We start from the raw sequence: 288358 nt of genomic DNA on the forward strand, positions 1-288358 counted from the left end.
GAGAAAGACACAAAAAAATTTCTAATAAAGGAACACCCTATGACACCAGTTTTGTACACGCTGCCTAAAATACATAAAGATCCCGCCCATCCACCAGGTAGACCCATAGTGGCAGGTACAGACTCAGTATTCTCCCCTCTAGCAACCTACCTAGATAGGGTTTTACAGCCACTGGTGGTTAACACTAGATCATATCTAAAGGATAATATGCAACTGCTTAATCAACTACATAACATTATCCTACCAAATACAGAGGTTCTTCTGGTAAGTTTGGATGTAGGCAGTTTGTATACCTCAATATCACATGAGATGTGGATACAAGCAGTGAGTGATAGTCTGCTAAACACTGATCACAGCGGGTCGGAACAATCTTTTCTGATTGATCTATTAAAAATAGTGTTATATGAGAACTACTTTCTGTTTGGAGACTCATACTACATGCAACGTCGGGGCACAGCCATGGGGAGTAATGTGGCGCCAACTTATGCCAATCTGTACATGGCAAGCTTCGAGGAACAGTATGTATATCCAAATGTTTTGTTTTCTTCACACTGTATTTTCTATCGTCGCTACATAGACGATATTTTTATGATTTGGAATGGTGATAGGGACACCTTACTAGAATTTCACAACTGGCTCAATACAGCGGTACCCACAATCCAATTTACACTTGTCTCTGATCAAAAATGTGTCTCTTTTCTAGATCTAAACATATACATCGATAACAACCGTCTGGAGACAGACTGGTACAAAAAACCAACTGACCGTAACACATTACTGCACTATAAAAGTTGCCATCCTCCAGCTCTTAAGAAATCCCTACCTAAGACACAGTTAGCTCGAATCAAAAGGATTGTATCAGATCCAGAGCTATTCCCCATAAGAGCAGCTGAAATGATTGAACGCTTCAGTGATAGAGGCTACCCAAAAGAGGCCCTTGCTGAGAGCGGTGAACATATGAAAAGTATTCCGAGAGAAACTTTGCTTGAAAACAAAAACATACCCAAGACACAAAAGAGATTAGCTTTTGTAAGCCAATATACATCGGCCAGTAAACATATAGCCACGGTTTTACGCAAACACTGGCATATATTACAAAAATGCTCCCCAGACATTGAGGAGTTCACTTCCCCTCCATTGATGGCCTATAGGAGAGGGAGGAATATCAGAGACACCCTAGTAAAAGCGGATATTGGCCCAACTAAGAAAACAGGCCAGCAATACCTAGCTGATATTAAACCAGGAACTTACCCTTGCTTGAATTGTGCACAGTGCAACAGTGTGACCAAAGGACAGAGTTTCACACATCCCCACACTGGGAAAAGATTCACTATCAAGCAATTTTTCACATGTGAATCTACATATGTCATCTATTTAATCAAATGCCCATGTGGACTAGGATATGTGGGAGAAACAACTCAGAAAGTGAAAGACAGAATTTCAAAACATAAATCAACCATAAGATGCGAAGACCTCGAACTCCCTATACCTGCACACTTTCACACAGCGAAACACACACCAAGTCAGCTGAGATTTCAGATTATTGATGGCGTCCCCAAATTAAGAAGAGGGGGCGATCAGTTAAAAGTCCTTAAAAGAAAAGAAATGTACTGGATAAACAAATTGGGTACGCTTTGGCCTAAGGGCCTTAATAGGGAATATACACCTATGTGCTTTATTTAAGTTATAATACCCTTCTATTCCACTTAGGTCAGACAACACCCTCTTTTGTTCTGATTGGTTTTAACCTTTTATTGTATGTTTACATTTTGTCTTTTAAGGTTATCAACATTTATGAAGAATGGGTACATGATCCCGGACTGCATCGAGGAGATTCCATTTGGAACTATCCTCTCCGGGTAAAAGGTACTGCAGCCTCTATAACCTTATATATTGTTTTATTCTAATCTTTAATCACTAAGGGGCAGATGTATGAAGGGTCGAATATTGAGGGTTAATTAACCCTCGATATTCGACTAGGAACTAAAATCGTTCGACTTCGAATATCGAAGTCGAACGATTTAGCGCAAATCCTGCGATCGAACGATCGAAGGATTATTCGTTCGATTCGAAGGATTTTAATACAACGATCGAAGGAATATCCTTCGATCAAAAAATCACAGGCAAGCCTATGGGGACCTTCCCCATAGGCTAACATTGACTTCGGTAGCTTTTAGCTGCCGAAGTAGGGGGTCGAAGTTTTTCTTAAAGAGACAGTACTTCGACTATCGAATGGTCGAATAGTCGAATGATTTTTAGTTCGAATCGTTCGATTCGAAGTCGAAGTAGTAGTCGAAGGTCGAAGTAGCCCATTCGATGGTCGAAGTAGCCCAAAAAACACTTCGAAATTCGACGTTTTTTTAATTCGAATCCTTCACTCGAGCTTAGTAAATCTGCCCCTAAGTGTCACTATTGAAATTTTTGTCTTATAAGTACAACTAAATACCCAGTATGGAATATGGACTAACAAGACACACGGAAAATGAATAACACTTGGACTTTACTGGACTTTCATGATGTCCTCACTTGATTGGTTTGAACTTGATTGGGGGTGGGTCCTGGTATTGTGCACTCCCCCAGTGTGGGGGATAAATGTTTGTAAACACACAAAAAATATAAAGAGAAGCTTGAGATAATTAGAGCCTATAAATCTGCGGCACCAAACCTCAAGCCACCAAGCAAACCAGTTCGGGTGTTATAGTGAAATAACTTCAAAAATAATAGACACTTAAAACGTAACCTTTAATAAATTTCGTTAAAAGCACAAAACCAAAAAATATACAGGGCCGTGCCCTCAGTGACACAACACCACTACAAAACGTGAAGACCCACTACCTCAAAGTAGTATAGGCAGTGCAGGACATTAGCCTTAAAAAACAACAATTAAAAGCTGCATCAGGTGGTATACGGTGGAGTGACAGAACGCCAGTCAGTAAGGCGAACTACAAATGTTTCTAGCAGCCTAGTAGCAGTAATTACACCCTCCCCTTAGTTTTTCCATTCCCAAGAAGACAATTTCTGCCTACCTACGTTGGGAACGGATGGGAGCTTCTCCCCCACCGTCCACCTATGCTGCCCGACGCGTTTCGCCGTGAAAACGGCTTCTTCAGGGGCATAGGTCATAGGTGGTGTTGTGTCACTGAGGGCACGGCCCTGTATATTTTTTGGTTTTGTGCTTTTAACGAAATTTATTAAAGGTTACGTTTTAAGTGTCTATTATTTTTGAAGTTATTTCACTATAACACCCGAACTGGTTTGCTTGGTGGCTTGAGGTTTGGTGCCGCAGATTTATAGGCTCTAATTATCTCAAGCTTCTCTTTATATTTTTTGTGTGTTTGTAACTATTTTTCAAACCTGCGGGTGTATATAGTACCCCCTGACTGACCTGGCTCACTCTTTTTGATGGATAAATGTTTGTATCACACACTATCAGGCAGGCTTGAGAAAGGGCAAGACAAGGCCCGAAACGTTGCCTGTTACTGACCAATTGCAATAAATTTTTCACATTTTGCAAACAAGAGGTGCTGCAGTTTTTCCTTTTTGCTGTATAATTGGCCCATGGCAAGGGCCTATACACTGCTTTGCACTCTGCCCGAAAGGAACTTATGTGAGGTGGTTGAAGCACACACAACTGTATACAATGAAATAGGGAATGGCCATGAAATAGGCCAAATGTTTAGCAGCATAAGGGCCCACTGACACCTGGGCCCACCAGGAGTTTTCATGGTATCCCGGTGGGCCAGTCAGACACTGACCTTACTTGTTGAAATATGATTATAGGTCCACACATAAAGATAGAGCTCACCACCTTCAAACACCCTCATCTTGCACAAACCTACTTTTTTTGTGAATGTTAACAAAAGATAACAATTGCAACTGACTTACTCCAGCAAAAAAAGAACTGAAGTGTTCATGTGTTGGGTTTTCATGTGATACTGTATGTTAACATCCAGTTATTGATGCCGTAACGAATGTAACTACATTTCATGAAACCCTTTCCAACCAATTAATTTTAATAGGAATCAGTTAACCTTCTTGTGTGTTTTCGTAGTGTGGAAGTACCCAGAGGAAACCTAGGCAACCACAGTGAGAACTTGCAAACTCCTTGTAGATAGTGCCCTTGCAACCAGCAAACACTGCACCACTGTGCTGCCCATAACTACAACTCAATTATAGTTAAACAATAAAAAGGAAAAAAAAATCCTTATCAGTTGCTTTGGGTTATTACTCTGGAGAAATATTTCTATCTGTTTTGTGAACTGCAGCTACATGATATTGATCCTCTCAGCAGTGCAAGAGTTACATACTCAAACTATATGGAACCCTCATGCTGCTGTGCTCATTAGTAGTCAGTTCAGACTGCACCTTAGAAAGAAGTACAGTCTGCTCATTATTTACCTGCCATACAAACTAGAAGCCCATGAAATTGTTATGTCGTTGGTCGTGAAATATTTATTTTTCTTCTTTCAAAAAATGTCTGAATTTGAATACACCTGCTTGCATAAAAAAAGATCAATAACTGAACACACAGAAACATGCAGCAACAACAAGTACAATGAATCATGTATATGTGCCCAAACATAGATGCATAATACGTCCTGAGTACCAATCAAGTCATGGATACATTTTGCAAACACAGTGCTATCTAGAGCAATGTGTACATAAAGATTTCTGTCACATATTGTTATTTTTGTTATCAGTATGTGTTTTTAAAACTTTTTAGCCTTTGCCATTTGCTAATAATAGGTTTCATTGTTTTCTATGAGGCCACCCACACAGACCAAAACTGTAGCTCACAGCAACTATATATTAGAAGGAAACAGCAGAATCTCCTTCAGCTTTCTCTGAGCAATTACCTCTGCAGCCAGCAATGTCCATCTCAGGAGAACACTTAAATAAACCAATACATTTTTAGAAAACACCTATAATTATAGAGGTGTCATATAACTATTCATATAAAATTCAGAGATATCAGAAATGACTGCATTGCATCACATTGCCGCCCACCTGAAGTGACGTTCACTGCACATGTTCACCCTCTCAGTCAATGGATGTTTACTGTGCATGGGCACATTGAATTTTATGGAGAACCAGAAAACCTGGGGAATGACATGGTGATGGGAGATGGGGGGTAGGGGCAAGCCCAGACTGGCGAATGCCAAAGGGACTGCTGTAAGATGCCACCGGCAGTCACTATTTAGTGGGCTGCTGGGGGGCTGATTGGGCCTGTGTACTTGAAATGCCGGGTCTATTTTGAATCCAAGTTCCAGACCAGACCCACGAAGGGGGGGGGGGGTTCAAACTGTGTTAATCCTAAAATTTTCCATGGAGAACCCTTCTACTGCACACAAAAATATCACCCTCCTCCTCTGGAGAGATGCATTGCAGGGTCTACTCACCGGTGCAGTTTTCCATAAAAATCTTTTTGTTTTACTTATAACTGGCTAGAAAGCATGACTTTTATCTGATCAAGTATCATGTCATGGAGAAAATGGCAGCAACACACTGAGAATTTGAAAAAGCGTGAGGTTTATTAAACTCAAAACATACATTAGAAAGGCAACATTTCGGGCCACCCGGGCCTGGCTGCTAAAAATCATGGTTGATCCCAATGTTATTAATAGGGAAAAAAAGATAATTATATATATATAAAGGTCGGTATTCTTTTCCAGAAAAGTTGGCAACTTTAATTGCAGTTCATAAGCAAGTGGGGGCTTATGCAATTCTAACTCCTTATAAATGGGGGTCTATCAGACATCTGGCTTCCTCTTATTGCCAATCATGGTACTGGACATGGTGTATTTATGTGTTGCTGTGGTCCCCACACACACTGACATACCAATCATAGTTCATAGTAGGGTTGCCACCTGGCTGGTATTACCAGTCTGCCCAGGGCCCACTGCTTTTGGGGGCCCATTGCGCTGAAAAATAGAGGGGGCGGGGCGAGACGCAGGGAGGGAGATGGAGGGAGGGGACGCACACAGGGAGGGAGGGGACGCACACAGAGAGGAAGATGGAGGGAGGAAACACGGGGAGGCGAGACCGGTTTTATAATTTTCTGACGCGCTGCTAGGGTTGCCACCTGGCCGGTAAAAATTATGTTTGATGCCAATGTTATTAATAGGAAAAAAACAGCAAGACTATAGGAAGGCCGGTATTTTTTTCCAGAAAAGGTGGCAACCCTAGCCAGGGGTATGGGCGGCCCACTAGTTTACTTTGCCCAGGGCCCACCAAGGCCTTAAAGGAATAGTTCAGTGTGAAAATAAAAACTGGGTTAATAGATAGGCTGTGCAAAATAAAAAATGTTTCTAATATAGTTAGTTAGCCAAAAATGTAATGTATAAAGGCTGGAGTGAACAGATGTCTAATAAAACAGCAAGAATCCAACTTCCTGCTTTTCAGCTCTATAACTCTGAGCTAGTCAGCGACTTGAAGGGGGGCCACATGGTACATTTCTGTTCAGTGAGTTTTCAATTGATCCTCAGCATTCAGCTCAGATTCAAAAGCAACAGATATGACCCATGTGGCCCCCCCTCAAGTCTCTGATTGGTTACTGCCTGGTAACCAGGGTAACCAGTCAGTGTTAACCAAGAGAGCTGAAAAGCAGGGAGTAGTGTTATGACTGACATGTTATCAGAGCCGGGCCAAGCCGGGCAGGCGCCCTAGGCAGCCTGCCCGGCTGCTGCGCCAACTAGTTGCGCGCTTCAGCGCATTGACGCTTCAGCGCACAGATGCACAGAGAAGGGACCGGACTAGGGGTAGGAGTAAGTACGTGCCTGGCGCCCCACCACCTCTGCGCCCTAGACATGTGCCTACTCTGCCTACCCTTAGTTCCGGCCCTGCATGTTATACATCAAATCACTCCAGCCTTTATACATTACATGTTTTGGCTAACTAACTATATTAGAAACATTTTTTATTTTGCACAGTCTATCTATTTACCCACTTTTTATTTTTACACTGAACAATTCCTTTAAAACGGCCCTGAGCCTGGCTGGTAAAAATGATGGTGGATCCCAAGGTTATTAATAGGGAAAAAATATAAACATATAGGCTGGTATTTTTTTCCAGAAAAGGTGACAACCTTAAGTACACGTCAGGCCCAGACTGGCAATCTGTGGGTTCTGGCAAATGCCAGAGGGGCTGCTATAAAGTGCCATAGAAAGTCAGTATTTAGTTGGCTGGTGGGGTCTGTTTGGGCCTCTATATAGGCTGATTGGGCCTCTTTGTACCTGAAATGCCAAGGCCTATTTTGACTCTCATTCCAGCCATGGTTCACGTGATTCACGGTAATAAAAATTTGCGACAATCAGCAAACAATTGGTGTTTTTGATTTTGGTGTACGGTATCCCAGAATCAGGCACCACGTGACGTATTGTGACGTGCCTTTTTTTTTTCTTCTTTATCTGAGCGATCAGATTTACAGCTTAAAAGCATCTCCATGACGACAGCCAATAAACATTTCTACAAAACCTAGTAAAATCGCGGGAAATATTTTTTGACGGTGGATTTTTTTATTTTGTCGCTGCATTCAAATGCGCATAGAATTTTTGAGAAACATCTTCTACGTTTAATTTGTCGTCAACTTTATTTTCCCAACACCAAGATGGCGGCTACGGCCGAGCTTATTTCCTTGACTCTTAACTCCTCCCTAGCTATCGCAGCGGCGCCACACGTTTTAGTAAACTTCTCTGCACGCCTAGCAACTGTCTTCCGATTGGTTACTTTTCTCAGTCGCGCGCAGAAGGGGGAAGTTAACGAATCTTCTGATTGGGTAAGAGGGGAACTTGTCGTAACCAATTGTCTGTAAGCGCAGCACAATTCAAAGCGTGACTTACTCGCTCGCGGCGGTTAGAGGGCAGCAACCGGGTTAGTAAATAGTCACTTTTACCCGCCCATAGTGGGGATAGGAGAGCGAACTGATTTGCGGCATAGCCGCTACGAACGGGAACATGTCATTCAAGAACATTTACTACTCGGACAAGTACACGGATGAACACTACGAGTACAGGTAAAACTTTGGTAGGGGACGACGGGACGTTGTCTCACGCTGTCTGGTGTAGGCCTGCGCTGGCATTCCAGCACAGCTGTTTCTTAAACCTAAAACCCTGAGCCATTTCTGCCGGGAATAGTTTTTCCGCTGACTTATATCAAACGTTAATGCGCCATTTGTTTTACACTTGATTACGCTGTTGGGTGTAAGTGGGTTATTGATGTCACTTATTCGTGACTAACATGAGGTTCCGGTTGTAGTTAAGGCAATCACGTGGTTCTCTATGTAAATCGAGGCTGGCACGTCCCCACAAATATTGTTTTTAATGGTCTGAGAGGTGATTTCGGCTCAGTGCTTGTTTGCAAGAGAGTATTTGCTGGAAATTGCATCAAGACTTCAAACTGTACAGTGGCCACTGACTTCTGGATCCTAGAAGCAAAGTAGTAAAAGCTTAAAACTTCTAAGTGGGCAGAGGAATAGGCTTTTCATGACATAATTATCACTAATCCTTATATGTGCATGGTTTTGCATACTACCAGAGAATCTGTGCTGTTCTGTATTTATACAGATTATCTCATTACAAGTTATTAGAGATCCTAGGCAGTTGTCCCTATTCATTTTATATAATAATTTGACTTTCCAGGTCCCCAGTGTCTATCCACAGGACTCTTCATGTGTGTGTCCGAACACCAGTCCCAGGCTGATGGGTTAGGTTACTTACAAGTGTGGCTTGCGCATTTCTGATGACCTGACAGACTATGAGGTGTGACTGGCCACCCATGATTTGGTCTTATGAGATTTCACCGGCAAAATTCAGTTGTGGGCTACACACGGCTTTCTTAGTTAACTTTCAGTGTTTTGATATCCGGACAAAAATCTAGACTGCAGGTAGGGATGTGACCCTACACATTAACCACATTTATTTTTGCTTCCACACAAGTCACCCTTTCTAAATGAGTTGGTGAGCAACAATACAGTAAGAATCGGCCAAAATCGTTTACAGTGTGCAAAGCTGCTGCTTACTTATTGTTGCAAAGGTGCGGGAATTGGATTCCAATGACCTTCAATATTCTATTTTACCTTTACAACCAAAACAATGTCACAAAATGGTCAACAATTCAGTGCAATGTTTTCCTTTTCTTTCTTTTCTTTTTTTTTAGTCTGATTTAAGATGCAAACACTACCATTCCAGAATTCGTATGTACTTGAACAGTGTATAGGGGCCAAACTCGCAACCTGGCAGATATCTGTTGATTTTTGACTAGAAGTCAATAGAACAGGTTTAAAATTTCCATCAAGTATGGACCACATCAACTCTCTAAACAGCCTTGCATAGGTTGTATTTATGATACAATATGCATCTGGAGGCCAAATGATCAGATTGGGCCAATTTGGCCCATCTCTTTGGCGTCCATATCCGGCAAAAACCACCAAACAAGTGGATCTTTCAGTGTATGCCCAGTTTAGTGGAAAGCAGTAATATCCTGATCAGTGAGTCTACTATGGAAGGTGTATATGCCTTTTTGGGTGAGAAGTTGGTGAATTGTAGTAATTTTGTGATTCCAAAGTAAATAACCATTTATAGCAGTGTTTTGGAACTTTACTTGGGGTCTCCAGTGTTGTTGGATTATATCAATTTGGGGACCCAAGATTAGGAAATGCATTTTTACTGTTTTTCTTCCCTTTAACATATGGTAATCATATTTCATTCTTGAAACAGGCATGTGGTGTTACCCAAAGAGTTGGCCAAGCAAGTACCCAAAACTCATCTTATGTCTGAAGAAGAGTGGAGAAGGCTTGGTGTGCAGCAAAGCCTTGGATGGGTCCATTATATGATTCATGAACCTGGTAAGAATGCTTTTCAATTTATTCCAGTTCCACTCTTAATTTCTTGTACAGCTAAAGGGCATTTTCTCAGTAATTACAAAAATTCTGTTTTTCTCATTTTGCAATTTTGCTCAGATTTATTAAATATATAAATCTGTAAAGGGAAGCCATCACTTCAAAATTGCATCCCAAGGGAGGTGGGGCCGACAGAGCCTGTACAGGGGAACTTTGACTTTTTTAGTAGAATGTCCCTATTGAGGGCTATTTCACCTGTGCTGGGAGGAAGCTCCTAGTGTGGTGGATATTTTGGGCCATGTGCAGTAAGATGCATTTCTTCAATTATTTTATTCCAGTGATGCAAGTAAAACCCGATGTGCTGTAGCACAATTTCAGCATACCAAGTGCAGCTGGTTTTTTATTTTTTTTTTAAAAAAGTCTTAACAGGGGATGTTGGAAGGTATATAGCGGAGTAGTGTTTCAGGGCTCATGAGATATTGATTGGCTCAAGGTGAAAACTGGTTGATCTTTATGCATTTTGTCATTATCCCTGCGTTATCCTTTGGTAGGGATTTCAGTTCTTATGGCCAGTCCTCTGTTGGTTATGAATGTGAACCAAGCGCTCATGGGCCTGGTGTCTGTAGTGGGGTATAATGGATTCTCTGTGGAAGGATAACATTGTCTGCAGTCTCCTGGTGCCATCATACAGTTAAAAGAATGGACTTTAAATTGTGTCATAGCTGTTGGGAATTTACTGTGTATGTCAGACTTATTTAACGCTTGGTTTGCAGTGGATTTTATAGTCGGTCTGAAGTTTCCTAAAATCAGGTGCAAGTTCTCAAAAATACTTTTGACTATGCATGCAAGTGCGCTCTGTCCCAACAACTGCTATGACATATATGGATTGTGCATATAATGGGGCTAGTTGTGCATGGGGGCTAGTGCTTATTTAATATTTTTATTATCCTTTGGTAATCAAGACAAATGTACAGTATCCACTCTTGAACACACTGTGCTTGGTGTTTTGAAAATGTTCACATTTATTTAAGCTAAAAGCATCAAATCCACATGTATTCATACAAGAAGCTTAACTTGTTTCATCCGGCAACCGTGTGACTGGCCATGTTATATTTCTACGTTTTTAAGAGCAAAGGTTTACTTTGCCTATGTACCATAAAGAAAGACATTAATACAGAGAGAGGAACCCTCTGAGGACTGTTTGAGAACTGTTTTTCAGTAAAACAGACTATTCCTCCAGCATTAGATGCAATATAATCTGTTTGAGGCTTTAAGTGTCTACATGCAGTATTCCAACTTATTTGTATTGTGTTATCCACATTTTCTTTGTTGAGAAGAAACTCAAGCATTCATTTGGTATATAAAAACACCTGCACCTTTAAGTCTAAGTTATTCTAAGTTAATTGTTTTTGTTTCCTTTACAGAGCCACACATTCTTCTTTTTAGAAGACCCCTTCCAAAAGAGCAACAGAAATGAACTGCTTCATGTTTATTCTTTTGGGACAATATGTACATATTGTAGTATTCAGTGAATACAAAGACTCTCGGCCGTACACACAAAACTGTGCAAGAGCTGTATATTCAGCAAAGAGCTCAGTTAGTGAACCTACAGATTGGAGCTGCTATTTTACGTTTTTTACGTGTATTTCCCCTCTTCTGTCATGGCTGATAAGTCACCACTTTTCTTGCTCTGTTTAATAAAGTTTACATGTTGCATGCATGATCTTAAATTTTGAGTTCTTGTATTTTGTCTGACCGTATATTTATGTATAACCTGTGTTGCCATAGTTTTTTTTCTCTGTGGACAAATATGCAGCAACCTTTCTAGTTCCTTATTCAGTTGTCTTCATTTTGCCTATGTTCCAAGACTAAACCTCCCATCATGCATTGTTGCATGCTAGGAGCTCTAGTGCAGTAACACAGCCCCACAGTGTGCTGTAATTTATCTGAATCTAAGCATCTGCAATTTAGTTAGATTTTTTTATTATTTGTTTCCCTAAAACAGACACTATGACAGACCAAGCCCAATATGAAAAAAACTTTTTAGTAGAAGATAACCCATATGTATCACTGTATGAAGCAGCTACAAAGCACAAGGCTGCATATTATAAGGCTGTGAAAAGATAACTTAAGTGAAACCCTTGCCTTTATACATTGCACTAATTACCGAAACTCTACATCTAAAGTAGAAAAATATTGCATTCCAGTTGCTCATTACTTTTTGTTAGGAGTGTCATTGGCTAGCAAGTCACATGAGCTATGAAGTTATTTAAAAGTGAAAGTATGATTGGAAAATTAAAACAGGAAAGATACATTTCTGTGTTAAAGGAGAACGAATGCCATCATGCACTTGTGATTATATTGACTCGCCTGAAACCACGGGCCAGTGCTCCGATCAGCAGAAAACTGCACCGGCCTGGGGTTATACCAGTGAGCACCATGGAGTGACCTTCTTCTTGCCTCCATTTTTCCAGGACAAATGCATGCGCAGTTGAACAAATTAGTCAACTTTTTAGTTAAAGTTCGGCGTTTCGCTCTACTGCGCAGCCACACGAAGAAAGAGGAAGACTAAAGTGGATGGCTCCGTGGTGCTCACTGGTATAACCCCAGGCCTGTGCAGTTTTCTGCTGATAGGAGCACCGGCCCGGGGTTTCAGGTAAGTCAATACAATCACAAGTGCAGGATCTTTCCTTCTCCTTTAAAGTAATACCCTTCATTGGAGAGAGAAATCATAAGCTTTGAACTATATAGGCCGCGTCCTCGGGCATATTTCTGAAAGAGGTGGTTAAAAGTTATACAGGTTCTGAGAAAAAGTTCTGATCTAAGGAACACTGATGTGAGCAATGACTGAAAAAAAAGCAAAAGTTTAATGTAGCCTTAGTACTAGGTACATAATAATTGTTGGGGCCTGTACCTATTCCAGCTTTGTTCAGTTGGGTATGTTTGAATCTTTAGCAATGTGTCTCCCAACTGCAGTATGTGTGGCCCTCTTTATTATGTCCCTCTAACAGCATATATTGCCCTCCAACAGAACTATAGATTTGTATTACAAGGCCATTCCTGGCATAGAAGTATGTACCTGGTGTTCAGTCTAGCAGTATGTCTTTCCATTTAGCCATTCTGCAGTACTCCTCTCCATTTGCAAGAATATGTGGCGTTCTTGCACTGTATCTTTTGCTTGGCATTTTTCAATAAGGAAAGGTGTAGAAGATCACGTGCACACTCAGGCCCTTCAATAATGGGTATAACTTGGTGCTCAAACACTTAAGGGAGACGGCACAACCAATTTCAAAGTAACAAAATAATACAAGCTGGCACACAAAGCGAGTGAGCTGGCTTTGTGTGCCAGCTTGTACTATTTTGTTCAATAAAGAAAGGAACATCATAGTGCAATGCATTGTGGGTTATGTAGTTCCTGCATGCTGTCTGTAAGCTGTGGAGAAGATGTTACAATTTGGAACATCAGTCCCTCCTTCCCTGTCAGGATTTCAAATGATGCAGAAAGAGAAGAACTGTTAACAGCTGGATTTCAGCATAAAAAACTGCATTTATTCATACTTTTTGAAGAAACAGGTAACTGTGATGATATATTAGGGGTTTCTGTGTTATGTGGGCCTCTTTATCAATTTTTGGTTTGGAAGCCGGAGTTCCCCTTTCAGGCGAAAGGGAAAGATACTGCTAGATGGAGGGACAAAAGTATTGCCAAACAGAGCTATATTGCAAAAGGCCTGTGCTTGCTGCAGATGGGCAAATCTACAGTTCAAACTATTACAAACACTTCTTTGACCCCTGCAAAAGCTGACAGTCTTCCTTTTAATACTCAATCTACATGTTTGCACACTCAAAACAAAAACGAGAACAATTTAACACGTGGGTGGTTTGAAAAAATTATTTTTACTATTGTTCAAAAAACATTTTACATAGACAATGCCATACAACACATGGCGCAATTTATACAATGTTAAAAAAGTAGCATAGAAAATTAACCACCCATTAGTTATATGCAGCAAGCAAGAAATCAGCAAGGGAGCGGATACACCTACCAGAAAAATGAGAATGGCCCCAACGTTTCGGCACCAAGGCCTTTGTCAAGGGGATTCTGATGCTTACTGAGTTTAGTGGAGGTATAAATACCCTATTCAATCACTATCAGGACGCTTCGTTCGCGCGCTTCCTATACTTCCGGGTTTGTGACGTCACTTCCGCCTACGTCACTTCCGCCGATGAGTCATCTGGCTTGGTGACGTGGCGCTAAACTGCGCATATTCAGGGAGGAAGCGTGCGCATCTGTTTACCACGTTGCTAAGCAACTTCAGCTACATGTGACACTATTGTTTGCATCGCCCCAGAACTGATACAATAACAAGAGCGCCCAGAAGATTAACAGATCAGGACAGAATCATGCAATATACCTTATAATTATATAATTCATATGGCTTAAAAGTGCTATAGTGCAATAAAAAGGTGTGAACAGTGTTCCATATCATCTTATAAACGAGCATTAAAACACATACAATCAAAGTCATGTGACATCACCTGTCATTTTTTAAAACCATTAACCCTCTAGTAACCATATCAAAAAATGAAATTTTTGAATTAAAAAAATATTGTACAGTTAATCATATTTTAGAATTCATAAGTACACCCTGTGTGTCATATATAATTATTAAAATCAGAATAATGCGCAATGGATCATATATTATAATTCATAGATCAATCATACATGTAAAGTGACTATATGCTCCATTAATCACTTAATACTCAATTATTATATACATCTATATATTATTTGTGTAATATATTTAAAGTGACAGTGCCCATTTTACTCATATTGTGAAATCTTCATGCCTTATTTTGCAAAAGTTTAGCATCTATGCATGAAGGAATTAATTTCAATTAATATTGTCCCATAAAATATATTTAAAGTGGAAGTGCCCATTTTGCTCGTATTGTGAAGTCATCATGCCATATTTTGCAAAGGTTAGCATCTGTACATGAATAAATAAATTTTCAATTGATATTGTCCCATAAGATCTGTAAAAGTAGTGATATAAAGAAAGATTAAAAACATATTTAAAAACATCAGACAACAAACAACGTATACTCATTTCACCACAGGCTGAGGTCATTTATTACCTTCCAAAAAGGAGTCTCTATTATCTACTCTAATTCACAAAAAGGATTATTGTATACAGTTAATATCAGAAGAACAGGGACAACTCCCTGTCTTCATTAAGGCCATTGGGGGAGAGAGCCTGCAGCTTATATATCCACTTCTCGCTGTTTAAGAAATGTTTCTCTGTTTCCCCCCCGAGTTGGCATTTTCACTCTTTCAATCCCCATAAATCTCAATTGATTTACTTGGTGGTGCGCTTCCATAAAGTGTCTCGCTAAAGGAGATGCAATTCTCCCATGTCTCACATCACTTCTATGTTCCCCAATCCTAATAGTTAGGGATCTGGTAGTCTCACCTATGTAAATTTTGCCACACGGACACTTCACCATGTACACCACATGGTCTGATTGACAATTAATGTAGTCCATCACCTCAAAACCTCTACCAGTCATCGGATGATAAAATTTATCTGTTCGCACCACAAAGTTGCAATTGACACAATGTCCACACCTATACATTCCTTTGGTATTACTCAACCAAGTACCTTGTTTCTTTTGGGGTTCACTTAATGCATGGACCAATTGATCCCTCAGATTGGATGCTCTTTTATACGCCATCATTGGTGGTTCAGCCACCCATGGTTCCAATTTCCGATCCGTCTGCAATAAATGCCAATGGCGGTTTAAAACACCTTTCACATACCCTGATTGTCTCGAGTATGTGGTGACAAAGGGCAATCTTTCTGATTTTTTACAGGCTTTTTTAGACAGCAGGGTATTTCTCGGTATCTCCTTCACTTTCTCCCTTACTCCTTCCAACAAGTTGGTTTCATACCCTCTACTAGAAAAGTGAGCCACCATTTCCTCAGACCTTTCGTCAAAATTGGCTTCCTCACTAACAATACGTCTGACTCGCAAAAGTTGGCTATATGGCAATCCTCTAATCGTGGAGGGTGGGTGGAAGCTATTCGGGTCCAAATATGTGACTCTGTCAGTTGGTTTTCTATAAATATCAGTCGTCAGTTTCCCCTCAGTCAGTCTAACTATGACATCTAGGAAATGTATCTGGTTTTTGTCATATTCAAGGGTAAATTTAATTGTCGTTATTCTGGAATTTAAATATTCCACAAACATTAGTAGTGAATTTTCAGATCCCTGCCAGATAAAAAATAGATTGTCTATGTAGCGAAGCCACATCAATGTAAAGGGCCAAAATTCCTGATTACTATACACAGTCTTCCTTTTAACTCTGGAAAGGGAAGCCTTTTATGTTTGCTTTTGGCAGGTCCTTAACTACTACATATTGCTCAGAGGCTTAAACCACCCAAATGAAACATGCCTGCAAAATCCAGTTATTCTTATTAAGCAGGGACTTATTATCACAGACTTCACAAGTTGCTACAGTGGAGAGGGATTCTGTAACTAAGACACATTGAAAAAGATTAATTTTTTTTCCATAAAATATGTGTATATATATATATATATATATATATATATATATATATATATATATATATATATATATATATATATATATATGGGTCCTGTGGGTATCAGCACTCGATACTTGTATGAGTTTGAGGTGCAGGATCAAATTAATGATACAGGTGATACAAGGATCAGCACACTCATTTGTAGAAAAGCAAAGTGTATTTTATTTCAACACAGCATTGTGTCCAACGTTTCGGTTCCTCCTGGGAACCTTTATCAAGGATGCAGTGCCTTACAGTGCAATGGTTTAAATACCCACCCCCACATGTGAATTTTGGCGCCCTGGTGACGTCATTAGTCCATATACAGATGTTGTTTTCCAAAAACAAAGTCTTTCTTATGTATAAAGTGTCCTTTTGTTCTTACACCACTAGGTGTCAGTATAGTACCTTGTGTCAAATCCTCTGTGCGCATGTGTCCAATTGGTAACATGGTTATCAGATTGAAACAGTGTTGCAATGAAGCAATAAAAAGCAATAAAATAGGAAAAAGGAAAAACAAATTACTTACAGATAAAAGGAAGGATACTTTGTATACATTTTCCTGGGGAGCGAAAAAAGTTTCAATCAATATCTGGTAGACACTTAGAAACAACAAGTCATTTAATATGTATATTGTTCATGCAAGAAAACAATTCAATGATAACTGTCCATTAAGTCCCTTGGGTATAACGCAATCCAGTTCATGTATCCAGAAAGCTTCACGTTTTAACAACAAATTGTCAATATCACCGCCTCTGGGCGGTTTCTGTATATGGTCTATAGGCATACATTTAAACGTGGTAGGGTCATGTCTGGCCTCCTTCCAATGTTTGGCAACTGGCTGTTGCGCTATATCCTGTTTATTGGCATCGACCTTTCTGTCCATATCCAATGCTGCCCTTATAGTGGCCCTGTGCATATTTATTCTCTCTTTCAATTGCCTAGTGGTTTTCCCACAGTAAATTAGTCCACAGGGGCATTTAATCACGTATATTACTCTAGTTGAGGTGCAAGTGAGTCTATGTTTGATTTCATATCTCTTTCCAGTTCTAGGGTGTCTAAATTCTTTCCCTAGTATGAGAGTGTTGCACATCACGCGTCCTGTGCATTTATAAACCCCCGGGCGGTTAGATAAAAAATGCTGGACTTTGGGCTGCGAATATTTACTTACTGGGTCGGCGGGACTCAAGTGTTCTTTTAAGTTGGTGTTCCTCGCGAAACTGAATTTCGGTCTTTTGGGAACCCTAGGGGCTAGTGCTTCATCTTTGGCCACTATGTCCCAATGTTTGAGTACAGCTTCTTTTGTGGCTTTACTGTGGGGATTAAATTTACTGACGTAGTAAATGTCATTGATGTCCTTGTCCTTATCGTTCGTGGTGACAGTGGTGCCTTGTAACAATTGTTCTCGTGACATAGCTGCCACTACTTTTGTAGTGTCTTTAATCAAATTGATTGGATAACCCCTGGCCAGGAATTTTTTCCCCATTATTATTAGATCCTCATTGCACTGCGCTGGATCACTGTCAATTCTAATGACCCGCATCATTTGTGATTTGGGAAGTGATTCTAAAAGATGCCTGGGGTGGTTACTTTTATAGTGTAGCAGGGTGTTTCTGTCAGTGGTTTTTGTATATATTCTTGTGTGTAAGGCCCCATTTTCTTTATAGACTTGAACATCCAGGAAATTTATTTGTTGCAAGTTGTAACTCAGGGTTAGCCGAATTGGAGAGTCTAGGGAGTTTAGACTATTTACATATCCCTCCAGTGATTCTGATGTGCCTGTCCATATGAAGAACAGGTCGTCTATATAGCGCCTATAAAAACTGCCAAATTTTTGAAAAAGTTTATTGCCATAGATATGCTCATTCTCATAGCTGTGCATATATGCACTGGCATATACTGGTGCCACTTTAGAACCCATGGCGGTGCCCATTCGCTGCAGATAGAACTGGGTCTCAAATTTAAAATAGTTGTTAGTTAATATGAAGCCCAGTAGCTGCTTCATATATTCAATCGGTGGACCAGTGTATAGGGGGTTGTTCGTTAGTAATTGCTCTATTGCCTGTAAACCTGCCTCATGGGGTATACAGGTATAGAGGCTTTGGACATCCATCGTAACTAGTATTAAGCTGTCCACTGGCATCTTCACACTCCCAATTACTTTTAGGAAATCCGTGGTGTCTTTTAAATAACTGCTGGTGGCTATTATACTGGGCTGTAACAGCATATCCAAGTATTGTGCCGCTTTTTCGTTTAATGAACCCGTAGATGAGATTATTGGCCTTCCTGGTGGTCTCTCAGGGTTTTTGTGTATTTTTGGTAATGTGTATATCACGGGCACTACTGGGTATTTGGGTACAAGGTAACTCGCCAGTTCCTTATTTAGCCAACCCTGTGTTACCCCCATCTGAATCAATGTCGTTAATTCCCTTTTAAATTTCTCTGTTGGATCATATGTAAGTTTACAATAGTTGTTAATGTCCGATAATTGGGATAAAACTTCCATTTTGTAATATGAATAGTCCATTATCACTATGGCCCCACCTTTATCCGCATTCTTGATTATAATATCAGTATTATTCCTAAGGCTTTTTATGGCCGATTTCTCTTTAGGGGTCAGGTTGCTTCGCCATGTATGTCTATCAGGTGCATCCCGTGTGGTATTGCTGTTAAGTAAGCGATGGTATATTTTAATGGGGGCGCTATTACTGGGGGGTCATATGTGCTTTTAGGTTTAAGGGCTCGGATGTGTGGGTCTCCTTCCTCTTTTATAGGCCAGTTACCTTCTTCAGCGTTATCACTAACTGCAGCGAACATTAGTAGTGAATTTTCAGATCCCTGCCAGATAAAAAATAGATTGTCTATGTAGCGAAGCCACATCAATGTAAAGGGCCAAAATTCCTGATTACTATACACAGTCTTCCTTTTAACTCTGGAAAGGGAAGCCTTTTATGTTTGCTTTTGGCAGGTCCTTAACTACTACATATTGCTCAGAGGCTTAAACCACCCAAATGAAACATGCCTGCAAAATCCAGTTATTCTTATTAAGCAGGGACTTATTATCACAGACTTCACAAGTTGCTACAGTGGAGAGGGATTCTGTAACTAAGACACATTGAAAAAGATTAATTTTTTTCCATAAAATATGTGTATATATATATATATATATATATATATTTTTTTTTTTTTTTTTTTTTTTTTTACCTAAATTGTAGATGAGAATTATACCAGCTGGCTTATTACAGTAAGCTTTGTCAGTATTTCAAACTTTGGGGTCACACAGGAGGGGGTGGGCACGCAACATGCCAAGCAAAAGAATGGTTGTAAAGGCAGCACCCTGCTTTTAATCACTCCCAATTTAAAGAAGAATTCAACCTGTGGGCAAAAAGGGAAATGCCCCATACTCCATACATATCCCTCGTCGCAGATTCTTCCAGTGAAGCTCCACGCATCCATCTTCCGTGTCTTCTGTAAGCTGACTGGGAGATCGGCAATTCCGCACATGTGCAGTTGTGGCAAACTGCTCCAACTGTGCATGCGAAGAAATACCAATCTCCCAGTCATGTTACAAAGGACAAGGAAGATGGATGCGTGGAGCTTCGCTGGAAGAATCTGCGACGAGGGGTAAGTATGGAGCATTTCCCTGGGAGGGTAGTTAGCCTGGGGGGAAGAGGGAGGGGGTATGGGTTTTTTTGCCCACAGGTTGAATTCTCCTTTATGCAACACCCACTCATGGTCATGGCCACATATTTTTCCTGTTCCTTCCACATGGCAGTGGGCACAACAGGTTAAAGGGGTTGTTCACCTTTAAAATAACTTTTAGTATGATGTTGAGGGGGATATTACGAGACAATTTGCAATTAGTTTTCATTTTTTATTATTGAAGGTTTTTGAGTTATTTAGCTTTTTATTCAGCAGCTCTTCAATTTGCATCTTAACCAATCTGGTAACTAGGGTCCAAATTACACTAGCAACTATGCATTGATTTGAATAAGAGACTGGAATATGAATAGGAGAGGCCTGAATAGAAGGATCAGTAATAAAAAGTAACAACAATACAGCCTTGTATTGTAGCCTTTCAGAGCATTTGTTTTTTAGAAGGGAGTCAGCGACGCCCATTTGAAAGCTGCAAAGAGTAAGAAGAAAATGGCAAATAACTATAAAAAATAAATAATGAAAACCAATTGAAAGTTGTTTAGAATTGGCCGTTATATAACAAAATAAAAAGTTACCGTAAAGGTGAACTACCCCTTTAATCCCTCCTGGCATGCAAATGGGACAGGAAATACCACTATAAAAAGCTTGCTTCCGTCCCCAGCTGCCATCTTTATTCCAGAAAAAGTGCCTCTTCTTATGCTTCAGGACAGAGGTGTGCCTTGTGGATGTCCCTGGAGAAGCCTTTGGGCTTTGGCCATGTGTGCCGCCATCACTGTCAGTCGCAATGCCAAATTTCTCGCAATAAGATGCTGAGGTCTTTATGCTTTCAAGATGCTGCCGGATGCATCTGAGCACGTGCAAACTGTGCACACCCCGAAGTAGTTGTGCACGATCTGGTGCCTAGATTTGAAATTCTAGAGTCCTCCCCCTCTGCTGCCCTCTGCTGGTGTTGCCTATGTGCCCTTGTGCTGTTAGGAAGGTACTTGAGTGTAGAAATTTTTACCTGTCCTGTGGAACCTACTGGGGTACTAATGTTGCTGGATTTTTTTCTAGGCTGGATAAGTGTAGTTCTGCTAGTAGCTAAAACAGTGGAAAGAGTGTCCCTATCTTCATGATGACCTCCAGACACTCTCATTCAGGCTCAAGGGGTGAGCCATTCTGGGGCATTCCATCTAAAGTAGATGTGGTCATCACTAGGGTAGCTTGACGGACAACTCTTCCAGTTGACGGAGGCGTTTCTTTTAAATAGGGATGCACCGAATCCAGGATTCGGCCTCTTTTAGCAGGATTCAAACGAATCCTTCTGCCTGGCCGAACTGAATCCTAATTTGCATATGTAAATTAGGGGCGGTAGGGAAATCACTTGACAAATTATTTTGGCAAATTATTTTGCAATGGAGGCATCTATGGACTCTATCAAGCAGACTCTCAGTCCAAGCACAATTTGCACAATTTGTATTCCCTTCTGTTCGAAGGAAGTTTCTTATTCAAAACACTAAATCCAAAAGGAAGAATGTGAGGATCTCCAATAATCAAGAGCTAAATATTATTTAAAAAAGTAGTAAATTTATTAGGACATAAAACCTAACATGTTTCGTGCCTGATAGGGCACCTACTCATATGCTCTCCAATAATCAAGAGCTAAATATTATTTAAAAAAGTAGTAAATTTATTAGGACATAAAACCTAACGCGTTTCGTGCCTGATAGGGCACTTACTCATAGGCTTATTGGCCTATGAGTAAGTGCCCTATCAGGCACGAAACGCATTAGGTTTTATGTCCTAATAAATTTACTACTTTTTTAAATAATATTTAGCTCTTGATTATTGGAGATCCTCACATTCTTCCTTTTGGATTTAGTGTTTTGGATTTTGCACCTTGGGACTGAGGTGAACTGTGAGTGAATCTCCTTGCTATTTACTTAACCATGACATTTTTTGGTATTTAAAGTGGTACCACTTACATTATATATCTTTTCTTGTGGCAGCACACACTCCCATTTTTCTCAAGTTTCTTATTCAGCCCAGAATTAGGCCAGATTATCTCTAAAGCATCAGCAGGAAAATCCTCCTTTCTACAGCTAGAATGCAGAGAAACGAAAAACACTTCTAGGATTCCTAGGAACTCATTTAAGGAAGCCAAACAATATAAACCTGGTAGACCATTTTCCAAACAGTGGAAGTCTTTCCTGTGTGGACATACTTCCAAACGAGAATTTTTCAAAACGATTTTTTTGTCAAAGTGGGACTACGATCTTCTGCCTCAATAGCCAATTTAGTTGAGCCCAACTTCAGCACTATCACTAAGGTGGGGGATGAAGACAGACAGATACTGGTTGATCTTCTTCAACCAGTATCACTTCAGCCAGAGTGGATGGTAATGACCACGGATGCCAGCAAGTGGGGTTGGGGAGCACATTCGAAGGAACTCAAGACGCAGGGCAGATGGGCACCAATGGAAGTTGCTAGGTCATCTAATTGGAAAGAATTGAAGGCCATATTCCTGAGACTTCCAACACCTTCTGCACAACAAACCACTGTTGTTCAGGTTGGACAACATTACATCTGTCAGGTATTTGAACAAGCAAGATCGATGAGCTTTTTAGACTCTAGAATGGCATTGAGAGCGAATGCGAAAATGCCCACCAATGCATTGTGGATTCAAGATCAGGATGCAAAGATTGTAGATGTTTCTTCCATGCAATTATCTTATACTCTCCTCTGTATTTGTCACCACACATCCAAACACTCACAAAATCTTGTATTCAGCTGCTCAACATTGCCCAAATACAACTCTATCTCAGTTCAGATACAACCAAAACACATATCCAGTCTCCATTTATCTCCTGCCTTGATTACTGCAACCTACTCCTCGCAGGTATTTCAACAAGTTGCTTTTCACAACTATAATCTGCTCTTAATGCTACTCATCTATCTCAACACTGAACATCAGCTGCTCCCCTATGCATATCCCTAACTAGCTACTAATCTCCTCTAGAATCAGATCCAAATTACTAACACATTCAAGGCCCTTAACAAGGAAGCCCCTCCCTATATTTCGTTAATGGTCTCAAAATACTCTCCTTCACGCAAGCTTCGCTCTGCTTCTGACCTTCTCTCCTCTACAAGACTTATCTCAGGCTTCTGCTTTTCTCTGGAAGTCTCTGCCTTGAGCTGTCAGACTCTCTCCTTCCTTCCAGCTTTCAAAGGCACCCTAAAGACCCACCTGTTTAGGGAAGCCTATACAATGGGGCAGATTCACGTAAGAGCAAAGTGGCTAACACTAGCGACAATTCTCTAGCATTTCTACCCTCAGGGGCATCACTAATTCACAAACAGGAACAAGTGCTAATTCGCTAGCGAACCAGACTGTCGCTAACGCAGTTTCGGACCCTATAGCCAGACGTATTTTCACTCTGACTAATGGGCGCTACGCTGCAAATTCATTGAACTGCAGATTTTATTGAATGTTGCCTCTTCCGCCAGAGTTGACTTCGCTACCTCAGACCAGGCGCAGTGCTAAAAAGAAGCTAGATCTTCTTGAATCTTCGGTCACTTACATCATATCCTGTGTGCCGAAAACGCTGGTGACTTTTCCTTTTCTGAAGCGGAATTGCCTGTAAATTCCTGACTTAAACTTTTATGGGTAACCGGTTTTCTCCAGACATTTCATAACATATGGAACATTCATTTTACAGTGGGGTCATGTGTAGGGCATTATATTAATTCTCTTGTCATTTATTAACATTTGTAAGAAAAAGTGGTAGCAAATTTTTGCTAGGCACAAACACACGCTAGTGCATCTTCGCTATGAATTGCTCGCACTGCTGAAGTAACGCTAGCGGAAAGTTGCCAGCGTTCCGCACCCAGGGCGCAACTTTGCATATTAGTGAATTAGGGTAGTGGTAGCAAATTTGCCCCTGGCGAAGTGGTGCGATGTGTGTGAAGCAGTCGCTGGCAACAAGTTGCCCTTTAGTAAATCTGCCCCATAGTATCTTAATTAATCAGCCATAACGGTATTATAAATCACAAATTTGTTTCTAAAATCCCTACGTCTCAATTGTACCCTAACCCTTTAGCTTGTAAACTCATGTGAGTAGGGCCCGCTAATCCTATGGTACTCTGTAAACCCTTGTTTGTTATTTACTTTGTTCCCTCTTTGTTATCTAATGTAAAGCACTGTGTAACTTGTTGGCACTATATAAATAAAGGATGATGATGATCTATACTGGATGAAGGTGTCATTTTGACACTGAGCACTGGAAATAAAGACATCTAAACACCAAAGATGTTCATTGCAGTTGCATCTGACTCCTGTAGAAGTACACATGCAATTGCCTGTTTTAGGGCAAGGCCAGACGTGGCGTTTTTATGTTGCATTTTTAAAAACACTCGGTCGGGCTTAAATACGCATAAACTGCCCTACCACTGAAACTAATGGAAAACACACTATGGCAATTCTCACAGAGCGATTGCAAGCCGAAATTCACCACTGGATGCCAGTATTGGTCGTTAAAGTATAAACGCCAATACGTCAAGAAACTACCAAATCGATAGACTCTATGGGATCTGCAAGTTTGAAACCACACTTTACGTAAATATGCAGCGTATTTTAAATATGGCATCCAAATTCTCGCGAGATAAATGACGCATATACGTTTTTACGGCCGGTGACTTAATTACGTTGCATTTTGATGATCATTCCTGCTTCATTTTGCATGTAAATAGTTTTTCTATTTCTAAATAGTTTTTCTATTTCCAGCCAGCGGAATTATGGGGAACGAGAACAATGAGAAGTGCATGTTGGGAAAAGAAACCTACGTGCTGAAAAACGCATGTTGGCGGTCGCATGTGGTTTCAGTGGCGCATTTACGCCGGACGGGGCTTTTTTAAAAACGCAACGTAAAAACGCCATGTTTGGCCTTGCTCTTAGCATACTGCCCGCGTGCATTGCCACCTCACAGGTATAATTGTGGTAGAATTGTATAAAAGAATAGTACATTGCAGGTAAACAAACATGCCTAAGTGGGCCAGAAACTGCACTTTGCTTGTAAATGAGCCATTATATGTCAATTTGTGTTGCATCAGAGCAGTTTCCTTTATTAGACAGTTATTTTATAATCACTTTAATATGTTATTACTTTATGACAGTTATTACTGTATTACACAGCTGTGAATCTTCCATTTCCATTGAAACACTAGGCGGTTTTATGAGCTATGGGGTGGGGTTACTCTGCGTTCCACTATGGATTGCCTTCTGCTTCCTGTTTTGTTTCCGGTTGGAGCACTCTGGTTTCGGATTGGAGCAATCACATCATACGTCACACATAGATTAGATTGGCTTCTTCTTTGCGTTGGATTAATATTAAAGATGGCTGTGTCCTCTGATATCACTGTGCCCTTGAATGCTTAATGTATGGCGAACCGGAAAAGTGAGCGAAGCATTTATTGCTAAGCCTTAATCATTCCTTCTCCCCTACTACTTACTAATATACGAGAACCTTTGGACGTTCGCCTTTAGCGTCAAGGTTTCAGCCTCACGGTTCAGTATTGACCAATCGCCTTTCACTAAAACAATCGCGTCACCAACGCGTTTCATGAGTTCCTTTAATATAAACCATATAAAAACAAGGGGGGGGGGGACTATAAAACAGAATGCTACCTACAATATAGCTCCCGGATGTGGTTGGATAAAAGATATGGTTAATGCAACCCTCTGTGGGCTGCCATTAATTAGCCTGCCCTCTGCAAAACGATTATTGGCTGATAAGCTTGAAACTTTGCGACGATTGGCTAGTATGGTTTAGTGGGCGGGATGAAATGAGGAAAAAGTTTGATGTTATTATGAGAAGATGGAATGAATTCTCGTGTAATAGAGCAGTGAGAATAGCTGATTAGGCAAGGAAGAGCATGACACACAGTGCTGGAAGGTACTTTTACATCACGTTTGGAAGCTGTATGTTCTGAAAGCAGGGCCGACAGGGGAGACTAAACGCTGATGTTGGACAGAGCAGGAAGTAGGATGGCGACGGTAAAATGCGAGCAGAACGGACCGGTGAAACTATGAGGCCAATAGCATTTGAATATGTATGTAGCCCTGATCACTGGGAAGAAGGAAATGTTCAACTCACAGGGGGAGGATGCGTGTTGTGAGGAGGATGTCCTAAGTGGGACACCATAGTTATGGCTGTGTTTCCGGTTTGAGGAATGGCAGACGATTTGGTTCGTGTTTGCAGATACATATATAAACTGTGGGTTAGTGAGAATAAAGGCAGGCGCGGGATTGGTGCCTGTGAGAGGATATTTGTACTGTTGACAAGCCACCGGTTCTTGAAGTTGCAGTTTTACTCTGTATTATTAGGCTAATGATTTGCCAAGCACTTGTACAATTCCCTTCATAGGCCACGAATATATAGGACAATATATATATGATCATATGTAGAAAAGCATTTGGGGTTTTATTTTGGTCACACTCTGATTGGAATGGACTAAACAACTTGGCTCACTTGGTAATGGGCAATATGAACATGCACCTGCAAGCTGATGTAACAGCCCTATTAAGCTGGTGTCTAAGGTGGCCATAGACTCAAAGATCTTTCCCCGATATGCCTCTAACAGGCATGGCTATATCGGGGGTAATCTGAACGTTCGGCCCTATGGCCGACCGATCCGATTACGATGCGCAATAGGCTCCGACGGGACAAAATCAAACCTGTCCGATCGACCAAACGACTGATCACCAGACAAAAAATGTCAGCACTCTCCACACATGGTCCGAAAATCGTACGAATCCTCGATTCGTACGATAGGATCTTTGCGTCTATGGCCACCTTTACACAGACTGTAGCTTTGTTGTGTTTTTTAATATCCTAAAAGAAACCATTTAGTTTGTTCTTTGGAGATGTTGGTAAAAATGTAGTGCATAATATGCATTTAAAGCAGGTTTCTTGCAAGTGTTCTGGGAAGATGAATGCTCTTCTTAGTGCCACTTGTTCTTGAATGGACACCTCTTTATTGCAGATTAGTTAAGAGACCGATTATGCCTCATTCTGTGTGTGGCTCTGTAGCATCATAATGAGCAATGAACTTTGCACACACAAGTTATTCTGTAAGTGCAGAAAATGGCTTCTACAGATTACATTGACCCATGTTTAGCCCATCTTTAGGCCATCTTTTGGATGCCAACTGCTCCTCACATCTCATCATTATACTCTGAGAAGCTACATTTAGGGGCAGATTCACTAACTTCGAGTGAAGGATTCGAATGAAAAAAATTCGAATTTCGAAGTATTTTTTGGGTACTTCGACCATCGAATTGGTTAAATTCGTTCGAATTCGAACGAAATCGAACGAATCGAAGTAAAAATCGTTCGACTATTCGACCATTCGACCATTCGATAGTCTAAGTACTTTCCCTTTAAAAAAAACTTCGACCCCCTACTTCGGCAGATAAAACCTACCGAAGTCAATGTTAGCCTATGGGGAAGGTCCCCATAGGTTTGCTAAAGGAAAATCCTTCGATCGTTGGATTAAAATCGTTCGAATCGTTCGATCGAACGAAAAATCCTTCGATCGATCGATCGCAGGATTAGCGCTAAATCCTTCGACTTCGATATTCGAAGTCGAAGGATTTCAATTCGAGGGTCGAATTTCGAAGTATTTTTAACTTCGAAATTCGACCCTTAGTGAATCTGCCCCTTAAAGATTGTCACATTGTCATTGCAACTGGTACAATCTTAAATGTATGTATAATATATATATATATATATTTCTAGCACAGTGTTTGCACTTTTACCGGATTAGTAACGATGTTCGGGTGCAATGGTCAAGGTTTATTGTAAAAGTTAATAGAAGGACCAGCACTCCATTTCTGTGAACAATCAATGTGTTTATTTATGCTTATCCGACATTTCGGCCCTTTAGAGCCTTTTTCAATGAGGGCCAAAACGTCGGATAAGCATAAATAAACACATTGATTGTTCACAGAAATGGAGTGCTGGTCCTTCTATTATATTTACTTACACACACTCTCACACACACACACACTCTCACACACACACACACTCTCACACACACTCTCACACACACTCACACACTCTCACACACACACTCTGAATGATTAAATACAAATCAACAATTAATATTAGATAATGTCTCTAAAACGTTGATTTTGAGTAAATGTGAAGTAAAAGAAAAAGGGCAATTTCCTTTGGTATTTGTAACCTCTAGCTGAGAATCAATGGTGTTCAGGTGCTCAAGAGAAAGAAACTTTTGATATTCGAACTGTTGTACAAGAGGTTAAACAACATGGCCATATTGTAGGAGCCACTAATAGTATGTGAAGTTATATGTAAGATAGTCTTGTCCAGTAGAGAATGTGTTTGTAGCATAAGATAAATGATTATGAGATTCCATCTTTAAGAAACTTCTTAACATTCTGATGTTTTTACTTCCTAGGTTTGGTAATAATGGAGTCTGCTGCACACCCTGTATCATGGGTCAGTAAAGTGAAACAACCCCCCAAAAATGTGATGCTTTCATCTACCTCAGTATCTGTTTCAGGTGGTTTAACTCCTACTAACAAGGATATGACTCACCAGATTCAACGAAAGGTAAGAATGTACAGGCAAGGTTGTGACTTGTAACAGTTATTACTTGTTAACCGCATTATTATTGCTGTTAATCCCCTGGTTTGTGGGTTTGTTGTGTGGTAGTTACACCATTGCATCCAGTCACATGAAGCTGTTATCTCTTGGGCAATATATCTACAGAACTATCGGCAGCATGAGTGCACCACTGAATGGTATTTGACTTGTGTTTTATGTTCCAGTGTAAGAACTAAAACCCTTGGATTATACACAATTTATCTGTGTGTAAACATGAGCCATATTCAACTTGAATAGCTGGCCTCATGACTACAGAGCAGCTTCAGTATATAAACTAATAGTAGTGTTTCTGAAGCAAACACTCAATTCTTAACAGTACATGGTATTCATATATTATAGTTATTCATATAAATCACTTTATTATTGTGGTGTTAATTTTAGACACACAGATTAAATTGATTTGAGAATAATTAACACACTTGTCATTTATTAGATATATGACGACAGTGTTTATAATATTGTTTAAGAACTGCAAGCATAAAGTATGCAGAGTTGAAGTGAAGCTCATGCGTTATGTTTATGTATCAAATTAAGCTTTACAGGTATGGGATCCCATTATCCAGAAAGCTCCGAATTATGGAAAGGCCATCTCCCATAGACTCCATTTTATCCAAATAATCCAAATTTTTAAACATTTCCTGTTTTCTCTGTAATCATAAAACAGGATTTGTACTTGATACAAACTAAGATATAATTAATTCTTATTCAAATCAAAACCAGCCTAGTGGATTAATTTGATGTTTAAATGATTTTCTAGTAGGCTTCAGGTATGAAGATCCAAATGACAGAAAGATCCATTATCCAGAAAACCCCAGATCTTGATTATTCTGGATAACGGGTCCCATACCTGTACTAATTATGATAAATGTACTTAAGTCGTTTAAATAGTAGGTTTTTTTCCTGTTTACGGTTGCCCTCTGTGCCTAGTGGGTTGATTTTATTGAAATGCAGCCTCATTTCTGCATGGAAATGTGCCTTTTATTTACATCACCCTAGAGCTGATGGTAGGCACATGTGTGTGTGTGTATATAGCTCTGCTTTATCAGTACACTTCATATTTTTAAACTGCAGATTACTCCACGATGCAAGTGCTCAACTCCCTGTTGGCTTAGCTCAAAACAATTTAAAAAAACACTGATGGGAAGAGCACTCAAATGCAGTTTTTACTTCTAATGATACTTTATTTAGCTGACATATTTCTGGTTACACAGAGCCCTTTATCTAAGCATACGATTGATAAAGGACTCTGTCTAGCCTGAAACATCATTAGCAGTATAACATTGATTGCTCTCTGCTGTATCATTGTTGATATTGTGGAGCCACAGGAAAAAATGCAGGATGCATAATTTCATCTTAAAATCAATGTCATATTTGCTGTTTGTGCCTTTAGGACTCCCTTAGTTTTGTAACAGGCAATTATTGTTTATTTGAAAGGTGCTAGTGTAAGGTTATTTACTAAAAATGAGGGCTTTTATGTACTATATGTGAGATAAAAGCTGTTCAGGATATTGTGCAAAGCTGAAGCCTGCACATATGGAATAAATATTTGACACACACTTGTTTAGCAACCATTTACACTTAATCACTGCTATTTAGACACATTAAATAGGATATTTTGTTTGTAGGTGCCAGATGAACAGTTACATGGCTACGAAGTATTAAATGTCTAACTTTACTTCTCCACAGCCACATATTGCGGTAGGTTTACCTGCCAAGGCAGAGTCTGAATATGTAGTAGAGAAAAAGAAGAAAAGGAGAAAGAAGAAAAAAACAAGCCCAGAATCTGATGTGACTACTGAAAATTCTCAGACTGAGAACATTGCTTTTCAGGAACCTCCCAAAATTCAGGTTTGTTTTTTAATGATATGCAGAAAATAATGCATTTTAAAGACTTTTATTTATCAAAACATTTTGCTAGTGTGAATATATTGTGGACTTCCTTTCTGAAAGAGCATATACCAAGGGTTTGTGCTACTAGTCTAGTTACAATATCAAGGAATGCTGTATCCACACAGGGTAAATTTGCACCTGGGCGGCAACTCATGACAACCAATCAAAGTTTTGCTTTTATTGTTCTACCTGCATCTGGATGGGATTGGTTGCTATGGGTTACTACACGTGTTGATTTTCCTGGTGTTTATAAATGACCCCCTATGACTTTTTCCCCTAATTTGGTTAGAGGTTTGCTAGTATTAAAGCAAGTTTGTATTAGAACTTGTTTTATAAGCCATTTTACCTAGGTAACTTTCAAAATATATTTATTTATGACAACATCATTTGAATATGATCTGGTCTGTGAATGTGAAGGTTGGGCTAATAGATGATCAGACCACTGCACAACAATAATACTGGGCATCCCTGAATTTTTAATAGTAAGATTCAAGTATATCCATAAGTCCCAATAATTATTCCATTAATGAATTGTAGTTATTAAAATTAGAAGGTATCTTTGGATTAAAACCAAAGAATTAGATGTAGACAGTCTGTTTTGTTTCAGCCATTGCAAAGTACAGTATGTCTATGAGGAAACTTTTTTCTGTGTTGGCAATTGGCATGAATGTTTTACATATTGATCATATTTGTATGTTTAGGATGACGAAGAGTTTCCTGATTTGTCAGCTTCTGTGAGTAGATTTGGAAAGGGTCTCCGAAACCAAAAGAGTGACGGCTTTATTCAGGGCCCTAGAGCTGAAAAGGTATAAAGAAATTACGGTCTCTGACTTCTGTTTTGTTTTCAAAAAGGGATTGATGTGAAAAGAACATTTAATTATAGATGTGTATATATAAAATAGACTTCTGGCTGGCAAACATTGTTAAAATGGTTCTTAATCAACCTGCAGATATTGTAACATTTAGCCACACAGGTGGAAGTTCAGATTTTACTTTGGCCCTCAAAATATGTGCAAGCTTTACATACCCAGATTGTCTCCTGTTTTTTCCGTCCTACCTATCCAGTCAACTTTCAGGGGCTCTTCAATTTTAAACCTTCCTTTTGTGTATTACTGATCTACTTCAATTATTTTTTTCTCCTCTTTGGTAAACTTATGCCTCACTATCAATAAAACCAGTGGCATGCTTGTGCCATATATTTGCTCCCCAAATTCAATCATTTTCGCCCTTGCAGTAAATGTGGAACATGTCTAGAATAAGCCAAAGTTACAAAACTCATTTGGAACAAAACGTTAATCCATGCGTGGGGCTAATGTAGGATTTGTATGTAGGTTGTGCTCTATTTGGTAACTCCACCGCTTATGTAGGTAAAATGTACAAATATCCCAATATTTCCAAATGGCACTATAATCTGCAATCAATATGTAGTTTTATTTAAGCAAGATTTTGAACAAAACTGCACATTGATTGCACGTTGCAATATCATGTTGGCGTCATTTGGAAATATTGGTATATACGTAGACAACTCATGCGATATGCTGACTAGTACATTAAAGGGGTGGTTCACCTTTAAAGAGAAACTATCACAAAATGAAAATTTAATATAAGCCTCAGCATGTTCTGCACTGTTTCTGAAATAATCAAGTTCATATTCACTAAAAATTATAGATTTCTATAGCTAAATAGTATTAGTGTATCTATTTTAATCTAATTCAAAAAAATATAGATTCTGCCACTAGGTGGAGTATATAGTGAGAATTACCAGCAGAATTCTGCAGAAACCTTTGAAAGGGTAGCTGTTGCAAAACCGTCAATAAAACCCAACCTTACAAAGATCTAGATTTTTTTTTTTTAAGAACTGACTGAGTTAAAAGATGGTGAAAATATTGTGTTTACAAACAATTTGGCTACAGAACTCAAAATAAATATCTTGGAGCATCCAGAATACAACAGACCAGATTCTCTGGTCTTACATCCATAGAGTTGCTCTTAGGGTGGGTTTATAAAGCTGTCTTGTGAATTATATTTAAGACTTCAGTTTCACCAGGAGCATTAGCTGCTCTACATTCTCTGCTATACCAGAAATTTCGGTAGTCCGTTATTCAAAACACTACTGAAATCCATGGTTTATCCATCCACTACTTAAATCTTTCATACAGAACACTTAATATACAGAACAATGTTCATTTTATTAATACTTGAAAAGAGGATGAGGTCATATAGAGCTTTTTGTACTTATGTTTGCTTTCATTCTATGTATTTATTTTCTTTTTTTTTTTTTTTTTTTTGGAAAGGCTGTCAAGACCAAGGGCAGTGGAAAGAAGAGTAAATCACTTGTTCAGCTAGACTTGGGTGGCATGCTGGCAGTGTTGGAGGGGAAGCAGCATATAGAAAGAACAAAGCAGGATACCAAGCCGCTGGTATTGTCTGGTAATATACTTTTTTTTAGTTTCTATTGATCTTGAGTTCAGTAAAACATTATCCCTTTGCTTGGTATGCAGACCAAACTTTCAAAGGTATTCATCATTGTAAAGTAAATCTAGCCAAAACAATCTCTATTGGCGGTTACCAGCAGCACATCATTTTAACTAATGCTCCCCCACACTCTGGACCCCCGAGTTGATACTGATCATGATCAGTCTTAAATAGGTCCCCCATGTCTGTCTTACTGCAGTGTTCCGGTTTAAACTGAAGTTTAACTTTACCCGCAGAAACTGCACTGCCTTGCTGTCAAAGAAATCAAATGCAGCCCCAAAGAGAGATAAGGAAACAGTTTCGATGGGGCGGGGGGGGGGACAACAATTGTTATAGCCCACCTTCAATAATTTTTTTTTTTCTCTACTTTAGTTGGTAGTGGTGCCCCTGTGCTATCCAAAGAATCTGCTACTGTATTGAAACAACCAAAGCAAGGCCCGGCACCACACAACCCACTGGATTCTAGTGCCCCTCTTGTAAAAAAAGGAAAGCAGAGAGAAGTTCCCAAGGCCAAGAAACCCACCTCACTTAAAAAGGTGAATAACAAATAACACAAGTTAACACATAATGCTCTCAAAAATCTAATGTCCATTAGCTGTAAAATCTGTTTTCTCAAACGGCTCTCTTGACCAACTACATCTCAGTTTACTGATAATTACCATGTATATTATAATGTCTTATTCAAAATGTTTAGCATCCATGGTCAGAGCTGGCTGAATGAGAGGTACAATGCATGTGTGTGGACACAAGTACATTTAAGAGTAGTGTTTTAGCACTTTGTAATTGCTTGTGAGCTTGGATATTTTTTTGAGCTATTTTTTTATCATCTGTTAGTCAGGCAAAAGGTAATTATCCATTCAGATAATAATAAATATAATTATATTTGAAGTTGCCTGTGATACTATCTAGCAGATATCAACTAACCATGAAAAAGGATTGTGTGTATTGGAGAATTTGCTGAAAAATAGCTATAAAGCTAGAATTCTGCTATATTATTTAAGCGACTGAACTTAGCAGTGCAGATAGGGACAAACTAATACTGCTTTCACTAGCAATTACATATACAGATAACATTAAAAATCATGAATGAATGTATAATTTATTGCTTTTATTATGCCAAACTTATTTTGGTGGAACTGTCCTTTAATATTGATAAACACCAATTTCCTATGATGTATGTGCACTGTAAAGCTTGTTTCAGCTGTTTCAAATAAAGTTCAGAAGAAACAGCCTTGTACATGTGTACATTTATATAGTGTAGTATAAAAATCATGTGTGTAGATTTGAGTTTTTATTTATTTATTTTAATGAAAGATCATTTTGAAAGAAAGAGAAGAACGAAAGCAGCGTCTCACTTCAACGGCACAAGAATCAACTCTGCTGAACAAACCTATAGAGGCAGGTGACGCAGATGTTCCAGTACAAAACATAGGTCTTTCTGAAGACGATTGCCCTGCTCCCCAGGAACCCGGTATGTTTAACTGCAGCCCATCTTACTTCCACGTTTTTTGCTGCCCTATTCACGTGTTGGAAAAGATCAAATTAAATTTCAATGGAATTGAAGAATAGTCTGTTAAATCTGCCCTTGAGGTGACCACTCATGCCCAAATGGTTAAGCAATAAGGTGTACTTATATAGATAGTCAGCTTTACTTAAGCCATATACTAGATAACTGTGAAGTTTAGCTTTTTTTTTTTTTTTAAATGTACATTTCAGTGATTTGTTTTAAAGATTTTATTTGCCTTGGAAAGGGATTAAAGAATAGAGAAATATATATGTGATTATAATATACGTATACATTTAATCTTGATGTTTTCTACTTGTGTTTGATATACTGTAGCCAGCAAGGAAGATTTATGGGTTAGATTGACAGTTACATTTCTGAAGGAAAAATGCGCTTGTTCTTTTGTTTTATCTTCACATAGAAACACAAGAAAATCCAGACGAAGGACTAGTTCTGGCAAGCTCTGAAATTCCAGACATCCAGGCTGTCACTGAAAGCGCTGTTAGCCTGCCTCCACAGTCGACCTCTAACCTTCCGAAAATTCACAGCAGGCGATTTCGAGAGTATGTTACAGCATGTTTGGTTACATTGGTTACATGTTGTGGGTGTTTAAGAGGTCTGTCTGCAAAACCTTTGCAGTAAAGCATTTATTGTGTGATGGTCTGTTTTTCCTTTAGCCATGGTAACAAGAGTATCGGACTTGTTTTTTGCATGTTTTAACTGTAACAAGCTATATACGGAAGGAAGTTCCATTGCCTTTTTTTTTCTAAACTAAACACCGTACCCCCAAGCAATGTAAAATTTAAGGCTAAATGGCTGTGGCTGGTATAGAAGCCCAAAAACATAATGTACAACGTTTTTGCCCTACGTCTTTAGCTAAGCTTAAGTTCTCCTTTAAAAGAGACTATAGCACTCTGGAAGGTAGGGACAGTGGCTTACTGTAACATTTTTAAATAAAGAAAATCAATCCGGTATTGTGGATAAATACACATGCACAAAGACATTATATAGGTTCATAGTGCTACTCTCCAGGAAAATTACCTAATTTATATGTTCCTAACCTTTTGTAGGTATTGCAGCCAGGTGCTGAGTAAAGATGTGGATAACTGTGTGATGGATCTTCTTAAGGAGTTAGTTCGTTTCCAAGATCGAATGTTCCTGAAGGAACCAGCAAAAGCCAAGTCCAAGAGGCGCCTGGTGATGGGACTTAGAGAGGTTCTAAAACATCTGAAACTACAGAAACTGAAATGTATTATTATTTCCCCAAACTGTGAAAAGATTCAGTCCAAAGGTAATCATTTTGATTGGTAGCAATTATTGATACTGGTAACATCATTTTTCTTTGTAAGCTCCATTGACATTTTTACTTCTGCACTCCATATATTATAAAGTGCAGAGAATACTTTGTATCCACACATTTAAAGGGGACCTGTCACCCTAAGAAATAATTTCAAATCCTATTTTATTATGAACAAGGGATTGAACAGGTTAGTAAGGACTTGCCAGAATCATGATAGTGGAGTGCAAGTGATAACTGATACCTAACTGGCAACTACCTAACTGAAAAAAGAAGAATATTTAGAAAATGGTAAAATCATTTGGGATGCCGCAGACTAAATGCAGGAAGCGTTAAGGCTACAGGTTCCCAAATCTCCCAAACATTAGTAAATTAGTGTTGTTGGGTCCCGTTAGCAGTTATAAAGTGATCTGTTGAATCTTGGTGTTTAATTCTGGTATAAATAGAGATGTTATCTTTGGTATAAATAGTGGTGTTTGTTTGGGCAATTAGATATTACAGTCATAAGAAAAAGTTTGGGAACCCCTCTTAATTCTTTGGAGTTTTGTTAATCATCAGCTGAGCTTTCAAAGTAGCAACTTCCTTTTAATATATAACAAACCTTATGTAAACAGTAGTATTTCAGCAGTGACATCAAGTTTATTGGATTAGCAGAAAATATGCATTATAACAAAATTAGACAGGTGCATAAATTTGGGAACCCCAACAGAGATATTACATCAATACTTAGTTGAGCTCCTTTTGCAAATGTAACAGCCTCTAGACGCCTCCTATTGGCTTTTGATGAGTGTCTGGATTCTGGATGGTGGTATTTTTGACCATTCGTCCATACAAAATCTCTCCAGTTCAGTTAAATTTGATGGCTGCTGAGCATGGACAGCCTGCTTCATATCATCCCATAGATTTTTGATGATATTCAAGTCGGGCAACTGTGACGGCCATTCCAGAATATTGTACTTCTCCCTCTGCATAAATGCCTTTGTAGATTTCAAAGTGTGTTTAGGGTCATTGTCTTGTTGGAATATTTATCCCCTGAGTAACTCTGAGTAACTCTGCTCCACCCTACATCTCTGAACTCATCTCTATATACTCACCCACTCGCTTACTTCGCTCCTCTACTGACCTGCTACTCAACTCTTCTCTCATTACCTCCTCACATGCTCGCATTCAAGACTTTGGAAGGGCTGCACCCCTCCTCTGGAACGCTCTCCCACGATCTGTCCGACTTTCTCCCAACCTTTCTGCTTTCAAAAAATCTCTGAAAACGCATTCTTTCGAGAAGCCTACCCCCACTCTGCTTAACTACCAAACGCAACACCACATACAACACCACATTTCTCACCCACTTACTTCGATCTTGCCCACTCCCACACCTTGTGTATTACTCCCTTCCCTTTAGACTGTATGCCTATGCATAGGGCCTTCCTCACCTCTTTGTACCTGTATTGATTGTGATGTTTGTTACTCCATATATTCTATGTATGTAATTCATGTGATGTAGTTGTATAATCACAGTTACTTTACAGTGCTACGCAATATGTTGGCGCTATATAAATACATGTTAATAATAATAATAATAACTTCAACTTTGTGACTGATGCTTGAACATTATCCTGAAGAATTAGTTGATATTGGGTTGAATTCACCCGACCCTTGACTGTAACGAGGGCCCCGGTCCCTGAACTAGTCACACAGCCCCACAGCATGATGGGACCTCCACCAAATTTGACTGTAGGTAGCAGGTGTTTTTCTTGCAATGGGGTGTTCTTCTTCCGCCATGCAAATTGCTTTTTGTTATGACCAAATATCTAAATTTTTGTCTCGTCAGTCTAAAGTACTTTGTTCCAAAATGACTGTGACTTGTCTAAATGAGCTTTTGCATACAACAAGTGACTCTGTTTGTGGTGTGAGTGCAGAAATCATTACCCTGCCATACAGATGTTCCTTTTACAAATGAATTGTAGAACTGTGTACAGATACACCATCTGCACAAAAAATCTTTGTTCAGAAAACACCCCAGTACTCAGATGTTCCTGGGAAATGAAAGACATACCACTGGAATCTTTTTTTTGTTGAAAGTGGAGTCAATTATTATGCAGGCTGAGAGCGGTTCCCAAACGTTTTTATACAAGTGTGTGTTGTAATTGTGCAGGAACTGATGTGGGGGGGGGGGGGTTTAAAAGTTTGCTGGGAAGTGGTAGTTTGTATCATGTTACCAAAATAATTAAATAGGCTTACAGCTAAACCTGGCCTGCAAATGATTGTATTGATAAATATTTTGTTGTTTTTTTATTCTAGGTGGCTTGGATGATACCCTCCAAACAATCATCAGCCATGCTTGTGAGCAGAATGTTCCATTTGTGTTTGCACTAAATCGCAAAGCTCTAGGCCGCTGCCTGAGTAAAGCTGTGCCAGTTAGCATTGTTGGCATTTTCAGTTATGACGGAGCTCAGGTAATCAAAGCTTGTCTTGCATTGAAGCCACTATGTATGACAGAATGGTTTAGCTTGACTGATCTAAACAAAATAACCACCTATGACAAGCAATTTGCTTTTTGCTAATTGCTTCAAGTCTAACTATGCTGTCCTCTCTCCCCTACTGATTTCTATTGTATGCACTGCAAATAGCACTGATTGTAGAGTTTACTCTTTTCATGTTTGCACTGGTTTTCCTCATTCCCTTCTGTAGTTAATAAGCACATTGCTTGGAGGTTTTGTATCATAAGTGTCTCTTTTTTTCACTGGGATTAATCCTAAGAAAATACAAAAACTGATTTTTTTTAAATTGGTGTTTCTTCAGCAGCTCTCCACTTTGTAATTGAATCTATCTGATTGCTAGAGTCAATTTACCATAGCAACCAGCTATTGGTTTTGAATGAGAGACTAGAAGAAGAATAAGAAAGGGCCTAATTAGAAAGATAAATCATAAAAAAAAAAAAAAGCCTCAAAGTAGTAGTAGTTTTATATGTTGCTCGGGGGGGGGGAGATAAAAAAAAAAAAAAAAAGACTAAGTTAACTTAAATGTGTACTACCCCAAACATGAAATGAGCACATTTGTTACACGTCTAAATTAACATGTCTCTTTTGTTTATGATGGTTACATCTTTTGTTGTATATAAATAGTAATTACATGAATAATAATGCCAGTTTATGCAGTTTACAGCAATATGTTATCTCCAGGTATATACTAATATTAAGGCAAAAGAAGGGGAAGCTTGGTGATAAGATAATTTGCCTTTTTTAATTTTTGTGCTTTAACATGCAGGACCATTTTCACAAATTGTATGAGCTCACCATGCAAGCTCGGCAGGCCTATAAAGATATGATTGCAGCAGCACAGGAACAGCAGGCTGAGGCTGGGAACAATGAAACTGAACCAGTGGCAGTAAATGGCCAACTTAAATCACATGATACGAGTGGAGATTCCAAAGCAGAAGAGATTGATGAACCAAACTACAGTTAGTACTAAAAGAAGTATATGCCATTTGGAATATCACTACACCAGCATTATCTCTTTCTTAACTTCACATGTTTCTGTTTTCTTAAATATCACATTTATTTGGATGGCCTCTCGCAAAAGCTAGGGATGGGTGCAACCATAATCTGCGATTAGCCATAATGGCCAGTGCTGGGTTGCTGCTGATATCAGCACTTCATTGATCTGTGTTGTGCTACATAACATAAAGAATTCCTTTTAATTACACTTATATTTATAAGTGAGATTTTTTCTTACTCTTTTTAAATTGACACTGCAGTGCGTGCACAAAACATATTCATGTTCTCAAACCCTTGGTATGTGCTGCAATTTGTCAGGTTAACATATCCGCCGTTAAGTATAAGAGGCCAAAAGTGCATGTGCCGATTTATTTTTTTAGTTGACAACTGTAAAAAATCAATCTTTCTTAAAACGCATGGCAACTGTCTGTTTCTTCTGTTTCAGTTAAAGTGTGGAGAAAGATGCTAGAAGAAGACTATACTCCGTATGCCTTGAGCCTGGAACAAAAGGTTACTACAGATATGTTAAATCTGCAGTTATGATTGGAACTCCTTATGGATAACTTCAGTTCAGCTGTTGGGAATTTAACGGCTGCCAGAGAAATCCTCATCGTTGGATCTGTGAGCTGAATTATTTGGGGGTTGAAGTTTCATAGAGAAGGAAGGTGAATCTTTCCTATGTAAAGGAGACCTGTAGTACAGCTTAGTACAGATTGTTATGAATGTGTATCTAAGCAACTCTCAGAACATGGACCCACAGTTTCACCGTAGACACTTTGTTCCTTAAGTGCCTTTTAAATGACAGGAACATGTGTAAAGAGTTATTCATCTTGTGAATCACTAATACAAATCATACAATCAATACATTTAAATGTGTTCATGTATTAGCTATAGTGTAGTGTTCCCAGACATGGGACAGAAGATTCCTGCAGATTCCTCTTGTAGCTTGAGCTTTGCAGATAGAAGGGCACCTCTTCCAGAGGAACGCTGCTAGTAGTAGCCGCCAGTCACTCGGGGGACAATGTGCCCTAATGTCCAACTCTCATACCCAGCACTACATCAAACAGATGGACATCTATATAATGAATTCAGCTAGCCTCATCACTTGTTATTTTACTATATATAATGGTAATCTATACCATATTAGTATATAGTGGTATAGAGTAACACTGTGTGTGTATAATAGTGCCGAGTTTTGCATATCTCAGAATAGGCACACTGTACAAATGTTGATGGAACAGCAGACTTAACAGTGTATAAATAAAAAATAGGTAAATAGGCTGTGCAAATTAAACATTTTTTCGGAATATAGTTAGTTAGGCAAAAATGTAATGTATAAAGGCTGGAGTGACTGAATGTGTAACATAATAGCCAGAACACTACTTCCTGCTTTGCAGCTCTCTAGCTCTGAGTTAGTCAGTGACTTGATGGGGGGTCACATGGTACATAACTGTTCAGTGAGTTTGTAATTGATCCTCAGCATTCAGCTCCGATTCAAAAGCAACAGTTATGACCCATGTGCCCCCCCCTCAAGTCTTTGATTGGTTACTGCCTGGTAACCAATCAGTGCAAGCCAATAGAGATGAAAAGCAGGAAGTAGTGTTCTGGCTATTATGTTACATATCCAGTCACTCCAGCCTTTATACATTACATTTTTGGCTAACTAACTATATTGAAATTTTATTTTGCACAGCCTATCTATTTACCCACTTTTTATTTTTATTCTGAACATTTCCTTTACTGTATTGTAGTGTAGGTGACTCCATGAAATTTCACAATAAAGGATTACTACTGTTGTTGCATCATTATTTGTCCAGTGTTCCCAGTATCCTGAGATGAACAGTTTATTCTCTTTGGTGTCCTGGATGGTGCACCTTCCATCCCCTTATCTTTAGTAGCAGGCATTAGACGTACATAGCCTTTCTGTATTGGGACCGTTATCTGTAACTTGGTTCAACCCAATGAGAATAAACACTATAAGGCAGGAAGACTAGATTTTATGTTAGCCTTATATAAAGACTTAAAGGGGTTGTTTAAATCAACTTTCAGTATGATGCAGAGAGTGATATTCTGAGAAAATTTGCAATTGGTGTTCAATTTTTATGATTTGCGTTTTTTAGATTTTTATTCAGCAGTGTTTCAGAGTGCAATGTCAGCAATCTGGTTGCTAGGGCCTACATAACCCCAGCAATGTGCATTAATTTTAATATGGAATATTAATAGGAGAGGCGCTGAATAGAAATCGGAGTAATTAAAAGTAGCAATAACAATAATTGTGTAGCCTTACAGAGCATTTCTGTTTTTAGATGGGGGTCAGTGACCCCCATTTAAAAGCTGGAAAGTCATAAAAAGAAGGTAAATCATTCAAAAAATATAAAGAAAAAAATGAAGGCAAATTTATAAGTTGTTCTGAATTAGTCATTGTATAACAGTAAAAGTGAACTGAAAGTTGAATGACCCTTTAATTAGGGGCCAATATTAGTTAGATGTTAAAGGGTAATAATGTCCAGAACTAATTTGCACTTGAGCAGATCATGCAAATACACTAGATACTGTTCATGTTGATATTACAGAGATATCAGTCCTACAAACAGAACACTTATTCTTTCTCTGATGTTCTGCAGACATGTATTTCTCTTTGTAAATGATCTCTATACGTGTTAATTAATGGTAGAAACATGACTGAACGTTTCCACTAGTCACTGCAGGAGTTAATAACCGCAAGAAAACTTAACTTGGACCCTGGTTGAGAAGGACTCCATGTTTATCTGTGATGGGTTTTTTTTGTAATGTTCTGGTTGCCCTTGGTGAAGTTATTCCAGTCCTGCATTTACACACCTTAACAATGTATATAATAAGCTGCTTTGTGTTATGATGCACATTCATTAACATGTACAGTATATAAACAAAGTGCACAATGTACAGGAATAATGTGAACAATCATCATTTTATGTCTTTACTTCTGAGTGTTTTTTTTTTTTTCTTACATTATTAACTGTTTCCATTGCTGCCTTTGTATATGTCACATACATTCACAGTCAAAATATTTTGTTTGGAATGCTGGGCTCAGCCTGTAGTCTGTAATGTAGTTTTTCATTAAACCAAAGCCCTGCTTTCAGCATTATATTATTTAATAGTCACATGCTACTACCCATAGTAAGTATCCCTATGCCCATGAGGTTACATCCATAAACTAGAGTCCTGCCTGGAACCAATTTCTAAGACCCCGACCCTGCAGCCCGAACCGCGACCCACATATTTACCCACTTTAAACCGTTACCCAACCTGGACCCACAACTGCTTTATCCACAACCCGCCGACCACCATCAAACCAGAAGTGACATCATGAAACGTGGCCGATAGTCGACATGGAGAGGGACAGAAGTGCATTGTGTGATTGAGCTGTGCCAGAAGTCAGATGGGAGGGGGAGATGAGTGAAGGGAAAGCTGCAGCAGGAAGAGATCTGCAACCAGACCCGTGACCCTGCAGACCCGCATCTATACCCACACCTAAAAATCCTACCCTCATTCTGCAGGTACCCTCTTTTTTTTTTTTTTTTTTGGTGGGTTACCTGACCCGCTGCAGTACTCTACTGCTTCTATTGTTTTGATCCTGAAAATGATCAATCCTTTAGCCTGGGCCTGTGATTACTGTTGAACTTTAACTCCCATCATTACAGCTAACATTTAAGGGCTGGTTTTCCGGGGAAGTGAACAATATTGTGTACTGACTATGTAGCCACTTATGAAGATACTTAACTTCCAGTCACAATTTCTCTTTTGGTGAACTTTACTCTTTACTTTGTGCTGAACATATTTGTCAGACATTACAGATATAGAAATAAAACATCTGCTCTATTAAATAAGCTAAATACATGTATAGATTAGCAAAGATCTGATTGATTGCTATGGGCAGAATAACTGGTAATGTTTGTCTCCATTGTTAGAATTAGCGTATACAATTGGGCTGCTTTTTACTCCCAGTCTGGCACTGCAGGGCACCACACAATGCTGAATCTACAGTGCTACACTATTTAGATGTATCTCCCGTTAGACTTTACCTTTTAAACCATAAAGTGTTGGTGCAGATGAACATGTCACAGGGATCTGCTCTTCATCCATTATTGCGTTTGCTAATGACAAAAGTATGACGTGAGGTTTCCAGATTGCTGTTCATTCGGTTGTGTTGCCGCCTGCAGAGCTATTAATTGCCCAGGAGATGGAACGCCCAGAATTGCTTTGGATCACATTGCCCTAAGGGTTCACGGGGAACTACTGAGCAGTTTGGAGCTCTGGGTGTAGCTAAAACTAGAGATGCACCAAATACACAATTTTAGGATACGGCCAAATCCGGAATCCTTTGTGAAAGATTTGACCGAACCGACCTTGTAGATAAACGTGGCTGTAGCAAGCAATGCCAGTCAACAGCATGAAGGGCAAATAAGGTCTTGATTTGTATTAAAATTGGCATCGATTCGGGAGGGTACAGAGAAGGGCAATTAAGCTGCTAAAAGGTATGAAAAATCTATGAGGAAAGACTGGCCAAATTGGAGTTGTATACACTGGAGAAGAGGCGCTTAAGGGCAGAGACACACAGGCAGATTAGTCGCATATCAACAAATCTCCTCTTCTTTGGGGCGACTAATCTCTCTGAACTGCCTTCCCGGCAGCTAGAATGAAAATCAACTGTGGGAATGCACTCGAAGCACTTCGTTTGCTGAAGTCGCACAAAGTTGCCTCATGAGGAAGCTTCAGACGACTTAACAAAATAAAGCGATTCGAGTGCCATCCTGTAGGAGATTTTCATTCTAGCTGGCGGGAAGGCAGTTTGGGGAGATTTGTCGCTGGACGACTAATCTTCCCGAATCTGCCCTTGTGTCTCTGCCCTAAGGTTTGATACAATAACTATGTATAAATATATAAGGGGATCGTATAATAATCTCTCTGCTTTATTTACCAGTAGGTCTTTCCAGCTGACACGAGGTCACCCATTCTGATTAGAAGAAAAGTTTTTTTCAGCAGGGTTTTTTTTTTTACAATGAGAGCTGTGAAGATGTGGAATTCTCTCTCTGAATCAGTTGTACAGGCTGATACATTAGATAGCTTTAAGAAGGGGTTGGATTGCTTTTTTGCAGGTGAGGGAATACAGGGTTATGGAGATAGCTCATAGTACAAGTTGATCCAGGGACTAGTCCGATTGCCATTTTGGAGTCAGGAAGGAATTTTTTCCCCCCTCTGAGGCAAATTGGAGAGGCTTCCTCTGGAAGGCAAAAAGTTAGGCCAGAGAGATAGATAGATATATATATTTATTTAGCCTTAAAAGGTTGAACTTGATGGACGCGTGTCTCGTTTCAACCAGACTTACTATGAATCTGAACCCTAATTTGCATATGTAAATTAGGGAAACGTGGCAGAAAAGAGTAAAAATAAAATTTGACTTCCTTGTTTGTGTGATGAAATTTTTTCAGATTCGGTTCCGCCAGGCACTTGGATTTGACCAAATCCTGCTGGAAAAGGCAGAATCCCGGGTGCATCCCTAGATAAAACACAATTGCCTGAAAGCACTGGTGTGTTTCTTGAGGTATGTACAGCCTCAGAGTGAATATAGTGTTTGTGTTGTCATGGAACGAACAACAACAAAGAGTATTGAAAGGCTCCTAACACCAACTATACCCCCCAAAAAAACATAAAGTTTACAGTCTGACAAATTAAAAATGAGCAACTACCAGTTATAGTGCACTTTGCACCCTGCCCTATGAGTATTTAACGACTTGTGAAGTGTGTGTAGGCTTGTATTGAGTGGATTTACTAACCCGTCCTCTGAATTATGTCATACAGATGGTGTGTCATTGGATAATAATTTTTTTTTTCGCTATAATAATAAATCAGTACCTTGTACTTAATCCAAACTAGAATATAATTAATCTTATTGGAAGCAAAATCAGACAATTGGGTTTATTAAATGTTTACATGATTTTCTAATAGATTTTTAATCTTAAAGGACATGTAAAGCCTACATATTCCTACCATATATATAAGATGGGCATATCTTCCCCACCCAAGCCACATCAGTTGTACTGCATATCCCCCCTCCATTCGCCAGTGCCATCACATTTTCCTAAAACAAATAGCAGCTTTCACCTGGCGGCCATTTTCCCTCATCATCAATAACATTGACATCTGCTAATAGGACATGTATGCTGTAAAGTTCATGCAATGCAGAAGGCAGCCGTACACAGGCACAACATACTTTGATAGAAAGTTCTTAACCCCCAAAACCGTTTTTTCCCCCCCAATTCTTTATTACGTTTTCTGATATTTTACAAGATAAGGATATACAAGATACAGAACATAGAAATAGGGTGGGGTAAAGAAAAAGATAAAATACTAAGAAAAGTCAAAATGTATCTAAAACTAGAACTCCAGAACAATCTGTACAAACATTTTCCAACCACAGCTTGCTCTCCTATATAACTTACATCCCCACGCCCCTACATTTGGGACCGTCAACAAAATCATTTTACAGAAAATGACCACATGACGCTTTGGCATTTGTTTCTTCACATCCTTAAATGGATTCTGTCATTATTTATGGTGTTTTTTATTTCTAAATTACACTGATTACAATACAAATAATTCACTCTAGAATATAAAATTTAATTCCTGAACCAGCAAGTGTATTTTTTTAGTTGTAATATTGGTGTGTAGGCAGCCAGCTCAGGTCATTTTGCCTGGTCATGTGATCTCAGAAAGAGTCAGCACTTTAGGATGGAACTGCTTTCTGGCAGTCTGTTGTTTCTCCTACTCAATGTAACTGAATGTGTCGCAGTGGGACTTGGAATTTACTATTGAGGGTTGTTCTTAGATCTACCAGACAGCTGTTATCTTGTGTTAGGGAGCTGTTATCTGGTTACCTTCCTATTGTTCTGTTGTTAGGCTGCTGGGGGGGGGTATCACTCCAACTTGCAGTACAGCAGTAAAGAGTGACTGAAGTTTATCAGAGCACAAGTCACATGACTGGGGGCAGCTGGAAACCGACAATAGCCCCTTGTCATATTTCAGAATTATATATAAAAAAATCAGTTTGCTCTTGAATTTCAGTGCAGAACTCTGCTGGAGAAGCACTATTAAATGATGCGTTTTGGGGAAAAAAATGTTTTCTCGTGACAGTGTCCATTTAAAGGAGAATTCAACCCGTAGTTTAAAAAAAAAAAAACACTCCCCCCACCCTGGGTAGACCCCCCAGCCTACATGCCCCTAATTTTTATTGTTTTTTTTAAACTATGGGTTGAATTCTCCTTTAATAATACAATATATATACCTTTCCTTGAGAAAGGTCCCCATGTTGGACCAAAACGTTGGATAAGATGTTATTTTTGATTAATAAATCAACACAATTTCACCAAACTACAGAGAGTGCTGATCTTCCTACCTACCTATTTTACCTTGCACCCGAGGTAAGCTGCAAAGGCGGTGTGCTGCCCATTTGGAGTTAGCTAGCACTCTAGCCTTTCTCACTTTGAGAAAGGCTAGAGTGCTAGCCGAAACGTCAGTTTTTTGTTTAATAAACACCTTTTGTTTTTCAATTAAGACCTGTGTGTGCTCGCCTGTTTCCAGATATATATTACTATTTTGCTGTTAGCACCCAGGCAACAAGACTTTTTAAACGTGCTCCATCCTTTGAGCTAACCGCGAGCAGTGGCCAAGAGCTCATTTTCTCATCAGATGGAGGTTCCTCGTTGGTAGGGCTAATAAGACTAAGAAGTGTTGTTCCATGTTGTCCCATTCACAGCTTTTTGTTGCAGCTCTCCTAAAACAGTTGAAAACAATGTTATTATAAATACCATAGGACTAAGGACAAAGTGGAGCCAGTGTTTTCCTGCTCAGTGAAAGGGTGATGTGCCGGTTTATTATATTGTTGGCAAGAGAAAAAAAAGAAGTCTTCTACCATCTACACAATGGAGTGGAAGTGGGAAATCATGGACACCGTAGCAACCTAAACTGCTGTTTTTTTGGAAAAAAAAGCTACTGTATATGACTAGGGGATTGCGCAGAGTATTGGACAAGCCAGTAGGGGCACATACATATACTATCTATAGTTTGCCCAATTGTCTAAAACCTCATTGTCCATAGAAATTGCAATCGCCACTGACTTGCAAAGTGGAGTTAGTGCAAGAGCTGTTGCAGGGCTTGAAATACGGTACACAAACGATAGTTTTTCTATATTAAAATAACCCTTAAATCTAGGAGGTTCCCCACGAGTGCATAAAGTATAAAGAGTAAACAAGCAGACAATGACCATACCCAGGTTTTCTTCCAGCCCTCCATGATGCTGCTGTGTTCACTAACTGCAGCTTTCCATTGTGCAAGCTCAGGGCTTCCTCCTTGGCCTGATCCACCTACAACATATTAAAACTAGATGGTAGAATGGCATATAGAAGCGCGTGTAGACAAAGCAGTCTTTTACATATGGGCTGTTTTATGCAATATATTTATAGAGATATCTGCAAGGTTCAGGGGTATAGTTTCCATTTAATATTTGAACTACTTTCTGGCACTGAAATATATCATGTTAATATTCAAGATACACAAGTAATGCATAAGCTGTCAATGATATAGTGAATTAGGTACTCCCTGTTGTAAAATATAAGTATATTACAAGTCACAGTGGAGTGGCTATGAACGGTGTACTTTTTTTTATTATGATACACAAGTTTTAGTGAGTCATGTGACAGAAATGACATCACTGCACAGATGTGATGACATCACTAAGCACCAATTATATGGATATTTACAGGATATTCATGGTTTGTGTATTACAGTAGAAACCCCATGTTACGTTTTTCAGGGGACCATAAAGAAATGGTGCAAAACCATTGAAAATGTCAGATCAGGGAAAAGCATTATGCATATGTATATTAGATGGACTCAGAAATCAAGGTATGTAACATTGAGGTTTCATTTTATATCCTTTATAATATACACAAAAGCCATGAATATCTTGTAAATTATATCCTTATAAATGGTGAGTAGTGATGTCATCAGTTATAAATGGTGAGTAGTGATGTCATCAGTTATAAACAGTGAGTAGTGATATAATTATGGTCACATGACGCTTAAACTTGTGTATTATAAAAAAGTACCTCTTGTTGGAAAATGAGGATATTAGAAGTCACCTCGAAGTTGAAAACTCCTCAGTAACTTATAATATCCTTATCTTGAAACTCCTCGGTAACTTATCCTTATAATTTACTACAGTGGGTACTTTATTCACTATATAAATGATTCTTTGTGATTTTATCAGTTAGAATTGGTGCTTACTGATTTAAGTAATATTTGTTGTGTATTAGAAAAAATAATGTACCCCCATTGTAAAATATGTTGATACAGGCATGGGAACAGTTATCCAGAAAGCTCTGAATTACAGGAAGGTTGTCTCCCTTAGACTCCATTTTATCCAAATAATCCAAATTTTAAAATATTCTAATATTAAAACAGTAGCTTGTACTTGACCCCAACTAAGATATAATTAATCCTTATTGGAAGCAAAAACCCAGCCCCTGGTTTTGGGTTTATGTAATGTTTAAATTCTTTTTTAGTAGACTTAAGGTACGGAGATCCAAATTGTGGAAATATCCCTTATACAGAAAACCCCACATTCCGAGCATTCTGGATAATAGGTCCCACACAAGTCTCTTCACCCTTGTGCCTTTATGTAGTCATTGAACCCCTTGTGACTTATTATACAGTAATACTTAATGACAAAGTATAAAACCTGCATGACATTCCATTTAATTAACAAGGGAAAGCTTATTTACAGCAAACATGTATGTTCTCTTTATTTTCCCGTCTTACCTGCCACTTTAATGAAACCCTTTGATGCTTTGGACCCGCGCTTTGATTTGGCTGTACAAATATATTCTGCATCCTGGGCAGCAATGTCTCTCACCCAGCTGAGGATATGCACAGTGCCATCTGCCAGTCCATGCTGCTCCTCCTTCCAACAACCTTCCATTAGAACTCCATCCTTTTCCCAGCTAAAGTGCACGTCCTCTGGAGCTGAAGGCAATATATGTTGGAAAGCCTATGAGGCTGTGGCAAATAAGATAATCACCCACCACTTAGGGCTGAACCACACGGCACAACCTCTTCAGATCCGACACAATGAGAGGAAGCGGATGCGACAAGACGAATGTGCCGAATACAATGTAAGTAATAGGAATGTCGGACCTACAAGCTGCCTGCATTCAACACGACTGTCAGATGAAGACGTAACGTGCAGTGTTCACATTCGACAGTCGTTTCGGATGCATTATATTCGGCACATCATCTCGTCGCATCCGTTTCCTCGTATCGTGTCCGATCAGAACGAGCCACACTGTGGATTTCAGCCCTTAAGCTGGCCATACATGTAGAGATCCGCTCGTTTGGTGACCTCACCAAAAGAGCGGATCTCTCCCCGATATGCCCACCTTGAGCAGGCGATATCAGGCTGATCCGATCGTGGGTCCTAGTGCCCATTGATCGGATCACAATGTTGAGCATACGAGGACTGCATCAACAACTTTTGGCCAGATATTGATTGTGGAAGCCAGTAGGAGTGCACCATACACTGGGCAATAAACTGACAACTTAATCGGTGAGCAACTTATATCTACTCATGTATAGGGACGTTTATGCACAAACACTCACATATAGGGATGGGCGAATTTTTTCGCCTTGTTTCACCGAAAAAATTACGCCCATAGACGTGTATGGCGTCGTGCGTCAAAATAAAAAGATGCATATCAAAAAATTTTTGCCCACGTGACAATTTTTTTGACGCCCATAGACTTTAAAGGGCGTCAGCGACATTTCCCCGGCGGTGAATTTTTGACGAAACGGGTCAAATTCGACCATCCCTACTCACATACACTACACATACAACAGTATTCAACCTCTTTCTCTCATTTTAAAAAGGTAGTTCACGTTCACATGAACTTTTAGGGGGTTATTTACTTAACTCCGAATGCAAAAATCACAACAAATTTGTTGTTTTTTTTTAATAAAATTGGACTTCTAAAAAAATGTAATTTTTCGAAATTTATATAAACCCACAGGATGGAAAAGTCCAAATCTGAAAATCCGGCATCTCAGACCTGTCAAGGTTGCAAATAAGTCAATAAGTAGAACTCCCAACGTTTTTTTTGATGTGTGCTGGGTTTCATGCAATACCCCGAAGTTTTCGGATGAAAATCGTATTGAAAAATCCGAAAGAATTGTGAAAATCAGATTTTTCCTGCAAAGCTAATTTTCGGAAAATGTAATCGCAAATAAGCATAAAAAACCCGAATGGATTTTATCAGAGTTTGTTAACAGAAAATAGAGATAAATTGGGACTTTGATAAATAACCCCCCAAGTATTTTATAGAATGGCCGTCCCGAGCAACTTTCAATTGGTCTTCATTTTTTAATTTTTGTTATAGTTTTTTTAAATATAACTTCATCTGGCTTTGCAGCCTTTAAAAGGAGGGGGGGTCACAGACCCCAGCAAAACTATTGCTCTGTGAGGCTAAAATGTTATTGTTCATTTTTATTTACTTATTTTTCTATTTGCCCCTTCTCCTACTCTTATTCCTTTTTCAAGCCACTGCCTGGTTGCTAGGGTCATTTAGACCCTAGCAACCAGATAGCTGTTCAAATTCAAACTGGAGGGCTGCTGAACAAAAAGCTAAATAATTAAAAAAAACAAAACACTGAAAATAAAAAGGGAAGACGAATTGCAATGGTTACTTGAAGGTGAACAATCCCTTTAATGACATTTTGCACTGGAATTGTGTGTTATTTTAATTTATAGAGACTCTATAGAAGATCAAATGAATCAAACAGAAATATGCTGTTTGCAAAACAATTCAGCCCTCACATTTTAATATATTTGAAGCCAGTTTTGCAGTGATAACTGCATTTAACGATGAAAGCTGAGGCAACTTTGGGCGACTATAGAAAACGCATCACCGCGTGTGCATTAAAGCAGGCGACTTTTCATTGCAACATATGGGGGAAAACGCTGAGGCAGTTTGGGGAGATAGTCGCTCAAAAGACGAGGCGATTAGTTGCGTGTGGCCTTACCCTAAAAGGGTGGCTAATTCTAAGCAGCTTTTCAATTGGACTTTGTTGTTTATTTTTTATAATTTTTTTAATTACTTGTCTTTTGATTCAGACTCGTTCCAGCTTTCAAATGGGGGTCACTGACCCCATCTAAAAAACAAATGCTTTGTAAGGCTACAAATCTATTGTTATTCCTACTTTTTATTCCAGTCTCTTATTCAAACCAATGCAGGTTGCTAGGGTAATTTGGACCATAACAACCCAATTATGTAAATTGCAAATTGGAGAGCTGCTGAATAAAAAGCTAAATAACAAAAACCACAAATAATAAAAAATGAAAACCATTTGCAAATTGTCTCAGTTAATTTAAAGATGACCAAAATATCAATTAAGGGTTAGCCTCCATGGCAACGGACATATGTATGTCTGCAGTAATTTAAAGTAGGGAAGGAATCCTGAACCGGGGGGGGGGGGGGCTCAAGACCGTGCCCCTTATTTCCTCACATTTGGGCCCCCAGGGTTGAGATGCAGTCCAGTCATGCACTTGGTTGTAGTTCTCTGCTGCTATGTGCACGAAAAAATGGAAATCTTTGCAAATATATACAGTGAGCGCAGTGTAACTTTTATTTAGGAAGCCCCCTCACCTGGTCTCTCACACTCACCACAGTTTGGATTATGGAATAAGAAACACTCTGTATCACTGTCACTCTTTCCCTTACACTCAGTCTTAAACCAAATGTGACACTTACCCAGGGCAGGACAATATGGAAAGCTTGGATTATCAAAAAGAAAGGCAAATTCATTAGCAATAAGGAATATGTTAGACATCATTTCACATGTAACAGACTGGAGCCGCAAGATAAGTGAATTAATCCCGGATTCTTTCAAAAAAGCAGCACGTACCACAGCACAGTTACCTGGTCATATTGAAATCTAGTCAAAACATGAGCCCCGTTTGAATGTTTTGGGGCCATTGGATTGGAACAGTCCATCAGTGCTATTTGCCTATACGTGTGTGTGTGACATTTGTTCAGTATATATAGAGTCTGGCCCATGATTTGATAATGAAGTTATACAGAAAGTTGCCCAGTATATGACAGTTATTGCTGTCACATATTGGTTACTGCTGAATCAGTGTCACTACAGCTGCTAAAATTGGGTCTCTCTCTGCACTGGTGAATTTAGTTTTATAATGTAGTTGCCAATTCCTGAATGGCTACATATGGGTTGCCCAACTGCTCAGTCTCTGTTCACAAACAAAGCTTCTGCATTATGTGTCATTTGCCCAGAAACAGAAAACCGTATTGGACTAATCTGCTCACTTGTTACACAGTTGGAGGCCTGACATCACTTTTGGGTTAGTTGATGCCAATAAAAGAAATCAACAGACCAGATTTTCTGCCCAGACCAGCCAACTGTTACCTGAGGGATAAATCACACCTGCCTTTCATGTGGTTCATTATTTGTCCAAAATATTTAACATACACAACTGATCCTCTGTAGTGATCTGCAGGATCAACCCATAGACTGAACAGATAGATACTGTATGAGTAACCAGACATGCAAAGCACTGTGAAGCAAAGTGATCTTGGTGTCATTGCAGAACGACAGCTGCATACTATTTGGCCTCCATTCTGCCCAGTTTCTTTTCTTTTTTCCATTTGCTTGCTAATGGAACAGTAACATCATAAAAATTAAAGTGTTATAAAGGAAAGACAATATCATATAGCGTTGCTCTGCTTTAGTAAAACGGGTGCGTTTGCTTCAGAAACACAACTATAGTTTATATAAACAAGCTGCTGTGTACCTTTGGGGTGTCATACAAGCACATGCTGCAATTCGGGGAGATAAGTCGCCCAGCGCCTCTTCTTCTGCGTGACATTTCCCCGAACTGCCTCCACGGCGGCTAGAATGAAAATCGCCGGTGGGATGGCACTCGGAGCACTTCGTTTTCCGAAGTTGCCCAGAAATTTCCTCGTGAGGCAACTTCGGGCAACTTTGGAAAAACAAAACGCTCCGAGTGCCATCCCACTGGTGAATTCGATTTTCTAGGCGGCGGGAAGGCAGTTCAGGGAGATGTCGCCCTGAAGATGAGGCGATTTGTCGCCTGGCGACTAATCTCCCCAAATCTCAGCGTGTGTCTCTGCCCTTACCAATACAGCACAACAGAACATTATATTTTCATCACTTTAGGATACTTTCGTTTTTTGATGTCACTGATCTTTTAAGCAATAAAGGTAATCTCCTTTCTCTTCAAAATGACCTGGACTAACACTCTGATACATGACAGGCAGACAAACTGGAAAGCATATCCCTGCAAAAAAAACCAAAAAAAAAAAACCCTTGGTTTGCCACAGTTTCCTGTCAGATAACAAATATGAGCAGAATAATGTCAGCAAGCCTTTAAATTGATATACACACACCTTATAACAATTCATACTCTGTAGACTATCCCCTCATTAGTGTAATGTAAAGACCAACACTATCCTTTCATTTTCCATTAATGTCCATATGAACCACACAATCTACAGTATTACAGTATAAAATGTTCTGTGCCAGGCATGTACTGTATAAGGAAGAGTCTTTCAGATACCCAGGAAATCCCATGACTTCATTTGTTGTCCATATCCAGCACAGCATTCTATGAGTTACAAAGATAAAGGCAGCAGCTCTGACAGCGTATTGCTCAGTCAGTTGTGTGCTTGTAGTAAATGGAAAATAGTTTATCAGAGAGGTCAGAGGATCCCTGAGGACATATAGACAAATAACCTAGTTCCTCATATTGTTATCAATGATGGGACATACAGCAATGCAGATGGTTAGTATATTTCTCACACATGGCACAAGAAGGCAGCAGACCCCCAGCCCTTGTCATCACCTGTTATTTTCTGACACTCACTTGCCCTTTAACTCCTTACCAAATTCTGTCAGACTTCTACACTACTAGAGCCTGTATGTTTAGAAGCAGCACCAGTTACTGCCACAAATGAAGGGAAATCGTCTCCTCTGGCCTCACTATATTAAAAAGGAAACCCCAGTTTCAGAAACAGCACTCTAGACAACTAAAGGGCAACTGTACCCTTACATTTTCCAGCACAACTGTGATTAAAACACAGGAATACCTATGCTGATTTGGGTTTATATTTCTCTTATGAAAGTTTAGTAGAAAACATAGGGAGTTGTCCCAGATAGACAGTGATGTTTACAATCTTGTCTGGGTAACTGTGCCCCCATTATACATTATATCATGATCTTGTGTGGCTTTTTGTAATGAGGATATGAACACAATAGGACCGCTGGGATGACAAAGATCCTTCATTTTAGCATTTATAAGGGAACCTCTGCAGCATCTGAAGTGGGATATTTTATTAGGTTTAAACACAAACGTTAAAGGGAATGCCTTTAAAATGCTATTAATCAAATATAAATCTCTGTATTGCTCTCAGAAATAAAAAAAAGGGTGATCCAAAGCAAAACCTTGGTGGTTTAATTGAAAAGTTAATTGGCAGTTCAATTCTCCCCTATTCAATAGGAGTGCCAGTGCAATGAATAGGACTTGTGCTAAACATACTTTTTGTCTATTGTTTCACTTAGCAAATATGTATGTTTTTTTTATATTTGGGCACTACATAGGACACAATTTGAAATTAAAGTCACATTCTAATACCCGACTCATATGAGCATGATCAGAACAAATCCACAGTTCACTGAGAGACCTCTTTATAAACAGACCTTTCCCCCTCCCCACAATTATAGATAAGGAACCTCTTATACAAAGGGATTCCCAGTTGCCTGCTGATTTGTTTTGATTGTGCTTGTACATGTCCCAGCACCATTCACCCTCTTTCAAAATAAATACATTTCTTTAAACACACGTTAAGCACCTCTTTTTAATGAGTTTAAATCCATTCTGCTTCTCCTTGCATGTCATTGCATCAATAAATAAATCCTATGTTATGTTTTGAGAATTGAATCCCTTGCATTGTTTTATCAAGAGCAAATGTAGCTGACATTGAATACTACACCACCAACACAGCTAGCAGCTTGCATCTACCAATAGTGTTCAGATAGAGGTTAATTGAGCATAATTGGTTTTGCCCTGATTCATACTCCCATACACCCCACCTTTTCAATCTCCAGTGGCAGATAAACTTATACAAGGGTCCAAGTATTCATTCTACCATCTCTTGCACTTGTGCCATTTACCCATCTCTTTAATTAAATATCATTATTTTGGGTCTGTTGGCTGGTAAAGCCTCTAACAAATTAGATATATTGACAGGGGATAGGGTTCCCAACCTTTTTCATCCATGAGCCACATTCAAATGTAAAAAGAGTTGGGAAGCAATACAAGTATGAAAAAAGTCCCTGGGGTGCCAATATGTGCTGTAATTGGCTATTAGGTTGCCCCATGTGAACTGGCAGCCTACAGGAGGCTCTGTTTGGCAGAACACCTGGTTTTTATGCAGCCATCACTTGCCTCCAAACCTGAAATTCAAATTCAAAAGTAAGGGTATCACTGTTCTAGACACTGCTGTAATAATATAACTATTGGATGGGTGTTGTATAAATAAAACAATACATGCATGCAGTAAAATAAACATGTATACAACCTCAAGGGAGGAAATAAATGAAAAATGAATGCATGAAAAATAGGGTTATTGATCAGCCTTGGCCATTAGAAGGAACCTAGAGAAATAGAATATACAGTGGAAAACCAATACTCACCAAGAGCATGGCAGAAGAGGTGAAAAGTTCCCTGTGCACTGACAATATGACCCTGGTCACTTAGGGAAGGAGGCAGTAGTCTGACTACATCACTTTGTGCACTAGATAAAACTTCAGGCTGCATGCTGGGTAGTGAAGGATGGAAATCAGGTCTCACAGAGGATAAAGAGGAGGTAGCAGAAGGAGGAAAAGGAATGGGAGATGAGGCTGTATGACAGAGACAGAAAGAAAAAGAGAAAGTACTAAGGAAAATAAAAATCACAAGAGAAAAAAAACGTACTTAAAAAGAGACGGCAACAGGAAGCATTAATATCTCTATTTACAAATACTCCTGATCAGTAGTCGTGTGATACCGGTGCTTTTCCGAATGGCCAGGGAGTAAAATGTGAGCAGTAGGTGCCATCGGAGTATGTTCCAGTATAACCCATTGCCCTGTATCATTCAACTCACTTCATAAACCAATAACATAATACTTTATTAAGATTTTTACATCTATACAGAATGAACAATAGAAAAATAAAAATTCAACTCTTTTAAGGAAGCATCCACAGTTAACATTACAGTGTTTTTTTTTTTCTCCTTCTTCTTAAAAACAAATAAGGCGGTCACTTGCATAAATACGAGGGGGGCTAAGGAGTGTGTAATACAGCAAGGGGTGCCTTTAATTCACAGGCCGGTTGCACCCTGCAGGTTTCTTCCAGTGGTAAGACAAGCAGAAATTAAGATGAGATTTTTGCAGGGATATTATTGTTGCCTTGGCTCAGGTGATCATTCCAGTAACATGTTTCATGTGGCTCAATGTATATAAAGAGAAAGCTCATAAAGGAATGGCAGGGAATGTGTTCAGCATATTATCTTGTTCCGTTGTGCAAATATTTCATAGTGACACAGTTTGGATAGCTATTCTTTCCACATAAATCCTATTTTATCAATAAACATGGAATATTTCTGTGCAACATTCAACGTACCGTGAAAGGGTTTTATTAAGCCACTGTCCTTTTAAAATCCAGTCTCTTTCTAGAAAAGGTCCCGTGGTATATATATATATATTTTACTGTAGAAAAACAAAGTAACCGGAGAAGTTGCCTTTCCCTGAGAAATAAACAGAAAGTAGCCAGACCTGCTCCTAAGCAGAAATAAAAGAACCAGTGTTTAATACCTTATAGGCCCTACAAACACGAGCAAGAGCGGGAAGCATTTCTCTACCAGTCGCGTTGCCTGCTGGAAAAAAAGTGCACAGTGAAGCACTAAAAGAAAAAGATCGGACCCTATTAGGGTTTTGTCTACAAGCTCCTTACCAATCTGATAAACTAAGATTTGTTTCCAATTTGGAATTCATTTAAAAATAAGTTGCAGCAAGAGGTGAAATGCTGTTAATGCTGGATCAGCCCTTTGCATTAATTATCATCAACATAAAAACAAACAACAGACTAAAACTTGGATATTAAAAAAATAATCCAAACAGAAGGAACATGTCTGCCTGCAACCTATGCTACATTTTCAATTGCTGCTAAAAATTGGGATATTTAAAGCGAAAAGGACTATTTCTTTCACAGAATGGATTGAAGCTTGACTGCATGGTCCCTTTTTTATAGGCAGTTCAGCAGGTCTACAGCATAAAATTGGTCTTCTTAAAAATGAACAAAAAAAGAGCCCTCAGTCTCCGTCAGAATCTGCATATTTGAGATCACATTTTACGTCAAACGGTTGGTCGGTTCCGCTCTCGTCGGGTTTCACTGCCTGTGGGACGGTGCCATTCCCACAGTCCAGTTCTGTCTCGTAGCCGGTGTCATGAGGAATCTTTTGTGTATCCTCAAACTGACTGGGGCTACACTTGGAGTCCACTAAGTTTTCCTTTACGCCTTGTTCACAGTCTGAATAATCGGGTGGGGTTTTTTGCTTGCCGGAGAACAGAAGAGTGCGGATGGGTAGGCACCAGTTAGGGAGGAATCCCTTGTAACAATTATAAGCCAACAGAATCAGAAACAATAGCGCGAACAGCAGCACCAGGCAGATGAGAAGAGAACAGTCACTTGGCTTTGTCAAGTACATCGCCTTCTCCATCTGAACCTCAGGAACTTTACTGTGCATTTCAGTTAATGCGGTTGTGCTTTCTAGTAACCTAGTGCTCACGCCTGTAACGGCAACAGGAGTTGTTAAAATCTGAGCGGTCGTTTTCTTCCGTGTAGACAATTCAAGGACCTTGGTGGACATGGTGGTTGTTTGAGATTTAGCTTCAGGCTCTGTGTATAGATGGGTAGTGCTCTCCAAAGTAGCGGGCACCTTTTCTAGTTCTACCTCATGTTTTAGCAGCACTTGGGAAACCTTTATATCCCCCACCTCCTCTTGGGATATGCACTCGTAAATACCAGAGTCGCGCTCGGTGACACTGAAGATGACTAGAGCGTGTTCTAGGGGATGATATTTGGGCAGTTCAGTCTTCAGGGCTTTCTTATTAAATTGCCACACCAGAGAGGCGAGCTTAGATTTTTGAGAGCACTTCAGTTCCACCGTGCTTCCCGACTTCACAGTGTGCTTCATACTGTTCTGGATTTCATCAGAATCTACAAAAGTGGGGTTAAACATCAGCACCCTAGTTTGTCACAAGTTTGGAAATGATCGAGTTACTTAAAGGGGAACTATTGCAAAAATGAAAATTGAATATAAGCTTCATCATACTGAAATAAGAAGACTCTCTAAATACAATCAATTAAATATTCCGCACCATTTCTAAAATAATCAAGTTTCTGTTCACTATTCCTCTCTCAGCATCTGTTTCTCTTCATTCTATCTTCATGCAGGAGTTGGGTGACAGATGAATGATCCAATATATTTTATAAGGGGGGGGCTCCTTTCCTAGCCGCTGTATTAGAGCTCACTCAAATAACTGATTCCAGTACAAACAAAATGTAACAAAATAACTGCCTTTTGCACAAATTCTGTATGTAGAGAGACGTGATGCCTGGTGATATTAATAGAGTGAGCTATAATACATCTTCTAGGTAAAAGGACCCCCCCATAAGATATATTGGATCTAACTGACACCCAACTCCTGCATGAAGAGAGAATGAAGAGAAACAGATGATGAGAGAGGAATAGTAAAGATAAACTTAATTATTTCAGAAACGGTACAGAATTTTTAATTGATTATGTTTAGAAAAACGTCTTATTTCAGTATGCCGAAGCTTATATTAAATGTTCATTTTCGCAATAGTTCCCCTTTAAGAGGTACAGTATAAATGGCTCATGTGTCCTTAGGGACATTCACTTTAATGTAGACACAAATAGAACAGGGACACAAGGGTTTAAAACTGCATTGTGTTATTAGGAAGCAAATTTACTGTGTTCTGTTCTACATCCCCAATAGGAGAGGCTTAATTTAAAGCCACACGTATCTAACTGTAACTACTAACAAACACACTCACCAATAGAAATTGCCAGTGAAATAATCATTGCAGCATATCATACTGTATTGATTTCTAGAAGCAATTATTCACTGCCATCAATTGGGAACAAGGGAGTGTGCAAGCTAGGGGGTGAGATAATGACAGCTGAGATCATGAAGATACAATATCATGTAACAGGGCCTGCGACAGATTTTTGGTTTTGGCCTTCAACAAGTGCCTCCTTGTTGAAGGCTGAAAAAGAAAAAATCAAGACCTATCTACATATTTTGCTACGTGTGTGAGCAACATGTCATGCCCATCAGTGTGAAACAATCGGTAGAGATATTAGGAAGGCTGTACCTGGACACTGAGATGCATCTCCATTTAACTGTTGGACCAAGCTCCTGAAATCAAACACAACAGAATTTTAGAATCCAGAAAGAAAAAAATATGAATAATGCCATTAAAGCCTTTGGGCTCACCACACTAAGTAATGAGGTTTTATAAAAACAAGTGTAATGTTTTGCTTTCCTGGTAGTTATATAATATAATATAATTTGTTTTGTCACAGAACAATCCAGTGATGTTTACATGTTTGTGTGGCAGTTGGCTCTTTGATCTGCAATGTAAACATGTGGCACAGAATCTACAGCATTGGCACAGCGGTGCTTTTATACCTGCACAGAGAATTATAAAATCCATGGTACTACTAGAGATAAGCATAAATCCAGACATGTTATAGCAGGGACAAATGAAAAGCACAGGATCAATTCATTATACAGAGGGGCAGATAACTAAAGGCACAATGACAATGCTTCCTACAAGCACTTAACACTCCCAAACTTAGAAAATCATAAATCATTTTTTGTAAAATGTTAAAATATCCAACACAGATTTTCAATTACAAGCCATATTTAATGGCCTTGTATAGAAGGGGTCTTCTGCCTTTTAAATACAGAGATGATAAAAGGGACTTACTCGTCCGCATTACTCTCCTGAAGAATGTTAACACAAGAGTGCTTCACGGGGTGCCAAGCACAATATGGATCCCTGGTCAGAATGCAGTCTTTACAGGATGTGAACTTTTCACAGAAAGCAAGGGGAGACTGGACTACCCCAGTATCGGAGCCTGCGTAAATAAACTTTTTCCCCTAAAAGCAAAACACAGTACACACAGTAAACCACCAGGGGGCAGTAAATTGCAGTCCAAATACTTCTATTTATTATTATTATTAACATGTATTTATATAGCACCAACATATTGCGCAGCACTGGATGTAAAAATGTGATCAGGTCTGGACTGGGATTCAAAATTTCAAGTAAACAGAGGCCCAAATGGCCTCCAGCAGCCTAATAAATAGTGACTTTCTATGGTATCTAACAGCAGCCCCTCTGGCATTTGAAAATCCACAGATTGAATCTTTAGTTATACTATGGCACGTCAATTCCGAGCGATTTATCACCCACGGATTTAACTGCAGGAGACAAGTCTCCCCATGTCCTGTCACCTTAAATGGTATTTCTGAATTATACTTCATTATACTGTACTAATGAGTAATGAATTAATAAAAGATGAAATTATGAAACGTAGGCTTATGCCCACCACCTCCAGCAAAAATAGATGATTATGGCCGAGTCCTGAGTGTAACAGCAGTCTCCCAACACTCATTTACATCTCTTTTAATCCATGGTGAATGGCTGAAGATAGTATCCTTCTCATTTATTTATAAAGCACCAGCAAGGAACACAGTGCAGGATACGAAGAAACAATAACTTTAAGGGGCACAGCGTAAAAATAGGATGAGAAGTCCCTACTCGCAAGAGCTTACAATCTATCTAAACAGAGTCAAGTCCCAACTGGCTGCTTCAAAGATTTATAATACAAGAGCTAACATTCAGAGATTTGGAACTAGAAAACATGGATATACATGGATATGATATTTACCTCCTTGTTAGAAAGCAGCAAGTTCTGCACTGGTTGTAGATGTGGGAACAGCACAATTTCCTCTATAATTCGCATTTCTGTGTCTTGACTGACAGCCTTGTGCAGCATGCCTTTATCTAGGTTAAACAAAACATATTCAGATTATCATTTCATACATACCTCCCAACTGTCCCTTTTTTGAAGGGACAGTCCCTCTTTTGACAGCTCAACCCGCAGTCCCTCATTTGTACTGGAAAGTCCCTACTTTCTCTGCACTGAACAGCCAGAAAAAGAAACAAAGTTTTTAACTTAATTGGCTTTTAGCAGAGAGCCCAAAACAGCTAACAGGTGCAAATAAGATACTTTGTAACAATTTTGAGACACAAAAAAACAGTTTAGAGAAGGAGAAATATTTTCAAACTTTCATAACCTGCCAAATTTTGCAAAATGAACATGGTAATTAGGGGGTGTGGCCACAGAAAGGGGCGTGGTCAAAAAAGTTTGCTGCACTACGTGCGGAAAAACATTTTTGTCCCTCTTTTTACTTTCAAAATGTTGGGAGGTATGTTTCATATTATACGAGAGAAGGCTGACTATCACTTTACTGCATTCTTAGTTAAAATCATTACAATTGCAGTCAGTGAAATTTCTAACGTTCTAAACTCTATTAAGAAACTCAGCAGAATTACATAATGACTGTTAATGACTTGGTAGTACTGAACTATAACTCTCTTGGTCTGAGCAAGCAGTTATACCCAGCAGCATCAACCCAAGTATGGGAGAGTTTGTAGTACCTGTACTGAGAAACATGACTTCGTAGCTGTTGCCATCAAGCGCTTTAACCCTGTCCACCACAATCTGGGTATAAATGACCTTTCGAAGCACAAGCTTTGGTTTATTGCCGACCGGGGTCACAGAGTCGTCCATCAGGGGGTGATCCTTGACAAACTGAAGAGTCATGTCTGGCAGATTAAGGGAGCTTGTGTAATTCATTGCCCTGGCTTCATTGTTAATGCACTAAAAAGAACAAAGAGAAAGGCCTGTAACCTGTACTTACACTGGGACAGGATCACAATGTTCCTTTCATAACACACAGAGTACACATTGTCCTGCCATCAAAACAAACCCAAACTCACCATTAAGTGCAGAATATACGAGCACATAACGGCAGCACACATACTGTAGGGTTTTTATGAAGCCGCATAATATTTATGTACTATTTAATACATGCCTTATATACAGGCAGTTAGTAAAACTGATTAAAGATATTTTTTATCACCCAGTATTTTTGCACAAAAATGTTTTTGTCAAAGAACTGAATTATACGTTCAGAGTGACAACTTGAGCAACAGTTAATTTCCGCTCTAATAAGTGCCCTATCAAAGAATCATGTCAATTTGGGATACACATATAAATAAATATTGTCACTAGTGAATCTAATTGCTAGCGTGGAGAGAATAGAATAATGTGGCTCATGGCAATCTAATGAAAGGTACCCCAGACTTTCATTAAAGGGGTGGTTCACCTTCAAACAACTAGTTGTTTTCAGATAGATCACCAGAAATAATGACTTTTTCCAATGACTTTCTATTTTTTATGTGTCAGTGTTTTTCTAACATTGAAGTGTAATGTGTCATTTTTCATCTTCCGAAGCATCTGTGGGAGGGGAGGTCGCCGACCCTGTAAACTGTTCTAATTAGATATATATAGTTGATACATCTTTGTCCCTGCTGAGCAGAATCTCTCGGTTTTATTGCAGGCAGCTGTTAGAATTGATACAATCCTATATAATAAAGTCCAAGTGTCTCTGCGTCCAGTCCCTGTGTCCGTGGGATTGCGCTACTGCGCATGTGCCCCACGGACCTCTAGCACCCGTTATTTATAATCAGCAGAGACACTTGGACTTTATTAAATAGGATAAGCAAAGTCCACCTGCGACAACAACAGACGTCTTAGGCATTCCGCGAATGCACGACAGGTCAGGGTTGAGTTCGATAACTGAAACAGCAAGCTTCTGTTGGCGCCCTGTTGCCTTACTGCGCATGCGTGCGCTCGACAAGTCAGGTGACAGATGTGTTTCGTGGGTGCAACAGCTAAAACCGGAAGTGCCTGAGAGAAGACGAGACCGGAGAGATAAGCGCTGCTCAGAAGCCATGGCAACGAGTATCCGGAAGTGCCTGAGAGAAGACGAGAACGGAGAGATAAGCGCTGCTCAGAAGCCATGGCAACGAGTATCAGCGCCCAGAGAGGGCAGGTGAGATTGAGGGAAGAGAGGTTTGGGGTGAAACGGGAGCTCTAGGTGATTTGTTCTGTACATGGCGGTGGTGATAAAAAGGTCGGTGTATGGAGGACACACAGAGACCCAGCCCCACTGTAAAGAACACGCTGCATTCCTGGGTAGTTCGTAAATAAGATGTCACTGAGATCTTCAATATTTCAAATGCACTGACTTCCTCCCCCCCTTCGACTTCAAAGATAAAATTCCTATGCTGCGTAGCCTCTGTGTCTGAAACCTGCTTTCTGCATGCCTATATATAAATCAGTGCAGCCTGCAGCAGCTATCTAATGTGTCACCACCTGGTTGTGGGGTTTAAAGGAGCCGTGTGGCCCTTGTGCAGCATCAACAAAGAAGATACTAATGCGCACAGCTTGCGCTCAATATGGTTTTACCTATTGTTTTAATTGCCTCAAAAATCTATGTTTTTTTTTTGTTATTTCTTGATCGAAGCAAATGAAGGCATTAAAATTGCTCCATGTCTCCAACCCTGTGGCTCTTGCAAGGTGGATAATTTGATTTCCACTGCACCTGCTTTTCTATCAGTCAAAACAGTCACAAGAGAGGGTGAATAGACGGGTTTGTTTATACAGAGCACATTATCTTTATTGAAAAAATAGGTGGTTCACCTTTTAAGTTCATTTTTGGTATGTTGTAGAATGGCCAATACTAAGCCACTTTACAACTGGTCTTCATTATTTATTTTTCTATTTTTATTATTTGCCTTTTTCTTCTGACTCTTTCCAGTGTTTAAATGGGGGTCGCCGACCCCATCTAAAAAATCAATGCACTGTAAGGCTACAAATTTACTCTTATTGCTACATTTTATCACTCAACTTTCTATTCATTCCCCACACTTTTCCTATTCCAATCTCATATTCAAATCAGGGCATGGCTGCTAGGGTAATTTGGTTCCTTGCAACAAGATTGATTAAATTGCAAACTGGAGAGCTGCTGAATAAAAAAGCAAAATAACTCAAAAAAACACAAATAATAACAAATGAAAACCAATTGCAGATTGTCTTAGAATATCACTCTCTACATCATACTAAAAGTTAACTCAAAGGTGAACAACCCCTTTAAAGGAACAGTTCAGTATAAAAAATAAAAACTGGGTAAATAAATAGGCTGTGCAAAATAAATAATGTTTCTACTATAGATAGCCATCTGGTTGCTAAGGTGCAAATCACCCTGACAACCTTGCATTGATTTGAATAAGAGACTGGAATATGAATTGGAGAGGGTGGGAATAAAAAGATGAGTAATAAAAATAGCAATAACAATACATTTGTCTTACAGAGCATCTGTTTTTAGATGGGGTCAGTGACCTCTATTTAAAAGCTGCAAATAGTCGGCAGAAAAAGGCAAATCAAAACAAAAAAACATGAAGGCCAATTGAAACGTTGCTTAGAATTACATTCCATTAAACACTAAAAGTAAACTTAAAGGTGAACCACCCCTTTAAAATCAGGGGATGTAAAATTGAGGTTTCACTGTATGTTACAAGTTAAAACTTCAATACATGCCTGTCCCTCCTGTGCATGTTTTTCTTTCTGGTTATATAGTGATTATCCTATATAATAAAGTTGAAGTGTCTCTGTGTCCAGTCCGTGTCCGTGTGATTGCGCTACTGCGCATGTGCCCCACGGACCTCTAGCGCCCGTTAATTTAACGGGCTTAATGTCTAGTAGTTTATAATACTCCAGAGATGCAGCTAACAGTTTAGACTGCACCTGAATTACTGAGCTGCCAGACTCAAACGCCAGAGACACAAACGTTCAACTTTAGACTTAGATTTTGGAAAAACAGTAAAAAATAAATAATGGAAAGTTATTGAAAAAAAAATCTATTTCTGGGGAACAATCTGAAAAAGTGTTTGGAAGGTGAACAACCCCTTAAAAGTGTCATATTATTCTATTTTCCCAGTAATACCCACATATACATTTTTATTATAAAAATTTACTTATTTCACAAATTCACTTGGGTGCGAATTTCAGATAGATTTCATAAAATACCACTAATATCCCCTGACTGGTCAGCACTTTGGTTAGGCCTTAGGGGAATTCAACTTACAGCTCCGGGTCGAGGTTTCGGGACCTCTCCATTATAGCGCACCCACTTGGTGTTAGACTGTTCCACAGTGGCACTGTGCATATATTTCCCTTTGGCAAACACCTCTTCCACAGAAGACACATTGTAAGCGCACACTGCAGATAAACCAACATTGTTTCTGTGGAAAAACAACACAAGAGGAAAATGTCTGTTAGCAGCAGCTAAATAGAGAGACCGGATATGTTACTTGGGGCATATTTATTGTGCTATGTAAAAAACAGCAGTATAATACAACACACATCACCAGGCTTCACCGCATAACATTTTATGTGTTTTTTCTCAAGAGTGACTTCCGCCGGAAGCAATGTAAAATAACAGGGGCAAAGCTGGCATTCACATAGCGTAAAATTCAGGGCCGTGGAGTCAGTACATAAATCATTTGACTCTAATTTTATGGTACCTCAGACTCCTCCGACCAAAAAAAACCCTTCCCCCAAGCTACGTAGCCAAGGGGGCAGCCATTCAAGCTGCTGGAAAAAAGGAGAAAAGGCACAGGTTACATAGTACACAACATATAAGCCCGGTCTAATACAATGGTGTTTTATCTGTTATGTAACCTGTGCATGCTAACCATATATGATTTGTTACTTTAAAACACTTTCATTTTTTGATGTTAATGTGCCTTTAATTCTAAACCAAAATCAAATTACATAATGCAAAAACAATTGGAAAGCCTAATACAACTTATTTATTAATTGAACCTGGCATGTAGCTAAAGAATAGCTTCTAAATACAATCCATATCCTCCTTCACAGAAGCTCTTAAATCTGATTTGATTATTTTCAGTGCTTTTATTTAACGTTATTAGGAGTCCGAGTTGGTACGTTTTTGGCAACTCCGACTCCCAATACCCAAAATTGCTTTTGACTCCACCACTCTGACTACACAGTTCTGGTTACATTACAAACACCTTGATAAATTTGCCATCTATTTTACACAGCTTTTTACACCGTTTCTTTTCAGTGAATTTTGTTTTAAACAGCCGAAATAAAGATGTCCCTTGTAGTTATTTCAACAGCAATCTCTTGTAATCAAGATTTCAGTTTTATTCACGTGTCATACACACACATAGTGATGACAACAACCCTTCAAAGTCCTGAGGTCCTAGCCCTGGTGTTGGAGCTGTAATCTCGCTCTGTATAATTTTTGACCTTGGTTTACATGGCCACTTGAGAAGAAAAGAATCCGTATATAGCGGGGTGGACTCAATTTTGTGAAATAAGTTATTTTTGTTTATGCCGGAATTTCTGATTGAACAATACTTATCACCTACTAGCATTATTTGTATTGGAATCTTTCTTAAATCCCTAACAGTACCCGGGTACTCAATTAAATGTGTTATTATCTTTACCTTTAGTGAAACAAATGGAGTGATGCTACACCTAACACATTGCTGCTATGTCCAGTTTTTTTAACATGTATGTGTATTTTAAATTTGGAATAAATAAAGTGTGTTTTACCTAATATATTCCTAGTAGTAAGATCCCCTGTTTAAGTAATTCTCTGCTATATGGATTCTTTTCTTCTTAAATGCATTAACCTTACTTTGGGGGGGAGCTCCGGGTGTACTTTCCCTTAAAAATACTGGGTACCGTATATACTCTAGTATAAGCCGAGTTTTTCAGCCCCCAAAATATGCTGAAAAACTCTACCTCGGCTTATACTCGGGTCAAGAGCATAAACGGTTGCGGGCGTCTAAGAATAGTCACGGGCGTCTAAGAATAGTCGCCGGCGACCAAGAATAGTCGCTGGCGACCAAGAATAGTCACTGGCGTCCAAGAATAGTCTCCAAGAATAGTCGCCCGCATCCAAGAATGGTCGTCGGTGTCCAAAAACGAGACGCTGGCACCTCCAATGGGACCAGAAACCCTTTTTTTTTTATTGAAACTTACCAGAAGCTGCTGCATTTCTCACCCTAGGCTTATACTCGGCTTATACTCGAGTCAATAAGCTTTCCCAGTTTGTGGAGGTAAAATTAGGTACCTTGGCTTATACTCGGGACGGCTTATACTCGAGTATATACGGTAACTATATGAATGTTGCTCCTCTAGCTGCAGCTTTGGGATATTTTTTCCTTTTACATGGACACTAACAACTTACACTACAGTGGGGGGTATGACTGCGGCAGTGAGACAATCAGAAAAGACCAATTCGATTTTACTGGTCTAATGGCAGGTATGTAGTTCTATTTTATGTAAACATGAGGTCCGACAATGAAATACAAGCACCTGACGCATCCGACGTGATTGTGTTATGACAGTTGCTTGTGGAGATCCGACCATAACTTGACTTTATCTATATTTAGTTTGACCAGCAACATGAATATAATGGCTGCAGCCAAACGATGCCCATGTGAAGCTAAGCCTTGCACACAAACACAATTTCTGAGCTCAACATGCTTAGATTAATATAAGTATGTGTTGGGAATATCTGTACTGACAAATGACTTCTCAGCCATCTCATATACTGCCCAGAAAGAAAAGGGTACAATTTTTTAGGAATCATTCAAAATAACTTACAAATGAGAGGTGAAAACGCCATAGATCTTTGGTTCTGTTAAGTCTGGATGTTTCAGGATAAATACATCATTGACAACATTAAAAATCAAATTATTTTCCGATGAATGACATATGAGTTTGGCTTTAAGAAACGAAGTCCATTTCTTTTGTAAAGTCCTCAGCCCACCTTGGTCCCCCTGGAAATAAAACATATTCAAATCAATAAAGGGATTCAGTCATGATTTGTATGATCTTTTAAATTCCACTGTTTACATTGCAAATAATTCACTCTATAATATAAAATGTAATTCCTAAAACAGCAAGTGTATTTTTTTTCCAGTGCAGGTATGGGGACTGTTATCCAGAATGATCGGGACCAGAGTCTTTCCGATTAACGTATCTTTCTGTAATTTGGATCTTCATACCTTAAGTCTACTAGAAAATTATGTAAACTTTAAATAAACCCAAAAGGCTGGATTTGCTGCCAATAAGGATTAATTATAACTTAGTTTGGATCAAGTACAAGCTACTGTTTTATTATTACAGAGAAAAAGGAAATAATTTTTAAACATTTTAATTATTTGGATGAAATGGAGTCGATGGGAGTCGGCCTTTCCGTAATTCTGAGCTTTCTGGAACTGCTTTCTGGCAGGCTGTTTCTCCTACTTAATGTAGCAGAATGTGTCAGTGGGTCCTGTAGTTTACTACTGAGTGTTGTTTTCAGATCTACCAGGCAGCTGTTATTTTGTGAATAGGGAGCTGTTATCTGGTTACCTTCCCATTGTTCTGTTGTTCAGCTGCTGGGGGTGATATCATTCCAACTTGCAGTACAGCAGTAAAGAGTGGCTGAAGTTTATCAGAGTACAAGTCACATGACTGTGGCCAGCTGGGAAAACTGACAATATGTCTAGCCCCATGTCAGATTTTAAAATTAAATATAAAAAAATCTATTTGCTCTTTTAAGAAACGGATTTCAGTGCAGAATTCTGCTGGAGCAGCACTGATGTGTTTTGAAAGAAAAAACATTTCCATCACATTCTCCCTTTAAGGATCACATGTATGCAGAACACATTGCTATATACAGTAGCTGCATTTAATTGCACCTTTCTGTACATTCCAAGGGGAAAACTATATAGAATATTTATATTGGTCCCCAAGGCTAAAATCGAGAACTTTAATTGATATCATACAGAACTAAGTTTCACTTATTCCCAGTCTACAGGCAGTTGATGTTGAATGGGTACATTTATATATAGTGAATAAAGTACCCCCTCTTGTAAATTCTAAGGATATTATAAGTTACAGAGGAGTTTCATGACCATATAAAAACACGAGGCTGGAGGCCGAGTGTTATTATACAGGTCATGGAACTCCGAGGTAACTTCTAATATCCTCATATTTTGCAACAGGGGGTACTTTATTTATTATAATACACAAGTTTCCGTGAGTCATGTGACAGAAATTGCATCACTACTCACCGTTTATAACTGAGGACATCAGAACGCACCGTTTAGAAGGATATAATTTACAAGATATTCATGGCTTTTTGTGTAATATATATATATATATATATATATATATATATATATATATATATATATATATATATATATATACACACAGTATATACACACACACCCATATACATACATACATACATACATACATACACAGTTCATGCTGTGGTGCACTCCAATCCAGCAGAGTTTTACTGCCTGGGTGCTGTCATATATAGTGTACATAGTCGTATTCCAAGGAATGACGCACTCCAGGACGTCATAATGAGATCAAGCAAAGTGAAATTTGTCAACGTTTCGGTCCAGTCTGGACCTAGTGAAGTTTATTTTTCAACGTTTCGGTCCAGTCTGGACCTTTCTTGAGAAAGGTCCAGACTGGACCGAAACATTGACAAATCAACTTCATTTTGCTTGATCTCATTATGACGTCCTGGAGTGCGTCATTCCTTGGAATACGACTATATATATATAGAGAGAGAGAAAGAGAGAGAGAGAGAACAAATAAAACAAACAAGGGAAAGTTGTGCTCACCACTATTTTTTAAAATCATTAGGCGGGGGTGCAATGAGGCTGTGACCACAAAATACATATAGTCAACTACAAGAGTCCTCTGCACTCAACCCATTATCAATATATTCAAGACAGAGACATTTTGTGCATACTGCTACTGAAAAATGCCTTACCCTTTAAACAACACAGGGATTGTTTTCCATATATTGCAATATAGTTGTAGCTCCCACCCTTCCCAGCTATAGTCAGGTGATCCCACTGGTGTCTAATAAAAGGGCAGCCAAGTTTGGGAGTTTTACTTTGAAAGCAACTAATAAGTTGCAGGTAAAACTTGGTCCCTTTGTAATATGTATAATGAAGTAATAGAATTCTTAATGAATCAGATGAAAATTGAGTGTAGGACTGGCCAGATATGGGATGACTTTGACGTAGTTGTCCAGCTTAAATATATTGCAATATATGGACAAACAATCCCTGTTTTGTTTAAAGGGTAAGGCATTTTTCAGTAGCAGTATGCACAAAATGTCTCTGTCTTATATATATTGATAATGGGTTGAGTGCAGAGGACTCTTGTATTTAAGTATATATATATATATATATATATATATATATATATATATATATATATATATATATATATATATATATATATATATATATATATATATATATATATATATATATATATATATATATATATATATGCCTTTGGATTGCAGATACCTGCATTCAATTGTTTTTTATTTTCTCAGATAAACAAACTAAGATTGGCCGATCAAACGTTCACAAATTTCCAAGCAGCTTAATCCACACCCCAAACAGATTTTTAAAAAGGCATTTGTCACCCATGAAATTACTCACTTTCAGGCAAATGGAAAAAGACCCACAAGTGCTCCTCCATAGGCAAACCTTGTATTAACGCTCACCCTTCCAGTCTCATCACATTAGCTCTCAAAAATGCAGCAGTCGCCATTTTCAAGAGAGAGTTTCATTTGCTTAGAAACTATAAAAATGCATGTACAGGTATATGATCCGTTATCCAGAAGGCTCCGAATTACGGAAAGGCTGTCTCCCGTAGTCTCCATTTTATCCAAATAATCGAAAAATTTTAAAATGATTTCCCTTTTCTCTGTAATAATAAAACAGTACTTTGTACTTGACCCAAACTAAGATATAATTAATACTTACTGGAAGCAAAACCAGCCTATTGGGTTTATTTCACATTTCCATGATTTTCTAGTAGACTTAAGGTATGAAGATCCAAATTACAGAAAGATACGTTATCTGGAAAGCCCCAGGTCCACAGCATGCACGCACACACTCATTTTAAATATTGTGTAACAAAATAATAATCAGTATGATAAAAGGGGTAATTGTACAAGGACTGTATTCTTTGACAAAAGCTTTTTTTCCCCTATTCATTTTCAACGCCCTCAAAGCAGAAGGAAGTCACCCATATGAAATAATACATTGCATCACGCTGGACTGCAGACAGTCTTCCCACAAACCTACAGCTTGAAACTTCCGCTTTGGAAATCTAATGAAGATGCTAGAATGTGCAACATAATCCACTGTGTGAACCACGTCACCAGACACATGTCTTCAGTGGAATTCAATTCAGCCATGCACTAACTGTCAGTTCCATGCAAACTTTTCCAGGGAAATCTCAAATTTCTTATCACCGACCTGCTACGAATGTACATGGCTTATTCAGTACTGTACATTTCTTACCAGTACCAAATATGAATTTGCAGATTAATAGAAAGACCTTAAAGTCTGGAGCTATAAGGGCACCACTTCTGAAGCATGGAGTTTGAATTGCCATGGGGTTGCAATTATTTCGGCAAATGTGTCCCATTTTGCCGATAATTTGTGTTATGTTGCAAAATTCACAAAACACTGTCGCAGGAATTATTTTTTTCTCATTATACATTAAAGTCTATGGGCTGTTTCGAAAGTTAACTTTTAGTATTTTATAGAATGGCTTATTCTAATCAACTTTTCAACTGGTCTTCAGTATTTATTTTTTATAGCTTTTTAATTATTTGCTTTCTTCTTCTGACTTGTTGCAGCTTTCACAATGGGGGGTCACTGACCCATCTAAAAACAAATACTCTGTAAGGCTACACATGTATTGTTATTGATACTTTTTATTACTCATCTTTCTATTCAGGCCTCTCCTATTCATATTCCAGTCAAATCAATGGATGGTTGCTAGGTAATTTGGACCCTAGCACCCAGATGGCCGAAATTGCAAACTGGAGAACTGCTGACTAAAAAACGAAATAACTCAAAAACTACAAATAATAAAAAAATTAAAACCAATTACAAATTATCTCAGGATATCACGCACTACATCATACTAAACGTTAACTCAAAGGTGAACAACCCCTTTAAACCTGCAATACCTTCGGGGTGTTACAGTAATCGCAATTTAGAAGAGAGAACATTTTAAGCCTAATCTTTTTTCAGACGTTGTTACTTTTTAAACGTATTTCAGTTTCATTTTACAAAGCAAAATCAAAGAAGGGGCTTAAATGTCAATATGGATAGTATCTTCTATTTATTTCCCTTCACATCAATATAAAAAGTATGGAACAAATAAGCAATTAACAATTATAGCTCACAATGCATTACTAAACCCAGTATAACCTCCAGGCCACAATAGCCTAACAGGACATTGAGTTCTGAAAGACAGAGCCCATTGTGATAAAGTAATTCATCAGTGCACCTGAAATATCAATTATACAGTCCCAAAAGGGCTAACGCTACTGTCTACCAAAAATCAAGAATAGATGTAATAGAGCAAGAGGCATGCAAGAACTAATAGAGCAGTATAGATAATACTGTACACAGAATACACCTGACTTACTGGCATGTATCCATATAAATGGGAGCTGCAAGGCTGTATATATCTGCAGAACACAGTAATATAATAATGTAAATGGCTATTCTGCTGCAGTCTTTGTGGAATATAACAAGAAATTAGTCGAGATGTATAGCAACAAAAACTTTTTTTTACTTTTGTCCTTTTTAAGTTAAAAGACACTTCGGGGCACTTCACGAATCGAAGTGAAAATTAGTATATTCAAATTCAAATATTTGAGTTCTTTTATGGCCAAAACGGTGAAATTCTTATAATTTGACTCGTTTTATTTTTTAAAATTTGAATTTGATTTTCGAGATTCATCATACACTGGCCGTAAGAACTCAAATTTGACTATTCGCCACCTTAAACCTATAGAATTGCTGTTTTAGCCTATGGAAAACGTCCTGGGATCAGGAGAAAAAACTCGAATTGAATTCGATTCGAGTTTACGGGTAGATCCAATTCACCTGAGTTTCAAAAATTACATTTTTTAATAAATTGCAATTGGTCGAATTTCGAGTTCATGAGAGTTTTAAATAACTCCCATACTTTGTTTTAAGCATGGGAAGTGATTGTGACATATTGCAATATTGTGGCAACAATGAAGGAAGCAAAACGACTTGATCCAGCTCTGTTTTAATAACAGGCATCCACCCCTTACAGGCTGGGATCCCAATTCCAGATCTCTATGGCTTTTTAAAGTCTAAACATTTATTAAGATGCCAGGCAACTTATTTCAGATGCTGCAAAAGGTGTCTGACTTCTGAACATTTGTGTAACTACCAATGTGAGAATTCAAAACCATAAAATCAGCATGAGAACCATCTATTCTCATTAAGGGGAAGTGGCACTTAAGTTCCAAACAGTGGGGTGGTACACACTGGTAATTCTCATTTAAGGGGACCTAAACAGTGTTGCTCAACTACAATTTACTGGAACAATATATATGTTTTCTTGTAGAACAGCGCCTAAAGCAAACTGCGCTGTTCTACAAGAAAACATATATATTGTTTCAATTGGAATATATATATTTTTTTTACTATATATTTTTTTCACTTTTTCTGGAACTTTTTTCACGCAGTTGAGAGACTGAAAGAGAACGGCAGGAGGGGGATACTTTAAAGGGTTAACTTTTTTCTTTTTCATTGTATATTGTTTTGTACAATTTACTGGACCAGAAATCCCAGCGCAGTTTCATTATTAACAGGCTGGGGAGGTTATAGCTCATCAAAATCAGCAATGTATTCTTAAAGCAATATTAGTCAATAAAAATAAATTTCCCCCGGCTCTCCAGAGCCAGTTTTAAAAATCAATATAATCTTTTCAATGAGAATCTTTTAATATTTGGCTCCTTGTTCTTTGTTCCTGCAATTGGAGTTTGAAACTTTATTGCACTGAATAATTATGTTCTCCCTCCCTGCTTATTATATCAGGATATCAAGACAAAAGTATGTAATTTAACAGTAAGACGACAACAGTGCTTGTCAACATCGTTCCCATTAGTGGTATTGCTAACATTTATAATAAAGTTTGTGGCAAACTTCTTTAGGGAGCTACGGGATGCAGTGGGGTTAAGATTCCCTTAAAGTAACAGCAACATCAAAAACTGAAAGTGTTTTAAAGTAATACAAATATAATGCTTATATGTTGCCGTGCACTGGTTAAACTGATGTTTGCTTCAGAAACACTGCTATTGTTTATATAAATAATCTGCTGTGTAGCAATGGGGGCAGCCATTCAAAGGAGAAAATGCTCAGGTTACACAGCAGATAAGCTCTGTAGAACATAATGGCGTTATCTGTTATCCACTATTTAACATGTGCCATATAGCCTTTTTTAACAAAATTGTAGTAATTGTTGTTACAGCAGCTTGTTTATATGAACTATAGTAGTGTTTCTGAAGCAAACCGATGTTTCACCAGGGCAGGGCAACATTACATTATATTTTCATTACTCAAACACTTATTTTCTGGTGTTACTGTAAGGGGTTGATAAATATTGAATGTTTCTAGCCCTTGTCTCTACTTTGCCTGCCCTAACCCACTCCTAATTCACCAAAACCTGCCATAATTTACCCAAGATTCACCCTTTTCCAAATTGCTGGGCCCTCCTTGGAGCTATGCCCTTTCCATAGCCTGCCACTGCCTTAAAAAAGCATCCATAGTTGATTATTTATAAGTTTCCCCTATAAATAGGGTAAGGATTAATGGACGCTTTCCCTTTGACTACCTCAAATATCTACAAGAGCAACAAAAACCATGAAGTTTAATGAAACAAGTATTCAGAGTAGTTCTGGACGCAGACCATGGTTCTGTGGGCCAGATACAGTTTGTTTAATTTATCCCTAATCTGCCAACTACAATACTGCCACTTTTTAATAGGGATGCACTGAATCCAGCAGGATTCGGCCGAATCCTCGTGCCTGGCCAGACTGAATCCTGAAAATCATGTGAATTTTTGCAAAAAAACAAGGAAGTAAAAAATGTTTTAGCCATGCACTGCTCTTTTTATTCCCTTCCCGTCCTCATATGCAAATTAGGGTTCAAATTCGGCTGAATCTTTCACGAAAAATTTGTGGTTCAGTTGTATCCAAAAATAATAATTAGAACATCCTCTGGCGATGAGGCCCCAGTACTGGGAAGTCAGCTGCTTCCCATTCAAGTGAATAGAGTCTGGTAGGGGCATATTCTATTAGCCTTAGACTATTAGAATAAAAGTTATTTCAGTTTTAAACAATATCAAACATACTTTCTCTTTTCCCCTCCAAGAATTACTTGAAATGGGCTCACAGCTTTACATTAACAAAGAGTGACAGAAGGAGGCAGCTGAGCTCATCTTTTCTGCTGCGTGATGAGAGTGGACTATGAATTTCCACCTGTCAACACCAGTTAAGACAAAAAGCAGACTGTCAAAAGAATCCCATAACACTTAAAAGAAATATGTGGCCGCTAAGCATGAGGCTTTTCTAATGTTCCAGAATATGAATGGTATTTCACAGGTACAGTCAGACTTGTAAGTAATTTGCCATTAATCAAAAATCATTTTCAGTAACTGAGCATGCAAATTTTTCTTGACATGTGAACTACTCTTTTCTAAAGGGAGCTTACAGGTCTCCAGTCTCTTTCTGCTGTACTCTCACACACCATAACATCACTCCCTTTCTGGCAGTAATAAGACATTATTAAATGATTATATTTGCTCAGGTGACACAAATATTTTTGAGCTAGAATATGCAGAGGAAGATCCAAGGACTTACACTTAAATACAATAAAAATTAGTAAGTAAAAATTGCTTTTTTTCTCCTTGATAAACAGTCTTTACTTAAAAAAAATCGGAGTTCGTAAGTTATTCTTTTGGCATTTGAGGTGGTTTATAGACCAACAGGAGCAGGGTTTCATTCTAAGCCACTGATGAAATGTTGTACGGAAGCAACATATCAGTTTCCAGGGAAAATAGTGGATGCAAACTGTTAATCGTTTTGCAGGGCTACAATCATCTTTTGAGCATCTGCTGCTGTAGGAAACTGCAAACATCAAAATCTCACTGCATGACAAAACCTGTACCTGTCCAGTACATCCAGTTCTAATGCACAGTAAAGAAGAAATCTACAGAGACCTGCAGGCCATTCACTGTAAATGGTTCAGTCAAGGGAACACGAATGACGCAAAACCAAAAAAATAATAAACCACGCACCTGTGAAAAAATTCATGGAACTAGAAAAATGTATATTTCCCTCTAAGTGGAGATTTTTTTGTTTAATGCACATTGAGAAAAAAAACTATTTATTCATCCATTTAAAGCTAAATTTAAGCTATATTTTCTGTAAACTGTCCTTGGAGTGGTTATCTTTCTTAATCCTCTCTAAACACTTTGCTTTGCCTTTGCCAAGGGGTATAAATAACTGCAACACCCAGGAATGCCTGCCTGACTACAACTGAACCGGTCAGGGCTCCTTAGAAACCACATCTTAAGTCAGAGAAAAATGTGTGGAAATGAATATACAGCAGGTGGATCTCATTCATTAGCCCTGACACTCAACACTAGCAAAATGTTTGAGTTTTCCATATAATTAAATCTCTACTATAACACTGTGGGACAAAAGTGGCATATATCGCCCTTCAATAGTAAAGGAGGGCAAGCAAAATCATGATTTGGCTTTCTGGCACCCTTTTAAAATGACAAGTTATAAATATAATAGTTTATTTAGGCATATATTTTGCATAGCTTAGTTATTGCATATAACACACACACATTGCCTTAGTAACATCTATAATAGAAGCATTGGCACAAACGGTCTCTTACCTTGCACACTCGGGCCACTCTTGGAATTAGAACCTTACTAAAAAATTCATATTCAACAGACACTTCAGTGAAGAAAAAATACACTTTATCATCATCTCCCTGGAGATTGTTTGCGGGAGCCCTGATCACATCAGCATACACAAAGCTTGGCTCTGCATAAAGTAAAACAGAGATGGCATGAGAAACACTACTTAGTACAGCCTCCTCTAAGCTCACTACAAGCACAAAGACCATCTGAAATGAAGTTCAGTCTGAATTCCGAAGATGGTAGGAATCCTTTGAAGGTGTACAAATAAAGGAATATTCCTATATGGACTATTAGGGTGTCTCACCAGTTTGCTAGTGGGTTGGTTTTAAATACATTTATTTTGCTGCACCGAATATTTCACAGTCAGCAGCATTTATTTACATGTTTTGTCTGTTTGTTCCTATTACCAGTTATACTACCCTTCTGCTTATGGGTACTTGGGTTTGACCTTAGTATGGGTCTGAGTGTGATAGGTTTGCCTCACAAAAAAAAACTATTGAAATGCTCCCTGTACCTGGTTGCATTCTGCTTCAACCTGGCTTGCTTTTCTATCCCCGTACCTGTCAATACCTGCATGCTACAAGTCTTTTTCCCCCCCCATTTGTCTGCTCCTGCCCATTCTATGCCTCCAGGCCCGGACTGGCAATCTGTGGGTTCTGGCAAATGCCAGAGGGGCTGCTATAAGGTCCCATAGAAAATCAGTATTTAGTGGGCTGGTGGGGCTGTTTGGGCCTCTATGTGGGCTGATTGGGCCTCTGTGTACCTGAAATGCCAGGGCCTATTTTAATTCTCAGTCCGGACCTGTATGCCTCTCATTGCTAATCTCTTCCTGTGTCTATCCACAACTGCTTCTCATTCCCTTGGGTCTGTCTGCTTGTATCTCACTCTCTTTTAGTGCCCTCATGTCACTTTTTCTGTCTGTGGCTCACAATGTTTGGCCCGTCAATGGCTGCCTCCCCCCACGAATTCCCAGCAGCAGAGCCGTAACTCAGCCCACACTAGTCTAAGGTAGAGCACATGCATTCTATAATTTTAATTAGATCCCTCTGAAATGGAACCTTCCAGTTGCATTCATTTTTAGTAACTTACCATTAAGCCAAGGCACAGCATATTCTGTTCTTAATTGACTTTGAGGGGAGTGTCGAAATATAATAGGCTCGCTTCCCAGAAAATTAAAGGAGGTCCCAGAATAAAGTTCTCCATCTTAAGAAAGAGATATGCAAGTTTTATTTTGGAGTGGAAATAAATAGCTATCGCCCAAACAAGCCAGATAGTATCAACACTTATAAAAGTATATAATACATACTAATTACATTTATTAACTACAAATAAAAAAAACAAGCTATGTGTTATTCAAAAGAAAGTAAAGTTTCAGGCAGCAAATCTCTGCTGCACAAGTTTCCAGAAATACACTGTCCCTGACCCCTTAATATGGCGCAGAGTTTATATTTGGGAAGGCAACACTTTGCAGACAGGCGAGAGCCACAAAACTATCCCTGCCTGAAAGGCTTTTATCTTTATCCATCTGACAAATACTTACAGGGGTTTCAGTGGAAACATTCACACACTTACCAACCATGACAGAAGTATAGCTTTGTGCAGGATCAAAGGGGCATCTGCCTTTACCATCTTCACTTTTACCCAACAACCGAAAGTCAGTTAAGTCCTAAAAATAAACGAAACAGAACAAAAGAGGGGAAATTATAAAGCTGGCTGTGACAGACTAATACAATGTAGTTACACCGATCCATGAACTGATTCACAGCTCAACCCACTGACCACATAATTGCTTGGTACACAAGGAGATTTCTAGTCCTCCATGGGAAGAGGGAAAAAACACTATAAATCACCAACCCATTCAAAGGGAATAGAAAAGCAAAATATTTTACTTCATGTGCCATTTCTCTTAGGACTATGGCACCTAGCTGGTTTGGCCAGCTTACTTCTGGCTAAAAGCAAATGTAAATCTGCACAAGACCTTAAAAGTTTAGGAGGGCTTTACAAAACTAGCATCTCTGAGAGCTTGCCTGGGAGCTTGCAATCTATATGGTTATACGTGGTACGAAGGCACAGTGATATTTATTTCAATGAAATATTAAATTACTTTTCACATATTATGTACAGACACCCAAGTTCATACTGATGTGTAATACAGGAATGGGACCGTTATCCAGAATGCTCGGGACCTGGGGTTTTCCAGATAAGGGATCTTTCTGTAATTTGGATCTCCATACCATACGTCTACTAAAAAATCATGTAAACATTAAATAACCCCTATAGGATTGTTTTGCTTCTAATAAGGATTAATTCTATCTTAGTTTCGATCAAGTACATGGTACTTTTATTATTACAGAGAAAAGGGAAATCATTTAAAAAAATCTGGATTATTTGGATAAAATGAGAGAGTCTATGGGAATTATTCCATAATTCGGAGCTTTCAGGATAACAGGTTTCCGGATAACGGATCCCATACCTGTACCAGTCTTTCTCCAAAGGCCAGCATTTTATTACAAATGGATGTAGCTAAGCAGCTCTCACATTCTCTTATGTCAGAATGGCTTAGTTTTGCAATGTTCTGCTAGTTATATACATAAGTGGACGGATTATGTGGCATACATGGACCACACAATATTAAGCTGTGGAGCTAAAAGTCATTTGAGCTGTAAAAAATTCCCTAAAAACAATACAAAGCTGGCTGCATTTATGAAACAACTGCTATGTGTCACTGGGAAGTTACAAGCAGATCACTTCCTCGGCAAGAACTCTATCTGAACTGCGTGTGTGCCTTGATATATGGGACAAATTTAATAATGAACACATAAAGAAAGGTGAATATTTGACTGGTTTGCATAATTGGCATCATATGGATTTACTTATTAAAGATCCTTTATTTCATTCTAACCTATGTATTCCCTTTCCAGCAGTAACAATCTAACCAAAGGAGCACATAATATTTTGGTAGCATAATGACCCCAAGTTCAGAGAAATTATGCCTGAGGTTCTTATATTCATTATCGTAAAATTGAATTTCAAATAATCTAATAGAAACAAAGTCATAGCTTTGTGCTTTGATTACCCCATCTGGTAACGAAGCACACCAATGTTAGGGAAGGCCAGCGCTGAAGGAAAGGAAGCTGAAAGGGCCCCATTGTATACTCACAGAGGAGATCATGTAGATGGCCTCTGGAGGGATGTACACAATTAGCACAGCTATCATGATGCATAACAGCAGAGATATTTGTGGATCCCTTTGCTCTTCCCGCTGCCTTATGTTACCCATGAGAATCCCAGTTACTGTCTGTTACTTCCATTCTCCCATTGAGGGTAATTGTTTAATGAGCCCATAAAGAATGAGAAGTTGTGCAGAGTAAATATCTGTGCCACCAACCAGATAGTCGCAGGTAGGCTGGAAGGCATTGGTTCCGCAGACATACAGAGTCTTGTCATTCAGAGGCTGGATCACTCGAATGTAGTTGAGGCACTCAGTCTGCAACACAACATAAACAACAATTCAGCATTGCACTGCCCTAAACCTTAGCACGGAATAAGTCTAATTAAATGTGCAAACGTTGGTTTTCTACTAATAGGCTAATAGCCATAGAAAGAAAAATGATTAAAAGATACAAGCAGCCTTACTGTAAGAATCCAACATGGGGAATTATATTCTTTTGGATTTCATTACATGAAATAGAAACAATAGTCTCAAAAGCAACCACTCGTACAAAAAACTTTTATTGAAAAAAAAAAAAGGGGGGGGAAGAAACAGTTTTTATATTAAAATAATAAAGAAATAAAATGGACCAACACTCTCTATAAACAAGGCTGGTTGTAAATGCTAAGGCTCCATGCATATGGAGCACCCAAAACCTGCCCTGCCATCTCCCACTGATAGCACTGCCAATCTGAAAACCACCAATGCAACTTCATACAAAATATGTCATTTATTAGCCATATCCATTCTTAGGGTTTAGTTCTCCTTTAAACAAACAATTCTTCATTTCTATACGGTACAGTGACAGTACCTTTTACTTAGCATAAATCGATGCTGTTGGCGAAGCAATCCTATTTAGTTGCCTTAGTGTAGCATTTAAGGGCATCTCTACCCCACAACAGTCTTTTGCAGGATTTTCTGTTCTCTATTTCTTATTTCAATTTGCATGTTTGGGGGTAGAGGACCCATTTAAGGCATAGCGCTTCCACTCTACTACAAGATCCCACACCCTAAAACAGAGGTCCTAAGCAGTTTTGACAATAGATCTCATATTTATCTTTTTATCCAAACCAGCTCCCAAAACATAAACTATATTACATTTGGAGAGAGAGAATGAAAACTTGGTACAATAACGATTTCCATATAAAAGTACCTGCTTCGACTTTCCTTTCCAGGCACACTCGTTATTTTTTTCGTCAGTTACTTTCCAGTAAGCCTAGAAGGGGGGGGGGGGGCAAAAAAGAGAAGTTACAGTGTGAGACTGAAGCAATGATTCTGTGAATGGAAACAGAAAGAGCGGGGCACTAGTGCATAGGTGCCAGCTCCCTGATGGAAAAAGGTGTAGTATTCACACCATTACTTACACTGTATAGATAACAGGAAAGTGAGGTATACGAGAACATAAGTGTTACCTGTAAAGCTGAAATGTGCCATCATGTTTCTTGCATGCTATTACAGGTATGGGATCTATTATCCACCTGTTATCTAGAAAGCTCCCAATTACAGAAAGGCTGTCTCCCATAGATTCCATTTTATCCATATAATCCACAGTTTTAATTTAATTTCCTTTTTCTCTGTAATAATAAAAATGTACATTGTACTTGATCCTAACTAAGATATAATTAATCCTTATTGGAAGCAAAGCCAACCTATTGGGTTTATTTAATTGGGTTTATTTAATGTCTACATGATTTTCTAGTAGACTTAAGGTATGAAGATCCAAATTACAGAAAGATCCGTTATCAGGAACACCCATGGTCATGAGCATTCTGGATAACAGATCCCATACTTGTACTTCCTTATAAGCACTGCAGACTTAAGGGTAAGGTCACACTGAGCGTTTAGGGGAGATTTAGTCACCTGGCAACTAAATCTCCCTGAACGCCTTCCCTCACTCTGCTCTGGCTTAAATGAAAAATCGCCGGCGCTAATCACACGCGGCGATTCGTTTGCCTCAGGAGGAAACGAATCGACGCGTGTGATTGGCGCTATCGATTTTTCATTTTAGCCAGCGCAGAGTGAGGGAAGGTGTTCGGGGAGATTGGTCGCCGCAAAGATGAGCCGATTAGTCACCAGGCGACTAAATCTCCCCGAAACGCTCAGTGAGACATTACCCTCATGGTATATAGCATAATAATGGTTAATTAGTTACACCACAATATAAACATCTGTTATCTATAGTTGTAGCATGCATGCATGCAGGCTCTCACGGCTGATAATGAGCTAATGTAAAGAAATGATATATTACTTTCTGAGGCAGACTTTGTTTTTTCATTACTCTTAACAACTCATTGTATTTAAATGCCCCTTCTTTTTTTGGTGTCATTGAATCACCCACTCACCCACCCAGAACTGACCTCGTTTAGCTTCTCTGCAACATTCAGTGAACTGACAGCAAAGATAGCTTCTCGGGCACCAACATAAAGAACATCCTTTTCTTCACTAAGCAATAAAGTGGAATAACTGGAAATGCCCGGCACATGAAAATGCATCAAATTGATTTCTGGGGGTAAAAAAACAATAGATTTGTTAAAATAACGCATTCATGCCATTTCACTAGGTTTGGTTAAGGACAAGGAAAGGCAAAAAAATAAAATCCCATTTTTATTTTCTTTAATGAAAAAGAAACCTATCTCCAATATACATTGATTAAAAAATGTATACCGTTTTTATAAGAAACCTGACTGTATGCAGTGAAATTCCCCCTTCATTTACTGCTGTGGATAGGAATTGTCGGTCCCCAACTGCTGGGCAGGCAAAAAATCATACTTATGAACAGCAGGGGGAGCCCCCGCTTACTTCCCAGCCATGCAGAACTCAAGCAGCTTTGTTTGTTTCCCTGTAGAGCAGTCGGCGACTGTGTAGAGATTTGTATTGTATTTTATTTTTGCCTTTACATCCCTTTTACTGTTTCCAACTCCAGCTGCAGGGACAAAGATAATGGAGCCAGATTTAAACAGATAAACTGGGATTCAATACACTCACTCATACATGTATGAGTGGGATTATGCATGAGTGGGATTATGCATGAGTGGAATTATGATGTATTATGCACGAGTGAGCGGGATTATGGTGGTTTATGCATGAGTGAGTGGGATTATGCATGAGTGAGAGGGATCATGTATGTGTGAGTGGTATGCACGAGTGAGCAGGATTATGCATGAGTGAGTGGGATTATGCATGAGTGAGTGGGATTATACATGAGTGAGTGGGATTTTGCATGTGTGAGTGGGATTTTGCATGTGTGAGTGGGATCATAAATTCTTGTGGCAGTTATCTAAAGATTTCAAAGAGGCCGTTCACTGATTAAATTTTTATGGGGGGTTTACATGTCCTTTAAACAATACAAAAACTATAAAATCCACAATAGATTACATGACAACACAGGACCCAGTGCAGTCTGCATATTCTGATTATCAATCAGTCTTGCTGTATCGGCTTCTGGCAGATATTATTTGATTTGTGCTGTTTTGATCATTTATGACGATCCCTAAGCAACCCAGACCACACTGAGCATGTGCACAGTCTTGTCTTGCAAAGTTACAAGATGACAGCCCCCTGTGGACAACTTTGAAAGCAAAAATCATTTGTTTGATTAGGCTTGTGGTGCAGTAAGTTCATGCTTATGTTTAGTATACAAAATACAGCATTTCTAGCCTTATTCTATTTTAGACTTTCCTTGTCCTTTAAAGAAGTACAATTAACCTTAAAATAAATGATATAACCCTGATTTGGTTTATATAGCTTATTATGTATAAGTGGTACAGAAGAAATAGAAGCAGAGGCACACTAGGCACTAACTTTAATCTTGCCTCATTATAAATTAGTTTATTAGACAGTGTCCTATCAATATTATACATAATGCCGAGGTGAATACCCATCATAAGGAGCATAAATGGGTGTAAAGCACAACTGAAAGAAACAAATTTTTAGGTGTAACAATTAGAAAAAGGTTTGCTTAAAATTAGGGATGCACCGAATCCAGGATTCGGTTCGGTATTCAGAATTTGGCCATTTTCAGCAGGATTCGGATTCGGCCGAATCCTTGTGCCTGGCCGAACCAGAATCATGAGAATTATGTGACTTTTTATCACAAAAAAAAGAAGTAAAAACATGTTAAGCCGGGTGCTGCTCTCTTTCTCCCTCCCTCTCACTGATTTAGATATACAAATTATGGTTCGGATATGGTTCGTTATTTGACCGAATCTTTCACGAAGGATTCGGGGGGTTAGCAGAATTCAAATAGTGGATTCGATGCATCCCTACTTAAAATAAACCTTTTTAAGTAACATAAATGAAAAGGAAGTATTAAGGGCATTAAAGGGGGCATGCTTGTGTATACAAACACACATTCAGTAGTTGAAAGACATTAATTATATATATTTCCTTGCATGTGATTTTAACGCATACTAATGAAAGGAATATTTTGCGAAAAAGACAGTTTCCAATTTGTTACATAAAAACAATGCACACTAGATTTTAATAGTACTAGTCTATGCTTGCCATAGTAAATCAATTATAAATAGGCTGTAGCTCACCTTTAGTACATGAAGGTGGATTCTCCTGCAAGGTGTCCCTGTGTCCACACCCAAATTGATACAGTCAGTATTATAGTAGAAAGCAGGACAAATCCAAGGCAGTAGCTATGACTGCAAAGTGCTTTTATTGGGGAAAGGTGCTCCCCAATAAAAGCACTTTAAAGTCATAGCTACTGCCTTGGATTTGTCCTGCTTTCTACTATAATACTGACTGTATGCTTGTCAGAGTACTTGTTGCTGCACTTAGCACCCAGGTCCAAGGGCAATGGGCAGGCTGCTGGGAGTCCAGACCCATGGACATACCAGGAGACTCACAGAGATGGATGAAGATCTCATTGTCCTATTTTGGATACCTTCAGTCAGTATCTAATTGTTGCTAGCAGGATGCCCAGCAGCAGCACAAAGAAAACGTTGCTTGCCTTAAGATAACACAACACTAAAAAGTCAACTGAAAACACTGTCATGTAATTATTATGAGCTGACACAACACTAAAAGTCAACTCAAAGCACCAACTGTTGTATAATTATTGCACAACGGTGCTACTTACTCAGCGACACTTATGTTTGTTAGTCCTTAATTAGCACGGATGTGGGTGTCCCTATATAATCCAAAACTAAGGGTGCAGCTGTAAAATGACTATAGAAGGGGATAAAAACACGGGAGGAAAATTCAAATATATTGTGTACTTTGCCCAAAAATAGATACAGCCATAGAAAAGCAAAGGGAAAATAAACCATTGGCATGATGTTTAACAATAATGCAGTCTCTCTCAGACCCAGATGTGCAACTGCTTTACTAATTACATTCATTATTTTTAGGGATGCACCGAATCCAGGATTCGGTTTTCAGCCTTTTTCAGCAGGATTCAGCCGAATCCTTCTGCCAAGATTCGGTATTCAGCCGAATCTTTCGCGAAGGATTCGGGGGTTCGGCCGAATCCAAAATAGTGGATTTGATGCATCCCTAATTATTTTCCAGTGTCACTTTAAAGGGATATACTCCTGATCAATTAAAAGCTTTGCAAGCAATGATATTTCTATAGTTTCCTTGCCTACCATAAGTAGGTGTCATGATATAGCCGAGAGGTACTACAGGTATGGGACCGGTTATCCAGAATGCTCGGGACCTGGGGTTTTCTGAATAATGGATCTTTCTGTAATTTGGATCTTCCTACCTTAAGTCTACTAGAAGATCGTGTAAACATGCTTAACACAATAGGCTGGTTTTGGACCAAGTACAAGATACTGTTTTATTATTACAGAGAAAAAGGAAAACGTTTTAAAAAAGGGAGGGTAAGGGAGGGTGTACCCCTCCCCCCCTGAAATGTTGATACTTGTGGTGTTATAAAATAAACAAAGGGGCACTTCCCCAACTGCAGAAATATAGTGTATATGCGGATCATTGAACAAAAATTGCTGTTAAAATTTGCTGCAGCCATGGCTGAAAGTGTAATAGTGTGGCAACATTTTATCATGCCAAGAAGGCTTACAGTAGAGAATACTTTATTATTATTATTATTATTATTATTATTAAAGTGCAATTTCACACTTCTTTGTTAATAGGGTCTGTAGGACCTAATTTGTACAGGTATAGGATCCATTATCCAGAATTCTTGAGACCTGGAGTTTTCCAGATAAGAAGAGGTCTGTCCATAATTTGGACTGTTTTGCCACCAATATGGATTTATGCAGCTTAGCTAGGAACACATACAATGGACTGTTTTATTATTTCAGAGAAAAATAATTTTTTAAAATTAGAATGCCTTGCATAAAATGGAGTCTATGGGAGAAAGCGTTCCCATAATGTGGAGCTTTCTGGATAAAGGGTTACTAGGTAAGGGATCCCATACCTGTAACATCAGCAAATGTAAGATGGCCTTGAATATATTACTTCTACTAAGGTCTACATGATCGGTCTCCTCTCTTGAAAGCCCTTGTTTTTTACAGTATGGGATCTTGTAGGCTGTTCAAGGGGTCCTATTTAGCCTCATAATGCTAATATAAGAAGAGATTAACTCAAATTAGTTAAGTATGGTACATCTGAATATTAAATCATGACAAGGTGAAAAGCAAAGCATTCACAGCTCCCAAGCAGGCAAGGGCAAGCAAAACTTTTACAGTACAATAATCAGTGATGGTTTTAGCAGGAGCCTTTATTGAAGCATTCTTATAATAAAGCCTGAAACATGCCTCTCGGTTTCCCTATTTAGGTGGGACATAGTCTGCAGCAGATTCGACAATGGGCTGTGCTTATCCAGAAGCAGGACGGGTTTAGAGCAGATCAAATGTACTGAGTTGTATGCATGCAACTGGGAACATAAGGTGGGACACATACACGTCTTCCCAAATATTAAGATATTGAAAACAGTTGTGGAATGTTTCCTTTTTCAGCAACCATGCCATTGCCCTTAAATGGGTAGTTCACCTTTGACTTTTGAAATGTTATTGAATGGTCTATTCTTAGCAAATTTTCAATTGGTCTTTATTTTTGCTTGTTGAATTATTTGCTTTCCTCTTCTGAATCCTTCCAGCTTTCAGATGGGGGCCACTGACCCCAGCAGGCAAAAAACTATTCCTCTATGAGGCTACAGTGTTATTGTTACCTTTTTATTACTTATCTATTTAGGCCCACCTCTATCGGTCTTTTTCACCAGTGCCTAGTTGCTAGATTACACTGGATCCTAGCAACTAAATAGCTGCCAAAATTCCAAACTGGAGAGCTGCTGAACAAAAAGCTAAATAATTCAAAAACCAGAAAAATTGCAAATAGTCTGACAATAGCTCTCTCTACATCATACTAAAAGTTATAGGTGAACAACAACTTTAAATTGCTTCATATGAAACAGCATATAACAGTATTCTACCATGTGATGCTCAGAGCATTTACTTGTGCACTGCTCTGTAAGAGCAGCTTTTTTAAGAGGTAACAGCTTTTCTTGATTTATTTTATGGTTTTAACAAGTTTTGCTAAATAACATTTTCAAAGCGGAAAGGCCAATTAGTACGTTCAGTTGTATCGCTGTTGAGGATATAGTATTTATAAATCACCAGGGGAGTTTTAAATACCAACAATATAATTTTAAACACAACTGACAAACATTAAAGGAAAACTATACCCCCAAAACAACGTAGGTCTCTATAAAAAGATATTGCATAAAACAGCTTATATGTAAAACCCTGCTTCATGTAAATAAACCATTTTCATAATAATATACTTTTCTAGTAGTATGTGCCATTGGGTAGTTATAAATAGAAAATTGCCATTTTAAAAAATAAGGGCCACCCCCTGGGATCGTAGGATTCACTGTACTCACAAACATACCAACGAACTATACATGTTAGATCACATGAGCCAATTAACAGACAGAGTTGTGTCTTTTGCTTCCACACTTCTTCCTGTTACAGTTAGAGTTGTAGTATTTCTGGTCAGGTGATTTCTGAGACAGCACACAGACCATCACGAAATGGTGGCTCAAGGCAAGAGATGTAAAAGGGCAATATTTACTTAAATATATATTCCAGTTTGGTGAGATTCTTTAATATGCCACTTAATATGATATGAACTATCTGTTGCTTAAGTGTTCATTTTGGGGGTATAGTTTTCCTTTAAGAGATGTACGGTAGAGATGATGGAGGCTATAATAATGCAGGCAGTGGTCTACTGACCCTCTAGTACATACTAAAATAAGAAACAACAGAATAAATCAACAGCTGTCAGCCTGACTGAACAATTTAGTTTGACAAAATAATAAAAACCTGTATTCCCATCATACATTTGGAATTTCTATGCCATTCGGTGGTGAGGCACTTCAGGATTATGCCACATTACTTTGATAGTTACAAATGAATTCAAAAGAACTACAAATAAAAGGTGATGTATGAAAGAAAACGAGGCAAACCGGGTTGTGGAGTTACACTGTTCATCGTCATCATCATCATCATTTATTTATATAGCGCTGTCAAGATACGCAGTGTTCAAAACTTATATAAATAAAGGGGTAAATAAAATAAATGAAAGTCTTTACCTTTAAGGTGCCATGTGATCCTCGGTGCTGGTCCAAATTCTGCAGCCCCAAGTGCAATACACAAGGCCAAACAGAGAGCATTAAAAGCCATGCCAAAAAGCATTGTACTCTGAAAGGAAACCTGCAACTCTGCTTCTCATCTGGCGACTGAAGAGACAGCCCCCTCAGCAGATGTGAGACAGTTGAGAGATTAGACTGTGTTAGGACGTGAGTGCCATTAGCTCCTGGAGGCCAAAATTATCGGGCAAATGTGAAGAAACTCTGACGGCAATGTGCTTTAGAGTTCAAGGCTTCAGTAGAAGTAACCGTCTGAAAGGGGAAAGAAAATAAGGAAGAGGATGTGGTTAACAGAAGTCATTACATAGCAAGAGAATTTTTTTACTTTAACAGACAATGTAAAATCATTTATGTACTTAAGATTTTGTCACACACTTTCCATGGCATTTTATAAAACCATCTTTCACAAAAGTATCCAGCAAATAGCTAGCTAATAGAGTAAGAGTGGGGCCATATATCATAGCATTATTTAGCAGTTCTCCAGTTTGCAATTTCAGCAGTCTGGTTGCTAGGATGCAAATTACCCTAGCAACCATGCATTGGTTTGAATAAGAATATCAATAGGAGATGTCCTTAATCGAAAGATGAGTAATAAAAAGTACCAATAACAATACATTTGTAGCCTTACAGAGCATTTGTTTATTAATTGGGGTCAGTGACCCCCATTTGAAAGCTGGAAAGAGAAGAAGAAGTAGGCAAATAAGTCAAAAACTATAAAAGATAGATAATGAAGACCAAGTAAAAAGTTGCTTAGAAATGGCCATTCTATAACATACTAAAAGTTAACTTAAAGGTGAACCACCCCTTTAAATCTGCGTGTGTAGGGTCACCTTAAACTAAATGTGCCAAATGCAGTGTGCATTGCTGCATTAAACCAATATGAACAGTAATTTTAAAGGAAACTGATTTCCCAAACCCAAGGCGTTTGGCAATTGCTCCCTTATATGCAAACCTTGAACCTTTGAGCAGTCCGTAAACACAAGTTGTACTTATTTCTGAATACAAGCATAATTTAAAGCAATTCAGACAAACCTTCAATCACATGACGGCCTCTTTTGCCACAAAAAATATATACACGATCACACAGGAATAAACTTCCAAGCACAACTTGGGCAAAACCTCTCCATGAACGAAATATTGTAAACTATACTTCTTATTCCACATTGTATTAGGAATAAATATTTAGTTGATAATTAGCCATTCCTAATGGTTACTGGCAAACTGTATGGCTGGTAAAAAATCAGTTTGTTCAACCTGAGAAGGCCAAGCATAATGCCATATGTTACTTGTCAATGAAATGCATTAACGTCAGGATCTATATTGTATCCTTTTACATACAGACTTAAAGAAATTTAAATAGTCTAATTACAAAAAGCCCATTTCTACAAAGAAAAATCTGAATACCCAGAGTTTTTTAGCATTATATAGAGAGGGGTATTTAAGTTAATTTTTACATTTTGAGCTATAGGCAATAGTCATGTATAAAAACTAGGGATGCACCAAATCCAGGATTCGGTTCGGGATTCGACCAGGATTTGGCCGAATCCTTCTGCCTGGCTGAACCGAATCCGAATACTAATTTACATATGCAAATTAGGGGCGAGGAGGGAAATCACATTACTTTTTGTTACAAAACAAGGAAGTCAAAATTGCTTTCCCCTTCCAACCCCTAATTTGCATATGCAAATTCGGATTTGGTTCGGTATTCGGGCAAATCTTCTGCGAAGGATTCGGGGGTTTGGCCGAATCCAAAATACTGTATTCGGTGCATCCCTAAAACCTTCAGAAGTATGGAGTGGCATAAAATATATTTCCACACATAGTATATGTGACCTTAGTCTACCATTTTGCTACTGCCACACTAGGTGGCCCCTATCTTTGTTCTGATGTGACTGCACCCCAAGCCACTATGTGGGCCGGGTGCAGGCACATCAAAATGCTCCAAAATGCATGTATGTATATATGCTTTTTGGCACCAAAATCCATACCATGTGCCTGCACCCAGGCTTGACACAGCAGCACTGATCAGAGCACAGGGACTGATTTCAAGCCTTGGTTTATTGATGCCACGGACGGTGATTTTGGACGGACAAATATTATTAGGCACAACTTGCAAAGTATAATAAAGGCTATAGTATAGCATACCTCCCAACATTTTGGAAATAGAAAGAGGGACAAAACCAAGCCAATTTTGTGGCCACACCCCCTAATTACCATATTCATGTTACAAAATTTGGCAGGTTATGAAAGTTTGAACACATTTCTGTGGTTTTATGTGTTATTACAGTTTTGCTAATAAAGGCAAATTTCCCTTTAAGCTGCAAGTCACAGTTTCAATTACAATTGTTTCTTTGCTTATCTTAAATTGTTATGAAACAATCTAAGTGCACCTGGCACATATTCTGGGCTCTCTGCCAAAAGCCAATCAAGTTAGAAATGTTGTATCTTTTTCTGCCTGTTAAGTGCAGGAGATCAAAGAGAAAGCCAGGACATTTCAGTAACAATCCAGGACTGTGGGTTGAGCTGTCCCATGAAAAATGGGAGGTATGGTATGGTCTTGGCAATGGGGCAGTTTATACCTTTTATCAACATGAGAGAAATATTCTGCCTTACTGTTCATTTAAAGACATGCATATTTATTAAGTTGGCCATACACAATGAACTCATGATAAATCAAATGTATTTTGTCACTCTTAGGGTAACATGGTGTAGCACTTACAGTACACAAGTCTCATAGGAGCAAGGAAAGACAGTCAGGATATGTTGTAACTCTTTATCCATACTTTATTGTAAGACCCCCATTTTTAAAATTATATTAAACAGCTACTTGCTGCTGCCATATAAATAAAGGATAAGGTGGCTACACAAGCAGGTTCGCTTTTACATAAATACACATCTCTAACTAGGTTAATGGAGAGAGAGAATAGGTATTCCTATCCAAGGGTTTGCTAAAAATTCAGGGCAACAGCTGCATATTGGGATGATAAACAAGGTGTAAAGGGGCAATGAAAAAGACAAAATAATGTAACAAAAAATATGTCTAAATGTTTAACGCACAGTAAATTTTTAAACTAGGCAACTGCCACGGATAAGGCTAGAGTTATAAACACTACCAGCCACAAGTGGACATTTATTCAATTTCATATCCTTGCAAAAAAACATGTAACTAAAATAAAGTTAAATGCATTTCAAAATGCAATTAAAGAATCATACAGTAAGCAGTCTCTGCATAAGTCACAAGAACAGAAATCTAATTAGCTAATAGACAATGTCTTGAGCGCATTGAGAACCGTTAAAAGCAAAAATGAATTAATCAGCCAAAAGAGAGATTCTTGGTTGAAAGGAAACTTTGGCAAGTAAGTTTGGTAAGGTTAATGCAAATGTTACCAGAAAAATTTATAATGGCTTCTTGTCTTATATATAATTTTTAAACAAACAAGCTGAAATGCTGCTCCTCACCTTTCTTATTGGGTGCACATGGGCAAGACTTAATTTACATACACTTAATATACACACACTAAACAACTCTAGATGCCGCCATCAGAATACTCCCTTTGAGGTACCATCCTTATTGCAAAGGCAAATAAAAAGCATTCCTGACCTAGAGCTGTACAAATGATGTATAGAATTCGCTAAACTACATATGCTATGCTTCTTCAGAAATTGCCATACCTGACAAACTGGCTGGAAACCGGCCATGTGGAGCTTTAGGGTGTTTTTCAATGTAACCAAAGATCTGAAAATGATTAGGTTTTCAAGAAGATTATCTAGTATTCTTCGCACAAGCAGCAGGGGCAGAAAAGTGTTATTTCTATGCATGTATGTATAGGATATAGTCTGCTACAATACATATATCTATATCTTTAAACAATTTTGAAGCATTTATGAGAGCTGTGTTTCACTGGGGTCAATAATGTTGTTCTTTGCCTATGCAAGACATATGCATATGGAGTGGATTAACACCTCAGTAAAAGGAAGGCCTACTCACACAAGAATGAGATCAAACTGTGAGAAATATGGTAACACTAGTGGATGCACTGATGCGATCGCAGACCAGTAAAGATCTCCACTATATAAATGACATCCTGTGGTATACCACAACTATCTATTTATGCTATCAAGCCCTTTATATGATCACGGAGCAGCACACAAGCTTATTAGGCACTTTCCTTAAAAAGGAATCAGCACCGGTAATGTGGGGATTTGATAAACTTCACGCTTCAGCCACACAAGCTGTTAATAGACCACAAAAAGAGGGTCATGTGTCCAGCAAGGTATGAAACACCATGAAATAGAAAAAATAAATGCTAAATACAAATTTAGAACCAGACACATTCAGCCTTCATATAAAGAAGCAGTCCAGCAAACGGAAAATATGTTTGTGACATTAAAGGAGAAGGAAATTTTATACTGGGGTGTGCCAAAAGTTAGGCTGGTGCAGAAAGGTGCACGGACCAGGGGTTCTTCCAACCAGCGCCAAGGAGCGATCTTCTTCCTGCTTCATCTTTCGGCTGCTCATGCACAGTAGAGTGAAAAACCAAACTTTAATGAAAAAGACATCTATTTCGTTCTACTGTGCATGAGTTTGCCCCAGGAATATGAGGAGTAAAGGAGCAGGAAGAGGATTGCGCTGTGTGTGGTGCTCACTGGAAGAACCCTGAATTAATTTCCTTATCCTTTAGCAAATTTAAAGGGGCAGCATACCTCCTTTTTCAGTATTAATTTAATTAATAGGGCTTGTGAGGAATATACTTGACTAGTGTTTTAATTATGAAATATGTATAGTATATATATATATATATATATATATATATATATTTCTTGCTCGAAAATCTGAAATTGAAACTGAAGTTCTACTTCCAGTACATAGGAGCACAATCAAAACAAATCAGCTGTCCACTGAAAAGCCCTCTGTATAATGGGCTGCTCTTAATCACACAACAAAGACTGCAGCTGTGGGAAAGGGGGGTTGGTTATACAGAGGGCTTCTCAATGGAGTGACGATTTGTTTTGACTGTCATATACCAATAAAGAGTAGTGACTTTACCTGTTTAGTGCAAGAAATTTAAAAAAAAAAAAAATCACATAATAGATCAAAAGTAATTAATAGTGTGCATTGAAAGGGCTACTGAAAGACTGCCTCAACTTGTTTTAACAGCACTGCATTATACACCTGTATGATCTCACCCACGGTATGTTCTTCTCCTGGTCCACATGAGCCTATGGCCTCTGACTCTCATAGCTTGATACCCAAATATATTTATACTACTATTTCACCCTCGTAAGAGCAAGGGATTTTCGAATGAAAGCGGCAGTAAATGCCTTTTAAAAATGAGTTCAATGAACAGGCCTTGTGCATTGCTATCTGGTTACCTTCCCATTGTTCTGTTGTTAGGCTGCTGGGGGGAAAGGGAGAGGGGTGATATCACTCCAACTTGCAGTACAGCAGTAAAGTGTGACTTATCAGAGCACAGGTCACATGACTGGGGACAGCTAAAAAACTGACAATATGTCTAGCCACATTTCAGATTTCAAAATTAAATATAAAAATCTGTTTGCTCTTTTGAGAAATGGATTTCAGTGCAGAATTCTGCTGGACATGTTTTGAAACATTTTTTTCCCATGACAGTATCCAAGCAACTTTCCAATATGCATTCTTTTTTTATTTTTAAATGCAATTGATACTGATAGAAGTACAAGTATAAGATGTATCTGGAATGCATAGAGCTGGGGTTTTCCAGATAAGGGATCTTTCTGTAATTTGGACCACCACACTTTGAGTCGGCTAAAAGTTAAACATTAATTAATCCCAATAGGATTGTTTTGCCACCAATATAGATGCATGCAGTTTAGTGTCCCATCAAGTGCAAGGCACTATTTTATTATTACAGAAAAAGGGAATCATTTTTTTTTTAAAAAAAATTGATTTGCTTAAAATGGACTCTATGGCAGGTGGTCTTCCCGTAGTTCAGACCAATTGTGGGGATTCCCATATGGAACGTATAAGCTAGAAACATAGAATCAATGTTGGCAGACACTAACAGGTAAAGGGTTAAAGTCCCATAGGTGCCTGAGGTAAGGTTCTTACTTCTCCTCATGGTAGAATTGCCTCTGGATATGTTAAAAGGCAGAAAGTATTTCTCATTCTCCTGAATCAACACAAGGGAAAGTGATGAGTGATCTTCTGACATGTTGCTATGTGACATGCAGAAAAATGAGGCAGAGATAGAAAAGGACACCACACTGCTCCATCTAACCCTATTTCTCAATGCACTAGCTGTGTTTACTATGACACCATATACCCAGGTTCTTTCTAAATATCCTCCACAGTCAATCGAAAAGGTGGTTCTCCATAACTTCATAGATTGGACCCAAGATTGCCCTAAGGAATAGAAATAATGTGAAACACTTGGAACAGAATTAACAAACTTTTACACTGACCATACAATAAAAGGTGTGCTCAGTTGGCAAACTCAACTAAATAGTCTAGTGAATCTTTAACCCACATGCTTTGGCCACTCACATACTAGGCCAAATCGGGTTGATCCATTATTTGGATCTCGGCCAACAAGTGGATCATAATAGGGGCCTATGGAAACCTATTGAGAGAGAGACAATGAGGTCCAAACCTGTAAGGCTTTTCAAAACTGCCTGATGGATATCTGGCTGTTTTTTGAGGCAGGCTAGGGGTTAGGCCCCATTAACAGGACAATAATCTAATGATTTGGCTGGAGTGGTCAGCTATCATTAGTCATATATGGCCAGCATTAGGGTGCATTTTCAGTAAATAACATAAGTGTAACAGGATACCAAGCACAATCCACTTGATGACTTGCTAGGAGTCTTTTTGGGTCTATAACCCCCCCCCCCCACACCCAATCATTAGTGTTCTTTAGGCTTGTGACACACGGGCAGATTCGGGGAGATTTAGTCGCCTGACGACTAATCGCCTCTTCTTCTGGGCAACAAACTCCCCGAAATGCCTGTCTTCCCGTCCCCTATAATGAAAAGTCGCCTGCGGTTAAGCACACGCGGCGCTTTGTTTTCCGAAGTTTCCTCGTGAGGCAACTTCAGAAAACGAAGCGCCGTGTGTGCTTTAGCGAAGGCGACTTTCATTAAGCAGCAATTGAGAGCTTTAAGCTAGGAGAGGTGGCTTCTTGCTGCTCCAGTAAAGTGCTGGCACAGGCAGCCTTCTGGGCAAGTTACTATCACATAACAAATGTTTCTCTTTGGGACGGATTTCATTTCTAGTTTCTTTTCCTTATTGTGGCAATTGGAATAGTGTGTTTTCTTGCTTGCTAGCAGAACAACGTTTCAAACATGTTCAGGCTCATGCGTTAAAATGCTTTTGAACCCAAATTCCTGTCTGTCAGCAGAGTTGCCGAACCGGGATCACTCGCTTTGCTAGAAATCCCTTCAAATGTGCGGAGCTCTTAATTCATTAGAATTCAGAGAATGGTAACCGGCTGATCCTACATAATTACACTCATTAGCCGGCTCTTTAATTAAGAGAGAACATATAGCAGGAATATCTTAAGTATTTCCAGTATGTGGCAGAATTAAATATATTAGATGCATATTAAATACTAACTGGGTGAGCCTATCTTTGTTGTGTGGTAGTGAGCAGGTCAGTTTCTCACATTTCCCCAGCATCCATTTGGCAGCACATTTATCATTCTATTTAATGAACAATTGCACTCAGATACCAACAAGCACTAGCACACAAAGGCTGCCTAAATCTGCCTGCCATCTCTCATAGCGCTTGTTGCTAGGAAACCTTTCAGCTTCTAAGCAGCTTTTTGGTGCTCATCACTTATTCACATGCAAGCAGGGAAAGAGAATATAAAAATAAGTGTTTTGTTGCAACTTCATCTACATATAAAAATAGAAGCATCGCATACACAAGTGTCCTTTAAAAGGACTCTTATTAAAAGACAAAGCACCCAACAGGGATCACACTCTTAAATGCCCCCTACTTATTCTCTTCTATAAATCTACCACTGCAAATAAACGCACACAGTAAAGGCAGTCACTAGCTCTTTCATAGATCAGATCTACCACAAACAGGGTTTGTCTGTTCACTTACGTCTCACTCCGCTTCCCTCTTAGATCAGTAACACATTGGGTTATTGCAAGTGTTTTTCTGCCTGCATGACTCCCAGCTTAGCAGGCAGCAAAATCACTGGCCCTCCATTGCTCTGAATGATAACTGGCCGGACGCTATTGGTGTACACGAGAGTCAGGAGATAACTGCTTACAAATGTTGCTGGGTGTATATATTGCAACCTTTTGCAAGGACACACTTTTGGGCAATAATATTATGTGGTACATCCCACTGATATTAAGCAGCAGGGTTCAAACACCCCACAATGCCTTGTTACTAATATTAAGGGGTTATCATTATGGTTAAAGGGGTTGTCCACCTTTAAATTAACTTTATGGGGGGCTATTTATTACGAATGCTAAAAACCCCAAAAATGTTTACTATAAAATCCGAATTTTTAGTGGAAAAAAACCCTCAAATTTTTTGGGATCTCAATATCCAGCATTTCAGAACTACCGAGGTTGCATATACTTCAATGGGAGAAGTCCGAAGATATCTTGATCTGCGCTGAGTTTTGTGCAATAATCTGAAGATTTTGTGGGCAAAGAACTCTGAGGTTTCATAAAAAAAATCAGAAAAATTTGTACAATACAAATTTTTTGCATTTTTTCCTGCACCTGGATTTGGTCGGAGTCGTTTTCAGAAAATAATGAGATAAATTCAGACTTAGATAAATGGGCCTCTAAGTATGATGTAGAGAGTGATATTCAGAGACAATTTGCAACTGGATTTAATTTTTTATTATTTGTGGTTTTTGAGTTATTTCGCTTTTTATTCAGCAGCTCTGCAGTTTGCAATTTCTGGTTGCTGGGGTCCAAATTATTCTAGCAACCATGCACTGATTTGAACAAGAGACTGGAATACGAATAGGAGAAGCCTGAATAGAAAGAGGAGTAATAAAAAGTAGAAATAACAATACATTTGTAGTCTGACAGAGCATTTGTTTTTTAGATTGGGTCAGTGACCCTGATTTGAAAGCTGGAAAGAGTCGGAAGAAGGAGGACAATAAAATTTAAATACTATAAAAGACCAGTTGAAAAGCTGCTTAGAATTGGCCATTCTATAACATACTAAAAGTTAAATTAAAGGTGAACCACCCCTTTTAATATAATTCCAATTTCCAATGTCCTCTCTGCAAGACCAAATCTGATGAAAAAGTACTAGCCATTTTTTCCACAGCACACAATTTTGAGCTTCTTCCCGGAGTCCACTAGTTCATACACACAAAAATAAAAAAATTAGTTCCCCAAGTGAGAACATTATCCCAGGTTAATTTTTAGATTGCCACAGTTTTGCCTGCACTATTCACAGTGATCCCAAACCTTAAATAATGTATTTTATGCATTTTCAGTTTAGAAAAAGACAAAAAGCATATGAAATAAAATGCTAAACTTCCAGCAGAGATCATTTTTTTTTAATGGCAGTTCAAAGTACATCGCAAGCTTAACTATTGAGATGCTTAAAAACTATATACAACCCATCTAAATTAACATCCTATTTTCCAGGATTCACAGCCTTAAGCCTCACAAAAACCAGTAAGGCAGACCAGCAGGTCGGGTTACAGTCAGTCTGTGGCATGCCATGGAAATGTTGCGTGGATGCATCCATGACACAGTAACAAGACCCACATAATTTTACTGCTGCAGCTTCATTCTCCTGTGCCCAATGACATGTTAGGTTTTCTACATATAATGCAGTGATCATGAAGAAATGGTAGAGAAAAGGGACTCTTCGTTTACATGAAGCCTATTGGGGCCCTTCATTCAAAAAATACTATTTTTGGGGGCTTTGGCCACACACTTCCATCTGGGATTTAAAGCAGACATTGCATTCATTGTAGAAATACCGAAATGTCTAAATGTTGCATATAGTAAGAATTGCTACATCATTGCGTATTCATCCTGCATGTCTTATTGGCACATTTCCATTAATGGAACATTTAGGTTTTAAGTCTGTATAGTTATGGTTCTGTTCCAATTTGCCTTTTGAATAAAATAAAAGGTATGGAATAGCATTTTCTCTTAATTATGTGACATTTATTTAGGGGTTATACACCAACATGAGGCTTCTGAAGCTAACCATATACAGAGTGATTGTGATATTTGATGTTGATTAGGTGGCAACGTATGGGTCCATGTAGGGTTGTGGAAATATGGGGTGTTCTACTGTTATCTATTGGGGGGATAAGCTAGATATCTATCAGGCAGATTTGAGAAGGGCCGTGTCAGACCACTGAGGTACATATCAACATAACTGAAGTCCATGAAAGGTTCATTGGCCACTCAAGGGAACGAGTAACTGCCTGCCTATATCAGGTGCTCGTACTGCCAGAAGTAAGCATAGGCAGTGCATTTCCCAGTACTTTGAATATAAAGTGGGCTCTTGTTTCATATCAGTCATATAACCCTACTTTTAATTTATTAATCAGATTATGTCACATAAGGTGAAGTCACACAATGCCAGTCACCCACGTGTTGTGCTGATAAATAATCAAGCACTTTGTCATGATTTGTAGTTAGCAGACCAGTTCTTTTGATATCCACAAATTAACTTGCAGGCTAATATGATTGAGAGAAATTGCAGCTCAATTGTATGGCATGCTAAATAGAAATCCACTGGCCATGCTTTAGGGGTCTTTTTTCTATCTTTTGGGGTTTTCATCTTCAGAGAAACATGCAGTATTAGTGGAAAAGGCTTTTTTTTGTTGCTCTCGGGTTTTACATTTATTTATATCTCAGGCTTCTGTCCCATCTAAAAACTCTGTTGCAGACTATTACAATCTGCTGAAGAGGTGCAGGGGACAGCAGACAGAACATAAAAGTATATGAAATGAAAAGGAAGCACAGCACACCCTCCCCCACACAGGTTTCTAAAGGTATTTACTCTACTAAATTCTACATTTAAACTGAACTGTAACACAACCCATCATTTACAGACAAACTATGAATAGAAATGAAAAGGTTTGAGATTATATCAACCTATAATACACAAAAGCCATGAATATCCTGTAAATTATATCCTTATAAACGGTGAGTTCTGATGTCATCAGTTATAAACGGTGAGTTCTGATGTCATTTCTGTCACATGACTCGCTGGAATTTGTGTATTATAATAAATAAAGTACCCCCAGTTACAAAATATGAGGATATTAGAAGTTACCTCGGAGTTCCATGACCTGTATAAAAACACTCGGCCTTCGGCCTCGTGTTTTTATATGGTCATGAAACTCCTCGGTAACTTATAATATCCTTATATTTTACAAGAGGGGGTACTTTATTCACTATATTATACATAGTAAAGCTGCAAAATGTCATCTCCCAGAGCCCTTTTTTTTTTTTTTAAACAAAGAATTCTACTGTCTTACTTTTGCTTAATTACAGAAGGACAGCACTTCTCAGTGCCGCTCCTGCCATGAGGAAAGAGGAGAACCTTAAGGGCCATGGCAATAACTTTAAATCGTGGGAAGGCATTTTGGGGAGATTGGTCACCTGCAGTAATGCAGATTGAAACACGGATAACAAACCTCCCAGTGTGCCATTAGCCTGAGGGAGCATCTTACCTCAGGCAGCGGTGTGCATCTCTTTACCAGAGGCTGCAAAAAGAGCCCTGGTAATTTTATGAGCCAAAATTGTGTATTTTTCTCCTCTGCTAGTAGAGGTACCCCAAATGCTCCCCTCTGAGCTCAAACATAACCCTGCGGTGGAGGGAGGTGGTAACTTTAGTTAGTGTTGGAAACACCCCTGGGGCCTCATACTAAGTAGCTATTAAGCCATGTTAATACCAGTTTATGGTGTGTCTGTTTTTAAAAACATTTATACTTGGACCTCTTTACACTTTCCTTTCTATATTCGGAGGCTGCACACTAATTCTAAACAAGTGTTGCTGGGCTAAGGCTATGGGCACAGGTCTGGACTGAGAATCAAAATAGGCCCTGGCATTCCAGGTACACAGAGGCCCAGAGGTCCAAACAGCCCCCCCCACCAGCCAACTAAATACTGACTTTCTTTGGCACCTCATAGCAGCCCTTCTGGCATTTGCCAGAACCCACAGATTGCCATTCAGGGCCTGTTGTCAGCCTGTGTAGTTTTGCAGGCTGAGAGAAGCAGATCTGCTCAATGCCCCTGCTTCATTGATTTTAATCTGGTCAGTCTGTGTGCGGAGTTGAAGCTGAGGTCAATGTGTGACCGCACACAAACTGATTGGATTCAAGTCAATGGAGCAGGGGCACTGATCAGATCTGCTTCTCTCAGCCTGTCAAATTACACAGGCTTACAACATCCGCTAACAACAGCCTGTGTGCCCATAGCCTAAAGAAAAACTGACACATTTATGAAGTGTCAAACAGCAAATCTTTGTCAGTCTTTACAGTTCTGCTATTTTTAGAAGCAAAGTCTGGTTAGTGTCAGGTTATCACTGATTAGGAGCACCCAGTGAATAATAAGGGTAGCCTATTTAAAGCAGTTGATTTAAAAGACAGACACTAAACTGTATCCACTATTCTAGATTGCTGCAGCTGCACAAAGAATTACTTCAAGGTATATCTATGCTGCAAAATGTTAATTAATTAAATTGCGTTTTGCCATTTTAGACTGTAAGCTCTAAGGAGCATTGCCTACTTTACTTACTCTATTAGACTATTTATTTGTAATTTGTATGTTTGGTGTGTGTACACCTTGAATTATGCAGTGCTGTGGAATGCATTGGCGCTTACTGCATGAAACAAACTGGAAACTGTTGGCAGATGATAATGAGAGTTAAACCACAAACTGAGCACAGCAGGCCTATCCAGGTCCGGACTGAGAATTAAAATAGGCCCTGGCATTTGAGGTACACATAGGCCCAATAAGCCTACACGGAGGCCCAAACAACTCCCACCAGCCCACTAAATACTGACTTTCTATGGCAACTTATAGCAGCCCCTCTGGCATTTGCCAGAACCCACAGATTGCCAGTCCGGGCCTGGGCCTATCCCTTAACACATGTTGAGAACGGTTCTGTGAGCTGCATGTATCAAATAACAGGAGTGTGAAAAAAATGCTATTATTTTTGACACTTTTTGAAAATATAATAATGGTCGACCAACCTGCTCTTGCTCAATTTGGTCTTCTCGAGTCAGAATTGCACCTCATTTCTGTGCCCCAGTAAACACTGAAAACAAAGGGAAATAAATAACACGTTAGTAAATCCTGTGCCATCCAAACACTAGAGTACAGTCCAGTATATCTGGATGTTTGGTTCCATATTTGTCAATGGTCAGATGGAATTGACAGTCCTCTGCTACATGTCCTGGGTGAAGCCAAAAAAATAACTAGCAGCCTGAAAGTTCAATTTGGAACGGCAGTATGACATTCCTAAAAGGCTTCTGAAATAGCTGCGCTTAACGACTTGTTTTCTTTAATCTAATGCTTTTATGGACTGAAAACATATCATTGTGTCCAGGGTATGGATCTCACTCAGAGCATGCAGATGCTAAAAACATGGTATCTGTAGGGAATAAAGAGCAACCTGTTTTTATTGATGTTCTTATTTATTTGTGTCTGTTTACCTGCCTGCCTTTAGAAGGATTTGTAAAGACATATAAGCGTTTTGCCTCTAAATGGCCTTCTAAGGACAGTGAAAATTATACTTTAAGTGAAAGAAGCAGCCCAGGCCGACAAATTGACTGGTTGCCAGGGAAAAATAATATCTGCGCAGATCTTTTGTTGGACATAGATATCCTGCTAAGTGTATGATATCTCATCTGCCAATCCCTCACATTTGTCTGTGTTATGCAAACTTCATTAGGAAATGTAGGCATCCAAAGCACCCTTGCCTTTATTTTACATAACTGTGTATATGAGCTTAAATCATGGTAGCTCACACCAGGGTTTTACTGGCTTACTTACATCTGCAAAGCATTAAGAACCAAGTAATATAAAACTTTCTTTTCTATTTCCTAGATTCTGTCTTAAGGTGGCCATAGACTCATCGATAATATAACAAATTTTGTACAATATTCAGTGCATGTATTCTGGCATCCATGTAAGCTCCCACTTCCTTTCTTTACCAACTGAGAACTCTGTGACAACGATAACCATGACCTTTCTTCCTGTTATATCTGTATCGTGTGATTTTATCATGCTTGGAAACTTAAATGCTAAAACCAAATAAAATTTAAGTTACAAAAAATATTCAGTGCATGTATGGTGGGAGACAAGCCAACCGGTATCGTCAGAAGACTTGGATAACTGTCTGCCGGGCGGAAAATTTTGGTCCGGCGCCTTTGAAGGCACCAGAACATCGGCCATTGTTAGTGCTGAATCGTCAGATACAGTAAGAATTCTATTGATTCTACCTGTAAAGCAAACGATTCAGCTCTACAGGTGTGTATTTAAACTAACAATCTTTCCAGAAAGTTTTTATGCAGGAAAGATTGTAATTGTAACATATATGGCCACCTTTAAACAAAGGAGTAGGAACTGAAGCTCTTTCTCACTTGCTGCCATTATAACTGTTCAGGCTCTTGGCCTGTATGAAGAGACCAATAGAAAGGAGGCCATGCCATGTATGTTGAGTCGTAAATAGCCCCTGGGACAATCAACTGCATACTTATGTGTATTGGCGAGTAAATTGCTGCCATTATATTTAAAATAAAAACTGAATTATGATCTTAGGTGCAGTCCTAACTATTAATGTCTAGCAGCACTGGGGTCTTAGGTTAGGTTGCAGCCACAGCACTGTTTGCAACTGTTTTACAACTTTATATGTTCTCCTTGTGTAGGTTCCTCCAGTTACTCTGGTTTCTTCCCACCAGAGCAGAGAGGTTAAATAGCCCCTGATAAAATTACCCTACTGTGTGTGAATATGATAGGGGGCTCTCCACTGGGGCAGAGACTGATGTATAATCTCTGTACAGAATATTTCTGCTATATATAAATAAAGGATAATAGACAAATAATATACAGATCAGTTTCTGTAGTTACTTATTTTTTAACAACAAAAACGGTTTGATTGATTGAACTGTTCTACCTGCTAAAACTTGCATTCTAAATATCTAATGACTGTTTATACAGTTATTTGCAGATTATAGTGCAGTATTCTGCATGATCAGTAAATACTATTAGGTGGGTCAAGTCCTTTCACATATGAATCAGAATTGCAGTTGGAGATTTGCTGAAGGTTTGAGACAGATCTGCAGACGGCAGTGTGTTTAAGGTCAGTATAAAGCATCATAAACAAGTGTGTCTCCACACAGCATGATCCTGCTTGTTCATCTGTATATAATCTGCAAAATATGCTCAAACACTTCGGCTTTCATTACTGAAATGTTATCTAGTCATTATGTGACGCAGCCTTTCAAACCCATTACCCATTTACCATATCAGAAAGCCTTGATATTTGAATGTGTATGGGAATGTAACATTTACACAAGGATTTTAATGGGGCAAAGGGTTGAGCAGCCAGATTGAACAGAACATGACTAGCAGATGTTTCTGGATTAACTCAAAACATAATCGTCTTTAGCCCACTAGTCTGGATGAGCAAATTCAGACAAACGGCATTTCTGTTTATTTCTATGAATAAAGCAACAAAGACAGTGCATAGTTTTGCATTTTTATTTCAATGCATAAGTAAGAAGAAGAAAGAAGGTAACAAAACGTTATATTTATTATTTCTGTGATTATTTCTATTCTGTCATGATTTAGGTTTATGAAGAACATGTCACATTTCAATGCATTTTGGCTGGCTGAAGAGTGCCACACACCACCTCCTCCTCCCATTAATTAAGGCTAATGGCACACAAGGAACTTTGACCTCCACTCCCATTACACAGAAAACAGTGGATCAAAATGCCCATTTGTCTGGCACTGCTTATAATACTCTTTATCTGACCCACATAAAGCACAGACACGGGGATCTCTGAGTAAAAATAGTAAAGCATTTCCCTAGGGAAAAGCTTAATTTACTTATTCTGTAGGGTAATTATAATAAAGGGGTCTTGCTTCCAAACAAAATTTTTTGTTTTTTGCAGTTATTCTAATAACATTTCCCATCTACATTCATTACACATTTTCAATGTTTTTACAGTTATTTGTAAATGTAATTGTAAATGTAGCTGAAATCAGTTTTTGTTTATACCTTTCTGATTTTGACTCTTAAAACAATGCAACAGAAGACAGGTCTAATTTTAAGCACCTTTTCAATTGGCCTTTATTTTTTCTTTTATATAATTTTTGAATTTTATGCCACCTTCTTCAAACTATTTCCAGCTTTCAAATGGGGATCACAAACCCCCATCTAAAAACTGAAAGCTCTTTAAGTCTTTATTCTATTATTCATCTTTCTATTTATACCCTCTACTATTCATATGGTGTATGGTTGCCAGGGTAATTCGGGCCCTAGGAACCAGATTGGTGAAATTGCAAACTGGAGAGCTGCAGAATAAAAAACTAAAGAAGTTAAAAACCACAAATAACAAAAAATGAAAACCAATTGCAAATTGTATCCGAATATCACACTCTACGTCATACTAAAACTTATTTTGAAGGCAAACAATCCTTTTAAACTAAAAATCAGGGGATGTAAAATTGAGGTTCCACAGTAACTTTAAAGCCATTGAAACTTTGGAATCATTATACATTGTAACTGCCTAGAATTAGATTTTTGCACTATGAAAAAAATAGCTTTTAGGTAGAGGATCCTTCACCAAAGAAAAATCTTTGCGTCTATGGGGACCTCAAGTCAAAACAGAAACAACAAGGAAGGGGATTGTTTATACAGAGCTAATTCAGCTGATTACAAGCGAGAAGGGGAGTTGCCGTATGTGTCACATATTTATTTTATAATAGACAGCAAACATTTCCAGTATAAACTTCTATTTCTTGTATTTTCCTATCCTAAAACATCTATAAATATACTACCCCTTTATTGTTTGCAGTTTTACTAAACTACCAACATAAAAAGTAAAAACACTGTTGTGTAAGGAAGCAGTCTGAGGACAGATACCAGCCTAGCAGATTCATCCTAGCAAATTTTAGGTCAGTAAATGAATATTTGCTGGGTGTGTAAGGGTTACCAAGGAAGCAGAGAGAAAGAAACTGCTCCTGAAATGCCTTTTTAACAAAGCTGAACAACCATGAAATCTGAATTGTCCACAGAGTGAAAAGCATCACAAAAAGTGCAAGATAGTGAAAGGAACACTATTTTACTTTCCTTTTAAACTCTTTGTACACAAAAGGGTGTTCAGGTTTCCTCCATTAACACCAGAATCAAGAAAAAATCTTGTGTAAAGTTGCATCGCATTGCATGGTGAGAACAAAAACATGTTATTTGATTAGATTTTATTGTAGTTAACCAGTAAAAGAAAATTACATTATATTCTAAACTGAAAATGTAAACGCCCTGTGATATCCCATCGTTCAGACATATATCCCCACATTATCATTTTTTTTTTTAGGTATTCTACAGCCCTGTGCAAAATGACTATGCTTCACAAATAAAGAAAATTCCTGGAGGGCATCTGCTGCACAGTGCTTAATGGCCCAAAGTCAATATTCTTGCCTTGGGCCACAGTTTGTATTTGTCATACGGCTGATCAAAAGGGACAAACAAAAATCTAACGCTGCTTATACATATTCTGGATAGGGCCAAATGCACTAATATCAGCTATGTAACCCAAACTGCCGCAGCTTTCCCCGGAGGCAGTATACTCCCTTGTTTAACATGAACCAAAGAGAAAATATATATTTTAAATAAATGGTACACAAGGCTGTTTCTCTGCAACTGTTGTTAGGACACTTACATTAAACTCAATGGAAAGTAGCACAAGATACTCTGGCCGTGTATCTACTGGAAGAGAAAACATGACATGACCTGCATTTTTCAGGAATCACATTTCCATTGGCCCTTTATACATATTTAATATTTTCTCGGTTTTGCTTCTTGGAACTCTGCATAATTAGTGGTTTCCCTTTTGGTTTACATAGTGTTCTGCAACAATAAATTAAATTTGATGCATTTAAATGGATTCCTCCCAGTACAGCAAGCAAAGTGATATTGATTTGTTCTGCTCTTGCCATACTGCCGGATGAGAGCTGTATGGATAGAGAAAATGTAGGTAGGATTGTGTTGAATTAACCAGAAACAATGCACCTCAAGGTAGAATATCCCCAAAAATACACAATTCTTAAAAGATTTAACATCCCCTCCTTACACAAGCTACATGTGACAGAATGTAGTTTGGCAACTGCTGTACAATGAGTAATGTCCACTGCAACCAGCAGTTTACTGTTAACTGGCATGTGATATAGCAAGTGCAATTTAATTTCCTGGAATCCTGTTCAACTCATGACACTTATTTTATCTAGTTTTTCCCCTTATGATACAGTGTTAGAGACATGTTCATGCTTTATAAACATATAATTATTTAAACTTTGTGACCTCATACCAGTGCACAAGAAGGCTGTAAATGCACCACAGGCAAGAGAAACAATAACAATCTTTCAAAACCGGCAGACTCTTCAAGTGCAAAGAGGGTAAAAGTGCTCTCTGAACTAGTGACGTGGCTCACCCATGAACCACTCTAATGCCAGAGGTATGCGTAGAGCAGGTTAGAGGGCACAGCTGAGACCTTGCCAAATGAGTAGATCTAACAGAGTATCTAACTAATCTAACTTACATATAAGGTATATTTTCTTTTTTAATGTTTTCATGTGACATTTTGAACACAATCACCATGTCTTTTTCCCCCCATAAAGCAGTGTGTCTTCCCCGAATTCCAGTGTAGTTTCAGTCACAAGGGTGATTTGTGTCTGGTGCAATTGCAAAATTAACACATTTGTACACACAACTAAGCTGAAGTCCACTTGTCATTTCCACTACGTTACTGTGACTCCTCTGCCCAATTCTTCAGAAGCAACTGCACTGCACCTAATGATACAGGGTGCGAAGGGAACATCTGGACCAGATACAAAAAAAAATAAAAATCTCTCGCTGAGACATCCAGAGATTGCTTGATTTCATAACAAAATGGCTTTATTTGGAAAAAGGGAAGATTATTTCATACTTACCGAGATCTTCCTTTCCTAGACGTACTCCATGTCAGTACGTTACGTACTCCATGTACTGACATGGAGTACGTCTAGGGAAACCGTTTTTTCCAATAAGATTAGTTAATAGTGCTGCACTGAAATACATTTTTAAAAGAGCAAACTGATTATTTTTATATCTAAATTTTGAAATCTGAGTTAGACTGAGTCACACTGAGTAGGAGAAACAATAGCCTGTCAGAAAGCAGTTCCATAGTAGAGCACTCGCTCTGAAAGCATATGACCAGCCAAAGTGACCTGTGATGGCTGCTTACTCACCAATATTACAACTAAGTTGCCACCCGGCCGATATTTTACCGGCCTAGCCGCTAAAACACCTGCCAAGGCCAGGGCCGGTATTACAAATTTACCGGCAATGTAGCTGCTGGTAAATTTGTAATAACCTTCAAAAAGAGCCCTCTGCCTGCCCCCAATCCCCTGTAACTTATCTTTTCTCCTCAGTCTTCGGTTCTCCGTGCTGAGGCCCCACCCCTTTTGACATCACAGCCCACCCCTTTTGTTCCCGTCCCTCACCAACAGAACCCCTTTAAGCAAATATAGTGATTATAAAGTGGTTATGAAAAAGCTTATGCGTTTTGTGTAGGGATGCACCGAATCCAGGATTCAGTTCGGGATTTGGCCTTTTTCAGCAGGATTCGAATCCTTCTGCCTGGCCGAACCGAATCCGAATCCAGGAGGGAAATCGTGTGACTTTTTGTTGCAAAACAAGGTAGTAAAAATTGTTTTTCCCTTCCCACCCCTACTTTGCATATGCAAATCAGGATTCGGATTAGGTTCGGTATTCGGCCGAATCTTTCACAAAGGATTCGGGGGTTCGGCCGAATTCAAAATAGTGGATTCAGTGCATCCCTAGTTTTGTGCCCCAATACATTGGGGTACCAGGCTGTAGCTCCAGGGTGTAGCTCCCCTGCATTAATAGGCATAGCAGTGCTCGATTTGAAACTGGAGGCAAGAACAACGGAGCGGCATCAAGTGCAACTATACGCATCTATTTTCATTGTAGCACCTATAAGGAATAACTTGCAACTGACTGCGGGAGGAAATGTGGATGAAAACTGGGCTTGCTGTTGTAAATTACATGGTTGCGGTTGTTGTGTTTATTGATTGAACACGGAGAATTTAACAAAAGGCTATATTTAGTTTTACTTCAGCACCACAGAAAATGTGTCAAATCTAGTTTGTGAATAGGCTAAGTTAATGAATATCATAAACTGAGGTATGGTAAATGCACCATTTGCTAGCAGTAAGGGCTGTCAAGCTGTCATGTGGCCTTCACTGTAATGCATGTGATGGCTCAACAACTGCTCACAAAGGTTAATAGCAGCCAAGTCAGGGTAGAAGTAGGAGGCACTCACCCGGTGAAGGTTAATGGCAGTCACAGACATATCTAGGGGCAAGGTGAATAATTGCAACTGGCCTGCAAGGCTGGGATATGAATGTACAGTATAGGAAAACATGCAACTCAAAAAAACAGCAGTCACTTGATGTGAGTTCATTAGCTAGGGAATAATATTAATGAATTTGTGTAATAGCAAGCTCTTTTAAATGTAAAGACAATATAATATGATATAATTCCTATGACCATATTACTTCAGGCTGTAAACACAAAATAGCACCTAGGGGTATATTTATTATGTGGTGGCGGAATAATTCGGCAGACATGGCTGATGTGAAAATGGCGTAATTTTTTACGTGCTTTTTTTTTTCTGGCGGAAGTTGCTCAAAGGTCTGAAGAAATGGAAAATAGCAGTGGAAAAATCAGGCGTTCGCATGGCAGAAAATTTCACACCAAATTTCGTATAAAACAGCATAATAAAAAGGCCCCTTAGACTGTAAGTTCTTCAGTGACCTGAACAGTAGAACCAATATTACAACTTAATTGCAACTTCTTCCTTGCCTGGTCTATTAATGTATTGCTTTAAAGGAACAGTAACATGAAAAAAAAAAAAAAATGAAAGTGTTTTAAAGTAATGAAAATATCATGTAGTGTTGCCCTGCACTGGTAAACTGATCACTTCAGAAACACTACTATAGTTTATATAAACAAGCTGCCGAGTAGCAATGGCGGAAATTTAAAAAGGCTATATGGCACAGGATAAATAATGGATAACGGATAACACCATTATATTCTACAGAGCTAATCTACTATCTGCTGTGTAACCTGAACCTTTTCTCCTTTGAATGGCTGCCCCCAATGCTACACAGCAGCTTATTTATAAGTATAAACAATAGTAGTAGTGTGTTTCTGAAGCAAACATATCCGTTTTACTAGTGCAGGGCAACCCTACATTATATTTTCATTACTTTAAAACAATTAAAGTTTTTGATGTTACTGGTCCTTTAATGTATAGTGCTGTGTAAAGGCGACAGATTTATATATATAAGCCACACTCTTAATTTTCCCCAACGCTTACCTGATGCTAAGAAGAGACTTGTTCCACACAAGACCCCCCCCCTCCACTCATTGCGTGGCCTATCCTACAGGATTATGCATCTGAAAAATGTTTGTGGGAGGCAAAATACTGCAGATTCATGACACATCTTGCCAAAAAGTTTCAGTTCAGGGTAGCAATGAGTATTCTAACACATAGTTAGCTAAACATGACATACATATCATAGCCTGTCATTTCATTCCCCAACAAAACATCACATTCCAGTCACTTTTTTCCAGCCCAGATCAAATTTATTAACAAACACGTTTATTTTCAGACTACAGGTATGGGACCTGTTATCCAGAATGCTCGGGACATGGGGTTTTCCGGATAACGGATCTTTCCGTAATTTGGGTCTTCATGCCTTAAAGGAATTGTTCAGTGTAAAAATAAAAACTTGGTAAATAGATAGGCTGTGCAAAATAAATGATGTTTCTAATTTAGTTAGTTAGCCAAAAATGTAATGTATAAAGGCTGGAGTGATTTGATGTATATTATGTCAGTCTGAACACTACTTCCTGTTTTTCAGCTCTCTTGGTTTACACTGACTGGTTACCCTGGTTACCAGGCAGAAACCAATCAGAGACTTGAGGGGGGGGGCACATGGATCATATCTGTTGCTTTTGAATCTGAGCTGAATGCTGAGGATCAATTACAAACTCACTGAACAGAAATGTACCATGTGGCCCCCCTTCAAGTCGCTGACTAACTCAGAGTTATAGAGCTGAAAAGCAGGAAGTTGGATTCTGGCTGTTTTATTAGAAATCTGTTCACTCCAGACTTTATACATTACATTTTTGCCTAACTAACTCTATTAGAAACATTTTTTATTTTGCACATCCTATCTATTTACACAGTTTTTATTTTCACACTGAACTGTTCCTTTAAGTCTACTAGAAATTCATTTAAACATTAAATAAACCCAATAGGCTGGTTTTGCTTCCAATAAGGATTAATTATATCTTAGTTGGGATCAAGTACAAGCGACTGTTTTATTATTACAGAGAAAAAGGAAATCATTTTTAAAAATTTGGATTATTTGGATAAAATGGAATCTATGGGAGACAGCCATTCCATAATTCGGAGCTTTCTGGATATCGGGTTTCCGGATAAGGGATCCTATACCTGTACTAGAGTAATGTAAAGGTGCCTGAGGGCCCATGCCAATGGTAGCAATTTTAGTGGGAGCTATGTATTCACTGAAAACTATGACCCAAATCACAATGAATCTTCATGCATGTATTGTAATTTCATTTCAAGAATAATATATGAGGTACTAACAATAAACAATATGTAGGGCAGTCTGTCACAGCAATGCACACTGAATCAGTAGCAGGCCCCTGGAACAGCGCTTCCCTTTCAGCTTTATTGCAGCTAAGAGAACTGTCATCTTAAAGGAATACACGGCATTATACCAGGTAACATTGAGAAAGCATGAAATGTGCCACTAACAATTCAGTGGGGGGATTACAGTTAACCCCCTGACACAATCTGGTCAGCATTTATGCAGATATCTGAATAACCAATTCACTCTACCAAGTATAAACCCACTCCCCTATGTACAATTAGAGAAGGGTATTGGGAAACACACTGAATCTACTTAAAAATGCATTTGATTAAAAAAAACTATATATATATATATATATATATATATATATATATATATATATATATATATATATATATATATATTCGTATATTATGGCATGGTGCTTCTGCCCAATATACCAATCTAAGCATAATAAAAACAAAACTAGATTAAATCCAATTTTTACAGCACTACTAGCAGGAGGCAATAGCACCCCACCTTGGACCAACACAGTGCATCATGTGACACAGGCTTGGCACTGCATGACGATGACTAATTATTAACCAATTTCAGGTTAGCCAGCAGAAAGCATACACTCCAAGTACCAACCAGCCACAATTTGCTAATTCGCAGGTGAACCTGAAACCATTCAGTGTCATTGGGTAATGACTAAGCATGTCATATTTATAAAGTGGCAGTTAGCAGCAGAACACGCTAAAATGATGCCAGTGAAAGGGGGGTTTTATTGTGTCATGAATAATTATTTGCCATTCCATTATACACCCCTAACAATAGGAGGAATGTGCATTGAAAAGCTGCTTTTGTACTATTATTAAGGGCACATATAGCATTCAAGTGTCCAATAACATACCTCCCAACTGTACCATTTTTAGAGGGACAGTCCCTCTTTTGACAGCTCAACCCACAGTCCCTCGTTTGTACTGGAAAGTCCTGTTTTTCTCTGCACTGAACAGCCAGAAAAAGAAACAAAGTTTCTAACTTAATTTGCTTTTGGCAGAGAGCCCAGAACAGCCACAGCTGAATATAAGATACATTTGTAACAATTTCAAGATACCAAATAAGTAATTGTAACAATATAAGATAAAAGGTCCCTTGGGAAATGTTAGGCTTACAGCTTAAAGGGCAATTTACCTTCATTAGCAAGACTGTAATAACTGAAAAAAACACAAATAAAACTTTCATAAATTGCCAAATATTGTAAAATGAACATGCTTATTAGGAGGTGTGGCCACAAAATGGGTGTGGTCAAAATTGCCACGAAGGCTACAAAAAGCTATCTCACGGGTTTAAACTGTCTGTTTTAACTGTAAGGAATGCAATCAGGAAATGGAAGGCCACAGGCACAGTTGCTGTAATACCCAGGTCTGGCAGGCCAAGAAAAATACAGGAGCGGCATATGCGGAATATTGTGAGAATGGTTACAGACAACCCAAAGATCACCTCCAAATACCTGCAAGAACATCTTGCTTCAGATGGTGTATCTGTACATCGTTCTACAATTCAGTGTAATTTGCACAAAGAACAACTGTATGGCTGGGTGATGAGAAAGAAGCCCTTTCTGCACTCACGCTACAGAGTCACTTGTATGCAAAAGCTCATTGAGACAAGCCACAGTCATTTTGGAACAAAGACTGATGAGACAAAAATTTAGTTATTTGGTCATAGCAAAAAGAGCTTTGCATGGCGGAAGAAGAACACCGCATTCCAAGAAAAACACCTGCTACCTACAGTCAAATTTGGTGGAGGTTCCATCATGCTGTGGGGCTAGTTCAGGGACTGGGGCCCTTGTTAGAGTCGAGGGTCACAAGAATTCAAACCAATATCAACAAATTCTTCAGGATAATGTTCAAGCATCAGTCACAAAGTTGAAGTTACGCAGGGGGTTTATATTTTACAACAAGACAATAACCCTAAACACAAAGGCATTTATGCAGAGGAAGAAATACAATATTCTGGAATGGCCGTCACAGTACCCAGAACTGAATATTATCGAAAATCTATGGGATGATTTGAAGCAGGCTGGCCATGCTCGGCAGACATCAAATTTAACTGAACTGGAGAGATTTTGTATGGATGAATGGTCAAAAATAAAGCCATCCAGAATCCAGACACTTATCAAAGGCTATAGTAGGCGATTAGAGGCCGTTACATTTGCAAAAGGAGGCTCAACTAAGTATTGATGTTATACAGTATCTCTGTTGGGGTGCCCACATTTATGCACCTGTCTAATTTTGTTATTGCACATTTTCTATTAATCCAATAAACTTTATGTCACTGCTGAAATACTACTGTTTCCATAAGGCATGTTATGTATTAAAAGGAAGTTGCTACTTTGAAAACACAGCCAATGATAAACAAAAATTGAGAGGTTCCCAAGAACTGCTCCCACCAAATCTAGGTTCCAGTCCATACCCCAGGCCCCATGTCATATACTCTCTCATGACAACAGCAGTGCCAGAGTACTGGCTGGTATAAAATACTGGCAACACTAACGGTACCAAAATTCAATCTTGGATTAAAGGAAAACTATACCCCCAAAATGAACACTTAAGCAAAAGATAGTTTACATCATATTAAGTGGAATATTAAAGAATATTACCAAACTGGTCTATATATTTAAGTAAATCTTGCCCTTTTACATCTCTTGCCTTGAACAGCCTTTTTGTGATGGTCTGTGTGCTGCCTCAGAGATCACCTGACCAGAAATACTACAACTCTAACTGTAACAGGAAGAAGAGTTAAGTGGCTCATGTGACTTAACAAGTATAGTTTTGTTTGTATGTTTGTGTCCACATTGAATCATACGATCCCAGGGGCGGGCCTTATTTTTTTAAAATGGCAATTTTCTATTTATGAATACCCAATGGCACATACTACTAGAAAAGTATATTATTATGAAAATGGTTTATTTACGTGAAGGAGGGTTTTACATATGAACTGTTTTATGTCATATTTTTTTTTAGAGACCTACATTATTTGGGGGGTATAGTTTTCCTTTAAAGAAATAGTAACCTTTAAAAAATTAGACCTTTATTGGAGCTCCCCACAGATACAATCTGGTCCTTTCTGTGTGGGCATGTACAAGTGGTCTTTACCCAAACCACAGTAGAATGCGAGTAGCCAGGAAAAGATAAGCAACGTTCTCTGCCAAGTCTGACTAGCTGCTGATTGTATGGCACCCTACAACGCAAAGTGCAGAGAGCCTCAGGCTCTACTGAACAGTCTGGGACAGCACCCATCAGAGAATTTTTTTTTTTTATTACTATAGTACAAAAAGCACATCTATTTCCTACACTACTGGTGTGTGCTTGCTGTACACATTTGTGCATTGTAGTTGTCCTTCATTTAAAAATGTTACATATAAAATAGTAGAAAGCCTGCATGTAGAGAGACAGATTGCTGACAAATGGGGAGTGAAGAAATTGGTACAGCCTTTTTAATTGTTTACAAGTTTCTATGAGGTGAAGCTTGTATTGCATTTTTGTTTTCTTGGTACCTTCCCTTTAAGGGCTACTGCATCTATGTTAGTAATTGTTCCCGTAGTAGGAGACCATACATTTGCAGCTTAGCTTGAATTGCTGTTGCCGTAAGAAAGACACAGAAAGCACTCTCTGGGAACTGGGGAATACAAAAACTCTTTCTAGCGCTGCTGAAAAATAGAACATGATTTCTGTTGTCTTTAAGGAGTAACAAAACCTAAAATCACTAGGGGGAACAAGTTCTTAAATAAGTTTTAATCATCTCTCACACTGGACTGACTGACACTGCTTTTCTTAAAAAAAAAATAAAATAAATAAACTGGGTACTTTATGCCACATCTAAGAAAATGTTTTCAGAAGAGATTGTGGCTTAGAATAAGATATACTCCCCCCCCCCCCACATTGAGTTTAGGTTTCCTTGTTATTTAAGCCATTCAAAGGGATTTTCAAACCTGCCCAATATCTGGCTGATGATTGGCCCGGAGCCAACAAACAAATTTTACTGTGGGAATATCAAATCTGTCTGCATTAACATCAATGTGGTCCTCGTCCGATGGTTTATTCAAGCTGGGCACCTTCCACAGAGTATAAGTTGCCAATTTTCTCAACCTGCGTCTAGCTGGCCCAACTTAACAGTAAGAACGCATGAGATGCTTTGTATCCTATACTGCATCATCATTACCCTACATCAAAAAAGCAGCACTGTAAAAGAAGCACACATTAAAAAAATAGCTACACAGGTTTTTTATTGCACAAAAGCAAAAGAAAAGAATGCCACATTTCATGTATCTTAAAAAAATCTAAAGGTCATTATTACAAGGTCCTTTTATATGCCCTGTAAAATGCAGATCTCCCTTATCTTCAGACACTCCTTGATATATAGACTATACTCAGGACCAATGACCCAGTGCCAGAACTTACCTTTATATTGGCTTTTTATTGAATACTATTTAGACAGTTCTATGCAAATGGATACAGGTATGCTCAGGACCTGGGCATTTCTAGGCAACAGATCTTTCCGTAATTTGGATCTTCATACCATAACTCTACTATAAAATCATGTAAACATTAAATAAACCAAATAAGGTAGATTTGCTTCCAATATGGATTAGTTATATATTTGTTTGAATTAAGTATAAGGTACTATTTTATTATTACAGAGAAATAAAGAAAGAATTTTTAAAAATATGGAGTTTTATTATAATGAAGTCTATGGGAGACAGCCTTTCCGTAATTTGGAGCTTTCTGGATAATGGGTTTCCGGATAACCGATCCAATACCTGTATATAAAAACATTATAACTTAAAAGGAATTCCTAAAACTGCAACTAAAGAACTGCAGTGTCTACTCATTCACAGAAAATACTGGCTCATTAGGCACATGGGGTATTCTTGAGCCGTCTTCAGGAATAAAAACTGTGTGTACAAACATACAAACTCAAAAGGCCGCCAAACAAGGAAAAAGGCCCCATGGGGGCCGAAACCTCGGATTTATGTACACAATAAAAGAAGTTTGATTTTCTTCACAAAATTGAGTGCGGGTCTCGTCAATAATTTTACATGCAATACTTTGGACCCTGCACCCATTCCGGTTTCCGGATTTGAGTGCAGTTGCCACAAACAGAATATATGAAAATATATATCTATATCTCTCTCTATCTCTCTCTATCTCTCTCTATCTCTATATATCTCTATATATCTCTATATATCTATATATATATATCTATATATCTATATATATATATAGTCCGTGTGTGGAACGCACACCATAAAGTAAATAATAACCCGGGTGCCAGCCTAAATGTAAATCATAGAGTCAATGCTGAAATGATGGCACTTACAGGCAAAAATTCAAACAATCCAATGAGGTGAAACCATACGGTTTATTGTGATCGAAACGTAGGATCACAATAAACCGTATGGTTTCACCTCATTGGATTGTTTGAATTTTTGCCTGTGAGTGCCGTCATTTCAGAATTGACTGTGTGTATGTATATGTATGTATGTATGTATGTATGTATGTATGTATGTATGTATGTATGTATGTATGTATGTATGTATGTATATATATATATATATATATATATATATATATATATATATAAATTATAAGCATATGAATTCTTTTAACACTTGTTACTGACAATTGAAGTTTCGGATTTTCTTGTTCTTCCAACATTCCATTAGGCGCAGCTTTCATTTACAAATGTTCCGTCTTTGGAACAAGTGAAGACAGGATCCATGGATTTCACGCTCGCTTAACTTTCGAATCAGCAAATGGAACACAAATGCACACCTTTCCTGGAATCTCTCAGCAACTGCCCACTGAAGTAATACCATCTCCACAGGCAGGCAGGTAAGCATTAACAATAAATATTTCACTTTTACATGGCCACATGCTCCTCTAAAACAAATCTCACTGTTGCAGGTTGAACTTTAACATTGTGTGCTACTTCTAATGAGCACCATTTATGCCCAGGCTGCTCCCAGAAAGCTGTGGAATTCAACCTATAGTATTTCAAATATGACCAACAGGAGATGCCATGTTATTGTATGCAGGCACTGTCAGAGCTGAGGCTCCCTCATATTTACAGAATATTTTGACAAAATAATGCTGGCAGCACATGGACCATTGTGAAGCAAACTAGTAAACTGTCCCACAAGTCAATGTGATCACATGACATCTGGCGGCAAACATGGATAACAAGATTGGACAGAGACAATTCGTCTTTTGTTTGAGCAACCAAAAAGAAAAATACAACCCCTTCCTACACCAGGTCATCAACCAGCCACATGGTTACTTACAAACAACCAGCTAAAAACGACAGTTCTCTATAATTTGATGGGGCCTCGCTCAGAGACTATTGGATCAGTTCAATTAAAAGTCACCAGAGTAGCACACCCAATCACTCTGTATGTGGATTGCCTGCGGCCCAAAGACAACTATGCAGGGCACCTGGTCTTTGTGAATAAGAGCAGATGCACAGGAAAATATAATGTAAACAGATGTTAATATGATATCATGTGTAAGTCAGTATATTCCAACAAACTGATGACTAAAATACATGCAGACATGACATTTTTCTACAGAAGTAAGCTTGTCCTGTCTAGACACCTTTTTCCCTCTATATATCTATATATCTATATATATATATATATACACACATGTAATGGTCTTGATAAAGGTCTCAGGAACAGACCGAAATGTTGACCCATTTTAAGATGTATTTAATAAAATGAACCTTTTAAACTTAACAAAAGTTCCCAGTGTGCACCTCACTTTTTGGATTTTTGTATGCAGCATCGGATGGTAGCACCTGGGTCAGTCGTTTGGAGTAGTGGAGTGCTGAACTATTTGGAGTGTGTGTGTGTGTGTGTTTATTTTTTTTACCCTATTATTGTCATAGATAGTGTTAACACAAGCTTGAATACTATAACCAGGAAGCTGTATATGTTATTAACAGAAATAAGGTGTTGTTTATTTTCATTCAGTTGTGTATATTGTGTATTTCACTGAGGATATCTGGAAGGATGTTCTAAAACAGGTACCAGACATACTGTATCAGTCAGAGACAGGTATATACAAATTAAGTTTCTGAACAAGATGTACAGCATATAGAATCTCCAAAATAATCCCTCATGCTTCTGACATATGTATTAAATGTGTCATATATGTATGTATTCAGGTACTGTCCACCTGTCCAATGCTTCAGGAGGGATATTGTACACTACTTTGCGAATGTTTTGGCCTCCCACAGATAATATCACCGTTTGACCTGTCTGCTTGGAGTGGTAGAGGACTTGGGACTTGATAATCAAGCTAGACTGTGTTACCTCCAGCTCCTCTACTACGCCAAAAAGGCCATCCTTCTACATAAAAAACCACAACGCCTCCATCTCTCACCTTCTGGTGGAATTTGGTAAACAATTCCTTGACTAATCAGAAACAGACATACCTTGCCAGAGGATGCCCAAAGAAGTTCAAAGCCATATGGGGCCCATGGGTGTCCTTCCCCGATGCCCCCACAAACCGAAGTACAAACGTGTAATGATACAAAACACAAGAATGTTTATTGCCCTCCTCTCCCTCCTCTCTGTCTTCTTTCTTCCCCTCTACTTTTTTCTCACTGCTGTAATAAGTTAAAATGCATAAATAAAAACTTTTCAAAAATACACAACTTGCTAAGTCACTTGAACTATGTAACAGTAACATAATACATTTTGTAAGTGGCAGTATACCCCTTGTTCAATACGAGTTTGAATCATAAGGCTTGTACCGAACATACTTTTTGCCTATTGTTTTCATCACAAAAAAAAAATCAATGGGTTAATTTTTTTGAAATTATAGTTTGTATTGGTTTTAGAAAAAAATAAGGCTGATGAATGACGACAAGCAACTATTACATAGAAAATGTATATAGACACATCACAATACGCCTGTTTTGTGTTTACTAGGCGGTGGAAATTTCTTAAGCTGGACAGTGGAAACAGCGGCTCCTTCCTCTCATATATATCGGCCTACTTTACCAATCCTTTCCTCTCTATGGATTGATTACAATCTCTACTCCCCAGAATTTAAGTCCCTTTGAGTTTACATTCTGATAGACTTTACAATTTTTATAGCCATTTAGTATCCTCTTTCCTCCAAACTTGCTACTTTCCATGTTTCTTGTCCCAGCAATTTATTCTGTTCCCTGTCACTAGGAGAAGAAACTTTAAAAAGATGACCAAGAAGAGAGTCGGGAAGGGATACTGAATGGCAATATTCCAAGAAACCCACTGAAGAAAAACTAAAGTAAACAGAGTAGTAAAGAATGTTAGTCAGAGGAATGCAGGGGACAATCAAACAATGGGCCCAGAATTATTTAAACCCATATACCGTGGAATGTCTGTACTAAGTGTGGGAGCTTGCATACTGCATGCTCTGATATCTCTTCCATAAAATGCAATTAAATTGCCTCCAGTGATCAAATCATCTTGAAGATGTTAGTATACTGTACATGGCTTCATTTACGGACATACAGTGGCCAGTTTTAATCGAGAATAGTTCACTTTGAGACGACTGCAATGGTTTTCAAAAGACTAGTTCAGTATGATGTCCCTTTAATTGCTTTTTTTTTTTTTTTTTTACTAAAGCAGATGCATTTCTGTTCAAAGAATCCTCAGTCAGTTGTGCTTTCAGTTTCCTTTTGAAATATCCCCCATCCTTGTCCTTAACCTTGTGTATTCCCTTGATGTATCACTAAAGGTTTCTATTACTCAGCCCCCTCTCTTCTCTTATACTATACTTTGTAATATAAGATCCAGGCTTCAGAAAAACACAAAGTGGTTTAAGTAGTTCTTTTTAAAGAAAAGGTCTCCAGAACTGAACAAAAGATGTGTTTTTTTTTTTTGCTCAAAAAAAATTTGTTTTATTTTGTTTACCAGTTGTACAACAGATACATGCATGGTTGATAGTATTTTACAATTCAAAGTCATATGTATATAGAGTAATGCTTAGCAGTACAGGATCAGGTTCACATGCATGGAGGGTAGCATATTACAGTACAGAATTATAGGTAGGTGCATAAACAACAGTTCTGGGGACTAATAGTGTTTGGATGACAGCAAGGGACCTGTAGTTCCAGAGGGCTCTATGTAGCCCCACCCAACCCTATCTGTGGCCTAGACCTTACTAACACCGAGCAGAGCATTCTCCATTTAGTTTGGATTTTCAGTCCACCATTGCCAGATATTAATGAACTTGCCGAGGCGACCTTCCTTGGACCCTATTGCATACTCCACTGTGGCAAGGTCCGACATTGCTCTGTGCCACTCCTGTATAGTAGGGGGGGAAATGTCTTTCCAGTGTAGGTTGAGGATTCTCCTAGCTTGGAATAGGGCTTTGGTTATGAAAACTTTCTTGGGGAATTCCAGGTTAGTGTCTAGGTCCAGAGTCAGTAGGCATGACCTGGCCAAACAATAACTCCACCCGGGGGCAGCCCTTGTTAGCCAGTCACAGACATCTCCCCAATACTGTCTAATGCTCGCACATTCCCAGAGTGTATGCAACAGGGTGGCTATTTCTGTCCCGCACCTTGGACATATTGGGGATGGAAGTACCTTCATTCTGTATAATCTCTGTACAGTAAAGTATGACCTGTATATTAGGTAGAGCTGTTGTAGGTGGTGGCGAGGAGACACGGAGACCAGAAGTGGCGTGGTCAAAAGCCATTTCCATTGTTCATCAGTGATGACCCCTAGGTCTGTTTCCCAAGTCTCTCTAGTTGGGAAGGTCCTATCATTGTGTGTTTTTTCCTGCATTCGTTTATAAAGTTTAGAAACCTTACCCCTTTGGTTGTGATCCGCTAGTATGTCCATTATTGGTGAGTTTGCTAACTGAATATGTTGCTTGGAGGATTGGGATTTTAAGATAGAGCTCAGTCTGTGGTGCATTAGCCATTGTGCTTGGGGGAGGTTTCTCTCGCTCAGGAGTTCTTGGAAGGTCCTGACGTTACCTTCGGACCACACATCCTCAAGAGTGGTGAGGCCTAGATCTAACCATACCTGGGGTGGGTTAAAGGGGACTAAGCCTGGAAATACCCCGTTGCCCCATATGGGAGTCTGTGGCAAGAGGTTCGTATATCGGATTGTTGCATGGGCTAGGTGCAGGATTTTCCCCTGCAGTTTAGATAATGAGGAGACTGGGCCTCTGGGTTTTTTCACCAGGAGGGCACGCCAGGGGTGTTCTGGACATTTTGTGGCCTGGGTCCACATGTTGTAGAGAGGTGGAGAGATTTTCTGATGCAACATGGGTGAGATATGGGTAAGTTGAGCGGCTAGATAGTATAGGTGGAGGTCGGGAAAAGCCATACCTCCCTGGTCTCTCGCTCTCATCAGGTTTGTGAGGCGAAGCCTAGCTCTCGACTTGCCCCATATGAATTTGTTCAACAACGTATTGATTTTCAAAAAAGTTGCCTTAGGGATGTATACTGGGGAGTGCCATAGGGTGTACAGGAGCTTAGGTAGTATGAACATTTTTGTCAGGTGGATTTTACCTGCAGGGCCCAGTGGAAGCGAGCTCCAAGATTTACATTTGTCTTGCACCCATCCTATCAATGGGTTCACGTTGAGTGCAAAAGATGTGTTTGACAAGTTTGGGTTAAAGTCATGAAATATGGACACACATATTTACAACACTGTGATTTAGGACCAAACAAAAGGGAAAAGGGGGACGTGAAGAACATACATTATACAGAAAGCCGACTTTAAGGTGCATTCCAACCTAATCATCATCTTTCATCACTGGATAAGTGGGGGGTTTACAGTAGCGGCATAAACTGCTGTCCAGCAAGTCTAAGCTTTACGTATTTTTTCAAAGAGAAAAGTCTGATTAGCATCAGAAGTAAAGGATAAAAGCAACGATTAAAGTTAAGCTGTAAAAGGCATTTACCAAAAATAGAACTGCTTACACAAGCACATCAAACATTGACAGTTACTGTAAAGGTTTATATAGGTCAGCAAATAAAAGAGCAAGAAGCAAGAGAGAAGGATAATATAAAATATTTTTTGTATTGTAACAAACAAAATCCTTTCCTCTACAACAATGAAGACGTTTACTTAAATTTCATCTTTGCTGCCAACATACATAGTTAGTTACATCGTTAGGTTGGGTTGAAAAAAGACCAAAGTCCATCAAGTTCAACCCCTCCACATGAATCCCAGGGCATATACCTACACACACCGACTGAAACTATATATACCAATATCTATGTAAATTGTAGATTTTTGTTTCACTATAGCCTTGGATATTATGCTTGTCCCATAAATCATCCAAGCCCCTCTTAAAAGGTGTTAACAGAATCAGCCATCACATCATCATCCGGGAGGACATTCCACAACCTCACTGTCCTCACTGTGAAGAACTACCTATGCTGTTTCAAATGAAAGTTATTTTCTTCTAGTCTAAAGGGGTAGCCTCTGGTCCAACGATCCATTTTATGGAAAAAATGCCCTCTAATGTACAAGCATCTTTTCTCCAGCGAAAATAACCCCAACCTTGACAATCTACCCTCATAATTGAAATCTTCCATCCCCTTAACCAGTTTAGTTGCACATCTCTGCAAAGCTCATTTATATCCTTTTTAAGGACTGGAGCCCAAAACTGCACTGCATACACCAGATGAGGCCTTATCAGGGACCTATAAAGAGGCAAAATAATGCCTTATGGTTGGTCCTATCTAGGTTCCCCACTGGCTGACGACAACCCCCCCCCCCCAAATTACGCTATTTCTGGCAGTACGATTGCTAAAGAACAAGCTGCAGGTATAAAAATGAAGGCAAAATTTACATAGTATTGCCTAATACTTTCCAACTTCCAAACTTCTTGGAAAGATGGCCAACTGATGCACATTGGCTATCATGGCGATCACACTATCACGGTCAGAATACCAAAAACAGGATTCTGTATTAGTTATATATAAATGTATAAAGTTGCCTATTGCTTTGTGTGGAGTGCATTATTCATTTGGTAAGTATCTTTTTTTTGGAAAGGTGCAACATATTGTACAGACTACAGTCATACATCAATGCACTGCATTTAATTGTAGTAACTCGTCCAAACAAGTTTAACTAGGCCAGTGATTTTCAACTTTTTAAGACAGGAGGGATGATTGTTTGGCTTAAGGTCCCCATAGATGCAAAGATTTTTCTTTGGCGAATGACCGATTTTATCAAAATCCGACCATTCCGTCAAATTATCGTGAAATTAGTGGGAATCGAACGATTGTACATCTTACGATTTTTCGTCCAACATCTGTCAGAAAATTGATCGGCCAGGTTAAAAAAAAATGTTATCAGTCCCAGTGCAATCTATCTATGTTTGCAGGGCCAAGCAGGCAGATACCCTCAGTTTTCCTAGCAATATCGCCTGAAATGTTCTTTTTAGTTGATGGACAAATCGTACATTTAAACGATCGTTTCGAGATAATCATGGTCGCACGATAACGAAAAGATCTTTTAAAGATCTTTACATCTATGGCCAGCTTTTACCCCAGGTTTGCAGACATGAGAAATGATAATGGTACACAAATAAAAAGTCAATGGCATTCCCCGACAAGATAGAGAGACATGAGGCTGTCTCCAACTGAAAAGCCTTAACCCGGGCAACACTTGGGTTTGCCAAGCAATTTTGGGTTTACAAATATTGCTAGGTATCTAAAATTCAAGTTGCAAAATTATAGCATTCCCCAGCATAAACATGCCAGCTGTAAAAGCTTCTCCCATTCACTTGCACAGACCGGTGGAAACTTCAACTAACACTTCCGTTTCCAGTTATGTGTTTAATATATGTTCCTAAGCAAATTGGAAAGTTCAGATCCTGAATTTGCTTTAGCCATTCATGATCTCCTCTTCCAAATGCACAGCATACATCTCTTTTCTACAAACGCACCAAGAAAACAGGACATGCTACCACATACAGACAGACCAGATGAACATTAGCCTTAAACCTGGGAAGATCTCCTTACCTGAAAACAAAAAATATATAGAAACAAAGTGAGAAGAGATAAAAGTATTGGGAAACCTACCAAGCGGAATGCAGAACAAGAAGCAACACAAAACAAAAAATAGTACATAAAGGTTTTAAAGGGTAGAGCGTAAAGAAAAAGGGAAATAAGAGGAGAGGGAAAAAAAGGACCTTGTTTGTACCTGAGAAAGGGAGTTGGTTAGGTTTTAAATAACCTAAAGGTATTTTAACTGTGTGCAGTCAAAAGACTTTGTGTAGAAAAAAGGAAATATTAGAAATATTCTAAGAAGAAAAAAAAAAAAAAAAATTCCAAGGTAAGCAAGAGCATGGGGGGGGGGTAGATGTCAGATCACTGACAGGATCTGATAAATAGCATGTAGAGGACTTAAAAAACTGGTAGACTGTGAAGGCAGATGCTTTCCTCCAGAGCTGCCGGAATATTCAATTTACCACTCAGAGCTGTTGGACTCTTAGCCCCATTTAGAATCTCCTAAAAACATTCCACATATTTGTATGCAGGATAAGGGACCCATACCTGTAGAACTCTTTTCCCAAATTATTTATGATGTTGAATAATTGTTTCAAAGTACTTCCTGGTTAGATAGAGATGAATCGTGTATAACCCAGGGTGCAACTATTGCCTGGCGAGGCATTTTCATGCCTGGCGAGGCATTTTCAGGCGACTGTTGAAAAGCGCATCGCCTCGTGTGGTTAGCACAGGCATTTTTACATAGGCGCCCATACAAAACTGTCGCCTGCGCCGGTCGCGGCGACTGTAGCGGCGCTTTGTCGCCGCGACCGCAAACGCGTCGCTATCTCCCCGTGTGGACTAGCCCTAAAAGCACTCATGTTACTGCACAGGGATCTAGTTGTAACAATTATGAACAACATGATCAATTTTCCAATCTGAACACAAAGAATTTGCAATAAAACACAGATATATTTTCAGTCCCAACAGAGAGAGTTTGGAAAATTGCAGCGTGCTAAACAGGAATATTACATTTTAAATCATTTCCTTGCTGGCATAAAGGCATCCTTCCACAGCTGCTTCCTTCTGCAGCCATTATCTAATAAAATCCTCCCTCCAGCAAGTTCCATTGATTGTTCCCTTTACTGTTTTATCAGACATACACTATGAAACAGCTGTTCTGGTTTGGCACGCGGGGGTCAATTGATGGGTTTTTGAGGTTTTTTTTGCCATTCAGCTTTGCCTCTCAGCAACCTGGAATTCAGTTACTACAGACAACAACAACCAGAAACTCACACTTGTATTATTATATGGTTTTATTTCACATATATTAATATTACAGCCCTCTACCTTTTCCAGTCCCTCCTCCCCCCCAAGCGACTGATAGTTGCACTTGTTCAGTCCTTCCCTTCTGCACCAAATTGAGTGCAATAAAACACTGGTCAACAACCCAGTATATGTATAGAGAGGAATCTTTGAAGATTCCAGGACCTGTGCTTCTGACAGATCATCCCACAGACAAAATAATCAATGCATGTAGCGATCTATGTATATTGGTAAACCGATATCCAGCCATCAAGATATGTCAGAGTTCCAGGAAGTGGACCCATGTGTTTTGGAAAACAAAAAAAGTATCAAATACACATTCACCACAATAAACAATACATATTTTACTTCATATAGCTACACCCACTAGCCAACTGGTATGAAAGCAATTTTGCCCTGAGGTTTTGAACAGAGTAAAGTTTTAACTTTGACTTCAACTTAGCTGAGACTTACTCAGTAAAACTAACATTTATTAGCTACCATTCACTCTGTCTGCTGTAAATTGTTGTCTAGACTAAGCTTAATAGGACTCTCAGGGGAAGCCAAATTATTTTCCTAAGAGAAAGGTTAGACACGCTGGAAATGAGGTCATTACTATTTTATCATCTCAACTTGATTGAGCGAGAATAAAATTCAACAGGGTAAATAGACTATCATGGGCTAGAAATCCAATTTATATGGGCAAACTTGTTAATGTGAAATATATTAGTGTTGTGGCACAACTAAAAATACCATTGGGCATTAATGGGAGTCGTTGTGAAGTAAAATCAGATTTGAACTGATTTTGATTGCATCAAATCTGCTTTAAAATACAGATAATCACTGGTGTTACCCTCTAATTTACTACATTCTACACAAAAACAGGAGAGTACTCAGAGTTAATGAAAAAAGATAACTGTAGCACACCATCTTAGCGATACACCCAAGTGAATTCAGTCATGCATCACTTGTAAGAATGACTATTAGCAATACAACAGGACCAATAAATGCCCCTTATTTACTTAAAGCCTATGCAGTGCTGAATAAAGGCATAGTCAGGCAAGGGTAATACTTATTGGTGCCGGAAATAGCAGAACAGCTGTCTAGAGATATATAAACTTGATATTTTTAAGCCTAAAAATTTAAGCCAGCAAAACATGCGTGTAAATGTTGACACACAATTCCAGTTACAGAAAGATATCCGTGTAAATGGACTTTTCTTCTGCACACTGATAAATGAAAAGCACTTGAAAGGTTTAAGTACCAGTTCAGGGGGGTGGGGTTGTCGGGACACTTGAAACGTGTAATTAGATTTCCTTGCCACATGCAAGATATTCGAGCCTGCAAACCAGAGCAAATGAGTTTTGTCTTGACATTTTCAGAATCAGCTACAGACGCCACTAAAGAACCTGTAATATTTTAATGGCCCTTTATTTTCTATTTTACATTTAAATATGTAGCACCTACAAATAATAGAATTATTGGCAATAAATGTCCAATTTTATGAGGTTTTCATTCGTAGTCATGTAAAGAGCCATGAATTGACCTTTTTATCTTCATGAATAAGGCTAATAATTGAGTTGATTGTTTCTAACCTTACCAGAGTTAACTCTGTATAAACAAGCTCCTGCCCCCCTAAGCAAAAGGCACATGGGTATATAACCAAAGTTTTTGTCATCCAGGCAATGCCCAGTTTAGTGGGTAGGTAGCAAAACACATAGAAATTGATCCTCCTATCACTTGGTTAATTGCCTGGACCATAAAAAACCGAACTGTTTAGAATCAACAACAATAGGCAGAATACATTTTCAGCACAAACCCTTTTTATTGAGCTCATGTGGAATAGAGTTAAATATTGCGCCTTTAAAGCTGCAAATTATTGCTGTACACATGGGGCCAAATAAATGGCCTGACTATCTGATATTTGGTCAGGGATCAACTAAATCTCAAACAAGTTTGAAAATCTCACCAAGCCAGTACTGCAATTGGCCGTGGATTCTGTACTGTCCTTAGAGGTCTGAAGAGTCCCTTAAGGTGGCCATACACGGGCAGATTTAAGCTGCCGATTCGGGTCATTTAGACCGATTCGGCAGCTTATCTGCAAGTGTATGGGGTCCTCCGACAGGCCTCCCCAATCGATATCTGGCCAAAAATCGGCCTGATCATGATCGTGGAGGCTTGATTTTTCTGTTGGAACAAGGACCGCATCAATGAGCATCAAGGCTCAGACTTTTTGTATCCCCTTCATTGTAATGTGATCATTTGGCCATAGGGCCAAATGATCGCATTACCGCAATATCACCCACCCAAGGTGGGCCTGTCAGAGGGAAGAATTGCTTGTTTGGTGACCTAGCCAAACGAGATAATCTTACAGTGTATGACCACTTTTACTGTGACCCAATGGATGGCCTGTGAGGCAAATGATTGGAGCCGATAGACTTATCTTCTTAACAACTAGATGGCAAAATCAAAAAGATAGGCTTGTGCATACGCAAATACATTAAGGCTTTTTAATTACCTTGTGTTACTGGTCCTTTATAATGTTTATACTGTATTTATATGGTACCAACATGATAGGATGTAAATGTGTTTTCTTGTGATTGTGTGATTTTCAGGTGACATTAGCTAAATTTGATACATATTCCCTTTTATTTGTTAAAGAATCTGTGGAATACAAAGGGGTTTTTTTTGTAAAATGACTTCTATTTAAAAGAAAAAGCAGGCTACCACAGTTGTTTCGTTCTTGGTCTTAATGTCCGAATAGATGCTGCTAAAGCAAGCAGCCTGTTCCTTAAAGAAACACTACACAATAGAACCCAGACTTTATGTTTGCCAGGAAAATCTAAATTCCACAAATTAAAAAAACAAATTGCCTGTGCAGTGCCGCAAAAAATGGTGTAAATTCCAGGATAATGAATGAGACTGAAGTGGTTGCTTTAAAGTAACATAAAACAAATTAAAGTGTTTTAAAGTAACAAAAATATAATATATAACTGGTCTATAACTGGTAAAACTGCTGTGTTTGCTTCAGAAACACTACTATTGTTTATATAAATAAGCTACTTGGGGGCCATGGAGGCAGCCATTCAAAGGAGAAAAGGCTCAGGTTACACAGCAGATAGCAGATAAGCTCTGTACAACATAATGGTGTTATCGGTTATCCACTGTGTAACCTGTGCCATATAGTCTTTTATCATTTTCAGCCATTGCTATACAGCAGCCATTTTACCAGTGCAGGGCAACAATATGCAATCTTTTCATTACTTTAAAACACTTTCATTTTTTGGTGTTACTGTTCCTTTAAGAAGCAACACATGCATACGAATTTGAAGATATGCAGATAAACTGCATGGGAAGCTGGAGGGGGTGCCTACCATGCCTTCAAAGTCAACCTCTGCTAGTGGGAATCATCTGACAGATCAAAACTGCAATCTTCTCTGTGTGTGCCAGTAGCTGTGTTTTAACTACCAATAACATCTTTTTCAGCCCTGGCCCAGAGACTCTTTTTTTTTGCCGATGCTACATTTGGTTTATCTAAACAGATGCTGCCCCACAAACTCATTTTGATGCCCATGTTTGCCTACACCAGTGCTTCAAATTTCAGTTCATCATAAACTGGTTGAGACAGCCCAACTAATTCCAGAAATCTTATTTCTGAGTAATCTGAGAAAATGCCACTGGAAAATCCAGGAACCACATTATTAGTCATACTGAGATCAAGGCATTTTCCTCTCGCTACCACTATACCCGGGTGAGTGAAAGCAAAACAAAAGCTTGTTTCTCGTCATGAATGATCAAAAGCCTTTTGATGCCAATTGCAGAATATCTCAGTTAAAACACATTTTATGTCATTTTTTAACAAACTTTTAGTTTCAAATAGAATTCAAAGATATAGCTATAATATTTGTAATTTGAAAGCATGCTAGACAATAATATGCTATATTTTCTAATATGCTATTAAGACCAGAAATATAATCCAAAAAATTACAACTCTCTAGACTAGGTAAATCCATTTTCTGCAATTTGAAATTTGTGTGCTCCCAGCACTCCTTCCCCTCTAACCCTTCCGTCAACTTAATAAAGCACACACATAGGCAATTAGTATAAAACTTTTGTCTGAGATTTAAAAAAAATTCTAGGGAATATAAGAAATGTGCAGACACATGGGCAGGTTTCAGCATTTCATGGTCAAATTCAACCCAATGGACATGTAGATGCCATTTATGCCCATTACTATTCACATGGAATGGAGAAAAAGATGGTGTTATGCCAAGACTTAAATCTGATGATCTTTTCAAAATATGCTACAAATCTTTACTGTACAAAACATTTTCATAGCATTACCTAGCACACAAAGATGCACTTTGGGATTTTATTGATTTATTTTTTGCTATACCTTGGTAAACAGGTTCTATAGCCAAATCGCATCAATATCACGGAGGAGGACAGCACTTGTATTGGAAGCTATGTAACCCTTATGGAAATGTCAATCATATTGATTTGTCGTCTGAGGGAGGTCGTATCTCTCACGAGTAATAAAGTATCCAAAAATACCCTTTCATTCAGAAGAATAGGGATCACTGCATGTAAAAGAAATTCTGGCATAATAGCAGCAAAATGCCTTCTTCCACAATGTTTTGGGGGCCACAAAATGCCCAAGTAACCAAAGACAGTGTTTTCAATTTTCTTTAATACAGTTTTCTGCCAAAATATATGCAACTTTCTAACCTGATTCTGCACAGTAATTAATCAGTGCCAGTATAGACTCTAAAAATAAACATAATTTTGCTAGCAGAGTAGAATAAGTTATTAGGAAGAGATATAAGATTTAAAAAAAGCTGTTACTACTAATTTGCTCTCCACAAGATGCAGTCATTTATTGCAAGAAAGCAAGTGATGAAAAAGAGGGGGAATATTTTACATTCAGAAAATTTCAATGTTTATAAAAAGCATTTACTTTCACTGTATGTTTCTAAAAATGTTCAGTAAAAAAAGAGTCTTCCACAGAACATTAGTTCTTAAGTGACAAGACATATTAGAACCCACAAGATAAGTTTGTTCAGAAAATACATTCCTGTGTGCCACAGAAAACCTCTGAAGCATGAATGGGGCACTACAGGTCACACAGTGTTACCCACCCAGGTGTACATACCCTAAACATGCCTAGAATATGGGAATGCATATGCTAAACACTATTTCATCTTCTTCAAATAACTGGCTGTCCTGTTACAAAAAGGTGGCAATCTTTAGGGCTGTGAAAACGGTACATAAATGCTTTGACTCTAACTTCTCAGTATATGGTACCTCAAAGTCCTACTCCTTGTTTTTAATATAATAATGTGTTTCTATGTTACTTGAAAAAACACAACATACAAGGATGGACTTCACACTAGTGAAACAATTATGCACTGGGCTTTATTCGTACAGCAGAGAGTCTGAACATTTTTGCAGACTCACTAAATTGCATCCGACTGCCTGTATCTACCTTGGCCTTCACATTGGAACATTCATTCACTGCTTATGCACTGCTAGGTGTGCAACAAAATGTCAGGAACCACCACAGATCACTTCCTGTTGATAACAATATGAAATGATGCAGTGATTCCAGTCTTCTTTCCACCAATCACCATTGACATTCACAGAGAAATGTTCAAAATGTGCTTTAACTCTTTGTGATCAGTTTGAACAATGAAAGCAAATCCCTGATGCTAGAATTTCCTTGCTAGGAGAAAACTTAGCTCAAGGTTGCATGTAACCAGCAAACTTTCCTCGTGTTTGTGCATGGCCTGTTTTAAGGTAAATTTGCTTGTGAAATGCTAGATAATAAAATAAAAGTAATTTTATGAAGACACTCAAATAAGTTAATACATGAAAGGTCAAATTACTCATGCAGAATTGCTTTCATTTCATTAACAGGAAACAGCAGCTTTAAAACAAGTGTCTAAAAATGCTATATTCTGAGAAATTCAATAGCTGCATTATTTTTAGACTTTCCCTTGCAAACACAATTTTCTAGGCAACGTTAAACACACAGTAGCAAATAACTAATGTTTTTTTTCTAGCAGAGCATGTAACGACAAGCATTTCCCAATCCTTTCATGTGGTGGAGAATCCAAGAAACAGCAGAGCCCATGCAATAGACTAAGCCCAACTATATATATATATATATATATATATATATATATATATATATATATATATATATATATTTGGGCTTAGTCTATTGCAACAAGGGAAAGTTGTGCTCACCACTAATTTTTAAAACCATTAGGTGGGGGCGCAATGAGGCCGTGACCACAAAAAACATATAGACACACACAAGAGTCCTCTGCACTCAACCCACCACCAATATATTTAGGACAGAGACATTTTGTGCATACTGCTACTAAAAAATGCCTTACCCTTTAAACAAAAAACAGGGATTGTTTGTCCATATATTGCAATATATTTAAGCTGGCCAACTACGTCAAAGTCATCCCATATCTATCTATATATATATATATACACACACACACACACAGTCAAGCACAGTACAGCCATCCTGTTCACTATTTGTGCATCTGACACATGTTCCTCTGCTCAGTTAGCCGGACTGAAAGAAATGCTCATGTGCAAAAGCCTCTAGTGACCTGCTATATTATATCAAAACACTATATTCAGCTGGTATGAAATCATATGACTGTCAGATGTCTGCTTTAGATGGCAGTTTTTTCACATCACTGTAGGGGATTTCCGAATAAAAAGAAAAAGCTCTTAAGTTTTTCCAATAGTAAATAGTAAATGTGAAATAAAAACATAAAAAAAATTTATATTTTAAAATTTAGATAATTTCACTATAAAATATAGCAAAAGTGCAAGCATTTGGTTGCTCATCCCCAGTAATCAATCATGCATTACGGTGATATCATCTGTTAAATTGGGTTACTGCTTTGAGGAAATCTTGCCCACTGGTAGTAAATGTAGCACAATAAGACCATTTTTATCACCCCCTTAGTGACAGGGGTCATGTCCCACCATTCACACTTCACCACATAACAGCGTTACCTATTCCTATATTAATAAGTCAACTAGTGAGTGATTTATAGAGCTTACAATTAGGGATGCACCAAATCCACTATTTTGGATTTGGTCGATCCCCCGAATCCTTTGCTAAAATTCGTCCGAATACCGACCCAAATCCTAATTTGCATATGCAAATTAGGGGTGGGAAGGGGAAAACATTTTTTACTTCCTTGTTTAGTGCCAAAACTCACACACTTTCCCTTCCCTAATTTGCGTATGCAAATTAGGATTCAGATTCGGTGCATCCCTACTTACAATCTAAGGACCCAAACATACACACTGGTCATTTTTTCAGAAACCAATTTAAGGGGTAGTTCCCCTTTAAATTAAATTTTGGTATGATATAGACACTGGTATTCTGAGAATTTGCAATTGGTCTTCATTTTTTATTTTACGTGTTAGTTCTAAAAAAAAAAAAAAACTATTTAGCACTTTATTCAGCATTTCTCCAGTTTGAGATTTTAGCAGATATCTGCTTACTAGAAAAAAGTTTACCCTATCAACCAGGCAGTGATGTGAATTAAAGACCTGAAGATGAATAAAAGAGGGCCTGAATAGAAAGCTATTGTAATAAAAAAGTAACAATAACAATAAAACTGTAGCCTCACAGACAGTTGGGCTCAGTGACCGCCATTTGAAAGCTGGAAAGAATGTAGACATATAATTCAAAAACCTATATAAAAAAAAAACAATTAAAAAACTGCTAAGAATAAGTCAATATATAACATATTAAAGCTCACTTAAATAGGTGGTTCACCTTCAAGTTGAGCTTTAGTATGTTATAGAATGGCTAATTCTAAGCAATTTTAAATTGGCCTTTATTTTTTTTTATAGTATTGCATTAGTTGCCTTCTTTTGCTGACTCTTTCCATCTATCAAATGGGGGTCACTGACCCCATCCAAAAACAAATTGCTACTTTTTATTACTCGTCTTTCTTGTCAGACTTTTATTCTTACTTCAGTCTTATTCATATCAATGCATGGTTGCTAGGGTAATTTGGAGCCTAGCAACCAGATGTCTGAAATTTCAAACTGGAGAGCTGCTGAATAAAAAGCTAAATAACTCAAAAACTACAAATAAAAAATGAAAATCAAATGCTAATTGTCTCAGAGTATCAATGTCTACATCATACTATAAGTTAATTTAATGGTGAACAACTCCTTTAAAAGGTAAACCACACCTTTAACCTGCCTGTATGTTTTTTGGAAGTACCTGTAGGAAACCCACACAAGCATGTTATCCAGAATGCTTGGGACCTAGGATTTTCAGTATAACGGATATTTCTGTAATTTGGATCTTCATATCTTACGCCTACTAGAAAATCATGTAAACATCAAATAAACTTAATAGGCTGGTTTTGCTTCTAATAATGAAATCATAATAATGGAAATCATTTTTAAAAATCTGGATTATTTGAATGAAATGGAGTCTATGGGAACTTTTTACGGGTTTCCGATTAACGGATCCCATACCTGTACTGCCCTAGATGGAATCAAACCTAGGACCAGGTTTTATACAACACCTAAGGAAGGAACAAGCATTCCTGTCTGATCAAAGAAAAAGCTTTCTCAAACAGTTCTGACGTGTTTACCATGGCTGGTCACCAAGAGGCAAAATTAATCTGCACAGGAAAACAGGGGACAGCTTTAGGGTGGTTGTTTGTTTTTTTTAAAGATTGTTCTGGAATACATTAAATATTAGTAAAAACGCCACACCCAGTAATATACATTTCATTTTATTCATCTGCATTCCCTCTCTGCACAGTGATGCATATTATAAACGACAAGTGACTCAGCCATGTTCAGAGTATCGTGTGTTTCAGCACTTCAAGCTGACAAGTCAGGAAAAGAAAAATAGCCCACAGGGAATAAGCCAGCCATAAAATCTATTTTTACAACGTAAATTACACGTATCATTATCATCATTATTATTGTTATTATTGTTATTAACATGTATTTATAAAGCACCAAAATATTCCAAAGCATTGCATCACATACCAAACATACAAATCACATACAAAAAAAAAAAAATATGGGAATTAAAAAAAAGTCTTACTATCTACAAGAAGTACATTTTTCCAGTTTCTGGGCTATTTTTATAAACTGCTATACACAATGCCTAACCCTGGAAAATGATTGGGCAAGAGAGTAAATCCTGAAGATGTTATCTTGCTTAATTAATAAATAACCTTTGAGATTACAGCTGGCAGGATAGTTTGTGTACACCTTTCTTTTGTTAACAAATAGTTGCCTCAAGATTACAGATTACCATAATTAACTAATCATAGTCACCCACAATGGGAACTCCCTACTGGTGCAGCGGACCGCAATCTTTTTTGGCCCGGGGACCGGTGTAGAGAGAAATGTTTTTGCAAGGACAGGGGGAGGGGGTCGGCGTCCAACTTGGACCACCGCGTTTATTGTCCGCTAGGCTTAGCGGCCCAGTTCAAGACTGTCCGCAGCCCTGTGGTTGGGGGCCCCTGGTTTAGAGCTTACAATGACCATTTTTTAAAGAACTTTTGTTTGCCCCCCCTAGGAGTGTAGACGTGGTGGTGCCAGTTTTAGAACAGCTGCGGAACAATCTGGTCAGAACCATTGTGGATCAAGCAGGTGCCTAGTTTGACCCTGTGTGGGTTTTTATGAATTCCACCACACAAAAACTGATCACATTCTATCCTATTTAGACAGTAAATCCTGAACACACATGTAACGATGTGTGTTGCCTCTCACCTGTGTTCAGTGGATCACTAAGGTGTAAGGGGCAAATGCATGAGAAAAGCCACTGCACAGAATCACATGAAGAAACCACGTGTGCAGTGTTTAACCGAACCAAATCTGAATCCTGCAAAAAGGGGCTAGGATTTGGTGTATCCCTACTAAAAATCAGGTCACATGATCCCAGTGCCTAAACTTTCTTCACTTTCACATAAAGCCCTGTGATGTGGATGCTCAGGAAACAAATAGGAAAACCAACACGCAGACAAAACAAAGACAGCTTGGACAGAACACCTTTGCTGATTGAGTATACTGGCACTCCCACAATTGATTTTATATATTAAGTTGCTTGTTCTACCACAGTATATACATTTTTTTGCTGCTGGAGGCACTGTAGCATTTACTTCTGTATAAACAGCTGCCGAGTACATTGAGAGAGGCACATGATTATGCTGTTCTGTGTATGCTAGCCAAAGACAATAAATATTACACAAACAGCATAGGCGGAAAAAGACACCTGAATAGGGTATATTTTCTCTTTTAACAAAAACTTTATGAAAGCCACAATGCTGCAGTTGTAAATGCAATAATCCGTACACATTATCTATTAGTCATAAGTGTAAAGCAACTGGACTTGCGATCTAATAGTAATCTTGGAAATATGTTTTAGGGTAAGGCCACACTGGGCGTTTTGGGGAGATTTAATCGCCTGGCGACTAATCGCCTGGTCTTTTCAGCGACCAATCTCCCCAAACGCCTTCCCTCACTCTGCGCTGGCTAAAATGAAAAAATCGCCAGCGCTTATCATACGCGGTGATTCGTTTTCCGAAGTCGCCTGAAGTTTCCTCGTGAGGCAACTTCGGAAAACGAATTGCCGTGTGTGATTAGCGACGGCTACTTTTCATTTTAGCTAGCGCAGAGTGAGGGAAGGCGTTTGGGGAGATCGGTTGCCGCAAAGACGAGGCGATTAGTCGGCAGGCAACTAAATCTCCCCAAAACGCCCAGTGTGGCCTTACCCCTGATGTGAGCGGCACTTGGACGAGGGGTAAAATGTTTACAGTATTATGCAGAAAGTCCAGTTGATTTACACTTATTACTAGCCCTCCTGTAGTCATGCAAATCTTCTATATAGCACAGATAAGGGAAACTTTCAGCCATTTGACAAAAAATGCCCAATATATGGTTGCCACCCGTCAGGTTTTGAACGGTTTTGGATCTGCTTGGTTTTTGTAAGGCCTGTTTGGGTTGCAACCTTATGTAACGCGGACAATAATCTGGCCAATACTGTGCATGAAAAGCATTTAAATACTAAGATACTCGCCCTTCCTATTATACAAAAAAAGCAAATCAATCAAAAATAAGATTTTTTTTTTTCTAAATTAGCATTGCTGTATTTCAGAGCTTTCTGGATAACAGATTTCCGTATAAAAGATCTCATACATGTAATTAAAGGATTGGACTTAATCATCAAGCAGAATATAGATATGTGTGCCACCTGTGTTTTGAACTGGGCATCAAAACTTTAAAACATTGCAAAAACAGGATAGAAATCCAGCCCGTTGCATCTAAGTGATGTAATAACCTTGCCGTGGTGTCATAACTCCACCAACTCATCATTGTGCCCACCTCTGATGTCATCATGCCTGTTACTACATCACTGCCCCACCCCCGTATTCGGTTTCAGCCATCAGCAAAGGTGGCAACCCTAGCCCAATAGCTGCTGGATATAAAGTGCAGGAGAGAGCAGTAAATAGTGATGCACTGGCTGGGAGGAGGAGACAGAAGTCTGGGAAACAATACAAAGCTTTAGGGGAGGGTGGGGGAAAGAAATAGTGCATGGGAATATAAAGGCAAATGGGCAAGTGAGTGGTGGATGAGCGAGGTCCCACTGGTTCATTTAAACAAGGGGGAGTGGGCGCTGAAAGGAACCAGACAAGTGCACGATTATATAGTGAAACACTAGTGCAAACCCACACCTAACTAACATTCTTCAGTGTAAGAAGAGCGCTAGCAGAAAGAATAATCGATAGCACAATTGGCAGCAGCCCGGCAGTATGATGTGTGGTTATGCAGCAAGTTGTAGTTCCATAAGAAACCAGGGTAGCCATACCCCACACTGCGTCCTTAGCTCCCTACACACGAACTGGGAGAACACGGCTCGCTCCTTACCTGTCCAGCAGCTTCCCAGCCCCGGCTTAGTGAGGCGAATGTTTGCTGTTACTGCAGCCCTCCCGCCGGTGCTCCACTCGCTAATGATCACAGAGCCGCACTGGCTGCTACTGAGACTGCAAAACTGGGGGAGGGGACGTAACTGGAGCTGGAGAGAAGGAGGAGGAAAATAGGAAAAACTGGATCGCCTGTGAAAGTGTTATGTCGCCTACCTGCCCTCCTCACTGCCACTGCTGCTTCGCCTCTCCAATTCCGTTTTCTCCATGTGTTTACACAGAGCATTAGTAGGGCCACGTTTTTTATTTTTTTTATCAGAATTATATTTTATTTATTAAAACGGGGATAAAAAGGCAATTGGACTTGGAGAAATGTTCCAGGATGGTCCACTGGTGTCTGCAGAAAATGTTCCTGCAAAGTCATCGTTGTTTGGCGGTAGAATTTAAGCAAAGATCTGATCGTACGAATCGAGGATTCGTACGATTTTCGGAACGTGTGTGGAGAGTCCCGACATTTTTCGTCCGTCAGAGATCGGTCGTTTGGTCGATCGGACAGGTTAGAAAATTTCTGTCGCCTGCCGATAATATCTCTGCGTGTATTGACGATCGTACGATTTTCAGAGGGAGATTGTCACTAGCTTTGTCGGACATAACTATCGTACGATTGCTGTCAGGGGCAGAATATCGGCTGATCTGTTCTTTTGTACTTTATTTGATCGGAATGGTTAGTGGCAGGTCGGGAGATGGGAAAGTCGGATCATATGATGATTCCTAAGATCAGATCTTTGCATCTATGGCCATCTTTAATCTGTAATTGTGCAGAGATACACTGGCACACAAGGCAATTAAAGTGCAGGGTTACCCCTTGCGGTTTATTTTGTGCGACCGTGCACGTTCGCACAAAATAAACCGCAAGGGGTAACCCTGCACTTTAATTGCCTTGTGTGCCAGTGTATCTCTGCACAATTGTCGTATTTGGGGGTTGCCGTACCCTCTTACACTGTGCACCAGGCTATCTGAACAAAAGGAGTGTGCTCAGCTTTACTCTGTTCCAGTTCAGCTTTAATCTGTATACAGATGTGAGTGCCAGCTTTGTGGGACATTCATTTTAGTGGCGAAGACCACAATGTCACTGGCAGCCAGGTCCGGACTGAGAATTAAAATAGGCCCTGGCATTTCAGGTACACAGAGGCCCAGTAGCCCACACAGAGGCCCAAACAGCCCCCACGAGCCCACTAAATAGTGACTTTCTATGGCACCTTATAGCAGCCCCTCTGGCATTTGCCAGAACCCACAGATTGCCAGTCCGGGCCTGCTGGCAGCTACCATGATTGTGTAACTGGAGGGCCCATGCAGGGGCTGGTATTACAAATTTTACAGCAATAAACATAATTTTTCACCTTTAACTTTCAGTATGTTAAAGAAAGGCTGGCTCTAAGCAGCTTTTCACTTAGTTTTTTGTTTTTATAATTCTTATGTCTTATTTGCCTTCTTCCAGCTTACAGATGGGGTCACTGACCCTATCTAAAAACAAATGCTGTACAAATGTATTGTTATTGCTACTTTGTATTTCTCATCTTTCTAGTCGGGCCATCTTGTATTCATATTCCAGTCTCTTTATTTAAATTAATGCATGGTTGTTAGGGTAATTTGGACCCTAGCAACCAGATTGCCAAAATTGCTAACTGGAGGCTGCTGAATAAAAAGCTAAATAACTTGAGAACACTAAGGGGCAGATTTACTAAGGGTCGAATATCGAGGGTTAATTAACCCTCGATATTCGACCAGGAACTAAAATCGTTCGACTTCGAATATCGAAGTCGAACGATTTAGCGCAAATCCTGCGATCGAACGATCGAAGGATTATTCGTTCGATCGAACGATTAAATCCTTCGAATCGAATGATTCGAAGGATTTTAATCCAACGATCGAAGGAATATCCTTCGATCAAAAAAACGCAGGCAAGCCTATGGGGACCTTCCCCATAGGCTAACATTGAGTTCGGTAGCTTTTAGCTGCCGAACTAGGGGGTCGAAGTTTTTCTTAAAGAGACAGTACTTCGATTATCGAATGGTCGAATAGTCGAAAGATTTTTAGTTCGATTCGTAGTCGAAGTCGTAGTCGAAGGTCGAAGTAGCCCATTCGATGGTCGAAGTAGCCAAAAAAACACTTCGAAATTCGAAGTTTTTTTAATTCGAATCCTTCACTCGAGCTTTGTAAATGTGCCCCTTAATATTAAAAAATGAAAACAAATTGCAAATGATCTCAGAATATCACATTCTACATCATATTAAATAAGGTACATCATACTTTAAAGGTGAACAACTCCTTTAAGTGCCCAATCCAGCATTTCATTTTTTTCTTCTCCGATCTGCTCCAATCATAACCCACCCATCCGCACTCCATTCCCCTGCCACTTTTTATCATCGTTCTTTTCCGTTTTACATCATGACCCTCCCCCATTATGTATTAACAATGTTTGACAATCCTTTTATTAATACAAATAAAGTGTTTTACTGTTTTTTTTCCATGTGATGTTTGAATATTTCCCCATTTTTGTAGTTTGTGCAGTAGCCACGTGAGTCATTTTTAAAGTGCGGGGCAGGGTGCAAAAATGTGTGAAAACTGCTATATTTTTTTTACATTTGCACCTTCACCTGCACTTTGCACTATTGCTGTATGTCTGTGTACTCCTCCAGACTTGTAATACCCTATAAAAACAGCACTGCTAACATTCAGCAGTGGTATATTCGTGAGGGATGGTCTGGGAGAGGATATGGTTAACCCCTCGTCTCCAGAGTGATTTTGCACCCATCTTTACCACTTACAGCCAGCACATTTGCAAATTACCACTGCATACATATTTTTATTCATGTAGTTCCTCCAAACTGCAGTGTCTTTCCAGTACATTATTATAATTAAAGTTTGCAGATCCAATTTGTCACACATGACATTTTAAGCGACAAAAGTTCCTCAAGAGCTTACAATTTAAACATAAATGTGTGAATATATTAGGGATGCACAGAATCCACTATTTTGCAAAAGATTTGGCCAAATGCCGAACCGAATCCTAATTTGCATATGCAAATTAGGGGTGGGAAGGGCAAAACATTTTCTACTTCCTTGTTTTGTGACAAAAAGTCAGGCGATTTGCCTCCCCGCCCCTAATTCGCATATGCAAATTAGGATTCGTTCAGCCGGGCCGAAGGGTTTGGCCGTATCCGAATCCTGCTGAAAAAGGCTGAATCCTGACCGAATCTGGAATCCTGTATTCGGTGCATCCCTAGAAAATATATTAGATTAGAAATTATGAGAGAAAAGGCAGTTTGGATATTTGGCAGGGACAGATAGCCTAGTGACATATAAAGGAAGCTCCATGAACAGAGGAGAAACAGAATAGTCTGGGTTTGAAAGTATAGAGAATAACCAGAATCATAATTACAAATTGAAAAAAAAAAAAAAAACATTGTGGACAGATTTTGAAAGACATTTGAAAGAGTTCACATGTACCCTAGCAAAGACTATGTAAAACTGAATGGAGCTTGACTGAAGTATAGCACTAAAGCCTCGAGATTCCCCTCACATTCATGTATTTATGACAAAGAGTAGAATTATCTGTTAGATTTGTAATATTTTACCGATTCCCAATTTCGAGTTAGGTCAGCGTTCACAATACCTAAATATGTTTAAAATAATATGCCTTGATACTGTAGTTTACCATTACTTCTTTGTTTATGGTACAGCACAGAGTCATGTTAATTATGAATCCATCCTAATGTAATTTACATTAATAGCATGCCTGAGTAATAGCATGCCTGCAGAATTCTAATTATTGATGGAGCAGATGAGCTTACAATGGGTGAGTATATGGAGATACATGTTCTGCCATTCCAGAACACAATAAAAAACAAAAAAAAGATTAATGAAGGCATTGTAAAACTAGATGTTTAGGAAGTGTAGAAAAGTGGTCTGGCCATCAGTGAAACTGATATGGGAAAAGTGGCCACACAGGCAGCAACATTACACATCAAATCCTGTTGCAGTTTCAGTGAGAAGATAGAAGTGAACCTGTGTTTTCTGACTGGCAGCTGCTTGCTAGACAGGGCCATCAAGGCACCACTAAGAAAGCCCAGGAATGCCTACTATGCACTGCTCATGCAGCAACTGGATCTGCACCCTTAGCATTTAACTTGTGATTTGCTGGCTCGCAGGTGCAACTTGATACCAACAGAGTGATTATATATTTTGCTTGCATTAAATTATATATTTGGTAACCGTGATAGCTAATATACAACTGCCAAAGGGTAGATGTTATCTTTTATCTATTTCCATTTAATGAGGCACTGCCTCATGTAATAAATATTACAAATAAGGAAGAAATTCTACCCTCAGTCCTCAGTTTGCTTGTCAGTTATTCTGTTCTATACTGTATGATACAGAAGTCAAGAAATAGACATGCATATTTATAAAGCTACCTTTCACCATTTTTTATAGCCAGTAAAGCAAAATATTCCAATAAAAAATCATAAAACAAAGGTTTTTCAGATCTTCTGGGTTCAAATTCCCCTTTACTGTCTAAAATGTGTTCAGACAAAGAGGTGCAATGTTGCAGCTCACTCACTCAACACATCTCTCCATTTTCTGGTGAGCCTGACTACTACCAAGTAACACCAGTTGGACAGGAGTTTTCACACTAGAGATAAATGTTAAAAAACTCCATTTATTGTTATGTTTTAATTATATATCACTGACATATCCCTCAGAGTTTATTCATTATTCCCATCAGTCCTTGCCCATTATAGTCAAAAGTTATTTGGAGCCAGTGAAGGTTTCTGTATGATCTTGGATTATGAAAGGGAGTTCTCTGGGGAAAATCCACACGAGCATGACAATTAAATATAAACTCCTTGGAGAGACTGACTGGGTTGGAATTGAGACTAGGAATCCAGCGCTGCAAGGTAGCAATGCTAACCATTCCATCTATAATTATATCCATGATAATTAAATAGTAACATTTTTTTTATTGCATTGCTTTACAGTTTAGAAAGACAGATAAGAAGGCTCATTTTGAAACATATTTATAAACAAGTGCAAAGTTCTAAATACAAAAACACATTTAAATCACTGTTTTTCATCCACAATTCAGTACTTTTTCACAGATTTCCAATACAATGGGATTGACTGCAAAATAGCATCAAAATTAGTATACACATTAGCAAATGATACAAGCATGTGTAGGTGCCACACACGTATCTTCCAGGGCCCCCTTGTGTCCATCAGACTTGTACCTTGCTCCTTTCCCAGAATTACGCAGTTTGTTGAAAGAGATTTAACTAGATTATTTGTGCAAGTTGAAAAAAGCTTGAATTTGGGCTTGGATTTGTTACAACCTATTATGTGAATATATTTTTTATTTCTTCCCATGCTTTCACCAGCATTAAAGTGATACCTGTCTCTTAGATCTGTCTACTTACTGCTGACTTATCTCTACATGGCAATATACATCCTCGTTCAACATGACTATATGGTTTGAATATGGTTTGTCCTGAAAAGATTTTTTGTATATTGTTTAAATGAAGACATTTCGATGGCTGGTTTATGTTATTTCTTGCCAAACAATGTGACAGTGAAACTTAAAGCTTTCTGGCTCTTAATTGGAAAGAGAAGGCAACTTATTAACTACCAACCAGGTAACCCGCCCGAGTAAACTCATATTTATCCATAAGGCTGCAGGTAGAAGAAGGGAAGAGATTTTTTCTAAAACCGGTACATATCTCTATTGCAACAAAAAGAAAAAAGAGTTCTTTGTCTCTGTCTGACCAGAAAATTGATATGACAGAGAAGAAACTGTAAATGGGACTTTAATAGTGCTTTATGGAAGTGGCCAGTCAACAATTTAATAAAGGTTCCCAACTAGAAAACCAGACATGAATAATGACCAATTATTAGCAATCTGGAAGCAATTTATGCTTTAACACAAAGAAGAAGAGGAAGTAGATAAATAATATAGTTTTTGTTTTAAGTTAAATGCGGTATGTTCAATAATATGTTTTTTTCGCAACTTCTGAAAACATGTAATGCTCTTATCTCAGACTGTTCTTTTCACAGAGCTCTTTGGTAAGACATACTAACCAAAATGATAATAGATTTTGAAGCCTTGTACACAAATGCATAATCATAATACACACAAAAATTGTCTATAGTGCCATTGGTTTCATCTTTTCCTCCTAGTTTCTTAAAGGAGAAGGAAAGGTTAAAAGTAAGTAAGCGTTATCTAAGTATTATCTATATAAATACACCAGTAAACGCTAGTTAATGCTGCTCTGAATCCATAAAAGAAACACTGCATTTCTGTTCTTCTTGTGTACTGTTCTGTACCAGACTTTCTGTTTTCATCTTAAACCTCCAAGGCTAGGGCTTGAGCATGCTCAGTTTGCTCCTTTCTCCCTCCCCCCTACCTTTTCCCTCTCCCCTACCTTTCCCTCCCTCTCCCCATTTTAATCTGAGCCCAGAGCTATGGATGATCAAGGAGAGACTCAAACAGGAAGTGATGTCACACCAAGCTAATATGGCAGTTGCTATCCTAAACAAACAGAGATTTCTAGAGCTGTTTACTCTGGTGTGGTAAAGCATTATACAGAATAAATATAGAATTCTAGCTTGCATTATTGTGGTTAATCTATTGGCAATAAACTGCCTCGGTAGCTTTCTTTCTCCTTTAAACATTCCACTATTTATTAATGTAAAAGGCTAATAATCGGAGTATTTGAATCCCAATAAATTTAAAAGCACGCATTTTGTGGTTCTTACACCTGCGTGCTACTATTAGGTATGGCTATTACCACTAAAAGCCTCCTTCAACAGTTCAACCACTCTTCCACCACAGTCACATTTTATTAGGCTATATAAGGAAGAGCATGTTCCTGAAAATATTGCACATCCTCATAATCCATGACCAATCTGTGACCTGCTAGTCAGTACATACTATATGCAAGTGCACATTATCATAAGCATGGGATTTTAAAGTTGTGCTAGTCGGTTTTTATATGAAGCAACAGGTGGTAATTTCAAGTACTAAATGCATCGGGTGAGATGTCTGAAAATCGCCTTTTGTGCTATCGGCCTTAGGAGCATTTTTGCCTTTACAAATGGTTGTTATTATTACATATATTTATAAAACACAGACTATTCTGCAGCTCTGTACTGAAATACTAGTTGTCCTTGTTTTGATTGATTGGATTTTGTAGCTACTTAAAAATTCACAGATGCCCTTGCTTTACTTGAAACATTTTTAAATTGCTCTTCGTATTACAAAGAATGACAAACTCATTTTTGTGGACTAAAGAACTCGTTGACAGCAAATAACAATGTCTGTGCATTACTTTACATATATATACTGTAGAACTGTAGAACTGAATATTAACGTGCTTGGTTTACAGGCTCATGGCCCAGATTTCTCTGGAAACCTAGCAACACCCTTGGTGTCAAATACGAAAAAGCTGAAGGAAAAAGAATGCAACGCTCCCCTCTCTCTGCTCTTTTTCCTTCGTATACACATAAACAGCTGAAAAGCTGTATCTAATTTACATAAGCATCAGCAGGGTAGGGAGTCTGTTTCTGCTTTCCTTTATTTTTATGAATTTTTTCTTAAAGCTGCCAATCAGAGCCCAATGTGTTGTCACAAGGAAGCATACTATGTGGTTATTTTTAAAACCAGAGTGCGGGCTCTATTAGTTTGTGACTCTGTTGGGGGATACAATTTTCCTTTGATAGGGCACTATAAGAAGGTTATTGTAAAAACAAATTTGAGAATAATTCTTTTCAGTAATAGGAGCGGAAGCTGAAAGTAAGTGCAGTGTGCAAAGTGCAATTACGGAAGCAAATCACCATGGGGCAGATTTACAAATGGTCGAATATCGAGGGTTAATTAACCCTCGATATTGACTGCCGAAGGTAAATCCTTCGAATATCGAAGTCGAAGGATTTACCGCAATTAGCTAGATCGAACGAAAAATCGAACGATTCGAAGGATTTTAATCGATCGAACGATTTTTCTATGACCAAAAAAACCTTAGAAAGCCTATGGGGGACCTTCCCCATAGGCTAACATTGAGGTTCAATAGGTTTTAGGTGGCGAAGTTGGGGGTCGAAGTTTTTTTTAAAGAGACAGTACTTCGACTATCAAATGGTCGAATATTCGAACGATTTTTAGTTTGAATCGTTCGATTCGTAGTCGAAGGTCGAAGTAGCCAATTCGATGGTTGAATAGCCAAAATAAACATTCGAAATTTCGAACATTCGGAAGTTTTTTTTATTCTACTCCTTCACTCGAGCAAAGTAAATGTGCCCCCATGTGTGATAAAGCAGCATATTTCCTTTAATTCCAGTGTGATTGTGACAACACTCCAAGGTGCTTCTACTGCAAGTGTGCTCAATGTGTCAGAACAGACACAATTGCATTTTGACTCAAATGGGGTGCAAGTTGCATTAGCATTTTCGGAGCAGAGGTTGTGTCACTTCCAGCCATTAGCATCTTATTCACAGGCCACAAGTCTGGTGCTCCTTTTGACACCACTACCAGGACCAGATGTCATCTAAACCCTAATTGTGTCACTAAAATAATAGCAATCAAAAAAAATCATTAAATCAGTTTGAAACAAGACATTTGGCTGTTCAATTAACCTGTCTGCCATGAAAGATTATGTAACTTCTCTTTTGGGCAGCTTTTTGCAGATCTTGTAGGAGTGCTAGTTGAGGTGAGGTGTCAAATGCCCCAGTTTCCATCCTGGCCTAACCTTGGGATAGGCAGAAGGGCCATGTGTCTAGGTCACAAGGATGGGGGGAATGTTAAGATCCCATGCACATTCCTCTTCTGCCTCCTCCAGCTCTTTGGGGCTCATTTATAAACATGGGCAAATTTACACCTGGGTAGTAACCCATAGCAACCAATTAGTGACTTTTTTCAGCCACCTGCAGGGAAAGCAAACATTTTATTGGTTGCCATGGGCTACTGCCCGGGTGCACATTTGCCCATTGTTTATAAATGAGCCCTTTTGACTCTGCACATCGCATTAATAGCTGCAGTGAGTGTCACTGATTTGCCATGTCGGTACCAAGTAGGAGAGCTGAGTTGCATTTGGGGATGGTGATTAGAGAGTTACCTACTGTGCTGGCCCAGCTTTGGTTATAAAGGTTTATATTTATAGAAGTGATATTGTACAGTATGTGACTCTTCCATTCATCAGAAATTGTACTTTTTGGTGCAGAATTTCCACATAATTAAATTCCAGAACGATGGAACTAAGAGATGCAACTGATTCTTGTAGAAGATACTGAGATTACTGGTGTCTAAAATATGCTTTAGACTTTGAACTAGTTGGTACTTGCTTATACTAAGAAATATGGGGAAAATGCTTGTTCTTGTACAGAAACGAATCTTGGAAGAATTGAAACCCTGTTTGGAAGGCTGGTTTTCTTATGTTTTCACTTCTGCTCAAGGAGCAGAGTCTAGATCCTGAATTTGTTGATGAATTGTTAATTTTCTGCTTTTTCACATTAATAAATTACAATGACATTTCTAAAAGCAGCACATAGGTCATACATACTAAGGGGCTGATTGATAATTTGTCTGTACTTTTTTAAACCAAGTGATACATTTTTCTGTGCTGTAACATTTTACTATAATACTGTAATGAACTCTTTCAAATCTGTGATTTGCATTTTGTTAATTGGAGTGTTTTCTACAATAAGGATTAATTATATCTTAGCCATTATTAAGTACAAGGTACTGTTTTATGATTACACCAAAAAAGGAGATGGCCTTAAAGGGTTTGTTAACCTTTGAGTTAACTTTTAGTATGATGTACAGAGTTATATTCTGAGACAATTCGTAATTGTTTTTTTTTTTTTTATTATTTATGGTTTTTGAGTTATTTAGGTTTTTATTCAGTAGTTCTCCAGTTTGCAGTTTCAGCAATCTGGTTGCTAGGGTCCTAATAACCCTAGCAACCATGCATTGATTTGAATGAGAGTTTAGAGTATGAATAGGAGAGGGCCTGAATAGAAAGTTGAATAATAAAAAGTATCAGTAACAATAAATATGTAGCTATAAATAACATTTGTTTTTAAGATGGGGTCAGTGACCTTTATCTGAAAGTTGAAAAGAGTCAGAAGAAGAAGGTAAATAATTATATAACTATAAATAATGAGGACCAATTGAAATGTTGCTTAGAATTGGACATTCTACAACTTACTAAAGTTAACATAAAGGTGGATATTCCTTCTCCTTTAATTTGGAGCTTTCTGGGTTTCCGGATGATGGATATCATCAATATTAAAGAGTCTCTGGTGAATTTTCTATATATATATCTGGTGTAAGTGTGTAGATATGTGTCTGTATGAGATTCTCTAGCTATTCCAACATGGAAGTTCAACCACAAAACATGTGAGATGTTCCTGTGCATGTATCTGATATGTATGCACTTTATCAGTTTCTGAGAAAGTGGAAGTTCAGACACGACCTGCATCAAATGTTCCTGTGTGTATCTGAAATTGTATCACATTTGAAATATGAAATAAAAATGGATTTTCTAATCTCAGCTGAAGGGTCTCACATAGTTAAATAGCAGACACATAACAACTCACATAGGGAAAATAGAGAGCTTTTATTGATATTAGATTTGGACAACAAAACTGCAGTAAATTGCAATAAACATTTCAAAACATTTTAAAATTGGTATTTGGGTATTTTTGGGTATTTTTTGAAAAATAATCTAATTTTTTTTTGAATTCCAGCTATCTGATCTAGAGGTTTTGATATTTATTAATCAAAACATTTTTTCAAAAATATAGATGAAAAATTCAGCAGCTAAGACCTGTCAAGATTCTGTTAAGTACATTTATTTTAAATTTATATTCATTTATAACAATGAATTAAAAACAATTTGAATTGTGTTGTGATCAACGTTCCCTAAAATTAATGTGATTGCATTTATAGTTTGTCATGAACATACTAGCATCAATTTTAATTGTTTTTTGTTCTGCAAATATTGAAAAGATTCAGATTTGAAAAATGGATTAATGAGCCTCCCCATGCTTCTAGCTATGCTACATTATTACAAAGGAAAGCTGGATGTGTACTCCACCTTGTTTCAGAACTTACATAGAAGGTTTATTTACATTGAGTAGCTGTTCCCATAAATGTTTTATAGGCCCAGCAGGTTTATAATAATGTGATAAGTATATTTCTTTTTATATTACATCCAAAGTTAGTTTAGGCTAATACCGCATTAGGAAAAAGAAAATGTATGCATATACTTCAATCAAATAGTGCACCCATGGGCAAATTAGCGTGCAAAATGTAAATTATTGACAATCAATAACACTGAACTATTGTAAATTATCCCTTAGTTTTTTATGTATAGGAACAGAGTAAAATGTTCATTGTATACACTGATCTATACTGTCAGTCAGCTGGGTGACTTTAACAGGCTTTGTATGGCCATCTGCAACCATTGGTTGAATCAGTTTTTCAGCATGGTCAAATGGATAGACACATTAGGATTATAATATACAGACATGTTGGGACCATACACACATATTTCTGTCAAATTTCATCAGAACCGTCCATTATTTTTAGTCTATAAATAATTATAAGAAGGTAACATGGTTATTTGTACTTCACAGTAATACAGTTAAGTTGCATGTTACAATAAAGGGAACAAGGAAGTGAAAAGGTGATGTGTGTTTAATGTGAGACCTAGTATACCGAAGTTAGAAAACTATATCTGTATAGTTTACTATATATTTACTGAGGTTACAGCCTGTGTCGATATTGAAAGGAAGTTGAGCAGGGGTGTAGTTTATGGTCAGGGCCACAATCTATAAATTGCAGTTTAAAAATAGAGTGTAAATTTTCGTTCTTGTCTAAATGCCACAAAGTTTAAGCAAGAAAATGGAAACCTTTAGGTATCTTTGAATCAAGTAACCAGTTAATTTGTGCAAATATGGTAAAGGTATGGGATTATCAGGAAACCTGTTATCCAGAAAGCTCTGCATTATGGAATGGCCTTCTCCCATAGACTTCATTTTAATCAGATAATTGAATTTTTAAAAAATGATTCCCGTTTTCTCTGTATTGCTGAAACAGTATCTTGTAATTGATCCCAATTAATATATCATTAATCTTTAGTCAAGGCAAAGCAATTATATTGGTTTTAAATTGTTTTTTAGTAGACTTAGGAAGTTATTTACTAAAATCCAATTTTATCTAATTTTTTTAATAAAGGAAGCTCAACCAAACATACATCCACAATTGTATCGTATTTATCATTAAAATAAAAAAATAAATCGGATAGTGGAAAACCTGTTTCGTACTTTTTTCCAGACTTTTCGTTTGTTTTTTGGGCTTTTTGCAGCATCAGGGGTATAATGAATAAGGAAAAGGGTTTTTTCCACAAAAAATGTGAATGGAATTCCAAGTGAATGTAGTGGCATCATAGACCCATGCCTTTATTAATTTATGCTTTATTTAAATGTAAACAGTAATCCCTATATTGTCATAACATAATCAAATTCTTATATTACAATGTAAAAACATTTTTAAACCTTTAAGCTCCTATTAAAGGAGTCGTTCACTCTTAAAATAACTGTTAGTATAATATTATATAGCTATCTAATCATTAATTGCAGGTCCAATGTACTGTGCACACTTGAAATACAAGCACTTTTAAGGATCACTCCAATCCAGGCGTTGTAAAATCTATTTATTATGACTCGGGCATGAGCTCAGCCTTTACATGTTTTGTGCTATTCTTAGCAGTCATAGCCCTTCAATGCCTGGATTGGAATGATACTTGACAATAAGTGCTATTTACTTAAGTGTGTATGGTTTATCCACCTTCTTTTGCTGTAGGCTTAGGGCAGTGTACCTGGGCCATCCATTTTACTGGCGATTTTCTAAGCCTTCAAAGCTATATCTTGGAATATTACATGAAAAGGCGGGTCCACTTTACCCTAGAAACCAGTGTCTAGAATGAGAGACTGGAAGATGAACAGGAGAGGGCTGAAATAGGAAGACAAGTATTAAAAAGTAACAATAACGAAGCCTCACAGATCAATATTTTTCTGGCTGTTTGGGTTAGCGACCCCCATTTTTAAGCAGGCAAAAAACAGAAGAGGTAAGCATATAATTACAAAACTATAAATATTAAAACATAAAGACCAATTTAAAAATGTACATTGTGCTTTGCCCTCAAGGAGCGCTATGCAAATAAAAATATACATACATACTATTCCCATATGTAATAAAAGGCATTAAGTTTACCCAGGAGCAGTAAGGCATAGCAACCAATATGAAATTTACTTTTAAACAAATGACCAGCAAATGCTACCTGCTGATTGGTTTTATGAGTGACTGCACCTGGGCAAACTTATGGGGTTTTGTAATAAAAGGCACTAAGTTTCCCAGGTGTCTATTTGTTTGTAGGTAGCAAACATCAGGTAGCATTTCCCAGCCACCTGTTTAAAATCAAACATCTTATTGGTTGCTTTTGGTTACAGCTCCTGTGCTTTATATCACATATGGGGGTAAGTGTTTTTTATTACACAACCCCATATGTGTTAAAATAAAGGTGAACAACCCCTTTAACTTGCATTGTGTTAATTTACATTTAGAGCTTCTAATATGTAATATTTTGTTGTGGTATTACAGCACAATGCTGCCACTGATCTCTAAAACCCTATAGCACAATATTATATTTGCTCCCCTTCCTATGGATTGTAATGCATGCATCATGCAGGTTTTGTAAGATATACTGTGCTTTATAGCTTTGGCTGAACCTGTTGTTTGCTGGTTTGAAACCTGTTCATACTGACTTACTGACTTTTTTAAAAAAAAAAAATCACAATTTTTTTGGAATTTAAAAAACCCCAAGGATGGAAAAGTCCAAATCTGAAAATCCGGCATCTCAGACCTGTCGAGGTTGCATATAAGTCAATGGGAGAAGTCCCAATGATTTTTTGATGTGTGGTGGGTTTCAAGCAAACGTGAAAATCGGATGAAAAAATCTTGAAAATCTGATATTTTCCCGCAAAGCCAATTTTCGTGAAAATGTAATAATAACTAAGCTTAAATCCCGAGCGGATTTGATCAGAGTTTGTAGCAGAAAATATTGAGATAAGTTTGGATTTTTATAAATAACCCCCTTAATGTTGCTATAATTTGTATTGTAATATTATTGGTCACATGGCTGTCATTAAATATCAAGAGATGTTGCATAATAAATGATAGTGCTACGCACCAGAGCAACCACAGCATGCATCCACTCCAACCAGGACACAAATACTAACAGGCACTGGAACACCTAAAATGGAACTGGGACACCAGTCCCTTAACAGACTGTGTTATACCGTATATTCAGCTTTGTAATAACTTACCTTTAGTAAGTTCTATTTAGTGTACATGACCATACCATTTTTTTAGTAGGTCAAAGCAGAAGTGTTATATTCTATAGCTTTGTGTAATACTATCTGCTTTAAATTTTTCACACAAATCAGTACCAGTGTGATACTTACCCATCTCTGCTATGGAAGGAATACTGTTATGCCATTGTCAGGTGCTTGCATTTGCTGTGAATGTATGCTTGTAAATAAATGTTTTGCTAAAATTCCAGTGTTTCAGCATGGTGTGTAGCATAGGTTTTTTTTAGCTATGTGACAGATAAATTATGTTGACATGTAAACGGGTCAGTGGGTTAATATGTCTACAAGCAACAGTCCTAAGGCTGAGAAGGAGTTCCAGCCAGTAGAAAAACAGCATTACAAGTGTGAAAATGTCAAATTAAGATTTGGCTTTAAAACATATAAAAGAAGAAATATAATATGTGCTGTTATTGTAAATAAAGACATGTTTTTAATCTCATGCAAAAATGGTACAGCACTGTTAAATCATGCACAAGTGTGCAGTATCCTGCTATTATATGGGAATAAGAGAAAAATGCTATATATATATTTATATGCCAACAGATACTGGGGGCTATATATATATATATATATATATATATATATATATATATATATATATATATATATATATATATATATATATATATATATATATATATATATATATATATATAGTGATGAGCTGGCTGCCTGTACACTTAAGGGATTATTTATCAAAGGCAAGCTTTAGAGGTTTGTGAGGTTTTTTATTCCTAGAATGAACTCACAACTCAAATGTTTTCTAATTTAAGGAACAAATTGAATGGAAAAAACTCAAATCTGTAATTTTGGAGTGAAAAACCCCCAAAAAAAGAGTTATTGAGTGATTGAAGGGACCTCTGCCATTGACAGGTTTTTAGCTAGAGTATTTTTGTATTCTAGCTATTTCCAGGTTTGGGGCATAATAAATCTTGAAAAAATTGAGTTTTTTTTAAAAAAAAAAAAAATCTTGAAAATGGGAGTTTTTTTAAGCTGAAAATTATAGTTTTGACTGGAAAATATCCTTGAAAACTCAAATTATTTGGGTAAAAATCAACTCGACCATTGATAAATTACCTCCTTAATTTTGGGGGAATTAGCAATAGTAGGTTTAGCAGAGGTTTAGGAGCAAAAAGACAGAGACACTACATCTTCAGGCAAACACAGGTTTATTTTCACAAGGCATTTCCTAACAGAGACTCATAGAGAATACAGAGCAGCTCATGCTCGCTGAAACATAGACATAGAAACCCACAATGGCATTGTTACTGCCTGGTCATTAAAGGGATACTGTCATGGGAAAAAAAAATTTCCAAAATGAATCAGTTAATAGTGCTGCTCCAGCAGAATTCTGCACTGAAATCCATTTCTCAAAAGAGCGAACAGATTTTTTTATATTCAATTTTGAAATCTGACATGGGGCTAGACATTTTGTCAATTTCCCAGGTGCCCCAAGTCATGTGACTTGTGCTCTGATAAACTTCAATCACTCTTTACTGCTGTACTGCAAGTTGGAGTGATATCACCCCCCTCCCTTTCCCCCACCAGCAGCCAAACAAAAGAACAATGGGAAGGTAACCAGATAACATCTCCCTAACACAAGACAGCTACCTGGCAGATCTAAGAACAATACTCAATAGGAAAAACCCATGTCCAACTGAGACACATTCAGTTACATTGAGAAGGAAAAACAGCAGCCTGCCAGAAAGTATTTCTCTCCGAACGTGCAGGCACAAGTCACATGACCAGGGGCAGCTGGGAAATTGACAAAATGTCTAGCCCCATGTCAGATTTCAAAATTGAATTGAATATAAAAAAATCTGTTTGCTCTTTTGAGAAATGGATTTCAGTGCAGAATTCTGCTGGTATAACACTTTTAACTGATGCGTTTTGAAAAAAACATGTTTTCTGATGACAGGATCCCTTTAAGCCTCTCAGTTGCAACAATCAGAATCAGATACATAAAACCTAGGCTCTTGCAATCCATCCTAATCCTTGTATTTCCTTCCATAGCTGATCTAAATGTGTAAATGATTTTTTTAAGCATGCATTATGTTCCCAGCTGCTTCTGTACTCTGGTGCAGCTGCTTGCGAAAAAGAGAAAAGTAGGCCATAGCAGCTTTCCGTTATATCACTACATAAATAAGTAAATTAACCCTTTATATTAATCAAATATTGTAGAGCAGATTCAACCACATACACTCTATATTTCATTATTTAGATTTCCAAGTTGTCACTAGTCTGGGAAGATCATTGTTAAATTTACTGTCACTAGAAGCAATTTAGCAATTTACTAAAAGGGAACAGTAACCATTTTAAACAACTTGTCATAAAATGGAATGAAGTTCTATTATTTTTTATCTTAACACTGAAATGTTTAAAAAAATATATTTATTCATCTGGTCTGCTTTACAAGCCTTACATGCAGCTGTTATCCTTTTGCTTAATTTAGCTTGGTCCCTTTCAAACTACAATAGTGTAAACAATCCGCAGCACCACTTAAAGAACAGTGAACCCAACCCACCACATATAGAACTCCAGCACCACAATAAAGCTCACTATTCATGGGGAGCTATTCTGGTCACACATTCTCCTATGGCACTTACCACTTTACCGGTACTTACAACTGGTATTTGTTAGAGGGAATTGCCGTCTTCCAGCATGCCCATCTGTTTATTGTGCTGTAATATAATTTGCCTGCCTAATATGTACTATAGTGGATTATTGCCACTCTACATGGTAAAATGGAAAAGCATATTTTACTTTGCACAGTCCCAAAGGGAGTTTGATTGGTTTATTCTTATTGGAGATAATGCAGTGGATCCATCATATTGTTATTTTTAGATGTAATTAGCATGCAGCACTTTAAATTCTAGTGCGTTTTCATGTGTGAGTGGTTTCATGACCTTGGAACAGAACCTTGAGGTTGTACTCTATGGCAGCATTTTAAAAATAAGTAGTGTACAAACTAGATGCATCTCTAGACAAACACAAACCTGTATACATTGTCTTGCACATATTAGTACTTATGCATTTCTCCCCTTTATGTGTGGTTCCATGATATAATATATTAAAGTTGAAAAACAATGTGGCATATTTACGAAAGTGGAAAAATAGAATTGTTATTTATCCCCCTAAGAACATTTTACAAATTAATATTATAATAATAAAGTCACTGGGAGTGTCCATTTGTACCCCGTCCCAAGTGATTTTTGCAAGTGCACTTTTAAAAGTAAAACTTTCATGCACTGTGGGCTGCTGCCATCTTGCCCTGCATAAGTTCTGCTTATTCTTTGCTATCTCTCTACTGCCTCTCTATCTGCAAGTTATAACTCCTCTCCAATGATAACTCAACGTGTGGAGCATTTAACTAAGTAATATAAGAACTTATATAATAATATAATAATATATGTATCACTAAAGGTGGCCAACAAGATACGCTATCCATCTGAATGGCTGGGTAGCATACAAGGAGCCATACATGTTATGGTTGTCTTTTTAATATTCCAATCATTCTGGCAGACAGTTTGTGAGTGAATCCTGAAATATATAGCCAGCTTTACTGCCCTTATGTGTTATAAATTAGCCATATCAATAATGTTTTCAGTGACAGCAATAACAAAAAAAAATGTCACTGTTTGTCATTGTCCTTTTCTTCTATATTTAGTTTAAACTCTTTCAGAAGCAGTCATCACAGAGCTTTCTAAAGTTACTGACCTAGATAGTAAATGTCAGTGCACAGATCATTCATGTCAAGGGATCCTTTCTTCCAATTTCTGTACAAGGAGTCTGACTGTGCCTCCATCTATGACCAATCTTAATCAGTACATTATCGGTGTTTTGAAGCAGAGGAACCAATGCTGATTTTTTTTCAAATAGTTGTTGTGTGCTAGTTCCGTTGCACTTAAATAGATAAGGTGGAAGCCCTGCTCTGAATCTATGGCTAAGCTTTTAAACACCTGTGTATTAGCTTTACATTTTCCCAGCAGTACACAATAGTGTATAAACTTAAACAGCTTAATGATATTTATAACAAATGATCACTACAGCATTTCATTCAAAGTGCAGTGTTCTCGTATCCATTGTCTGTATAATTTTATTTGTTGGCACTGTTTTTTTTCTCAGCCTTCCAGCTCATTCTATGCTAATTCTATGGTAGTTTTTGTTCAGCAAAATATTCCCATACATTCTTTAGAAACATTTTCCTTAACACGTCAGACTTTGTTATTTTTCCCAACAGAAATATAAAGCAGTCTTAAATGAGCCTGTTGTTTGCAATTCAAATAAGAGACATTTGATCCCAAGTATCCAGCCAAGCATTTATTCAGCAAGCTGATTGATTTTCTGCATAGAGAGGGGAGAAATATTGTGTATATTTAGAAACCACATCATAGTCAATACAATCTGTTAAAAATTATGTATGTTGGACATTGCCTTGGCTTACCAGTACAAATTAATGGGGTGGGCATAAAGGAAGTTTGCTTGCCTAAAAATGAATCTGCAATGTCAGCAGTAAAGGAGACAGAGCTCCACTCTGCATTGATTCAGTCAGTGACAAAGCAAAGTTATATATAAGATGAAGCACCAATGGATCATAAATGTTGTACAGCAATATAAACTTCCACTGAGGTTGCAAGACAAAGTATCAATACATAATTGATGCTGTACAGTAAAATATACTTTCAATAAATGTAAAAGTAACTGGACCTATAATACTGTATAAGCTAATTTAATAACCTTCTTATATTTCTCAGTACTAAGATGCAAATATACAGTTGTGTGTGCTTCAACCACCTCATATAAGTTCCTTTCGGTCAGAGTGCAAAAGCAGCGTACAGGTCCTTGCCATGGGCCAAATATACAGCAGAAGAGAAAAACTGCAGCACCTCTTGTTTGCAAATTGTGAAAATTTATTACAATTGGTCAGTAACAGGCAATGTTTCGGGCCTGGTCTTGCCCTTTCTCAAACCTGCCTGATAGTAATAGACACACTATCAGGCAGGCTTGAGAAAGGGCAAGACCAGGCCCGAAACGTTGCCTATTACTGACCAATTGTAATAAATTTTCACAATTTGCAAACAAGAGGTGCTGCAGTTTTTCTCTTCTGCAGTACTAAGATGCAAAAGCCTTTATTATGCGTAGGGGACTTAAGCTTTAGTTGCCCTTTATTGCAGGCAATCCCTTAAAGTTAGAGATAGCTAAGTGTGGTCTTAATTTACAGTTTGGATGGGAAGCTATTTCTCTATCCTGGTTTAAAGTATTCTTCTGGCAGTTAGTAAATGACCAGGAGACGTCATTAAAAGGGGAACAAACATGCGTTCGGCCTCTTTGGATCCTACCTTTTGAAGGAGGTGGATGGTAATCTGAGCCTGGGTAGAGCTAGGCCTAGTAGGTGAAACTAGTATGAGGATAGTTTTGCTATAGCTCACACTAGGAGTGAGAGTTAGGATTAGAGTAGCTAGTGAGCAGTCTGAGCTCCACCAAGGAGAATTCAAGTTTGTTTACCTAGGTTCAATATGAAGGGATTTTACTTGGGATTGGACACTTCCAAGTTGACTCAATCCACACCTTCATTATTGAGCTCTGGTGGGTAAATGATTCTGGTTGCTTTGTACATGAAAAAATGCTGAATAATTGTATTGTGTCATAAGTGACTATGCTTCAAGCTCAATTGTGTCTGTCCTCCTGAAGATTGTTCTACACGTTCATAAATAGCTATTTGTTTTAAGAACAACTGGTGCCCAACTGATTTAATCAGCCTGAGATTTGTGTTCTGCAAAACCCTTCCTCCTCTAATTCCAGGGCCCATCTCAGAGATTTTTTTGTTATAATTTCAATAACACAAACTGGACTAAACTCCCATCCACGATTTTACCTTATTAAAATAAGTCAAAAATTTGCTTCTGGAAAACTCTCTATAAAATCGTGAAAAAACTTGTACAAATTTTTTGGATTTGACTCCAAAATTGCTTGTTTTTTTTCGAGTTATCGTCCATAAACCCTGAATTTTACGATTATCATACTAAACCCACAATTCAGATTCAGATTGGAAAAGGGACGTCTGCCATTGACTTCTAAAGGACCTCGACAGGCTTGAGATGGAGTATTTTCAGATTTGTAATTTTAGCAGCTTCGGGTATAATAAATCTCGAAAAATTATTTTTTTTCCCCTCTAAAAAAAAAAATCGAGTTTTCTCCTTTAAAAGCCAGACCATAAAAATCAAGCTTTAATAAATAACGCCTACGAGTTGCGTGTTTATCTATGGGTTTAACAGATAGCTCTGGAACACAGCACTAGATAGATGATAGATAGATAACCAAGAATGTGTGTTGTACTGAGAAAAAGCTGAGAAAAGGGCAGCTGGACAGTTGAGAACATTTTTAAAATGCAGTAAATGGTTAGTGTAGAGGGGAACCAAGAGGTGGGGAGTGTTAACCATTCTGTTGGTGTGTGGGACCATATACATGTATAGGATCTATTAAACAGAATGGTTGGGACCTGGCTGGGGTTTTCTGGATAAGGGATCTCTCTGTAATTTGGATCACTATACCTTAGGTGTGATAAAAAAAGAATTTATGGTAAATATTAAATAAACTTAATAGGATTGTTTTGCCATCAATATGGATTCATGCAGCTTCGTTAGAATCAAGTACAAGGCGCTGTTTTATAATTACAGAAAAAAAAGGAAATAATTAAAAAAAAATTGAATTATTTGTTTAAAATTGACTCTGTGGGAGATGGCCTTCCCATAATGCTGAGCTTTCTGGATAATGGGTTTCAGGATAAGGGTCCCCATACCTATCTATTAATAATAATAATTATGGAGTCTCAGCAAAGGTAGCCAATACATTTCTTAGTACAGGTATGGGTCCTGTTATCCAGAATGCTTGGGACCTTGGGTTTTCCAGATAAGAGATCTTTCTGTAATTTGGAAAAAATAAACCCAATAGGATTGTTTTGCCTCCAATAAGGATTAATTAAATCTTCTTCAGGAGAAAGTACAAGGTACTGTTTTATTATAGGAAATCATTTTTTAGTCTATGGGAGGTGGCCTTTCCATAATTCTGTAATTTCTGGATAATGGGTTTCCAGATACCGGGTCCTAAACCAGTAACAACACTGTAATAACAATACACAATTATGATGTGAATGACTGGCAGTCAGGTCAACAGTTTATTAAGTAGCTGCGATATAAATGTTTAACTATTATGTCTGTCCACCTGAAGGCCTAGGGGCTGGATACATGCCTTGAAGGGATTTTCTTATGGACCCCAGCCAATCCAAGGGTTCCATATATTTCTTTGTCTGATGTCATCATTTGAATACAGTCTGGTATATTAATGTGTGATATAGAAGTTGATCAGTTCATTATATGGACAGAACTGGCAACACTGACAAAATCAGGTATGCTCATCTCTTCAATCCCCCAGAGTGACACAGATCAAAAAAGTAGCAGTCAAACCTTTTATACAAATGTAATCGTGTCTCCAGTGCTCAACATACCATGCATTTATTTCCCTTCTTAGTGGCCCCTTGATGTTATAATGAAAATTAAATCAATAGACATTAAATCAAGTGTGCAGGATTGTAATGTTTATATGGCATTTTTCCAGTTTGACCACACACACCTTGCTAAACGGTCCCATTGATTTATTCCTGTTCCTGGGTACAGGTATCAGTTATATGCCATACTTCGTGTTTGTTTCTGAATATGTTCCTGTCACTAGGATACATTTTAATGATTGCTTCCAAGTCATGGTAATATTATTTTTATTTCAATAACATTCACAACTAAAGATAACCCTACTGAGTGGCAACGGTCCTTCCATTATATAAAAGCCACAGTAAATACCATTAGTGCAAAGATGTTTATAAAAATGGTATTTGCAAAAAATCTACCTTTGGATCCTTTCTAACACCAGATATGATCTTTAGAAGAGCAATATTTGCCTTTGTATGTCCAGCATTTGCCAATCAGCTGCAGCTGAAGCTTAACACAGCTAAATGTTAAATCCATGAAATCCAATGCCAATTTCATGCTTAATGTTCTGCTCATGCATTGAATATGCGTATTCATCCAAATTGGATTTTCATCCTGCTTGATCAGCACTTCCTGTACTGAATTAGCAGCCCTTACTGAGGTGGGGTAATCTCATCTTCTATGGAGGTTGATTGAATTACATGAAATATAGCTATTTAGTTAAATGGATGTTAGGGCTGGTAAACTTCAGGAATGGAAATGTGACCAAATATATACCGTATATATAGAGAAAGAGAGAGAGAGAGAGAGACCACTTGATGCACACCATGTACTACATCTATACCTGGGTGCCACAGCAACAAAAACATATAAAAACTAACAAAGCTGCTACACTCTCAGGATTTGAAAAATAGCAAAAAAATTTATTTAAACAGGAAATACATGCAGAAAACTCAACGTTTCTGTCACGATCGCCGCCCGGAGCAGGTCCTGGAGCTTCGGGCGGCGCCTCCTCCCCTGCTGGCGTCGCTCCCAAAATGGCGGCGCCCATGGCCTCCACGTGGGTAGCGGCGCCGGCGTGATGACGTCAGCGCGTCGGCGCAAGGACGCCAATGACGTCACTATGGCGCCAAATTTGAAAATAAAAACGCTACCTAGACGCCAGAATGGCGCCCAAGTATAGGAAACATTTCCTGTGTGTATCCTGGGTTCCCTGTGACTTTATATTGCTAAATCTTGTTCCTGATTTATATCCTGACCCTTTGCCTGGACTTTGAACTTTGCTGATATCTGCCTGCCTGTGAACTCTTGCCTGGATTCCGACTACTCCTTTGATTAACCCTTTGGACACCGCGACCTTGCTCCCTCAAGAGGGCTTCCTCCTCGATCCTGACTACCTCCCTGGAGGGAGCTCCCGGCTCCCTGACAGTTTCTACAGGGACCTTCAGCAAGAGCATGTACACAAGTAACAAAACAGAGTGCAGCAGCTTAGTTTGTTATATATATATATATATATATATATATATATATATATATATATATATATATATATACAAAAACAAAAAATGCAGCTCATCCATGTGTTGCAATTAAAATCAGTCTGGTGCATGGGTGTGTGGCTTATATCATATACTGAACTAAACAAATTAACCCAGCACTATCATTATACAACTTTAAGGAACAATTGGATTAAAGAGAACTTATCTGAATTTGGCAAAAAGAGACACTTTTGGTTACATGGTTTGTACAAAGTATGCATAAGCTGATGCGCCCCGCCAAGGCAGTGTCCATGCATCAGTCCTACCTAAGTGAAAAAGGGTATTTTCTTTGGGAGGAGAAAGACCATACCTGCTTCTCTCTTTATTTGGCATGACCTCTTCCAAAGTATACATATATTCATCCCATATAGACAGCATTCTCAGGACTTCCTGTGGGTTTATATATACAGTATATATATATATAGCTGTGCAAAACGTTGGCGCTCTAAAAATACTATACTATATATGGGATATATATATCCCATACATCTGCATTTTTTAAAAATCTAAAGCACTAAAATAGCAGGGTAGAGGCTGAATGGAAGGAGCAATTTCCACCCATAATTTCAGTGCCATTGTGATTGCCAGAGGGAGTTGTGCCTGCTGCAATTCCATCCAATGCCTCAAAATTAACACAAATTAGACGCAGCGTTTTCATCCGACAGTCGGATAAATCTAGTTCTTACCTGCGATTTCTCCTTCACTTCCTGTTACTTTAGAACAGGGATCCCCAACCTTTAGAACCCATGAGCAACATTCAGAAGTAAAAGGAGTTAGGGAGCAACACCAGCATGAAAAATGTTCCTGGGGTGCCAAATAAGGGCTGTGATTGGCCATTTAGTAGCCTCTATGTGGATTGTCAACCTACATTGAGGCTCTGTTTGTCAGTACACCTGGTTTTTATGCAACCAAAACTTGCCTCCAAGCCTGGAATTAAAAAAGAAGCACCTGCTTTGAGGCCACTGGGAGCAACATCCAAGGGGTTGGAGAGCAACATGTTGCTCACGAGCTACTGGTTGGGGATCACTGCTTTAGAACATTCAACACACAGCATGTGTTTTGTCGCATATCGACGTGTCGGCTCCTCCCGCATCGTGAAGTCCTACCCTAAAAAAACTTCCGGTGCCTGGCAATCAAAATTATATGCATGGCCGATTCTTTTGATGCAAAGTGGTGGCAGCTCCAGGGTATCATCAATAAACACACTTGGACTTAATTAGAACAGGAAGCCAGCAGTGCTGAGTATAACTATACAGAAGTGCATGGAGTGGCTTTTGACATGTCTTTTTTTTTTTTTTTGCACAACTGATTGCATGCAATTTAGTGGCTCTGCGAGTACATGATGCACATGTTTTTGTCCACAATGTTTTTTTCCCATCATTTCAGCATAACTGCACATATACACCAGGGGAGATGCACCCAATCCATTAAAGTTAATGCAGTTGTGCTTAGGGTTGCCACCTTCTACAGATAGGAAGACCAGGCAGATGATGGACCTGGTGAAGTCAGAGGCGAGCCTTGTGACATCAGGGGTGGCTAATGATGTCAAGGGATGGCTGATGGTTTGGGGTGTGCCTGTGACATCAGGGATGGGGTTGTGAGATGTGATGATCGCCCCATTCTTTAATCACTTCACCATTTATTTTAAAGACCTGTCTGAATTTCCTAATTTGCAAACCCCGACAGGTAGTTTTCACTTGGACAGCCCTCCTGAAAACTGAGCAGGTGGCAACCATAGTTGTGCTTACACTTTGACATCAATCAGTTTGACATCAATCAGTATGGTTGGCACATTTTCCAATGTTTGGTGCGAGGGTAATTTTGGCACAACTGTACTGCAGCGACTGATGCAGGCCACTATGAAAACCCTGGAGATACAAAGCGGTTTAGAGGTGGCAGTATCTCCAGAATACCCACAGCTACATGCATCAATAGGTGCAACTCTGCTCAATTCAGCACAGGAATCAGGATAAAGGCAGCAGTACAGATCAGCAAACTATATGGAAATGCATTAAGTACCTTAAAGGAGAACTAAACCCCCTTGCTAATAAAAAAACCCTACCCCCTACCCTCCATAGTCCCCCCTCCCTGCTCCCCCCACACAGGTGTTAACACAAGGAAATGCCCCATAGCCGGTAATTACCCCTCGTTGCAGAGTCAGCACAGCGGAGCTCTCGGGTGCCATCTTCAGAAGGTTCGGTAATCTTCCAAAAGTAATCGCTGTATCGGCGCATGTGCAGTTCTAGCATTTTCGGTTCATTACAACAGCGCATGCGCCAAAAGTGTGGAAAATTTACGAAGCACCGGAAGAAGACTTGAAGATTACCGAACCTCCTGAAGATGGAGGTTCATGTAGCTTTGGGACAATCTATACAGTGCCACAAGAGGATAAATCAGCACACAGTATATGTTCTGGTAAGAAGAGTGAACCACCTGTAATATGCAGACAAATGAGGGCCGTGCATCAGTCACCTCCAGCCTGCAGATGGCAGCCTTAGACTTTCCGCAACAGCAAGGCTAAGGCCATGTGACTGTAAGTGAAGATGGGAAAGACAAGGAGAGAGCATGTACAGATCTGCCAGCTGGGAGAGAAATCCCCTGGGATGCAAAGTTAGTAAAGTTCACCAACTGCAGGTTCTCCTTAGTATGCCAGTGAGTGTCAGTAAGGGAATTAGGGTTGCCACCTTTCCCTGCCCCTCTGGGCGGGGTGGTGATGTCAGGGGAGGAGCTACGACATAGCAATCATTGGTTGGCCAATCGCCAAGTCGATCTCTGGGAATCCTGCCCGGTTTTCCTCATTTGGCAGGCAGTTTTCACCTGGGCAGCCCTTCAAAAAACCACGTTGTTTTGGTGAAAACCGGACAGGTGGCAACCCTAAAGGGAAGGACACTCTCCTTGCAATTTAGGCCCTTTAGAATCCTATTCCAATAGGAGTTCACTTTAGCTTTTGCAGACTACCCAGTTAGGTACTTAGGGAATCACTTTATAAAAACCAGAAGGTTCATCAGTTAGGCCCCTTTCTCATGAGCAGAGTAGATTAGAACCTCAGGTCCCATTGCCTGTTAGAGTCAATCACCCCTGCTTAGCTAGCAGCTTAGTTCTACCAAAAAGGAGAGCCAGAACTGGATTTCATGGATGTTACACCATGGGTTACAGGTAGGGTTGCCACCCGGCCGGTATTTTACCGGCCTAGACGGTAAAACACCTGCCAAGGCCGGGGCAGGTGTTACAAATTTACCTGCAATGCAGTTGCCGGTAATTTGTAATATCCTTTAAAAAAAAGCCCCCGGCCTGCCCCCATTTGTGCAGAACTTACCTTTTTTGTAGTCTTCTTCGCATCGCCGTGATGTTGCTCTGCCCCTTTTTGCGCCACACTGCGTAGCCCCGCCCCTTTTTGCGTCATGGCCCACCTCCTTTTTGTACCCACCCCCCCACCGGCCGGTTATTTTTTTCATTAAAGGTGGCAACCCTAGTTACAGGTAAGTGCACAGAGATGTAAAGTGTACACAACAAGCAGGCCTGAACTCTCAGTTATATGTGGTGTACCACAGGGATTAATACATTGTGTTATTGCATTGCTTTGTTCTTTACTAATGATATGCAAATATTTTCACCATGTATGGGTTTACTGCAAATTTCTGAGTTTCGCCACCAGCAAAAAAGTTATGCAAAACAGTGCCAAAAATTCACCCTGCTGTCCGTTTTGTGCTCGACAAAAGAGACACACAGTAGACAAAGAAGACATGCACATTATATTATCCTTCCCTCTCCTTCCATATTCACTAAAAGGATTTGAGCAATTGGGATTTGAGCACCCAGATATTATATGATGGTAGTCGGCTTTATTAGTTGTGCCTGTGAAATATTTAAAATAGATGATACTTTTTGGTTAAACTGCAACTTAGTTACTAAGTGTACTAGTAGATACTATTACCAGCCTGCCAGAGGTAATGAGGTCCTCTAATACTGTAGGGCAGTGATCCCCAACCAGTAGCTCGCGAGCAACATGTTGCTCACCAACCCCTTGGATGTTGCTCCCAGTGGCCTCAAAGCAGATGCCTATTTTTAAATTCCAGGCTTGGAGGCAAGTTTTGGTTGCATAAAAAGCAGGTGCACTACCAATCAGAGCCTCCTATAGTCTGCCAGTCCACATAGAGGCCAACAATAGCCAATTACATCCCTTATTTGGCACCCCAGGAAGTTTTTCCATGCCTGTGTTGCTCCCCAACTCTTTTTATTTTTGAATGTGGCTCACGGATAAAAAAGGTTGGGGACCCCTGCTGTAGGGCATATGTGTTGTAGTATACCAAGCAAAAAATGCATGTGATTTTGCCTTCCAATGCATTTTTAAAAATCCAGTGATTTTTATTTAAAAGTGAAACATGGTAGATTTGCTCAATAAAGTCAACAAGACTTGAAAGCAAGGAAAAACTGTTTTATTGGTAGCTCAAAAAAGGAAAAAAGCTGCCACAAAAAAATGCCCATTTGCTACCAAAAAGTTGCCCAAAGATTTTTTTCACAAATTTTTCACCCTTTCATGAATTGTCGTTTTTGAATTTTTCAACAAAGCAACAGATTTGTTTATCACTATTCTTTACTTACATTCTTTGTTCTGATTTACATGTTTTAATACATTCTCATTAAGTGTGGTATCTTTACTTTGTACCAGAGGGTACAAAGGGGTTGTTCACCTTTGATTTGACTTTTAGTATGATGTAGATTTGTAGAGTGATATTCTGAGACAGTTTGCAGTTGGTTTTCATTTTTTATTATCTATGGTTTTTGAGTTATTTAGTTTTGTATTCAGCAACTCTCCAGTTTGCCATGTCAGCACTCTGGTTGCTAGGGTCTAAATTACCCTAGCAACCATGCATTGCTTTGACTAAAAGACTGGAATATAAATAGGAGATGGCCTGAATAGAAAGATGAATAATACAAAGTAGCAACAACAATATATTTGTAGCTTTACAGAGCATTTGTATTTTAGATGGGGCCAGTGACCCCCATTTGAAAATGGGAAAAGACAAATAATTCAAAAACTATAAAAAAATAAATACTTGAAGCCAAGTAAAAAGTTGCTTAGAATTGGCCCTTCTATATAAAAGTAAACAAGTAAAAGGAGAACCACACCTTTAAGGGAGGAACTTCACGGTGCGGCTCAAGCCGACACGTCATCATGCGTTAAAACGCATGCGACGTGTCGAATGTTCTGCGTTTTCATCCGACAGTCGGATAAATGTAGTTATTACCTGCGATTTCTCCTTCATTTCCTGTATCTACAGAATATCTGGAAAAGTAGGCAATCCCATTCTTTATCCAATAAACAAGCTATTGTTTTACCTTAAGCCTTGAGAGTGTGGAGTCCTTCTTTGGTTTGGATCAATGGATTTATCCTAAACTGCACCCGGGACAGCAGGACACTGATGTGAATGCCGGCTTTGTACCAGTAAGTACCCGCACTCTTACTCCAATATTCGTTTGTGGTTGCTTAGTCAATCCTCCCAACATTTTGGAAATAAAAAGCGGGACAAAAAAGTTGATGCACGTAAATTGTGTGTAATTAACATGTTCATTTTACAATATTGAAGAAGAAAGAAAAGTACCCCTCTTAATCAATTAGACTAGAGCAGTCACAATATAGGCTATCCTATAGCCTTCTCCAATTTCCTATTAAATTACAAATTTAAGTATGCACGCTCAGGTAAAATCCCACTGATTTTCCTCTAATTGGAAGAATCACTGGAGAGATTTATAATGTAAAGTTCAGTGCAATAAATTAAATTCATCCAGCTGAATCAGTTATATATATCAACACAATTAATTAAATTATGTTGTAGTATAGTGCAGTGCAATGAAATTCATACAATTAAATAGTTTTAAGAAACACTTACCGGTAGTGATCTTTCCCACGTTGGAACTAATTATACAACAAAGGAAGTCCCTTTGGACCCTCCCTAATTGTTTCTGTAGCTGCGTTACTTTAAACAAAAAAAATTCTAACAGCCAATTAGAAAAAATTAGTTTATGAGATTTACAGTGCTTAAAGTGCTAAATCAATAAATGGTAATAGTGCTTAAGGTAAATTGAAGAATAAGTTAGTTAAAATGACCGCATTTCTTCAGATAAAAACTAAAATCAATGCTCCAGTTCATGAATAAAGAGAGAAATTGAAAAAAGGAAGAGGTGGAGTTGTCCCAAAACTACTGCCTGCAATTTTCTTTCCCTGGGACACCACAAAGGTGGAGAAGGCAGAGTATCCGGGACTGTGGTCTCAAATTTTAACTGAGCTCTAAGCTGTTGAAGGCTAATCTATCCTAAAAAAACACAAATCCACGGACTTCTGGGAATTCAGTATCAGAGAAGGGAAGGTATGAGCCGAGCAAAGATTAATAATTCCACCACCTTACCAAATTATTCTTGACCCAAGTGGATATTAAAGTTAATAAAACCAGCTAAAAGATCTGTAAAATCAAAATGCTGATATGCGTTTCACAATATCAGCTTTATCAAGGTGATAATATTTGCTTATCTTAATACATTTGAATTGTTACAAATGCATCTTATCTTCTGTTGTGGCTGTTCTGGGCTCTCTGCCAAAAGCCAATTAAGTTAGAAACTTTGTTTCTTTTTCTGGCTGTTCAGTGCAGAGAAAAACGGGACTTTCCAGTACAAATGAGGGACTGCAGGTTGAGCTTTCAAAAGAGGGACTGTCCCTCTAAAAAGGGAACAGTTGGGAGGTATGAATTTTTGTTGGATAATGCTTATAGAGGAACCCACACTCTAAAATCTTGTGTCACAGAATTTTTATTGATTCACCACTATATATATATATAATGCTTATAGAGTGGTGAATCAATAAAAATTCTGTGACACAAGATTTTAGAGTGTGGGTTCCTCTATAAGCATTATTCAACAAAAATTCATACCTCCCAACTGTCCCCTTTTTTATATACACCTTTTTTCACCCTAATACTAGCATTTGGGTCAATGGGAGGGCTGTGACACAATTTGAGGGCGGGGTTATGACAGGGTGGGAAGGGGTGAAAGGGTAGAAAGTAGCAGGGGACATGGGCAGTCTCGGCAGGGAAATGGGCAGTTCTGCGGCTAGGGGATGAGTCTGGCAGTGGAAGGGGGAAGGGAGGGGAGGAATTTATAGTTTTACCAACAACTGCATTGTCTGTATATCTGTAATACCAGTGCCGTCCCTAGCTGGTGATTTACCGGATGGTTTGGTCAGGTAGCAGCTGTAAAACTCACATGTCCTAAGTTGAAACACTCACCAATGAGTACCAGACTGTCTTTGTAAGCCGTGTCAGAACAAGAACTAATATTGTTTTTTTATGGGCAAAGATGCAGGCAAGTTTAACATCTTCAGTGTCAAGTATTACCTGCAGTTGTTCACAGTAACCACAAATGAACTCTAGAGCAGTTTATTTGGCATGATGAATAATACTTTACCAACTGGCAGTCTTATGGACGCACGTTTACCATGGTGCTCACCACACCAAAATGCTTTTCCAAGCCTAAGTCCACTATAACACAAAAAAGGACAGTGGCACAAAAAAGAATCTGTGTGCATACTTTTTGTGTGATAAGCAAGTCTGGGTTTGGTGTATGCCAGGAAAATGCAATCACCATAACGTGTAACGATGACTGTAAAGTTTGGTGGAATAGTAATTGCCTGGAGCTGTTTTTAATGATTTAGGGTTCAAGCACACAGGCAGATTCTGGGAGATTTAGTCACCTGTCGACTAATCGACTCTTATGCAGGGCGACAATCTCCCCCAAACTGCCTTCCCCTTGCCTGCCACCTGCTATAACGACAAAACACCAGTGCCAATGCATTCGAGGCACTTTGATTTCCGAAGTCGCCCGAAGTTGCCTCACGAGGAAGAGGTGATGTGCTTGAACCCTTAGGCAGTGAAAGCACATTATTGACAATATTGTGCTTCATGCGCTTTTGACAAAAGGTCCTTTCTTGATTCAGCATGGTGATGGCCCTGATCACAATGCAAGTTCTATACAGAGTTGATTTTCTGGGACAAGAAAGGAATTAGTTTCCTAGCTTGAATAAAGTTATCTAATGAATCAGAACACTGATTGCCCCACATCAGTATTTACCCTTACCAATGCTCATGTGACAGAATTGAAGCAAATCTGTCCACCAATGTTCCAGCAACATTTTGTAGAAAGTCTTCACAGAAGAGTAGAGGATGCTATATCAGCATACAGCAGGCCACATTCATTTGAATACTCGTGGTTTCAGAATTAATTTCAACCTATGTTTGACCACGGTCAGAAAGGAGAAACTTAGTCTTTGTGGTTTTACTTCAATGAGTCATTTCTGTTGGCCGCGAAATGAATGTCGAAGTGGTCTTTTTTTCAGTTCTCATGTTGGCTGCATTATCTGCATATTATTGGCATGTTTCCTCTTACAGTGAGGAATAGAAACGTATCAATAGCAAATCCCTGGTCCATGACATAGTATTTCTATCATCAGAAGCCAGTGGTGGAGATTTAGTGCTACAGTTCTACCAGGAGCTGAGCTGTAACACAGTCCAATCTCACAGAACAACTGGCAGATGGTTGCAGTGATCACTAAATCAATTATCAGGCCTCTATCTACATATAATATGGCCTGTAATACTGCTAGTAAGTTCTGTAAACCCTCCAGTACCTTTTCTTGCCAAAGTTATCCCAAAAGTGTTCTAACTAATTTTGGTTACCTCTCAAAGCTACACAGGTGCATGCTGAGGCTTGCAATGTACCACTTACAGTAATAAACCTCATTTACTTATAAAGGGCAAAGTGCAAAAACTTTCTTTGCTTGCTTTTTATTATTTTTTCCCAGAGTTTGTGTTGACAGCAAAACTTTGCTTTCACAACTAAATGCAAGCAGTGACCCCATGCTGATGTACAATTTGCACAGCTTTGTACATTTTTGTACATTTTGTGGGCAAAGCTTAGAAAATTACACATGGGAAAAAAGATCAAAGGGAACCCTGTACCTCATAATTTGCACAGCTTTGTACATTTTTGTAGATTTTGTGGGCAAAGCTTGGAAAATTACACATGGGAAAAGAGATCAAACGGAACCATGTATTTACTTTGTTATTGTATTACTTATTGTATGTAATACATTCATACCCATTTCATAAATGAGGCCTAAGGGAAGAACACTTAGAATTCTAAGTCTGCATTACCTTGAATATTCCTGTTTCCAGTCTTAACCAATAGCTATACTCAGGCACAATCCCATTTGCCGTAAACTAACCCTATTTTTATGTAAACGCTATCCCTGAGCTACCCCTTTCTTGGGGACATGAATTTAGACTTTTTAACAACTGAGAGATGTATGTCTATCTCTTATGAATAGCTCAAATGAATAGCAGGACTTGTGATGTCCCATGACAATTTGTACTGAGCTTGTAGGTTACTGTATATCTGGTTAAAAAAAAAGACTAAATATTCGCTATTAACATGCTTTCTGGATTTTTTATACACTAGCAATGTCATACAAAAAAACTGTTACCTTGGACATATTGGAATCATAACAATCTCTTGCGTCTAGCCCATTTGCCTCCCATTTGACAGCCCTGCTTTCAATGTAAAGTCAGTGTAAACTAAGCAACCCCTTTATCTTTAAACTTTATTGCAATGTAATAAAAGTCTGTCAGTAATTGGTAATCCTATCCACACACAGCTGTGGAAAAGGGCTTCCCAGTTCCTTCTTAATTACACCCTTGTACATAGAGAATCATTTTACAGTTATTATAAACTGTCATATTAAGATTATATTACAGGAAAGCTGAAGAATCATTTCATGAACCCTATCAAGTAGTCCTTGCCTTGCATTCCCTGAGGAGTAATATTATGGGTGTATACTAGGATTTGGTATTAAATTCTTACACAATGAGATTTCTTAATTTGTTGCCGTGATAGATGCAAGCCACGGGCATAAACTTTTATAATCCTATATCTGTAAAAATTAACTAGTCCTGTCCTATAGCATAATGCATTGCAGTAATCTTTTGATGCATTTGAAGTTTACTAAACTACTGTTGTCTCTTTCTCTTTCCCACACCCTTTCTTGCCCCATTTCTGTAAACTTACGCCATTACAATAATCCACATGTATTATTGGGGCAAGGTGCAGAGAGTAACATTACTGGTGGTGCAGCCAGTCAAGAGAGTTTTCATGGCAAAGACTAAGCACAGGGTTTTTAGACCCCCCGCTGGGAGCAACCTAAAGGCACAGCCCACAACAAGAAGCAGCGCACAAGACCACATGAAAATGTAAAACAAGAATAAGGAGGTCCCTTCAGTGGTTTAACTTACTAAGTTAAGTTACTAAATCCTGTTGAAAAAACTTTTTAGGGCCCCTTTCACCAATCTTAAAGGAAGGTGGCTTGTATTACATGCACATATTGTATATGGAAATTGAAAATATCAGGAAAATATCTGCATGTGAAATGAATAGCATTATTAAGTTTGTGTTCAGGCTGCCAGAAATATATCATGCCCATTCTTGCAGTGTATTTTGCTCCTTGTACCATTTTTTGGTATCATCTCTCCTCATTCTGTCACTTTATGTGAATAAATAACTCACAGGAAAAGCAATTTATTGCAATGGGGTATAACAGTGTCCATGCAGCCTATACTGTAAACTATTTATTACATAAACCCTTGCAGAGTACAATTCAGGAGCACTATGGTTAGAATTTGCGAAAATTGCATTAAGGGGGAGAGTTTAAAGATTACATTTAATATGTGAGAAAGTAAGACATTGTCCAAGTTCGAATGTTAACATCAGTGTCCCCTGTAAGCTCTTGTGTGCAACACTTTTCTTTTGTGTGTGGCTTTAAAACTGTGTGTGCAGGGTGGTAGAAATTGCTGAAATATGGGTGTGCACGGGTCTAGGGTGGCAAAAAATAGGGGCGGCATGCCGCCCAGCCGCATTATGGGGACATTCGCGTCCCCGTTCAAATACACCAGCTGCTCCGGCGTTTTTTCGCCGGCACGCCTGGTTGGACCACGTGGCCTAGGGGCGGCCGGAAAAGAAATCCGGCGATGAGGGCACGGAAACTCTCAGGACTCTGAAGTAACTGCCACATAATTGGGGATTCCACTCAGCAGCTCAGAGATAAATAAATAGGGTTGCCTCCTTACACCTGCTGTCCGATTCCAAAATACCTGCCATCCTGAGGCACTGGCCCACCCCTTCTTGTCACTAGGCTGCCCCTTTGCTTCACTGGTCCACCCCTTTTACATCATCAGCCTCGCCTCTGATGTCACTGGTGCCACCCCCTGTCCGGATTCCAAGATTGGAAAAGGTGACAACCCTAGAAATAAAAACAATTGAAATATTGTGTAATGTTGCTCCTGGCTGGCAGGTTGTACTGTATGTATCATGGTTATTTAAAGGAAAGTGTCCTGCAAATTAACCCATCAACCTTTCCTCTGTGTGTGTGTGATTGTGGATCAGGGAAGTTCCTAGGGAGTGGTACTACTGCCTAGTCTAACCTAACTCTGGTTGAAGGCACATCAAATCATAGTGTATCTGCTTTCCCCTGTAGCGGAGACACAGGACTCCTGTAGCGCCACGAGAAAGAAATTCAGTGATAGATTTCCTGCCGTAGCAGACTAGGGCTACATTTGCATTTAGAATATAGTGAGACAAAGTAACTTTATTTATATAGGGTGCAGTTACAAAAATCTATTTAACCAGTTTTAGACTTGCCTTCTTAACTAACACCAATTACCAACTACACAATAACGTCCCCTTTGATATATCAGAAACATTTATTATTTGACTTTTGTTTTTTCATAAAATGAAAATGTAAAATTAATTTACATAAAGTCCTTTGTCAATATTGATATAAACTCAAGAAAAGATTGTTTAGAGCAGGGGTACCCAGACTTTGTCACCTCGCGATCTACTCTTGCCACCTGATGCCATCATGAGATCTACCTTAAGAACTCATAGCAGGATGGCACAGAGACAATTCCATGTATAAATACTCCCAATACCCCAATTCCCTGAAATACATTGTAGTCTATGGCCGACTTTTATGAGCGATCATTTTTTTTTTACACGCGACAATTTTTTCATGCACTACAATTTTTCAGCGGTCTACAAGGGTCAACTGGTAGACTGCAATCAACATCTTGGGCACCCCTGGTTTAGACGCTTAACGTTGTGATATTTACTGAAGTGATCTAAAATGTCAGTCAGTAAAAACATAATTCTCTCGCAATCCTAGATTAGATGTTAAAAATGAAAAGATAGCACAACTTAATGCTGGAACCACATGACTGATTTGTCATCAGTGCCATCAGTTGGGCCTTGGCTTACATGTAACCTAGTTGTTCTAGTTGCATTTTTCTTATTTTGTGATACATTATATAATAGTTGTATTGTATTATTTGTGTTAACCTACATAGGACGGTGCCATGGCTTTGTTTTAACTTTGTGTTTTGAAGTGAGCCTGGGTATTTAATATCCCGGGCCTGTTCACTCTCCTCTGCTCACCCTAAGTTACCAAATAAATGATAAGAAAAGAAAACAATGATATTTGCCTACCAATACTTTTTACCAATATCTTGGTTAAGAAACAAGGCTTTAGATTGTGCACTCCTATAAGCAGGGCCCTTTAACCTTCCTGTTTGTTTGTGATAAAATGGTGTAAACTGTAACTTTTTGGCACAGTATAAACAGATGATGATTGTGATTAGTGCTTCATATAACAGCAAGGGATGCAAAGGTATGGTTATTGTGCTTCATGTGTATATATATATATATATATATATATATATATATATATATATATATATATATATATATATATATATATATATATAATCATAATATTTTACTTCTTGTCAGCCTGAATTTAGATTTCTAGATGGCAAAAATGCCTGTCCCACAACACTGTTTCACATTTTAATTAAGGTGAAGGTTACTTACAGGTCAGCATCATGAATCCGTGCAGCTGCACAAGGAATTTAATCTGGGGACCAATTAAAACTTGTAAAGTTGCACAAGATCTAGATGGCCACTTAAATGTATAAAGGGAAGGTGTAAGGGAAGTACCCATGGAGAACAATAGCTCTAGTTACTCTCGGAATGTTATGTAATATAAGAGCCAGACAGAGTAATTTGTTAAGAACAATTTCTATGGCTTCTGCAGTTTTTTTGGTTTATTTTGGTTATGTTTATAATAAGTTATCAAGTAGTTATGGAAGAAAAGCTTGTTTAAGGCAATAATACAATATTATAAAGGGACTTTACACTTTAGCATTTTTGTATCCTTGTAGAAGGAGTGTGCCTCTGTAACTGCTTCACCCTTATTACAGCTATGGCTGGTTATGTATTCTGCCCTGTGTACAGAGAAATATCCACCTAATGCTATGAGGTATATTGTGCAGTATGGTCAGAAGCTAGCAATTGTGATAATAAACTGTAAACGGCCTAGGGACCACTTTAAGTTACTTTAGGCTTACTTTAAGTTACCATTGGGCTCAGGGCAAAGATCTTTATTGGTGGGCCTCTGCCACCACCCCTAAAAATCCTAACCCCTAATTCTAACCTCAGGCAGATGAAGCTGGAGGCAAGCAATAAATAAATGTAATATAGTCATGAGGTCTAGGTGCTCTGCTCTGGAATAACAACCATGGGACTAAATATACCATAAGAATAAACTGTCTCCATTAATGATAATTGTTTTTTTATTTTTTTTATTACAGGGGTTTCTCACCTGTGAAATAACTTTTAGTAGGAGAGTAGAGAGTGACATTTTGAGACAAATTGCATTTGGTTTTTGAATTATTATCTGAATTATTTAGCTCTTTTTTTTAGCAGCTCTCCAGTTTGGAATTTCAGCAGCTATCTGGTTCCTAGGGTCCAAATTACCTTCAGAACCAGGCAATGGTTTGAAAGAGATGGTAGAATATCAATTGGATAGGACATGAATAGAAAGATAGACAGACGGACAGACAGACATCTAGATTGATAATAAATGATAACAAAAACAATCAAAATAAAATTGTAGTCTCACAGAGTAAAAGTTTATGGGCTGCCGAGATCAGTGACCCTCATTTGATAGGACCGGAAAAAAAGAACGCAAGTAATTCAACAACTATAACAGATAAAAAATGTAGACCGACTAACCAAAGATTTGGCCGTTCTATAACATACTAAAAGATGAACTACCCTTTTTGAATTGAAAAATAAAATAAAAATATTATTGGTTTTAGAGCTTTTCCATTTCATATAAATGAGAGGTCTTGCATTCCTGGGGAATGCTCCAGCAAAAGTTACACCAAACCAAGACATTCCCACCCACCCCCAATACAGGTATGGGACGTGTTATCCAAAATGCTTGAGACCTGAAGTTTTCTAGATAATGGATCTTTCTGTAATTTGGATCTTCATAATTTAAGACTACTAGAAAAGAATGTAAGTGTTAAATAAACCCAACAAGCTGGTTTTTCCTCCAATAAGGAGGAAATCGGTTTTTAAAAATTTTAATTATTTGGATAAAACTGAGTCTATGGGAGATGGCCTTTGCGTAATTCAGAGTTTTTTGGATAATGGGTTTTGGGATAAAAGATCCCATATCTTTATTTTACTATTCTTGGGGCCTGCAAGCCTGAAAATCCTAACCAAACTCAGTACTTAAGAAGTCAGGCTGCTCTGCTTTGCCATAGAGAGGGATGCAAGTAGTGACTGGAATTCTGATGCCCCATAGTGACATGAGCTTAGAGGTTGCAATCTATAGCCCTGAAATTGTGCATTTTGGAAGAAAAATATGTCATTGTTAACAAATCTTAAAGGAACAGTTAAGTTAACAGTTCTGGCTATTATGTTAGACATCCAGTCCAGCCTTTATACATTACATTTTTGCCTAACTAACTATGTTAGAAATATTTTTTATTATGCACGGGCTATCTATTTACCCTGTTTTTATTTTGTACACTGAACAATTCCTTTAATGAAAGCAGAACAAAATTTAAAAATATTGCAACACTGCAGACTAACCTAATAGACTTGTTTTTAGAACTGCAGTGTGACCTGTAGGAGCCTATAGCAGTGAAAGTTTAATAAGAAATACCAAGCCATTGCCAATCAACAACATTTTTCAGAGCATTTTTTTTTAATATGCAACCATTTACATCATTTAAAATAGTGATTGGATCCCTTTAATATTGTAAAATGTATAAACTTCATTGTACAACAGCATCATTTTAATATTATTTCTTAAGAACATGAGGTAGAAATTTGTAATCCACAATGTTTCTCGTTGATCCCGTACACCATGGTATAGCATTGCCATCTAGTGGTGATTAATATATTGTTAAGGGTTGTTCAATGTGATTGTCCTAAAACAACATTAACATAATTATATGCAGAAAGGCAGATTTGCATAAAAGGAATGCTCTGTGCACAAAATGAGTTTAGTGCATTTAAAGGCAACTTATGCAAGGTAACCCTAATGTTAATGAGATATAATATACAATTTTTTAGAGCATTACTTTATCAACCTACTAGAGTTGATGCTACTCCTGGGATAACCGGAACCTTTTGTGCTTCAGGTGGTAAAGCCTCTCTGCTCTGCTGATCTCACCTTTTAATCTTCTTTTTGTCTAAGACAAAACCACAGTATGCACACACAGGAACTGGTGCCCTAAATTGAGTCTGTTCCACTTATGTTTGAACCCAACCAGACCAGAATGCATCTGCACACACAGACTAAATTTAAAATATTCCTGATAATGTAGATCTCCTCCCTTTGCAGTCATTTTATCTGTTCTCATTTAATTCTAAAAGAAAATAAAAGTACACTGGCTGGTCTAAAGCTCCCCATAGACGCGACGATTCTTCTTGCCGAACGACCGATTTTAGGGAAGCCCGACCAATCCTTCGAAATTATCGTGTGGTTAGTGGGATTCGAACGATCGTACATCTTACGATTTTTCGGCCGACATCTGTCAGGAAATTGATCGGCCAGGTCAAAAGGCCCCAGTGCAATCTATCTATGTTTGCAGGGCCAAGCAGGCAGCTCCCCTTTGTTTTCCTGGCAAATTGGTCTTTTTAGTTGATGGTAAATTCGCATGATCCTACGATCGTTCTGAGAAGATCATGGTCTCACAATCAGGATCTGATCTTTTAAAAATCTCAACATCTATGGCCAGTTTAAGAGAGATGTCACTATTTTGGGATATAGGATAATATACACATTGAAGCAGGCATGAAATTTGGACACACACACATTTGTCAGCATATAAAAATAACAGGGTAATCGGAGATGACTATGGGTCGGTCCATACAGGAGTAAATATCTTGTGTCCTATACATTGTACAGCAACTATTGGGAATAAACAAGTGTAGGGTCTTGTTCACGCACCAGCCATGTGGGAGTGGTTCCAAAGTTCCAAAGGGAGAGTTACTTTGGGAAAAGATAGCGCTACCTAGGGTATAAGAGCGTCATTTCATTTGATCTGAACCATGTGGTCATTAACACTTCTGGTTTGATTGAGACTATAATAATAAAATAAATGTGTTAGTTAGACAGTATCTACTAGTGAGTAAGATGTGTCCCCAGTGCAGGAGTGTTTTATGTATTAAATGCCAGGTTTTCTTTACATTTTTCTATATAAAGTTATAGTTGGTTTACTGCAAACTGTGTGTTTTATTTCCCTGGTGGAAATCCACTGAGGTGTAATTCCTTAGTGACCACTAGGTGACACTGCAATGAAAATCGCAAGTCCCAGTATCTTTCATGCAAAGAAGCTCAGGTCACCTCATCGCCATAGCAACTGCGCCAAAGTAAAGAGAGTGTACCAAAACAAGGGTTACGGTACCATACAAACACAGTACACTTTTTGGATATCTAAATAATGATACTTAATGGGGGCTTACAAACCAACTTATATAGGAAACCCATAGATAGAAACAGCATATTATGCTTTAACAGTTTATATGACAGGAATTACAGGAGAACACAAGTGAAATGTGCTAACATAAAATAGCTGCATCATTTTTAATAGATTTGTATTAAAGTATATTTATTTTGCTGTTTGGGGCATATATTTGTAGCTTTTGTATCTGGGGTGTAGAGCCCCTTTAAATTGTATGAGCTGTGATTTAGCTGATGATGTCATAATGTTCAGCTGGTGATGATGTCATAATGGTTAACTGACATCTTGAGCAGATTGTTGTTTACTGTACTCTCATTTGTGCTTTGGTTTTAGAGATGGCTAGACTATCCCTAGAGATGGCTAGACTATCCCTAAAGCTAAGAACATTTTTTTTCATCTTTTTATCCATCTTTTCTTTAATTTCCATTACTGAGAGCTCCCAGACTTGTGGTAAGTACTGGTTGTGCATAATGCATATGCTATCTGTAAATAATAATATATTATTTTTAAATTGTATGAGCTGTGATTTAGTTGATGATGTCATAATGCTTAACGTAAACACCTGTTCAGCTGGTGATGATGTCATAATGGTTAGCTGACATCTTGAGCAGCTTGTTGTTTACTGTACTCTCATTTGTGCTTTGGTTTTAGAGATGGCTAGACTATCCCTAGAGATGGCTAGACTATCCCTAGAGATGGCTAGACTATCCCTAAAGCTAAGAACAATTTTTTTCATCTTTTTATCAATCTTTTCTTTAATTTCCATTACTGAGAGCTCCCAGACTTGTGGTAAGTACTGGTTGTGCATAATACATATGCTATCTGTAAATAATAATATATTATTTTTAAATTGTATGAGCTGTGATTTAGTTGATGATGTCATAATGCTTAACGTAAACACCTGTTCAGCTGGTGATGATGTCATAATGGTTAGCTCACATCTTGAGCAGCTTGTTGTTTACTGTACTGTCATTTGTGCTTTGGTTTTAGAGATGGCTAGACTTTCCCTAGAGATGGCTAGACTATCCCTAAAGCTAAGAACAATTTTTTTCATCTTTATATCAATCTTTTCTTTAATTTCCATTTCTGAGAGCTCTGAGACTTGTGGTAAGTATTATATGAAGGGGCTGGTGTGAATAATGAACTTAATTAATGTAATTTTTATATATGATATATTGCTAATCCCAATTATATTTTCATTTTAACTATATTTAGCTCATTGTTTTATTTTGAATTTCTAGTTTTCACTTAAAGCACTAGACTGACTGTACTGATTCTCTTTTTTCAAACAGTTTGTGGAAAAAGGCCTTTAATAGATAAAAATCAGCAGAACTCTCGTATTATTGGAGGAGTAAATTCCCTGCCAGGAGCATGGCCTTGGCTTGTAAGCATCCAGTTTAGTAATGGTCCTGGATATTCACACTTCTGTGGCGGGTCCATCCTGAACAACCAATGGGTGTTGACAGCGGCTCACTGTCTCATCAATTATGAAAAGTAAGAATTTATTTATTTTATTCACAGTTTAATATGAAGGGCAGAGGGAAACTAGATAGAGCAGTAATCAAGTCGTTTGATTTAACACACTGAAATATCTCTCCAGCAGTTTTGAAAATCCTGTTGGACCGGGGCTGCACTGAAATATTGATGCACTTCTAAATTGATGGGTTTCTTTTGGCCTGTTAGATGATCTGATTATTGGCCCCCAGACCAATGACTATAACATTGCTATTTGGCCCAGCATGGAGGGGGGGCAAATCAGGCAGAAATCTGCTTGTTTGGTGACCTTGTCAAACAAAAATCGACGTGACATTGGCAGCTTAATATATTGTATTTAACCAATGTTATCCTAGCTAGGGTTGGAAATATACAAATGAGTGTTAGTAACAGTATTCATTGATGATGCTTGCTGATACAATCCTTAGTGAACTGGTTAATGGAAGGAAAATAATACCAACATATATTAACATGCTCTCCTCATTTTTTCAGGACATTTGATACACTGAGACTGGTATTTGGAGCCCGCCAGCTTTCTAAGTTGGGTCCAGAAACCCAGATTCGAAAGATCAAACAGATCAAAATTCATGAAAAGTACTTGGCAGAAGGAAAAAATTCTAACGACATTGCTCTGATTCTTCTGGATGAGAAAATCACATTTAATGACTACACCCAGCGGGCCTGTTTACCTTCTGATTCATTTGATGTACAACAAAAGACTCTCTGCTATGCAGCAGGATGGGGTGTTCTCAAAGAAAAAGGTAAGTCTCAATTTTTGCTCTATCACTAGTGCATGGTAACTCACTCATTGTTGTTGAATTGCAGTTAGGAATGCCCCAATCATTTCCGAATTCAACTCAGTAAACATGTTACAGACTGAACCTGAAATTGGACTTGATTTGGCCCTTAATTAACATATTAAAATTTGAGGCCAATTAGTCTTACTAATAGATCTGTATTTTCTCAAATATTTCACCTATTTCAATTCCATTTGAATTATTTAGGCCAGGAAGCTGCAGATATCCTTCAAGAAGCACGGGTGTTTAACATCAATAATGAACTTTGCAACAGCTCTGAATGGTATAACGGCAAAGTTTACAAGTACAACCTGTGTGCTGGTCATAAGGAAGGCAAGATTGACAGCTGTCAGGTAGGAGGAATATTCTGCATACAAGCTATTGTACTTTTTCTATCCAGAAATTGTTTAAGGTGTCTTTAATTTGGCTGTTCTCCTTCCCAGGGTGACAGTGGAGGTCCTCTTATGTGCAAGAGAAATACAAATAATGACTATGTTGTGGTTGGAGTGACAAGCTGGGGAACAGGCTGTGCCCGAATGCAACGCCCTGGAATTTACATCTCTACCCAGCACTTTAGCAAATGGATTGATAGCAAGATCTTCCAGAAAGAAGAGAAACCCAAGACTAAGACAAAGAGGTCTTTACTAGAAAAGATCCTTCTTCCCCAACTACCCCCTCAGTTACCGACAACACGGAGCAAAGTTATTCTGTCCCGGGCACAGCTGGATGTATTTGTACAAAGTCCAAATGTAGAGCAACAACCGACGGAAGTATTTAAGAATAAAGCAGCCGATGAACTTCTTAGAGATACAAATCCAGTTCAGCATGCCCAGATAATGGCAACAACAGATCCTGAGCACATGGGCTTGCGCAAATCTTTATGGCACAATTTGACACAGATTTATAGTCGCATCACTGCCTATTTACGCAGGGCCAGATTTACATAGTGGGCGCCCCTAGGCCCACTGCCGTTCGTTGCCCCTGTCCCCTCCCCTTTATTCATGCAAATTTTCATCATCTGGACCGGAGCAATGGGGATTGGCGCATGGGAAATGTAAAAAATTATTGTATCTCCAGCGCATACATCAATTGCCGATGTGGTAATGGTGGAGCTCACCCAGAGTTGTGTGTCCTCCTGCTTGATGGCAGCTCTCGTGATACACGGTCACTCCTGAGTAATCCTTGATCAGCGATCCACAGCGATTTGGAAGATTGGTATCTCCAGCGCATCCCCAGTGTTTTTGAACCAATGTGGGTTGATTTGGGCAGCTTGCCGCCCCCCTAAAACCTGCCCCCTAGGCCCGGCCTAGGTGGCCTTTCCACAAATCCGGGCCTGTATTTACGGTCTGCCTAATGGGCGCAATTCTGTCTTAAATAAAATATGATTTGTTTTCAGATTACAATGATTTTCTGTGCGGTTATTTCTCCCTGTGTGTTGTAAATGCTCACTGTGTATTAGTGCTTAGTCCATTAGACTTCAGCTATTATTGGGTGCGATTTTTTTCTTTTTTCTTTTGCAATAACAGGTAGAATGCTCTACGGTGTTGATAAAGTTGCTTCTTAGTGGATTAGGATTTAACACCTTTGGGAATTGTTTAGGAATCATAATTAACTCAGTTAGATGCTTTTGGCACATGGCTGAAGTGCTTTCACTGAAAACTACTGTAATTTAAATAAATAGAAAATGCTCTGCTGGCTTCGACAGGCAGCAAAGTGACCCCAAATAAAAATGGCAGCATCTGCCATAGGCACAGTATTTCCTCGGATTAAGGAACGACTACAGGGAGGGAAGGGTGATTTGACCTCAGTAGTTCTTTTGTGTCCCATAGTCCTGTGGACTTGCCAATTAGCAGTTTAGACAAGGGGAATTTATCATTACCCATTTTCTATTCCCTTGGCCCCCAGACCATTATGGGTGACGTGCAAGTTCAGATATTATTGAAACTCTTGTGCACATGTTACCCGCTATTTTCCTCCAACCTGTCCTCAGCTGTCCCCCAGTTTTCCCAGGCCCCTATAATTTTGACATCAACTTCCCTTTCCCTTTCATTATTATTTAAATATAGTTTAGTTACCAAAAACCTGCAGAGTTCATGTAGAAGTTATAGGCAGAAGTTTGCTGACCTATTTGAATAAGTGAACAGCCTTCCTGACATGTGAGTTTTTTTTTTTTTAGGAAAACTCAATTCGAATTGCGTTCAAATTCGATTTGAGGTTTTGGGTTGGATTATTCGTTCGAATTTTAGACATTAAGTTATTACTTAAATATGATAACATTCGAGGTAAAAAAAACTTTAACACTCGACCTTTGATAAATAACCCCCTAGGTGTAATAAACCACGTAATTTTTGGAAAAGTGTGGGATGAGCACAGTGTAAGAATGTTATAGAAGAACCAACCCAAAAGCCATTTCCATTTAGTTAAAATATGTGGAATAAAAAGTTATCACACGTGTGCCACAAATTATGTGCTTCACTACATCAAATTCATGTGGATTGATGTGCATAGGAGAAACTGTTCAACCTATACACGATCAAATCTAACAAAATCATCCCACTATTAGGAATGAGGTATTAAAATTGACAGTTTAATATATGCAGTGATTCAATGCATTCTGACATTATGACTTGGAGGTAATAGAGAATTATTCCAACGAAAACGTGAAGCTTTCTGCATCTATAAATGGGGTATAAGAGCTCTTGGGAAGGGTCATTTCATTTGATCTGAACCATGTGGTCAGTAACCCCTTCTGGTTTGATTGGGACTATAATAATAAAATAAATGTGTCAGCTAGACAGTAAATTATAAGAAATTATTTTTGGGGACACCACGCAAAGGTACGTTTCCTTGCATGTTGTGTCAGAATTGCAGGGAACTAATATCTCTCATCCCACGCAAGATTTCACAATAGAGGTAAAATGCTATTATACATGTCTCTCCAATAACATTGTTTACCTTTTGAAATGCCTATGTGGCTTGGCTTATGTAGGACAGACTAGCAGACAAGTGTGAGCACATTTAAATGAACACAGGAGTGATATAAAAACTGAAGTAAAAGGTGGTACAAGAGTTAGTAAGGACTTTGGGAAGTATAGGCACAGTTTCAGCCATAAAATAACTGCACAATCGTTAGTAGATTTGTATTAAAATGTTCTGCTGTTTGGGACATATATTTTAGCTTTTGCATTTGTGGTGTAGAGCCCCTTTAAATCTTATGAGCTGTGTTTTAACCTATGATGTCATAATGCTTAAAATGCACCTGTTCAGATGGTGATGATGACATAATGGTTAGTTCACAGGATTACAGGAGAACACTGAAACAAGTGAAATGTGCTAACATAAAATTTGTATTAAAGTATATTTGTTTTGCTGTTTGGGACATATATTTTTAGCTTTTGTATTTGGGGTGTAGAACCCCTTTAAATTGTATGAGCTGTGATTTAGCTGATGATGTCACAATGCTTAAAGCAAACAACTGTTCAGCTGGTTATGATGTCATAATGGTTAACTGACATCTTGAGCAGCTTGTTGTTTACTGTACTCTCATTTGTGCTTTGGTTTTAGAGATGGCTAGACTATCCCTAGAGATGGCTAGACTATCCCTAAAGCTAAGAACAATTTTTTTCATCTTTTTATCAATCTTTTCTTTAATTTCCATTACTGAGAGCTCCGAGACTTGTGGTAAGTACTGTTTGTGCATAATACGTATGCTATCTGTAAATAATAATATATTATTTTTAAATTGTATGAGCTGTGATTTAGCTGATGATGTCATAATGCTTAACGTAAACACCTGTTCAGCTGGTGATGATGTCATAATGGTTAGCTCACATCTTGAGCAGCTTGTTGTTTACTGTTCTGTCATTTGTGCTTTGGTTTTAGAGATGGCTAGACTATCCCTAGAGATGGCTAGACTATCCCTAAAGCTAAGAACAATTTTTTTCATCTTTTTATCCATCTTTTCTTTAATTTCCATTACTGAGAGCTCTGAGACTTGTGGTAAGTACTGGTTGTGCATAATACATATGCTATCTGTAAATATTAATATATTATTATTAAAAATTATTTAAGTACTAATAAATATTCTGATGAATTACTGGGAAAACAAATTATTTCCTCTTGAATTGTGTAATTTATTTTAAAAAGGGTTTGCCTTAAACCAACACAGTTCAAAGAAATGGCCTCCTGGTGTCTTCCAATAGAATACGAGGGGGCTGGTATGCAAGTAGTAACATCGTTCAAAGGGGCCGCTCCTCTTTAAACTATTGGATGACACCATGCAACCATTTTCATAGAACTGTGTTGGTGGCAGTGCTAGTTTTCTTCCTGACTTGGGTTAAGGAATTGCAGGAGAACACTAAAACAAGCGAAATGTGCTAACATTAAATAGCTAAATCATTTTTAATAGATTTATATTAAAATGTATTTGATTTGCTGTTTGGGACATGTATTTTTATCTTTTGTATTTGGGGTGTATGGCCCCTTTAAATCTTATAAGCTGTGATTTAGCTGATGATGTCATAATGCTTTAAAAACACCTGTTAAGCCGGTTATGATGTCATAATGGTTTGCTCACATCTTGAGCAGCTTGCTGTTTACCATACTCTCATTTGTGCTCTGGCTTTGGAGATGGCTAGACTATCCCTGAAGCTAAGAACAATTTTTTTTATCTTTTTATCAATCTATTCTTTCATTTCCATTTCTGAGAGCTCTGAGACTTGTGGTAAGTATTATATGAAGGGGCTGGGTGTGAATAATGAACTTAATTAATGTAATTTATATATATGATATATTGCTAATCCCAATTATATTTTCATCTTAACTATATTTAGCTCATTGCTTTATTTTGAATTTCTAGTTTTCACTATACTGACTGTACTGATTCTCTTTTTTCAAACAGTTTGTGGAAAAAGGCCTTTAATAGATAAAAATCAGCAGAACTCTCGTATTATTGGAGGAGTAAATTCCCTGCCAGGAGCATGGCCTTGGCTTGTAAGCATCCAGTTTAGTAATGGTCCTGGATATTCACACTTCTGTGGCGGGTCCATCCTGAACAACCAATGGGTGTTGACAGCGGCTCACTGTCTCATCAATTATGAAAAGTAAGAATTTATTTATTTTATTCACAGTTTAATATGAAGGGCAGAGGGAAACTAGATAGAGCAGTAAACAAGTCGTTTGATTTAACACACTGAAATATCTCTCCAGCAGTTTTAAAAATCATTTTGGACCGGGGCTGCCCTAAAATATTGATGCATTTCTAAACTGATGGGTTTCTTTTGGCCTGTTAGATGATCTGATTATTGGCCCCCAGACCAATGACTTTAACATTGCTATTTGGCCCAGCATGGAGGGGGGGGGGCAAATCAGGCAGAAATCTGCTTGTTTGGTGACCTTGCCAAACAAAAATCGACGTGACATTGGCAGCTTAATATATTGTATTTAGCCAATGTTAACCTAGCTAGGGTTGGAAATATACAAATGAGTGTTAGTAACAATAGTCATTGATGATGCTTGCTGATACAATCCTTAGTGAACTGGTTAATGGAAGGAAAATAATACCAACATATATTGACATGCTCTCCTCATTTTTTCAGGACATTTGATACACTTAGACTGGTATTTGGAGCCCGCCAGCTTTCTAAGTTGGGTCCAGAAACCCAGATTCGAAAGATCAAACAGATCAAAATTCATGAAAAGTACTTGGCAGAAGGAAAAAATTCTAACGACATTGCTCTGATTCTACTGGATGAGAAAATCACATTTAATGACTACACCCAGCGGGCCTGTTTACCTTCTGATTCATTTGATGTACAACAAAAGACTCTCTGCTATGCAGCAGGATGGGGTGTTCTCAAAGAAAAAGGTAAGTCTCAATTTTTGCTCTATCACTAGTGCATGGTAACTCACTCATTGTTGTTGAATCATTTCCGGATTCAACTCAGTAAACATGTTACAGACTGAACCTGAAATTTGGACTTGATTTGGCCCTTAATTAACATATTAAAATTTGAGGCCAATTAGTCTTACACAATAGATTTGTATTTTCTCAAATATTTCACCTATTTCAATTCCATTTGAATTATTTAGGCCAGGAAGCTGCAGATATCCTTCAAGAAGCACGGGTGTTTAACATCAATAATGAACTTTGCAACAGCTCTGAATGGTATAACGGCAAAGTTTACAAGTACAACCTGTGTGCTGGTCATAAGGAAGGCAAGATTGACAGCTGTCAGGTAGGAGGAATATTCTGCATACAAGCTATTGTAATTTTTCTATCCAGAAATTGTTTAAGGTGTTTTTAATTTGGCTGTTCTCCTTCCCAGGGTGACAGTGGAGGTCCTCTTATGTGCAAGAGAAATACAAATAATGACTATGTTGTGGTTGGAGTGACAAGCTGGGGAACAGGCTGTGCCCGAATGCAACGCCCTGGAATTTACATCTCTACCCAGCACTTTAGCAAATGGATTGATAGCAAGATCTTCCAGAAAGAAGAGAAACCCAAGACTAAGACAAAGAGGTCTTTACTAGAAAAGATCCTTCTTCCCCAACTACCCCCTCAGTTACCGACAACACGGAGCAAAGTTATTCTGTCCCGGGCACAGCTGGATGTATTTGTACAAAGTCCAAAAGTAGAGCAACAACCGACGGAAGTATTTAAGAATAAAGCAGCCGATGAACTTCTTACAGATACAAATCCAGTTCAGCATGCCCAGATAATGGCAACAACAGATCCTGAGCACATGGGCTTGTGCAAATCTTTATGGCACAGTTTTACACAGATTTATAGTCGCATCACTGCCTATTTACGGTCTGCCTAATGGGCGCAATTCTGTCTTAAATAAAATATGATTTGTATTCAGATTACAATGATTTTCTGTGCGGTTCTTTTTCCCTGTGTGTTATAAATGCTCACTGTGTATTAGTGCTTAGTCCTTTAGACTTCAGCTATTTTTGGGTGCGATTCCTTGTGGGAATTGTTTAGAAATCATAATTAACTCAGTTAGATGCTTTTCGCACATGGCTGAAGTGCTTTCACTAAAAACTACTGTGATTTAAATAAATAGGAAATACTCTCCTGGCTTTGACAGGCAGCAAAGCAAGTGACCCCAAATAAAAATGGCAGCATCTGCCATAGGCACAGTATTTCCTCGGATTAAGGAACGACTACAGGGAGGGAAGGGTGATTTGACCTCAGTAGTTATTTTGTGTGCCATAGTCCTGTGGACTTGCTAATAAGCAGTTTAGACAAGGGGAATTTACCATTACCCATTTTCTATTCCCTTGGCCCCCAGACCATTATGGGTGACGTGCAAGTTCAGATATTATTGAAACTCTTGTGCACGTTACCCGCTATTTTCCTCCAACCTGTCCTTAACTGTCCCCCAGTTTTCCCAGGCCCCTATAATTTTGACATCAACTTCCCTTTCCCTTTCATTATTATTTAAATATAGTTTAGTTACCAAAAAACCTGCAGAGTTCATGTAGAAGTTATAGGCAGTAGTTTGCTGACCTATTTGAATAAGTGAATAGCCTTCCTGACATCTGAGTTTTTTTTTTTTTTTAGGAAAACTCAATTCAAATTGCGTTCAAATTCGATATGAGGTTTTGGGTTGGATTATTCGTTCGAATTTTAGATATTAAGTTATTACTTAAATATGATAACATTCGAGGTATAAAAAAAACTTTAACACTCGACCTTTGATAAATAACCCCCTAGGTGTAATAAACCACATCATTTTTGGAAAAGTGTGGGATGAGCACAGTGTAAGAATGTTATAGAAGGACCAACCCAAAAGCCATTTCCATTTAGTTAAAATATGTGGAATAAAAAGTTATCACACGTGTGCCACAAATTATGTGCTTCACTACATCAAATTCATGTGGATTGATGTGCATAGGAGAAACTGTTCAACCTATACACGATCAAATCTCACAAAATCATCCCACTATTAGAAATGAGGTATTAAAATTGACAGTTTAATATATGCAGTGATTGATGCATTCTGACATTATGACTTGGAGGCAATAGAGAGTTATTCCAACAAAAACGTGAAACTTTCTACATCTATAAATAGTGCAACCTTGGCTATAAGAGCTCTTGCGAAGGGTCATTTCATTTGATCTGAACCATGTGGTCATTAACCCCTTCTGGTTTGATTGAGACTATAATAATAAAATAAATGTGTTAGCTAGACAGTATCTACTAGTGAGTTAGATGGGTCCCCAGTGTCCCCAGTGCAGGAGTGTTCTATGTATTAAATGCTAGGTTTCCTTTACATTTTTCTGTATAAAGTTATAGTTGGTTTACTGCAAACTGTGTGTTTTATTTCCCTGGTGGAAATCCACTGAGGTGTAATTCCTTAGTGACCACTAGGTGGAGGCATTGCAATGAAAATCCCAATTCCAAGTACCTTTAATGCAAAGACGTTCAGATCACCTCATCGCCATAGCAACTGCAAAAAGAGTGAAGAAGTAAGAAGTAAAGAGAGTGTACCAAAACAAGGGCTACTGTACCATACAACCACATGGTACAGTACTTATATCTACTTATATTACAACACCAGCTGTCCCTAAGAAATTATTTTTGGGGACACCACGCAAACGTACATTTCCATGCATGTTGTGTCAGAATTGCAGTAGTATCATCAAGGGACCTAATATCGCTCATCCCACACAAGATTTCACAATAGAGGTGAAAGGCTATTATACATGTCTCTCCAATAACATTGTTTTTGAAATGCCTATGTGGCTCGGCTTATGTAGGACAGACTAGCAGACAAGTGTGAGCACATTTAACTGAACACAGGAGTGATATAAGAACTGAAGTAAAAGGTGGTACAAGAGTTAGTAAGTGAAGTATAGGCAAAGTTTCAGCCATAAAATAACTGCACAATCGTTAGTAGATTTGTATTAAAAGGTTCTGCTGTTTGGGACATATATTTTATTTTATTTTTGCATTTGGGGTGTAGAGCCCCTTTAAATCTTATGAGCTGTGTTTTAACAAATGATGTTATAATGCTTAAAATGCACCTGTTCAGCTGGTGATGATGTCATAATGGTTAGTTCACAGGAATTACAGGAGAACACTTTGTATTTGGGGTGTAGAACCCCTTTAAATTGTATGAGCTGTGATTTAGCTGATGATGTCACAATGCTTAAAGCAAACACCTGTTCAGCTGGTTATGATGTCATAATGGTTAGCTGACATCTTGAGCAGCTTGTTGTTTACCGTACTCTCATTTGTACTTTGGTTTTGGAGATGGCTAGACTATCACTAGAGATGGCTAGACTATCCCTAAAGCTAAGAACAATTTTTTTCATCTTTTTATCAATCTTTTCTTTAATTTCCATTACTGAGAGCTCCGAGACTTGTGGTAAGTACTGGTTGTGCATAATACATATGCTATCTGTAAATAATAATATATTATTTTTAAATTGTATGAGCTGTGATTTAGCTGATGATGTCATAATGCTTAACGTAAACACCTGTTCAGCTGTTGATGATGTCATAATGGTTAGCTGACATCTTGAGCAGCTTGTTGTTTACTGTACTCTCATTTGTGCTTTGGTTTTAGAGATGGCTAGACTATCCCTAGAGATGGCTAGACTATCCCTAAAGCTAAGAACAATTTCTTTCATCTTTTTATCAATCTTTTCTTTAATTTCCATTACTGAGAGCTCCGAGACTTGTGGTAAGTACGGGTTGTGCATAATACATATGCTATCTGTACATATTAATATATTATTATTAAAAATGATTTAAGTCCTAATTAATCTTCTGATGAATTACTGGGAAAACAAATTATTTCCTCTTGAATTGTGTAATTTATTTTAAAAAGGGTTTACCTTAAACCAACACAGTTCAAAGAAAATGGCCTCCTGGTGTCTTCCAATAGAATGTGAGGGGGCCGGTATGCAAGTAGTTACATCGTTCAAAGGGGCCGCTCCTCTTTAAACTATTGGATGACACCGTACAACAATTTTCATAGAACTGTGTTGGTGGCAGTGCTATTTTTCTTCCTGGCTTGGGTTAAGGAATTGCAGGAGAACACTAAAACAAGTGAAATGTGCTAACATTAAATAGCTAAATCATTTTTAATAGATATATATTAAAATGTATTTGATTTGCTGTTTGGGACATGTATTTTTATCTTTTGTATTTGGGGTGTATGGCCCCTTTAAATCTTATGAGCTGTGATTTAGCTGATGATGTCGTAATGCTTTAAAAACACCTGTTCACCTGGTGATGATGTCATAATGGTTTGCTCACAACTTGAGCAGCTTGTTGTTTACCGTACTGTCATTTGTGCTTTGGCTTTGGAGATGGCTAGACTATCCCTGAAGCTAAGCACAATTATTTTCATTTTTATATCAATCTATTCTTTCATTTCCATTTCTGAGAGTTTTGAGACTTGTGGTAAGTATTATATGAAGGGGGTGTGAATAATGAACTTAATTAATGTAATTCATATATATGATATATTGCTAAACCCAATTATATTTTCATCTTAACTATATTTAGCTCATTGTTTTATTTTGAATTTCTAGTTTTCACTTAAAGCACTAGACTGACTGTACTGATACTCTTTTTTCAAACAGTTTGTGGAAAAAGGCCTTTAATAGATAAAAATCAGCAGAACTCTCGTATTATTGGAGGAGTAAATTCCCTGCCAGGAGCATGGCCTTGGCTTGTAAGCATCCAGTTTAGTAATGGTCCTGGATATTCACACTTCTGTGGCGGGTCCATCCTGAACAACCAATGGGTGTTGACAGCGGCTCACTGTCTCATCAATTATGAAAAGTAAGAATTTATTTATTTTATTCACAGTTTAATATGAAGGGCAGAGGGAAACTAGATAGAGCAGTAAACAAGTCGTTTGATTTAACACACTGAAATATCTCTCCAGCAGTTTTAGAAAATCCTGTTGGACCAGGGCTGCACTGAAATATTGATGCATTTCTAAACTGATGGGTCTCTTTTGGCCTGTTAGATGATCTGATTATTGGCCCCCAGACCAATGACTATAACATTGCTATTTGGCCCAGCATGGAGGGGGGGGGCAAATCAGGCAGAAATCTGCTTGTTTGGTGACCTTGTCAAACAAAAATCGACATGACATTGGCAGCTTAATATATTGTATTTAGCCAATGTTAACCTAGCTAGGGTTGGAAATATACAAATGAGTGTTAGTAACAATAGTCATTGATGATGCTTGCTGATACAATCCTTAGTGAACTGGTTAATGGAAGGAAAATAATACCAACATATATTGACATGCTCTCCTCATTTTTTCAGGACATTTGATACACTTAGACTGGTATTTGGAGCCCGCCAGCTTTCTAAGTTGGGTCCAGAAACCCAGATTCGAAAGATCAAACAGATCAAAATTCATGAAAAGTACTTGGCAGAAGGAAAAAATTCTAACGACATTGCTCTGATTCTACTGGATGAGAAAATCACATTTAATGACTACACCCAGCGGGCCTGTTTACCGTCTGATTCATTTGATGTACAACAAAAGACTCTCTGCTATGCAGCAGGATGGGGTGTTCTCAAAGAAAAAGGTACGTCTCAATTTTTGCTCTATCACTAGTGCATGGTAACTCACTCATTGTTGTTGAATTGCAGTTAGGAATGCCCCAATCATTTCCGGATTCAACTCAGTAAACATGTTACAGACTGAACCTGAAATTGGACTTGATTTGGCCCTTAATTAACATATTAAAATTTGAGGCCAATTAGTCTTACACAATAGATTTGTATTTTCTCAACTATTTCACCTATTTCAATTCCATTTGAATTATTTAGGCCAGGAAGCTGCAGATATCCTTCAAGAAGCACGGGTGTTTAACATCAATAATGAACTTTGCAACAGCTCTGAATGGTATAATGGCAAAGTTTACAAGTACAACCTGTGTGCTGGTCATAAGGAAGGCAAGATTGACAGCTGTCAGGTAGGAGGAATATTCTGCATACAAGCTATTGTACTTTTTCTATCCAGAAATTGTTTAAGGTGTCTTTAATTTGGCTGTTCTCCTTCCCAGGGTGACAGTGGAGGTCCTCTTATGTGCAAGAGAAATACAAATAATGACTATGTTGTGGTTGGAGTGACAAGCTGGGGAACAGGCTGTGCCCGAATGCAACGCCCTGGAATTTACATCTCTACCCAGCACTTTAGCAAATGGATTGATAGCAAGATCTTCCAGAAAGAAGCGAAACCCAAGACTAAGACAAAGAGGTCTTTACTAGAAAAGATCCTTCTTCCCCAACTTCCCACTCAGTTACCGACAACTCGAAGTAAAGTTATTCTGTCCCGGGCACAGCTGGATGTATTTGTACAAAGTCCAAAAGTAGAGCAACAACCGACGGAAGTATTTAAGAATAAAGCAGCCGATGAACTTCTTACAGATACGAATCCAGTTCAGCATGCCCAGATAATGGCAACAACAGATCCTGAGCACATGGGCTTGCGCAAATCTTTATGGCACAGTTTTACACAGATTTATAGTCGCATCACTGCCTATTTACGGTCTGCCTAATGGGCGCAATTCTGTCTTAAATAAAATATGATTTGTATTCAGATTACAATGATTTTCTGTGCGGTTATTTCTCCCTGTGTGTTGTAAATGCTCACTGTGTATTAGTGCTTAGTCCGTTGGACTTCAGCTATTTTTGGGTACGATTTTATCTTTTTTATTTTGCAATAACAGGTAGAATGCTCTACAGTGTTGATAAAGTTGCTTCTTAGTGGATTAGGATTTAACACCTTTGGGAATTGTTTAGGAATCATAATTAACTCAGTTAGATGCATTTGGTGCATGGCTGAAGTGCTTTCACTGAAAACTACTGTGATTCAAATAAATAGGCAATGCTCTGCTGGCTCCGACAGGCAGCAAAGCAAGCATCTGCCATAGGCACAGTTTTTCCTTTCATAGGATTAAGGAACGACTACAGCAGGGGTGTCCAAACTATGGCCCGTGGGCCAACTGCGGCCCGCAATCCATTTTTAATTGGCCTGCAGCTAGGGCCGGATTACCCACAAGGCACCCTAGGCACTTGCCTAGGGCCAGCCTGGTTTTAGGGGCCCAGGCCAATGGATGGATGACGATACTACTGGACTCCAGTGCCTTCCTAATACCTGACTCTTTCTTTAGAGCAGACACTGCTGGCAGCTCCTTGTTCCCGGACAGAAGAGAACTGTAATCCATAAACCTCCGTCTTCGCATAACTCCCTCCCTCCATCCCCCCCCTTAGTTCTCTTGTCCTTTCCTTCCCTGCGCGCTCTCTCTCTCCTGCTCCTCCTGCTGGTTGCAAGGGGCACCGGCCAAGCTGTTGACGTCACAGCCTTGAGACGAGACACGGGGAGATGGAGGGAGGTTAAGAGAGGAGGGACAGTCGGGACTCGGGAGAGCAGCAGGGAATGAAATGCTGAGACAGGAACGCGCACATCTCAGGAGTGAGGGGAAAAAGGAGAGCACAAGTACTGCTGCTGCATTTATTAAGCAAATATGTGTGTCCAGCCCATGTCCCTGCGTGATTGCTTTCTCCCCTGCACTGTGTCACGACTGAAAAGATTCCCTTTCCCTCATTACACCCTAAACATTTGCATTTTAAGCCCTTACTTTGCCTAGTAAGTATGACAGTCAATGGGCTTGCTCCGTGCAGAACGATGTGATATAATAAGAGGGAGCTGTAGAGAATGTGTCTGGCCATTCATGTTTCATTTGTTGTATTTACAAATGGCTAAAACTATGGCAGCATAAGTATTCCCTGTACTAAGCACAATTCAGCAGGAACAGTCCCCTAAGTTTGCTCATAGTCTGTACAGAGAGATCCCATAAAACTATGGCAGCATATGTATACCTCTGTACTAAGCACAATTCAGCAGGAACAGTCCCCTAAGTTTGCTCATAGTCTGTACAGAGAGATCCCATAAAACTATGGCCGCATAAGTATTCCCTGTACTAAGCACAATTCAGCAGGAACAGTCCCCTAAGTTTGCTCATAGTCTGTACAGAGATCCTGTAAATTGTAGTGGCTTCACATTTCATTTTGCCTGGGATCCAGCATGTCTGGCTGAATGGTCGGCCCCCACACATTTTCACCTCACCAAATCTGGCCCTTGTTGTAAAAAGTTTGGACACCCCTGGACTACAGGGAGGGAAGGGCGATTTGACCTCAGTAGTTCTTTTGTGTAGCAGTTTAGACAAGGGGAATTTATCATTACCCATTTTCTATTTTCTTGGCCCCCAGACCATTATGGGTCACGTGCAAGTTCAGATATTATTGAAACTCTTGTGCACATGTGACCCGCTATTCTCCTCCTCCAACCTGTCCTTAGCTGTCCCCCAGTTTTCCCAGGCCCCTATAATTTTGACATCAGCTTCCCCTTCCCTTTCATTATTATTTAAATATAGTTATTAGTTACATAAAACCTGCAGAGTTCATGTAGAAGTGAATAGCAGAAGTTTGCTGACCTATTTGAAGAAGTGAATGGCCTTCCTGACATCGGAGTTTTTTTTTAGAGGAAAACTCGATTCGAGTTTTTGGGTCGCTATCATTCATTCAAACTTTAGACATTAAGTTATTACTTAAATATGATATATGATATGAAATATGATAACATTCGAGTTTCCAGGTCATTCAAGTTCATTTGAGGTAAAATATTGATAATATTGATAAATAACCCCCTAGGTGTAATAAACCACATCAGTTTTGGTAAAGTGTGGGATGAGCAAAGTGTAATAATGTTATAGAAGGACCAAACCAAAAGCCATTTCTATTTATATTAAAATATGTGGAATAAAAATTAATCACACGTGTGCCAAAAATTATGTGCTTCACTACATCAAATTTTTATATGTATTGATGTGCATAGGAGAAACTGTTCAATCTTTACATGATCAAATCTCACTAAATCATTCCAGTATTAGGAATGAAGTATTACAATTGACAGTTTAATATATGCAGTGATTGAATCCATTCTGATATTATGACTTGGAGGCAATAGAGAGTTATTCTTACAAAAATGTGAAGCTTCCTACATCCATACTCTGGAAACATTTGGGACCCCTGGATGTGAATTTTTTAGTGAGATATACATTTTTGCATCGTAGTATAAGAATATGAATATGGGAGTGGAGTTGGGGGTCTATGTGCATAAAGGGCATACTTAAGAAATCATTATGTTTCAAAAAGGGACTTAAGTCCTGAAATGTCATGTGCTATTTGTGCAATTTGCCATATTTTTATCCATAGCACAGTGTATTCAAACTTAAAGGAACAGTTCAGTGTGAAAATAAAAACTGGGTAAATAGATAGGCTGTGCAAAACCATTCTAAATAACATTTCAAGTTTTTTGCTCTGCACCCAGTAAATGAGTGTCCTATACAGATAGTACAAAAGAATCTGATTTTGTCCATAGTGCATCCATTATTTCCATGCTTGACACTTCTGCTCCTGCAAATGCGAAAGTCCATCATATGTATTTATATATGCATTTCTTAATTTATACAGTGCTGCTTTTACAATACACATGGAGGCCTATTTATCAACGATCGCATTTTAGTGGGTTTAGACATTTTTGAAACCGCAACTAAACTCACTTTCTCTAAAAGCACAAATTTATTAAAAGATTCAAACTGAAAATGCACGAACGAGAAAAGTCTCAGAAAAGCAGAAACAGCTACTTTCTTGACTTGTTGCACGATAGCTATTACTTTTTCTATTGTCCCACAAAAGCCAGCGTCAAAAAACACCTAAAAACTTATGCCCACAATAGCAGTGTGCAAACTGAAATTTTGGACATTGTTTACAATATTTTTTACCCACAATACTGTGTTGGTGCATTTGTGCCAAATGACTCAGGATGGTGTAATTTTTGGTGCTCGGAATCAAAATGACATTTGTAAATGTTAATACAGCCTGCAGTGGGCCGTGGTAGCTCCAGGTTTTCCCAGCACCAATAGACATGATTCAGCCAAAACTGACTGGGTGGGTGCAATGTTGCTTGAAGCCAATACAATTAAGTGCAAGGAGCATATTTGGATGGAGTAAATTTGTCGATGTTTATGCAGCCATTCATGCTGTTGCATAAAAAAGCCCTGTAGCCATGTTAATCTAACTAGTTTACAGCCAGTTTATTTTTTTTTCCAAGAAAAATATTAATATTTGGATGTATAATTCACTTTGGAATCTGTTTATTATATTCTGGAATACTTTTTTTCTGTGAAGCAAAGTTGACACTGTAGTTTATTACTTGTGGAATCAACTGCAGAATGAAGTAAATTTCCTTTTGGAAGATTGAGATCTGATGTTTAACCATATATAACACTGAAGGCCAGTCATTCCTTATTTCTGATTACCCAACCATTGCACCTTGAGTATTGGTAAAATAAAGTTATTGTATTTGATTTCTGGTGTTGTTTTATTCCCATTTGTCTGCTGATTATGTGAAGTGCAAGATGCACATCATGAGATGGCTACCCTGCTGTAGGAGCTGTTTTCAAATTGTCACGTTAATTATGGTTATATTGAAGGCAGTTGTCATGCTGAAACATGCAGCCATTCTTTTATTCTATTATATACATATCTATAATGAAAGGGGTTACCCTGTTTGTCCATTGTGTGGCTTAAAGTTGCAGCCATCACTGCAACAGTGAGATTTAGACAAGCAGAATTCACCATCTTTATCATATAATGCTTAGTTATCTAGCCTGGGAGAAAGGGTATCTTTAACTCTCCCTTAACATATCTCCTGAATACAAAAATCATACCCTTGCAATTGTAACAGCAGAAACACATTAATAAAAGGAAGGCTCAGTGTTCATATCAAGCAAGCCTATTGGGTTCATTTACACCTGCAAGTGCAGTGAGCAAAGAGCATTTTTGAGAGCAATCAGCAGGTTTTTCTTATAATGCAGTATTTGTTCCCAGAATTCCATTGTCATTGTAGTCACAAGGGGAAGTTGCACTTTGCACTTTACTGTACATTGGGTGCAGTTGTGCTGAAAGTTGTCCAAGTCCTCATGCACTGCTCATGGAGCTTAGGATGTTCTTGTTCATAAGGAGATTACTTGTTAGAGTATTGATAGGGCCAATGTGAAATTTTAGGACATGTGGACATAGTGCCTCTGTCCATCTTAAATCCCATGGAAAAATCATAAAACACAAAACAACAAGAGGGAGCCTCCCTCTTGTTGCTGCAAATTTTTTGATATTTCCATGTATGTGTGCACCTGTGGGGGGGCAGGCTACAAGTGAAGCACGGGGAGAGCTGTTTGGTTGGGGTGTTTACTCCCTTAAAATGGACTTGAACATCTTAAATCCCATGAATGGTTAGGCATGTTCTGATTAGATTAACATTCTAGGAAGAGGTGTGGGACAAATAAATACAGTAGTATGTAAAGTGCAAAATATAATCACACTTCAAGAGACTAAATATTTAATAGGAAAAGACCTAGGAAGGAAAATAAATTCCTCAATGGCAATGTAATCGTATATAAAATTCTGTGTATCTCTAAGAGTGCCCGGGACAAAGCACTCTGTGGCGAAGGAAAAGTGGCTAAATTCAGCTTATTTGCTGTTATTAGACATTCTCCTTCTCAAAGCTATTTTTAACAGCACCGAATAAAAATACATGTAGCCAGAAGTAATGTGGGTATGAACGCTGAGCGTAACGGCAGAAGAAAAATCTAAAAGCATCTGCATCATGTTTTCAGCTTTGGTTGAAGGGAATGCTAACAGCTTGAAGTATTTGTTACCAGGTTCATTGATTCTTTTGGCAATATTTGCAGTACTAGCCCTACAACTATACAACTGGTTATAATATTTAATTTGTGAATAAAAATATATGGGATAATATATATATTTATATTTTTTTTTTATTTTAAACAAATGTTTCCCATGATATTGGCCTTATCAGTCCTAAGCTGGCTTGCTCCCTTGTTTGGCTGATAGAGGTGATATCACTGCAATACTAAACTCTTGTTTACTTTCTATACTATTAATTAAAGGTGGTGTTCACCTCTAAACTGGGATTCAGAATAGGCCCTGGCATCTCAAGTACACAGAGGCCCAATCAGCCCCTCACCAGCCCAGTAAATAGTGACTATGGCATCTTACAGCAGCCTCTCTGGCATTTGCCACAATGCACAGATTGGCAGTCTAAACCTGCCTCTAAATTAACTTTTATACAACTATTTTATATAATGTTGGACCAATTTAATAAGCCTTAATAGTTATGACCTCCTGTCTTCTAATGCAAGCAACATAATCCAAGGGTGAAATGAAGAAGAAGAAATATATTTGATTGGCATCAGGTGGGAAAATTGTGGATGATCTTTGTGTGTTAAAGGATCTAAGATGGATTTATATTGTCATATTTACTTGGAATTACTTAGAAAGTTATCTAATTTATTATATTTTGTTTCTTTTATAACTCAATATTAAAATAACCATCTATTTGTTTCTTATCCTCTCTCATTATAAACCATGTGAATAAACCATTCCCTTGTTGGCAAACCTATCATTGAATGTAAAGTGTATTTTATAAACATGAGTGGATTCGGCCCTGTAGGATCCAGTCAATGTCTTGCACAGTTATTTCTTTCTAGTATGGAAAATACATCATATTTATTTATATGTTTTTTATTTTATTTATATATTTAATAACTGTATTTTTAAACAGTGACATTAGATTTTCTTTTGGCATTTTAATGGTTGTTTCAAGTAAACTGAGTCAGGGCAAGGGAATTAAAATATTTAGCTTTTGCTTAAATATTAGAGTTTTACTATTAGTGTTTACAATTATGGTACCAGGACAGAAACAAAGGCTACTGTAAAGAAAGAAATCAGTGTCATCTTTCTAAATGGAAAAAATTCAATTTGGACCAAACTGTTAAGAAGCGTAATAATGGGATAAGTAATTGGCCCGGTTCTAATTGCCCTTTTTATTGCTAAAAATGTACATTATATTAAAAAGCAAGGCCAGACTTTGACAGTGGCTCACTTGGAAAGACTTGGGTAGTTCATTCCACAAAATAGAATACATGCTTCCATGTGCAAGGTCCTCAAGCCCCACAACAGTGGGCACGGAAACCTCAATTCACTGTGACAGGTAACCAATATGTTAAGCAGGGACAATATGTTAGGCACCTCCAGTGAACAGAATTGCAAGGCTTTTTTTCCCAGGGCCAGGGAAAAAAGTAAAATCATTGAGTTTGCTTTCTGTTGATCTGGGCGTTCTACATCAGTTTGGGTGTTCCACATCAGCCCCTGGCTCCTGCTACAACCCCCTAAAATAATCCATCATATACTGCCAGGGTTGCTGGCTTGCTATAAGTTCTAGCTTTGGAGCTACATGTTATGACAGTGGATCCACACTCTTCATCAAACCTATTTACCATCACTGACATAAGAACTTGGTATGTGACTTGGTATGGACATAGTGGAGCTCATTTAGTAATACTGTACAAATCTGAACCAGTGAAGTTAACTATACCCCTAACCATTAGTCAGGTACAGCCATATCTTTATGACTGGCAGGTAATAGACTATGTGCTTGGTATTCTGTGAATATAAGGTTATTAAAAGGCACTAAGGAATTCCATGATTATATAAAGGCACATAGCCCCTGTCCAACTACTTTTGTTCCAAGGTGGCTTGTAATAACCTGATATTTTAAAGTACATTATTTATTGTACACTTTTCACAAGGGTAATGTGGCACAAGTCACTACGCTCCACTTACAATTGACATCACTTCGCATTTATAGGCATATATTTTACAGGTGATGAGTGGCTCGTGCGTGTTTTAGAAATTTAAAAAAGCATTTCAAGACATTTATACACAAGGTCTATTGTCTCTGTAATAGTTTAGGTTTTCTGCAATCAGTTTTACTGCATATCCTACACAGGCATTTAAAAACAACATTTCTAAATTCATTTGTATTGTCATTGATAGCTGGAACATATAATGCAATTGAGAATTAGGGGCAGATGTATTAAGGGTCGAATATCGAGGGTTAATTAACCCTCGATATTCGACTAGGAACTAAAATCCTTCGACTTCGAATATCGAAGTCGAAGGATTTAGCGCAAATGCTGCGATCGAACGATCGAAGGATTATTCCTTCGATCGAACGATTAAATCCTTCGAATCGAACGATTCGAAGGATTTTAATCCAACGATCGAAGGAATATCCTTCGATCAAAAAAACTTAGGCAAGCCTATGGGGACCTTCCCCATAGGCTAACATTGACTTCGGTAGCTTTTAGCTGCCGAAGTAGGGGGTCGAAGTTTTTTTTAAAGAGGCAGTACTTCGACTATTGAATGGTCGAATAGTCGAACGATTCGTAGTCGAAGGTCGAAGTAGCCCATTCGATGGTCGAAGTAGCCCAAAAAACACTTCGAAATTCGAAGTTTTTTTACTTCGAATCCTTCACTCGAGCTTCATGAATCGGCCCCTTAAAGTCATGTAGCCTGACATGATCACAGATAAGCAACTTGTCCACTAGATGTCAGAGTAACACCTTCTCAAACATAATTAACCATTTCTAACAAACAAGGGGCAAATCGGTTCTTTCACCTTAATCAGATTTTCTTTCCCCCCTAATTAGTAAATGTCTGCTATAGCTGTCAATGCACATCTGCCAAGTCACTGCAGGTAATATTACAGCACCTGCTTTTTATTTGCAAAAGCTTTATGGGTACTGCAGAACCTAAATTAACCATGTCTGAGAATAACCATGGACTGCAAATATGAAATTAATATATACATTATAATAAAGGAGTCGCAGCATGTGCCAATCAAAGTGGAATCAGAAGTATCTGCCCAATTGCAGCCAAATCAAGATCAGACTGGATGCCCGGCGTCATAGTGAATGAAATTTTACAGCAGGAATGGATTTGCAGCAAAACTCCTGATGTCTCCAATGTAGTTTGCACTGAAAAAGTTACCATTCACCTTATACATTATTGTGTTCGTTCAGGCCAATGAGCAAATCATCAGATCTGCAGGAAATGAATAGGAGCTGAAGAGTCGTGTAGCTGCCAATACTCCATTCACATTATTCTGAGGCAATCTGCAATCACTTTAATTTTTTTCATTATTTGTGGTTTTTGAGTTATTTAGCATTTTATTCAGAAGCTCTCCAGCTTGAAATGTCAGCCAACTGGTTGCTAGGGCATAAATTACCCTAGCAACCATGCACTGGTTTGAGTAAGAGATTGGAATATGAATAGGAGAGGCCTGAATAGAAAGAAGAGTAATACAAAGTAGCAAAAAACAATACATGTGTAGCATTGAGTAGAATTTGTCTCCTAGATGGTTGCTAGGGCATAAATTACCCTAGCAACCATGCACTGGTTTGAATAAGAGATTGGAATATGAAAAGGAGAGGCCTGAAAAGAAAGAAAAGTAAAATAAAGTAGCAAAAAACAATACACGTGTAGCCTTGAGTAGAATTTGTTTCCTAGATGGGATCAGTGACCCCCATTTGAAAGCTATAAAGATAAAATGAAGGCAAACTGGGAAGTTGGTTAGAATTAGCCATTCTATAACATATAAAAAGTTAACATAAAGGTGAAACACCCCTTTAAATCTTGGCTTGTATTGATGGAAAATCCTTATGCTTAGCGGTCATTGTAGTAAACACTTTGCTATGCAGTAAGACATCTCAGGCATCTGTAATTTAAAGTCAACAGTGAGTGAGATAAGAGGCACCATGACAAACAAGCGCCTCCTGTCACATGGGGCCTTATCTCTACGTGTACAATGGATGTACAACATACTGCCGCTCTTCCTGGTATGCTATAAACTGTAAATAGCTCTGTTTTCAAGTTACTTAAGTCAGGTTGTCACCATTACGTACAGTATCTTTGTTTTGTTGCGTTGTTATTTCATTGCTGGTGCTTACAAGTGTTGTCCTGCCCTTCCTTCTCTTTCGGATTGTTAGAGATCTGGATGCATTGTAAAAATACACTGGCACAGAGTGTGCAGGCCTTCTGAGAAAAGTCAGAGTCAGAGTGAACCTGTTCTACTAATATTATTATAAGAACGATATAAGAGGTGAACAACTAGTCTTATTCAAAGTTGAAAATGCACCTTACACTGAAGCCATGGAATACAAAATAAGAGGGAAACAGTACTACTTTCATGGCATACTTTTTCTGTGCAGACATTTTTCCTACTGATCTCAAGGCTAGAATCCAAATGACTGCCTGGCTTGTGTACAACTCTTATAACCAGATAAAATTGCAAAGTAAAGAGTTACCAGACTGAGGGGCACATTTACTATGGGTCGAATATCGAGGGTTAATTAACCCTCGATATTCGACCATCGAAGTTAAATCCTTCGAATATCGAAGTCGAAGGATTTACCGCAATTCGTTCGATCGAACGATCAAAGGAAAAATCGGTCAATCGAACGATTCGAATGATTTTAATCCATCGATCGAACGATTTTCCTTCAATCAGAAATTGCTAGGAAAGCCTATGGGGACCTTCCCCATAGGCTAACATTGGTGCTCGGTAGGTTTTAGGTGGCGAAGTAGGTGGTTGAAGTTTTTTTTAAAGAGACAGTAGTTCGACTATCGAATGGTCGAATAGTCAAACGATTTTTAGTTTGAATCGTTCAAATTGAAGTCGTAGTCGAAGGTCGAAGTAGCCAATTCGATGGTCGAAGTAGCCAAAAAAAAAACTTCGAAATTCAAAGTATTTTTCATTCTAATCCTTCACTCAAGCTAAGTAAATGTGCCCCTGAATGTTAAAGAATTGAAAATAAAGAAGAAATAATGGCCTATGTTAAGGTGAACTTGGAGGTTATAAGATAATAAGTAGGCAGGGCCGCCATCAGGGCAAACTCACTGAACAGATATAACCCATGTGGCCCCCCTTCAAGTCACTGACTAGCTCAGAGTTAGAGAGCTGAAAAGCAGGAAGTAGTGTTTGGCTATTATATTAGATATCCAGTCACTCCAGCCTTTGTACATTATATTTTTGGCTAACTAACTATATTAGAAAACAGAAAGCTGCTCTTCTGGGATGTGGTTCGATTGAGGCACCTGCCACAGTAATTGAATTTGAAGGAAAAGGCTAAAATCACTGAGGGGTGCCAGGTTTTAAGGCATCCCTCTGTGATTCTAGTCACTGTGCTGACATCTTTTTCTGGTCTTACACACATCACTGCAGAGATATGGGAGCTCATGCACAGTACATAACTTGACCAAAATCACTGGGGAGGGGTGGGCTGTGACTGTACTCTCACCTCAGTTCTGAGCAATATAGTTTTCTCTTCTCAGAACTATTTCTCATGCTCCCCCTGGTGGCATCTCCAATATAGCACTTATATGACTCCTTACGGTTGTCATCTGGCCGGTATTTCTTTGGCTGAGCAGGTAAAATACCAGCCATGGCCTGGGCCAGTATTACAAATGTACCGGTAATGTACTTGTACATGTAATCCTTGGTTGTTTTGCCGTTGGTCTTTTGTAAGGCCACGTCTCCACTCCCCCTAATTCCTGCCCAAAACTTCCTCAGAGCTCCCTCACAATTCTTCCTTCGCTTTGCCAATGGATGTCAGGCCAACTCCCCCTCCTCTCCATAACATCATAGCCCAGTCCATTTTACAGCAGAGATCCAATCCTTCTTGTCCCTCCATCAATGAACATGGTTGTTTGAAACCAGAACACATAGGGGCCTATTTGTCATGCTGTGTAAAAAGTGGAGCGAAGCATTACCAACGATGTTGTACAGAGCAACCAATCAGCAATTAGATTTCAACAGTTAGAAAACAAAAGCAAAGATCTTATTGGTTGCTATGAGCAACCGCTTTTTACACAGCATGATAAATACAAAAAAAGTGTTCAGAACAGAATATTTTGGGTGTGAAAAACTTTAGCAGTACAATAGATGACAAGACTTCCAGGATTCTTTAATATGTTTAAATCTAGATTTCACTAATATACCAATCACCTTGTTGTGTACTGTAGTATTCCACCTGGTAAATCCCCAGCCAGTGCTCTAATAAGCTACCACCAGCAATGCTCTGACTGATAGCTCCTCCCCCATCCCACCAACTAGGTTGAAAATAAAAAAAAATTATATTTTCTACTACGTATAAGATATGTTTCAACTAATTCGTCAAGACTTTGCTCACTCTTGCTTCAAAAAATGTACCAGATCTGTACATGACACCAAATCCCATCTGCCTAAGATGCAAACACAAACCCAAGCCAGGACAACAGCCCCCACAACAGCAGTGAGAATGAGCCAACAAAGCAGAGAAAAAAAATTACTTTATTTTAACCCATGTAATGCTTTCTTTTTTACAGCACAACAAATAAAAAAACATGAAATGTGCAATAACAAAACAAAAGAAGTAAAGAAAAGAAAAGTATGGTGAAGGCTTGGAGGTACCACCATTTTACAGTTACATCAGGTAACCTTACATAAGTCTATTTAGAATTGATTCTCTGCTTTCAACGTGTGAAGATGAGGGAAATTGGTACGTGAGTCCCAGGACTGATGTTTGGTTAGATCAGATTGCATTATTACTCCACAGAGAATTTTATAAGTGACTCGTTATCCTAATGGCTGAGAAAATCCATGAAATTCATTTAGTTGTAGCACGACTGATTCTGTATGTCCATTTGTACACAACAGCTTCTCAACGTCTTATAAAGATCATGAAGAACTTGAGGGGTCATTTACTACTGCAACTGCAGTGTACAAACTACAATTTTGGACACCATTCCCCACCCCCATAACTCCAGAATAATTGGGGCAGATGCACATGCAGCAATTGCACCTCCCGCAGGATATCGTCAAAATAACACGTGCACCTCATTTTTAACTCTGTTTCTTTACTGTTAAAGCAATAACATGCGGATCTCTGTCATTATTGCACAACAAAGTGCTGACTAGCTAGTTAAGGAAAAAGGAATTTTCTTGCAAGAGAAAGCAGTTATCACTCTTTCTATATATTGGTGTTATTGGTGTCTTGAGTAAGTGCCCTATTAGGCACGAAACGCGTTAGGTTTTATGTCCTAATAAATTTTCTACTTTTTTTAAACAAAATTTGTTCTTGATTATTGGAGATCCTCACACTCTTCCTTTTGGATCTAGTGTCTTGGTTATTGGTGTCTTGCCCAAAATACAGCTGCCATTCAGGACATGGTTAGAGAAAGAGGGCCTGAAAAACTCCATCAGTGCACAACATATTTCCCAGTATGTCATACAGTTTACTAACCATTCCTATGATTTGCAGGCCCTGTGCTGCCCCTTGTCATAAGGAGCAACATCTACCCCCCCTGGCTTTGCCCAACACACAACAGGGGTGTTCACCTTTGGGTTAACTTTTAGTATGATATAGAGATTGATATTCTGAGTCAATTTGTATTTGGTTATATTTTTTTATTATTTGTAGTTTTAAAGTTATTTATCTTTTTACTCAGCAGCTGTCCAGTTTGTGATTTCAGCCATCTGGTTGCTATGGTCCAAATCACCCTAGCAACAATGCACTGATTTGAATAAGAGACTGGAGTAAGAATAGGAGAGGCCTGAATAGAAAGATGAGTACTATAATGCAGCGATAACAATAAATGTGTAACCTTACAGCGCATTTGTTTTTTTAGAAGGGGTCATTAACCCTGTTCAGAAGAAAAAGGCAAATAATTAAATAAAACTATAAAAAATAAATAATGAAGACCAAATGAAAAGTTGCTTAGAATGGGCAATTCTATAACATACCAAAAGTTAACTTAAAGGGATACTATCATGGGAAAAAATTTTTTTTAAAAAATGAATCAGTTAATAGTGCTGCTCCAGCAGAATTCAGCAGTGAAATCCATTTCTCAAAAGAGCAAACAGAATTTTTTATATTCAATTTTGAAATCTGACATGGGGCTAGACATTTTCATTTTCCCAGCTGCCCCTGGTCATGTGACTTGTGCCTGCACTTTAGGAGAGAAATGCTTTCTGGCAGGCTGCTGTTTTTCCTTCTCAATGTAACTGTATGTGTCTCAGTGGGACATGGGTTTTTACTATTGAGTGTTGTTCTCAGATCTACCAGACAGCTGTTATCTTGTGTTAGGGAGCTGTTATCTGGTTACGTTCCCATTGTTCTTTTGTTTGGCTGCTGGGGGGGACAAGGGATGGGGGTGAAATCACTCCAACTTGCAGTACAGCAGTAAAGAGTGATTGAAGTTTATCAGAGCACAAGTCACATGACTTGGGGCAGATGGGAAATTGACAAAATGTCTAGCCCCATGTCAGATTTCAAAATTGAATATAAAATATTCAGTTTGCTCTTTTGAGAAATGGATTTCAGTGCAGAATTCTGCTGGAGCAGCACTATTAAATGATTCATTTTGAAAAAAATTTTTTTTCCCATGACAGTATCCCTTTAAGGTGAACCACCCCTTTAAGTAGGAAAGCCAGTTGTTAGCTGCCAGTTATACATAGGGACACCCAAAAGTTCAGATGCTGCACGATTTATTAGCAGAAATTTGTATCAAATCCATCCTAATGTAAATATATTTTGTAATTGTTTGTAATTAATTACAGTATTGCATTATATTGACCGATAAGGGATTATTAAGTCATTTGGATCTCCATACCGTAAGACTACTAAAATAACTTTTAAACATGAATTCAATTGGGATTGTTTGCCTCCAATATAGCTTATTTCTATTTTAGTTAGGATTAAGTACAGGGTACTGTTTTATTATTATAAAACAGTAAAAAAGGACATTTGAATTATTTAATTAAAATGGAGTCAATAGGAGATGGCCTTCCTAGCTAACCGTTTTCCGGGTAACAGATCCCATACTTGTATTATTCTTCAAGGAACAGAATCATACTGTGTCGATAAGCTGAGATCAATATCTACTCTGCGGGATCAAGATGTTCCTGCCTGTCTTGTGTACTAAGGATCCATATGGACACTGCATGAGAGGCAATATCAGTGGTGGCCAGTACTTGACCTAACACCTACCCAGGAGTAAAGCTTTCCCCAGGATATCAACTGTGCACTCAGCTGCCCCATACACAGCTGTGCAAAATGTTCCCCATTTGCACTACACACCAACACCTTCCTCCTGCTGCCATCACTTCAGCACAAATCTAGAGGGGCTCTTCTTATAAAGAGAAATGTATAAAAATGACTGCACATTTCCCTGGTTTAAATACATTCATATAGTATGTGTCTTTATAAGCAGGACTAATGGGTGCCCTTTGAACCAGCCATGAATCAGTCAGTTTGGGTGTTTCAGGCACAGCAGAACTATTTGTATTCCCTTAAATAGCTATTTCATCATTCAGTGCAATATGAAAAGACATGTATTATTTTTACCAATATATATGTATGTAAAGTTCCTATGTCCTGAAATAACCTGACATATTTCACATTGCATGTGATCCTGGCATATTGCTTTTAAAACAGTTGTTCTTTGTTGCTGCCTGTGAGCCATTCCCCTGTCTGTCCTTGAGCTTCCAAACAGCCACTGGAGCCTGGAGTGCACAAAGAAAGTCTATCCCCATGATTAAAACCTTTACTTAGTTCTGTTAGGTTGCTGAAACCTTTTTTAATAGTGCATCATTGTGAAAATGCCAATAGTTTTAATGAAAAATAGCTTGCAAGTCCTTTAAACAAGAAGTATAGTATAGAGGCACCTGTTGGTAGCAAACTGGGAGGGGGGGTCTGGGTCCCACTGGGGCTGCCATTTCAGGGCATCCCACACCCCAGCCCCGGTCATTGAGGTCCTCCATGCGCCAAAACTGCAACCCCCGTACATACCTTGTACTTTTGCCTTTGCAGATGCGATTTGGGATGCCAGGGAGGTGTACTGTTAGGCTAAAGCCAGTTGGGCTAAAAATCAGCCTGCTCCTCGCCGCCGCAGTATCCTCTTCTTGTTTTGCGTTTGAAAGCCTTGTGTCGGTCCTACTCAAATACATTTAGTGGATATCGGAGCAAAATGCAAAGTCTCACTATGCTCCGGAGACATCACAAGGCTTCCAGACACTTCACAAGAAGAGATTACTGCTAGTGCCAAGGGGCTGAATTCGGCCTGCGGAATTCGGCAGGCTGATTTCAGCCCCATCTTGGCCTAGCCTTAGGCTCAGTTGAGGGACAGGTCTGTGTTGCATTTGTCTGTATGACACTGACTCTTTTATAATCAAGGTCAGACCGGGCTGACGGGCCACCGGAAAAAACCCCATGGGCCCCAGCCCTAATGGGCTCCCCCACACCAGCTCCCCTGATTGGCTGCCCCTAAACAAAAGATGATGTGCCGCAGCACATGCACACTGGGGGTAGGGCTGCCACCTTTTCTCAAAAAAAAAATACCGGCCTTCCTATATTCTTGGCTGGCGTTTTTTCCTATTGATAACATTGACATCAAGCATAATTTTTACTGGCCAGGCCGGTAAAATACCGGCCAGGCGGCAACTTTAGTTGGGGGGAGTGTAGGAGTCTGGGAAGGGGCCCGTGGTGTTGCAGCCCCCAATGCTCCAGTCCAACCCTGTTCATAATTACATGCATGGGCACTTTTTTTTAGTGTACTAGTTCTCTTTTTGATGTGTGCCCATTCCAAATACATTCTGCTTTCTCCCACTGTATATTCATCTAGTTTTTGAGTTTGCTTGTTTATTGACCTTGATCCTGTCCCTGTTTATGATTTTGTATCATCCTTGTCTGTACAGTGTTTACTCTGTCTGATCTCTGAAGGGTGCAGGGTCTCTGACCGTCCCATCATCAAAAGTTCTGGGGCCCCAAAAGAGCATCTGTAAAGCCTCATGCTAGGCAATAGTGATGTGCAGGCTGGCCCAATACCTTTGGGTTGGGCAGGTACAGGCTGACCTCCCTGCACCATTTGCGGGTGACGTCATCAGTGGGGCAGGTGCGTCTATAAACCCAGGGAGTCTAAGGTCGCTTGTGGGGAAAGCAGGCAGAAGAGCTCAACCTGAACCAGCCCGCGACCTTAGACTGCTTCCAGTTTTATTGGTGTGCCTGCCCCTCCAATGACGTCCCAAAAGGGTTGGTGCAGGTCTATAAAGGGAGGGGGAAAGCCAGGTGGGGTGGGCACAGGTCCGGCGGGTGCGGGTCAAATGTTTCTCGACTCAAGCAATGTCGGACTGGCCCACCGGGATACCAGGAAAACTCCCAGTGGGCCCAGGTGTCAGTGGGCCCTTGTGCTGCTAAACATTTGACCTATTTCATGGTCATTCCCTGTTTCTATGAGAACAAAGAGGCTAAATAGATGGAATAATAGGTTATAGTATGTATAACTAAAAGAGACTAGGAGAATAGAAGTTGAGTGAGAAGAGGAAGAATAATAGTACTGAGAGTTGGCCACTGGTCTAAATTTTCTTGGTGGGCCCCTGGTCTAAGGTTTTAAGTGGGCCCCTCGTGTCCCAGTCCAACACGGGACTCAAGCATCACTACTGGACAGGGTCTCCCCTATTTCACGAAAGCAACCAACTCCAGCTGCCTCTCAAGGACTGTTAGGGTAAGGTCACACTAGGCGTTTCGGGGAGATTTAGTCGCCTGGCGACTAATCGCCTCATCTTTGCGGTGACTAATCTCCCTGAACAACCTTCCCTTACTCGTGAGGCAACTTCGGAAAACGAATCGCTGCGTGTGATTGAGGGAAGGCGTTTGGGGAGATTGGTCGCCGCAAAGACGATGCGATGAGTCGTCAGGCGACTAAATCTCCCCAAAACGCCAGTGTGACCTTACCCTTACGCATACACCTTGGTCTCATACATAAATGTTGCTCAGTAGGATTAAAATAATAATGAGCGATTATTTAATAAAATGTCTATTTATATTAACTTAACTGGATCGAGCCCGTGCAGGGAATGTACAAATAAGGAACTGACATTATGTGATAACTATGAGAACAATGGACTGTAATAACCCTTGGGACTGTAATGAAAGCCTAAAGCTGTAGTTTCTTCCAAAGGTTAATGTCCTCATCAAAGAGAATACAACAAAGTGGGTTTCCTGGCTTGCCACGTGTGTGACAGCCCAGAGATAATTACAGGAACTTCAGCTGACATAACCCACTTCCCATTACACTGAATATGCCACTCTCTTGCACACAATGAAAGCCCAACAGTTTGTAGGACAAGAGGAGGATTAGTCTGGGCTAAGGCACAGGAAATAGAAGGTATTAATGCTTGAGATGATATGAAAACAAGCCAGAGAACAACAATGAATGGAAGCAGTATTAACACAATTTAGTTCTGATGATGCATGAATATAATAAAAGCTATTATTAACGGATTGCTGCTCTAAACTGTTTCATTTACTTTAACCCAGTTCAAGGACTGAGTACATTATACTCCACAAAGCTGTACGGCCTCTTGCAATTACTTTGCTTGGAAACGTTTTCTTGCTGGAAGTTGTGCGATGCTCTGAGCAAAGTAATGGTGGTAAAGTCACAAGATGGAAGCGTGCAGTTTTTAAACAACAGATAAGATACCTCATTTAAGTGCAGTGCAAAAGGCACAGAATGGGTGCCGACACCATGTTTTTTTAACCTTGTCCTTATCTTAAGCAGATTGTGCACTGCGGACACAACTGCACCCAACAAAGTGAGTGTTGGACTGATTTTGCATCCCTTACTGCATTTCAGTTGCATCCAGGGGCGTTAATAAATAAGCCCTATGGTTTGAATATGGTTTGAAGGACATCTAAGGAGGTTTAGGTGTTTTTGCATTATCTTGAGTTATTTCTGCTTTAGGATTCTTGTTTTGTCTTCCGTGATCACAAAACGTTTGTATTAATAAGATTAAGTACAATCACTGACTTGTCTCAGACTGGTTACAATATGAAGCAGACAATTGTATCATGTAGGTAAGCAGGGACCTCGATTCTGGGATGGCAGTGAGTGTGATTTACTTAGACTTTGCTAAAGCATTTGATACAGTGCCACACAGAAGGATACGTGTTAATTAAAGGAATGTTGGCCTGGAACATAGTCTTTGTACCTGGATAAAGAACTGGCTAAAAGATGGACTACAAAGAGCGGTGGTAAATGGAACATTTTCTAATTGGATCAGTGTTGTTAGTGGAGTACCGCAGGGCTCTGTACTAGGTCCCTTACTTTTCAACTTGTTTATTAATGACCTGGAGGTGGGCATTGAAAGTACTGTTTCTATTTTTGCAGATGATACTATATTGTGCAGAACTATAGGTTCCATGCAGGATGCTGCCACTTTGCAGAGTGATTTGTCTAAGTTGGAAAACTGGGCAGCAAACTGGAAAATGAGGTTCAGTGTTGATAAATGCAAGGTTATGCACTTTGGCAAAAATAAAATAAATGCAAGTTATACACTAAATGGCAGTGTGTTGGGAGTTTTTAGATAACAATTTGACTAATTCTGGACAGTGTCATTCTGTGGCTACTAAAGAAAATAAAGTTCTGTCTTGCATAAAAAAAGGGCATAAACTCAAGGGATGAAAACATAATTATGCCTCTTTATAGGTCCCTGGTAAGGCCTCATCTGGAGTATGCAGTGCAGTTTTGCACTCCAGTCCTTAAGAGGGATATAAATGAGCTGGAGAGAGTGCAACTAAATTGATTAGAGGAATGGAAGACTTAAATTATGAGGGTAGACTGTCAAGGTTGGGGTTGTTTTCTCTGGAAAAAAGGCGCTTGCGAGGGGACATGATTACACTTTACAAGTAGATTAGAGGACATTATAGACAAATAGCAGGGGACCTTTTTACCCATAAAGAGGATCACCGTACCAGAGGCCACCCCTTTAGACTAGAAGAAAAGAACTTTCATTTGAAGCAACATAGGTGGTTCTTCACAGTCAGGACAGTGAGGTTGTGGAATGCACTGCCGGGTGATGTTGTGATGGCTGATTCAGTTAATGCCTTTAAGAATGGCTTGGATGATTTCTTGGACAGACATAATAACAAAGGTGATATTATGTGATACTAAGCTCTATAGTTAGTATAGGTATGAGTATATATAATTTATGTGAAAGTTTGGAGGGGTGTGTGTATGGATGCTGGGTTTTCATTTGGAGGGGTTGGACTTGATGGACTTTGTCTTTTTTCAACCAAATTTAACTAACTACTGTATGTAGCTATGTCACTATACAATTCTTTGGTGCCCAAAATACAAACTGCTAAATTAGATCTAACTAATTTTGTTAACATCATTGTTAAGGTGCAGGGGCGTTCTGGAGACCTTGCTGTCCTGAGCAGGCCTTTTTGGGTGCAAGTCCTCTGCAGAGCACATGTTTGCACCCCTTGTGTTTGATCCCGTGTGTCTGCATTATGGGTAACATAGAAGTTCTTATATGTGGTGTTTCCCAAGTGCTGTGTCATAAATGTCACAGATCACTTTCCATTCCATAGTGCTGTTACTTGTCCAGTTCCCTTATGCCCCAGTGCTCAAAAAAATGGCAGGATTGAACACAATGCAGTAGAATAGCAAAAAAAAGAATTCAGTGGAAGAGGTTCACAGAATTCAGTGGGAGTGTGGGAGGGAAATTTTGCTGAAGCTGAGCAAACACACTCATCTTTTAAATTATGTGCATATACAAAAGGCCTTTTATGTAAATACAACTGGTGCTATTAACGCAGTGTAGAAAGTGGCAAGGAGCTGGGATGATCAAAAAAGAATAATTGATGGCAGTTATCACTTTAATTAAGACTGGTTGCTCATAAATGTAAAGTAATGTAATGATGTTGTAACGAGCTACCTGACTCCAGCAATATGCACTTAAACATTGAAATGCTAATGTGTACAACAAGTTTTTTATTGTACATCCCTGCTGGTTGTTTGCTTTGTTATGTCTCTGTAACTGAGAATGCTACCTGGCTGCAAGATTGTTTTCATGCTAATTGTGCCAGACACTAAAAGGGCTCACTAACTATATGTCTCCTTCAAAATAACACGTGAACTCTTCAAAGGAGCTCCGTCTCTGCATACTCCTCTGCCATTCGCACACCCCTGAATGAAGGGTTTGTATTGCTGATATCTTGGTTTCAGGCAACAGAGTTTCCTATTTATAAGAAAACAAGTCTACATCAATGTGTTATTAAAGGGACTTTATAGCAACCCAGATAGGATTAAGAAAACAATATATAATTTGTTTCTTTCCCTTCTAAAAGTTGTACACCTATGTTTGCCAGAAGCTTTGCCCAAGAGTTGTTAGGAAAGCTAAGTGAACATTTTACCATTTTTTCTGATATTTGGCCACTTTTGTCGGCTTTTCATTTGAGGCCGATGTAGATGGACATGCATTTGCAGGTAATTATGCATAGCATATGTATAGGAAAATAAAATTAACGTTTACAAATAGGGTTCACTGATTCTTTTAACTATAATGAATTCCTGGTTAAATCAGTGGCTCTAAGAGTGGATGGGGAGATTAGTCAACCAGCGACAAATCTTTTCTACTTCTACTTCTACAGGCGACTAATGTCTGCAAAATGCCTTCCCAATGGCAAAAATACTAATCGCTGATGGGATACTTCAGATTTCCGAAGGTGCCCGAAGTTTTAACTGCCACCACCCTAAGGGCTTTAGCACACGGGTAGATTCGGGGAGATTTAGTCGCCTGACGACTAATCACCTCTTCTTCGGGACGACAATCTCCCCGAACTGCCTTCTCCCTGCGGTCCGCCTGCTAAAATGAAAAATCGCCCGAAGTTTTCTGTGTGCTAAAGCCCTAAGGGCAAAGACAGATGGAGCACTTTGTCGCCTGCAGGGCACATGAACAAAGATCATGACTTAATTAGTGATAAGAGATAAGAGAAATATTAGTCCTCTTGTAGCAGCCACTTCAGTGATGTATTACTTTGAGAATAGCAACTATGGCTGTCTTTTCTTTTATCAAAAGTAACTCCAGCACATGTAACTTGCTCAAGGGATTCCTCCCGTGTTTAATGTCAATCCAACAATAACAATGTTTTTTGATCATTGAATCGTGGAGGGGCAGTCCTCCTATACCCCAGGCACCGTACATAATTCATGGAGAGGCCAGGTGTGCGTGTACAACTTCTTGCCTAAATCGTGTCTTTTCTTTTACCAAAAAAGTCTTTTTAGTTGCTACTATTTACCAGTTCTTTCTTATAAACATGTAAGTAAATATTATCCTCCATTTCTATGTCGTATGTCATTAATCAGTCCTGATTTAATGCAGCATGATGCATAGTACTACTTAAAATAATATAAAATTAAAGCTCCTATATAGATAATATACTTCTACAATGATAAGATATGCCATTTCAGGCCTGAACTGGTAATTAAAATAGGCGCTGGCACTTCAAGTACACAGAGGCTCAAACAGCCCCCGCCAGACAATAAATAGTGACTTTTTATGGAACTTACAACAGCATTTGCCAGAATCCACAGATTGTCAGTCTGGGCCTGTGTCATTTAATAAACACACTTTATTTTGCTTGTAAAAGACAAGTAAGTACATTGAGTTTGCATACATTAGCACAAATATATTATATATAATAACGGGTACTTCAAAAACATGGCATAAAACAAGTAGATGAAGCAGAAGGCTAGAACCCCACCTACTAATTTCTCTGCCTACTTAATGAAACATGCAAATGTTTTTCCTATCATTCCTAGAACAAAGTGACTAAACCACAGAGCTTGCAAATGTCAGTGTAATAAGTCACAGAAGAAGGAGTTTTTAGAGGACCCATCCAAATTAGTACCCAGACAAAATTACAATAAGTAATTCCATCTCAGGGATCCTATTTCAAGTCTATAGGAAATCAAATAGTATCCAAGTGTTTGCCAATGGGTTTCTACAAGCTGTAGTTCAATAATATCTGTAGTGCCCCAGTTTGCCATTCTATTTATAGAACATCGTTGTTACAAAAGAGGAGAATCCAAAAACCCCTCTTATAAGAGAAGCGATATTCATATGTCCCATGCTACTCATATAGCATTCCCTTCTATCCAAAAATTGAAGGTTTTTACTCTCACTAAACACTCATGGGAGATTTGCAAATTATGCAAATGATGCTGTATCTTTGCTAGTTAGCCAACAGTTCCTCTCCAAGGTGAACACAAAGCCCAGTAAAGGAAGGCCCTAAAGAAGGTGAGCCTGTAGTCAAGTCAGGGAACAGGGAACCCATGAATGAGGTATGTAGATAGTGGTAGGTGAGCTCCTGTCATAGTACACTTGAGCGCTGTAATGCAGATAGTATGAGAAGTTCTGAGATCCAACATAGTTATAGTAGTGATGGGCGAATTTATTCGCCAGGCGCGAATTCGCGGCGAATTTGCTCGATTCGCTGCCAGCGAATAAATTCGCAAAACGCCCGTGAAAATTCGTGGCAAAAATTCGCCTGCGTCAAAAATGTTTTTTTGAAAAAACGGACGCCGGCGTCAAAAACGGGTGCCGGCGTCAAAAACGAGACGCCGGCACCGTTTCGTGAATTTCGAGCGAAATCCGTGAATTTTTCGGCGAAGCGAAACGGCGCAAATTCGCCCATCACTATTAGTTATAGATTGGAAGTATCATAATAGGGATATTTGTGGAAAGGCAATTAGGTTAAAGCATTTCCCTGGAGGTTCCACTGGAGGTGAACCAGCTCCACTTAAGGGCATCACATAAGTGATGTGGGATCCTGCCTAGTCTGTCCTCAGGGGAAGGAAAGTCATTGTGTGGTATGCTCTGCAATTGTATATTGCTATGACCATATTACATCAACTCTTTCAGTGGTACTACCTGAGTACTTTATTTTGTTAAATACATATATATACGCATACGCAATACCGGTTACTGTTACTGGTTCAAGAACTCTGGAGTCCAGAAATCCTGTTTGTGCAGCTGAGAGGTATAGTTCTGCAACATATTTTTCGCAATCCTGAAGGCCTAGCTGGGTCCAGTATATTAGAGCCCATCTGAATCTAAGGGTGTAATGTAACTTTTGCTCATTGCCAGTTAAGTGTGAGCCAATCCTGGGAGCAAAAGCAAACGTTACAGAAATTCAGGCAAGTCTCTGTACTTCACATTCGGAAACCCAAAAGCAGCTCAAGCACTAACTGGGAGAGGACCAAAAATTAAGTTGTGTTGTTGCTAGACAAATATTCATGTCAGTGTATGTTGTAGAATAAGCATAATGGCTGGAGTAGATGGTTAACATTTTGACTCAGTGAGGTGTCATCATTTAGGATTGCCATCTTTTGGCTGTTATCATACCAGCCGGGTGAAAATTCAGGGTCCTAGGCCATGACGCAAATGGGGATGGAGTCATTACATCCATTTACACATTGAAGGGAACTGAGTTAATGGGGTAGTTGACTGTGGGAGAGAGATGTTGCTGGGAGAGGGCATTGTAGTCATGCTGGGGGTGGATTGGAGGCATGCAGGGTTGAGGACTAGTTATTACAAATTTACCTGCAAGTACATTGCCATAGCTGATAGTTTACACATTCTTGGCTGGTAGTTTACAGGCTAGGCTGGTGAAATACTGGCCGGGTAGCAACCCTAGCAAGTAGATTATTCCTATTTTTGATCATTTACGCCATAAGGATGAACCACACTGGTCCCAAAAAAATATCTTGCTCTTGTCATATTGTTTACCTGAGGATACAGAAAAATCATTGGGAAGAAACATGGATGCAGTTTCAACAACATCCTGAAGTAAGCAATTGTGCTAAGTATCCCATCTGGATCTGTATTTGTGTAAATACTATACTGTATCACCAAGTTGGCTTATAAATATCACGCCTTTAATAACAATTATGATTTACCTTGCCAGTGCCAATGCTTGCAGTTTGTGATCTGTGCCTACTGCCTTTGCAAAGGGAGACTCACAGGGTTTCCTAAACAATACTTAGCATTTTTGTTGTTACATACTAGCTACATGGAGGTGCTACCTAATGTAAATTGCTACATAATGACTTGTAGAAGGTGCCAAGGTGTCAGGCCCAAAATGTGCTTATTGTATATGATATAAAAACAACATAATGATTTAATATTTCAGTGTTTTGACATGAAGTGTATCTATTTAAAGCTGGCAAATTTTATAAATAGCACAAAGAAGTGCTAGCCTTACAGAATTAACAGGTATTGCACTGGTAGAGCAAGAGCATATTGCATGAAGAACAGACTGAATGGGCAAGTGTGAAGCTGTGGTGATTGACACATGTCAGAACACATGCCAGAATACCCATAAAAGGCCCACTGACACCAATGAATACTGCCAATTTCGTAATGGTCATCTTAGTGGTGGTAGGCCTTCATAGTACCCATAAGTTCTTTCTTTTTTATCCCTGTGACCCTGCACGTGCCTAAATAAAGGGTATTTGCCCTTGTGTCGCTACTCAGCCTTCTCCTTAGTTCCTACCTACTATGACCAGTAGTCCATGAAACATTACTGTGGCCCACTAGTCTTTGAAAATAAGTAATGAAGAGCAGAGAATTGGAAATAGTAAGGGAATTTTGTAAACAAGGGTGAAGAGAGAACTAACTGGACAGGTAATAATGGTAGAAAAGTAGAGAATTGAGAAAGAGAGCAAAAGAAATGCAGGAGAGATAGGGTAGAGGAGGAGGGTAGAGCAGAAGGAATGAAATGAAGAAACAAAAGTGATAGATGCAGTAATGGGAGGAGGTCAGGAGTGATTGGGGAGAACAGAAAGGAAGGAATATTTATCTTTTACAACTAATGATAAATCATCCACTTTGTTTTAAAAATTCAGGACTGGATCATTATCACTCTAATGACATGGAGTTAGTTATTTCCCTTGCTATAATTTTGGTCATAAAATAAATGTCATACTTTTGAAAAAGATGAAACTCAACAGCTACATTGTATAGGTCAAAATTTAAGGAACAGATAACATAGCTCTTTTATAAATAGGAATATTTTTGGAAAGGGAGTATTCTTTTTTGCATCTGTATAAATAGGCTTCCATTACAGGCAGTAGCTTCTTGTCACAAATCACAAGTGCCCTGGAATTGATTGAATATCTGAGCAGAGGAACCATCTGCTTTAACGAACAGGTTGGGGGTGCATTGTAATTTTCACAGGCCAAGCTGCTCCTGCCAAGGATACAGATGACCTCCATCAGCTTCATTCAGAGTTATATTTCAAGAATATGGTCTCAGGGGGAATTTTCTGCATTTGCTATGAAAAGACGCACAAAGGAACTTAGATCAATAAGCCGGCCAGCCCATAAGGGAATGTTACTTACCGTAAATGAATTTGATTTTCGTATGCTTAAACCTTTAGAGAAGACTGTTCCATATGAAAGAACACTTTGTAGCATATATAAAACTGAAGTATTTTTTTCTGCTGGAGGTACCAGTATTTCCCTCTTCATGGCTATCTCCTCTCAGTGACTCAGCAAAGGGCTGCTACATTTATTAAAACAGGGGTGCCCAAAATAATAACAAACAGCTGTGACCAAAACTAAAAACTAACAGTAGACCTTGAGCTGGTAACCAGTAGATAATATCAGCTCATTACATCCAATTATTCACACTCTTAGTAGAAAAATGGGTGTTGATCTATACCACAACAGTTTTTGTTGCAGTGTATTGACTTGGTAGACTGTAATGTGATAGTTTCATTCATGAGTGCACAAAAGATTTGCATTTATAATATATAAGTAGAAGTTGCCATATTGCATAGCTAAGCACAGTCATTTACTTTTACCTTTTCTTATGAAGCATCCCTAGTGGTAAAAATTAAGTCAGTGGAAATTTCCTTAGAAAGGTAATACTTAGGGGCAGATTTATTAAAGCGATACTGACACGTTCCTATAAAAATAACAGGAACATGTCAGTATAAAGTAAATGATACACCCGTAATCGTTCCCATGAAAAGCCTCCCCCCCAGCCCCGCGAACCTGTATGGTGCCACTACTAACAGATCTTCCGGTTGCTTCAGTGGCGCTGGGGGCGGAGCAATCCTTCCATAGGCTGTATTCCTGTTTTCATTCGTAATCAGCCTATGGAATGATCACGCCGCCCCCAGCCCGGCGTCACTGAAACGGCTCAGAAGGTCTTTTAGCAGCATTTACTTGATAGTTACACGTTCCTATGATTTTTATAGGAACATGTCAGTTTCGCTTTAAGGGTCGAATTGAAAATTCGAATTTTCGATTTTTTTTTATGGTCAAAACTCTCAAATTCGAATTGTGAATTATCCAAACTCAATTCGAATTTTAATTTTGAGATTTATAATACTCTGGCCGTTTAAGAACTCTTCTCCACCTAAAAACTGGCGAGTTCATGTATAAGTCAATGGGAGAGGCCCAGTGTCCATTTTTATGCTGTTAGTAGCCTTCTTGACATTTGAGGTTTTTTTAGGAGAAAAAAATCAAATTGAGTTTAATCAAATTCAAATCAAATTCAATTCGAGTTTTTAGGTCGGGAATATTAGTCCGAGTTTAAGATATTCGATTTTTTTAATAAATAACCCCCCTTTCAAATTTTGAGTATAAACAAATTTAATAGAGTTTAAAAAACTCACATGAATTCGAAATTCAAACTTTAATAAATGTCACCTCCTGCATATATAAATGCAGTAACAATGTACAGTATATTTAATTAACACTACAATGCATATCTTTGTATTTTAAAGAAACTGAATTGAAGATAACCCCAACCATAAAATGGGGTATAATTAGCCTTAAAGGAGCAATAAACAGCTATATTGTTTAATTTGAACAATTTAAACAGAAATTATGTTGAATAAATATTCTACCTCTTTTTTTAATAAATAAATAAAATTTGTTTTAAATAAAACTGTAACATTTCTAAGTATATGATCAAACGCTTTTCTACACTACCTAAATTACAGTTCATCTACACAACCCCTAAGCAGATTGGTCATGGAAGTTATTGTTTGGCTCCTAACGGTTGACCTGAAGATAGTGACGATAGTATCCTCATTTTAAGGATGTTGCTTTTATAAAGGAAGACTATATATGTACTAAAATGTTCAAGGCTGTTTGAGGCCTATGATGTATATTCATATTCTATTTCTTAACAGGTCCTTACGAATGAGAGTAGAATATAACTCTTTAAACTGATTTGTCTTCAGATCTGCATGTGAAAATATTTTTAGAAGATCATTGGGCCACTGTTAGTAATCAAGAGGTCCCAAATTACTGAGTTAGCAGGGACCTCCCTCCGGGGGCCACAATTATTATCTCACTGATCACCTGGATCACATTCATTGTGGGTCCTGCCAACAAGTAAAATGGGGCCCCAGTTAAAAAAAATGTTGCACATATGAAAATGAATTCAGAGTGCGAGGGTAGGGTAAGAGAGAAGTAATTCCATTTATTGCAGGGAGCTGAAAGACAATAGGAACATTCTCTTAGTCCTGCACATGGGAACTGGTGCATCAAGTAAAAGTTTCTAAACTAAATAAACATATATACTTATATACAAGCAATTCAGTATACAGGTCATATAACATTATGCCGTTTTAACAATATCTGTTCTGGAAATACAAATAACATAGCAATTCTATAAATATCATAGTGTGGCTTTTATAAAACAGTATTCTTTATATGAGACAACATAAAGGATCTGTAATCAGCATAATCTACTGTGCAACATGTGCACTGATTCTGCAGGTGTAACTGTCTGTTTGCTTTAGTTCACTGCAGGCTGTGTGTGCTGTAGACAGTATTAAACTACTTTGCAGTGGCATATAATCAGTTTTTAACAAGTTTGTAAAACATTAAACTAAGGATTACTACCTGAAAGACAATAGGAACATTCTCTTAGTCCTGCACATGGGAACTGGTGCATCAAGTTAAAGTTCCTACCTTGGCTGTGCACATTAGTTCCCTCTGCAGTAGCAGAGCAGGAAGTGTTCCTGGAAAATGCAGTCTTACAGGAAACAAATATAAGTAAGTGCTGAACTTGTTCTATTGCACAAATTTTATTAGGGGGTGCTTTACTTTATACCTCTTACAAAAAGACCCTTTGCATGCATGGCCCCATCCCTTATCTCAGGTAAACAGCAGTGTAGGACCCCACACACCCTATAGGAAATTGAGAGACGCCTGGTGCACGATGGTAGAGGCTCGGCAACCTCACGGCAGGATACAAGTCAGCGACATCCAAAGGCCCACAGGTCTAAAGGAATTCTTCCAAAAATTCTTTATTTACGGATTGCAAATGCAATGTTTCGGGGAACAAAGGGGATTTTTGTTCCCCGAAACGTTGCATTTGCAATCCGTAAATAAAGAATTTTTGGAAGAATTCCTGTAGACCTGTGTGCCTTTGGATGTCGCTGAGTTGTACCCATCCCTTATCTCACACAGACCCAGTTATGATAAAACTCCTACCCTGATCCACTCAAACTGCACCAGCTCACCCACGCTTTTAGTTCCTTGTAAAAAGGTTACAGATGTCACATTGATGTATCAGCCATTTAGACATAGGTTCAAATTTACTGATGGGTGAAGTGGCTAACGCTAGCGAAAATTCGCCACTGTGACGTCATTTCATTATTTTGCCGATTTACTAATGGGTGCTGGCGTAAATTCGCTAGCGAAGTGGACCTACTCTAGCGCTACTTTGCACCTTTACGCCAGGCGAAGATGCGCTATGGCGAAGAGACGTAACTACGCTAATTCACTAAGTTGCGGATTTTACTGAACGTTACCTCTTGCGTCAGACTTGCCTTCGCCACCTCAGACCAGGCGAAGTGCAAAAGAGTAAATAGGGCTTGCTTCAAAAAAAGTTGACATTTTTTCTAAGTCCCAAAAAAAGCTGGCGTTTTTTAAGGGTGGTAGGCTGAAAAAAATCGTAAATTTTTTTCTGGGTACCCTCCTTCCCCCCTACATTTCCTAACATATGACACCTAAACTATACAGTGGGCACATGTATAGGGCAAAATAACAACTCTATTTTATTTTATGAAGCTTCCCTGGGCTTCTGTAGTGTAATGTATTTGCTGCAACATATACGTCCATTGTACTTTAACTTGGCGCCATATGCAAATTAGGCATCGCTAGCGTAACTTCGCTTTGCTTGACAAATTAACAGTAGCGCAACTTCGCTACCTTTGGCCTCCCTGAGCGCAACTTCGGATTTCATCGAAGATAAGTAAATTTGCCCCATAGTTCCAAGAATATTTAGGACCATTAATAACTGTTATTTCAAAACATCACTCTAATTGTCTCTCTAGTTGGTTTTTAGGTGTATCTTTGAAAGCAAATAGTCATTCTCTTTAAATATCACCCTTTCTGATCTCTGGACAATTTGGCCACCCGTGTGCATGGCTCTCCAGGCAACCATAAGATATTTATCTCTAATACCACACATATGGAGTGATAGCTTAATATTCTGTGCAGATAGTAACACAAGCTAAAAATGTTTAAGAGTGGGAGGCATATCAATTTTAGTGCTAGTTTGATTTAGCACATGAAAATGTTCACCAGCCTGTTATTCAGCTCTTACACCAGTGTTTTATACTCATAATATTCATTGTATACTGTCTAGTCTGATTGGCCACAAAAGTGCAGTAATTCTGTGGTGCACATAAAACTATGTCTCAATCCATTTGATGTAAAATGTCTTTCTGGTTTCCTGGTTTTTGCATAGAATTTTTCCTTTAGGTTCGAACAGAGGAAATATAACAGTTCTTTGCTTCTTAGATGTATATAGAAGACCTTATTACACATTAGTAGCACCAATTAAAATTTTTATTCAGAACTTGCATATGGAAATACTTGTCTTTGATGTAGCAGCACAGCTAGAAACCAGTAATAATATTTCAATAGATTCAATAGATTCAATACATTCTCTCAGTGACTCAACTCCTTTGGAAATGTCTGGGAAAGATGAAGCAGAAATGTGCTGAATGGCCCAGATGTCTCATGGTAGGAACAGGTATTTTAGATATTCCAGTAAATTCAGCCCATGTCTGAACGTTTTATGGTTTCAGTAAACAACTAGCAGCTCATTCCATTCCTTTTTTCATGAAGAAAAAAAGCAGACTAGAAACAAACAGTAGATATAGCTTGACTGTCTCAGGGAGTAGTTGTAAGAATATCTCTTCTGGGCTAAAGTACATGGGGCATTTTGATTGCCACTGCCTACCTGACAGAGGAAACTTTACGGGCTGAGTGCACTGTACACAAAAACAACTGTCCAATAAAGAATATTGAAACACATTATACTGCACAAGTTAATATAATAATATGTCTCTATATTGTATATATATATAGGGTATACATTATATATATAATATATATATATATATATATACAAAACGAACCAGATCCGCACACCGTCAGTGTAAAAGTTCAATTACCCGGGTGCTGCTCCAAGGAAAATTGCATAGAGACGTAGAATCGGACAGCGCACTTCTAGGATTTTTAGAATTCAAATTTTATTCCATGTTTATTAATCAATATTTCTTGATTCATCTTGACAAAGGCTCTAGACAGGAGCCCAAACGTTGATTAATAAACATGATGAATAAAATTTGAATTCTAAAAATCCTAGGAGTGCGCTGTCCGATTCTACGTCTCTCTCTCTCTCTCTCTCTCTCTCTCTCTCTCTCTCTCTCTCTCTCTCTCTCTCTCTCTCTCTATATATATCAATTATCTTTAGACCAGCAATCCCTTTAAAAACGTAGTAATTTATTGTTGCATAGTATCAAATACCCGACGTTTCGGTCCACATTTGGACCTTTTTCAAGGAAGGTCCAAATGTGGACCGAAACGTCGGGTATTTGATACTATGCAACAATAAATTACTACGTTTTTAAAGGGAGTGCTGGTCTGAAGATAATTGATACATACAAAATTACCGTGCACCCAGCCATTAACAGCAGCTTTGGCGTGCGGATACTCATTGGAAAGTATATATATATATATATATATATATATAGATAGATAGATAGATAGATAGATAGATAGATAGATATAGATATATATAAACCAACCTGCAAAAACCACACTCATAGGACTTGTTAGGTGCAAAGCAAAAAATATTTTATTTTGACGTTTCAGCAATGAACACCCCAAATTAAGTAAGGGTTAATGGCTATTGGAAGCGCTACTGCTCCTCCCGTGTGTCAAGTTCAGGCCAGTGCGTGGTGGAAATATCTAGTTAGCCCATTTCCAAACTCCACTGCTAAAAGCCCATTTCTTAACCAGATGTTGTGTGGAAACACGCAGAGGCGCAATGGGTGCAAGCAGGGTGAGTGTTACACTACATTCTGTCTCTAGCACCAGATCGCAACGGATGATTGGGGCGCATGAATAGCAGTTGTATGGAGTAAAGGTATAATATGCTTATGCTATTGGGCTCACGGACAGCATGAGCAGCACCCAACTGCAAGAATTAGAGGGCGTGGCCTCTGACTGAGACTGACACGGAGGTCGGTGTCTACCGGTAGAGTGCTTGCGCTCATTTGGCCAGTGCTGCGTTTTCGATATTGGGGTTACTGGCAAATCTTTAGGTTACGCCTCCTGCTAGTAGGGTGATATAGTGAGTATACCATCCAACTGCTGAGCGCCGTCCCTCTGGGTAAGTTGCGGTTCTTCTTAATCCACTAGCGTGCACGGGTTGTATATAGAAAAAAGTTTGAGCACTGAGCAGCATGCAGCACAGATGATATGAAGGCACTTATCAGCTCACTGTATGCTCATATGTTCACAATATGGGCACTTGATACACATAGCTCTTTAAGACGAGCGTCTGATAGATGATATGTATATATACACACTGATTGACGTACACACGATCCTATGACGTCACATGCTAATTTTGGCGCCATTTTGTGTTTAAATATGATTGTTATTTGCACTGTGCACACTCCTGAAGAAGGCTCCAGTGTAACGTCAAAATAAATAATTTTTTGCTTTGCACCTAACAAGTTCTGTGAGTGCGGTTTTTGCAGGTTGGTTTACATAAATATATACCCAGCACCCAGGTGGTTGTTGTTTCGACATGAGTGCTCCAGTTCTACGAAGGATATATATATAACAAGTCTGAAAAAATCGGTGCACACTAATATTAATAGAAAGGTTAAAAAAAAATACTTTATTAATTACATTAAAAGAACTGGTCAAAAAAAAAAAAAAATATATATATGTTGATTTTCGAAAGGGCACTGCCATAGTGTTGCTTTGTAATGTTAGAATTCTTGCTAGCCTTTATTAAGTAATAATCTTTGAAGACTGCATCTACATATATAGCATGATACTGGATACTAATTCAGCAACCTGTTGGTCAAAATAATATACTTGTGAGTAAGGCTGAAACATCAGATTGAGCTGTCAGATCAGGCAAAGATTCACTTATTTGGCAACTTTGCCACGTGGATCATCCTGTGTGTGTGACCAGCTTCAGTCACTGAAATAATATTGTTTTAGAAAATAATATTTGGTTATAATATTTAAACTGAAATTTCTTATAACCTCATTCACAATGGGAAACACAAGTGAATAATGCCACAATGGATGCAAAACGAAGTGTGAATTGACATCATTCACAAAGGTACTTGAGCTCATACATGCTCCTAGCAACTTGCAGCAATGCTTCATCATCACTTGGTATAAAGTCCCTTCATTGGGTATTTTCAACAAGTCGCTATGCTGTCTCATCAAACTGCAGCTGCAACTGCAACAGAAAAATAAGGCCTGCCAGTGATTGTAAATTGCTGTGTGTGTAAATGCATAGGCTGACCTAAAGGTAACAGCAGCTTCATCGATTATTGGGCCCCTAACTGAGCTAGCAGGTCAAAGGGGATTTAGCTTTTGCCTAGGTTTCTTGCTGAGCCCCTTTTTTTAGGACAATGGTAAAAGTAGTGATCAGTTACAATTTGACTATTCTGGGCAGAGATTGATAAGTTGAATAGGTGCAAAAGAGTATGTTAAAAGCCAAGAAACCCCACAAATATGTGTACTTTTACTAGCTGAAAAGTAGGATCTGGGTGTGCACATGCCCCAAACCTACAGCACAGGGAGCAGTACACCAGGACAGAAATGGGTAGGCATGGGCCATTTTTCATGAATAGGATTAACACGCAAAAAATGATCAGCTAGGGATTGCCATCTAAAACTGCATAGTCCTGTCCCTGTGCTGCCTAAGCTCCCAAGAGGGTGTGGCTAGTCTGGGTGCTGGGTTATGGGATACTTTTTATTACTAATAACAGTCAAACTTCCTGTTTAAACAGAATGCAGGAACAGGAAGTTGAACTGTAGTTTAATGCTATTAGTGGTTTGGCCTCGGTTGAAATACTGTATGTAACTCCTTTTGTGGGCTCAAAATGACTGCAGTTGTGGCAGTCCCAAGTGAGATTTATTTTTTTAGTGTAGTGAACGAAGGTAGTTATTTAGTGTACTCTCCTAGAAAGGAATCAGTACAGCAAATACTCTTATTCCTAAAATTACGTGGCTATTTACAGTGTGTGTTTTCAACAAAAAAAAAATATAAAGCATGAAATACTGTTCAGGAAATGTTCTTTTTATTGGAGAGTGATTTATACTAATTTCAGCAACACTGATGTCATGTTCCGTAAACCTTGCTTGTATTGATCAGGTGCAGATTAGTTTCTGAGCAGCAATAATCCCCTTAAAATCAAATACTACAAAGCACTTGCCGTTCATGCAATCCTCAAATAGTGAGCAGGTTGGACATAACACCAGCCCTCAGGGGACCTGATTACCCACAGCTAATGCAAAGCTTCCATTCGTGACAAAAATGCTGTGAATCATAAAAACGAATCATAGTCAAGAACTGAAATCTTCATAAACAAGTGAGTCACAAAACAACAAAACCTCATAAAAATGTAGAGATGAAATACATTTCATTTTGGTTCTTACCCTAACATTTGAATGGCTTTATATATAAAATAGCCTGTGGGTATAACTCACTGTAACCTATTCTGGGATTAATGCTGCTGAGATCCACTTGTTTGGCGAGGTCACAGTGAATCTCTCCCCGATGTGCCCACCTTGAGGAATATTGGGCCCTAGGGCCCAATGATTGGATCACATCAAGGAGAATAAGAGCGGTCGGATCAAGAACCACATCAACCCATGATGTAGTCTTTGATCCGACAGGATTTTTAAACCTGCTCGATTGACATCTGACCCACTTTCGTCCAGATATCAATCGTGGAAGCCCGTCTGAGGGCCCCATACACTGCCCAAAAAGCTGCCGAATTAATCTGTCGACAGCTTATATCTGCTTGTGTATGGGGGCCTTAAGACAGGTGCAAGTTTGTACCAACTCTACCAGCTCAAACTACTTACTCCTAAAAGTCAATCAGCAGGGGACATTTGCTCATCTGCTGTTTAAAATAAAAAATGTAATTGGCTGCTAACAGTTAAAGGAAAACTATACCCCCCAAACAATGTAGGTCTCTATTAAAAGATACTGAGTAAAACAGCTCATGTGTAAAACCCTGCTTCATGTAAATGAACCATTATCATAATAATATACTTTTTTAGTAGTATGTGCCATTGGGTAATCATAAATAGAAAATTGCCATTTTAAAAAATAAGGGCCGCCCCCTGAGATCGTAAGATTCACTGTGCACACATACAAACCACATGTAAGGTCACATGAGCCAATTAACATACAGAGTTCTGCCTTTTGCTTCAACACTTCTTCCTGTTACAGTTAGTGTTGTAGTGTTTCTGGTCAGGTGATCTCTGAGGCAGCACAGATACCATCACGAAATGGTGGCTCAAGGCAAGAGATGTAAAAGGGCAATATATATGTAAATATATATTCCAGTTTGGTAAGATTCTTTAATATGTCATTCAATTTGATATAAACTATCTGTTGCTTAAGTATTCATTTTGGGGGTATAGTTTTCCTTTAATATTGTCTTTTACCTGCTGTGTGGTTTTGCGGTTGCGGGAACAATCTGGATTGACAGACTCCCAGATAAACACAGAGACAAACTTTGCTACTGTCATTGCATTTCCTTTTGGTGTTTGGATTCTGAAGATCTTTCCAGGTTAAGAACTGTTCAGTAAAGAGTATTTGTACCCTAGTATAGTGAAAGATCTGAGACTTGCCATTTTCTTAGATACTGACTGACTGGTGTACAATAGACTATACCACTATAGTTAACCATAGGCATTTTGCCACTGTTTCCTCTGGGACACTTGAAGCTATAATGTGCAATTGCCCATAAAGTATACCATTTAATACTGTATAAGCCAGATCCCCCAATCAAATAAGATTTGCACTGGCTACATAAAAGGAAGGAAAGAAAACATTTCGATTTAATGGATTCTTGTGCAAAAGGCACATGTTCTGACCTGCTGTTTACATTACTGCTGCAAGATAAGGCAAGTGCTGAGAAGATAAGGAAAACCTGGCACAGTTACATAAGAGAACCTTGCCGTAAATTATGTAAAGAAAAACTGTAGGTAGTACATATCAATAATAATAAATTTCATAAGTCCATCAGGTGTTTGTGAACCATATGTCTATTTTATTAACAACTCCTTATCACTCTAATGTGTTGCTTGGCAGAGAAATGTCTATGGAGGGCTTTGGGTGGGGGTCTTGCTTTGGATATTATTTGTAGAAGTGGAATCATTTGGCTAGACACTGTAAAGAATGGGAAAGACAGGGCAGAAAACTATGTGAATAGTACATATTTAATACATACATAAAATATACAAGTGATAAGCAATGCGTCCCACTGCTTAAACTGTAGCTTCCCTTTAGGGATATTAACTTTGAAACCCTGTAGGTTTTGCTAAACTACAGATCCCAGATAAGACATTTCTCCACACTCAGGTTGATTTTTGGATAGCTGATCAGTGGTCTCAAGCAAGGCCATAGAAGCTTTTGTCCCTTTCAGTTCCAAGTCAGTTGATGCCAATGGGAAAGAGGATTAGGGGACTGCTACCTGATGGGATCACATGATGGTTTACTGAAAATGCCAGGACCAGTTTGGATATGCACTGTACAGATAAACAGTTAATTGTAGGCTAGCAATGTGCTACTAATGTATATTCTGCACTGCACTTGAAATAAAAAAAAACCAGTAAGATCTCACAATTTTTGCTTCCTTTTAAAAAAGTTCTCCAAACCTTGTGGACCAAATGATCAGGTTATTACAGTAGCTGCCTCGAGTGCTAACAGGATTAATGGAGGGTGTCTGCTGCACACTGAGTGAAGTCATCTCGCTGACAGGAAATCCTTTTCACCCCTTGTTAAACACACTAGGAAAAGGAAAGAGGAAATCGGGACACATAATTAGTGGCCGCAGTAAGATGACAAGTTTCTCTTTTTAAGCTCTATGACCTTTAGTAATGGAGCTGTCTGCTCTGTGTCCTGACTTCCCACAGATGTCCAATAAAAAAAAAACATCAAGGATTTTTACAGTATGCTGCGTCTGTAATCAATTATCCTTATTTTTTTTGTTCCTTTTTTTATTCTCAGCTTTAACATGTAAAGTTATATTCCCAGCAGAGGAAATTTATCAGACTATACATGCACACGCATATTTCAAGTCACTCTCTGTCAAATACAGTTTAGAATCTGTTTAGTGCCTGAAACACAGGGTAACTAAGGATCTTACACAAGGACCTGATAGAGGGGTCATTCCCAGTTCTTCCAAGGACATATTCCCTGAGCCACTGTACAGAAATACAGGCAAGAGCATTCAGAACAGATGGGAGACAGCTTTCCATCTGCTACTTAGCTACAGCTTCCATTGTACCAGGGGCTGCCTGAGGTTGTTGGACTGGGAGTCAGTTTAGGCTAAAGGCTACATTGTTGCAATGGGACTAGTGCTCTTACCTTGAGTACTATAAGTAGTATCTAAATGTAGCCCAAAGACAGAATGTACTGGGTTCTATATGGATCAACAATTTAAATTTTACATAAATCATATATCATCAGTATTTCATTGCCTTGGTAGTCATAGGAATATAATTAATTCTTCTGTGGTTTTGGCAGTCAAAAGAGAGACCTTGAATAAATTATAAGAAAAGATTCAACATATTGGCTGCTTGTTTACAGCTCACTGTTCTTTAGTTTGGCCCCAAATACCATGTGCCATTATACAAATTTGGAAACATATTGTCTAAAAACTCTTTCATTCCAGTGCAGCAAGAAAAGCCGGTGGTGCCTCTCAAGTTGTTTAAGGGATTTGTGGATATGAAAACAACTTATGTACAGTATGACTTTATTGTTGGATATGGCAAAGATGCCACAACCAATACAGTTATGGGATCTGATATCCGGATACCTGTTATCCAGAAAGCTCCGAATTATGGAATGCCCATCTCCCATAGACTCCATTTTATCTAAATAATCCAAATTTTACAATAACCCTTTTTCTTCAGCCAACATATAATATACAGTGCTGCAGCAATATATAAATGAAAATATACATACATACATATTCTCTCACACGTTGTTCTACCTTTTCTGGCACAACAGCACATTTCAGCCCATTATACTAAATTGGGTCATAGATAACTGCATAGTTTCAAACTCTACTTCTGTTGCATTGACCTTACAGTTGATCACCTCCATTCCTTCATTCTTTAGTAAAGATGAGCATGTCATTTGCATTTAACATTCAAGGGCTCATTTATTACAAAATGCAAAGGTTGTGCCTGCAAGTGCTGCATTTAGGAGGAGTAGCACATGGGCAGGACAGGAATATTCCCTCACATGCTCCTGGTTGGAACCTCATTTAATAAGTGCGAAGGATGAAGCACCAGGTGACTTATGTTTCTCCAGCACCCTGTACTTTACACAGGTGTTAAACACAGGGCGCAAGATATTTTGTTTTGCAAATGATTCCCTTAGATAATGTTTTAATCAAATAATTTACATATTTAAAAAGTGTTTCATTTTTCTCTGTAGTAGTAACACACTACCTTGTACTTGATCCCGATCTAAGATATAATTATTCCTAATTGGAGGCAGGCTTATCTGGGAAAATCTGCATGTTGCAGAATAACATACTCCCAATTACTCCCCAGACAGAAAGTAGCTTGGAGGACCTGCAAGACTGGATTGAAAGAAGCATGGGGTGACCAGGTGGTGGAAAGTATTGGACCAAATACTCTGCTGTCTCATGTGGTATATTGGGCTGTATAAACCATGTAGATTGATACATAGATGTAGTGTATTGCAATAAACACAATATGAAATTAAGGTATGGTAGTTTAGTAGGTAGCACCTCCCATTGATAGTGATTTGAAACAAAAATAGTGGTGTGCAAGGTCATTAATAGTTAAATATAGAGAAAAAAAGAGAAAAGTATGACCCATAGATTTGCACCATCCCACACTGGTTAACTGGATTCCCAAAGCAACAAATTAATGTAATAAAATATAACTTTTATTAAATATATCCTAAAATTGTAATGAGACAAAATAAGGGTAAAGCGTACATTAAAATCAAGGTTAGGTAGGGGAGCTGAAGTAGACTCAAGATCATCAGCTAATAGACGGTATTTGCTTGTCAGAACAATGCGGTTTACGTTCAAAAGTGCGGTGAGTTACCCAAGACTTCACTCACAGTCTTGGGGTACTAGTGACCCACCATGTATATGTGGATCGGGTGGAAGTAGGGTTCAGTGGTACTATATGTGTAACCCCGAACTGGTCCGTGAATAAGCTCCAATTCTACAGACCTTACTCTATTTGGGCAGTTTGAAGTCCCTTATCCTTTAATAGCCTTAATGAACTTTGTATGTTTCTAAGCCAAGAGAGACCGAATCCGCCGAGTTGCGAGATCCGTCTGCTCTGTTTAGCTAGACAGAAAATAATTATACTTGGTGTGCGGACCGTCCAGTACATGCAGAGAAACAAACGCCCGCTTACTCCATTACAAATAGCCGTCAACGCCGGCAAGGAGAGGAGGCTTCTCTAATCAGATTTAACTGTCGGCTTCAACCCGCACCACCCTTCCATTAATGAGACCAAACCGCCGGCTGGAGAGTAACAAAGCCACGGAGCAACGCAGCTTGTGTCAGTATGCCGATATTACCCACATCATCCTTCCGCCCTTCCACCCTTCCACCCTTCCGTTTTGTTAAGCCCGCAGTTACTCAAGACACCGTCCCTGCCTAACAGTTTTAAAATTCTAAGAGCGCCTAAATTTTAATGTACGCTTTACCCTTATTTTGTCTCATTACAATTTTAGGATATATTTAATAAAAGTTATATTTTATTACATTAATTTGTTGCTTTGGGAATCCAGTTAACCAGTGTGGGATGGTGCAAATCTATGGGTCATACTTTTCTCTTTTTTTCTCTACAATATGAAATTATAAGCATAGCCCAATCAAGTATATATTCATGTGCAATAATAAAACCAGCAACCAAATATGCACTTTACGGAGAGTTATATTTTTACCTGGCTTTTACCTGATTTAAAGATTTATTTTGAATTCTTGCCAGCCTTCATTAATAATAACGTCACAGCAGCTGAATAATGCCCAAATTGTTCCTAGAGTTAATTTATACATGCAAGTGTAAATCTCAAAATCATGGCCATTTTTTTCTCTGCTTTATCACTATTTAAAATGGTAGTTGCACCCCATACATGGGCCGATAAAAGCTGAGGACAGACCAAGTCGTCAACTTATTGGCCATGTGGGGCCATCCGATAGGCTTCCCCGATCGATATCAGGCCGAAAGTCGGCCACATCTCGATCGGGCAGGTTAAAAAATCCTGTTGGATCCGGGCCGCATCTATGCGTGTATGCTGTCCCGCGATCCGACCATCCGAATCAGATCCATTATGATCCGATTGTTGGGCCCTGGGGCCCACAATCAGATCAGCCTGATATCGCCCACTTCAATTTTGGCATATCAAGGAGAGATCTGCTCGTTTAGCGACATCGTCAAACGAGCGGATCTCGATGTCTATGGCCACCTTTACACCTTGTACCTAAAGCCAATGATGAATTGACATTATGCACTAAAGCACACTGGAAGTGATCTCATGGATGCACAAAGTCACTGCAAATTCTTTGTGTAACTGCATATGTGCAAGCCTTTAATAACCCTTAGGGGGTTATTTACTAAAATCCGAATTTAATCTCATATTTTATTTAAAAAAAACCATGACCAAACTCCCATGCCTGATTTTAGCTTATTTATTAATAAAAAAAACTCAATTCAATTGGATTGTGAAAAAACTTGATTTTTTTGCATGAAAAACAAAAATTGTTCAGGCTAAATCCAGCAAAAACCACAATACCTTCAAATTGAGATTGGTGTCTGTCCCATTGACTTATATGGGACCTCGACAGGTCTGAGATGGCTGATTTTCAAGTTTTTGTTTTCCAGGAAAAATGTTAGTTTTCCCCCCAAAAAGCCTGACCAGAAACATTTGAGGTTTAATAAATAATCTCCTTAGTGTATACTTTTTGGCATTTTACTGACGTTTAAATATCAGGTTAATATATAACATTAACAGTAGGAGTAAGCAAGTAAAAATGATAGTTACAGTCAGCCAAGCAACTGTGTTAAATTAACTATTAACCTAATAATAATACTTTCACTTTGTGTATGATGACTGCTTTCTGCCTTTATTACCATAAGGTACAAAAGGGGGGTTGTGGGTGCACTCCTAAGGCCATATAAAAAAATATTTAAATACAATAATCCCCTGTCTAAAAAAAAGAAAAACAGGGTTTTTTGTTACAAAGTTATGATCATAAAATTTATTACCATAAGCCTTGTCTTGAATCCTAAAGTGTGTACTTACAGAACCCATCCTACCCACTTGTGTACCAAAACTAGTATTTTTATGTGTTTTTCTCTGTTTCCCAGCATATAGAATATTAATGCTGGTTTTCCTGGTTAGGTTCAATTCTATTGGCTATATAAGAACTTGCACATTTGCACTCGATCATATAATATCTCACAATAAATGAAAGTTGTTATAGCTGTTTCACTAGCAAATATATATGGCTGGTTGGCCATAAACATTGGCTTGTGCTGTTTCTTTTTACTTCAATACACCATCAGCCCCCCGTCAGAATGTACTAAAGGGGATGTACACTTTGATGCAGCGAGTGATATTCTGTGACAACATGCATTCGGTTTTCATTTTTTATTATTTGTGGTTTTTGAGTGATTTAAATTTTATTTAGCTGCTCTCCAGTTTGTAATTTCAGCAGTCTGATTGCTAGGATCCAAATTACACTAGCAACAATGCACTAATTTGAATAAGAGACTGGAATAAGAATAGGGGAGGGTCTGAATTTAAAGATGAGTTATAAAAGGCAGCAAAAACAATACATTTGCAGCCTTACAGAACATTTGTTTTTTTTTATTTGGGGTCAGTGACCCCCATTTGAAAGATCAAAAGACTCAGAAGAAGGCAAATCATTCAAAAACTATAAAAAAAGAAAAAAATGATGGTCAGTTGAAATGTTGCTTAGAATTAGCCTTTCTATAACATACTAAAAGTTAACTTAAAGGTGAACCACCCCTTTAAAGCAAGAATAAATGGAGATAATATACCAGAAGATAAAATGTGATAATTGAAATGCTAATAGTTCCCTTTACTGCTCCTTCATTAATTATTGATCTAGTTTGACTTATACATAATTCTAACTTGTTTGTGTCATTTAATTGTATCCATTTTTTTCTGACATTTTATTTTAGAGTCCCTATACATGGTTTTACCTACACTATAAATCTGTTGTACAAATATGTCTAAATCTCTTATTCAATATAGAAAGTCAGAGGGAGAAGGGACATAATTTTCGGTGAAGAGAAGAAGCATTAACTCAATCTGCTAACTAAATGCACCAGGACAAAATAGGACAATCCTCTTACCTATACCCAGAACTTAAGCTGTATATCCAATTATTTTATTTATTAATTAACTTTTTTCGAGTGCTGTCATGGAGTCAACTACAAACCCTTTTGGTGGCTACAGATACATTTGCTATAGTCTGAAAACAGCAGTGGTGGTGGTGTAGGGGGATTGCTCAAGCGCCACCCTGCAAACAAGTTCTTTCTCTGCAGGGGTGGGGGTTGGATTACATTGTTAAACATATGGTGCAGGGCTGTCCAACTGTGCACAATGATGTTATTCTGCAGCTACCTTGTAAAGCGCCCTAATCCTACCATAACTACTGCCTTTTGCAAACTCTACACAATGCACAGTATTCTGTCTGCTACAGTAGAAGGAGATGCTGCATATCCATTCTTATTCTGTAATAACAAGTCTGTCAATACCCTTGGTATTTTGAGGATCACCAAATAAAATGCATACCCTGTATCACCTTAAATATCAATAATCTTTTGTAGTTTGCTTTAAATGCTAAACAGATTACTAAATAGTTCATTAAAATAAAATGTACTCTCTTTACTCAAAATTAATGAGGATGCATTGGGTACCCAGATAGAGCAAGAAGGCTGCAAGCTAGAAATTCCTCTGTATATTTAAAATATCTACAAACTGTTACATAACATATAGTTTTCTTTATGCTTTTATTAGCACAGCACTTTTTTCTCCATGGGGCTCTTTGATAGTAGTGGGCCCAGGGCAAATGTCATTCTGCTCTACTAAAAACCAGCCCCTCCACCATGTTGTATATCAAACAGAAACCACTCCATTCACAGCAGCTGAACAGCTTCTTTGATACACGTGAAGCTCTCGCTTTGTTCTGAAACTGCTCTGTCTCAATACACTCTACAATTGTTATCACGGTGGGAGGGGGGATAAGGCTGCACAATTTGCACCTGTCAGGAAACAAACATTTATTCAGGTAACTGGGATTTTTTTCAAATAACAGGAACAATTCTTTGTTGCATTAAAGTGAAAAGGACTTTCATTTTCCATCATCTGCGTATGTACAATAATGGGGTCCTTCTGACACAATGCCTACTATTATGTGTGTTATATTCTGTTCAGCACCCTGTATAGATAAAGACCTGCTCTCAGGTCTGAACAATTCTAAATGAAAAATAATGGTAGTGTATCAGCAAGAAATTTTAAAGCTACATAATTAGTTTTAAGTGATCACTGACATGGTCCCAGATGCATAAAACAAGGATATCCAATATGTAGGTCTTCTACAGCCACAAGCAAGCAGCCATATGCAGGGGGATGTTTGGCTACTGTATGCGTTGGCCATGCACGGTAATGCCCATATTAACACATATTTATTTTCATACTTGATGGTCTAAGCAAGCACATCTAAACAGTAATTTGGCCTCTGCAGTCTACTTATACCCTGTACACACACCCATAGGAGTGTGTAGAACAAACTGACTGCAACATTATGTTATTTTAGGACAGCCTTTTCAACATCTATTGCAGTGGCTGGGGAAGTATGGCTCAGTGCGTGGCCATCTTAACAAAGCAACTTCATTTGGTGTCTGGCTCAGTGCTAATCCCCTTCATACATTGTTATGCAATATGGTATGTACAAACAATATATTGCATAATTCACTAAATGAAGGGGATGGTGCTGAGACAAGCAGTGAGCAAGGATAGTCTACTATAGCAAAGCTTACTCACTGGTGTGGATTGCAAACACAACAGCAGTTTGAACAGCTGCATGATACAATCTGTATGCGTCTCTGGAAGCAGCTGCTTAGAAAGCACCAGGGGGCTGCAAAAGCAACCCCACCCATGCTAACGACTTACTAATGAAGCAGAGCAGCACACTACCCCTTATAAAATCCAAAGCCAATATGATTTACTAATGTTAGAAAAATACATGCATTGAATCCATTGGTTATCCTATCAGTCTGTTGTAGCATATTTATTATCCTTTATTATTATTTATTATGCTTATTCTTTATTTATATTGTACCAATATATTTTCTGCAGCACTTTAAGGATATTATAAACCCTTCACACCTACCCCAATGGAGCTTACAGTCTAAGGTCCCTAGCACATTCACCAACAGCCTGGTAAAAATGTTAGGTTTGGAGTGTGGCAGAAACCGGAGTACTTGGCTTTATGTATACAACTAAATGGGACTTGCCATGACACATTCTTCAATTTTGGCAGTCTCCTTTAACAGCTACAGTACCAAAGGAGCTGATCTAAAGGAACATATTTAAGGATGTAGCCACCCAAGTGCATCAAATTAGCTTTTGGGACAGTTATTGGATATTTGCCTGATTTATGTGATGGGCCAATGAAGATCACATAAAGACCAATGCAGACCCACTAGGAGTGGACCACACTGTGTCCTTATACTGTCCTCACCTACTAGAATGAATATATAATCAAACTCTGATTAGACTTTGTGTTGCAAGAGTGACAATTTGGCCCCAGTAATCTGCCAAACTCAATCAAGGGGCATGCTATATTGGCCCTTATGTGTGAGATAAAGAAATGCTTTGGTTTATACTTAACTGCTTGATAAAGCAAAGAGGGAACACAATATTGACATTGGTAGCACCGCTGCACTACAATGTATATAAGATATTTGCTTTTTTCAGTGCAGAAATGCAAGTAACATGCAAGTTAACCAGATTCTAATCCAAATTGGTTTAGTGAGCATTACTAGAAAACTCAACCAAAAGTAAACCTCCTCTTTAATCTGAGTATTTTTTTCTTAAACTCTGAAAAGTGCCACAAACACCCAGTCAGGGATGTAACGAGGACTTTAACAATAGCTAGTTAACACATTTTGGAAGCTTTATCTAATGAAGAACAGAAAGATGGGTTAAGACAAACACAGGAACAGAAAAAGGAAGTTATTAAGACTTCTTAATACACTTACAAAAGAACCATTCTACAAGCTATTTGCAGGAGAATTATTGACCACTAAGGCCACAATCAAATGGATTCATTTGGCTTTTTGCTTGCCGCAAACAATTGGCCCTGTTGCCGCCCCCACGCATTTTGCACGCGTTCCTTGCGGATGTGTTTGTCCAGGATAAATACATCGCTTGTAGAGCTCATTGTTTGCAGTGCATAAACATTTAGATTGCCCTGAAAAGGCTCACTGTATATTTGATTATGATGAATATTTACACAATAAAAAAGTTAATTGTATTAGCCAGGTGTGGTGATACTGTGTATTAAGGGTTGGGGCAGATGGGCAGATTCGGGTAGATTTAGTCGCCTGTTGACTAATCGCCTCTTCTGCGGGGGGACAATCTCCCCGAACTGACTTCTGTCTGCCTTTCCGAAGTCGCCCTAAGTTTCCTCGTGAGGCAACTTCGGGCGACTTCATAAAATCGTGAGGCAACTTCGGGCGACTTCATAAAATCGAGTGCATTAGCGCAGGCGATTCTTCATTCAAGCAGGCAGTTCGGGGAGATTGTTGCCCCGCAGAAGAGGCGATTAGTCGCCAGGCGACTAAATCTCCCCGAATCTGCCCCAAACCCTTAGAGGCAAGAAATTCAGAAAGAAGCTGTGAATAAGTCAATTTGAAATTCTGGATTGAATGTGACACAATTACTCCCTAAAGCCATTTAAATACTTCTTTAAAAACAATGATGTTGTCCCCCCACACACTCTCTAATAGTTAAGATGGCCGTAGACGCACCAGTAATATGGTACTAAATGAATTTTCGTACGTTATTCGCTACGTGTATGGTGGGAGACAAGCTGACCGATATCGGCAGAAGACTTGGATATTGATCGGGCTGGCTGGAAAATTTTGATTGGGCGCCTTTGAAGGCACCCAAGCATCTGCCATAGTTAGTGCTGAATTGTCAGATACAGGTAGAGTTCTATTGTTTCGACCTGTATATCGGACGATTCAGCTCTACATGTGTGTATTGAAACGAATGATCTTTCCTGGAAAGATCATCATTGTAACATCTATGGCCACCTTAAGACTTCCTGGATTCTAGGTGTCCAACATGGCACCTAATGCTCCCAAACATCTCTCTTACACTGCCATACAAATTGAGGACCCATTTGTTTTCAGACTTTCTTTTGTTCCATGAAAGATTGTTCCTTAATATGGTTTTAGTCAGTTATTTATATTACTCGTTCAACTTTCTGGGAATTCATAGCGAGCACAAAATACTGAATGGCTGCCAAAACTGTAACATATGATAACCTAATGTTCATTAATATAGTTCTAGGGAACTACAGGAATAGAATAAAAAAGGAAATTAAAGTGTTTTCCCTTATCTCAAGTGTAAACACTCCTTATCTCTCACTCTTTGGAATATTACAGGGACCTCTTTTATCACATGGTTTATTTTTCTCTTCCCTGCAGTATCAAGGGAAATTAGTCTTCCTGTGTGTAGTTGAAAGTGACCTGCAATGATCCCTGATGTTTAGATCACTGGTAATCATATGCGGACATTGTGCCTGGGCCCTTATTGCTTACTAACTGACACAGGCAGAGAATGTTAAGTGACCTCTAACACAGTCATTCCCAAAATGTGGAGCTGCCCCATATTGGGAGACCTATTCCAGTTGCAGGGGGTGGGGGGCACAGCCTGAAGGCCAGTTACTCTATTATGCTAGTTATACTAATAGATACCCTTGAAATCCCAGTTTGAAGATCGGCTTAGATGAGATCTTGGGGGTGAAAAGTTAATTGCTCCTAGATATTCTGAATTAAAAATTTCTATGTCTGTAACCTTGCTAAGGGAAAAGAAAGGCTCTAATGAAAGGCTGGACCTCCGAGGGGGGTTTGAATTGAAAAAGTCAACAACCACTTTCCTGACAAACATAACATATTGCAATTTTTGGTTGATCTGAAAAGTAGAATTCAGATTTATGAATCCATTTCCACATTGCCAACTGTGATGGAAAACCTGAAGCAGGTATAAGGTGATTTAATCTGATTGATTTGAAATGCCTTGGTATCAATATATATATTTGGTATTATATACTTACTTTGTCCACAAGAGGTCACTATTTACTAGCTAACTGAAGAACATAAACAATTTTCAATAATATTGCCAGCTTAGTCTTAAGAAACCCTTGTCTTACTGGGTTCATTGAAGCAGCAGATCTGCAGAAGATAAGGCAACTCAACTGCTGACACAAATTTTGCAGATTCGAGCAATGACTTTATAATACTGGAAGTACTGCAGCTTGCACTAGTGAAGACTGTCCAATACCCCCCTGGAGGGCCACATGTTTACCATTGTGGTCTTCAGTCGGTTAGAATTTTCTTCTTTCTCAGTGCGAGTTTAAACTTAGTTCAGTATTTTCCTGTATGTAAAAATACTGTAATACTGTATGTTAATTCTGTAGTGCTGCATATTTCCTGTGCGTACTCTTGATTAACTTAACATTTTTTGTTATATTTTTATGTTATTTGTGTTAACCAATAAATTCTGATCAGAATTCGTTCTAATACATGTCCGGGTATGGGACTTGTAATCCAGAATGTTTGGAACCTAGAGTTTTCCAAACAAGGGAGCTTTCTGTAATTTAGATTTCCATAATTTGTCTAAAAAATGTAGATTTTAGTAGACAAAGTACTAAATAAACCCAATAGGATTGTTTTGCTTTCAATAGGTATTAATATCTTAGTTGGGATCAAGTACAAGTTACTGTTTTGTTATTACAGAGAAAAAGAAAATAATTTTTAAAAATGTCAATTATTTGAATATTTAAGGAGTCTATGGGAGATGGCCTTCCTGTAATTCCGGAGCTTTCTGGATAACGGGTTTTGGATAGTATCAGAGACTAATGTGGTCCTACTTCTGCTAACTGCTGCCGCTCATTCATCTGCTTCTGTCTGTAAAGAAAAGCAGAGACACCAACATTCCTGAGTGATCTCTGGTCTCTCAGAAGCAGCATCTGCCATAGATAATTTCCTGTTTAGATAAACAGAAAGCACCTGTCAGTTTGGATGAGGGTTTAGACCACTGCGGTTCTCCCTGAGATGACTAAAGTGATCTAAATGTGTTCTGTGCCATAAGCCTAGAAAGTACAGGAGATTTGTTGCCTCACATTTACCAGACAGCTGTCCACTAGTGATGTGTGGGTCAGAAAGAACTCAACCTGCACCCATCCCTAACCCCCAAAATGTTGCCACTGTAGGACCAGCGCCCAATTAGTACCTGCAACTTCTCACTCTGAACACGACTTCTGTGCACCCCTCTTGTACCAATATGGGGAATCTTTGGTAGCAGGGGAGTGTACTAACGCGGTCTGAACTGCAGGGCCGGCCAAGCCAGCTGGGCTCCCTAGGAAACATGGCCAGCCACCCCGCTCTCGCTAGTCGCACATCCCGCGTCTGTGCGTGTGCCTGACCACAACTTTGTGCGCTAATTTGTGTACAGCTGGCAGGACAGGGGGACAGAAGTAGGAGAGCAACTATGGGGAGGTGGGACTGATGGAGAAGAGGGGGGTAGGAGTGACGGTGGGAGGGGGGAGAGAGGGGTGGAGGCGAAAACGAATGAAGGCAGAAGACAATTTAAGAGGTACCTGCTTAGTGCCCCCCTATAGTTACGCCCTAGCTAGGTGCCTCTTCTGCCTGCCTCTAGTTCCAGTCCTGCTGACCTGCAGCCAACCTGACCCAATTTCAACCTGAACCTGCCCAATCAACAGTAAACCCGTGTTTCAGGTCACCCGCACGCCACTACTGTCCACCTAAGACGTGTATTGGAATGGTCCTCCGTTGCATTGCTTTTTCTTCATGTTAGAGTTGCCGATAACATTGAAGCAGCTATAGACTTCAGATGCACTAATGCTGGATAATATTAAATGTACTTTTGAAGCCAATTGCACACTATTACAGGGAACTCTCACTAAGTTTGCATGATTGTATTAACCCAAGCCCTGTGCACTCAACTGTGAGCACACACAACTTCACTGTGAACGGATGTATGAGTGTCAGATGCACAAATATTGACAAAATATGTCTACCTGCATCTGGCACACATAGCTGTCTTCATAACGTTGCTGTAAAATTCAATGCATAGGGAATGAAGCCGCAGTGCACGTTTAAACGATATATACCGCAAATGTACTTAAAAACACTTGTCTTTGCATGCTGTTAAAAACCTGCTTGTTATATGAACTTCTAAACACTAAATTCTAGTTTGGATTGCGCTGCATACTAATTACTGAAAAGAAACCAGAGACGGCTGAATTCATTATCACCCTTGCTGTCGGTCTTGCTTCATCTGCAGATTCTTCTGGGCGAAAGTGGAATCATGAAGGCGTGAGTGTCCTTTAACAAAAAAAAAGTAAAGATAACATTCAGACTGCACTGTGATTGAAATTTACATGTGTTTCACTACTGGAGAAAGGGTAACAGCTGCCCATCACCATAGTATTGTCTGTGTGTGTGTATGTGTGTGGTGCAGTGGGGGAGTCTATAGGCAGAGAGTAAGGGGGATGGTCACTGAGTGCTCCCAATACACAATAATATAAACAGCTTGATTAGATCCTATTGTAGCTGATGTGTAATGAATGCATAGAAAAGGCAATCGGATCATAATTTGGTAAAAAATTAAGAAAAAAAATAAATTGTCTATTGTTTTTTTTTTAAATTGATTTTGTTTAGAAATAGCACATTGCATATGTCATTACCTAATGTGTTATGACCTTATTTTTTAAATGCCCAACTGGAATTATTATACTACAGTTCTGAGCATCTGAACCTTAAAGTAACATGTTGGCTTTTTTGTATTGGCTGAATTTGTGGATTATGAATGCCCCCCGAAATAGTCATAATATTGAAAGGAACAGCGCAGTTGCATGTAAAATGCTTTCATTATAATTTACAAATTAAAAACAATTTATATTAACCACATATTCAAGATGTTTAGATCATATTTTGCTCAGTATCTGATTTATAGCAGGTGACAATGAATAAAATACCATGCAGATTTACTGATATTCAAGGATATGTCTAGCCAGAAGATGGCGCCTGTTACCTTCCCAAAGGAAACCAGTGCATGAGCTCTGAGTATTCCTCTGCACTTTGGAGTGAGACTTTTTTAAATAAAAAAGTAGCAATACAATTTGGTTTATAAAAAGACAAACTGATTTTGGGGGTTTCTTTGCAAGCAGACATTTAGCAATACACATGACAGTAGCAGACAGCTTCTATGGGGTTTAGGAGAACATTGGGCCTTGTGTGGGTGCTGATGTAGGCAGAACTGATATAAACTGGTATATGCCCCCCTTCTGTTGTACAGTGCTGGGGAATATGTTGGTGCTTTATAAATATGTGGCATTAATAATAAAAATAATATAAAAGATTTATCTGTAAGGCCCACCATCTATAGTGATTTTCCTTTAATTCCAAGGCAACTTTCCATGCGGATATCAGCAATCCCTAGAGCCCTGGGCTGTCCTTTGGGGAAGGGGCTTCATTGGCATTATGAAACCATCTGTTACCCCCAATTACAGGTTACACCATTAGCTATCTGTTGCTTACAAAGACGTGAGATCAAAATAGCTGTTTGTATTTTTATTTCCTGCAATTGAAGTCTTGGCATATGAGCTTACATCCCTTCCCTAATTCCCAACATTAGTGCAGAAACCTTACAGCAGGCTGTTCTGTTTATTTAAATACTGCAGGGCACTAATTCCCATTAATAATATATGGATATAGAACTTAGATGACACATAGGAAAAATATTATGGGCGAACATATAAACCACTGTGCCCGTGTAGAGCAGCATTCCTGGCAATGTATCAGCTCACGTCTCACTACTATACATTGAATTCTTGTAGAGAGGTTCATCATTTCTGCTGGCTACAAACTCTTATTAGGCAGTGTGCTGGCCAGATTGCTGCTCATGTAGGGGTTGTTATTATTATTGCTTGCTGGCTGCAAGTGATTTCAGGACATGTCAGAACAAGTGTTTATGGCAGAGGTTAGCTGTGGTCAGGGCTGTGCAATCCCTTGATGCCCAGTAGATGGTGCTACAGAACAGCTTGAGCGATGGCACTGCCAGTAGGAGCCGTACCCACTATTGACTGATACTTATTGGAAAAACTCTGCACTCGTGTAAACTTTACCCTCTGCAGTTTGTGGTCTCTGCTCTCACTATGTACGACAACTCTCTTACTGGTAATACCGCCTTGATAGCCAATCACAGCCCTTATTTGTCACCCCAAGGGACTTTTTCATGCTTGTGTTGCTACCCAACTCTTTTTACATTTGAATGTGGCTCACAGGTAAAAAAACAAAACAAAAAAAAAAACAAGTTTTTTTTTTTTGTATTTAAAAAAGGTTGGAGACCCCTGATCTAGATATATGTTATACACACCCCCTAGGGTTTCATTTCAGTAAACTGATGTTGATTGCACAGCCCCTACTTTCCTCAGACCGAGTGACAGACAGACAGAGAGCCTTTGGCTGAGAGCTGCAGTTAAGAACGAGACAGGGTGGCCCAGATTTATATAATAAGAAATAAGTAGCAGTGGGTGCCAGTGTGCAAGAGTTGGCTCCCTTTGCTGACTGCTCCTCTGTCTGGATCTACAGCCGGGTGCATTCCACTCTGTCTAGTCTGCTCTTATTCTCCATGCGTCTGACTGAGCTGCTCAGTGACGATGTCGCAATGCATCCTCCTAATATTCTCTGGGGGAGAATGACTTGTCCCTGGCGTTATGACTAATTGTACAATAAAGATGCACACTTCCCTGCATGATCCATTTGCCCAGAGGGAAATATGGAGTCTGCCAGTAACAGTGGGGTTAATAGAATGCAAACAAGAGAGACCCCTATAGAATTCAGTAATAGTGAAGCTGATGGGAAATGGTAATGAAACAGCTGTGTGCAGCAGCAGGCACAGTCAGAAAGGGCTAAAGTGAGCATTGCAACCCCCCAAAAAGCAATGAGAGTGTGTAAGCGTGCTGGAGGGGGGATTCCATGTGGAACAGATTGTCAGATGCATTTGTGTCCCACTTTCCTCAACAAGACCCCACCCCAGCGGCAGGTGGACAGTGTCCCTGGTCAGAAGAAGAAGAGAGCGATTGTCTGATCTCCAAACTGCCACACGCCAGCCCCTCTCCCCATTGTCAGCCCCTCTATACAAATGCTAACGAGCAGCGTGTGCCATTCGCAATCTGCCGCACACAGCCCCCATTATCTCTATACAGGACCTCATCCTCCACTCTACTCATTAAAATCTCCTTTATTGCACGAATAGCAGCAGCAGCAGCAGGCCAGATGTCTGCTTAAAGCGAGGTTATCAGATGTGCCATTTAGTGCTAATGATTGCGTATGGCCGCGTATCTGATCATGCCTGGTGCACGTGCCACAGCTCACCTGGATGGGGGGGTTATCTACTTACTACTACTATACACCCCAATGTTCTTATCTACTGGCTACTACTATGCGCCCCAATGTTCTTCTCTACTCGCTACTACTATACACCCCAACGTTAACCCCCACATCTGCCAGCAGCAGCACTGCCCTGGTTGAGTTGTATGACTGCAGCCAGATGAAGTCTGCGACCCTGCGCACTATGTTGATGACAGTAATAAAAACACCGTGTTCCCCAGCACAGGAGAAAACAAAATCAATGTGTTTGCTGTTGGTACATTTGTGACACCCACTGCACACATGATCTAAACTTTAGGGATCTTTTTTTGATGTTCTCGCTTTTCGTGCAAAGAGCAAATCATAAGAGGCCATTCTGCCCGGCAACAGCATGACAAAGGGCAGAAGGCAGACTTTGAGTCATTGTAAAAAACCCCCAGTGCGCCCACCGCCCGGCCATTCTAATATGCCCCCCTTACTTGCTTCTCCTCCCCCACGTGGCCTTCTGGCACGAGCCACAGCGTTCTGTTGCTCTATTAGCATCACAATGCCTCCCCCGCCCGACCAATCAGAGAACAGGAGTGAGACAGACCCCGCCTACGCCTCTTCAGTGTATAAATACCGGCTCCGTTCCTCTGATTTCTCACACTTCGCTTGGGATTCTAACTAGTCTTTAGCTACTGTGGATATAATACTACTCTCCTTCTTCCGGACCTTTTGGTGGATATTTGAGAAGTCTCTCGCACTCACATTTTTGTGGCTTACCCGGAAAATCATGACTCTGGAAGAAGTTCACGGACAAGAAACCGTTGTTGAAAGCACTGACAGGTAATTTCAGTTCCGGCTTCTTCTATTGTATGGGGCGAGTATTTTATTGTGCAGAAAGGGTTAAAGTTTTCCGGATTTGCTTGTCTGTCCGTGATTGTGGGGGTTTGTAGTTCAGCCTCGCAGTCAAGTGAGGGAGGAATAGCCTGGGCTGCAAGATATGTGTGTCCCTCACTGGGTGTATATAGCAAATAGCATTGATCATATAGGGAAGGAGCTGCACTGTGTGTCACTAGCAGATGGCTGCTCATGAGTGGGTGGCATTAGCTAAAGCTCCTTATATGGACTGAGGGGATGTGTGTCCTAGCATTTAGTCTTGCACTCTTCTATAAAGGCAAAATGTTCACTTGTGATCTGGTTCTAAATGCATTTCTTTCTTTGTATTGTTTAGAATGCAAAGTGCTGGCAAATCCCTGCATGAGCTACTGGTCTCTGCCCAGAGACAGGAATGTCTGACCGTTGGAGTCTATGAGTCTGCCAAAGTCATGAATGTGTAAGTATCCCACTCCTTTGCACTGATCCCACACACACCCTTTACTCATGCATGTAACACACACACAACCCACACACTGTCCCACTTGTAGATGACTTGCAGCAAAACTAATGTGCTCTTTTTATTTGTCTCAACAGAGATCCAGACAGTGTTACATTCTGCATTTTGGCTGCTGATGAATACGACGAAGGTGATATAGCCCTTCAGATCCACTTCACTCTGATTCAAGCTTTCTGCTGTGAAAATGACATCGATATCGTGAGGCTGAACGACACAGAAAAAGTCGCTCAAATACTAGGCTTAACTGATGAGTCTGCAGAACCCAAGGACCTGCACTGCATCCTTATTACGGTAAGTGTCGTGTTCCTGCTTATCTGTGCTGTTTGGCTCCGTGCCCATAGCTCTGACTTGTGCAATTTCTCGTAAGCACAGTGTTCTCATAGTTTCTTCCTCTTCTTTTCCCAGAATCCAAATGAGGATGCATGGAAAGATCCAGCTCTGGAGAAACTTGCTATATTCTGCGAGGAAAGCCGCAAAGTCTATGACTGGGTTCCCACTATCACCCTGCCCGAGTGAACATCTTTCCTCTACGTTAGGTTGTGAAATCTCTGCATTATTATCATGGTGTTGTGCACCTGGATGGACCAGCAGCATTCCGAAATCGGTGGATTACGCTGGTTGAGGTCCGATTAAGTCGCCAAGACTGGCAAAGATGTTGGCTCTTGTGGAGCAGAAGAGTAAGGAGGAAAACTTTAATGGACTGATCTGCAGAAGAAAAGATTGGTGCCAGTGTGAAGCCTTCCAAAGCACTGGGGGGTCAGTCATGCCATGAAGTTGGAGGAGTTTTGCATGTGTGCAGGACTTATGGGACTTTTTGCAAAAAGAAAAAAGGAAGCTTTTGAGATGGATATGAGGCAAATTAAGCAGCTAGCTAAAGGAAAAACCTGTTCTGTATCTGCTTTTGGAGTTTGCTGAGATATGAAAGATGAACTTTATACACATATTGGAAGAGTCTGGGACTATGCATCTCTGGATTGCAAATTGAGACTGAATATTCTGATCATTGCAGCTTGTTATTGGTCTTTACAGTCAACTACCCAGAATACATAGAGGAAAAAAAAAACTTTCTGTATTTTCAGAATTTTGGCACTGTTGCAAACTGAAGTGCTTTTCTTGATAACACCTGACATTTAAACTGCTATTTTATGTCATTCAATAAATAATTTTGAACTTTACTCGTTTTGGTTTTTATGTTTATCTGGTGGGGTGGTCAATTTTGAGGCCTATTGCTTGTGGCACTAAAACTACAATACCAAGGTACCAACAAACCTAACACTTCAAGCTCTAGTCTAGCAATGGCTGTTGGGTCACAGTTTGGGCTGCTTTTATATAAATGTTTGGGCATCTGCAGAAACCCAGTCTGTTTTGCCCCAGTACTTTAGTTTATTCAGCAAGCTACTAATGTGCTGTAGCCATTCTTTTTGTTAGCAGTGCACAATAAGATTTGCATAGAAGGGGGCTGTGTTACTTGGTATAATCCATAGTCTGCAGCAGACCGCTAATGCTTGCTATTCAGCCCTGACCATTTGACCTCTGGCTCCTTCAGCAACAGCTGCTTATCGCAAGAGCATGCAAGCTCCGAGGGTTGAATGGCTAATGAGTGCATTAGAGTGACAGGGGGCTGCTGCATAGATAGGGTTTTTATTATTGCATAGACAGAAAAGAGCAGCTGGCACAGTTTTTAAGCAAGGGATTCCCCAAATCTCACCCCTCAGGTTTAAAATTCCCCTTCATTCAATGTGTCATTTACCAAAGTGCAAGCTGTTTCAACTTCTGGTTTTTAGGAAAGCAAAACTAGCGGCACAATGTTATGGTATAGTACAAACATTTGCATGGGTGCATAGCTAATCTCTTCCTCTAGTATATGTACAGAGAGTTTACCGAGACCCGTATACTTTGCAAGTCATGGGTTTCAGGAAATCGCTCAAGGGGTGATAAAAGGTTTAACTGGCATAGTTACCGAGAGGGAAAATATAAAGCCCAAGCAAACAGATTCCAAGGCCAGTGTGCTTTTATTTACCATGACCAGTAATGTTGGAACACATAGCCTCCAACCTAGCCAACTACCTATTACTAGGATTCAGGTTGTAGTTCCAGGAACTAGCTTTTTATATTGACTATGGTCCACGATATCATGGTGTGCCTGCTGAGAACAGCGAGCCTTCTTATCTCTGCCAAGGGCAGAAACAGAAACTGGTAGCAGCCATAAAAATATAGACCTTAGACGGAAGAGAATCCTGGAACAATTGCAGGTATTCTAATATGAAGACGTTGAGTGTGTGTACACAAGTGCTCTACTTCTCCAGAAAGGTCAATGTGTTCTGAATTATGAACAAGGAGAAATAGTATTGTAAGCAGCCAATCCACATTCTTCTGTGATTAAATAGGGACATAGTGTTATAGTGCAGAACTGTGCTTCAGTACATCACCTATAAAACAGGCCAAAGGCTGACTCAGCACTAACTGCTACTTTTCATGCAGACTGACGTTAGGCCATTAAGGCAACATGGAAGAACTGCAATAAAAGCCAAAACAGAAGCAGCACCACCATTCTGTAGTTCACACGTATAATGTGTAGAACTTTTAGTTACTTTTCTTGCCCTGGCTTACATAGATATTTTATTAAATCTGCTTTAGACTATGGTGAAATGGTCAAAGACTGTCAAAGGATGCTAGAAAGTGTAATTTACAGCTGACGTGTTTCTAGGATAAAGCCTTCTTTAAAATTATAGTTACCCTGCTCCTCCCTCTGGCAGAAAATGAGTAAAGAGGGATTAAGGGGGGGATTAAGCAGTTTAACCGAAGTAAGTCTAGCAGAGAAACACAGAATTTGTCATTTGCATGGAGTACGATTCCTTGGCTCCTGCTTTATTGCTGCTTGGGGACTTGCAAATGACTTGTGGTGAGGACACGGCTTTGCAAAAATATAAATTCTTTTTGCACCTTTTTTCTTATTGAATGGCATGGCCGTTATACAAATGACACTATTTGCATAGGAATTTGCAGGCTGAAATGAAGAGACCTCCAGGCTTGTGGTTTGTAGAAGCTGAGGCCTGTTCCTATTCCCTGTAAAGAGAGAGCATTTATTCTAGATTTTAATGGGCCCCACAGCAAATTAATTTTAGGGCCCCCAACATATACAGAGGTTGTCCTTTTTTACCAATATATGTTGAACTTGCTAATTAATTTAGGCCTCATGGGGTCCCCAATACCTCCTGTGCCCCCTTCTTCCTCTGTAGTCATGCCCCTGGATGCAATACACAATGGTGTTGAGTGAGGCTCTCCCTGTTCATCACCATCATGCATCACCACTTATTATTGGCTTGTAAGCAAGTACTACTTCATTGTATTATTTAGTGAATAAAGTACCCCCTTTTGTAAAATATAAGGATATAAGTTACAGAGGAGTTTCATGACTATATAAAAAAACAAAGCCGAAGGCCAAGTGTTTTTATACAGGTCATGGAAATCCGAGGCAACTTCTAATATCCTCATATTTTGCAACTGGGGGTACTTTATTTATTATAATACATGAATTTCAGTGAGTCATGTGACAGAAATGACATCAGAATTCACCGTTTATAACTGATGACATCAGAATTCACAGTTTATAAGGATATCATTTACAAGATATTCATAGCTTTTGTGTATTATATATATTGAAATTGCTCATTAATTATTCCCCCCCTGCAGCCACAGGGTCTGCTTCCTCTGTAGTTACACCTCTGATTAGTGCAAACACTCACACCTATGTATGTGAAAGATAAAATATGGTGACAGATAAAGAGACGTACATACAGTATGAATATCCCATTAAATTCTTCACATCCTACTTGTTGGTGCTTCTAATCGTAATCATAATAGGAACAGGTAAGATTGCAATGCTGGCTGTTGCAGAACTACAGCTTCCAGAGTTCTGTGTGCTTACAATTTGTTGTTGTCTGCAACATCTGCAGTACCCAAGGATGCTTCAGTCTTGATTTTAAAAAATGATAGGCAACGTTACATGAATTTCTATCCTGCAGAACAGATGCATATTTTAAAGGGGAAGGCATTTACATTAGAATCCTGCATGTTATCCAAGCTAGAGGTAAACAAGATCTTTAAGAATCGTTTTTTAAACATTACATTGCTAGTCCGCATCGCTGAGGCCTCTAATGTCAACCTAGAAGTTCCCTGTGAACTTTAAACTTAGTGAATAATTTCAGCAGCAAACACGGCGGAGGTGCACCACATGGATTTCGATTAGATAGACTCGGTCTAATTCAAAATATTGTTGTTGATTTTGTTGTTTACAAAATGTAAATCATTTTTCTACTGATATGTTAGGCAGCACAAAGCAGTAACCATGCATCATATAAAGATTGTCTGCTTGAGAGCGAACATGCTTCCGCCACACTAGTGACTTCATTTGCTATGATCGATATCTCAAATAGACACAAACGATGGCCTTATGGGTAATTTATGGGGGGTGGTTATCAATAATCTTTCTAGCAGGCCCGGACTGGCAATCTGTAGGTTCTGGCAAATGCCAGAGGGGCTGCTGTATGGTTCCATAGAAAGTTACCATATAGTGGGCTGGTAGGAGGCTGTTTTGGGCTGGAAGGGGGCTGTTAGGGCCTCTGTGTACTTGGAATGGCAGGGCCTATTTTGACTCCCAGTCCAGGCCTGCTTTCTAGTGTAATGGAAAAAAATCCCATCGACCCTGTGCAAATGCCTCTTGTGCACTGAAATGATGTGTAAAGGCACAGTGGGAAAGATTTAGTAAAAACAGCACATACTGATGTGATTAAGTACAATACAATAACACTAGTACCATCAGTGCAAGCAGTTATTTCTTTAAATGGTAATGTCACATCCTAAAAATGTAACGCAATTCAAATGTTTAGAACTGCGAAAACATGTTTTGAAGCTATATATAGCTTATTTGTAAAGGCAGACATTAATTAATAGTGTAATTAGTAACATAATTCTGCACCAAAAATAGTGTTTTGTGCCTGATGTCCATTATAAAAAAAGTTGTACTGATTTGTTGCATTTCCCTCCATCTGTAGCAATGTCTTGGTTGGTTTCTTTCTCTGGTTGTCCTTTTGACACCATCACACCCAGTCTGGGAAGTGCCTGCTGAATGCCTTGTCTGTACTGTGTGTAGGAGATAAGAGACGTCACAGCAGCACACTCACCGGCCCTGCACCATGGAGCTGAATGGGCCTCACTGACTGCAGTCACCTAAGTAACGTCACTGGTGACACATTTCGATGGGAAGAATTTCAACTGCAATCAAAGCAACAGTTGAATGTTTAGCACTTCAATAGCAGTAAATTCATGGGGCTGAATTGTCCTTCTGAGCAGACCCAGGGAAATCAGCCTATAGCGTATAACCTCATAAAATGTGCAGCATCTAAAATTTAAAGTGATATATTTATTAAAATCACATGTAGTCTGCTATATGTTCAGCTAATTGGTTACAGCATTACATTATCCCTGTGCCTTCCACATTATTTCCCCCATGTGTGTGTGATCTTTGTGGCAGGGTGAAGCAAGGCAGGCATGGATACAGATGCATACGTTAGAAAAATAGGATGGTACTCACATTTGCAAACGTGCATGAATTAAAGTGCTTTTATTGTGATCTCAAACATATTGGAACCCAGTTGAGCAGCAAGGTTTCTGGATAGAGCACCACAGCGATACCGCCGCAGTCTTTTGGACTATTGTATGTTACATGGATACAGATGCAATGTTTGCTTTTGACAATTTTTATTGTAAATATTTTATGTGCAGCAACTGCAGTGAATAAATGCTCCCCCCCTCATCCCATGCCACAGTAAAACATTTTTAGGCCCCACTTTGGCTAAGATTTGCTACAAACACACATACTCATCAGGCAGCCCACCCTAGAAGCCATGTCCATATTGTTACATATGGCAGTTCAAAACAGACCAGTCAAAGACAACAGGCCTAGATAGGTAAATGTTTATGTTGCACTAACAGGTGCATTTGTTTCCTCTCTGCCACACAAGGCAACAAATCCAGTGGTGCCCCATTTCAATTCCTGATCTTGGACTGGGCAAGTGGGCTTGGGGTCTTGAGTATAGAGTCACAAACAGATGGTATACACTCAAGTGTTATGGATTCTCACTTGCTGAATAAATGTTACTTGTTAGACATGATTGGGCATAACCAGGTCCAGACTGGGATTCAAAATAGGCCCTGGTATTTTAAGTACCCAGAGACCCCAATAGCCCCCCTCCAGCTCAATATATATTGGCTGTGGTATCTTATAGCAATCCCTCTGGCATTTGCCAGAATCCATATATTTCCAGTCCATGCCTGGGCATAACTAAGGTTTTTACTGTTGGGTCAAGTAACCCCTATTTCAGTCTCTGTATTTATTATCAGCAAAGAAATTCCCTTCTTGCTGGAATAGAATACTTTTTGCCTTCCTATGCTACTTTCCAAACAGCAAAAATAAGAAGTTCTCTGAGTGTTTTATCTGTCTCGCTCCCTTACTTCTGGGAAAGGCAGGCTGGTTTTTATGCTGTTTTGGCAGCAGCTAATTCATTTGGCTTTTAGCAGCCTGGTCAAACAAAGTATGATTTCCTCTTCCGCAGAAATGATGGGGAAATGTAATCAGCTCTTAACAGCAGTCACATGACCATATTCATAGCCAAAGTCATCATGTGCATTAGCGGACAGGATACTTATTAGCTGTTGGAAATTCCAGATCAGAAGATCCAGAATGCCCATTTGCAGAAGGCAAAAAAGAATATAATTTTGATAACAGTAATAAAAAAATGAGACAGAATAGGTAATACTCTCTGTAACGACAGGACAACCAGAGACTTCTGCTGGACGATGGGAGTTGTAGTTTAACACATTCAAAAGACCTGAAACTGAACATTGGTACTGTATAAACAGGGCTGGAATTCCCAGTCATTTCACCTGTCAGAAACAAGAGATTCAGTAGACAAGTTAAATACGATTCTTTCCTATAGCAAACACAGAGTAACCCACTCTTGGAAACTGTTTTTTCCTCTTGAACCTAAGGTGTTATATTGTATTTCGCAGCAATGCCCAAGGGGGGAGGTCCAATTGGAATATACTTTCAGGGCAAAATGATGAGTCAAGCCCTTCTAGTAGATGTAATGAATACCTCTGTCTGCTTATCAGTCTGCCCAGAGTATGCAAACCAGACAGGTAGAAAGGTTAGGCGGCAAATGAAGAGCATGTGTCATGAACATTGTATTAGAAGAGTCTGCAGTTCTCAAGGAAGGAATTCTATGAATGGAGGGCTGCAAGTTATGTCTGGAATATTTTATTGCCTTCTCCATTATAAGTTAACTTATGTATGGCAAATGCTTACAGTGTTCAAGCAAGTGTGAATGGAGTTCCTGCAATGAATGTATTTGTGGAAACAGAGTTCCCTTAAGAACCAAGGAAAGTAGTAAATGAAATCCTATTTTGTAAGAATTCCTGAGAGTGACCTAACTAGTTACTAGGCAAATTCTCTCATGAATCTAGTGTTAAATTCACACTTTCAGATCTTCCCTCTAAAGTATTTCCAAGAACCTTTCTGTTGATTGGTCAAGTTATTATCTTTATTTATTTAAAGGTTAACCAATAGTAATATTACATTCATTTATAAATGGCCCACATATTCTGCAGTACTTTACATAACAGTCTATCACAAATGAACACACAGAGAGTAATGAGGACTCTGCCCATCAGGTCGCTGTATTAGTACTATATATTGAAATATTAGGTTGCTGAACCCCCGGGTGTGTGTCTGTTTCAGGGTGGGGGAGTTGCATGGGCCTCAAAACATTCACTACTGGGGGTTCAAAATTAAGTCACTCTTGTAAGTGTTACTCAAACTGTTTAAGTGGCATCATACATTTAGTTGTGCCCCCTGGCAATCTCTGAAACTTTTTAAGGACCCACTCTCTCAAAAGTGTTTCACATGGGTATATGGAAACTGTGCATCACTAGTGGTTTCCACTGGTGGTCCCTGTATACTCCTGGGCTCTCCAGCAACTGCAGGGTCTGATAGTTCTCTAGTAGAGCCTCTGTTTCCTGATTTCTACGCCTGCTAAATGTATTTATGTTCCTGACTGCATATCTGCTGCTTATTATTAGTAATAAAGCATGCGTGTTTTACATAGGAGGCCGTGATCTTGGAGGTGATCATGATCTTATAATAAAGCATGACAGGAAAAACATACCTGCCTTCTGTTTCATTTACTTTTATTGGCTCAATATATTGGAATACAGGGTAATGAGATATACATTAATATTTGGACTGATAGTGAAGATGACGTTCAGGATATTATTATAATTGCAAGAAGGTGAATGCCCTCTTGCGTTTTCCCCGTTTTCATTCAGGGTTAATTTCCAGACTTGCCTAGGTGTAACGTTTGTTTTATAGATGATGGAGAGGGAAACGGAGAGGGTTATAGTATACACATATTAACTTAAAATAGGTTTTCCCTCTGTGATGTATTTGACATTAACATTACTAATAGAGGCAGTAGGTGTTAGAAATTAAGCCTGCCTGATGCTTATTTATAAACAACATGCTCTATGGCATTAGTTGCTATTTGGGAAAAACAACTTTACCTTGTCGGTGCCTTAGTTACAGGCAATACAAGTACACCTGCATGTGAGAGACACAATGACGTGCAATTAGCAGACTACTCCTTTTACAGGTAAACAGAGATGCATTTTAATACCTTGTGACATTTTGGAGGGAGGGGGGTACATGCATTGCCCGTGACCCACTTTCAAACGTTGAAACTAAAGCTAAAATGTAAATGTCTCCTATATTTGAGAGTGCTTTGTAGTGTCACAAATTATAGAGGGGCTACATTCTAAACATGCTTTAGAAAATGGAGGTCTGCTTGGGAATACTGAAATACAAATTAGGAGACTCCAAATAATAGCGTTGAACTTTACTGTTGCAACACACTAAAATGAAGGTGTGGCCTGTGTATTCTGTGCATATCCCCATTCCCTTCCATATCTGTGAAAAATAGTTGGTTTTACATTGAGCCATAAAGAAAGGAAGACCTATGCTTCTCCTAGAAGAAAACCCTACCTGAATATGATACAGTTGGCTTTCTGGCTATTGTGGGTAGTTTCAAGTGGAATTTTTCACCAGACATTGGCAATTTTTAGTCATTAGCAATTTTTATCTTTTGCAAAACCCAGGGCCCACTGACTGCAATGCATTTTGTGCAAAAAAGTTGCCATGAAAAAGTGCCCTTAAACACAAATATGTGGTGCAAAAAAGTCACTGCAAAAAAAACGCTGCAAAAAAAATGCCCATTGCCTTCAATGCATTTCCCAAATTTTCAACGTTTTCTGAATTTTCCCTTGGTTTTGCTAATATTTCAGTCAATTAATGTGGGACAGATTTTCTCATTACTAATTGTGGGGTGTATCAAATAAAGGTGTCCTGCGCCAGTATTTAAGGCCGTTGTTTCTTGAAACACTTGTTTCCCAGAGACAGTTTATTTACATTGTATTTTGTTACTATGCAGCATAGGACTCATTGTGGCTGGACTCTGGAGAACAGAGTGTTATGGACACTGGGAGGGTAATGCTCAGTGCTACCATTTGGCTGGAGATGCCATTTAGTCTATGTTCAATTTGGTGGCATCTCTGTTTTCTCTACCAGCCTGGAGCAGACTTTGCTGTCATTTTGCTCTCATGTATCACATTGGTTACTAGGAGGACTGATAGGTGTGCTGTTTTCTTTTCTATGAAGTGTTGATCTTTACCCTGGGTCCCCAATGTCAGGGATGAGCTGTGGCTGTCAGGGAATGTTAGGAGCTGTAGTTCTAAAGCAGCTGTGGCTACCTCCTTGATATATGTACACCCAAGGTGATGGGTGCCAGTAAATAATGATTGCTGCCTATGTCTCTCACAGAGTTGTTCTGGTCTTCCCTTAGACCAGTGTTCTGCAACTAGTAGCTCAAGAGCAACATGTTGGTCACCAACCCTATGGATGTTGCTCCCAGTGGCCTCAAAGCATGTGCTTATTTTTGAATTCTTGGCTTGGAGGCAGATTTTGGTTCTACAAAAACCAGGTGTACTGCCAAACAGATCCACCTGTAGGCTACCAGTTCATATAGAGGCTACCAAATAGCCAATCACAGCCTTTGAATCATTTTCATGCTTGTGTTGCTCCCCAACTCTTTTTACATTTGAATGTGGCTCATGGGTAAAAAAGGTTGGTGGACCCCTGCCTTAGACTCACATGCTAGTGTGTAGACAGACATTGGACTATGGAGAATGTAGAACAGAGGACTTAAGATATGTACCTAGGTTCAGCAATCCCATGGGCCTCAAGCCGGACATAATATAAACAAAGTTGTGCGTCTTTTTCTGCAGAAGAACATACTCCTTATGACATTAGGTACAGACATATTCCTTATATCCCTTTGCTAGGTATTTCCTATTTGGGAAGTGAATGTCAAACTTGTTCTAGTTCTCAAGCTCCTGTGTGTGAGCAGAAGGGTTACAAAAGCCATGCCAAGTTCCATACATACCAGGAATGCTTTAAGGCTTGCCAGCTGTGATTCTCCCCTTAAATGTGCCTTAAAATAGCCCGGCATCCTGCATTGCTCTAACGCCCATACTGCTCAATGCCCAGACTGCTACAGCTTTGATTCTTAAGCTCGCAGGCTGATGTAGGAGTTAAGGAACGTGAAGCTGTTTGCAGTTCTATTTTGTAGGGACCCTGTAAAACAAAACAGAGATTTTGGACCAAGAAAAACTTCCGTTAGCTTTGTTTAAAAGATGTTGAAGCATTCTGAAGCAGTTGTATCATAAGAGAGAAACCAATAATAGGCACGGCTCATACTCAAACATGGAAAGCAGATGCAAACATGAGAAATCCAAAGGTATGCAGGGTTCAGTACACTGGAATGCTTGTAGGTGCTATCACAGTAATGGTAGTGTTTAGTTCAAATCACTTACAGATCTTTTGTGTTGTTTTGTGTCCCCAGATTCAAACAAATATTGTTGCATCTTCTATAAGAACTGCAATTGCTGGTGGGCCCAGGAGGTATAGACAGTCCAGTGGGCATCAATTTATATTTATAAACAATGTCTTAATCCAAGAGATTGAGGGGGACTAAAATGATTTTGGTATTAATTGTGAACACAATTTATATACATGGGAAAAAAGAATCGGTTGAGAGCAAGATATTGAGAGCTGGTATTTCTCTGCAGCTGCCATTTAAGCTGGCTTCATGTGTCTAGCACTAGCAGAAAAAAGAAGCTTAGCTAAAGTAGACATTTGGTATGGATGCCATCCAGTTACATTACTCTGCTAACTAAAATACCACAACACACAACTCAGAGTTCAGGAAATGTTTGCAGGGAGGGAAAGTTGTTTGCGCTCATTCCCCAAGACAAACACTGGAGTCTTACCTCCCAAGGAAAGATGGTATGAAAAAGAGTCTGCATGTCCTCACTTTGATGCATAGCCATTTCTTTCTTTCTCTGCTAGCCCAGTAAACCCAAGGGGCTTTAAAACATCCATGAGTTCTTTCCAGGTATAAGAAAATGTAGCCTACCTCACGTAGGGCAATCCCTTTTTTTCCATGTATATGTCTCTGTCTGTGCGAGGTGGCCATGGCTCTTTCAGTTCCTGTGTTAGTTGCTTATGTCCTTTAGGAATCCACTGATCTTATAAACCTCACACACACCAAAATCCACTTGTTGTATTGAAGCCTTTCATTCCTTTTGGACTCAAGCCCAAAACATTTGCTGATGTTAAGTGTGGGGAAATATCAATAACTGAAAGTTAGACAGATCTGGGACCTTTTATCCAGAATGCTTGTGACTTGGGGTTTTGCGGATAATGGTTCTTTCCGTACTTTGTATTTCCATATCTTAAGTCTACTAAAAAGTCAATTAAACATGATATAAACCCAATAGGATTGTTTCCCCCCAATTAGGATTAATTATATTTTAGTTGGGGTCAAGTACATGGTATTGTTTCATTATTACAAGGAAAAAGGGAACCATTTTTAATTATTTGATTAAATTATTTAATTAAAATAGAGTCTCATGAGAGATGGCCTTTCTATAATTCGGGCCTTTCTGGATAATAGGTTTCCAGATATTCTCTTAATTACAAGGGGGTGAATAAGGCACATGGAAATTACATTATATATAAGAGGAAAATGTGCAGCTCTTTTGCTGCCTACTGGATACAGGAAGTAGCAGTGCATGTTTAATACACCTGAATTAGAAGAAGTCTGCTGTGATGTGACAATACTGTGACTGAAAAGAGCACCGTGGGAGATGTCACTTTAATTTCATATTGGTTAGTCAGCAACTCATAGGGGTAAATTTATCAAAGAGTGAAGTTCCGCCACTAGAGTGAAATTCCGCAGCTCCCAATTCATTTCTATGGGATTTTGAAAGGCGTATTTATCAATGGGTGAAAGTTCACCCTTTGATAAATACGCCTATAAAAATGCCATAGAAATGAATGGAAAGATGCGGAATTTCACTCTAGTGGCGGAACTTCACTATTAACTTCACTCTTTGATAAATATACCCCATAGTCTAAACATTGGCTTGCATCTGAATAACGAATAGGATTCAAACAGGATTTGATTGCTTTAGGGTAGTGTAATTAAAAGAAAGCTCTGCTCGGGTTCAATAACCAATTATATGTTTTTTTACAAACAGCTGACCAATAAATACTAATACATTACTACATTAGTACCAAACTTTCAATGTTTAGGGTGATTAGGAAATAATTTGGGTAATTAAATGTTGAAACTGCAGAACTGAATCATGCCAGTTCCTGCTTGATCACCCTAGTCGAGTTGGCCAGTAAATATTATGCTTGATGCCAATGTTTTAAAGGGAAACTAAATTAGAATAATGCTACAAATGCTGTATTTTGTATACTAAAGCTAAACATGCACCAGAAGCCTAATTAAACAAATTATTTATGTTTTCAAATTTGGCCACAGGGGCTGTCATCTTCTAACTTAAATGTTAGACTTAGATGTTAAACATCTTTGCAAGACCAGGACTATGCACATGCTCAGTGTAGTCTGGTTTTCTGTTGGGAGGTTAAGCTTAGGGATCGTCATAAATGATCAAAACAGCAAAATTCAAATTATATCTGCCATAGAAGCTGATACAGACAGAATGATTAATAATCAGAATATGCAGACTGTGCTGGGTCTGCGGATACAAATCTGTCCACAAGTAGCTGGCTGCTTTATAGGGAAACAAACAAAGCTGCTGGAGTTCTGGGAAGTAAGGTGGGGGGCTCCCCCTGCTGTTTGAAAGTATCATAATTTCCCTGCAGAGCAGTTAAGGACTGTCTGTATTTTCATATCCGCAGTCAGAGCAAGTTAAACAAAGGGGGAATTTCACTGCATACAGTCAGGTTTATTATAAACACGGTACACATTTTTTAATTGGAGATAGATTTGTTTTTCATTAAAGGAAAACTATACCCCCAAAATGAATACTTAAGCAACAGATAGTTTATATGAAATTGAATGACATATTAAAGAATCTTACTAAACTGGAATATATATTTACATAAATATTGCCCTTTTACATCTCTTGCCTTGAGCCACCATTTCGTGACTCTATCTGTGCTGCCTCAGAGATCACCTGACCAGAAATACTACAACACTAACTGTAACAGGAAGAAGTGAGGAAGCAAAAGGTAGAACTCTGTCTGTTAATTGGCTCATGTGACCTAACATGTGGTTTGTATGTGTGCACAGTGAATCTTACGATCTCAGGGGGCGGCCCTTATTTTTTAAAATGGCAATTTTCTATTTATGATTACCCAATGGCACATACTACTAGAAAAGTATATTATTATGATAATGGTTCATTTACATGAAGCAGGGTTTTACACATGAGCTGTTTTACTCAGTATCTTTTAATAGAGACCTACATTGTTTGGGGGGTATAGTTTTCCTTTAAAGAAAGTAAAAGTATGATTTTATTTTTTTGCCTTTATATCCCCTTTAATAGAGAAGAAAGGTACAAATACAGGATGTTTTTAGAGGTGGCAACCCTAGCCCAGATGCTGGGGGGAAATGGGGCTTGATTCTAGGTGGGGTTGGGATGGGTCTTTCAAGAAAGCTTCACACAATTTTATTTAAGGAGGTTTTATGCACCTGTGACCTCATTAACAGCTTTTGTGTTTTCAGAAAAAACCTAGCTAAGCAGACCATACACTGCCAGATTCACTCATTTGGCAAGATCGGACTGACCTTATTGCTGGACCATCATACAGTGGGGTGTACAGGGAACGTTGACTGCATCAACACGCCAATGTGTTCCTTATTCAACAAGATTTTCAAGCCTGCACAATTTATACATGGCCATTTTTCTGGCAGATATCGGTTGAGCCCTATACATGGTCTGACCGAGTCCGCAGCTTTTTATACATCTAGGGGCCCAGTGTGATCAGGGGCCCGTTTAGCTTTTTTTATTTTATTTTAATATTTATTTTTATTTTTGCTGCAGGGTCTGGTCGGGGGCACCTGATGGGAAAAGAAGGCAGGCAAGGTGTGTGCCTGCGCCCAGATGCATGCAGATCCAGTCACTGGTGCATGCTGAACCCAACACAGTATAGAGAGCTTGGGTGCACCAGTGCCTGGATCTGCACACATCTGGACTCAGCAGTAACCTAGAAGGAGGGGGTAGGGGATGTAGCCTAGGGGGCTCCACATGTCAAACTGACACTGACCATAAATCTCACCCACCTACAAAATTTGTAAGCAAGATTGGCTTTTCAGACACATAAGTCACAACCTTCACAGGCCAGCAATCTAGTACCCATTTACCTGATAAATATTTTCAAACCTTGCCAACCCAGTGCAGGCCCAATGCAGGGTGAAGTTGCCATGTCATGGTTCCTTGTTATGCTATGCGAGTTTTGGAAATTTGTCAGGAGTTCCATTTTTTTTACATTAGAGATTTGCCTTCCATGTAAGAAGAGCACATTGTATACTTTGTATTTATAGGAAAGGGACTAATCCTGGTAACTGATAAATAGCAAAGTGGAGGAAATAGACATTTCTGCAAAATGACAGTCAGTTCCTGGGAAAGAGTAAAGCTAAGTGTTCATTATCTAGCCCTGGGGGAAGGATTCCTCCTGTCCAGTTACAATGGTTTCTATTGCAATGGTTTCTCAGTTCCCATGCTAAATGGAAGCGGCATTGAAATTACAAACAGATTACTATACACTGACTTGCATTTCCCAGAATCCACAGAAAACCATTGGAAGTGCCAGGGTTTTTTTTTAATTGCTGTTTACGCTTGAAAAGTTATTTGAATTTGCCTATGCCTTGTTTTTATCACATTTGTTCTATTCCTCTATTTCTCAGCATGCTCTGGAATTTGCAGCTAACTTGTTCTGAGAAAAGTCAACCTTTCCAGTTAGACTGGAATAACATGTTCATATGACCTGTATTTATTGGGCAAGTAAATTCGAGTATCACTTCTCTTTTGCAGAGGTGAGTGCACTGGCAATTACCCATGAGCTTATCAAGTGAAAGTAGCCAGAAGGGAAGTAACAAACCTATGCATGTATCAGGGTATCGATTAGCCAATTAAAAATACAGCTCAAATGGGATTCCCACCCACCTAGCACTTTACTCACCAGGTGCACCATTGAAACACCACCATTTATAAGTTATATATAAATAATAGAAACTGACCTCGCTTTTCGTATCCCAAATAATTGTAAAGGATAATCCTAGAAGCACATTTGCTACAGCTCAGTGTCATTTAAAACATCAGGGAAACTTCTAAAATATTAAGGTTACTGGGCTGCACTTATTGCAAATTGTTTGCAGTAAAATTTAATGCAAGCAGTATAGCCCTTTTACCTGATTTTTCACAAGATCTTGTAACCTCAACTTGCAGGTTTGTTAAATCAGATCGCAGAAATGCATGGGAGAAATTCTGCTTTCAGCTTCAATTATTTAAAAATACTTATTATTTACAAATAATTTACAAAAAGCATTTATAATGAAAGTATACTAGAAAATTGCTTAGAATTCTATTTTATTTATGATCTATTTGAAAATACATTAAGGGGCTGATTCACTAAGGGTCGAATATCGAGGGTTAATTAACCCTCGATATTCGACTGGGAATTGAAATCCTTCGACTTCGAATATCGAAGTCGAAGGATTTAGCGCAGATAGTACGATCGAAGGATAATTCCTTCGATCGTAAGATAAAATCCTTCGAATCGAACGATTCGAAGGATTTAAATCCAACGATCGAAGGAATATCCTTTGATCAAAAAAAGTTAGGCAAGCCTATGGGGACCTTCCCCATAGGCTAACATTGACTTTGGTAGCTTTTAGATGGCGAACTAGGGGGTCGAAGTTTTTTTTTAAAGAGACAGTACTTCGACTATCGAATGGTCGAATAGTCGAACGATTTTTACTTAGAATCCTTCAATAGTCGTAGTCGAAGGTTGAAGTAGCCCATTCGATAGTCAAAGTTGCCCAAAAAAACTTCGAAATTCGAAGTTTTTTTACTTCGAATCCTTCACTCGAAGTTAGTGACTCGGCCCCTAAGTGATACTGAATTTGCTCATTTATCTAATTTAGGATTACCAGAGCACTTGAAAATTCACATGCTTCTAAAATATAGCTAGAAAGGCTGCAGTTAAAAAAAATGTGTCCCTGATTTTTCAAGTGATTTGGTATACCTAATATAACTCCATTTTGTATATTATTTATACATATACGTATTTAACCAGTGGCATACCTTGATCCTGCTGGACCACCACAAAAAAGAAGGAGGCCCAGAACACACAGAAAAGCCAAACCATCCCTTCCTCTTCCGCCCACCCATTAGTTCATTTGCCGGATGGGTGGCAAAGTTTAATCTTCATTGAGGGTGGGATAATACAGTTCAGCAAACCCTGTGAGACTCGCCCCCCCCCAGCAACTGCAGCGTCTGCTGTGCAGTAGTTACACCACTGTATTTAACTCCATGCATATATTTGATACCACTTTGCAAGATACACTACATATTTTAAAAGGTTAACATACCCCCTTTCAGTTGGGTTTGTGTGAAATGGGTGTATAAACACTATCTGTACTGAACACTATGGGGCCGATTCACTAAGCTCGAGTGAAGGATTCGAATGAAAAATACTTCGAATTTCGAAGTATTTTTTGGGTACTTCGACCATCGAATGGGCTACTTCGACCTTCGACTACGACCTTCGACTTCGATTCGAACGATTCGAACGAAAAATCGTTCGACTATTCGACCATTCGATAGTCGAAGTACTTTCCCTTTAAAAAAAACTTCGACCCCCTACTTCGGCAGATAAAACCTACCGAAGTCAATGTTAGCCTATGGGGAAGGTCCCCATAGGCTTGCTAAACTTTTTTTGATCGAAGGATTTTCCTTCGATCGTTGGATTAAAATCCTTCGAATCGTTCGATTCGAAGGATTTAATCGTTCGATCGAACGAAAAATCCTTCGCTCGATCGAACGAACGTTTAGCGCTAAATCCTTCGACTTCGATATTCGAAGTCGAAGGATTTCAATTCGAGGGTCGAATTTCGAAGTATTTTTTACTTCGAAATTCGACCCTTAGTGAATCTGCCCCTATATAACTTCAAACACTTAGCCTATTACTAAGGGGCAGATTCACTAAGGGTCGAATTTCGAAGTAAAAAATACTTCGAAATTCGACCCTCGAATTGAAATCCTTCGACTTCGAATATCGAAGTCGAAGGATTTAGCGGTAAACGTTCCTTCGATCGATCGAAGGATTTTTCGTTCGATCGAACGATTAAATCCTTCGAATCGAACGATTCGAAGGATTTTAATCCAACGATCGAAGGAAAATCCTTCGATCAAAAAAAGTTTAGCAAGCCTATGGGGACCTTCCCCATAGGCTAACATTGACTTCGGTAGGTTTTATCTGCCGAAGTAGGGGGTCGAAGTTTTTTTTAAAGGGAAAGTACTTCGACTATCGAATGGTCGAATAGTCGAACGATTTTTCGTTCGAATCGTTCGAATCGAAGTCGAAGGTCGTAGTCGAAGGTCGAAGTAGCCCATTCGATGGTCCAAGTACCCAAAAAATACGTCGAAATTCGAAGTATTTTTCATTCGAATCCTTCACTCGAGCTTAGTGAATCGGCCCCTAAGTGTTTGAAAAGACAGAAACGCGTAAGGCTATTAACACAATAAATCTTTTGCTTTGCTGCAACAACCTGGTGGAAGATTGCCTTACTGGAGTGCCTGCTCAAAAATACTTTTCGGTTGGTCCTCTCTATATGCTGAGGACACCTGGGTCACTTCCTAAACTTGGTGAGTAATAACTCTACAGATTGGAGACCCTTTCAAGTTTCATATTACTTGAGATTCATCTGCTTTCCATTGTGGGTGGTGCATCGACCAAAATCTGTCACTTTACAATAGAGCAAGGAGAGGCAGGGTATGCAGGCAGGCCTGGACTGAGATTCAAAATAGGCCCTGGCATTTCAGGTACACAGAGGCCCAAACAGGCCACACAGCAGCCCAAACAGCCTCCCACCAGCCCAAAATATAGTGACTGTCTATGGCAACTTATAGCAACCCCTCTGGCATTTGCCAGAACCCACAGATTGCCAGTCCTGGCCTGGTTGCAGGACATTGTGAGTAACCAAGGAAAGGCATCTTTCCTCATTTCTGCAGTAATTATGCCCTTGCCTCTAATTTTGTTGAACACTGCTGGTGCTAATAATAGAAACAAATTTCACCTAGATTCTGTAACCCTTAACAAAAAATATATTATTTGCCATCAGAGTATTAATGCATTTGTTATGAAAGTAACTGAACTGGGTAACTGAGACAAAGTTGAGACTAAAAGCTTAAAGGTCAGCCGATTACTAAATATAGTATGAACATTGATGAAATAATACTCTGCCGTTTTCATAGTCCAGTGTGTCAGTGTTAGGTGGCAGTTCAGAAAAATAATGTTTTTAAACTCTGTTAAAGGCATAATTCTTTCATAAAAACAGTAAGAAATGTATACTCAAAATGTGGGAGAGGGAATGGAACCTACTTGGCACATTGTCTGCAGAGGCTTCCGTTTCAGGACAGTGGACTCTACCAACCTGCCAACCCATCATATTGTGCTAAGGTCCTGTCTCGTTTATGCTACTAAAACCCCTCAGACAACAAAAGGAAAACTATACCCCCTGAACAACGTAGGTCTCTATTAAAAGATACTGCATAAAACAGCTCATGTGTAAAACCCTGCTTCATGTAAATAAACCATTTCATAATAATGTATTTTTTAGTAGTATGTGCCATTGGGTAATCCTAAAAAGAAAACTGCCATTTTCAAAAATAAGGGCCGCCCCCTGGGATCGTAGGATTCATGGTGCACACAAACAAACCAAACAAACTATACTTGTAAGGTCACATGAGCCAATTAACAGTCAGAGTTGTGTCTTTTGCTTCAACACTTCTTCCTGTTACAGTTAGAGTTGTAGTATTTCTGGTCAGGTGATCTCTGAGGTAGCACACAGACCATCACAAAATAGTGGTTCAAGGTAAGAGATGTAAAAGGGCAATATTTACTAAAATATATATACCAGGTTGGTAAGATTCTTTAATATGCCACTTAATATGATATAAATGATTCATTTTGGGGGTATAGTTTCCTTAACTACCAGTAAGTACCTTAACTTAGTTTTTCCAGTAAGTAGTCAAAGAGCTACACATCTAAATTTGATGTGATTTGGAGGCGCGGTTGTTATCCATCATTATAGCAATACCATGTTTCATGTTTGCCCTATGATACAGAACCATGTGTAAACCCTGGCTGTATTGTCTAAACCCAGGGGGTTAAGGGGGTGGTCCTTGGGTGCTTTTATAATAAATGAAAAAAAGGTAATAAAAAATATCCCCAGTTGCAGCTGGAGACTTGCTGTGCAAATCTGCCGGTGAAGTTGGGGGGGGGGGGGGGTGGTGTGAAGGGGTATGAGGCACATTGTAGCGCATCTCGGACGGAAATGTTGTCATGTGTAGCAGGAAGTGATGTCATGCACATTAATGAGTTTGACATCACTTCAACATTCTGGGTGACACCAGACCTAAATCCAGAGCTGGCAACTCCCCGGCAGACCACAATTACATGAATGACCTTGACTTTCAGATGAGCCCTTGCAAATAGGTGGAGGAAGGGTCAGATGGGGTTTAACTGCAACACTTATAAAGGGCACCCACCAGTACTTCCTTAACATATAATGGGTTTATTAACAGATATCAGCAGATACTCATGGTAAGGCAATAAGCAATGAGCAGTATACAATTAATACAGCACCCAACTTTACCAGTAGTGGGATATCCTTTTAGTGGTCTAGTGCTTTAAGAAAGTAAAAATATTGTGAAAATCATACAGCCTGTCACCAACTGCACCGGATACAGAATCCAATGTTACCATTAATTTAGAGGCATCATTGTCCTTGCTTAAAATATACAGCATGCCATTTCTTATTGGAATGTTATATACATGAATACAACTTTCACTGTAAAAAAGTTATTTATATTCATGAGAGGGACCTTAGATTGTAAACTCCACTGGGGCAGGGATTGATGTGAATGATACATAATCTCTGTAAAGTTCTACGGAATACGTCAGCTCTATAGAAATAAACAATAGTAATAACTAACAGAAGCAAAGTATACAAGATTACTAAGGATATGCTCTCTCGTTTTTTTTCCCTTCTTCGTTTTTTTCCTTTCACAGGAAGCACAATCCCTCCCATGAAACTGCCGAGATGTTGGGAATTACACCAGAAGAATATTCACAGGGTGGGTGTGTGAGAGAGTGACTGAGTGAGAGGGAGATTTTCCCACTAACAGAAATATTCTCACATGCCTTCCACTTTTACTGCAAAATCAGGGGGAATTTTTCCCAACATTAGGCTTTTTTTTTTTTGCTCATAATAAGAATCAGTAGTGAGTTTAATGGCACATTCCTGGCAATACCACCCATTTACTTTCCTCTTATTGTCCTTTCTGCAGCACAAACAAAACTCCACGATGGGACAAACCGAATAAGAAACGCACTGCTCATACAGCAATTGTCTGAGAGTACAGACACATTTTAATTATGTTCCTTTTTTTTCCAAGCAGACAAGGATAGGTCAAACCTTATGAAAATAGTCTGGCTTGTTTACTTTGCCTGAGTTTCAGTGCTAGCAGATGTAGTTACAGGGAAACCCAGGATGACTCAGAGCGAGACACTCTGGAATCATTTGTTAGTAAGCCAGCATAAACAGACAGTGCTGCATATAGCGACCGACTCTCACTGTTTCATAGGGAAACTCCCAGAATCTTTTCAGCTGGAAAACATGCACTATTTTTACTTCTTCTCCATGCAGATATTTTGCCCTCTTAGGAATGCTGTTTTCGAATGTTAAGAAACCCCCCCTGTATTCCAGTCATTGGATGCAGTTACAAAAAATATTGCTGAAGGGATGGGGGGCAGGCTTTAAATGGAAACTAGAACCCAAGAGAGGGGTTTGTGTTCACAAAATACTGTATCTTGGTTTGTACATATATGTTGAGCTGCTATGCTGTGTGCCTTGTCAATGGCACTGTGGCACATGACTAAATCTAATTTTGTAGTAATGTGCACTTTAACACTGGCATTAGTAACACTAAAGGGCTTATTTACTAAACAGAGCCAGGTGCCAAGCACAATGTCGGACTGGGATGCCAGGGGCCCTCCAGAAATCCTTTCGACTATGGGCCCACTTTCCAAACTTTTATTCCTCCTCTCCTCACTCACCTCTTTATTTTCCTAGTTTTTTTTATATTCACTTACTATACTCTATTCTTCCATTATTAAGCCCCTTAAAGAAATAGGGAATTGCCATGGATAGGCCAAATGGTTAGAAGCAAGAGGGCCCACTGTGAGTTTTCCGTCTGACACTGGCCAAGCACAAATATGGACTCAATGTGCCTCATTGCAGCATTTTTTGTACAAAAACTTGTGCACGACCAACTTGGACTTTGTACAATTAAGAGGAGAAGGAAAGGCAACAATCATGGTGCCAAAATTTAGGCAACCCCAGTGATTATATTCACTTACCTGATATCCCTGCCCTGTGCTCCCATCAGTAGAAAACTTTCCCAGCTGGGGTTCTTCTAGCAAGCATCACAGAATGATGTCTAATTTTTGGCACCCCAAAAATCAGAGCATAAGGTCTCAATGCACACTATTTCGTTGGCACAGCACGCAAATGGAACCCTACAAGAACTGTCTCATATAAATAGGTGTAAAGCACAGGGAATCCTTGCTCTGCAATTGGAATACTCATGCATAGAGCAAGTGTTTTGAAAAATGTCTTGACTGTTGAAGTATATATGCCATGAGCCCTTAAACATTTCTTGGGAATAATAATCAAGAAAACAGACTTTCTCTAGTCCCGGCTGAAGTAGTGTCCAAATTTAACAAGAATAAGGTTTTTCTGCTTGAATCAGTAACTTCCAATTGTCCCTATAATGCTGTAATTCTCTGGGTGTCACTAAGCTTTTAGCCTGTAATACTAAAAGTGAAACAAATTGCTAATACATCTATAAAATCTGTTTGTGATGGGTATTGTGAGGGTTTGCCTTGTCCTAAGATGCTAATATAATCAAAACACATTTTCAAAATGAAAAGCCAGATGTTTTAGGGATAAATTGTTAGTTTAGCAAGGTTCATTTATGAACGCATTGTAGGTTTAAAATTTGCATGCAAATCTCCATGCTTCTCACCCACAATGCACCATTTCCCCCAGAATTCCAGCATCATTGCAGGAGCCTTTTAAGTAGTGACAAAACAAATCAATAAGGCTGCAAATTAGCATCTATCTGGGCAAAGCAAGCAGGTTGCAGTGCACACTATCCAGATTTGGGATGGTGTCAATAAAATAAGGACATCATACATTTAATGAAAGTCAGTTGTGTCCATGGAAGCAATGGAAATATTGGCAGGTCAAGGCTACCATGCTAGGAGTTCCCATAAGTCCCTGTTTTAAGGGTATAGGCTCAGTTTCAGAGTCCCTGTCTGCAGTTATTGGCTCAAGAATGCAATTGTTTTTGGCTCACCCACCCCATGATTTTGCTGTAGGGGAGCTGCTTAGTATGTATATATATGATGTATATATATATGAACCCTGAACCTTTGTGAATAGCATAAATTAATGCTCATTTTACGTCTATTTGATGTATTAAATGTTTTCCCTTTTCTTTATGATTACTTTCAACTGGTCTCTGGTAGGTTCTCTCCTATTGGTCCTTATGTCTTTAAAAATGTAGCCTCTTCCCTCCTTATTTATAAGTGTCAGATGGAGGAAGGGAAACAAAGTGTATGGAGAATGGTAGTAATAGCTTTTCTAGTCAAAGCCCATGAACCCACGTGCAACAAGGGCATAGCAAGTGAATATCACTAGGAAAACAACAGCTTTTATATTTGTATGATTGAGCAGAATTTTGCAGGGAAGCAATATTCATTGTGGGGGGAGGGAAAGAAGAAGAACTCTGCTGTCCATGTAAATCTCTCAGGTTAGCAATGGATTAGACAACTGACCTTCCTTCTGTATGTAAGTCAGTGTGTCAGACAAATGCGGAATGTGCACTAATCTTTCTGTTGTTGAGATTTCCTGAGATCTGGGACATCAGTAGTGTCATTCAGGATATACACTTGGATCTCAAGCAATGGTTCATTAAAACTGTGCTTCATTAAGTTGTGAATAATGACAGATCTTTTCCTTAAGAGCTATTTGACCCATATGTGAATTCTGCTACAAGAACGAAAGGGCTAGAAGCATAAGCATGAAATGCTTGTTTGCAAATGCTCGATGTAAATTGGTGCTATTCACAAATGGCACTTGCCCACAAACACGTTCTTGCATCTACTTCTGGGGAGCGCCAATGCATTCATTAATTGTGCTATTTGCATGTCTGGATGCAGAAATTCCAGGGTTACTTTTAGAATGGGACACTAATGCTATTATTAATGGCATATACTGGAAACAGGATCACCAACAGGGGGTTACAGTGGGTGCTTAAGTTCAGAGTCCCGTACTTAGGGGCCCTTAAAATCTTGAAAGTATGATTAACATATGTTTTTATTCTCTTTTTTATCCCATAGAACACCAGTAAGGATGCCAATACAAATCCAGGCAATTTGTGGAACATGATATTTTACCTTGTTTAATATTTTTCTCATGCTGCACTAATTTCAAAAGATTAGTTAAACCAATATTCTTCCCTTGCTGATTAGGGTGCATGCCTATATGAATTTTACAAGGGTAAATTGACTTAAATTACTGTATTCATGATCCTCTAAAAGTGGTAATGGCATTTAGATGTCTGACTTATGTTTTGGTTGCATTCATGCATCTTCTGAGTTCACAGGGCTGCTGGGAGATGTAGTTCAAATCGCTGGAAGCCACAGATTAAATATTCCTGCTCTGGATCAAGTGTATGATACACTTTGATTTTACTGTTATTTCTAGGGAACTTCCCCTAGCAGTATCCACATTTTTTCAGCACAGTTCTATTTACTTCAAACAAATGGGTGTTAACTGTCTGGTAATAGATCAAAGGGCAGTCTCATTCTACTGCTAAACTTAGTTCCTTACAGGAGCCTGGGGAATAATGTTTCCGCATATATTTATGTTTGGCTGGCAGAAATGGAAACTTACAGAATATTACAGAGCAAACCTTGCAAGGAAGGTGGGCTACATTGCAGCAGCCTTCTGTCTAGTCTGTTGTTTTAATATGGCATGTCTGTCTCCCAAATGTGAAGACATGACACAAACCAAGACATGGAAGTGCTTTAGTTTTTAGCTGGCTATTAGCGTCTTTCATTCAGATCTTCATCCTGTCTGTGTGGGCACCTACATCCTTTAAAATATGACTTCCAGAAAAGATTTTACTCTACGATTCTGAGAGTAAAACATTTATTGGACTTTTCATTATTTCAAGCTGGTTGGCAGGAGCTTTATGTAGTGTTAAATATAAACTGTTTGCTTGTATGTGCGTCACAGTGCGTGAAGAGGTGTTTGAAAACCTGAGTGGTGGTGGACAAAACAGACTTTGAAAGACCTTAACTAAGTCACCTTAAAAGTTATAACCTATTCTATTTATAAGTAAGAACTCTGTATCATTGAACATTATATTATGTATGCAGTCAAGCAGACTCCATTTGTGGGTCTTTATTTTGTCATATATTCTGGTTAGGAAGATATAGGGTCAATATATAAAGAAGTAAACAACGATTCACCATAGATTCTCACATTATTTGCATTTTAGTCAATATGTAAAGAAGTAAACAAAAATTAACCATAAATTCTCACATCAATTGCACTTTGCCCCCCCCCACTTGGAACTTGCATTTGGCAAATTTGTATGTACTGTTTTCAACTGTATTTATGGATATTAAATAAACAGAAGATACCATATTGTTTATCTCACATATGATCACAGCTCATCCAACTCACTATCTTTTCCACCATCTACCAGATTTTGAGTTAGTTCCCAACCAGGTTCCAGCTTGTGTTTGCAGTGTGATACATTGTAATGCCATGCAAGTGTTAATGGTTCTGATCAGCATCCGCTCCCATGGATACAGACCCAATGGGTAGAATACAGGCAATTAACACTTGCACTTCTGTACAGTCGAATGCAGTGTTTCATATAACAAACAAATTGAAAGCCTGTGGGTACAGAGCCTTATGAATGACTAGCTGCCATCTTCTTTGACAGCTGCAAAAACTAGTCTTAATCTGGCATGTTTTCCTCATTGGTTTTAGCCATTGGAAAATAATATGCCATTGGAAAATAAATTTAAACTATGCACCCAGAGGTCTGAGCAACTGATTCACTTCAGATTTAATTCTATTACTAGATTTGCAATGCTTTATACTGTTACCCCTGCATTTCCTTATTCTTGAAGATTGTTAGCTCTAGCTACATGCAAAGTCCTCTTTACCTCTTATTTCAGCTTGTATTTGTATGCATGTGTGAGTGTTATTGTAAAAGCCCTACTCTTACAGTACTACATCCTATGTTGGAGCTACTTGGCAGTAATAATATACGATAACACCTCCACACCCTACCATATAGTGATAACAACGTCATACAAAGTAAGTATGGTATAGAAAGATTTATGTATTGTTTTATTAGAATCCAAGGAGAGGCAATATGCACATACACTCCTCACTTCCTATGCAAAGACACAACAGGAAGTCAGGAGTGCCAGGAACAAATAGCAGAATTAGTGTAGGTGGATTGTGCAAGTCTCTTTAGGGAAGGTAGGATGTCTTAAAGTGGAAATACACAGTATTACAAGTTTAGCATAAGTCTGTTATGCTAATGCTTTTCTACCTGTTTTTACAATAAAACTAAATATTTATCTTACACTTTCTAGGGGGCAGTCACCTTACAATGAACAATTGGGATGTTGTGGAGAGTATTACTAAGACAATTTTTAACTGTTCATTTATTTTTTAGACACATTGGAAAGCTATTTTTTAAACCGCACCTTGCACTGTTCCTCCCCCCTCCCCTTATCCCAGCATAAATGCATGTGCATGCTAATTTGTCACCATAGCAACTTGCAAGTGATGCACCAACATGTTTGCAAGTCCCGTAATCAATTGCAACGATTTGTGTTAGAAAGTATAAGTTGATCAGAAAGAGGTTTTTTTCTATGCATTCACACATTTAGACTAAACTTAAAAACGTAATGGGTCAGTATGCCCTCAGAATTTTGGCAGCATTGTGCTTAGTATAGAGGAATGCCTACACTATTATATACTTGTGGTATATTCTATATATGCTACAAAAAACTAAATTGTCGCCCCTGATATAGTGGGTGCCATTTTTGTTCTGTACATTCAGTCAGGGCCCCAAAAAACATCAAATTAGCCCATGTTCACCAATAGGCCACACCCCCTCTCTGTCAGAATGCCTGGGCGTCTTGGCTGTCCTTGTTTTTTTTGACTCTGTGCCTGTTCCTAATTTTTTTTGCTGCCTGCCCTGACTGCTAGTCTGTCTTTTACCACAATTTTGTCTAAGCCTTTTCTGTACCACATTTTGGATCAGATTCTGCCGTTTTTAGGTTCTGCAGCAATAAGTTCCATGTCCCAAATGGGTGCTAGTGAAGACTGGACTTGGCAGGGGTCTCCTCCTCACAAAAAATCCTCTGGAAGAACATGCATGTCTGCAATAAAATAATGTTAATAAATCCAAATACTGACATTACACAAACCAATAGGGAAAATAGATTGAGACAAACTGTCCCTTTAGTTGCATATGTTTGTTTTCCATCAAGCAGTTGCCTGCAATTTTCATTTAATTTCTTTTTATGAGAGTAATAATGTGTAAAGGGTAATAGCAGGAACTATGGAAGGTGGAAGTATAAATAAAAATACACCCCGGTATATTTTTAGACGGCATATGTAATACAGCATCTTAGGGTGTGGAAGCATCATTTTACAACCTTTAATGGTGCGCTATCACATAAACTTCCATTTAAAGTTCATTCAACCCTTGCTGGCACGTCACCAGCTCTGACTGAGCCTGGGCTGTTGGAAACTTTCTGACACATATTTGTGACAATAGTTTGGAGGCTGGCTGAACAGAGGATATGCCTATTATGTTGGAGAATTATGATACAAACTTAAATGTTCTATCAATGCAGAGCTGTCAACCCCAGGTGACTGGTTTTCGGGGGAACCCTGCAGTGTGCACAGGTGTAAAATTAGAGCTCACCACATAGAAACTCACCCACTTTTTTTTTCATTTCTAGGGGATTGTTAGAAACATATTTATCAAATAGTGAACTATTTTACCCATTGATAAATATGCTTCTGAAACTCCCATAGGAATTAATTTAAAGTAGGTGAAATTTTCTGTGTTCAGCTCTAATTTCACACTTTGATAAACCTACCCCTAAAGATATGGTGATCCAAATTACAGAAAGATCCCAAACATTCCGGATAATAGATCCTCTACACAGTTTTACATCACTGCAGCCTTTTCTAAGTTAAGCAATACATCTGTTGAACTCAATGGAATTTTCCCCCTACTGAATACAACCAGTGCTATACAGGGCCTGAGACTTGTTATCTCTGTTTACTGCTTATGCTTACACCCCAATAAAGACAGCTGTGCACCTGGGGTATTGTACCTATTACTCCAAACAGCCGTCCCTGTACCTACAGGGAGAACACCATGGTTAATATGGTGATGTGAACTCATTGCATAGAATTTAAGGGGTTGATCCCCTTGAAAATAACTTTTAGTGTGATGTAGAGAGTGATATTCTGAGACAACTTGCTTTCGTTTTTCATTATTTATGATTTTTGAGTTATTTAGCTTTTTATTCAGCAGATCTCGTTGCTAGGGTCCAAATTATCCTTGCAACCATGCATTGAATAAGGGACTAGAATATGAATAGGAGAGTGTCTGAATAGAAAGATAAGTAATAAAAAGTAGTAATAACAATATATGTGTAGCCTTGTTTTTTAGATGTGGTCGGTAACCCTCATGCTAAGAATTGGGTATTCTGTAACATACTAAGTTACCTCAAAGTTGACCACCTAGTTAATTTTCACAAAAGCCCTTTTATTTTTGAACGGAGACATTTTATAAATATATACTGAATTTGAATATCAGTCAAAGTGTCACACGTTGCCCTAAAGCTCTTGGGCCCAGCAACCCGGTATCTGCTTCTTTTATACTTTTTATACCTCTGATATCAGATGGAGGGTTGTTGACAGAACATCCAAGCTATAAGAGGATATCTTTTTTCATATGGGCCACAAATTGCTCAGATTCCAAAGGAAACTTTTTAATTAGTTTTTGGAGAATGCAAGAAATCGGCCCTACTGTACACTTGTCAGTTTACCGATTACAAACTAAAGTAGTTGCTAGTAAGATCAACACCTAAGTGTGGAATGTGGGAAGCCCCATTTGAAGCCATTCTATCACTGCTGTGCTGCAAAGTAAAGCTTACTTTATCAACATCAGAGCTAATTCCTTCCCACAAATGACTCCTAATGCCAGAATACTTCAGGGGCAGGATATGTATGATGCATTTGCTAAAGCAGATTACTAGGAAGAGAGAACGTGAATCAATGCAGAGCAGAAATATTGATTAAAGCGAGCTTCGTGTTTTCCTGGAGGGAACACCTATAATGACTTTCTTGTCTTTCCAGGAATCAGTTGCAACCTCCATCTATCTCCTGGAAGAGGCCTCACTTTTATATTTATATAGATTGTTATCAGAGGGAATTCCTGGTATCAAGAGGGGCATAAATTTCACATCTGGGTTACATATAGTTTATTGTTAAAACATATTAATTAGTGCTATGTTAAAATTCCATTTAAAGTTAATTCATTTCAACAGAAAACAGATTTTAAAACTGCGGGATTTCATAGACAATCTTGTCTTTAGTTCACTTAAATTGGCCATAAATGGGCAGATTTAAGCTGAGTCGACATTTTATATGCCTATGTATGGAGCCCGTTATCTGGCCAAATTTGGAAAATCCCATCTGACAAGGAGCACATTGGTTTGTTGATACAGATATGAAACCTGTTATCCAGAATGCTCAGGGCCTGGGGGTTCTCAGACAAAGGATCTTCCTGTAATTTGGATCTTCATATCTTGAATCTACTAGAAAATAATGTAAACATATGATAAACCCAATAGGCTGGATTTGCTTGAAATAAGGATTAATTATATATTAGTTTGAATCAATTACAAGGTACAGTTTTATTATTACAGAGAAAAGGAAATCATTAATAAAATATTTGGATTATTTGGATAAAATGGAGTCTATGGGAGACATGGGAGAAGGCCTCTCAGTAATTTGGAGCTTTCTGGATAACAGGTTTCCTGATAACGGATCCCATATCTGTACTATTCTTATATGATGTATATCTGTCAGCCCCACTATATCATCCGATCATTGGCCCAGGGGAATAATCAGATCAGTCCGATTTGGCCCAGCACATAGGTGGCCACAATGGGTTCAGATCCTCTCAATTGGCATCCTGAATGTGTATAGCCTCGCCTTTAGATAAGTGCTCATCACATCATTTGATGCATATGTTAACAGAAGGGGGCACATTTACTAAGGGTCGAATATCGAGGGTTAATTAACCCTCGATATTCGACCATCGAAGTAAAATCCTTCTACTTCGAATATCGAAGTCGAAGGATTTACCGCATCCATCGATTTTAATCCATCGATCGAACGATTTTCCTTCGATCAGAAATTGCTTAGAAAGCTTATGTGGAAGGTCCCCATAGGCTAACATTGGTGCTCGGTAGGTTTTAGGTGGCGAAGAAGGTAGTCAAAGTTTTTTTTAAAGAGACAGTACTTAGACTATCGAATGGTCGACTAGTTGAACGATTTTTAGTTCGAATCGTTCAAAGTCGAAGTCGTAGTCAAAGGTCGAAGTAGCCAATTTGATGGTCGAAGTAGCCAAAAAAAACCTTCGAAATTCAAAGTTTTTTTCATTCTAATCCTTCACTCGAGCTTAGTAAATGTGCCCCTAAATGTGCTAAATTTCTTCATAGATTGCAGGTTTATATTAGGACAGAGCACCATCAATAATATACCTAGTTGATGACCAAAAGCTAAATCCATAAACTACGTTTTTCAGGAGTTAAGAAACCTGATATTACACACTGTTTTCTGGAATGAACAAACACACTGTTGGAATAGAATTACCTTTGTAATTCAAACAGGAACAGCCAGTGCACCTTTTGGTACAGTTGTACAGCTAAATATTTTTTTATTCAGCCACATGAACATAATTTCCCAAAATGTGTTTTTACTTGCTGTTTGCTCATTTGTGTTCTGAACATTGAATACAATTTCATCTTGCTTGTTATTAGTGCCAATTAAGGTTAATTAGCAGACTTCTAGTTGTCCCAGAAGATAAGCATAAAGCATAAGCGGTACAGTGAGACCATGGCACTTGTGTCCCTGTCGCTTCAGTAATTGAGAGAGAATTCTCAGTTCAGGTTCATTACAGTAATATCTGTGCCTCACAGACTGAATGGGAGTGTACAGAGGGATCCTGTGGGACAGATACAGTACATAAGAGAAAATGATATAGACTGTACGTTATGTTCTGTTCTGTGTGCGCTATCAGTTTGTTGGCTGCATAGTCACTAACCTTATTTTCTGTCTGTTGCAAATGGAAACATGACTCTCTAGTCTTTCATTTGTCTTCTAAAATGATTATGTTGATAAGTATTTTATATAGTAGAAACAAAAAAATCAGCATTTTCCATGGCAAGGTGTGCTTTTTTAAGAAATTGTCCTCATGATGTTAACATACCTCGCAATGTTCCTGTTTTACAAATCAGGACACTCTGTGCAGGGCATATTATTTGATTTCATTGCTCGTACAAACGAAGAGCATATGCCTTATCAGAGTAATCTTAATTGGTTTTAATAAATGTCTCTTGAGGATCTATTCCTTACCCAGCTGGCAAGCATCTACAGCCTGATCAAATATTTCAGTTTATAAATATAATCCAGATCAACATTTATGACGATCATTTACTTTATTAAAATTCCTGCTAAATGGGCTTTTTGTCCTGTATTGTTGTATCATAAAAATGGCTCCATCTGCCCATTTGTTAGAAAGTTGCTTTGGGAAGGTAAATGCCCAAGTTCTTTAAAATGATATCAATAGCAGCATTTGAACCATAGGCAGCAGATACCGATTTGAATTATATTTATTAAATTAAAAGTACCCCAAGTGAGCGCTAAGAGTTGATCTTGAGGGCTGCAGAATGCAAATAATAGCATTTCATTTAATAAAAATCTACACAGAAAGAGTGTGAAAATTGTAGGAAAAAAAGTTGTAGGGATCTGTGGCTTAAAGGGATACTGTCATGGGAAAAAAAATTTTTTTCAAAATGAATCAGTTAATAGTGCTGCTCCAGCAGAATTCTGCACTGAAATCGATTTCTCAAAAGAGCAAACAGATTTTTTTATATTCAATTTTGAAATCTGACATGGGGCTAGACATTTTGTCAATTTCCCAGCTGCCCCATGTCATGTGAAACCAATGGGCACAAGTGTGAAATTTGGGCCTAGGGCTCTCGATTTGGCACCTACATCTCCAGTATCCTTAGTGATTACCAGATTTTCAATACAGGTATGGGACCTGTTATAAGGGGTCTTTCCATAATTTAGATCTCTATACCTTAAGTCTACTAAAAAATAGTTGAAATATTAATTAAACCCAATAGGACTGTTTTGCCTTCCATAAAGATTAATTATACTGTTTACTGTACTGTTTTATTACTACACTGAAAAAGGAAATTCTTTTTAAAAATTAGAATTATTCTATTAAAATGGAGTCTGTCGGAAATGGCCTTCCAGTGATTCAAAGATTTCTGGATTACGGGTTTCCAGATAACATATCCCATACCTGTATCAGCATTGTAACCACTTATATCTTCAAACCCAGTATAATGGATTGCACATTTATACAACCTGTGATAGCGAGAATTGTAAGAGCCCTTAAAGTGAGATATTTTTATTAAGGGGGCCCTTCAAGTAAGTCATTGAATAAGATATTTACTGTATAGGTGCAGGCAGATATATCTGATTTCTTGTACCACAACTGGTATAATTACATCACAATTTCCAGGTCCAAGATACTAGTTTTAGGGCTCTTACTCACAAGCGTTTTTACCTGCGCTCCCCTGCGTTCCGTTTTTTGGCGTTCAGCGGCTGGGGAGCGCAGGAATAGACGCATTTCATTTTTTCAAATGGGGCTGTACTCACACAGGCGCATGTAGGCGCCGAACGCAGGTTGAGACGCAACATGCTGCATTTTTCCTGCGTTCGGCGCCTACATGCGCCTGTGTGACTACAGCCCCATTGGAAAAAATGTAATGCGTCTATTCCTGCGCTCCCATGCAGCTGAACGCAGAAAAACGGAACGCAGGGGAGCGCAGGTAAAAACGCTCGTGAGTAAGAGCCCTTAGTGAAATCTTAATTTGGCACTATAAGATTATTCAGACAAAACAAATGCATATAATGCTAATAGCTGGGCACCTACTGAGTTTTAGCCGCTCCCTAGGCAAAGGCTTCGTAGGCAGGAATGATAGTATAATGGTGGAGTGTTGTATAGTAAAAGCTTCGTTTCTGTAATAACCAACCCTCCTGTTTTATTAAGTGGGTTCTGTCATTAAGCTTAATAGAATCAAATTCAAAAAAAATATTTTTAATTAAAAAAGGTAAACATGGGTGCTTAATAACTAATAACTAGTTAACAAATATATTTATGTACCAAACATTATTATGTGATGCTGCCAGTTTTATTAACTGGCAAACAACATTTCAGATCTATGTTAATGCCACATAATGCAGCACTCTGACTTACGGTGGTGGCGTAAAACATTAATTCTCATAAAATATTAACTTCCTTCATTAATTCTGGAACGTGTCCATCACCCAAACACCAGCATATGCCTCCAGGTTAATATAGGATAAACTGACAATTTTAGTTTTGTTCATTAATTACACACCAGATTCAAGCATTGTGCAAATGAAGCTAATTCAAACCAAAACTGGTGCCTCACAAGCAAGGGTCAGTCAAGGCAACTCCACTTCTTCAGTTTTTTTCATTTGTTTCCTGGCATCTGTTTTTAAGAGTTGTTTTTGGAACTTTTTGGAATTCATTGATCATGGCTAATTTGGAATTGTATGAGCATTGTCAGTTACATCATCTTTGGGGCCAAATAGAAGTTTGTAACATCAGTGAGATTGTGTAGTGGTTTTAGTAAGCATTTCTCATAGTGTTCCTTCTAGAATCAGTATGTGTCAGAACAAAATGGCCATAAAAGGAGTAAACATTCAATCAGGTAGTAATTTGGGCATTGTGAGACATGGTCAGTGATTGTGGTGTTTATGGAGTAGCAGGTCTGTACAGAATAACTAGTCTATACAAGCATTGCATAACCTACAATAGGACACATATGTTAAGGTTGTGAAGACTGCTTTTTGATGATTGAGCCTTGAACCAATAGTTTAGACAGAGGGTAGAGAGGGGATCCATAGTAATCCAGTTGTGGATATCTGCTGAACATGGCACTGAGCTGGAATACTGCATCCCATATAAAAGTAAGCAACCTCTTTCTGTTATTGACACTTTAATTCTGCTTTGACACTGCAACAACTTCAGTGCACTCCAGACATTTCAGACGAATTAATTTTTTTATGTAATATACACACAGGAGATAATCACCTGAAACCATATTAAAGCATAATAGGCAAAGTGTTAGCTTGAGATGTCTTACTTTCTGGCCTATTTAAATGTTTTCATGACAAATTGTTCTCCAACTGTAAGTTCAATACTGAAAACACGTGCTTCATTGATCACTTCTACAGGTATCAGTTCCCTGAAACCTGTTATCCACAGTTTGGGAAGGCCATCTCCGATAAAGTCCATTTAAATACAGGTATGGGACCTGTTACCCAGAATGCTAGGGACCCGGATAAGGGGTCTTTCTGTAGTTTGGATCTCCATACCTTAAGTCTGCTAAAAAATAATTTAAACATGAATTAAATCCAATAGGCTGGTTTTGCCTCCAATAAAGATTAATTATATCTTAGAACGGATCACGTACAAGGTTCTGTCTTATTATTTGTGGGGAATTGCTCATAACAGCGGGTAGGGCCTGGGGTTTATTGTTGAAACCAAACAAACTTAAACAGGCACAAGTTCTGTGCTATAAAAACATTGGTGGCAGGGGCCTATAGAATATTAAAATAATACATTGAAAAAAAAACCCACATTGGTGTTCAGAAGAATTGAACTCGGAGCTTCAGCACTTCAACTTCGCCTCCTTTTGTGACTTTGGGTCTTTTCACCACTTCAGGACTTCAATATCGGCTGTTTTCGTGACTTTGGGTCTTTTCGCTGCATCGGGTCTTCGGCTATTTTCGTGACGTCAGGTCTTTTTGCCGATTCGGGAGTTCGGCTGTTTTCGTGGCTTCGGTCCTTCGGCTGTTCTCAGCAAATCCGCATTTCGGCTGTTCTCAGCACTTCCGCATTTTATCTTTTCAAAACTGCAGCACTGCCGGGCCCCCCTTCATGCCCGGGCCCGGGCCACTTGTCCCCAACTGATGGCGGCCCTGGACAGCGTACTGGTTTTGCTTGCTCCAGGGTCCTAGCCTGTCTTACCCTGGAGATTTAAAGGAGCCAATATCTCAGGCTGGGTGTTATACACCTCCCATCATACACAGCCAGCCTACTGGGACAGAGCTCTTTGTCACAATTACAAGAAAAAAAGTGTTAACATTTTGAATTATTTGATTAAAGTGGAGTCAATGGGAGATGGCCGTCCCATAATTCAGAGATTTCTGGACAACGGGTTTCCAGATAAAAGAGCCTACACCTCTAATTTTAATTTAAAAAAATATTTTCTGATTCATGGCTATTTTCTATGAAAAAAAGAACAAAAATACAGCAGTACATCTTTGGCTTTTTGTGTGTATAGATTCAATGACCTTCTTATAAAACATTAGGACAGCAATAAAATCTTGACACATTTTGGCCAAATTTGACATCACTGCTGGACAAGACTTTATTGCAGAGTCAGTGTGTTTTGCTTATAGGAATGGAGAGCGACTGGACATTATTAGCAGGTACTCTTATATAAATGAATGCTGTAGTGTTCAGTACACAGAAAGTACACATTTTACAACTGCTTGTTTTTAAGGATGATGCTTTCTTTGTTGCAGAGGCTCCCAGAGCAATTATCTCTGCACATTTTGTACAGGAATTATTTCCCCTTTGGAATTGCTCTGTCAACATTCGAGACCCAAAATCCTAGATAGCTGTGCCCACAAGTTTGGCAATAATCCTTCTGGTAATCTAGATAAACAAAGGATATACTATCCTGTATTACACATTTTGAAATGTATTGCTCAACTGGACATTAATGGGATGTATTATTAAAAAGCACAGGGTACAAGAGTAAAGCCAGTGCTACACACAGGGGGTTATTAATCAAAGTCCGAATTATCTAAATATTTTCTGCTACAAACTCAGATCAAATTCGCACAGGTTTTTTACGCTTATTTATTATTACATTTCCCAAAAATTCGCATTCGTTCCAGTGGCGGAACTACCGGGGGAGCAGGGGTTGCGAGCGGGCCAGGGCCTGCACCCCCTCAGGGCCCCCCCGGCAGCCCGTGCGCCACTGAAAATGCAGGCCGTACAGAGGGGGCGGGACCCGGCTGTGCGTCACGCAACAGGGCCCGCCCCCTCTCATCTATCTATCTAAATTATCATCTGTTATTTAAAAAATGTTTGTTACACTTTTCCTTGTGCACATACTTAATATTAGTTGTAAGAACCTATAACTCCTCATTTGCACCACTGCACATTGTATGTTATAATGCTTCTTACTAAAAAACATATTTCTGTACCAAAAGAATACACCCCCTTCAAGCACATCATACTGATTGTGCTATGTGCAATTAGATTTGCATTGTAGTCAGTCATAATGAAGTTTATTACATTGTATATATTTTATTTATATTTTAATTAAATATTTTGTTGTTAATGCTGCATTTTTTTCTAATGAGGACTGCACTGTTTCTGGTATTTTCTTGAATTTGCGTGAATAAAACACAACGCAAAAAAGTATTTTTTATGTGGCTGGTTTGTAACCTGTATCATTTATTATTTTATTGGCTTCCTGGTGGCTAACATTTATCTAGTGTAACTTGTGCTTTGGATAGGCTATTGCATCCTCTTTGCAATGCAAGAGTGAGATCTTTGTGATGTTGAGTAATAGCGGAGACGTGTTCAAGGGAAATGTTGTCATCATTTACTTGTAATTAGGAAACAGATCTGGTTGATACCATTGGCCAAGGTTTTACTGGACTAGTTCAGGATGTCATCTCTCTATGCACAGTGATCGGTCAGATAGTGAGGTCTGACTATTAAGGAATTGATGGGATTTCTGCTTAATCCATAGCTCTACTTTGCTTTTACATTGGCTGCAACATAAAAACAATTATTTGAGGTTAAACAATAGTCAAATGGTGGTATAATCAGATTCAGATAATGTAGTTGCAAGTACCATAAAATTCTGAATTCTATGTATACATTGTGAGCATTTCGATATGATAATACATGCTTTTACTTGCTGCTAGATCAAAAGAGTTAGTTTACTAGAAGGTTGCAAAGATATGTCCTAGGTAAGGTCTTATAGATTTCATTATTGGTAGTGGCTTAGGGCAGGGGCACGCGGGCAGATTCGGGGGGGGATTTAGTCGCCACGTTGACTAATCGCCTCTTCTTTGGGGTGACTAATCTCCCCGAACTGCTTACCCGTGTCTTCCGTCTGCTTCAATGAAAAAACGCCTGCGGCAAAGCACATGCAGGGCTTCGATTTCCGAAGTCGCCTGAAGTTTTTTCGTGAGTTCCCTCTGTGCACCCACCCACATCCGTGAGTGGATAGACAAATGCATGCAGCAAGTGGTGACAATGCAGTCAGGGGAACCGGGGCAGTGTACCTGCTAGGGCCCCACTCTTCCCCAGATATACCCACATTGCAGGGTCTGCTACAATGTAGCTACACCATTGGTTGTTGGGTATTTTCTATTTACCCTTGAATGAGTTCAGTATTTCTGCCCCAGTGGAGATTACATTCTAAGGTTCATACCTGCAATATTTACTAGTAAAGTTTAAGGGTGGCAGGTAGCTGCTTCTGTCTGAGCCATCACCTGCTTCTCACTATAAGTATATAAAGATAGATTAAGAGTGTGTGAACATCGCAATGTGTTTTTCAGTATTTGCTGATAAGGGTTAACAGGAAAGTATTGCACACAGGTATTTCAAACAGATCATTATCTATGCCTTCCAAATATAACTTGCGAGGAATTATATTAAACCATTCAGTTATTTATGCATTTTTTTCCATTTCCTAAGAGAGAGAAGATATTTGCATGCAGTTCACTGGGAAGGCTAAAAAAAGCAATGGCACGTTTAGCTTTTTCACTTCCTGTTGGTCTCCTGTCCAGGAACCTACATGAACAAAAATAGGATTTCCAATGCTACATAACCTCGGTAAACAGCTTATTTTTCAAATTCTATGAGAATTTATAAGTATATACAAGTATATCAGAAGAAATATCTTAAGGGCAGATATAACAGATATTGGTATGGAAAATAAAGATTCTGATGGTATTGGATTTAAAAAACTGGTCTAATCAGCTAGGAAACTGCATTCACTTATCAGTTCTCTCAATATCGATATGGTATCTAATTATCTGGAAAAAACATTATCCAAGGCCTTTTATGTGATTTGAAATCTTAGAACACTTGTTATGTTGGTAGTCTGACATAAGCTCGCACAAGGATATCTATAGATTTTGTCAAAATTGAACAAACTGGCTCATTGGATCAATTGATTCAATAGGCCAGTTTGACCTAAAAAAACAACTCCTGGATAGATCAAATGACTTGGAATGCTGCAGGATTCCCAAGTCAACCTTTGATAACCCTGCCCCTTCATTTTTCATTCTCTGTATAGCACAATGAATGAGGTGGCTTTTATTTTATAAATCATAATACTAATTGTCTAATGGAAACATTAACATATCAATTATAACTATGAAAGTTTTATTAACCCAGATAGCTTAGCCTAAGATACCATTGTTGTAGTCAGTCATCCAATTATGTTATAATCTTACATTACCAGATCATGTGAAAAATCAGTGACTTTTTTTTTTTACCCATAATATAGTTTTGTTTTCAAATGGCAGGGCTGGCCCAAAGCAGTGTTTAAAAAGTTAATCAAGCTAAGATTTGGTTAAAATATTTTGTTATCTATCTAAAATCTATGGTGTCAGAAGAAACTCCCAATTCAGTCTCACTGTGCAAAATTTTGCAAGCCTTGCAGGCTCAGAGTTGAGTGATAGTACACTCATGCAATGCTCCTTTTTTGAACTTATATTATACAAGTATGGAACCTGTTATCCAGAATGCTCACGACCTGGGGTTTTCCAGATAAAGGATCTTCCTGTAATTTGGATCCTTATACTTTAATTCTACTAGATTTTCAAAAAGAAAATAACCCAGTAGGCTGGTTTTGCCTCCAATAAGGATTAATTATAGCTTAGTTTGGATCAAGTACAAGGTACTGTTTATTATTACAGAGAAAGAGGAAATCATTTTAAAAAATTTGGATTATTTGCATAAAATGAAGTCTTTGGGAGACGGAGCTTTCTGGATAATGGGTTTCCAGATAAGGGATCCCATACCTGCACCACATTTATTGCTTATGAACATTCAGAACTTTAACTAAATACAGTATATCACATACAGTTTCAATCTGGAGCCGAGGGGTGTGTGTGTTGAGCCACTAAGAATATGGGTGTGTGCTTTGTGTTGTTTATATCAGAGGGTGACAGATATAAATAAGAATTAAACGGGTATTGCAACTATATTGTGAGATGTATGGTAGGCTGACACTTATCACTAAACAGCAGTTTTATGTAAATAAAGGAACCAGAGACTTTTTGTTCCCATGCAGCACTCTCAACATGCTCTTTACTGGGCTAACAGTGTGTGTGTGTGTAGTTTGGATTTGTTCCAAGTATTGCTTACGTAAGGGGAGCTATTGCTACTGGAACGTTTCTGGAACCATCTAGTCATCATCTGCATTGCAACGGCTTTCTGTGATGTTACTTTTTTTTTTGAAAATCAACAGAAATGGATCCTAGGCTGACAATTATATTGCCAAAGTGTATTTGCTTTTGTTATAGAAAGTTACCATAGCAGCTGAGAATGTCTGCAGTCTGGGATAAAAAGAAAGACAAATTATATAATGTGTATTTTTAAATGTTGCAAGGCCTCCAGGTGAAACAGACAAGGTACACTCTGTTCTTCCCAAGCTGTATACAACTGCATGCATGCTATTTTAAACTGCTCCAGGAACACTTTAACAAGGGTATAATTTTTGAATGCATTGTAATGCTTTTAGCTGACCTTGAAGAGTAGAAATTAAAAAATGTATTAAACATACATAAAAATAGTAGAACATTTGACTACAGAGGAGTGCCATTAGCTGTGTCCCTGCTTCTGCACCTATGCTACTGCTATGGCCACAGTTAAACCTACAATACAGGGAGTGGTTTAAATGCCAATTACACTTATTTTTAACAGAACTTCTATTTATAATTTTCTTTCTTGCATCTTCATAGAAATATCATATAAAAGACATTGCACCCTTTTGATACAAGTGGCATCTTTTAAATGATTTAAAACCAAATTGATGATACTCGGCACCACTAGATGACTGCACTGCTATAGAACAAATGATTATATTTCCAGCACTACCCATTATTGCCAACTGACCACTTACTGCAATTTCTGACAATTTCTAGAGGGATATTACAGTTAAAAGTGGGTTGACAGTAGCATATTAATTAGCAGAGGTTTT

The 288358-nt window shown here is 38.8% G+C and overlaps 7 protein-coding genes across 15 annotated transcripts; 6 read left to right on the forward strand and 1 right to left on the reverse strand.

Annotated features, from left to right (window-relative positions):
• The first annotated feature begins 7846 nt into the window (after nucleotides 1-7846).
• On the forward strand, nucleotides 7847-11565 carry cks2.L (CDC28 protein kinase regulatory subunit 2 L homeolog). The gene is given in 3 exon segments (NM_001112803.1): nucleotides 7847-8011; nucleotides 9714-9841; nucleotides 11260-11565. Coding segments are annotated over 3 exon segments (240 nt in total). The 5' UTR covers nucleotides 7847-7952; the 3' UTR covers nucleotides 11313-11565.
• Nucleotides 11566-25795: 14230 nt separating this feature from the next.
• Nucleotides 25796-40271, forward strand: secisbp2.L (SECIS binding protein 2 L homeolog). Of its 4 annotated transcripts, none has more exons than XM_018259251.2 (12): nucleotides 25796-26110; nucleotides 28537-28691; nucleotides 30432-30593; nucleotides 31337-31441; nucleotides 32930-33065; nucleotides 33483-33646; nucleotides 34425-34581; nucleotides 35036-35177; nucleotides 35685-35905; nucleotides 38210-38364; nucleotides 39176-39368; nucleotides 39851-40271. In XM_018259251.2, exons 2-12 carry the CDS (start codon nucleotides 28548-28550, stop codon nucleotides 39946-39948), a joined length of 1677 nt encoding a protein of 558 aa, XP_018114740.1. In that variant the 5' UTR covers nucleotides 25796-26110; nucleotides 28537-28547; the 3' UTR covers nucleotides 39949-40271. The 4 variants fall into 4 exon arrangements, with proteins under 4 accessions (XP_018114740.1, XP_018114734.1, XP_018114727.1 ...); XM_018259245.2 differs by having other exon boundaries at nucleotides 25797-26009; XM_018259238.2 differs by having other exon boundaries at nucleotides 25798-26166.
• Nucleotides 40272-46980: 6709 nt separating this feature from the next.
• sema4d.L (semaphorin 4D L homeolog) lies at nucleotides 46981-138776 on the reverse strand. Of its 6 annotated transcripts, XM_041564717.1 has the most exons (19): nucleotides 138628-138776; nucleotides 102660-102724; nucleotides 89416-89724; nucleotides 83210-83355; nucleotides 82006-82068; nucleotides 81030-81128; nucleotides 79214-79307; nucleotides 78731-78844; nucleotides 77614-77765; nucleotides 68437-68612; nucleotides 65879-66035; nucleotides 62325-62547; nucleotides 61552-61667; nucleotides 60585-60757; nucleotides 59967-60010; nucleotides 56221-56427; nucleotides 49261-49464; nucleotides 47710-47804; nucleotides 46981-47215 (listed from the first exon to the last, which is right to left on the reverse strand). In XM_041564717.1, exons 3-19 carry the CDS (start codon nucleotides 89516-89518, stop codon nucleotides 47192-47194), a joined length of 2190 nt encoding a protein of 729 aa, XP_041420651.1. In that variant the 5' UTR covers nucleotides 89519-89724; nucleotides 102660-102724; nucleotides 138628-138776; the 3' UTR covers nucleotides 46981-47191. The 6 variants fall into 6 exon arrangements, with proteins under 6 accessions (XP_041420651.1, XP_041420663.1, XP_041420657.1 ...); XM_041564729.1 differs by lacking the exons at nucleotides 46981-47215; nucleotides 47710-47804 and adding an exon at nucleotides 52242-52264 and having other exon boundaries at nucleotides 49269-49464; XM_041564723.1 differs by lacking the exons at nucleotides 46981-47215; nucleotides 47710-47804; nucleotides 49261-49464 and adding an exon at nucleotides 51890-52264.
• Nucleotides 138777-179598: 40822 nt separating this feature from the next.
• Nucleotides 179599-182733, forward strand: LOC108714853 (acrosin). The gene is made up of 5 exons (XM_018259298.2): nucleotides 179599-180149; nucleotides 180335-180536; nucleotides 181029-181297; nucleotides 181541-181686; nucleotides 181777-182733. Exons 1-5 carry the CDS (start codon nucleotides 179696-179698, stop codon nucleotides 182278-182280), a joined length of 1575 nt encoding a protein of 524 aa, XP_018114787.2. The 5' UTR covers nucleotides 179599-179695; the 3' UTR covers nucleotides 182281-182733.
• A 3199-nt stretch (nucleotides 182734-185932) lies between these two features.
• Nucleotides 185933-188200, forward strand: acr.2.L (acrosin gene 2 L homeolog). Its single transcript, XM_041564734.1, has 5 exons — nucleotides 185933-186056; nucleotides 186234-186435; nucleotides 186931-187199; nucleotides 187424-187569; nucleotides 187660-188200. Exons 1-5 carry the CDS (start codon nucleotides 185963-185965, stop codon nucleotides 188152-188154), a joined length of 1206 nt encoding a protein of 401 aa, XP_041420668.1. The 5' UTR covers nucleotides 185933-185962; the 3' UTR covers nucleotides 188155-188200.
• An 870-nt stretch (nucleotides 188201-189070) lies between these two features.
• LOC121394261 (acrosin-like) lies at nucleotides 189071-193922 on the forward strand. The gene is made up of 5 exons (XM_041564740.1): nucleotides 189071-190710; nucleotides 191936-192137; nucleotides 192633-192901; nucleotides 193146-193291; nucleotides 193382-193922. The coding sequence occupies exons 1-5, from the start codon at nucleotides 190596-190598 to the stop codon at nucleotides 193874-193876; spliced, it is 1227 nt and encodes a 408-aa protein (XP_041420674.1). The 5' UTR covers nucleotides 189071-190595; the 3' UTR covers nucleotides 193877-193922.
• A 53166-nt stretch (nucleotides 193923-247088) lies between these two features.
• gadd45g.L (growth arrest and DNA damage inducible gamma L homeolog) lies at nucleotides 247089-248994 on the forward strand. The gene is made up of 4 exons (NM_001090459.2): nucleotides 247089-247271; nucleotides 247660-247761; nucleotides 247899-248112; nucleotides 248227-248994. The coding sequence occupies exons 1-4, from the start codon at nucleotides 247219-247221 to the stop codon at nucleotides 248335-248337; spliced, it is 480 nt and encodes a 159-aa protein (NP_001083928.1). The 5' UTR covers nucleotides 247089-247218; the 3' UTR covers nucleotides 248338-248994.
• The last annotated feature ends 39364 nt before the right edge of the window (nucleotides 248995-288358 follow it).

This window comes from Xenopus laevis, chromosome 1L (assembly GCF_017654675.1).
Source record: "Xenopus laevis strain J_2021 chromosome 1L, Xenopus_laevis_v10.1, whole genome shotgun sequence".
Lineage (NCBI taxonomy): Eukaryota > Metazoa > Chordata > Amphibia > Anura > Pipidae > Xenopus > Xenopus laevis.

Bases quoted from the DNA above. Each gene is read 5' to 3' on its own strand.
- sema4d.L (XM_018259271.2), bottom strand. From the start codon at position 89,518: ATGCTTTTTGGCATGGCTTTTAATGCTCTCTGTTTGGCCTTGTGTATT. The intron at 82,069-83,209 runs GTCAGTTCTGGG...CCCCCCTTCTAG, and splicing joins TTGCAGAGAAGCTAAACGAG to GCTTACTGGAAAGTAACTGA. The intron at 62,548-65,878 runs GTAAGTTGAATT...TGTTCTTTTTAG, and splicing joins CGAAACCTCGACCCGGAGCT to TGCATTAACAATGAAGCCAG.
- LOC121394261 (XM_041564740.1), top strand. From the start codon at position 190,596: ATGGCTAGACTATCACTAGAGATGGCTAGACTATCCCTAAAGCTAAGA. The intron at 192,902-193,145 runs GTACGTCTCAAT...TGAATTATTTAG, and splicing joins GGGTGTTCTCAAAGAAAAAG to GCCAGGAAGCTGCAGATATC. The intron at 193,292-193,381 runs GTAGGAGGAATA...TCTCCTTCCCAG, and splicing joins GCAAGATTGACAGCTGTCAG to GGTGACAGTGGAGGTCCTCT.
- LOC108714853 (XM_018259298.2), top strand. From the start codon at position 179,696: ATGGCTAGACTATCCCTAGAGATGGCTAGACTATCCCTAGAGATGGCT. The intron at 180,537-181,028 runs GTAAGAATTTAT...TCATTTTTTCAG, and splicing joins TGTCTCATCAATTATGAAAA to GACATTTGATACACTGAGAC. The intron at 181,687-181,776 runs GTAGGAGGAATA...TCTCCTTCCCAG, and splicing joins GCAAGATTGACAGCTGTCAG to GGTGACAGTGGAGGTCCTCT.
- secisbp2.L (XM_018259251.2), top strand. From the start codon at position 28,548: ATGGAGTCTGCTGCACACCCTGTATCATGGGTCAGTAAAGTGAAACAA. The intron at 33,066-33,482 runs GTAATATACTTT...TCTCTACTTTAG, and splicing joins CAAGCCGCTGGTATTGTCTG to TTGGTAGTGGTGCCCCTGTG. The intron at 34,582-35,035 runs GTATGTTTAACT...ATCTTCACATAG, and splicing joins CCCTGCTCCCCAGGAACCCG to AAACACAAGAAAATCCAGAC.
- gadd45g.L (NM_001090459.2), top strand. From the start codon at position 247,219: ATGACTCTGGAAGAAGTTCACGGACAAGAAACCGTTGTTGAAAGCACT. The intron at 247,762-247,898 runs GTAAGTATCCCA...TTGTCTCAACAG, and splicing joins TCTGCCAAAGTCATGAATGT to AGATCCAGACAGTGTTACAT. The intron at 248,113-248,226 runs GTAAGTGTCGTG...TTCTTTTCCCAG, and splicing joins TGCACTGCATCCTTATTACG to AATCCAAATGAGGATGCATG.
- acr.2.L (XM_041564734.1), top strand. From the start codon at position 185,963: ATGGCTAGACTATCCCTGAAGCTAAGAACAATTTTTTTTATCTTTTTA. The intron at 186,057-186,233 runs GTAAGTATTATA...TTTTTCAAACAG, and splicing joins TGAGAGCTCTGAGACTTGTG to TTTGTGGAAAAAGGCCTTTA. The intron at 187,200-187,423 runs GTAAGTCTCAAT...TGAATTATTTAG, and splicing joins GGGTGTTCTCAAAGAAAAAG to GCCAGGAAGCTGCAGATATC.